The following is a 258,444-nucleotide window of genomic DNA, read 5'->3' on the forward strand; positions in this document are numbered from 1 at the left end:
CATGTTTGCATAGGTATGGCAGGTAGAAAGCATGCCCACGGGACTGCAGTGTGAGGGTCATAAAAGAGCACTGGCTTGAAGGGAACATGCCTCAGTTTCAGAGGTGGAGGGCAGGTAGCTGTAAGGATATCACATAGGATTACTATATCCAAATTTTAGAATTGTTTTAATCCTGATGAGCAAATACTATGTAGGAGATACAGAAGTGCTTGTATAGCCTTCTTTGCTAGTGAGAGTGGTGCTGGGTAATAATATTGGTCTAGTACATGGTTCATTATTTTGTAGATAAAACTAGATTCCTACTCCCCATTGACATCTGTTAGCTTCTCATGCAAAGCTTTAATTATAGTATATACAGTACATCCATGTCATCTCCTCTACTAGACAGTTTTTGCCCTCAACGAATTGATAATCATAATCTAGACTTGGTTGGTAGCAGACTGTACGTGGGAAGCCAAGTGGAGTTACAGGTTCATTTATTCAGTTACTTACTATTTTATGAATAGTATGTGTCTCCCCATTTGGATTGCATATTCCTTGACTGTAGATCCAACACTGAGCACACACAGTACCTCATCAGCATGTGCTTGGTAATTATTTGTAGAAAACTGCATTGTACGTAGCACATTAAACAGGTGCTGAAGAATTAATACAATTAAAAATGACCAGCAAGCCAATCGTTTTATGTTAATAAAACATCATAATTTGAAGAGTACACTGCATTTATTTAACCCCATAAATTATAACATCTTAATACATATAAAATTTTTGTATTTTTAAAGTGCTTTGAAAGATATTTATTTTTTTTAACAAGTGGAAAATAACGTTCTTTAAAAGCCATCAAACTTTTAGTGGAAAATGATATTACCAGAAGCATGTAAGGATCTGTTCATCCTCTTCAAGAAATGGGATTTTTATGTAAAATATATATGTAGCACTGAATGCCAAAATGCTGGGTATGTGTGGTTGGAATTAAAAATGAGATTTGCTAATAAACCCATTGGGATGGTGTCTTAAGTCAAGCACGACCTTGAGAGGGGAGAGGGAGGGGAGCTGGGTAATAATCAGTGCTTCTGGAGGTGAACTTCCCTGCCTTGTGATGGGTTTGAGTTAGTGGTCAGGACAGCCATTCAGACTGACAGTCCCCTGAACTTCTGAGGCTTCAGTGACAGGGACAGGAATGTGGTTGACTTGAATATTCTTCAGGCAGCCAAAAAAGGATTTCCACACAGGAAGCTTCAGGGTTTTCAAATTAGCTGAAAGACGAAAGGAGAGGCATTTGATGGCTCATTCATACTGTCAAGTGAACGCACTCTGTTAAGCAACGGTCTTATTAGCGCTAAAGGGACCCAGGCTCTCAGTCCACCCAGTCCTCTCCTGCTTTAAGCAGGCACCCAGCACACCCCCTGCTCTGAAAGGTCAGCCACAAGGCTACTCTGCACATCCTTCAGAGAAGGAGATTCCACAGCCCAAATCAATAGATAATGACTCTGAACTCTAGTGCTTTTCATGGGTCATGGAAGACCCATTTGGAGGCACATAAATCAATGAAGGCTGACAAGGCTCTTTCCAGGCAAAATTCCAGTCTTGAACTTGACTCCATCTCACCCTGCCTGATCCCCCATTCTGGCTCAGTCACCAAAACTAAGTGCCTGGAGGGGAGAGATCAGTTTCTCAGGCCCTTTTCTGATTCTTTATGATATCAGGCTTCTAGGTTCATGCAGCCTCTTAGGAGAGGCCTATAAATTATAGGCTTGGGACAAGAAGAAGCAGCAGCCACGTGGCCTGGGCTGCTGGGAAATGTTCTGTTGCTGGCAGTCGGGTTTCCCACAAGCTGGAGAAAGAGTCTCACTGTCTACACAGTCCAGCCAATGGCTGCCCTGCTGATAACCCAACAAATGTGATGCCCCCACCCACGGGCTAAGATGGAGATGTTAAGAGTTGACATGGGACAACATGGGTGTAGAAGTTAGCACAGGAGTTACCTGGGACACCTCCGACGTGCAGACGCTCCTGCGTGCGGGCAGCGGGGACGGGGTGCTGTCCAGCGGTGGAACTATAGTCTGCGTCCAGTTTCAGGTGCAGGATGTGCTGTTTTATGGTGACTGCAGGGAAAGAAAGCAGGTCAGTTCTATCACCTGAGAGCCCTGCCCACTGTATAATGTCTACACCGTGCATCATCATTGGCTTCTATCTCACTCACTCCTGTTGGACCTGAGGGAGCGCGGCTCGCAGGAATTCCATCAACCTGAACACAAATTCAACTAATTTCTCCCCACCGGGCGCTGTTTAGGTGCTTCCACATATATTACAGAATTTAATCCTTAAAATGAATCTGTGAGGAAGATATCATCACTCTCGTTTCTCAGATAAGAGTCTGTGACCCTCAATCATTGAGGAGCCTGGCAACATGGCTTGGTTATAAATTAAACGAGTTGGGATTCAAGTCCTGGTTTCCTGTCTCCAGAGGCCAGTGCTTATTTCACATGATCTCTGGTTCTTTCCAAGAAGACACTGACTGACTGCTGCAAATGGCCTCCAAAGATAGTGGCTTTTGACCCTCCAAATAAAACTCCTCCAGCGTCAACAATCTTAACCAACTGCAATGCAGTTAGCTTTCAAATTAGCCAAGAGGCAGCTACTTTTAACAAAAGATATCTTAGCCAATACAGGTTAATATATCTCCAAACTTGTATGCTCAAGTTATTCCTAAAATAGCAGATTCAACTTGAGAGTTTATGCCTGTTCCCCGTCAAGTGGTTTGTCTAAATCGTTGGCATTAATATTAAATGTTGTTGAAAAAAATAACCCAACAATGAACTTTACCGATAGTAAGAGCAAACATTTACTGAGCACTTAGTACATATTGGACACTGCTAAGCACTTCACACGCATTATCCCATTAATTGTCACAACCCTGGGAGGTGTACACTATTTTTACCTCCCTTGTACAGATGAGAAAACTGAAGATAAAGAGAAATTAAGTAGCTTGCCCAAGGTCTCACAGGGCTGGAACTGAGACCTGACCTCTGTTCTCTTTGACTTCAGAGCCAAAATCTCAATCACAATGTTATGCTACCTTGAAAACAAACATAGCTTATCAGTTTGCTGGGTTCCTCCCCCCACCAGAATAAAACAAAAAACCTCAGTGTGTTATGGAGAACTGGAGCCATGAATTATATAAATATGTCTGGAGTTGAGAATAGACATGTTCCCAGCACCTTAACCTGGTGGGCTGACCCTGGTCAGACGCTAATGGATGGATGAACTGAGGGAGCGTTTGGGATGTTCGAGTCCAGATGGAAAGGGAGACTGTTTCAGTCTGTGAACAATAGGCTACTGGACGTCATACCTGTCACTGAGTGCCACTGTCCGTCACACAGAGACTGCTTTGGTGTGACCGATGTCAGGATCCCACCTGCCTCACTGCCCACAGAGGCCGTGACCTGGAACACACATGCATTTTCCTATTTCCTTCAGAAAGCCAGGTGGAACCCACTTCCTGCCATCTTCCCTTCCCAGCCCTTGCACCCTGACCACCCAGGAGCACTTGAAATATGGGTACACCCTCCTGCACCAGGTGACCATAGAGGGACTAAGGCTTTGCAAGAATCCCTCTGCTGCACCCCTTTCCAGGCAAGCGAGCTGCAAACCCAGGGCCTGGCCTGAAGTTACTGCCAAAGGTAAGGAGCCTTCCCCACTGACTCCCTACCCTGGTCCCATCAGGCCCGACTCAAAGGTTACTGATTAGCATCGAAGATCTTCCTTAGTTATTAGCATGTGACAGTAGCTCTGTTTAGGAGGACGTGTACAATTTGCAAGGCCAAAACGTTGGCTGAGGCCTACACCCGGCTGCAAGGGGCAGCCAGTTATAATAATTCCACGAACGTAGGACTTAAAGAGGGTTCTCGTCCAAGGAATTCAGCAAGCTAACTGACTGAGTTTGCACTGGGCACGTGTCAGGGGTCAGGCACTCAATGTGCTGTTGTGCAGAATCCCGCATTCCCACTCTGGGCCAGGGTTCTCCAGGGGCTGAATCAAGGTCAATGAAATGAGAGGACTAAAATAAGCATGTTGATAAATAATTTACATCTAATTTGCATGTAAGCTGACAGTGCAGCCTTTTCTCAGGCAATTTTCAAGCTAAACAGTGTCATGGCTGTTAGGAAGGTTATCAGGTCTTGATTTCATTTTGGGGGGATTATTTCCTATCCAGAAGCTCTCACCAAAGATGCTCCCCAACCCCTCCCCTGAAAAGCCAGCTTTGTCTGAACCACTGTTAAGCGTAGTTCCTTGCTTCTCAGGCCCGCAAGAGGCCTGCTCAGACTTAAAGCTGTAACTTAAATAAAAAGTGTCGAAGAGTTTTGACTACTGTATTTTATTCTGAGAGTTTTCCCTCACATTCAATAAACTGGAAGGATGAAGGTAAAACAAAATGCTATATTATCAATCTTTGCTTTAAGGCCTTAACTAAGAGAGGCTTCCTGGAAGGATTTCGTTTGAAAGAGATTGTTTTGAAAAGGAAAGAGATTAAAAGTGGGTGGTGAACATAAGATATTGAGTAGGCCTGTGAGCAATGGGAAAGATGGAACAGCAAAAGCATATGGCTAAAGAAGGAAGCCATGAAAAGCTAAAGGAAGGCTGGCCAGCTTGGCTACAGGGACCAGAAGGGCTTGGTGAGCTATGTAGAGAGGATAAGGGGAATCTGAAACTGACCCAGTGGACATGGGGCATGGGCATGGGTGTGACATGGTGTAGATGGCTGGTGAGAAAATCCACCCCATGAATTCTGGTGCTGCCCTTATAAATAAAAGTAGAGGTGTGACAAGGGTGAAGGGGAGGTGAGAAAAATGAACATTTATTGAGTATATGGCAGCTTCTCTTCTCTTGACAAAAGCCCTTAAATATAAGCATCATTCTCCACATTTTAAAGGTAAAGAAATAGAGTCTAGAGAGGTTGGGTAACTTCCCAAGGGCCCTATAACTAAGTGGTGGAGCTGGAATTCAGCCCAGCTTGTTTGAATTTGCCCAATTTTAAAGATGAAGAACAGAAAACATGATGACCAAATTACTTATGGAAGGGGTAAGTTAGCCCTGAAGTCAGGCCTCTTAAATACAAGATTGGATTCCACTCTCTACCATAACTCCACCTACCATGGTCTCCAGAAGTGGAATCTGGTTCTAATATAAATTCACACACCCTTCCCATTTCATCCGACAGCTACACACCTTTCCTGCCTCCATATAAACACATAAGTGCTCCCCAGGTTGACTTCCGATGTGAATTAGAATTCCAGTGAGACTTCTCGGGCGAATGCTGAAAACAAGCTTAAATTCCGGACCCAAAAGCACGGAGTTAGCTTTCAAAACAAAAATAAACAAATAATCGTTTAAACATCATAATTCCAAAAAAAGGATAAGAGTTCTTCAGAATCAAAGCTATAAAGATATAAAGTCTTCCAAACTGCTCCTTACCTAGGATGACATGACCTCCTTCTTGAGAAAAATAGATGCCTTCTTCCAAAGAGCCATCAAAGCAGGGAGACACCCCAAAGCTTGCAGAAGCAGTGTCCAGGGGTTTCAAATCCAACTGAAAGTTCCTCAGGCATCCCACAAAGCTGTTTTGGGGGAGGGTCTGTAACCAAGCAGAAGAGAAAGCAAACTGTATTACCCACAACTCCCAGAAATCCATGCGCAGCCAAGGTTAAGGGCAGGGGCAGTTGTCCAAAAAAGGAGGAAGGAGGGGGATTCATCCATCCTGCTTCCAAGAGTCAGGTGGGCCTGACTGGCTCCATTTTGGCTCCCTCCACGGTGCCAAAAAAACCCAGATATCAGGTGCTTGGTGGATAGTCGAAGTTTGAAGGTGCCACCAAACCAAGGGCAGGGGCAGGGGCAGTGAAGATGGCTACCTAGTGTGGAAACAAGAATACAGAGGGTGACTTGACCCTGGGCCACAGTCAGAGCTGCAACAGGGGAAATTTCCACCTTGCTGTTCACAGATCTCACCGTCTCTTTGCAGGTACAAAATACTTCTTAGGGTTTCATGAGCCCATGTGATAGCTTAATGCAGGGCGGCTGGCTGAAAAAAGAGGCCAAAACATTCCTAAAATAATGAAGTGTAAAAACGCTCCCTACACTGTTGGGCCCAATGCACCATCAACAAATCACGAATGCCACAGGGTTAAGATCAGACACAGGGTGCAGGATCAGTGGAGCCCCCATGGCTGCCTAAAGCTGGCCTGAAACAAGGGCTCCTCACCTGGGGCTCAGGGATGAGCTTCTGGGGTTCTCTGATCCCTGAAATCATATACCAGCTGTCTGTGTATTTTCCTGGAGAAAGGGGCTATAACTTTCATGAAATTCTCAAAAAAGTTAATAAATCACTGAATAAAACCCCTCTACTCTCTTCTGGAGTAAATGCCTTTAGGACTCTGGAATCCTACACAACGGATGCAAGACATGATAATTTTAAGGGAATCTGGTGGTATTATAGATGCATGTGGTGTCAGCGTCAACAACAAAGTACTGATTGGGGCCCCTAAGAAATGTTAGTTTCTTCAGATTTGCCATCATGTATAACAAAGAGTCTGTATCTGACACCACGCTCAGGCTCTCCATTTCAGGCTATAACCTAACACAGGATCACCAAAGACTGGCTGCAGGTTTTGGTATTTGGAGGCAGCCACTGGTTGATTGGATGTTGCCTGCCCTTTGAAAGGATATGGAGGAGGGTATTCAGTGGTTTGCACCCTCAGGTTGAAGGAAGATTGCAAATAGGACCTTGCTTGTAAAGGTTGTTGTAAATGGGGTGCTACTGATTGTCTCAGATTTTAGGATGTTGAGTGTGATTTACCCAAGTCAAAAGAGCACCCAGATTGTGCCCCTGAATCACCACCCCATCCTGTGATTTCTCTGAGAGGGCAAAATGTACAGAGGTTGCAGAAAAGCAAACATTGAGTATCCTCTTTAGCAATTATTAATATGTTATATGTTACCTATGTATTAGATACCATAATACATATACTATATTATGTTATATATTATTTATGATACATATATAAAAGTTATTATATACAACAAAGTAAAACAGTACTTTGACTTGCTGGGGCTTTGGCCCAAACCACAGTGCAAAACTCAAGTGGGCCAGGCTGAGCCCTGTGGAGACACCAAGGTCAAGGCCAGGTTAGCCTGACTGCCTAGAATCCACGCTGGCAGAAGTGACCTGCTTTGATTACATCCATTTCTGGCCCAGATTTGAGTCTCGGCCCTTCCCCCCAGCTGCTAGCACACATCACACCAGAATGGGTACCAGCGGAGTGGGAAGGGGCAGGAGGGGCTCAGTGCCTGGCAGCGCATTTGGAGGAGGACAGTTCCTGGGCCGGAGCTGTTGACGGGCCATCTTCACTTTGTGGGCAAAAAAGGCAAATCTGGGAGAAGAGTGACAGGCGGGTTCAGCCACCCCAAGTAATCAGGGGCAGTGAGCCCTCTGGCCACGTGGAGAAGACAGGGGGAGGGTGCCCACAGAACGCCACCCTGGGGCCACGGTCCCATCGGAGCCTTTGAACCTGACAAATCCTGGTACGCACCCCTCCTTCTTGGGGACAGACAGACTTGTGACTTTCTCCTTAGCCCAGATTTTCCCCAAATTTGGTTCTTGAGATAATTTTATTTTAGTCACCAAATAACATTAAAATACAGATTCAGTTATTAAAATAATTTAAAGGATTTTGACATCCTTGAATATATGGTATAATTATAAAGTTTATAGGGTGACTTGTTCTTATCTGTGGCTCTGAAGCATAACTATTTACCTTTGGTTTCCCTGATGGAGACGATCCCAGGTAAACTGGTGCTCTGAGGCTGACAGTGGAATTTCCGGGCAAACTTCCCTCCCGGGTCCTCAGACCATCCACAACCAAGCGCCCCCTTTCTCCATCTTGCCCAAATGCCACCTTAAGGATAAAGGAAATAAGTTAATCATATTCTTACCTTTGACAACTGGCATTGTAGTTTATTAGTGGTCACAGGAAATTTTTTTTTAAAGTTTTTCTGTCCCTTCAAGTAGCTTTGAAAAATCAAAGAGTTTTCTCCATAGTATTATCATCATCATCATTTTGTGAGATTATGTCAGATATTAAACAGAGTGAGCTTAAAACATGAACTAAAAAAAGATTTCTCAAAAGTGAACAAAAATATATAAGTGCCTGGAAACTTATACAAAAGATAAATAACGAAATAACGAAAGGATCATAAATAAACATACATCCATGCAACAGAGAGGAAGGAAGAGTGTGTGCAGAGCTGAGATGGGAGAAAGTCACATGCTCCTCTGAGCAGGGGTCCTGGAGCAAGTGGCCAATGGCTACTCCTCTTCCAACAAGAGGATCAAGTGCTTTAAACTCTTTGCTAAAAGTCAAGATCCCTGGGCTCTGGTGTGGACTCTGCCACCTCATGGTTACGAGAGAATTCACTAATGACTCCCCAGTGTAGATGCCCAGCTGTGACCTCTGGCCTCTACTATCTACTGACACCTGGGCTTGAATGTCTGCTAGGCAGCTCAACCGCAGTATGTTGACAACAGAGTTCCCACTCTTGCCTAGCGACACCCACCTCCTGCCCATCTTCTCCCTCTCAGCAAAGGTCCCACTATTGACCCAATCACTGGTCCAAAATCACAGGACTTGATGTTGACTCCTCTCTTTCCATCAGCCAACCCTCTTGGCTCTGCCTTTAGAACACATCCTGGGTGGTCTACTCTCTCCCCCTCTACCTCAGCCTCTTGAACCAAAGGCAATAGCATCCATCTGGTCTACTTACTTCTATTTTTACTCCCTTTTAGACCCTTTAGCTAAAGAGGGTTTTGAAAATATCAATCTGTTTGTGTAACGCTCCTTTTTTAGTATTAGACTCTCTAAAAGCTTCAGAGAGACTCAGAATAAAATCCCAAATCCTCACCTTGGCCTTCAATGCTTAAATGACCTGGGCCTGCCTCACTCTTTTTTTTTTTTTTTTTTTAATAGATTTATTTATTTTTGGCTGCGTTGGGTCTTCATTGCTGTGCACAGGCTTTCTCTAGTTGTGGTGAGCGGGGGCTACTCTTCATTGTGGTGTGCTGGCTTCTCATTGAGGTGGCTTCTCGTTGCAGAGCATGGGCTCTAGGCATATGAGCTTCAGTAGTTGTGGCTCACGGGCTCTAGAGCACAGGCTCTGTAGTTGTGGCACATGGGCTTAGTTGCTCTGCAGCATGTGGGATCTTCCTGGAGCGGGGCTCGAACCCGTGTCCCCTGCAATGGCGGGCGGATTCTTAATCACTGCGCCACCAGGGAAGCTTCCTGCCTCACTCTTGAATCCCACTTCTTATCCTTTCTGTTCTGTTCATTCAGCTAATTCCTAACTTAGGGTCCTTGTACTTGCTGTTCCTTCTGCCTGGACAATCCTTCCTATAACTTTATATGACTGTCATCTCTTGGAGGAGACCTTCTTTTACTGCCCTATTTGAAACAGCCTCCCTACTCGGCCACTACCTTACCTTGCTTTTTAGTGTTTTCTCAAAGCAGGAGCTGACATTATACTGGGGATTTTTTTTGTTTATGTGCTCCAGGATGGCAGCTTATTACATATTTGTTGAATGACTGAGTGAATGTAACTTGTCAAGTCACTTAAGTTTTCTGAGTTCCAATTCCCTCGTCAGAAAAAAAAAAAACAAACAAACATAGGTCCCTTCTTGCCTTAAACTGTATTTCTTTAACCCTGGGATGCCTTCAGGCAAGAGCTGAGATGCTAGGGATGTGGGTGCTTACACCTGGGCTACAGAGAAGGCATTCCAGACTCACAGAGGGCCTGGAGACTGGAAAGTGTCCTGAAGGAGAGAAATGGTACAGGGAGCAAAGGGTGGGAATAGGTAAGGGGAGTGGTGTAGCCCAGGGAGGTGCATGGGGGGTTGGGGGGTGGCGGGAAAGAAGCAAGGAAGAAAGCCCGTCTTGGCATTTAGGATGACATCCACATGTGGCACGTGCAGGAGTCTCTGGAGCTGAGGTGCTGGGGCGCTCAGTGCCTCTGACCACATGAGCTCTCCCAGTGCCTGTGCCCTCTTGCCGGGAAGAACGCTGAGACTCCAGTCTTCAGCTACTCGGCAGTGAACTTGGCCAGTGGAGGTTCTAGGGCAGCCCCAGCTCTTACCGTGTGCCACTTCCCGTCACTGCACTTCTCTTTGCTTTTGAGCTTCAGTTGTTTCCCTCCTGCCCCCAGTGCAAAGACCAGACGTCCTTTCGAAAGATAAAGAGCCATAAAGGAGTTCTTAGTGCCTGTGTAAAACACGAGCCCTCTGGACGCCGTTGTCTGCAAGTCCATGGCAAACTGTGACCTGTGGGGAGAAGAAAGCAAAAGGCGAAGAAGGAAAATAAAGAGGTTTTTAGTGTTTCTACCAATCTCCAAAGCTGGGAGAGACAGGGAGGAACAAAACCCTACAACCTCATTATTTCAATGAATAAATTAAGGCACTTCTTGATTAAACGACCTGTCTTCTTTGGGGATTCTTAAAAGCCATTGTATTTCAGCTGCTAAAAGTTTTGTTGTATAATGTCCTTACCATATTGGGAAGTAAGAGGAAGTTTTATGACAAACTCAGCTGGCGGCGTTAAGTCCCAGCACATGGCAAGAAGGACGATGCCTTACTTTTTAAAAAAATCTACATTTTAGAAAATTATGGTAAAATATACCAAACATAAAGTTTACCATCTTAACCATTTTTAAGAGTACAGTTCAGTAGTGTTAAGTACCTTCACACTGTTGTGCAGCCAATCTCCGGAACTCTTTTCATCTTGCAAAACTGAAACTCTCTACACATTAAACAACAACTCTGCATTCTCTCCTCCCCACAGCACCTGGTAACCACCATTCTGCTTTCTGTCTCTATCAATTTGACTATTCTAGGTGCTTCATGGAAGTGGAATCACACCGTATTTGTCTTTTTTGCAACTGGCTTATTTCACCGAGCAGCCTTGATTGTTAAATCCAGTAAATATACTTTCTACTTTGTATACATGCAGGGAGAGGAAAGTTGTGAGGAGAAGTCAGGGGACAACTTGAATAACAAGCGTTTGACTTAAGCATCAGGTAAGCATTTTCTTCCCGTAAGACATATTTAACACAGTGACACACAAGTCCAGATCCACCTTCTCCCACCTACCCTTACGTTTCTCGGACCTTAATACCTCATCTATGGTGGAACAGGAATTAAGCAAGCATCATGCAGTAAAAGCAGAGTGAAAGTTAATATTCCTTTGCATGATGGTTACATATCATAGGTACGTGGGGCTAAGCAAGCTTTACTTTCTATGCAAACTCACATCCGTCCATCCATCCATCCATTTATTCGTTCATTCAACAAATATTTAATGAGTGGGTCGTATGTACAAGGCACCATGGTGGCTAGGGGAACACAGCGATGGATGGTTCATTCTTTGAGTGGTTTGTGGTGTGTAGGTGCCTTGAGCGGGTGCCTAAAAGTGTACTGGGAAAAGGTAATGGGAGATAGGGGTGTCAATAGGTTATCATCAGGGACTTCCCTGGTGGTCCAATGGTTACAACTCTGCGCTACCACTGCAGGGGGCATGGGCTCCATCCCTGGTTGGGGAACTAAGTTTCCGCATGCCACGTGGCACAGCCAAAAAAAGAGAAAAAAAAAAAAAAGAAGGCTGTCATCACCCATTCCTTGTGGTTTGTGTCCAAGTGCACACCAGACAGAGGGCAGGAACGGGGCCTATCCTGCTTAAAGCTGTATCCCCAGTGCATGATACTCAGGAGGCCCTCCAGAAATAATTATTGAATTGAATTAAATGGCAAATGGAAAATGCGGAGGCAGAATCAGGAAGTGGAAGAAATAATTACACTGTTACATCTCTTTGCCTTTTAATATTGTGAGGCTGAGTAAACACGGACATGCACTTTCATTCTTCAGATCTGCAAGTTTCCTTGAGGGTATAGTTCTTCAAAATGCAAAAGAAATCTATATTTGTGAAATTAAAGCAACCCGATGGTGACACGGCTCAGTATTTCTCTTGACGTAGCTGTGTATTAGTGCGGAGGTTTGGAGAACAAGGGTTAGCCAATTTAAGAAGGATAGTAGAACTGGCTACAGAATGAAAGTACTTTACATATGTGGGCTTGGTTATTAGACTTGACATTTGCTTTCCAGAATTATTTCTTAAAGCAATTTTCTTTCAGAAAAGACTAACTAACACCCCAAAATGACATCAGTAGCTTCAAATCCTGGCATATGACACTGTAGCTAGGAGTCTTTATTGCTGGAGGATTGGAAGGAAAGGCAGAGAGCAAAGTAGCATTTTTATACATTCACCAAGAGGTTAAAATCGTGGTACAGGGTTTTACAGGAGAGGCCAAAAGTTCCTAGAATAGAAACCAGAACGAGAATAATAGAATAGTCCAAACCTTGCAACATCCTGAAAATATGCTCTGATTGCTACAATACTGGGGACTAAAATAATTTTAAAATTATATTTACTGAGGATTATTTTTTTCCTGCTTTCCTTTAAGAATGTTACTTTTTCCATTTATTATATATAATTCAGGGTTGGACAGGAAGATGCTGGGGTCGAATCATCAGAAGAAGCCAGATAACTCACCACAGTGAACGTGCTGAGAGAGAAGACGTAAGAAAGGGGCCGCGGAGGGAGGGGGAGGGCAGAGGCAGGAGGGCCGGAGGGTGGGGAGGCCGGGAAGAGGACAGCGTGGGCAGCATCAGCAGGGAGACTGTTGTCATTATGGTCAGCTTGACCAACAGAGCGGTGATGCGGAGTGGAACAGCCCCGGGAGGGGCTGAGAGGGTCACTGCTTCTGCCATCTGTCTGTCTCCGACTAGCACAGTTTTGGCAAATCAGGGATCCCCAGAATTTCCATGGGTCTACTGGAGATGCCAGCAGCTGGCCAAGGGTCTCCTTTAGAACTCGGCCCCTCCCCTTTCTGGCCTTCACACCTGCCTGTGAATCACGCACTTGCTTACTGAGTGCACCTCCAAGGGCCAGCTCATGGCAAGCAATGACCTCTCCTCCCTGCAAGGGAAACATTATCAACCCCACTTAACTGATGAGAAAATTGAGGTTCGAAGAGGTGTAGCAATTTGCAAAAACATGTGAGACAGGCATAATTATGCCACGTTTATGGAGAGGAAGCTGAGGCTTAGAAGAGTTGAACAGCAGCCTGCGGTGGCCGTGGAGCTGTCACTCAGATTTCCCTTCAGGAGACCCTGCTGCGGGGGCATGGCGGCCTGGCAGCCCGCAGCTGCCACGCTCTCAGAACCGCAGTGGCACGCAGGTGACCCCCAGCCAAGCACCGAGCTCAGCGGCGGAACTAGAGCCGGGCCATCGCGCCCAACACTGGACTCTTCTACGGGGTGATCTTTGCTTGTGATGCCCACCGGCCTGCCTGACTCCCTTGCAGCTTCCCTGCTGTCTGAGGCTCGTCCCACACACGCCTGCCTTCCCCTCTCCTTTCACAGGCCTCAGGCCTGTGTCTCAGCTGAAGGCTCTCCTTGCCAGCTCCTGCTCTCCCCCTTTTATTCTGCACAGGAATAATATAACTCCCTGGCACATCTGATCCCATCTTGACCTCTGCATCCCCAGGACCTGAACTGGCCTGTGGCCTGAGGTCACGCAGCCAGCAAGTGGCTGAGTGGGTGGATTGAAAGCCAAGGTCTTACAGCCAGGTCTTTTGGACCCCTGGGCCATTCTGTCTCTGTAGAGAAGTCGTAAAGGAATTTTGGGCATCTTTTTATTTATGTCTCCTTTGAATCACAAGAAAATGACAAGCCTTGTTTTCCTACTTTTTTTGTCTGACAGAATTAATATCTCTGCTCATTCCCCTCTTCCCCAAAAGAGATGCAACTTGTTAGCACAAAAAATCCAAATGTATTCTCTAAAAATGATGGATCTGGCACCGAGTCTTCCAAAAAGAATGATTTTCCTCTAACTGTAGAATGTAGGAGAAGAAAGATGATTTATCATAGAAATAAATAGCACCTTTAAAAAAGAAATATCAGCCTTATTTTTAGAACATCATCAATTCTAAACCAGAGCTGAGCTGATTGTTTCAGCCTCTGAGCAGCACGCGTCACGTGTGCCTCCCAGTTGTGGGGAGGAAGCAGGCTCGGGCCACCAGGCTCTGTGTCTCAGGTAGGCCAGCACTTCTTTTTGCAAACGTGGTAGTGCCCCCTTCATTGGTGACAGGTGCCTGCTGTCGTGCCGGCTCGCCTGCCCTAGGGTAGAATCAGATTCTGAGTTGGCTTGGGGCAGGAAAATGAAATAATACCTGGGTTTCAGCAACTCCTGGGGAAGCATGAATAGCAAGTGGCTGGTGGGACTGTCCCCAAACCTGAGGACTCCGTGGCTGGCCTGGGCCTCTGGAAGTGGTGGGCAAGACTGGGCATCTCCCCTCACCTTCAAGCTCCTTGGGGAGGTGGCTGGCATGTCACACGATGGCTGTGTGGGAGAGAAACAAAAAATTCAGGACAGCTGATTATCAGGGGCAAGAGGTGGAAAATGCCTATCTTGCTAAGTGCCTTGCTCAGTTTTGACTTTTGATCCTAAGAGCTGAATTCAATAGAGATGAATTCATGCTTGGGGAGGATGCATGTTATTCCCATCCTACACAGGTCTGCTATACGTGGGACCAGTGGATATCCACCCAGAGCACCTCTCCTCCACGGAGTTTTGGAAGAACCACAGTATCCCTCAAGAGGGCCAGCAGATGGCCAGCAGCACTGAGGCCCACACAGCCAGCCAGTGGACCTGGAGCCGCCAGTCTGCCAGCTCCCCTCCAGGCCATTCACTTGGGCTTTAGCAGCAGGGCTGTGAAAGAACCCAGAGAACAGGAGGGGACCACAGCCTGTCCCCACTTTCCTCGGAGTTGACCCCCACACAGAAGTCTGTCCTGACCTGGATGATACTTTGAACTTTTTAACAGGAATGAGTTTTAATGTAGAAAAACAAGCATAATAAACATCAAACGAAACTAGAAAAGTTGTTGGAAGGAATTGAGACTCTCCAGCCCTTCCCCCTCTTTTCTCTGCTGCAAAGCCCAGATTTTGATGAGGGGTCTACGGTCCCTCCCATGGGGCTCAGGGCTCAGTGGGGCTCTCCATTCATGGAAGCCAGTGACGGGTATCCTCCCTGCTGGGGATTGGTTCAGGAACGAGCATGGGACACCCTCCTGGCCAATGAGCCTTAAGAGGTGGTCAGGGGGTGGGGCCTCTGAGAAATGTTTCCTTCCAGAGGAGAGAGAAAGCCACAGATCTGTGCTTCTGGTGAGGGAACGCCCTGTCCGTAGCCCCGAACTGTGCGGGATGGAGCCAGGATGGCGGTGGGGAAGCAGAGCCCAGTCCCGCGGGCCAGGCCTGCAGCACACTCATCCTCAAGCTGTGCCTTAACGTGACACTATAGATCCCCACAGAGGGTTAAGCCCTAGCAGCTGAAGTCTTCCTAACAGATTCAGATTCCTTCAGGATCAGGTTTTCCAACCTGACCAGATTCCTGGATAGGGTGCTTGGGATGCAGACTTAATACCAGTTATCTGCTGAGTGGAGCTGTTCCATCACCAGAAAGTTAAGTGAGTTGTTTAAAATCACAGCCAGACCTGGATCCTCCAGGAGCTTTCTGCCAGGGGCTCCCACCAGTGGGGCGCACTCCCTCCTTGAAAGATTCTTGTGTGTCAGCAGCAGTAACATCAAGATGAACAGTTTTCATAGACACTCTTGGTGCCCACTTTTCCTTAATTCTCTTAATGGCAGCATCATCCTTCAAGGCACCCAGGCCTCACACCTTGGTCACCATGGGCACCCTCCTACCTGGCCTCTGGCACGTGCTCTGTTTCCATGTCCTACTGTTCATCCCCGGGACATATTTTGTTTCCACTCCTTCCCTTTCACTCCCAGTCCCTCTACCCAAAAGTCAGGCTGCTGACTGTCTTGCCTGGACCATTCCAGTACTTTGCCAGTTTGACGCCACGTCCGTAGAACTTTCCTAGGCCAAACCATTCCATAGGCTGCTGCCAGTTTATGAGTCTTTAAACATGGCTTAAAGCACTCCTTTCAATGGCTTCACACTGACTACAGAAAAAAATGTCAAAATGACATCAGGCCATCTGAGGCTTGTCTGATCCGGCTGCAGCATGGGACTCTGAGTTTACCTCCCCCTGAGCACGTGACTATGCAGAGCACGTTCTTTGGGATTCTGTAGGCCTGAGTTTCAATTCTCACTCTACAGTTTACTTACTGGGTGCTCTTGGGCAAATTTTTCTTTTAACCCCTCTGAGACTCAATTTCCTGGCATGTAAAGTTGGCATTCTATTCTGCTCTCATAGGGGTGTGGTGGGAACTGAAAGCGAGAGAGTGCAGGCTTGTGAAGATCAGAGAGAATGCATGCAAAGCATCTATACCTGCGAGTTCCACCACACCCTGCCTCCCAGCTTTGGGCTTCTGCTCACGTAGCAACAACATTCACTCATCTAAACTCAACCCATGCTCCAGACCTATGTATCACCACCTCCGGAGGAACCCCACCCCGATCTCTGTAGCAGGAAAATACCTGGCGTACCCCTCCTGTAGCACGTTTTGTCCCTTTCACTTAGGTTATTAGTGTGTATAATATTGATAACAGCTAATAGTTATTGCACGCCTACCATGTGCCACGCATTTTATATTTATTACCTCATTGAACCCTCACGACACCGTGAGATATTACTGTTCTATATCCTCATTTACGCTGCAGGAAATAGACCCACAGGGAGGTTAGATAATCATTCAAGATCACACACGTAGTAAGTGATAAAGCCAGGAAGTCTGACACCAAAATCCAGTACTTAACCACAAAGCTTGGTTGCCTTGTCTCTGTTATTGGGCTTCTGGAGGCAGAATTAATGTCTTATTCCACCTAATCCGGGGGCTTGCACGGAACAGGGGGAACATTAAATACAGTGTGTTCACTGGGGCTCCCACATCAATAGCCCCAGTCCCACTCTCTCTGCTGAGGCCCCCAGAGACACCCGACAGTCTCCCACCAGCTTTCCACCTGGTTGAGGCACCTGCCACTCAATATACCACAAACTCCACTCATTCTCGTTCCCTCCAAAGGCTTGTCCTTTTCATCTCTTCATAACTGGCTTCTCCATCCATCCAGATGCCTCAGAATTATATTAACTTCCACCTCTCCCTTGCCGCCCACCTTCAATTATTATATGAGTCTGGTACATTCCATCTTCTATATAGCTTTGAATCCATTCCTTCGCTCCATCTCCACCATCACTGTGCTCATTTAATCTCCCAGTAACTCTCAGCCTTACAGGGAAGAAAATGAATCTAGGACTTCATTTCTGAGGGGGCAGGTCTAAAGGTGTTCTTTTCCTAAGAGTAAAATGACAACCCTTTGGGACTTTTGAAATATATTTCTTCTTAATAGCATAAAACATTTCTTTTTATGTACTACCTCTTCATCTCCCCAAATCACTGTGCAGCAGGAGAAATATTGGCAGACAAGCAGCACGTGATTGATGTTAAGTGAAAAGTGGGTTGAATGCAAGTGCATTGCTCTTGAGAGGGCCTGGGCTTTGGGGTCATGGCTGCCTGGGTTTGAATTCCAACTCTGCCTTCCATCTGTGGGAGCCTGGGCAAACTGCTCATCTTTCTAAGCCACAGCATACTTTTCTGTGAGATGTGGCTGGTAATAGTACTTCTCCCATATGGTTATGTGTGGATTTAGGAAGAAAATCCACTTAAAGAGCTCAGCGTAGCACCTGGCACATTGGAGGTATTCAGTGTTATCCATTAATCATATTAATTGTAACCTCAGATATGGGGAGGTCACATTGTAGACCTCAGGCACAGCAAGGAATTTTTTAAGTTCTAACCCTGTGTTCAATGTATGACAAAGCTTCCGCTCCTCCAAACAAGGAATTTCATTTCCTTTCAGCCTCTCTGAGTTCTACACACTAGAATCACCCGGGAGCTTTACAAACTCCTGCGGCATGGACCTACCCCAAGAGCATCTGACTTAATTGAGTGGAATGCAACCCAAGCATTGGGATTTTAAAAGCTCCCCAGGTGTCTCTAATGTACAGTCAAGGTCAAGCCACACTGGTCTTGGCAAGGCCTGGGGGCATGTGTATATCTTGTCATAGGATGCAGGCAGAGGAGTGTCTTTGGGCAGGAGAAGGGTCATGAGCCCTGTATCCTAGAGACAATCATTGTACTTGCTGGAGACACAGCAGAAGTGTCAAAAGAGCAAGACATCAGCTGCAGACATTGAGAAGCCACAGTCAAGGTTCTATTTGTTCTATGACTGCAAAAATTGTCAAACGTTCAAGATACAAAATAAAAGCTAAGACAAAAACCACGTTGACCTTTTGGTGTAATCCAACTGTTGATGACCCATTATTCCTGGAGGCACTGGCCACCACCTGATCAGGTGACCTACATCCCTCCCTCCCTCCCCTCCCTCCTCCTCCCCAACATCTCCGGTGAGGCAGGAGTCTCTTATGAGAATCATCTGGAAAGAAGCAAAACCCAGGGTAAGGTTTTTTGATACTCACCTGGTGGATATTGAAAGTCTTGCCTTTGTTAAACCTTGTAGACCCTTTAAGCAACATTAGAAAAGGTGATTCGTTTAAACTGCAGCCTCCCAGGGACACATCTCTCTTGGTGGATCTACTGGCCAAATCTAGGACTTCGGGACTCTCTGATAATCTGGAATGAGGGCAGAATCGAACGCTGACATATCAAGGAAGACGCACCAGCGGGGAGGATTTGTTTCAAAACTACACATTCTTACTGTCCTGATTTCTGGGTAAACTTTCATCTCCTCCCCGTACAGGATATCTAGAGGAAACACTAGGCTCATAGAGGATGAGAATGTGCCATACCCACCTCTGCCTTCCCTTAAATATCCAGCACCATGCCTCGCCAGCAGGAGGCCTTGGGAAGCTTTTATTGCCTTGAGCAGCCAGTGTTGCAGCAAAGCCAGAATATTATAGTTCTTTGGAGTGGGAGCCACATAGAAATATGAAAATGAAATATGCAGAGGGGACAAACACAGACACTGGATGACCTAGAATGACGGTGAACAAGAGGAAACCTCAGAAGTGAGTTTGTGGAAAGATTTATCTCACTGCATTTCAGTAGGAAAATCTCACGGGTAAATCTGCTTTATCTGATGATTATCGCTGAGCCCTGATGGCAGCTCACAAGCTCCTAACAGGCTGCCTAAGGTGCATGACCAGTCCTGGGCTCTCCTTCTGCCTAGGGGAGAGTTTTGCTCTTATCTAAATAGGACATAATCTGAAATTAAATTTAATTAAACCTTTTCCAAGGCTGTGTTCCAAGGCTGCTCCTACGAAGGTAGGATGAGCCCAGAAGCTTTCAGTTAGTTTGCTTTTAATGTGTGTATCGTGCCAAAGAGGGCATCTTGAAAGTCAGCAGGATGAGAGCGGCGTGCAGCCCGCCATGACAAGTCCCCTGGTCGCAGGCCATTCTCATCAGCTGGGCACGCACAGAAAAACGGCACCCACCTCTGGATGAAAACGTTGCTGATGCAGCCCTCAAAATTACTCCCGCCCAGACGCAGGGATTGCTGGGAATTTGAAAAGCCTAGCAGCCTTTGGTTATTTTTCAGAGGCTGGTCATCAATGAGGAGCCGGAGCCTAAAAAAAGAGGAGGAAAACAAAACAGGAGTGAGGACAGCTGGGGAAAACGATTCTCGCCAGGTGGGCAACTGGGTGTCTTTGATTCAGACTCAAAATCTTTTATCTGAAATAACTCACTAAACTATTTTTCAAGAGCATTTAAATTTTGTTCACGTGTTTCTTTTTGCACATAACATTTTAATTAAAGTACGCTACAGGCATACCTTGTTTTATCGCACTTCATTTTAAAAGTACGCTTCGCAGATATTGCAGTTTCTTACAAACTGAACGTCTGTGGCAACCCTGCCTCAAGCAAGTCTATTGACGCCATTTTTCCAATAGCATTTGCTCACTCCGTGTCTTGGTGTCACATTTTGGTAATTTGCACAATATTTCAAACCCTTCACCAGCAAAAAGATCACAACTCCCTGAAGGCTCAAATGATGGTTAGCACTTTTTAGCAACAAAGTATTTTTAAGTAATTTTAAAGTATTTTTATTTTTTAGCAACAAAGTATTTTTATGTACATCGGGGATTTTTTAAGACATGATGCTACTGCACACTTAATAGACTACAGTACAGTGTAAATACACTTTCATATGCACTGGGAAACCAAAAATTTTGTGTGGCTTGCTTTATTGTGACATTTGCTTTATTGTGGTGCTCTGGAACCAAACCTGCAGATATCTCCGAGGTGTGCCTGTATAGCGTACAGAAAGCGCACGTCTTAAGTGCACAGCTCAATGAATCTTTGAAATGTGAAAACACCAACATAGCCAGAAGCAGAACCAGCCAGCACCCCAGGCACCCCGCCTGGGCTCCCTTTCATCTCTAGACTTCCTCCCCCTCCAAGAGTAACCACTATCCTGAATTCTGATAGAATAGATTGATTTTGCTTGCTTCTGAATTTTGTATAAATGAAATCATGGGAGACAAACTCTTTCACGTGTGACCTGTTTCACTCAGCCTTTAGTGCAAGGTTCATCTGTGTCGTCGTGCACAATTGTAGATCTTTCATTCTCATTCTCCCATTTCATTCTCCCATTTTGAATGTACCAATTTACTTATCCATCCAACTGTTGATTTTTTAAATGAGAAAATTGATATAAAACTAGGAAGAAGGCCAAGATTTACTAGTAAAATAGTGTCAATGCTAAGAACAAATATTGCTCAGAAAAGATACTAGAAGATTCCATTAAACGAAATAAAGTAAAATTTTTAGCGCTCTGGCAGAAGAGCCATTCCACTCACCCAGAGTTGTCGCTTATTACAGACACGTAATGCAGTAAACCATCCATGTACGTCTGCGGAGATGTGAAAATTGGGCTGCTGCTGTCCCTGGGGCTCAGTTCAATGTGGCCATCTTCCAGGGTGACTTGTAGGCTGCTTGCCTGAAATCATCACAGAACATACCCATCAGTGCAATCCATCTGCATTTAATGATTATGAATGTATTAATACTGAATATATGATCAAAACTAGGGGGCTTCCCTGGTGGCGCAGTGGTTGAGAATCCGCCTGCCGATGCAGGGGATACGGGTTCATGCCCCGGTCCGGGAAGATCCCACATGCCGCGGAGCGGCTGGGCCCGTGAGCCATGGCCGCTGAGCCTGTGCGTCCGGAGCCTGCGCTCCGCAACGGGAGAGGCCACAACAGTGAGAGGCCCGCGTACCACCAAAAAAATAAATAAATAAATAAAAACTAGGTACACAGGATGTTTTGACCCCAATGTTTTGACTTGCTCTTTTGATCTAAAGATTATTTTTGAATATTTGGACTCCATGTTTATGAATATAAAAATCTTAAGCAAATTATTCCAACACTGATGAATCTGTCAAAAGCATTTTATGGACCTACATTCATAAACCACCTTAATTTCTCCATCAATTATTTTTAAATAAATTGATCCAGGCATTCCTTTTTTAGAATTTTATTTATTTAATTGATTGATTGATTGATTGACTGGCTGCGTTGGGTCTTAGTTGCGGCATGCGAGCTCTTTGTTGCGGCACGTGGGCTTCTCTCTAGTTGTGGCTTGTGGGTTTTTCTCTCTCTAGTTGTGACACACAGCCTCCAGGGCATGTGGGCTCTGCAGTTGTGGCACATGAGCTCAGTAGCTGTGGCGTGGCGGGCTTAGTTGCTCCATGGCATGTGGGATGTTAGTTCCTTGACCAGGGATCGAACCTGCATCCCCTGCATCGGAAGGCATATTCTTTACCACTGGACCACCAGTGAATTCCCTTAATTCTCCATCAATTATACAAAACAGTTAAAATATTTCTAAATTTTCCTATTTTCACTTTCATTTTGCTGAAGCTATTTTCATCAGCATCGATGTTCTTCTGAATACATTTTTACAACAAAGACTTGATTCATAAATTTTTTTTCATAGATGATTACAACGATAGCTTCTCTTCAGTCGTGAATTTTTTACTTTCGGATCCTAATTTCTAGGAGGTTCAATTTTCCAAGGTCAAACTCAACTCTGAAGATCCAAATTTTGGCAAGATGATTTGATTCTTTTTGTCAATTCTTAATTTTAAAAAATGTGTGTAGTTTAAGCAGTTGTCATTTTAATTTTGTTAATTTTTTTTCCTACCAGGTACAATTTTTGCAGTTTTCAACCAAATGTGATTCATCAGTGAGCTTTTAGCCTAAAACAATTTTTTTAGTGTGTGGTTGTAGCCATTGTCAATTTCACTTTATGTTGATTTTTTCAATTGGCAATATTCATTATAAACTGGATAAAAGAAGGCTAATTGAAATGTATTCCTTAGCTAATCGATTAAGAAGTTTAGGGCAGTGTTCCTAGGATATTTGAAGGGTTCCTGCATTGTCCAGGATTGATCTCTTCTTTTTTTTTTTTTAATCTCATCTTTTGCTAAGCCCATTCTTCCCCCTGTTTTGGACCATTTTGTATATTGGGTACTAAGTGTCCCCACTCTTGGTAGAGGAAACAAGGAGTGTGTGTCAAAAGAGCTGGGTCAAAACATCCTGCTCTGATGGAAAAGCCACTCTCACAATCTAAATGTTGGCATGTGCTTTTTCAGGGGTATTTTTGTTTGTTTTGTTTTTAAAAGAAGATCTCGAACTGCTGATGAACAAAGATAGCAAGAGAGGAGAAGCGTTCTACTACGACATAACCACAGAGGCAGCTACGTCCTTCCTTTCAACATATACTAGTTGTCCGTTGTGCTGGCAATCCTGAAGAAACAAATCCAAGAAGAACAGTGTCCTACTTCTACTTCTATTTTAAAATCCCACTCATTCCACCAGGCGATTTCTGAGTAGTAGTTGACTTTTACGCCTACATGACCATACCGGCTAAATCCCCTTAAGTTATAGAATCTCTGTGGCTTGCCGTACAGGAACAAAGAGCAAAGGACCTTACTCTCTCCCATTCTCTGATGTAAATATTGTCCAACTAGCTGCTGCTGCTAAAAATGGAATCTGAAGAGCTACCTTTTGTGGAATAACAAAGGAATGATGGGGATACATTCTGATTTTTCTCTTAGATCTAAAAATTAAAGCTACATTATTACTTATAACAGTTCTAATTCACCTTCACTCACAAAATATACCTAAAAGAATGAAAATGAGTTCATGAATACACACAAATTCAATTCTGTAAACTATAATGTATTTTCTAAGCCTGATTTCTTTTAGGACCTACCCCAGGATGGGCAACAGCTTCCATGTTTGAAATCCACAATAGCATTTACTATGTGAGGATAGATAAAATGCCTAACAAATTAACCTTCAAAATCCCTCTATTGTTTTGTTTGTTTGGTTTGGTTTGGTTTGGTTTTTTGCAGTACGAGGGCCTCTCACTGTTGTGGCCTCTCCCATTGCGGAGCACAGGCTCCAGATACGTAGGCTCAGCGGCCATGGCTCACGGGCCCAGCCACTCTGCGGCATGTGGGATCTTCCCCGACCGGGGCACAAACTCGCGTCCCCTGCATTGGCAGGCGGACTCTCAACCACTGCACCACCAGGGAAGCCCCCTCTATTGTTTTTGACATCAAACCTTGAGTCAGGTTTAAATCTTGTTCAGTATTCATGCAATATTTCATACCCCTGTCTGATGATTTAATAAGATGCCACTGGGTTGAAAGGTCTGAAACCCAAAGGAGGCCTGGAAGTGGCTGGGCAATGGGAAGTCCAAATTGGTGAAGCTCAACTGTCCTCCCCTGGAGAATGAGGCAGATCGCACGAGCTGAAATGAAAACACGGAATAAATTACTGGCACTGTAATCATGTCACAGCTGAAATACAGTATCTAAACCTATGTCACCTCACTTGAACCAATCCACGTGATCCATGGGAAGAAATAGTTTGCTTGTCTGCATGGTAATTTACCAATCATCTACGTTTTTGTGTGTACAGCTGGTATTCCTACTTTCCTACAAATTTAATATGCAAGGCTGAAGAGTTTTTGCAAGTACGTGGGGAGTGTAATAAATGAACCAGTTCACAGTAACACTGTGTGCTACCAGAAAACGTCAGAAGTTGGTGTGTTAACGAATGCCAAGCATGGATTAGCTGGAGAGCATTCCTTTGCGAGGTTTTGAACTCTTCGCTTACCTTCCAGTCTTCCGAGCACTTTTTTGTTACGCCCACAGTATCATTCAGTCTAACAACACCAGTGGTCTTCTTCAGATTTTTCACGCAGCCTCGGAAAGCAGGTGTAGAAATGTTAAACCTGATGTGGGATTCGAGAAAAGGAAGAGATGGACCACAGCAGGCTTGACGGGGAACTGGAGCTGAAACACGGCGCTCATTCCCTACTACTTCTCACCCACAAACAAGTATGTGTTTTACAGTTATCTCTTCTCATGGGATTTCTAGAATGCTACTTATTTTGTGATGCTAGGGAAATCTATTTCCTTTCTGTGTGATTTGTATTCTCGGCTTTAAAAGTGAACACAACAATGTTGACAGAAGAATGGCCAGCGTCCCCAAAAGGTATAGAGACATAGAAGATGTACAATATCTGGAATTGCTCCTCCATCCCCTCCCAGAGCCATGGTAATGCATCATGAATTAAAAGTATATTAATAACTCAATATACTATAAATATTATATAAATATATATTCAATATTAATAACCTAATAAGTAACTTATAAGAGCCAGAAATACTATAGAAAACTTCTTGCTCTTTTTTTTTCCTGCCCACGTTTAAGTCAGCCACTGTAAATGCAGAAGAAACAAACTGTTACTTTTTGGTCCTAGTCAATTATGAAAAATGCGGCTTGGTATTTAATCAGTGCCAAGCTGGAATAATGGAAAGCATTGTCTGGCCTCATATGCTGTATCCACCACCTCCTAACTGTGCAAGCTGGGCAAGAGGTCATTGTGAAGATTAAACAAGTTAACATCCGGGAAGTGCCTGGAACCCTCTGTGGCCTGTGGTCATGAACATGCACTCAGGAGGTGCTTCTAAGAGGTACTGCTCTGGAGCCACGGACTCTGGAGCCAGGCTGCGTGGGTTCAAGTCCTGTCCCTGCTGCCTTCTCTGTGCTTCTGTTTCCTCGTTTATACAATGTGCATGTGGTAATCTGCTTCCCGGGGTTGTCCTGAGTTTAAATGAGATATTACGTGTTAACACACTCAAGTGGTAGCCGGTACAGAGCAAGGACTCAGTGTGAGATGGCATAGTCTGTAACTATCCCCATATCAGTGCATCATTATAACGAAGCAATTTCTAAAGCAGCTCTTCCTACGTGGCTGCTTTGACATTTCCCCTGTGATTTGACTTTTGGATCTGTCTGGAGCTGACGTCACACAAAAACATTCACATACATGAAATGACTGAAGTCTGGGCAAATATTTGTGTTTCTTAAGCAAATGATGTACTAAGGTAAACACAAAGCTGACTTCATTATAAATCCCTAAAGCAGCTCACTTTTCCAAATAGAAAGGAGTCTGCCTTCATTTTTATTCAATTCATTGTAAAGAGTTGAGCTACATGTAATATGCATAAAATTAAATTTCATTAAAAGGAAAAGGAAGAAATTAATCCCCACTGGCATTACAGCACGAGCTTGATTATTTTATAAAGTTGGCTTCCTGCCTCAGGAAAGGAGGAAAGTTCATATCCATTGCTGGAGCTTGTCTATTTATACATATATTTAGATGCATTCTCTCTTGGGTTTCAACATGTTTCAGACTCATCAACATCTCCTGATTCCTTTTTTCCGTAAAGCATAGGTTGGAGGAAGAATAAGGTGGCAGAAAAGTAAAGGGGAAAGAAAGGCCACTGACAGACATGGAGCACCTGTTTTGGGCAAAGTACTATGATCTGATCCTCACAATAACCTTTCGAGGGAGATATTTTCTTACCTGACATTATTAAGCACTTATCATGTGCCAGGCACTGTGCTAACTCCTTTACTCTGAATCTCACAACCACTCCAAGAGTTAGACCATCACTATGACCACGTTACAGATGTACAAGGAGGCTTGGGAAGGATAAGTGACTTGGCATGAAGTCACACAGCAGGAAGCGGGCAGCACTGGGGTCTGTGTGGTCAGCGTGTCGCACAGACTTGTGTGACTTGAAGCCCTTGCTCTTTACGCTTATACAGTTGTGTACCCACAGCACTGGAATGATCCTGACTCTTTCCTTAAGGAACAGTTATCTACAGCAGAGGTGTTAAGAGGAAAGATTTATTTCCACTATTTTTTGAGGTGTTCTTTTTTTTTTTTTTTTTTTTTTTTTATGTAGTACACAGGCCTCTCACTGCTGTGGCCTCTCCCTTTGCGGAGCACAGGCTCCGGACGCGCAGGCTCAGCGGCCATGGCTCACGGGCCCAGCCGCTCCGCGGCACGTGGGATCTTCCCGGACCGGGGCACGAACCCGTGTCCCCCTGCATCGGCAGGCGGATTCTCAGCCACCGCGCCACCAGGGAAGCCCGAGGTGTTCTTGTTACTCTGGTTCATCTGAGGGCCTAGAGTTCCACGTTTTCTCCAGGATTCTGGGTCTGAACTCACTTGCTAGAGGAACATGACTGCGGAGGAGTGTAGGTTGTGGCATGAATGGGTTAGTACGCTGGGGTATGTGTACACACCGTGGGCCAATCGGTTCACAAAAGCTTAGCCAGGTCCAACCTGCCGTGGGCAGATCTCAGAGAGCGTAAGAGCAAAATCTAATCCCAAACTCCATGTTGGGTATTAGTAAATGCCCAACAGATCCCTGCCTGATGTTTACTTTTTGAATTATTTTCATTTTAATGTTACATTATTATACTCTGTGATGCAATGATGTAGGTCCGCAGGAAGTATTTCTTGTTGGTCTGAGGCCCTCTGGCATTATTAGGGAGGATTTGCTCTTCTCCTGGGAAGCAGATGGGATTAACAGATTGTGACTTCTGACTGTAATCCTAAACAAGTCATTCCAAGATCTGGGTCCCCACTCCCAGAAGGTACACTACAGGGAGAGAGGAGAAAACACCACGCCCACAAGCTCTCTTGTCAAAGCTACTGTATTTAGAGATTACACGAAGCTTGCTTCTCTCCACATTAGGTTCAACCACTGACTGTCTCCCACTAATGCCAGGGGTCAGTACGTCTCTCTCCTTTGAAAGAATTGCTGGGTTCGCGGGAGAAATCCTCTGTGACCCGCGTCAGAGGGGCTTCTCAGGACTCTGAACCATCAAGGACAGCACCAGAGGGATGAAGCGGGGCCAGAAACAGCTGAATATTGTTCAGCATGTTTCTTATGAGAGAGTAAAAGCTCAGTGAAATCTTTCAATTGGCCTCTCTTTCCTGTATGTTCCATGTCATTGTGGTTTGAATCAAAAATCAAAGTATAAACTTGCCCAGAAAAAGGAAACAATCCCTGTTTGGAAGACCTTAAAACAAATGACTAGGAAGATTCTATATGTCTATCTGTACATATATGTATAACAATATCCATGCGTATTTCTTTAAGGGACAGAGATAAAAAATCAAAGAAAGGTTGAGTGTTGACTTAACCCAAGGTCACCCCGCTATTTGGTGGTTGAGCCAAAACTAGAACCATTTCTTTGGATCCTCACCCACTACTTTTCTCTAGTAAACCTTGCTTGGTTGGCACCCACATTGCTGTCTGTGGACCTTCTGCTGACACCACACAGAGGCAAACCACCAACCAGTGGCTCTCGTATCACCGCTGAGAATCCCTCACGGCCCTGGGAGCCCACCTGCCCGCCTAACCTCAATGGCCACCTGTTCCCAAGCTTCGTTCATCCTTTCTCCAGCCTGGTCTTCTCTGCAAAGGTCCAGGCCTTCTGTCCACCCCCTTCTGGGCATCTCCACCTGCTGTCTCCTGGGCCTCAGCCTTTCTGAGACTGAACTCACTGCCCTGTTTCTCTACTGGTGCTGGCCATCTGTCCAAGCGCTAGATCAAAGCCCAGGTGTCCCTCTTGAGTGCTCCCCGAACCCAAGCAACAATTTAGCACTGCCCATCCACTGCCCTAAGCATATTGGGACTCCACTTCCTTTTCCCCATCTGCGCTGTCATTTCTGTGGTCGGGCCACCCGCCTCTCTCACCTCTGTTACACTCATCTTCCAACCTTTCTACCTGCCTCTGCCTTTTCCCTCTTAATCCAATCTTCTCCCTGCACCAGAACAAGCTACTGAAAACCCAAATCTGATCATGTCCTTTCTCTGCTGAAGCCCCCAGTGGCTCCTTACTGTGACTTTCAAGATCATCTGTGGTCTGGCCCCTGCTTCCCACACCAGCCATGTGTGGCATCCCTGGCCTGCTTTATGGTGTCCTCTTGAGAGTTCACACTTTCTCCAGTTCTTATCTCCTCACATATGTTGACTTTCATATGTCAGTGTCTTTCAGGTCTAGCCAGAGACCACTTTCCCGATATCCCAACTGGGTGGATTTCCTCCCCGGGCCCTCTATCACCCTGAGCTTCCCCTCTGATGGCACTGGCCTCATTCTGCTGTCTCCCTTCCGCTATACTTGAGGCTCTGCCCTGTTCGTCGTTGTCATCCCAACACAGACCACACTGCCTGATGTCACTAGACACCCAGTGAGTGCTTGTGTAATGAACAAATGAATGATAGCCTCAGATGTGTGCCATGGCGCTACCTGAGGTTACTCTATTTATTACACTGACTTGAGTAAAACCAAGATTACTGGCCATTCATAACTAGCTATTCATGGTTGAATTGCTATTTAACACTGATAATATTAAATATTAATATCACCTCTTTGGCTCTCAATTTCTTCATTAAAGTGCAGAGGTTACATACCATGATCTGCACGGTCCCTTCCACTTCAAGGAATCTAGGGAGTAAAGATACTCACTCCCAAACTCTATCAAAGTGCTGAACTTTCTCATCCACATTTCTGTCTTGGGGGGCAACCCCTAACAACTGTAACACAAAGATTAGCGCCTCCATCCTGAGTCTGGACAGCTGCTCAAATGTATAAGGAATTGAGAAGAAAGACCACCTTTGCACAAGACCTCATACATCACACCTAGTGCTCCTTCCAACTGACTAATAACAGCAAGAGAGTTAACTCGCCTCAGATCTTGTATAAGAGTAATCATCACCAAACGTTTTGGGAGTGTTCTTGGGTTAGTCATGAGGCTGTACCACACACATCATTGTCAGCTATCTAAAAGCCTTTTTTGTAGGATGCAAACATATTAATAAAATGTAAAAGTTATTTTTAAGTGTATCCTCAAAGTGGTGTTCGTTTTTCTCATTCAGATTAAGCTTTACTTCCATTCAAATTCATTTAATTTATTCATGTATTCATTCATCCGAGAAACAGTTAGGCCCCTAGTCCATGCTCAATAAACATAAGGGGGTGGGTGATACAGATGTACCTTCCATCCTAGGAGGTACTTCCTGAAGGAGTGGCCCCAGCTTTCAGTGTCCAGGGCTGCCTGTCAGGCCAGGGGCTACCTGCTCTCTTCTCTGTGTCTTCAAGGGCCCCAGGCCACAGACCCTGTTCTTACTGGCAGCGTTGTCAACACCAAGCCTACTCCTCGTGGATTCTCTCCTCCCAGGAATGACAATGGGGGGGTGGCACACAATTCCCCCTCCCGCCCCCCCCCCCCAACCTCTTTCAAATGGCCAGTCCCTTTATCCAGTATTCACAGCCTGTTACTCTGTTGGCTAACACTGTTAATACTGAAAAGTTAATTCTTTGTGTTTGCTTTTTGTTAGAATTTTTAAAAGGTAGACCCCACCACTTCCCTGGTGGTGCCATGGTTAAGAATCCACCTGCTAGTGCGGGGGACTTGGGTTCAAGCCAGGGAAGATCCCACATGCCACAGAGTAACTAAGCCCGTGAGCCACAACTACTGAGCCCGCAAGCCACAACTACTGAGCCCACGCACCTCAACTACTGAAGCCCGCGCACCTAGAGCCCGTGCTCTGCAGCAAGAGAAGCCACCGCAATGAGAAGCCTGCACACCGCAAGAAAGAGTAGCCCCCGCTCGCCGCAACTAGAGAAAGCCCACACGCAGCAACGAAGACCCAACACAGCCAAAAATAAATAAATAAAATCTATGTTTTAAAAAAAAGGTAGACCAATCAGTAGTAATCATAACTTTTAAGAGAGGTGATCTGCTTCTTTAAAAGAAAAAGAACATCTTACCTTTCCCTGATTGAAATTGGAATTCCTCCCAGATAATATGTGCTGAAATCAAGTATATCACCTTCAATTTTAATGCTTTGAGAGTCCACGTTAATCCGCATAAGTTTCTGGGCTTTTCCAATTTTGATCAGAATCTGAAATAAAGGAGAGATGAATCAGCAAGCAATGAGAAATATAAGAATCCTATTCACAGTGGTTCAGAGCTCTTATGTGTTTGCTTTCCTTCAGGTTCATTTATATACATGGTATATATACATGGGTTCTGAGCAGTAGCTCATTTGCATAAAATACTATTAAAACACTTAAATAGAAATGTTTGCTTTTTTTAAAAAAAATTTTGTTATTTTTGGCTGTGCCACGCGGCTTGTGGGATCTTAGTTCTTTGACCAAGGATCAAAACTGTGCCCTTGGTAGTGAAAGCGCAGAGTCCTAACCACTGGACCACCAGGGAATTCCCAAAATGTTTGCATTTGAAATTAATCACGTTTTATCTGAGCCACACAGATGTTACATATTTCATGCCCCAAATGTTCAGATTTTAAAAGGACATGTCTTGGGGGCTTCCCTGGTGGTACAGTGGTTAAGAATCCGCCTTCCAATGCAGGGGACACAGGTTCGAGCCCTGGTCCGGGAAGATTCCATATGCCGCGGAGCTACTAAGCCCTTGAGCCACAACTACTAAGCCTGCACTCTAGAGCCTGTGAGCCACATCTACTGAGCCTGCGTGCCACAGCTACTGAAGCCCGCATGCCTAGAGCCCGTGCTCTGCAACAAAAGAAGCCACAATGAAGCCTGTGCACCGCAACGAAGAGTAGCCCCACTCACCACAACTAGAGAAAGCCCGCACACAGCAATGAAGACCCAACACAGCCAAAAATAAATAAAAATAAAATAAATAAATTTTTTTGAAAAAGGACGTGTTTCTCAGTTAATAACTATAAGTTCATCTGGTAATAGAAAAGGGTTCTGAGCACTGACTAAAAGGACTAAGAACATTTAACAATTCAAGTAAACAGACTCGAGGGATATACCAAATGATCTCTCCCGTCGTTTATGATGCTTCTAATTCCTTTTTCTTTTGGTTGCTCTGAATTCAGTTTGTATCGCACCATGAGACTGCCATCTTCTATATTTAGAGATATGAAGCGATCCTAGAGCATGGAAACAATGTAGATTACCACAAGACTCGGGAAGAGCTAGAATGCTGGAACCAGGGATGCTCTCAAATTCCAGACTGCTCTCAGCTTCAGCTGCCTCCTTAGTCCAAAGGAACAATAGTGCTGTAATATCCAACTCCGAGTACGGGTATGATGGTTAAATATTGCAAATCATGTTAAACATCATATACAGTGGTTGGCACACAGAAAGGAAACAATAAATGCTAGCTATTGTCATGATTTTGTTTTATAACAATCTATAACCAGCATGCAAAAATGGAAACTGAAAAGCTACAGATCATTAATATCATTGGAAAATATGACTGCTACCTGTTGGAGAGAGGTAGGTCTTCCTCAAACCCCAAACATTTTCCACCATGTGTTTTCTGACATATTCCTATGTCTCCTCTAGCTTTCACTTAAGTGTTGCTTGGGGACCCCAAATAGGGCCTCTTCCCTCCCATTACTCTCTTTGCCTTGGCAATCACAGTCACTTCTGTGGTTTCAATTCAGGTGTGCCCATGAGCCCAAATATTTTTCTCCAGCCTAGACCTGTCTTTTCAGGGTCAGGTCTGTACATCTGATTGCCTAATTGCTATTGCTTGCATGCCTCACAGATATCTCAAATTCAGAATATCTCTAACAGAACTTATGTTCTACATGACTCCCAAGCCTGTCTCTCTGCCCTTCACCCTGTTCTCTTCTCCTTTCTCTCTCTCTCTCTCGTCACTAATCACCTTGCTGAGCCAGCCACAAACCTACTAAGGGTCATAATTGCATCCCCATCATGGTGTAAGGTACATACTTGAGCCCGCCATTTCCTTAGTGGAAGGGTAAGCTGAGAAATGTCTGGTATAGGACTTGGAAGTTGGCTCTTACACTGTTTCCTAATGAAACTCTCTTTGAAGTCTACTTCCTGAGTCCTTACCTAAAAGGAAAATCAGTCCTTCTCTGGATCCTAAACCTTGCTCTTAGAAGCCAGTGGGGGTTCATCACACTCATAAATAATAGAATAGCATCAACTCATCCTACTTAACAGCAGCACTGGAGATAATTTTCTCTTATCTGTTTACTAATGGCATTTCATAAGTTTTCTTCTACTATAAGTAGTATTTCTGGTTCTTAGTCTCCCAGAACTTCAAAATGTAATACAAAGAAGACCTTGTTCTGGAAAACAACTGCCTTGCTCTGAAGATGCTGTGTGACTGCTCAGCTCTCTGCATTCTTCAGGCAGGTCAGGACCTCCCCAAACCATCAGAACTGGTTCAGCCTTGGAATCTCCGGAGGGGTCTAGACCAACCCCAGAGAAGAGAGTTGGACCAGGTCTGTGTCCCTACCCTGCAGACAGAAGGGTCTGGTAAAATCCCAAGCTCCATATCAATCCTACATTCTCAGACTGGAGATCCCACGGGCTGATCCACATTTCTCCACAAATACTACCTATGCAGCCGCTACAGAAGCACTCGACTCTCAGGAGAGGTTAAGTCCAGCACCGTCTACCAGCAGATGGCGCTGACGATCACTCACAGACGGTCACTTTTGGCCTTTTCTAAACTAGGAGACTTAAGTATGGCCTCTAGGAACCTCAGCTGCTTGAAAACAGAGAAGCTTCCTAGACCTGGCAAGTCAAGGGTCAGACAGAGACAAAATCCTATACTGCCTGGAAACAGTCCGACCAAGAATCAAACAGCAGGAGGTCAAACAGTCTAGCTTTCAGAGACCCCAGGAGGTCTAACGTTTTTTAGATAGAAAATAAGTAGATTACTAGGCAGATAGTAGTTTTCAAAGAATAAAACTGACAACACAAAAGAATGGGAAAGGGGCAATTTCTCCCACATTTTGGTGGCATCTTCTCAAATTCCGGATTACTTGCCTTACTAAAACACACACTCGCACAGGCAAAGAAAGTAGAATTGGGCCAAGGGAAAGAATGCAGCTAACATTTGCACATTGTTTTTCAAATCCGTTGGTTGTTTGTAATAACCCAGTTACCCCCAAATTGCTCAAATGAATGGACGTATTTGATAGTATTTGGATGCTTGTTATAGATTACCTGGTTTTCTGCAAAGAACAGCAAACCTCTATCCATGGTGGTCTGAATTGTCTGTCCAAAGGTTGGGAAGGGAGCATTTGGTTGAGTTGGAACTCGAGCATAGCCTGTACCTTCAAAATAATTTTTGTCTGATTCTTCCTTTCTCCTGTGAACACCAATCACTGTAAGTTAGAACACAGCAGCAAAGGACTGCCAGGAACGTGTTCTTATTAATACGAGAGGAAAAAGGGAGCAAAGCCCATGCAATCGAGTTGTCATGATTTTGTTAAAGAAGAGAAAATATCTTTTTAAAAAAATTTTTGTCGGAGTAGAGTTGCTTTACAATGTTGTGTTAGTTTCTACTGTACAGCAAAGTGAATCAGCTATACATATACATATATTCCCTCTTTTTTGGATTTCCTTCCCATTTAGGTCACCACAGCCCACTGTTTCTCCTGGATGTGCTCTTACACTCTATGATGATCAAACCCTAGCTCAACCCTAGAGATGCTATTTAGGAGTCCCTTTTGAAAATGTCTACTTAGCAAGATGTGGCCCAGCAGCTGAAGATCTTGCAATATAAGAAATTATTAACTTGAAATATAATTTTATTCTGAGTAGTAAATAGTCAGTCTGTCTCATATTAGAATCTTCCAAATCTTTTAAACTATAGGGTAGGTCAGGAGCTCAAGGCAGCAACTTTCTTTTTTTTTTTTTGGTAGTATGCGGGCCTCTCACTGTTGTGGCCTCTCCCGTTGCGGAGCACAGGCTCCGGACGCGCAGGCCCAGCGGCCATGGCTCACGGGCCCAGCCGCTCCACGGCACGTGGGATCCTCCCGGACCGGGGCACGAACCCGTGTTCCCTGCATCGGCAGGCGGACTCCCAACCACTGCGCCACCAGGGAAGCCCAAGCAACTTTCAAATAGATTCATATGCCAAAGTCATGGCGTACTTTATGGACCACGATTTGTTTTTTGAAGTTTACAGTAAATAAATAGCCTGTGTCTACATCAGGTACCAACTAATGCTGAATATTTTGTGGTAGGAGGCACCAAAAATTGAAGAAAGATTTATTTTTTCAAAATTGAGAAAATTCTATAATCTAATATTTTATACAAAAAAGGAAAAGACTTTTTCTTATTTAATTTATATTCCTTAAATATCAATTACACATATTTTATGTAATATAACTGCAAGCTACCGAAATCACAAAGAGACACCAGCTTATAGGTTTTATTTACCTTCTACAAGGCTCCACTTTTGTTGTGTTGAGATTGAAAGTCTTTTTGAAGTTGTACAAGCTCAGAACATTTTCATTGAGGTCATCTAATTCAATACAACCTTTGTATGGAGGGAATCTCAGTCTACTAGGAAGCTAAAAAAAAAAAACAAAACCACAAAATCTTCCACTAATTGAACAAAGGACAATGAACAGGCTGACCAGGAAACAGTATAACTCTATCACTTTTAACCATCAACATAGCATAGGGTGTAAGCATGGGGACCCTAGAGCCAGATACTCTGGCTTTGCTATTTTCTAGCTGTCTGATCTCGGGCAAGTTATTCAACCTCTTTGTTTCAGTTTCCTCATCTGTGAAATAGGAATGATAGTGATGCTTGTTTAAATTAATATACTTAAGCCTAGATCACTGCACATAAAAGAACTCAATAAGTGTTAGCCATTGTCACTGGATATCCTGTAAGAATACATAGTTAAATCCATTTTGTATATAATTGATTAAAACATCATTATGCCAAATTAAATTTTAAATATTTTCATTCCATGAAAAAACATTCACACTTACTCGAAAATCAGATGGGTAACCTCCAACATAAAATACAATATTTTCAGGATCCAAATCAAGGAGCGTGTTGCTATCCCCACTATCCATGTCATGGAATTGAGGTGTTTCTGGCTTACTGGATGTGGCTTTTCGGGTGTAATTAAGCCTTGCAAACTGATAAATTCTGTTTAAAAATAAATTAGATAATAAAGTTATATAAACATTTATGAGAAGATGAAAGAAATCAAAGCCAAAATACTAAAAATGGGGTTCAGCAATGCATACAACGAAAGTTTGGCGAGTATAGGTCAGATTAACAAAGAGCAGTAATCAATCAGACTCGCACCTCTGGAATTTCACCCGGTCCATAACTGCCTCCTGAGTTTCGCTCTTGGTCAAGGTCTGGTCCACTTGGAGTTCAGCCTCGCGTTCTCCCAGGTTGTAGACGCTCGTGAGCTGGCCATCTACGACTGCCATGCCTATGTAGTCCTTGGAGGCCTGGAGACAAAAAGGCCACCTCAGAGCACTTCACATACTGAATTCTCTCAACTTCCCATCCCAAGAGAGCGCATTTCTAGTAACTAACAGCTTTCATTCAGTTCACCCTGGGCAGACAGAATGAATGAGGTGCATCCTGGTATAAGATAATACAGACAGCGCCGTTTATTAACAATGTCTGGGCTGTTTTTGCTCACGTTATCATGAGGGCACTCATTTATCCACTCCTCCATTCTCTCAATCTGCAAATATTTGCCAAGCACCTGACATAAAGATGAACCATATACGGGTTCAGGCCTCCATTCGATTTTGTTCTGGTAAGGGAGATAAACCATTTATGTTATTCCTGCCCCATACAAGGTCCCCTCAACACTCTGGGCACGCCTGTTCACCCTATGTTATCACGGTCAGCTACGTATGTACCTTCCTTCCCTGTTAGAATGTGGGCACCTTAGGTAAAAACACATTTTTGAAAACTGTGGTAAAATATATAACAACATGAAATTTACCATTTTCACCTGTTTTAAGTGTACATTAAGTACATTCAGGAAACAAATTTTTGTTTATCATAAATACAGGGTGTGGTACCTAGTAGGTATGTGGTATAAATTTGCTGAAGGAGCAGAGTCATGTGCATTTTGCCGTAATACAAAGCAAAAAGTCATGTCATAAGAAAGTTACAGATAAAGTCCCAATACCTTGAAACATGAACGGGTGACCAGTAATAGTGCTGATTTTAGGAATCCTTAAATACGAAATCCACAGTGACAGCCAACCATTTCCTAATTGTCCAGAATTTTTCAGAACCATGTTTCAGGAGTTTCTTTTCCAATCATGTAGAATAACCTAGTCGGTGATTACCTCTTCCTCTGACACTTAGGTGGAATAGATGTATTTTAAGAGGAGGGATTAAAAGCTAAAATAAACTATTTGAAATGCCTGTAACGGTGGTGGTTTAAAGAATTTAGAATTATAGAGATGGGGCAACTGTATTTCTTACTAATGAGGCAGGAGAGGCTGCATTTCACTCCAGGCCTCATTCACAGATGGTCCCCACCCCAGACACATGGAAGGGTCTGCGGCTGGGTGCCCTGAGAAGAGGACAGAGTCCAGTGCTATAAGGAAGAACTACTCTGATCTCCATGAAGCCCTGGTACTGCTTCCCTGGTTGTGAGGGGAGGGGTGCTGATCTTCAACCCCAGGTGTGGATGTGCTCACGTGTACACACATGTGTGCCCACAGGGCCAGGCCTCTAGATCCCCCAGCCAAGGACAATCGGTAATTGACGGGAGATCCCCCTGTGGAGCCATCAGAGGCGGTGGGATTTCCTCCTGCTGTGCCAATGGCAATGACACAGTTGTGTCACGCATCTCAAAAACCATATTCTGTTTTAAAAACAAGAGGAACGTCAAAGCAATACTTACATCTTTATTTCCGAGGTACATCACAAACATATTCTCGGTTCCCCCACTTTCTGTTGATTCAGGTCTTTGGAGAAACAAAGAAAGAGATGTGTATCCTTTCAAATCCTCCAGGTCATTTGGCAGCCGCACTTCCACTCCAGATTTACCGTTGAACCTCATGGGGATGGCGACCTGCGAGGGACAAGATCCAGGGTGTTAGCTGTTCCAGGTGAGGAAGGTGAGGGTGCTCAAGGTGGTGGCTTGTGACTGCGTAGCTGCTCCCAAGTTGCTATGATAGGAAGCAAAGGAGTGTGGATGTCTCCTAGGCCTGGAGTCCACACTCAGCTGCATGCGGAATAAAGCATTTGTGTTCTTCCTGCTTCAGCTGAGGGGCTTTGGGAAGCGTGTTTAGTCCTCTGTGCCAGCAACAGTAATCATCATAATAAATTATTACTATTATTATCACTATGATGGTTATAATATTAATTTGTATTAACCCTATTGTTATATTTCTATCATAATAATATATTAATATAGAGAATAATATGGGCTTTAGATAATATATTATTATAATATAGGGTATTATATTTATAGGGTTTTAATACATGTTAATAGAGTTAATATAATATTAATATAATAATCCTGTTATTAATGTTATTATATATTATAGTATAATATAAAACATTATATGCAAAATATTATTAACAATAGGGTTATGATATTAGTATTATATTAGCCTTAAATAGGTATTATAGCCCTATTAATATCTAAGATTAACATTATATAAATATAATAATAATTATTATTATTCCAAGCCTAGAAGGTTTTTGTGCAAATGAACTAACATATATGGAAGCACTTAGCATGATGCCTGGCATAGAGTAGATGTACAATACATCAAAAATATTTTTTTTAAAAAAGAACTCTTTAAGGAACCATTTGCCATTAACATATTACATGTTATGTCTGCATTTATTATAGGCATTCAGTCCTTAAAAATATGTGCATCAGGGTTCTCTAGAATATGTTTCTTAAACTCAGGGTGAAGGACTATTTTTTCTCCTCTACTCTTCCCTGGATCAATACTTTTATAAAATATATGAGAAATTAAATTACTAGAAAAATGAAATAAAGGAGGTATGCAAAATACACATCCACTGATCCCATGCTTGGATGTTGAAACAATTCAAATTATTGAAAGTTTCTAAACATTTACTCTCAATTTTGTACTTATATATAACAGAGCAGTAATAAAAGTTCTCTGACTAGCTCTGGTCTTTGGACCCCCTTGGGTAGCTCTGCATTAAAACACAGAAAATAAATATTCTCTCACAATCTAAAGAATAACTCTAGGAATGACACTTACACCAACTCTACATTTTATCTCCCAAGCATTTAAGTATTTATGGAGGACGTTGTACATGCAAGGCATCAGGCAGGGGGGCTTAGTGATGCATGAGTTGTAGTCTCTCCAAGGTGCCCATGACTGATGGAGCGCCCCTCCCCTCCACTCAGAGGCTTATTTTATACCCTTCTCTTCTACTAGCCCTCTACCCTCCATATACCCCACACATCCTGAGTCTATCCATGCCCTTATGCTTTTTGTCACCTGGAAAACTCCTACTCATTAAAAAAATTTTTAAATTAAGAAAACATTTTTGGACAAGCCTCTTAGATAGCCTCATCCACCAGAGGGCAGACAGAAGAAGCAAGAAGAACTACAATCCTGCAGCCTGTGGAGCAAAAACCACATTCACAGAAAGATAGACACGATGAAAAAGGCAGAGGGCTATGTGCCAGATGAAGGAACAAGATAAAACCCCAGAAAAACAACTAAATGAAGTGGAGATAGGCAACCTTCCAGAAAAACAATTCAGAATAATGATAGTGAAGATAATCCAGGACCTCGGAAAAACAATGGAGGCAAAGATCAAGAAGATGAAAGAAATGTTTAACAAAGACCTGGAAGAATTAAAGAATAAATACCTAGAAGAATTAAAGAACAAACTAACAGAGATGAATGATCACTGAAATGAAAAAGACACTAGAAGGAATCAATAGCAGAATAACTGAGGCAGAAGAACGGGTAAGTGACCTGGAAGACAAAATGGTGAAATTCACTGCCACGGAACAGTATAGAGAAAAACGAATCAAAAGTAATGAAGACAGCCTAAGAGACTTCTGGGACGACATTAAATGCAACAACATTTGCATTATAGGGGTCCCAGAAGAAGAGAGAGAGAAAGGACCCGAGAAAATATTTGAAGAGATTATAATTGACAACTTCCCTAACATGGGAAAGGAAATAGCCACCCAAGTCCAGGAAGTGTAGAGAGTCCCAGGCAGGATAAACCCAAAGAGAAACATGCTGAGACACATAATAATCAAATTGACAAAAATTAAAGAGAAAAAAAAATTATTGAAAGCAACAAGGGAAAAATGACAAATAACATACAAGGGAATTCCCATAAGGTTAACAGCTGATTTCTCAGCAGAAACTCTACAAGCCAGAAGGGAGTGGCATGATATATTTAAAGTGATGAAAGGGAAGAACCTACTGCCAAGATTACTCTACCTGGCAAGGATCTCATTCAGATTTGACAGAGAAATCAAAAGCTTTACAGACAAGCAAAAGCTAAGAGAATTCAGCACCACCAAACCAGCTCTACAACAAATGCTAAAGGAACTTCTCTAAGTGGGAAACACAAGAGAAGAAAAGGACCTACAAAAACAATCCCATAACAACCAAGAAAACGGTAATAGGAACATACATATCAATAATTACCTTAAACATGAATCGATTAAATGCTCCAACCAAAAGACACAGGCTCACTGAATGGATACAAAGACAAGACCCATATATATGCTGTCTACAAGAGACCCACTTCAGACCTAGGGACACATACAGACTGAAAGTGAGGGGATGGAAAAAGATATTCCATGCAAATGGAAATCAAAAGAAAGCTGGAGTAGCAATACTCATATCAGATAAAATAGACTTTAAAATAAAGAATGTTATAAGAGACAAGGAAGGACACTACATAATGATCAAGGGATCAATCCAAGAAGACATAACAATTATGAATATATATGCACCCAACATAGGAGCACCTCAATACATAAGGCAACTGCTAACAGCTCTAAAGGAGGAAATCAACAGTAACACAATAATAGTGGGGGACTTTAACCTCTCACTTACACCAATGGACAGACCATCCAAATAGAAAATTAATAAGGAAACACAAGCTTAAAATGACACAACAGACCAGATAGATTTAATTGATATTTATAGGACATTCCATCCAAAAACCGCAGATTACACTTTCTTCTCAAGTACGCATGGAACATTCTCCAGGATAGTTCACATCTTGGGTCACAAATCAAGCCTCAGTAAATTTAAGAAAACTGAAATCATATCAAGCATCTTTTCTGACCACAATGCTATGAGATTAGAAATCAATTACAGGGAAAAAAATGTGAAAAACCCAAACACATGGAGGCTAAACAATACGTTACTAAATAACCAAGAGATCACTGAGGAAATCAAAGAGGGAATCAAAAATACCTAGAGACAAATTACAATGAAAACACAATTATCCCAAGCCTATGGGATGCAGCAAAAGCAGTTCTAAGAGGGAAGTTTATAGCAATACAAGCCTACCTCAAGAAACAAGAAAGATCTCACATAAACAATCTAACCTTACACCTAAAGGGACTAGGGAAGGAGAACAAACAAAACCTAAAGTTAGTGGAAGGAAAGAAATCATAAAGACCAGAGCAGAAATAAATGAAAAAGAAACAAAGAAAACAATAGCAAAGATCAATAAAACTAAAACCTGGTTCTTTGAGAAGATAAGCAAAATTGATAAACCATGAGCCAGACTCATCAAGAAAAAGTGGGAGAGGATTCAAATCAATAAAATTAGAAATGAAAAAGGAGAAGTTACAGCAGAAATACAAAGCATCCTAAGAGACTACTACAAGCAACTCTATGTGAATAAAATGGACAACCTGGAAGAAATGGACAAATTCTTAGAAAGGTATAACCTTCCAAGACTGAACCAGGAGGAAATAGAAAAAATGAACAGACCAATCACAAGCACTGAAATTGAAACTGTCTTTAAAAATCTTCCAACAAACAAAAGTCCAGGAACAGATGGCTTCACAGGTGAATTCTATCAAACATATAGAGAAGAGATAACACCCATCCTTCTCAAACTCTTCCAAAAAATTGCAGAGGAAGGAACATTCCCAAACTCATTCTATGAGGCCACCATCACCCTGATACCAAAACCAGACAAAGACACTACAAAAAAAAGAAAATTACAGACCAATAGCACTCATGAACATAGATGCAAAAATCCTCAACAAAATACCAGCAAACAGAATCCAGCAACACATTAAAAGGATCATACACCATGATCAAGTGGGATTTATCCCAGGGATGCAAGGATTCTTCAGTATACGCAAATCAATCAATGTGATACACCATATTAACAAATAAAAACCATATGATCATCTCAATACATGCAGAAAAGCTTTTGACAAAATTCAACACCCATTTATGATAAAAACTCTCCAGAAAGTGGGCACAGAGGGAACCTACCTCAACATAATAAAGGCCAAATACAACAAACCCACAGCAAACATCATTCTCAATGGTGAAAAACTGAAAGCATTTCCTCTATGATCAGGAGGAGCAAGACAAGGATGTCCACTCTCACCACTATTATTCAACATAGTTTTGGAAGTCCTAGCCACGGCAATCAGAGATGAAAAAGAGATAAAAGGAATACAAATTGGAAAAGAAGAAGTAAAACTGTCACTGTTTGCAGATGTCATGATATTATACATAGAGAATCCTAAAGATGCTACCAGAAAACTACTAGAGCTAATCAATGAATTTGGTAAAGTTGCAGGATACAAAATTAATGCACAGAAATCTCTTGCATTTCTATACACTAATGATGAAAAATCTGAACAAGAAATTAAGGAAACACTTCCATTTACCACTGCAACAAAAAGAGTAAAATACCTAGGAATAAACCTACCTAGGGAGACAAAAGACCTGTATGCAGAAAATTATAAGACGCTGATGAAAGAAATTAAAGATGACACCAACAGATAGAGAGATATACCATGTTCTTGGATTGGAAGAATCAATATTGTGAAAATGACTATACTACCCAAAGCAATCTACAGATTCAATGCAATCCCTAACAAATTACCAATGGCATTTTTTACAGAACTAGAACAAAAAAATCTTAAAATTTGTATGGAGACACAAAAGAACCCGAATAGCCAAAGCAGTCTTGAGAAAGAAAAATGGAGCTGGAGGACTCAGACTCCCTGACTTCAGACTATACTACAAAGCTACTGTAATCAAGACAGTATGGTACTGGCACAAAAACAGAAACATAGATCAATGGAACAGGATAGAAATCCCAGAGATAAACCCACGCACCTATGGCCAACTAATCTATGACAAAGGAGGCAAGGATATACAATGGAGAAAAGACAGTTTCTTCAATAAGTGGTGCTGGGAAAACTGAACAGCTACATGTAAAAGAATTAGAACATGCCCTAACACCATACACAAAAATAAACTCAAAATGGATTAGAGACCTAAATATAAGACTGACACTATAAGACCCTTAGAGGAAAACATAGGAAGGACACTCTGACATAAATCACAGCAAGATCTTTTTTGATCTACTTCCTAGAGTAATGGAAATAAAAACAAAAATAAACAAATGGGACCTAATGAAACTTAAAAGCTTTTGCACAGCAAAAGAAATCATAAACAAGACGTAAAGACAACCCTCAGAATGGGAGAAAATATTTGCAAATGAATCAATGGACAAAGGATTAATCTCCAAAATATATAAACAGCCCATGCAACTCAATATTACAAAAACAAACAACCCAATCAAAAAATGGACAGAAGACCTAAATAGACATTTCTCCAAAGAAGCCATACAGATGGCCAAGAAGCACTTGAAAAGCTGCTCAACATCACTAATTATTAGAGAAATGCAAATCAAAACTACAATGAGGTATCACCTCACACCAGTTAGAATGGGCATCATCAGAAAATCTACAAACAACAAATGCTGGAAAGGGTGTGGAGAAATGGGAACACTCTTGTGCAGTTGGTGGGAATGTAAATTGATACAACCACTATGGAGAACAGTACGGTGGTTCCTTAAAAAACTAAAAATAGAATTACCATATGATCCAGCAATCCCACTACTGGGCATATACCCAGAGAAAACCATAATTCAAAAAGACACATGCACCCCAATGTTCACTGCAGTACTATTTACAATAGCCAGGTCATGGAAGCAACTTAAATGCCCATCAACAGACAAATGGATAAAGAAGTGGTGGTACATATATACAATGGAATATTACTCAGCCATAAAAAGGAACGAAATTAGGTTATTTGTAGAGATGTGGCTGGATCTAGAGACTGTCATACAAAGTGAAGTAAGTCAGAAAGAGAAAAACAAATATCGCATATTAAAGCATATGTGTGCAACCTAGAAAAATGGTACAGATGAACCGGTTTGCAGGGCAGAAATAGAAACACAGATATAGAGAACAAACGTATGGACACCAAGGGGGGAAAGTGGTGGTGGTGGGTGGTGGTGGTGGTGTGATGAATTGGGAGATTGGGATTGACATATATACACTAATATGTATAAAATGGATAACTAATAAGAATCTGCTGTATAAATAAATAAATAAAATTCAAAAAAAAAAGAAAACATTTTATGAACACACAAAAAGAGACTATACCTGCATATGCATGACCTTCTTAAGAAATTAAGCATTACTGCTATGACTGAATCCCATCATGTATCTCACCCTGTTCCCAGTCTGCTCTCCCTTCTCAGAGGTCACCACTACACTGGATTTGGTTTCCCATGCCCAGTTTCTCATGTGTGTTTTAATATTTTTACTAAATATCATTTATCTATAAACTGTAACTAGTCTTATTTTCATAAGTGACAGAGCAGAGCTCAAAACAAGGCAGTCTGCCTCGGTTAACCAGTTCTAAGCCACTGTGCTATTTATACACTTCAAATTATGTTCAGTAAATTAGTGAATGAACATAGAAGGGCAAAAGCTAGAAACATGCATTTTCATTTGCTTTTTATAAGATGTGTATGGGTATGAAGAGGGTACTTTCTGCCAAACTGTGCCTTAGGCTCTTTGTTTTTCTGCTAAAGATTTTGTGTTGGAAGTCATTCTCTTTCCTAAAAGAAAAGGCATATTGTTAGGTTCAAAAGATGTAATATTGAGCCTGGAAATCAACCATGGTGCCTCCAGGGCAGTGATATTCTGACTTGGCTTTCCAACTCTCTATCTCCAAATATCTCATAGGGAAGTGGCTGAAAAATACAAGATATTTCATTTACATTATTTTAGGATAAAACAAATTGTTAGGGAGAAGCATAAGGAATTCAAGTAAATAATGTCAGATTAAAATTAGAAAGGCTGATGGAATTTTCCAATGAAGGAAAATTGCTGTAATCTCCTATTTAGAACACTGCTCATGTTGTTAGGAACCATTCCTCCGTCCTCAATAAAAGTGGATTCTACAACTTCCAAGTTAAAATGAGAAGGTTGGTCTTTTTCAGTATCATATCTGCATATTCCAATCACAACCCTTACTCGAACTTGCAATAACACTTTACCAACTGGAGCCTGGAGGAGAATCCTGCTTCCTGTCTGTATGAGTCAGTGAGAAGGAAACTGCTCCAGGTCCTTGATGTACCAGATCATCTAAGGGATGAAGATGATGTGTACTTTTGAAGGATGACAGGAAGAAATGAAGTTGCACATTGGGAGCAACCAAAGAATTATGGCAAGAAAGACAACCAGGGGGCTTGGGCGCAGTGGTTGAGAATCTGCCTGCCAATGGAGGGGACACAGGTTCGATTCCTGGTCCAGGAAGATCCTACATGCTGCGGAGCAACTAAGCCCGTACACCACAACTACTGAGCATGTGCTCTAGAGCCGGTGAGCCGCAGCTACCGAGCCCACGCACCACAGCTACTGAAGCCCGCGCGCCTAAAGCCCATGCTCCACAACGAGAGGAGCCACCACAATAAGAAGCTCACGCACCGCAACAGAGTGGCCCCCGCTCGCCTCAACTAGAGAAAGCTTGCGCACAGCAACAAAGACACAATGCAGCCAAAAAATAAATAAATAAAAAGAAAGACAACCAGTTCTTGAGTACATAGATATCTTTCCTTTCTTAATGAATGGAGTAACTTATCAAAGAATGAGCCTTGGTGCCTGGCAATGTGGGAACACACCCACCTTATTCGCAGCATCTCTGGCCTGCTGAATTAGCTCCCGTATGCGGTCCATGTTGTCAGAGATGTTGCCCAGTGGCAACAGCTGTTGGTTGATACTTTCAATCTTGCTCAAAAGATCAGGCAGTTTGTTCGTTAATTTCTTTACTGTTGGTGAGATTACAAAACAGAAATTTATCATTATGAGTTGAGAAAAGGTTAAATACAGATGTTCTCATTGATAGTACTTGTCAAGTGGTATGTCTGGGTCCCAAACGTTGGACAGGATGACTCAGAATCAGGTAATACATTTTCTATAATATAGAAATATATATTATACATATTTCTATATAAATACATCATGGATCTTATTCTGCAATCTAGATATCAAATCATCTTTCTTGACCACTATAAAAAATAAATATTTGCTTTTTGATCTTTAATATTAATCATAATTCAATTCCTCATGATTCAGGGACCGATATCGCCACCCTATAAAAGGGAAAATCAATAGCAATGTTCATGGATTTTTTTCAAAAATCCTACTTGGTCCTTTTAACTAACAGAATAGCCATATTTTTGAATGGATTATGTGAAGTTGTTTTTAATATTTTAATTTCTAAGATCAGAGTTTACCAGGGAAAAATTAAAACTGAGCAAAGCACATACTGATGGAGAAAATGGATAATATGTCCTGGGCAGAGAATGCCTGCTACCTGAATTATCTGCATCAGTGAGAGCCTTGCTGAAGTCTTCACTCCCGGTGCTCCCATAGGTATCCTTAATTCTTTCCACGTCTGTCTGAATGGGGTTGAGCCCATCTAGAACATCATTTGTGATGTCGTTGGCATTTCTGACCATGCTCTTTGCACTATTGATTATACCAGCGATGTCATCTAATGCACACACAAACGGGGAGGGGTAAGTATCTAAAATGTTTGACAAAAGAAGCCAAGTCCAGTAGGTTAGGGAGCTGCTGACCTCTCTGTATCCCACGAAGATCATCGCGGATGGTCGTGAGATTGGTGTCTACCAGCCCTTTCTGAACGGCCATAATTTTCAGAGTTTGCTGCAGGTTGTTGAGAGCCGGACTGATTTCTAAAATACAATAAAGCAGCAAGAGGCAATTACCCTAAAGATCTTGATCCTCTGTGGGTATTGGTGACCCCCGAAGTAGCCAAGGTCTGCACAGCATTGAGCAGACCTGCATCTTAGCAGTCATCCCCGAGATGCCCACTGCATGCCCCTAGACCCACGGGTCCTCCAGTTACAGAGGCCAGGAGCATATAGAGCCTGTGGTACCAGGCTCCTTGGAAATGCACATGAGGAAAGGGAGAGGCGTAATAACTCAGAGGGAGGCTTAACTTCCACTCTGCTCAGGGCGAAAGTCTCTGCTTAGCAAAGAAAAGGGATGTGTCTGTCTTGTTCGCTGCTGTGTCCCAGCACATAGTGCTATGTCTGCCACTCACTGGGGCTTAATATTAGTATGTATTTATGGAACAAACGAATGAATGAACAAATGAATGACTAATGCATAAGGGATGCCCCTTCAGTCAAAAGTACAGTAAAGGAGTGTTGTTAAGAGAGCCTCACTGAAGCAAACTCACACACACAGTAGGCATTGCTTCTGCTCATTTCCAAACTAACAAATTTAAGGACATTTAGTGAAAGGAACAGAGTTCATAGACATTCCTAGCTGATAATATTGCCACTTTGGGGTCATGGAAAATGACCAGTGAATGCTTTAAGATCAAGTTGATGATATATGGCTTAAACTGTGATTCCAGGACTGGTTTAAATAACAATGTAGTTAGTATCCTAATCCTTTTTTTTAAAGTTCATATGCATGCATGCACGCATTCATGCATGCATTCATTCATTTATTCATTTATTTATTGGTTGCGTTGGGTCTTCGTTGCTGCCTGTGGGCTTTCTCTAGTTGCAGCGAGGGGGGCTACTCTTCATTGCGGTGTGCAGTCTTCTCACTGCAGTGGCTTCTCTTGTTGTGGAGCACGGGCTCTAGGCACGTGGGCTTCAGTAGTTGTGGCATGTGGGCTCAGTAGTTGTGGCTCGTGGGCTCTAGACCACAGGCTCAGTAGTTGTGGCACACGGGCTTAGCTGCTCCACAGCATGTGGGATCTTCCCAGACCAGGGCTCGAACCCGTGTCCCCTGCATTGGCAGGCAGATTCTCAACCACTGGAATGCCAGGGAAGTCCAGTATCCTAATCCTTTTAAAAACACATATCTTCACCTCTTAGCTCAAATTTTATAAAGAGACCAGACATCATACCAGGAAATTTTAATTTTTGAAATTTGCTAGGCAAATGACTACATATTGTTTTGTATTTTCTTTTTCCTGTTTTCATATTTATTTTTCATTTTAATTTTTTAAAATGAGAAAAGATAAATAAATAAATGTATTTATTTACTGGTAGAGGGCATCTAACTGCTTTGAAAGGATTAAGAAGGTAAGTGAGGGCTATGAGCTTGGATGGCTGCTCAGCTATGAATGACCACAGGAGACCAGAGAAAATCAAGACAGCATTTTCTGAACACAGGAATTTGGTGAGATCGAGACAGTTTAATTATTTTTTTAAAAAATCAAATTAAATAAGTAGAAAAACTTCAAAGACAAAAATTTAAAAATCTTCATGCTCCATAGTGGTAGTGATTTTTGGTACTTTCAGTTGCTAAGATTTTAGGGCTTAAGAAATTTTGAAGCAGTTGCTCTAATGACCTGAAACTAATTACCTGGGCCTTAAGTAAGAAAGAAGCACTGTACAAACCTCAATGCTATGTGGGTCCACACGGGATTAAACTAACAATCCCCTCCCCCAAACCCAAGGCCAGGCTGAAAACAGGCCTATCCACCTCAAGATTTACTTAGATTTATGAGGTTCTAGTTAATTTGGTATATGTTAGAATATTGGGTAGAAACATCCCAGCTATAACTTTGCAAAGTATCATTTGCATGGACACTGAGATTCAAGAAGTGCGTTTGCTTCTAGGGCTGCCTCTTCTGGTCTCATAGGTTGTTTCCAAGTCTTTGACTATCCCAGCCTCCACCCTAACCCTCAATACCTTGCTGTAGCTTCTCCTGGGTTATCTTGGCTTCATTTAACAGTTTATCGCTGTTGGAACTCAGGGTTTTAGCTTTTCTTGGAACATCTTCCTTTATCACTGTCTGAAAGCAAAGTGTTTATCAGCTTTAAATGTGATACACCTTAGGAAATATAGTGTAAGCGTTTTCATCCTACCCTGAAGCCCTTATTTTAATCTTTAAAGAATGAGGTTAGAAGGTAAGAAGGAAGTTTAAAAAGACTGTTCCTTAAAAGATACAGTCAGGGATCTAAGAAGACATCTGTGGCTTGGGGAGGCAGACCCATCTCTGCTGATATAATGACACATTGTGTGACACTTTCTCATTTTCTCACTGTCACTTGTACAATACCCTCTGCAATAATGGAGGACAGAGCTAAAATGCTTTTAGGCTTTTAATCTTCAGGAGATAAAAATCTTCAACCTTCTGAGGTCTGTCCCCTAATTCTCTCATAGTTAATAATTTCTTCTTTATTTTTAAACGTAGGAATATTATATGATACATTTAAGATCCCATAGGACTCCACAGACATGCCCAGGTGTAAGACAAATGACAGGAAATAAATGGTTATAAAATTGTGTACAAAACTTTCTCTTCTTTGGTAAATGTTAATACTCCATACTCAGTCACAGCATAAAAACATACCTGGTAAGAAGCAGGGTATAATACTTTCATGGTTCAAAATCAATAATCAGTGTGATTTCTATCTGGTTTTACAAATGATTTTTAAAAGTGGGCTACATTTATCAAACAGCCAAGTATATACAGAAATGACATATCTAGAACAAGTTCGAGTCTATTCTATATAACAAATTCTGGTCTAAAATAATGCTTTTTTCTATTCCTTGGTGCACACAGAAAGAAGATAGGAAAATGAGTCGTCTCCAGAGTGCCTGGAGAGAAGGTACCAGTGCAGGTGCTTGCTCACCTGGAGGGCAGCCTCAGACGCACTGGTGGCCTTGTCCGCTGCGTCCTCGGCTGCTTTGATGGCATTGAGGATGTTCTCATAGGCGGTGGCAGCGTCCACGGCACAGCGTACCAGCTCAGCCCCACTGGTGTTCCTCTTGATCCTAGAAAATGGTACAGGAGAGGGCTCCAGCGGTCCCCCTGCCTGCAGCTGAGCCCCCTAACCTCCCGATTCTTTTGACAGATGGAGACTTGGGGCTGCAGGCTCTGCAGCTCTGCCCCAAGGATGCAGCTGGGAATCAGGCCCCTACAGCTGGTCGGGTTCGGACCTGGGCCCTGGGTGCTGCCCTCCACCCTGGTCTGGAGACCCCACTCCCCCTGAGAGGCCTTCCCGCCAGGCTCCAGCGGCCCCTGCAGTTAGACCCGCCAGGCCGGCCACTCACTCCTCCAGCTGCCTTGCCAGCTCCTGTAAAGACTGTGCATGCTTCTCTGCCTCCTCCACCAGGGATGCTTTACTGGACGATTTGGAAAGTTCTCTCACTTTGTCACTTAGTTCGTGTCTTGCTTCATTTAAAGTGACAGCTAGTTTTTCATATTCCTATATTTTCCAAGTAAACAAGAGGCAGTGTCAACTTAAGCAAAGCATGTATATGCCATTTTCTTGACCTCTGTCGTAAATGACGTTTCCAGGAAGCAACAATGAGAAACTGTTTTCTGAGCCCACTCAGCACACCAATTACTCCTTGGTTACTTGAGATATTGACACTGATAATATTCTCCCAAGTTTTACCATTTTGAACATTTTCCATATGGTGGGTACCCACTTTGATAGATTTTATAAAAGCTCATTATTATCATTAGTGTATAGTTGTACTAAACCAAAATACTTTTTTTCTGATTTAGAAATAGCGATAGTAAAAGATATTTTCAAAATGACCAATGGGCTGCTAAGAAATGTTGCCCATCTTTTACCAGTCCTAAATGTCTTCTGTTAATAATGTATGCCTGATATTTTATTTGTTAATTGTTTTTCAGCTTTACTGAGGTATAATTGACATACAATTGTAAGATATTTAAAGTGCACATAGTGATGATTTGATATACGCCTACATTGTGAAAGGATTCCCCCATTGCGTTAACACATCAATCAGCTCATATTTTATCCTCTTAATTTTTTGGGGAGTGGGAGTGAGAACATTTAAATTCTCTTTTAGCGAATTTCAATTATACAATATAGTGTTATTAACTAGAGTCATATTGCTTTACATTAGATCCTCAGACCTTATTCATCTTATAGATGAAAATGATATTTTAAAAATAGCACCACATTTTTTTGTTATCACAAAAGTAACATTCACTCACTGCAGGCAAATTAGATAATAGAGATAGATATAAAGAAGATACATCATTCACCCCTCCCCCAAGGGACAACCACTCTTAACATTCTGGTATATTTTCTTCCACCTAAAAGACATATATTGGAGAAAAAATTGGTTAGCCGATCTCATCGTTTCCTCGAAACATAATTTAAATGCTTTTTGATTTTCTAGAGAACAAGTTTTGCCTCTACCTCATGGCTTTTACTCATCAGCTGCAAGGCAACATTAGTTTTCAGTAAGGAAGAGTCTGCAGTGGCTAGATGCTTGGTGAAGTCACTCTGGAGGGAATTCATTTCTTTAACGTGTCTCTGGAGAGAATAAAAAGAATGTCTTGTGAGCTTCATGATATAGTGTCAGAAGGCACAGGCATATTTATTGGACAACAGCATAGAAGTAATTTCAGAGTCAGAATGTCTTCTTGCACTTAAAGGTCATCTAGGAAACTCCAAAGCCATGAGACATCAGTTCAATTTGCTGTGTAGGTGTGTTGTCATAGTTTCCACAGACAACATGCCAATGAGACAATCGTTGTCACATTGGAGAAGGTTTCTACACGGGGGGTCAACTAGGCCCATGAGGTGGATGTATAATTAAGCTCTGGCTAGCGGATCAGAACGAGGGATTTTAACTAAGGAAATCAGCACCAACATCAGCACACTCTACATGCCGGTCCCAACGAAGATGTTGGGACACTTCAATAAGGAAACACACAGGACTTTAGGATGCCAGGGTGGAGGCTGCCAGAGTTCAGGGACCCATAAAATTGGATCCTGCTCCCTTCCCCTTGGCAAAATCAGTGACTTCCAACAGAGGTGTTACTACCTGACGAGGCTTTGGGAGTTTATTACCATCTGTGAAGATATTAATCATTGTCTTTTACGAAATTCTTGGGGATTTTTTTTGGGGGGGGCGTGTTCAGTCCTATGTTATTCCACTTTGATCTTACTGTCATTTCATAGCACCTCACACTTTTGTTGTTGTTTTAGCCTACAGTGTTCACCATTGAAATACACACTATAGAATTCGAGCTTTAAATCCTCATTGCAACTCCTGCATGTGGCCTGTATTTTGACTTATTTCCTATAAAGCAAGTAATGGCTTAAAATGCCTTTGCTGGTGATTCTGATAATGATGCTTACATATATGACACAAAAAGTCAGTTATTTAGAGCATACATTGTACACTTTAAATTAATTATAACAATACTAATTTCTCACCTATTTGGCAGCATTATTGGTCCAGCACTCTATCAGCCAGGGGTGTGGGTGAAGCGATTTGCTCTGCTTTCTCTGTGGTTTAAGTTCAGAAACTTTTCTGGCTGCTGAGAAGTAGCAACTACTTTGATTTTGCATTTAGTGCCTCTCTCCTATTTGATTAGGGCTTCCCGTACAGACAGCTGCCTGGCTCTGCCACTTTATTAGCGATAAAGATTCCTGTTCCCTCATCCTTGTCACTAACCAAACCATGCAGATTCTGACCGTGACCTCACCTTGATGGATTCCAAAGCTCTCTCATTTTCTCGGTTGAGGCCGGTGGCCTGCTTTGCTTGGTCACTGGCCTCCTGTAGAGCGGCACGGAGGTCACTGAGTTTGGCTTCGTAGTCATTTAAAGAATCTCGCATATTCTTAACAAGCCCATTGTTCTCCATCTGGTGGTTTTCCAGCCAGCTCCTTATTCGAATCAGCACTGCAATACATCACCTTTTTGTTTTCCACTTGAGAGATAAGTACATTGGAAGCTAACTTATAAAGACTACAGAAGGAGAATTGAGTTTCTACTCACTTCATGTTTTTCCTTGAACTTGCAAGGGAACAGGAAAGGAAACTAGCATTTATGTTATATCATACACACACTGTTTCATTTAACTTTCGTGACAACCACGTGAAAACAGTAATTATCATCCTCATGTTTCACATAGGAAAATGGATGGCCTGAGAAATTGGGTGACAAGGTTTCAGCCTTGGGACTTGAACTTGACCTGCAGAGCACAAAGCACATGCTCCTTCTACTACTAACACTGTCTCCTTGCAGCTAAAAGCCAAGGCTAATATTAAATTTAAACAATACAAATGCTAAAAGAGAACTGTTACTATCTGTAACCACTGATATATCATTTTACTAGAGAATAAAGGTCAGTATTTGGAAAAATATACACCAAATTATTATTTCTTACAGTTTTGAGCTAATGAGGCTTTTTCTCTAACCCAAACCTTGAGATATATTCAGTTAATTTCTAGTATATTCATTTTTGGAGGTAACTAGTGCTAATATCAATGTATGATTCAAAACCTCAATGGTGATAAGGTGACCATTAAAAATGATATGAGAGAGCTGAGTGGAGATGAACGAAAGAAGAATGAAAATGCAGTTAAAAAGGAACAAGACGTATCAGTGTCAAATATCTAAGAAGAAACTTTTTTTTTTTTTTGCATGATGGTAACATATTCTATTCTATGGATAAAGAAGATGTGGTACATATATACAATGGAATATTACTCAGCCTTTAAAAAGAATGAAATGATGCCATTTGCAGCATTATGGATGGACCTAGAAATTATCATACTAAGCGAAGTAAGCCAAACAAAGACAAATACCATATGATATCACTTATATGTGGAATCTAAAATATGACACAAATGAACATATCTATGAAAAAGAAACAGACTCACAGACATAGAGGAGACTTGTGATTGCCAAGGAGTGGGGAGGGAGGGAAGGATTGAGAGTCTGGGATTGGTAGATGTAAACTATTATACATAGGATAGATAAACAACAAGATTCTACTGTAGAGTACAGGTAACTACATTCAATATCTTGTGATAAACCATAATGGAAAATAACGTGAAAAAGAATGTATATATATATATATATATATATGTATAACTGAAATCACTTTGCTGTACAGCAGAAATTAACACAACATTGTAAATTAACTATACTTCAATAAATTAAAAAAAAAAAATGTTGTTCTGTCCTGTGGCTTCTCAGTAATCTGAAAGGGCTACCTATTTTCACCACATGATCCTCTACCAGTAATATACGCTGAAAAGACGAGCCCCTCCACCTGGCACCGATGACTAGATATTGCACTCTGCACATTGTATTTCAAACCATTTAGAACGGATTGTATGCAAGAATTTGGGAGGGTCCTTACGAAGCTGAGCCTCTCTTTTTTCAGCTTCTGCTTCCCTCAGGTTCTTCCCAAAGTTGCGGTTCCTCAGTTCCCTTAACATGCGCTCCGCTTCAGCCAGCTTTCTGGAAAAATCATCCAAAGGCAAGTTGTTTCCTTCTCCTTCTGTCTCAGAGATCTGCTTCACGAGAACTGGAAAACATCAAGCAGTTTATTAAACTGGGAATTCTGGACTCCAGAAGACTACTAAAAAAAAAAAAGGCCGAGATTTTTATGGAGGGTTCTTATTGGTTTTTTAGTATCACTATAGGCTCTTTTTCATAATGTTGAACTCTTTCTGTGTACAACAAAGGCCACAAAGTAATATAAAAGATGTTTAATTGGGCTGAGTAACTCTTCTTACTGTGCACATTCCGGATGACATTTTTAATCTTCGTGTCCAGCTCTTTGGCGCTTTGGGTTGTCCGATCAACATTGCTATATAGTGTTTGAGCTTTTCTGGAATTTATTTGAACCTATATTAAAAAATTGATGAGCAACAAAGTAAGTTGATGGGAGGAAAAAACTAACAATATTCTGAAAGCAAAAAAAAAAAAAAAGGTTAATGTTGTTGACCTAACACATTACCTTTTCTTGCAAAGTTTCAAATTCGCGATTCAAGTTACTCAGTTCTTTTTCCAGGCCATCCAGTTTTGATTTATGATTTGAAATGGTGGAACTGTAGCTGAGTAACTGGCTCTGAAAGTAACATACAAAGTTAATCTCTCACTTTAGAGTAGAAATTTGGAGGGAAGTCTTACCAACTTGGTAAACCTAGTGATGATATGAAAAGATTCATTTAGCAAGACCAATGCTGATCCTTAGGGAAAAAAAATACGGTTCTTTGAAATAGGCCACATGAAGAATAAATTTCTGATATAAATTGTGATATGGCTCTAAAATAAAGTAGTAAAATTTAAAAACATGAAGAGACAAGAGATACTTTACTTGAATTAACGATCTAACCTTATAGAAATGAGGGTGATGCCACTTACTTGATGTATTAAGGTTTAGATTCTATTATAAAGAATTGTTCAGTTATTTTTAACCTAAATGTTACCTGATAATACTAAAAAGAAGTGCCTATGGCTACTCCATTCAAGGACTCATTAGATTCAAAGGATTATAGAGCACGAGAGAAATTTGTAGCTCATTTAATTGAATACCCTTATTCAAGATGAAAAAAAATGAGAAAACAGAAGCCCAAAGAAGTTGGGTGACCCATACATGCCACAGAAGTACAGGCGATTACTGATTGCTTCAGGACGCAAATCTTGGTCCCCTGTCCTTTTTGGGGAACTCAACAGCCTCATTACTTTTAGAAGGTGACATTGTCTCATATAATACCTAGAGTAGTAAATATTTTCAATTTGGGGGAAAAAATATGTTAATACCTTGAGAATTTTTACAAGAAAAAACAAAATTATTATCTCTATTTGCACACGAGAACCAGTGTTGGGTAAAACAGCACAGGCTTTCCAGCTCAGGTCCACACCCTAGGTTCACCACTTAATAGATAAGCTCACTGGGCCTTATCTCTTTCATCTGTATATTGGTGATTATAATATTAAGCTGCTGGGTTGTTTTCAGTGGTAAGTGGGCTAATGCATTATAAAATGTCACATACATACGACTGTTCAAAAAATTAGTTGCTTTCTCATACATATTCCTACTGAATTTTCATAGTGTTTGTGTGATATTGCAAGAAGATAGTTCTATTTTAATTTTGTTATAGGCAAATGAGGCACATCATTCTAAAGAGTGTTAGTAGAAGTATAAGAAGTAAGAAGTATAGTGGGTAAAGCATGGTCTTTAGAATTTCATCTTGTGTATGAATAATGGTTGACAATCAATCACCCTACTTTCAAAACCCTCACCAATCCCAGACATCAGAGGTTACAGAGAACAAAATTATCTGTTGGATTTTTCTTACACTTTCTTCAAGTTCATACAAATCTATAAAAGCAGACTGACATTTTCCTGAGTAGATAGTCTTTTATTTTGTCAAAAAAAGGTTACAATTTTCTGTGACTTTCTGCAGTCACAGAGCAGGTTAACACATGTAGATTTTATTAATTCTGTTTTATTATAATCTGCACTAGGGGACAAACTGGAATTTATGCAACAATGCCCTGATTGTTTCAGATGTTTTATTTTTAATTTTTGCAGACAGGAAGACAAAAGTCATTCTTACCTTTGCTCCCCTTTCTGTAATGCATCTTTTTATTTTCAGCCTGCTTTTAAGTATGTCAACTTATTTTTGTTTTTAAAGAAACTAATTAATGGTGGGCTTTAGTGAGACTTTTATTCTGTATCCTGCTTAGAATTCACAGGACTTCTTAGAGCTGTGGGTTAATAGTTTTACCTCAAAATTGGAACATTTTCTACTGTAAAAGCACAAATATTTTTCTGTCCCTTACTCACTTCTTTTTTCTTCAGTGACAACAATTACATATAGGTTTGGTGACTTGATGTTGTCCCACAGGTCAATGAGGCTCTTTCTGGTTTTGTTTGTTTGATTTTTTAAAAGCTTTACTGAGGTATAACTGACATACAACAAAAGGCACGTGTTTAAAGTACACAATTTGATATGTTTTGACACATGACCCATGAAATTATCTCCACAATTAAGATAAGAAACATGTCTTCATGCCCCTCATAACCCCTTCCCCCGATTCTCCCTGACATTTCCTTCCCCTTCACCAGGAACAAACACTATTAGATTACTTTTCATTTTCTAGAACTGTGCACAACTTACGATTGTCACACATAAACACACATACTCATTAGGATATGAACTTTTCTTGGTTTGGCTTCTTTCAGTCAGAGTAATTATTCTGAGATTCACCCATGCATCAGTAGTTCATTACAATTGATTGCAAACTAGTATTCTACTTTGTAGATGTACAGCCATTTATTTATGCCTTCACCTGCTGACAGACTTTTGGGATGTTTCTGATTTTTGCTTATTGCAAATAAAGCTGCCAAAAAAAAAAAAAAAAAGGAATTTCATTCTTCTGGAACTACCACATACTAGGTGTGTGATTGAAGGCAAGTTACTTAGCTTTTACAGGCCTGTTAAATAAAAATAACACTAATTTCCTCATAGGATGTTGTGAGACGTAAGGAAAGCACTTAGCACAGAGCCTGGAACATAGGATGGATACCAAAATGTTGGTTTCCTTCCCTTCACTGAAAAAATGCAGGGTTATACTGATGACATCAAAGTAACCCAAGTGGCTTTTCTTTTTCTCTGAAAACATAAAGACTTTCCCCCCTCCTCTCCATATTAAGCCTGCAAACCATGCACTAAAATTACCCTAATGGGATGGAAAAGAACCAGTTTTCTAGCATTAGTTTTTGCTGTATGTACTCAACCATAGCCACTAATGGTTTACAATCAGCCCTCATTCCAAAAGCACTTATTAAACTTTCCCCAAACCCTCTTTCACTATGTCTAGCTTAGGGTTTATCTCATCTACTGATTTATTCTACTTTGAGTATATTTTTTCATTTCCACGAGTTTTACTTAGATCTTTTCATATTTACCTCTTCTTGTTTGGTTTCTGGTGTTTTAAATTTTTTTCTAATTTCTTGTTCCTTCTAGTGGATGTTATTCTTTAAAGTAATTTTCAGATTGTCCTATGATTTTCATTTTCTCTAAAGGGAACTCATCACTTGACTGTCGCTTCTGCTGCATGTCTTTCTTATTATCTGTCTGTTACAGTGTTTGCAGGCTCCTTCCAAGAGGGAGATTCCTTCTTCTCCCTGTACTCTCTGTGCCCTGTCCAGTGATCCTGTGGTCATCATTACTCCCACCCCAGACCCCCCTGTCCAGGACCAGGTGTTATCTTGACAGCTTAGGACTTGCACATTATGGTGATAGTGAGAATGTCACATTTCAGCACAGATCCTGGTTTGTGAGTCTTGTCCACATCCTGGCTGCAAGGTTGTCCTTTCTTAGGTTCTCATACAGCCATTGTCCAACAGTGGGAATTGGAGTTTTAAGGTTGCTTTTTCAGCCTTCATTTGTAGGCAGAAGAGCCCCCGTTTTCCCCCCAGGGAGCCTGACTCTGGCCTGTGGGGCACTTTCAGCCCTAGTACTTCTTAGGATACCCTCCTGACCACCTTCTTTCCAACTGTACATAGTACATGTTCCGAGCTATGAAACAGACATCAACACATTTAAGAGAAATGGAATCATAAAGTATGTTCTCTGACCCCAAAAGAGTTAAACTAGAAATAACAGAGAGTTATCTGGAAAATCCCCAATTCAGAAATTAAACAATACAGTTCTAGTCACAAGAGGAATTAGAAAATTTTTCTTTTTTCTTTGGCCACACTGCGTGGCTTGTGGGATCTCAGTTCCCAACCAGGGATTGAACCCGGGCCACAGCAGTGAAAGCCCAGAATCCTAACCACTAGGCCACTAGGGAGCTCCCTAGAAAATCTTTTGAATTGAATGAAAATGAAAACACAACATTTTAAAATGTGTGGAATACAGCTAAAGCAGTGCTTAGGGGAAAACGTATAGCACTAAATGCTTATATTAAGAAAGGTTTTGGATCAGTAAATAAGTTTTTATCTTAAGACACTAGAAAATGAATGGCAAACTAAACCCAAAGCAAGCAGAAGGAAGAAAAGATATGGATAAGAACAGAACTCAATGAAATTGAAAACTGAAAAACAGAAGAGAGAAATCAATGAAATAAAAAGATCAATAAAATTGATAAACCTCTAGCCGGAATAATCAAAAAGAGATAAGACACAAATGACCAATAACCAGAATGAATGAGAAAGCATCACTACAGATTTTGCAGATATTAAAAGGGTAAGGAAAAATTATAAACAACTGTATTGCAATACATTTGGTAATGTAGATGAAATAGAAAAATTGTTTGAAAGGCACAAATTACTAAATATCACTCAAGAAGAAATAGATAAATCCTAATTGTCCCATATCTATTTTTTAATTGATCTTATAGTTTAATTTTTTAAAAAAACCTTCAACAAAGAAAATCCCAGGCCCACATGGTTTCACTGGAAAATTCCATCAAACATTTAAAGAAGAATTAATAACAACTGTACTCAAATTCGTACGAGTCTTCCGAATGCAAAACAGTGAGCTAAAGATTATGAGAAAAATGAGCCCAGAAGTATTCAGTACGTAAGGAATTCTCCCTTAGAAGTGTTAGTTTTGTGTGTTCTCTGGTACTTTTCACCAGTAAAAATCTAATCTTCATTTAGATCAGAGGAAGGAGGACAGCCCCCCTGAGCCTTAAGTGGAGTCAAGATCCCCCCCTTTCTCACGTGAGGAGTATTCGTTCACGCAGCATCTCTCTTCACCAAGTATCTGCTCTGGGCCAGGCATCATGCTGGACCCACAGAGTACTTACCCTCAGGTCCTTGGTCTGGGTCTCCAAGTGCCTCATCTGCTCCAGGGTCCCCACACTGGCACTCAGGCCCTGCAGCTGAGACTTGACCAGGAGGAGCTCATCCCCCATGGTGGCCAGGTCGTTCAAGAGCGTCATCACACAGCTGTCACAATCTGTGGGGGCCGCAATCAAAGGCACATGTGCTGTGGGCTGGAGCCACAGGAATGCAAACAGAGTCCCAGGGCTGTGCCACCCGGTTAATACACACATAGCCCATCACAGGCAAAAATCACAATCCTGGACTTCCCTGAGAAAGATGCAGATTCTGAAAAAGGGAGATCTCTAAACAGGGAGCATTTGACAAAGAAATGGTGGAATGGGGGAAAAGGGTGAGGGTGGTCAAAAGGTACAAACTTCCAGTTATACGATAAGTAAGTTCTTGGGATGTAACGTACAGCACAGTGACTATAGTTAATGACACTGTATTATATATTTGAAAGTTGCTAGAAGAGTAGATCTTAAAAATTCTTAATGCAAGACAGAAAATTTGTAACTGTGTGAGGTGATGGATGTTAACTAAGTTAATTGTGGTGATCATTTCACAACATATACGTATATCAAATCATTATGTTATATACTTTAATACAATGTTACATGTCAATTATATCTCAATAAAACTGGGCAAAAACAGAAATGGTGAATCTATTCAACTTGTTGCTTATTTTGTATGTGAGAAAAGAGTAATAAATAGTTTTTATTTATTGAGTGCTTGCTATTTACCAAGAATCACGATAAGGGATTTATAAGCATTTTTCCAACAGCTATATGAGGTTGGTATAGTTACTACCAACCTGTTTTTACCATTTGACAAATGATGAAACCAAGGCTTGAAGAAGTAAGGTCATTTGCACGAGGTCATACAGATTTTAGTTGACAGAGGCTGGATGTGACTCTAAGTAGCCCTCCTTCCACCACCTCCCACCACTGCTTTCCCGGACTCGAAACTGCATGTCCCAGTGTAGGGCTCACAGATTTTAAGCTGAACCCCACAACTTGGAAAGGAGGCGGCCCTTTCTCTTCTCACCATCACATTCTTCTCCAGGGTCACCATCTTTGGGTTCTTGGTTTATGCAGTCTGAAATGAGGAGTAACCAGAGAAGACAGCGTTATTACACTTACTCTTCATGTGCTTTTTAACTTGGCTTTCAGGAAAGCTAGTTTTGTGTTCAGTCACCCAGCCACACAGCATTGCTGGCTCTTCCCTTTTTCCTCCTTCCTCGGTGCCACTGCTTGGGGAGCTGTCTCATCTCTCGACAATCTTGCTACAGGAACTGCTCTTGTGGCCTCTCTGATTATATATTCAGTTCCTTCTCTACAAAGGGTCATGCCATCCTTATGAAATGAAAACTCCTAATCGTTGGTGTTGTCCTCATTTGGTAGCCTCCTATACAACTGCTGATGTCTCTTCTAATATCATTCAAGAACATTCCATAAACACTGAGCACCTTTGAGCATTCCCAGTGTGCCATGGCCCTGTGCTAGGGGCAGGAATACAAAGATAGCAAGGCAAAAGTCTCTGCTGTCCTGTAGTTTAATGGTCCTATGGGGGAGACAGGCACATTTCACAAGTGTGACAAATGCTGTGAGATATGCACACAAAGTTAGTGGACCGACTCTACCACCTGCTGCTCACATAGGCTGAATATTGAGGTTCTCAGCTATAGACGGGAAAGCCTAATGGTCATCCCTGGACATTCTTTACTCCTCCCACTTCTACACCTTTCCCCATACCATGCATTCTTACGCTGAAATGCCCTCTCATTTTCCTGTGAAAAATCATCTGATTTTATTAAAGGAAAACTCTAAGCTTGAAACTTTCCTAGACATGCTACAGGGAGGCTTTTAGGTGTGTTCTCAGCAGCCACACCTTGTGTGTATACACATACGTTTTGAACCACATTTATTTATTTATTATTATTATTATTTTTTTGCGGTACGCAGGCCTCTCACTGTTGGGGCCTCTCCCGTTGAGGAGCACAGGCTCCGGACGTGCAGGCTCAGCGGCCATGGCTCACGGGCCCAGCAGCTCCGCGGCACATGGGATCTTCCCGGACCAGGGCACGAACCCGCGTCCCCTGCATCGGCAGGCGGACTCTCAACCACTGCGCCACCAGGGAAGACCTGAACCACATTTATTTTTAATTGTTAAAAAAAAAAAATGTAAGTTCACTATGGAAAATTTGGGAAAATCAGCAAAATGAGATAAAACATTATCGTTGATCCTACCACTCAAAGACGTTAAGTGTCTCCTCACAGTATATTTGTAGACATTTTATTATATGTAATCATATGTTTCTCTTACTCATCCTTTTTAAACTATCTTTTACTCACTCTTATATGGACATACAGCTGTGTCACTTTTATTTCCTCAATTAGACAGTAAATGCCTTACAGGCAGGAAACATGGTTTTATTTCCTTCACAAACTCCTGCAAACACCGTATATGGGGGACTTGGCTTATGAGGAGGATTGATTTATCAGTGCAATTTTCTCAACAAGTTTGAGTTTTGACCACCAAGGAATCTGTACGTTATTAATTGAAAGAAAGAATGAAAAAGAGGGAAAAAAGCTCACAGGAACAAACGTGTCTCACATGTGAGCACTTTCTTCCATTTCTGGAACAAAGGGTTCCCATCCTCATTTTAGGTTGGTTACTTTTGTTATTAGAAAAAAGCATTCATCTCACGGGTACGATGTGTCTGATGTCGAAACTTCTCCTGAACACCTCTAGTGACAGTAGAACTCATCTCCTTTTAAACCAGTCCTTCTCATCTTTCAACATTTGACACTTCTTCAGAATGATTTAAAATAGATCTCCCTCTAGCTTCCACTCCTGGATGTGAGTTCTCCGTACCTTAAGCCACACAGAACAAGACCCACCCTTCTCCCACACATGTGCCTTTCAGGTCCGTCCTTTCCAAGTCTCCTTTCCACTGTCCTGGTCTGTCAGTCCTTCCTCATGTCACAGGGCTCCAAGTCCCTTCACAGCCTCACCTTCTTTCTGAACAAACCTGTAGCTTGTCTATTGCCTTGTAAAGACACGGGCCCCTTGTGGGGACTTGCATGGGCAGTGGACCAGGGAACAAGGGCAGGCCACCTGGTTTTGGACACTAGAACTCAGTGGAGATAGTACAAGGCGTCTAAGGGGCCACATTACCCTCTTGATTCATATTGAACTCACCGCTGACAGAAACCTTAGCCACGTCTCATTTGTCACAAACTTATTTTTTTCCCATTCAACTATAGGACCGACTGCATGCTTTTACCCCAACATAATTTTGTCTGGTTAGAACTGGCTCCTCATTCCAGGCTGTTGAGGCCCTATTTTATTCTAAATGTGTCATAGGAGGCATTTGCTAGCTCCTCCAACTTTGTGTCACCTGATAACTGGGTGGGCAGGCCTTCTACATTTCCATTCAAGTCAACGATGTGGAACAAGATGGAGCCCAGATGAAGCGCCAAAGGTGACAACAGACACCTCGTTCTAGACTGATAAGGCTCCATTTACTCTGCATTCCTTTGGGAACAGTCACTCGACTGGATCTAATCCACACATCCAGGGTTTAGTTCTTCATCTTGTCTATAAGATGAGAGATTTTATCTAAGGATTTGGCATTGCACTGTATCGATGGCATTTTCCTGATAAACCACATTAATGTTCTCCATCAAAGAAGGACGTGGAGAGTCTTCCTGTTTTTCCAACTTCCTCTTTTTCCTAATGAACCTATACTAACTCCCAGTTAATGTTTTTTTCTTGGTATGTAAAATCCATCTCCATTATACACCCACATCCTAGAACAGTTATTGCTTTAAGAGAAAGAACACTCTGACTTCTTCAGATACATACACGAAGGAAGCTGATGAGATGATTACCTTATAATGTCAAAGGGAGATCTCAGCAAAAATCACCAAAATAGGGTCTGAAATTATTTTGGCTATAACTAGTGAAGTTTTAAAAGCAATTTACCTAAAAAAAAAAAAAAAAAAAAAAAAAAACCTACTTGAAGTAAGTTATTCACCAAACCTGTGAATACTACCTAAGCATTCCCAAATTTGTCAAAACAAGGGGACAACTTGTTAGCTGGAATTGTGTATGTGCTAGCTGAAAATGTGTGCTTGGCTTCTCTGCCAGCTATTTTATACCAGTTTGATAAAGGTAGGTTAACAGAGGTGTGAATCGATCTTACCTCCCGTCAGGGGGTCACAACTGCCCCAATGGCCGTTGCTGTTACAGCGGCATGGTTGGCAGCTGCCTCCAAATTTCTGGGGATTTCCAAAATATCCTGGTGCACACCTACACAGAATACAGAAAAAGAGAGGAAACACCCAAAGGGCTCATCATTTATTCCACCCAATTTCTCAACTTCTAGCTCCCTGTTTGGGATATTGTAACCCTATGAGAGGAAGGGCTGACATAGATTTGCAAGAGTGAATGTGTCTCAGTACAGAGCCATTTATGACTTGAATGAGAATGGTGAGGAGGGGGAGGCAGGCAGAGATTGCTCCCTTCCTCCTTGACACCCCAGATGACAAGGTCCTCAATCATCCCGAGAGCCAGATGGCGGATGAACAAAATGCATACAGGAGCCGGTGGTTTGACCAATAGGGAAACCAGGGGTGGGTGAATTTTACGCAAGAGTTGTGTTCCTGAAGATATCACACAAATACACACTGCTTAATTTATGGCTAATTTCCTCAAAGAAAAAAATTAAAGTAAAATTCATATAATTTCAATATTTTGCATAAAGGGGGATTTTATTAATATTTCCTATTGTACTATTTCAAGTCTGCATAATTCACATTTATTTGCACTAATTGCTGCAGTGATGGACATAAGGGGCTTAAACAACTGAGCAGTTACAACTGCCACCTTAGCCTGAGCCTTTACTATTCTAGATGATTTAGTGATGAGAATTCAGTTCCTTATTTATAAGGTAAAAGATCATATTTCCTTGATTGTGAATTTCTGTTTCCTTCAAAAAATAACATAAACACATGTTAACGTCTCTGGAACTGGGATGTAAATTAAAATATTTCTGTTCATTAGCAAAATTCCACTCCCACTCTACCCCCCCTAAATTGTCATTAAATTGATGAGTGTGTGGTGTTTTATCATCAATGGAATTGATAGAATCAAGGAAATATGGCATTTGACTTTCTCAAATTTAAGCTTTTCATCAAAGAACTTTGAGGCAAGTTAAATATGCTTTACCAATGGATAAACTGGTGATATAGTGCAAAGGACACAGATTTTTTTTGTTTTGTTTTGTTTGGTTTTTTTTTTAACATCTTTATTGGAGTATAATTGTTTTACAATCGTGTGTTAGTTTCTGCTGTATACCAAAGTGAATGGGAGATCTTTTTAAAAATTTTTTAATTTTGGCTGCACCGGGTCTTAGTTGCAGCACACAGGGTTGTGGATTTCTTAGTTGTGGCTGGCATGTGGGATCTAGTTCCCCAACCAGGGATCAAACCCAGGCCCCCTGCACTGGGAGTGCAGAGTTTTACCAACTGGACCACCGGGCAAGTCAGGACACGGGTTTTGAATCAGGAAGATCTGGCTAGGTCTCCGTCTCGACCACAGTCCATGTAATCTCGGGCTGTTATCTTAACCCCTCAAGCTTCCATTTCTTCATCTATTCCTCTTATGAAGATGTTAAGCTCCATGAGGATGTGCATTTTTCTGGGCAGGCTGTTTTGCTCACTGATGCATCCCTAGCACCTGGGATGATGCCTGGACCCATATTAGGTGTCAGATATAAGTATATGCTGAATGAATGAATGAAAAATTGTACTAACAATACCTGTTTTGGTGGGTGGATATAAGATAAAAGATAATATAGTAAAGAATCTAGTACAACGCCTGCACATAGTAGACATTCAGTAAAAGGTAGCTATTGTTACTTTAAGACATGATAAAATATTCGTATATATGTATGTATGTGTAATTGGTGTCATTTGGAATTCTGCATTTTGGAAAATGGATAGGAAGCAGAAAACCCATGTATTCCCTAATTATCAAGAAGGTAACTAAGCTGAGGTGGCTTATCCAAGTCTACTAAGCAGGTTGTCCTAATAATAGGGCTTTATTTGAAGTGAGCAGCCCCATATTCTGTCTAACAAACCATGCTATGCAAAAGATCTTGGTTTAAAATACTTTTTCTTTAGATGTCTCACCTATATCTAAACTTTCTATGTAAAAGATACATATTTATAAAATACCTTATTTAATGATACATAAATATTCCGGAAGTTTGATTCTGCTTCTTCCTTAATCTTGCAAAGCATTAGTTACCGATTATGAGAAATAACTGGTTCTTTTATTCTCACTTTATGGTCGTGCTAAACACAATGGACTAAACTAAAACTTCCTGATTTCATAGATGACATTGGTACAGCAAATAAAGAGCAGACAGCACGTCTGTCATCTGTGGCTCTGAGTGGCCAAGGGAGAAATGTGTCCCAGAGCACGGGCTGAGGAGGGAAGCCTTTCCTATTCCCTCCCCACCTCTGCCCAGCTAGCTCCCGCATATATGTTTACTTTTCACCTTACTCTGTGCTTGTATTTATCATTGCATAGTTAACCACTAGAGCCAGATGACGCCTGGCAGCCTGGCACAGAGTGGATGCTCAATAAGTGTTAACAAATGAAAAAAAAAAAAAAACTGACATTAAAATGGCATTAAGCTGTGGAAAAGTTTAAAAAAAAACAAAAAACAATAGCTTGCTTTCCTGAGACATCAAACTTAACAAACCTAAGCTGAGAAAACTGTTCATTAAGAATTTCCCTTTTCAGATCAGTTGCCTGTCAGATGGATGTCTCCTCCAGCCTGGTGCTGTTTTCCACTTCACTGTTTGTGCAGAACCATATGGAGGATTAAATTAGGAAGCCTCTCCCAGGTGGGAGTCGCATAGCTTTTAAATCACAGAGCCTGGAAGACCCTCCCAAGCCCATTCCCCACCCCACCTGTCCTTCCTGTCTCTGTGTAGCTGCCCCTTCCGTCCCTCACCCTTCAGGGCTGGTTGATGCCCCTCCTGCTGCAGCCTGATCTAGCCCAGTTATGTTCTCTCTCTATTTTAACAGCTTATTTGTACATCTGTCCACCACTAGACTGGAAAACCCTTGAGGGCAGAGTCTGTGTTCTGGTTGCTGATGTGTTTCTAATGCTTAGCACAGGGCCAGGCTTATACTAGGATCTCCATCCATTTTTCATTGAAGGAAAGAATGAATAAGTGTGGGCAATGTTCCTCCTGCAGAAATGAAAAATAGAAGAACTTTGAATTGCTCCTTTTTACCATAGGATAGTGTCCAGACCCTCAGCTGATGCCCATAACAAGGCACTGCCTCCTTCTACCCGTGGCAGGTACCCTCTAGGCCCTTGGACTTTCCTGCATTACTTCCCTGACCTGAGCTGCCTTCCCCCTCCACCTCCCAGCTCCACTGTCATCCTTTTGACATATCTAAGTCCCACCTTGTCCATAAAATGTTTCAGATAACCCCAGTCTAGAGTAGCCCTCCCTTACTATGAAATCCAGTTGAATTAATTTTGTTTTGTTTTGTTTTTTAAGTAAAATTCATCTAAAGTTATCCAGAAAAATAATATGCCAGAATGGTCCAGGAAAAAATTTAAATGAGGGTTACAAGGGGAGCCTTGCTTAACCAAATAGTCAAAGTCATTTTATAGTTTCAGAAATGATACAGAAGTGATAATGGCACAAGAACCAAATAAAATGTACAAAACAAATCCAAGTTCATATAGAAATTTCGTACACATTTACAGGACTTCCCTGGTGGCGCAGTGGTTAAGAATCCACCTGCCAATGCAGGGGACAGGGGTTCAAGCCCTGGTCCGGGAAGATCCCACATGCCGTGGAGCAACTAAGCCCGTGCGCCACAACTACTGAGCCTGCGCTCTGGAGCCCATGAGCCACAACTGCTGAGCCCATGTGCCACAACTACTGAGCCACCTAGAGCCCATGCTCTGCAACAAGAGAAGCCACCGCAATGAGAAGCCCGCGCACCACAGCGAAGAGTAGCCCGCGCTCACCACAACTAGAAAAAGCCTGCACGCGGCAACACAGCCAAAAAATAAATAAAAACTAAAATATAAAATAAAATCTGAAATCAAACCCCTAATTAAAAAAAAGAAATTCTGTACACATTTAGCTTTAGTGAATTCAACTAAAGGTACTTAGCCAAAGAGGGATGAGAGGATGAGAGCATGAGTGTAAGGGAAAAACAGCTGGAGTGACTGTCCCCATCACTCAGTGAGCACACATCCTGCAGTGAGCATGACATGAGAGATGTGAACCTGCTATTCCCCCAGCTGGTCTAGTTTCCCTGTGCCTCTCCTAGAGTGACTGTTTCACCCTACAGAGTGTGGTTCTGGGTGTCACCAAATGACATGTGCATTTCATGCAACATGGCCCCTGTATTACTGAGACATGGGACACTGGGATACTCAAGGTTACGCCAGCTCTGGTCAATTTTTGCCTGACCTGTAGACCCTAAATCTATCTGCCCTGTGAGATGCAATACCACAAAAAAGTTGAGGTTCCAAATTTTCACCAACATCAAGATTTGAATGTAAGAAATACAACCAGAAAAGTACTAAAACAAAATATGCATAAACATTTGCATATGCATAAACCTCTCTAAGCATGACACTAATGGCTGAAACCCTAAAGAATAAAAGAGTAGGTACAAATATAATAAAACTTAACTATTGCAGATCTAGAATTGACAAAACCAAACCAAAAAATATACAAATGAAAAACAAAACAGAGAAGTATATTTGCAATATATAGCATGAAGCATTAGTTTCCTCTAAAAGATTTGTACAAATCAACAACAACAAAAAAGAACATTCCACTAGAAAAAAATGGGTAAAAGACCTGGAAAGCAATTCAAAACAAAGATTTATAAATGGTCAATAAGCACATGAAAAAAATCCAATCTAATTATTACCAAAAAATGTAAAATAAAATGACATACAATGTTTCCCTATCAAACTGGCAATATTTTTTAAAAGTGAACAGTTTTAGTATCCACTGGAGGCAGACAGTTTTTCTTTTGCTGCTAGTAGGATGGTAAACAGATACAATCTTTCTGAAGGGCAATTTTGCAAAATGTATCAAAAGCCTGAAAAATGTCCCTATGCTTTGGCCCAAGGGACCGCTTCCATAATTACCTCTTGAGGACGTATGTACACAAATATTCAGCTAAAAGGATTCATTTTTAGTGCTGCTTTGAATGGAAAACAGTAAAACTATTTCAAAGGCCAATAGTGGGGGATTATGGAACTTCAGTGGAACTTCCTGGTCCTGACGTGACGTTATCAATGAACACTTATTGATATGGAAATATACTACTAACATACTATTAGATGAGAAAACAAAACAGAAAGCAAAATAGGAATCTACCTTTTTCTTTTAAGAAAAATCTATGCATATAGAACTGATCTGTAAGAACATACAACAAGCACTGTAGGTGGGCAGGCATGAGCATAGGGCAATTGCAGGGGTATGGTACATATTCGTTCTTTGCTCACCTGTATTATATCATTTCTGTAATAATTATGTATTGATCTTATATTAAAGTTATTTTAAATTTTAAAATGTTATCCATGTGATTCATTTGTTATACTGTTACTTTTCCAGATATATGCGTGCTCTCTTCCCCTCTAGATGACAAGTACCTTCTATAGCCTTCACAATACTTGGCAGTGCCCTAGGCGTAGTAGCTAATCATGAAATACTGTTCAGGAAAAACTAAAGCTTGGCTCTGTGGCCCTTTATGATCAGGTATGTTCTTTCCATTTTGTAACATGTATTCTTTTGTTTCACAAACACCTATTATATGAATAGTACCGCACTAGGCACTAGGGGTTCAGAGATGAGTGAGACACAGGCTGTCCTGCAAGTGTCCATAATGTCATGTGGGCATTAAGAGGGGAGTGTGTGTAGGAATATCTAGGGCTGCTGATATGTGTGCGTGTGTAGGAGTATGCAGAGTTGTACGTTTGTGTACAGGCAAGTAGGGATGTGTATATGTGGGGATAAGAGTACGTAGGGATGAGTTTATATGAGTTTATATGAGTTTATATGAGTTTATACGAGTATATAGATACATGTTGGGGGGCTATGTAGGGGTGTGCCCGGGAGTAGAGGTATGTAGCGGTATATATAGGTATGTAAAGGGGTGTTTGCTGGAGCGTATAGGACTATGACATATTGGACCTCGTTCTCAAATGGCTGAAACAGGTACAAAACAAGAAAGAGAAGGAAGTTAATGATTTACTAAGTGAGCACGCTTGTATTTTTCCCAAGAGACTTTTTTCCAGCCTCAGTGAAACCAGAAGCCCCAGCCCTAGCTCTGAGCCTCAACCCAGCAGAGCCCCACTTACAGCCAAGGTGCCTGCAGCAGCCTGCCGGAAGAGCCCACCCCTACCTGCAAGACGGGGAGGAGAGAAGGGGGTGGGGGAGGGGCGGCACCCACCTTTCGCACTGTGTTCCTGTGTATCCAGGTTTGCAGGAGCACTTCACGTTTCCCCCAGTCACAACACAGCCGGTGGCAAAACTTGAAGAAAGACAGAGAAAAGCCCCAGTAAAAACATAAGCTGCTAGACTTCACCCTCATTATTTTTTGCCCCAGAAGAACCTGACTTGCCTTAAGTGAAATTGGAAACCAAGTGTCTGGCTACCTTTTGTGTGAAGAAAATTGTGCCCATCAAGACTTGTAGAGATAATGATGACTGCCTTCAGCTGACATCAGGCAAATTTGGCTGAATGAGGACTGAAGGCATTTACTTTGTTTCATTTTTTGTCTTGGAGAAATACATTCCTTCCCTTAAGACAGAGTAAAGTAACACACTTTGGAAGAGATGATTAGACAGCATTTTTCCAGAATTAACAAGGAAGGAATAAAACAAGTCTAGGCAGAAAAAAAAAGAACAGAGAGCTCTGATTCTTTAAAGAAAAGATTTTTTCTCCTTGTTTATTCTAGTTCTTTTATATTGGGCACAATCTCCTCTGGGAAGAAACAGTGGTAGGTGGGCCAGGCCCTCAGAGCCTCAGAGGCAAGTAAAGCACAGAGCATGCTCAACGCCCAGGTATTTCTGTGGGCACAGCCATTGGTGATTTCCACACTTTTCCAATCAGGCTGTTGGAATTTCAATTCCCTTTTAGTTCTTAACTGGTGTATTTTGAGAAGCTTCTTTAAAAAACAAATTAAACGAAGAGACCATGAAAAAAGTCTTGTTCCTTATGAAACGTCTGGGACTACTGAACATTACCCTGACATAAATCTGAGGGGAAATAACTCCATTTATCTTTGGCTGGTAAAAGAATTCTTATTTGGGGAGCTTCTCTTGGCCAATTAGATACAGTTACACCTCCAAAGGGACAGTTAGAAATTTGTCAGCAGTATTAATATCGCCAGAAGGAGAATTAGAAAAAATAGGGTTTTACTGATAAATCTTAGGAACTGAATGTTACTTAAACTGCACAGAAGCTAGAAGCTGACCTTGAGGATAATATGCTTTGCAACTAAAGATGAACAGCTTTCCCCCAAAAATTTCACCCCGTGAAAATCTTGCTGCTTTTTATTCTCTCTAGCTTCTGTTCAAACAAGCCTGGACAACTGTCAAGTGATAGATCCCTTTACAAATCAAGCCACAGGACTGGGCAGGTTTAACGAGTATCAAATACACAGAGAGCAAACCAGGATGCACATTTCAAATATGCATCTCCAGAAAAGCCACATTGGGCAGGTGACCTCTGATAATTTTGACTTGCCCAATTTCTCTGCTAACTCGGCTAATATCAATCAGCCGTGTGGTCCATAACTGTTCCAGAGCCTGTGCACTACTGATACTTTATCAGCGTCATTCTGATTTTCAAACCAAATCCTGCTTCACTTAGTTACCTGTTATATTTTGTTTGGACCCACAGTGAACATGTCATGATGAGCAGGACTCTGACGAAGTGCCAAGGCCAAGCAGAACCTGGATTATCGTGAAAGGAAAATGGTGGCTTTCTACCCACAGAGTCTACTGGCCTTACTGGAGCCTGGGTGACGATGCAGATCGCATCTCTCTGCGGCTCAGAACTGTCCTGTGGATTCCATCACACTGAGGATAAAATCCATAAAATCCAAGTGCCTTACTCTAGCCTGCAAGGTACAGGATGTGAAACCTGGTTGCCCCGCCAACCTCATCTCCTGGCCGTCTCTCTCTCACTGCCATCCAGCCGCTCTTGCTTCCTTACTGTCCACAAACCCATCATCACAGGGGCTTTCTTGTCTGTTTTTTTTTTTTTTCTTCCTTGCCTTGGACCCTCATCAAAATGCCACGGCTTACTCAATCTCATTGTTCATTGGTCCCTGTCCAACAACTCCAGAAAGCCCTCCTACCACCCTCTGTAAAGAATCTACTCACTACCCATAACATAACCCTTTTATCAATGCCATAGCCTATCTCTATCTGAAATTATACTTCAGATTGATTTGTGCACGTATTTACTGAGTGTGATGATTACCCCCACCCCTCTCCCCGTATTCTCCAGGTAAAGCCTCATGAGATCGGAGTCTTTGCCAGCCTTCTTTACGGCAGTTTCCCCAGCATCTAGAGAAGGGCGGCCTCATGATGGGGCTGAATGAACAGCAAAAGAAAAGAAGAAAAGGCAAAACCCAGAAGCATGCAACTTGTATAGTCTGTCTTTGTCTTGGTTCTGGTTTGCATTTCTTGTTTATTCTTTTTTTTAATAGAACTGTTTTATTAAGATAGCATTCCCATACCATAAAATTCACTCATCTCAAATGTTCAGTTCAACGGCTCTTAGTATGTTCACACCATTGTACAATCATGACTGCAATTTTTGGGCGTTCTCATCACCCCTAAAAGAAACCTCATACCCTTCAACAGTCACTTCCCATTTCCCTCCCACCACCCCCTCCCCAGTCCTAGGCAACCACCAAACTACCTCTTGTCTCTATAGATTATTTTCAAGCTTCCACAGTACCTGTTTGAATGAGGACACGGGCAGACCCTACAGGATCCGTGGACAGCGTTCCCATAGTAACCCTCTTTGCAGCGCTCACAGTGTTCCCCGGCAGTGTTATGCTGGCAGTTCTTGGGACGGATAAAGAGTAAAATTAATAACAGCCTATTACCTTTACTGCTATTGAGATCATTGTCTTCTTAATTACTCACACAATTATAACTCACATCTGCTGACACTACAGAGTGATATTGGTTTTGCTAACCACATGCTTTTCCTATCTAGCCATTGATTGTTGGTGCCAAAAAAAAGCAAGTGCCCTTCTGTTAGCTATTTGGTGTTACCATCGGGAGGCAGGATGAAATGAAGTGAGACCAGCTGGGTTCAAATCCCACTCTAACATTTAGTAGCTGTGGGATCTTGGGCAAGTCCCTTCACCTCTCTGGGCCTCAGTGTTTTTTTTTTATAAATCAATATTACTGGTGTGTGATTTATATACAATTCTAATTTTCTTAAAATGTACAGTTAAAATAATACCCACTTTCCAAGGCTGTTGGATTTGTGGGATCCACAGAGGAGTCTCTCAGGGGCGGCAGATGAGGGTGCTGGAGGCTTCCTTGACTTTGCTCGGCTGCCCTGACTCTATCAGAAACATCTGTTCTTTTGAACTAAGTGTTTACCTTTCCACATTAGTTTCCTTTCTTTTATAACCCCAAATGACAATTTTAAAGAAGAACTTCCTGGAGAGAGCTATTTTAGTCCTGTCTCTACTTAGTTCTCAGCTGAAAACACTGGGGAAACAAGAACGTGGAGAAACAAGAATTGCAGTGAGGCCGCCTGGATCCTACGAAAAATCCCTCTGAACTCTGGTCCTTTATGGGGGCACAGGGAGAGGCGTGTAGAAGGGGGTTAGAACATGAGTCGCTTGATAAAGTCCCATAAGAATGTCTGAAATGCCCCTCAACCTCACGTGAAAGTATCTGCCCCGGAATCTGTCTTCATCAGTCCTGCAAATTTGAGGCATCTGCCTATCAGGTTTCCTTGTTTTACTGTGAATAAGTAAATGAGTGAATGAATGAATGAATCCATGTCCACTCCCACAGCATGTGCTCTCTGAACTCTGTGGGACACCAAACATCTACTGGGCACGGACTAGATGCCCAACTATGCTAGGTACCGGGGATGCAAAGAAGAATCAGTACCCTGACTCAGGGGTAGATAGAAGCCTGTGAATAGACATCTTCAATACAATGTGGGAAATACGATGCCAAACGTGTGGCAGCATGTCATAAGCGCTGGAGGGGCCTCAGGGGAGGTGATGATGCCTGCGTGGGGGACAGGAGAGGAATGAGCTGGGTGGAGAAGTGTGCAAGGGCATTCTGGGCACGTGGATTAGTGTGCACAGAACCTCGGTCCTGCAGGAGCACAGCGGCGTGTGTGGGCAAATGCGAAGCAGTTGGTATTCCCCAGGGTGAAGTGCAAGGGGGCGGGGAGGCGGCTGGAGAGGCGGCAGCGCGCAGATCAAGGGGGCCCTGAGGCCGCCCGCCCCGAGGAGTGTGGACCTCTGGCTGTGAGCCTCAGGGGAGCCCCGAGTCAGCTGTGAGTTTCAGATACCTCATCCTGGGGGCAGGCGGAGACAGGCTCCAGCAACAGGGAATAAAAAGGAGGAAAACTGAAGAGAGAGGATGAGACGAGAAAGGGGAAGGGACTGGGAATGGAGGGGAAGATGAGGGGTGACTGGGCACAGAAGGCAGGGGAAGTGGGGAGACGGCAGGCCAGGAGAAGAGGGAGAGGCAGGGCCTTGGTGGAGAGAAGGGAGCCCGTCATCAGAGCTCCCTCCAGCCCACAGCACCCACGGGATGCATCACCACCTCCAGCTCCCTCCCCACTGGACACACACTGCTTTACTGGACAGGGATTGGGCTGGTTTCTTTTCACACGTCAAAGCTTATTCTTGAAACGACAGGGAGATTTGCACATGTGTGAAGGTCCCAGATTTTTACATTGACTCTGGACCTTGAGAGGCAGAGGCCAACCTGCAGGTGGTCCCATCTGCTAGCGGAAGGTGCTTGGTTTCCTCGTTTCTGTTCTCTGAGGATGAGGGCTGCATCCTCAGCTCCCACACGATGGCCACGACGGACAGCAGTGCCAGCACTCACTGCCTGCCACTGAGCGGCACCTGTGTGCCTGTACACGTGTGTGTACGTGTGTGCAGGTGCATACATGCATGTGTGCACACAGGTACATCCCCCCACGAGACAGCAAGACTCCTGAGACTAGGGATTATGTTCGATGGTTTTAACCCCCAGCACCACTTTTTTGCTCAGTCCCTCCCACAAGAGCAAATACTCAGGAAGTGTTCCCTGAATGAATTGTTTCTAGAGGCTACATGGCCACTGGGGACAAGTGTAGACGGAGCTACAAAGAAAAGGGGGAAAGAAAATCTTGTTGTTTGATTAAAACATGAATTATGACTCTCACGAGTGATCTTTTCACCGGTGGCTGAACCACAGAGAAAACTCCCTTTTTTCTTGGGCAGTTTTTATAAAGTGGACTCGACATCTAGCAACGGTTTAATGACAAGATAGGTATCTTTCATGAAATTGTCTACCTGTGTTACACACATCATACAGTATGAAACACAAACTATTATATGAGATACCTAAGAGCTGGAAGACAACATCACCCAACACCTTTTATTCCTTTTGAACTTATAAGGTTAAAATCCTACAGAATATTCCACCAGGCTCTTTACAACAATTTCCTGTCCTGGCCTGTCCCATCTTGCAGAGGAAGCAGCTCCCCGGGACATGCCGAACGCACATAAAATAGTCTAGGAACTCAAAGAGCTGAAACACACTCTAGTTGCCTTACACAATGCAGAGGAAACCTGCGTCAGGAGAATATATTTCCAAACAGCACAACAGAAGCGGGGGCTCTGGTTTCCTGGGGGCACTAGTGAGCTCTCCTTTCCTTGGAACTGTCTGTCCTCCCTCTAATCGGGGAGGCCCTGGCTACCAGGGAGAGGATCTCTGAAGACAGGGAGGAAGCCGGCAAATAAAAACTGTTCTGCGTCAGGACGCATGAGAAAGATCGCCTGAGAATCTAATTTTCTAACATATTCCAAAAGAAGATAGTTTTCCGGTGGCTAAGTTGTAAACCACTGGGACCCCCCTCTCCTGTCTTCCCCCATAAACCCACTACCTTGGCAGCCGTGGCGGTGAGTGAGTGGGTGCCCTCAGCCCTTCTTAGCATCTCCTCCTCCTCTCATTGCTTTCTGGAGCTACCTGACAGCAATGAGGTCTCCTCTCGCGACCTCCCGTCACCCCAACAAAACTGGGGTCCAAAGTAGTAGCTCTGGTTTATTATACCCTAGCAAGAGTTAAGCCCCAGGATCTACCCACTACTATCATCTAATGAGAGAGATTTAGAATCTAAGGTATAATTTAATTGCTCAGACAGGTGTTCTCTGACGGCACACGTTAACATGGAGGGAAAAGTGAGTGGGAAATAATTCAGCTTGGTTACCTGGAGACCCCTGGGTTCACAGGGCAACCTTTATCTAGGGTTTGGTAGGAGGTGCGACATTTGATCTCAGGGCCTAGTAGAGGGGGATGGGGAGACATAGCTTGCTGGTAGCATTAGAGCATCAATTTACTCACAATGCATATTCCCGAGCCATCCTGGCAGCGATTTGAATGTCCGTTGCAATTGCAGGGAACACACCGTCCAGTATATAAGCCTTTGTTATCCCGATAGTATCCAGGGCTACAACCCTATTTTTCAAACAGAGCATTCAGTCAATACAGAGAAAGAAATTTATCATCCAAAGCAGGTGACCATTCTGACTGTCAAGGATTCACCTTTCTATCTTTGCTCCTTTAGTTGGTATGTGAATTTCTACTTCCAAATGTGAGCCAGGTCCACTTGCTATTTTGGTCAGCTTCTCTGTTGTTTTCACACCATGGTTGGTGTGTGTGTTGGTGCCCGCGTTGGAGACGTGTGGTGGGGAAGTCAGAGCAGGGGGAGAGGTGGGGGGCGGAGTATGGACGTAGGATGCCTCTCTCCTCCCACCAGTGGTTTTGAGGGCCAGTGGAGGGGTGGAGTGCCGAAAAAGCAGAGGATCAGGACCTCAGTCCTTCGGGGGGAGGACCTCTGAGCAAATCCCTTCAAGTTCAAGTTCTCTTTGGGTAGCCAGTCCCTCTCCAAGTGTGGGTTTGGGCTGGGGGGGGAGCAGTATGGGAGGAGGAGGAAAGACGGGGTTTCACTGGGATCTAGACAACAGTGGCAGAACCAGTGGGACCCTTTCACTTTCACTCACTGGTCTATGGGCTACAGGGAACCCCAGGGAAAGCAACCAGCTTGCATCCTAGTACAGAACTTGGCAAGGATGTTTGGTTCCGATTGAACACCAAGACCCAGCCTGAGGAAATCTCCTGAGTGTGGTCTCCTCTTGTTCAATACTGCTTCGATTAATTCTATCTCCACTAATTGTCTCTTTCCAGTGTAACACACGTGATTATTTTTCATGTGGATGAAAAGAATTACAGTTTTCTTTTGACTAACGGATATATTTTTTAAAGATTCTAGTGAAGAATGTCCCCAGTAGAACAAAAAGCAAGTATCATTATACCAGCCTTTAAAAATTATTTAGATCTCTGTCTTTAAAGAGAATGATAGGCATTTTCTTGATTTTGGCAGAGCCAATCAGTGCACTGATTAAAGTCAGATGTTATGCCTAGTTTCTTTCATTGATCTCCTATACAGCTTTTTTTTAAAGCATCAGGAAAAATTAATACTTCAACATAAAAGATCATCTTTTATCTAATCTCTTTAAACAGCACGTACGTCTATGAGACTCTGAGGTTAAAGTCAAGGGAAATCTGCTCTCATTCATCCATGGCCTTAAAGGTCTCTAGCTGGCCAGGTTGGGGAGAGGAAGAAGCCAATGTGCTGGGGGAGAAAGAAGCTCACATCTTCCCTAGGGTGGAATATTCCAGTTTTGGCTAGAAGCTCCTTCCAAAAATGACACGATGCCAAAACGTACACAATAACAATACTATAATTTACAATATAATTTTCCCTTCAGCTATTAAGAACCATGTTTAGGCAAAAGAATGCATTGCAAAAACTTAGATTACTTTATGTGTTCTATGAATAGGCTTGTCTAAAGGAGAATCCAAATATGAAAGGAATGTTCTTGAGCTGAAAGCACGACTGAGAGATACATTTGAATGAAATTCAGCCAGTGGTGGTGTGATGGTATCTACAATCTCTACTAACAAGGGACAAGTGCCTTATAATTATCACCATATATCACATTACATGCTTATAAAATAATCCAATTTGGTAAAGAACAAATTATCCAAATAAATAAATATATCTGGTTTGATTATGACATGTCCAGTAAAAGCCTTAATTAAATATGCTTTTGGGGGGGTAGCATGGTCTATCCTGGATAAAGGAAATCACCCATCTTAATTTGCTCTGGATTAGAAACAGAAAAGTACACTCTGCGAGAGTTACGCATCATGTGATTCTCAGAACGTTTGTCAGTTACTGAAATATAATCATTTTCTCACCTCTATAAGGCAAACAAACTCCAGATTTAACATAAAATGCCGTTCAACTAATTAGATTGTACCGACGACTCATTCTAAGTGAAAATGAATGTATCCTAATATATTATTTCAGTAAAGAAGCTTTGCAACTAATCATTTTCTTAAGTGATAATTTTTCAGGATAACTTTTCCAATAAACGTTTGTAGTACAAATGATAAAATTATGTCTCTATCAAGTTTCCAGGGCTACTTCAGCAGCCATAGGATCTATTTCTCTGTGAATATACCTGTACCATCCAGGAAGTTTAAAGACAGTGAAAGCAGAATTTATGAGTGTCTAATGTCTGGCAAATTGAAGCATGTCTGTTAGGTATTATAGAAAACTGATCTCATCACTTTCTTAAAAAGGGATTTCACTGATTCTCATGGTTAACTTTGTGGGTAATTTCTCTCCCAGGCAGAATTCGGAAGCCTATAGGCAACAGACTCTTTTGTCCTGAGGCTTGGGTTACTCTCAAAAGGACACAAAGTTTCATAGATATTAACATCCCACAGGCATCCAAACTCTAGCTGTCTCAGCACTTCCAGGTGGGCTGAGGTTTATAGGATTTGTGGTTAACAGCTCAGGAGAGAATCTGTCAGGCATCTTAATAAACACCGCCTGTCAACGGGGTGGGGAGCCATCAGTCCTTCCTCCAGCCCATCCACTCCTCACTGATCACCCTAACTTAAAACGTCACAGAGCTGGGAACCCTTCCCCATCCCAAACCAAAATGTAAAAGGGACGTTACCTGGCTGGGTTTAATCTCCACATAACTTGCTTGCCGTTGGCTTTGACCGGGAAGCTGAGGAAGCACTACCCTTTGCTGCTGTGAATTGTATCCCAGACACTGCCCCAGGGCTGCCCCAAAGATCCACAGCCATCCCGCACTCCGGGTGGACCCCCTCACTGCCGGGGGCATCCTGGTCTCTGGGTGTCCTGCTGGCTGCACGCAGACCTCTGCCTCTTCCTCTTATACCTGCCCTTCCTGCTCAGTGCCCAGGCCCGGCTGACTCAGGTAAGGCAGGCCGTCTGCGGCAGGAGGCCCCACCTGTAAACTTCACCCATGAGTCAGCTTGTGAGAGATCGCACATAACAGTCCCCCGGGGAAGCGCGTCGCTCTGTAATTCCTGCCAGGTGGGGCAGGCATCACCTTCTACCCACCTCACCCCCCAGACAGCACAGGCCGCTGTAAATCATAGGCTGAGTCATGCGCCAAGGACACGCCCTGGCAGAAGGGTGGTAATCCAGAGGTCCCTCTCTTTCCCTTGGGCTCTGAATTTCTTTTAATCGGGCTAGAAAAGAGGGAGAAGGCAGGGGGAAGAAGAATAGAAGCACCTGTGGACTAAAAGCTACATGGCAGGAGTCCTGAGAAAACCGCGGTGGGTATATTATCTTTTAACCTGCAAAATATAATTTTAACCTGCAAATATGCTGTATTTGCAGGTTAAAAAAGAAACTGACTTGCAGATCACCTTGGGGTTTTCTGCAATCCAGGGGTCAGGATGGAAAGTGAAGGATGTCACTAAATCCACATCGGAGGCATGTCTGGAATTCTCAGAATGACAATGCTTGCTATCTCCTGTTAATTGTACCAACCACTGTGGTTTTTTTTCCCACCACTCTTCAGCAAGAGAACATTATTTGCAGTTTGAGACATGAAATGGTTTCATTTTGCGGCAACTTTTAATCACTTGAGGACAGTCAGGTTGACTGGTCTCAAATGAGGATCTGCTGTGAGCTGGAAACTTGGACTGCAATTTCCTTTGAATAATCAGGATATTCAGTGGACTATAACTGTTGGGGGTGGGTGGTGGAGGGAGGCTCTGGATTAGAGAAAGGCTTGAGACCGTGGGTCAGCTGCTGGGAAAGCAGTGGCCCACATACTGGGATGCCCATGGGCGGGGTCTTTCCTGCTTCCCAGAAAGTCCAGATTTCTGCAAGCCTCAGGATCCACCGAGCTTCTGTGGCTTTCCAATGGATTTTGAGACATTTGTGATTTCTTTTTCATATTTAATACCTGCATGTGGTCCAGGTAAGATAGAAGCTGGAGCCCAGCAGAAATCTGTTCGATGGTCAGAGGGCCCCAAATCATCCAGCAGTGCTGGACAGCAGACAGGAACACCAACCACAGGAGACCCTGGGGGGATTTTATGGTTTGGGAGCATTTCCTACCTGACATGAGTCACCTGTGTAGTCAGGGGGGCAGGCACACATCTCTACACTCTGTGCTCGACGTCCACTTCCTGTTTCTGAGGCCTCCTCCAGCCCCACCCCGCTCAGGGTGAGCCGCTGTGTCTCAGTGAAGTAGAGGCCCCGGAGACGCACACCTTGCAGTCTAGACAGCACCATCATCAACTCTTCCCGAGACACGGGGGCACCGCTGCTGGCGCGTCTGAAGTTTCCCTACATGTGAAAGCAGAGAGGCAAGGGTCCCCCTGTGGTAAGGTCACTCCCAGGGCCTTCAGAGACAGCCAGCCAGAAGGAATCCAATAGCCATTTAAAATGCATCAGGGGAAAAAATAAATAAAATAAAATGCATCAGGAAAAATACTAAAATAAGATAGGTAAGTAGACACAGTGGATTTATATTCAGAAGTCACATGTCCCGGGTTATTTCCAAGAAGGGAGAAGGCCAAGAGGAAGGGGGAAAAAAATGAAGGCAGGAAATAAGGAGCAATAAAATGAAATCAGATTTCCCAGTGTTAGGCTTATTGTAAAATGCACTTTTATTTGTGCAAGCAGTGAGAGTGAGAAAGATACAGGAGAGAGACATGGAAACTGAATAAGTCACACAGCTCAGATCATTCATTAAATGTTCATAATTGTGATAGTACAATCTTTTCTTGCACACAGACATTCATATTATTTTATTTTTATGATGGTAAATAACATGTAACATATAATTTACCATCTTAACCATTTTTAACAGTAGGGTACAAGAGTGTTAATTATATTTACATCATTGTGCAACAGATCTTTAGAAGTTTATCATCTTGCAAAACTGAAACTCTGCACCTATTAAGCAATAACTCCTGTTTCCTCCTCCCGCAGCCCCTGGCAACCACCATTCTCCTGTTTCTATGGATCTGAGTACTTTTTAAAAAATATAAATTTATTTATTTTTATTTTTGGCTGTGTTAGGTCTTTGTTGCTGTGCGCTGGCTTTCTCTAGTTGCGGCGAGCAAGGGCTACTCTTTGTTCCGTTGCACAGCCCTCTCATTGGGTGGCTTCTCTTGTTGCAGAGCACGGGCTCTAGGCGCATGGGCTTCGGTAGTTGTGGCTCACAGGCTCTAGAGCGCAGGCTCAGTAGCTGTGGCGCATGGGCTTAGTTGCTCCGCGGCATGTGGGATCTTCCCAGGCCAGGGCTTTAACCCGTGTCCCCTGCATTGGCAGGCGGATTCTTAACCACTGCGCCACCAGGGAAGCCCTGAATCTGAGTACTTTAAATAACTCATACAAGTGGAATCACACAGTATTTGTCTTTTTGTGACTTGCTTATTTCACTTAGTGTACTGTCCTCAAAGGTCATTCATGTTCTAGCATGTGACAGGATTTTCTTCTTTTTGAAGGCTGGATTATATTCCAGTGTATGTACATGCCACATTTTCTTCATCCATTCACCTGTCAATAGACATTTCAGTTGCTTCTACCTTTTGGCTATTGCACATAGTGCTGCAAGGAACATGGGTGTGCAAATATCTTCAAAATCCTGTTTTCAGTTCTTTTGAACATAGAGTTGACCCTTGAATAATGCTGGTGCCAACCTTATGAGCAGTCAAAGTTCTGCGTATAACTTCACAGTTGGCTCTCCATACCTGTGGTTACAAATTTGAAAAATCAAGCAACTGCAGATCATGTAGTAGTGTGCATTTACTGGAAAAAGATTCAGCCACTTTTCTTGAATAAATGCTTTTCAGATTCCACAAGCCTTTGGTTAATTGTCAGAGTTCTAAAACAGTTGATTTTGACCATTTCTGCCACACTGCTTTTATGGACGAAAAACAGGTTCTTCACCATTTTTGCTGGCATCACCTCTCTCATATAAACAGAATGACATAATAGATGGGCTTTTGTGTCTTGCTTCTTTCCCTCAGTATAATGTTTTTGAGGTTCATCCACACTGTGGAAAGTTTCCATACTTTGTTCCATTTATTGCCAAATACTATTCCATTGTATGTGAGGACCAGTACAGAAATGTTACAATGTGTCAGGGAGTTCAAGGTACTTGAAAAAGTATCACCTTGAGGATACATGTACTAATCCTCATTGGATGTATTTAATAATATAATTGGAACTCTCTAAAGGAATAATGGTAACCATGTAGGTTTAATACAATGCTTTATAATTTGATGAGCTTTCCTTTATTTAGCTATATTATTCTTACTTCTTTTGGTGTTAGATGTTTTTGTGACTTTTCTTTTTATTCACCCCAAGCATTTGTTGGACAGTCACCAGGTCCCAGGCACTGAGTTTACAAAACAAGGATACTTAGGTGTAAAACAGGAGAGACAGTGGTAAGTGCCATTAAGATGGTGCAACAAAGCCCTGTGAGGATGGAGCCCTGTATATTTTATATAATTTATACATATATATATATATATATATTTTTTTTTTTTTTGCGGTACGCGGGCCTCTCACTGTTGTGGCCTCTCCCATCGCAGAGCACAGGCTCCGGACGCGCAGGCCCAGCAGCCACGGCCCACGGGCCCAGCTGCTCCGCGGCACGCGGGATCCTCCTGGACCGGGGCACGAACCCATGCCCCCCACATCGGCAGGCAGACTCTAAACCACTGCGCCACCAGGGATGCCCCTATAATTTATATTTTTAATTTAGATATCTAAATTACATTTATGTAAATATAGTTAATATTTTAAATTCATAAAATAAGTCAGGAAAACAACTCTTTGAAAGAACTAAATCGTGGGACAAAAAGGCTCATCAAGAAGAATTTCATGCTTGCTTTTCCATTACCTCTACCACCTGCACTCGCCCATGATGCAGCCGGTCTGGCCGGGGGCGATTCGGCCCCTCATGGATGACAGACATGTGCTGACCCTGTTTAAAGAAACACACGAATGTGTTAGTGGCTTGGTTGGGATATTTTGAGGTTTATGATTGATCTAGGAACAAACGTCTATGGATCTGCATTACGTGAGATGCCCGATTCTAAAAAAGCGGCTGCAAAATGAACTGACTGGCAAAAGCAGTAGTAACGTGTTAATGGAATAATAAGCCCTAACACGGTTCATTTTCACAAATAGGAAACCAGGAAAATTCTTTTGACTGCAAGTGCCTTAAAAAGGTGGAAACAGTTTTTTTTAAAACATGATGCTTTGTAGTCAATGCATGAGGTGCTGGTTTCCTTACTACCTACAGGACCACATGGGTAGCGAGAAAGTGCTCTGCGGGGTGGGTTAGTGGGGAGGGCGGGGAGGGTAGAAGGTTGGCGGGGCTGCCTGTGCAGGCTGCATAGATAGGGAGCAGCAGAGCGGGAACGTGGCGGAGGAATTAGCCCTGCAGCCCATACCCTGCAGGACCCAGCCCTGCTCACTTAGCCTCCACACGCCCGTCCCCATTAGGGTGGCTCTCAAGGGTCCAATGGAGGGTCATCACCCAGAAGCAGCACTCTCACCCCACACCCACACACACAAGTACAGCTTTTCTTTTGTAGCCCCAAACCCCAAAGGGTTTCATTCATTAGAGCCAGTTTTCAGGAAGAAAAGCATTATCTACGATCACTAACTGAAAACCTTAATCTAAGAAACATGCCCATAGGCTTTTAACTTCAGTGGTTTGGAACAAAGCAGCGGAGTAAATGTTTCATGAGCCTAAATTACTTTCCATGTTTGAAGATAAATTAAGAAGAAATTTTGGTCAGCACCTCTCCATGAATTCCAAGAGCCTGCATGACAATATAGGCAGTAAACTGTAGGCATGCTAATGGCCTGAATTTGAGATGCTCTGCAAAAATAATGGAGCTGAAATACAACATGTCATGACAGTATTTTTATCGTGGAACTATTTTTCCTTAGACTATAACTCTAAAATCTTGAGTGCTTCCTTTTCAAGTTGTTTTGCAAAGGTTCCTTTGAGAACCTTTTAAAACAACAGTTCAATACACTTGGGTGCCAGTAGAGACAAAACACAACACGGCCATGCCCGAACACAAAAAGCTACCAGGATGTGAGGCCCTCATCTGGGATAAGGCGTGTGGGATTTTCCAGTCCCCTCTTATACCGTGAATGACACAAGAAAACCCTTCAGGAAGTTGGAATTGCATCGCATTAATTATAACACAAGTTCAGGCTATGGCACCTCACCCCATGTGCGAGGTTCTGTACATTGCAGGGGATTCAATGCAGGATGTGATATCACCCCTTACCTCAAGGAAATTTTCCAGATTGCAGTTCTGGACTGCGTGCCTGGCACATAGCATGCGGGTGTCACTTCTCAGAAAACCAAAGGGGCTCCCCACTGTCTACCTCAGGCCAAATTCCTCATCATGGCATTAAACACCTCCCTTCCTACCCTTCCGGGCTTGTTTTCAATGGCCCGGCACATGCTGATAACACAGCCAACTTGGACTGCTCACCCCTGGAGCGCTGCTCCTCTGCCTAGGTTCAACTTACTCTCTGCCGGGGAAAGGGAAGGGTGTTTCTCCTCTCACGCTCATTCTTAAAGGCGCGGCTCAAAACTAACCTTTTCCATGAAGTCTTCTGAGGGCACCGACTACATAAGCCCCCACTTGGACTCCAGCTCCCACAGAGTCTGGTCTGAACTTTGTCTCAAAGGCTTACTGTTCAGTGGACTGTAGGTCTTTGGTCGTTTCTCTCATCTCCCCTCCTGGTTACACTTTTTTTTGAGGACAGGGATCACCTGTCCTTTATGAACCCAGCAATGTGACTTTGCAAACAGGGAGGTCTCAAAAATGTTTGTGAGACAAAATTGAAAGATAGAAACATAAAACAAGTTTATGATGAGGCAGTGATTGTGAGACTCCAAGTGAGAGATGGTTAAGTTCTTTGGAAGGGAAGAAAAGAGAAACCATCTGGGGCTGGGATGGTCAGGGACCAAGGATCCTGAGGAGGTGCTACATGCTCTAAACTTCCCTTTGAGTTTCTACAAAATATTGGAAATGACTTAATCCAAACTTTCTGTAGGCCACTTATCAAGATGTCCTAAAATTGGATTGGCACCAATTGCAACCACCACTTTCTGCTACTTGGGTCGTGTTCTGACACCTACGGTGAGCTGCACATCTGGCTTCTTTTCCAGAAGAACCATGTCACCAGGCAGTCCAAAGGACTTGATTTGGTAGGTGAGGTAGCCACCATATGAGGAAACCTGAAATTGAAACAGTAGGATTAATAGCACAAACATTAAAAGAGAACATGGCAACATTAACTCATCTACGAAGTACACTGGCACATAGATCTGGAAAGCTACACAATCAGCCTGTCAACAATGGTCATTTCTACTGAGTGGAATTGAAGATGGCATTTCAACTTGCTACTTTACACCAATTAAAATGTTTAATATGAACATGATTGAGTTCTACAAGCAAGAAGATACTTCTGTTAAAAAGAAAAATAGTCACGCAGAAACAAATAAGATCCTTTTATTCTAGATGATGACTAAACCAAAATGTCTATGTAATCCACGGCTATTCTAAGAAATCTAGGCCATTGCTTTCCTATTTAATGGAGAGACTTGGTTAATATCGATCAGTTACAAAATGAACCTCTAAAAATAAATTGTCAAAAGAAAACTTCCCCTGAGGGCAGATGGTGAATATTTCCTAAGTGATTCTGCATTGTCTTGGATGCATAAGCCACGTTCGCCTGTACCCCCAGGTATATGGGCCTCCTCTCAGGGCTGCCTCCGCAGCATGATGGTGGTGGAAACATGGAGGTGGATGATCATGGTTTTTTTTTTTTTTTTTTTTTTTTGCGGTACGCGGGCCTCTCACTGTCGTGGCCTCTCCCGTTGCGGAGCACAGGCTCCGGACGCGCAGGCTCAGCGGCCATGGCTCACGGGCCCAGCTGCTCCGCTGCATGTGGGATCCTCCCGGACCGGGGTACGAACCCGTGTCCTCTGCATCGGCAGGTGGACTCTCAATCACTGCGCCACCAGGGAAGCCCCGATCATGGGTTTTTTAGACAGCGACATCACCTCTGGTCCTGATATCTCCCACCCTTAAAGTAAAAACTGATCAAGAAGGAAGGAGTGACTGACGGATGGAAATCAGAGGCAACATCATCTCAGGGAAGGCAGACAAAATACCCTTACTGGAGACGCAAATAAACTGGAGCAGGGAGAAGGGGCAGCCCTTCAGGGCTCCCAATCCACTGAAGTTCTTCCCTAGAATCTATAGCCTACACAGCTTCACAGAGTTATGACCTTAGAACCTGGAAGTATTCCAAGGTAACATCTTGAATCATCTTATTGAGATTAAGTATTGCCTTTTTAGTGGACTGAGGAGGTTAAAAATATGTCTACATATTCTTCGATATTCTTGCTTTCAAGAGGTGGAGCTTAATTCTCCTCCCGGAGTGTGGGCTGGGCTTTGTGACTGGGTTCTAATGAACAGAATATGTTAGAAGTGAGGGTGTGTCATTCCTGAAATGAGGTTACAAAAATGTTGTTCTCCCTCCCTGTCTCTCTCTCTCTCTCCTTCTCTCTCCTCTCCCCTCCCACCCACCTCTCTCTCTCTCTCTCTCTCTCATTTGCTTTGGAGGAAGCCAGCTGCCATGTCACGAGGACCCTCAGGCAGCCTATGGTGGGCCTCACGTGAATAGGAATTGAGGCCTCTGACCACCAGCCAGCCAGGAACACTGGCCTGCTGACAACCACGCCAGTGAGCTTGGAAGTGGATCCTCCAGTCCCGGATGCCTGCAGCCCTGGCTGCCATCTTGACCACAACCGCATGAAAGACCCTGAGCCATCCCACTCCTGGATTCCTGATCCATGGAAACTGGGCAAGAAAATAATGGCCTGTTGCTTTAAGCTTCCAAATTTGTGGGTCATTTGTTAGCCAGGACTAGATGACCAGTAAGTACAGGGCTCGCCATGTGGACGTGAAGAGGCATATCACATGAGGGAGAAGTGGGGTTATAGGAGAGGAGCAACATATCCCCTACTCAGAGGTCAAAATCCATATAGTCCTTCAACCTGAAGACAGAATCAGAGAGCTCAGGCTGACAAGGGACGAACATTTAGTCATGGTAGATGTGAGACTACGGCATTGCCTGGGCTGGGCTCTGTGAAATCCACCCCTTCTCCAAAGCTCTATCTTGGGCCACCAGGTGCATATGTCACCTGAGGATGTTCCTATGGGATGCTCACACTTCTGTCCGTATAAACGAGTGTAGGCGGTCAGATCCTGGAATAATAATTTACGCAGCAAAGGAAAAGCAACTCCTTTATAAGCTCCTCAAGGAGCGACTAACCACACGTGACTCCCAGTCTCCCAGTTTATCCCTCTCCTCCCCCTTCCCCCCTTGGTAACCATAAGTTTGCTTTTTACATCTGTGACATATACACACTACTACGTATAAAATAAATAACTAATAAGGACTTACTGTATAGCACAGGGAACTCTACTCAATACTCTGCAATGACCTATATGGGAAAAGAATCTTAAAAAAGAGTGGGTATATGTATACGTATAACTGATCCACTCTGCTGTACACCTGAAACTAACACAACATTGTAAATCAACTCTACTCCAATAAAAATTTTTAAAAAAGAAATAAAATGTATTCATAACCACACGACTCTACTGATGAAAGCCGTGCTGTCACTGGATCCTGTGGTTCTTTTAATAAGCTCATGAGTCACTTCTCAGCTTTTGTTTCCCTGACAAGGGGCCCTTCTTCTGCTTTAAAACAAAGCATTCTCAGCATTGGCTGAGGAAAGCATACATGTGCCATTCGAGGCAGATATTATTTAAATGGTTATTTCCCCAGAGGAAATTTCTTTGGCATTAAGTGAAAATCAGGAAGAACCTGGTGCAGGATTTCCTTTGCTGGTGAGCAACCATGTGGGCCCCTGAGGCCCGAACATCCTCAGCCTCTCTATCTTCTGCATTTGTGATTAACTTAAGTTCTTCAGTTTTAGTAACCTGAACTTCTGGAACCTTCCTTCCAGACATCCAGTAAATGATGCCCGTGCAGCAATGGAGGAGGTCCAGCAAGAGCGCGGGAGAATAGCAGGACATGGTTACCTTGTCTCCCAGGTAGGAAGCAGGGGCGACCCACGACGCGCTGTGAACCGTCGAGGGCAGCTCCTGGAGGTCGGCCACCACGCTGCTGCTGCCTGGGTTGAAGGAGACGGGGATGTCCACTCCGTCTGCCGTCTCCAGGCGCCAGCCCATCATATCCACAAACTGAAACACAGAGGCAATGGATGGAAACGTGTGCGCATGGCGATGGTTGAATTATGCAGAGTAGAAAGAGCTGTGGGGCAGCCACCTTACTTCAAAGGCTTCCCTCCGGTATCTCCTCTCGTGTCTGACTCCAGTGAGGGAGTCCACTCCCACTCAGCCCCCACCTGACCCATCGCAACTAGGAATTCTCAAAGGGTAGTGACCAGATGTACGTGGGACTTATCCTTGTAGCCCAGCACCCATCCTGGTTCCTGACATTTAGTAGGTGTTCAAAAAATATTCAAATAATACACAAATAAGGGTGTGAATAATAACTAGGGCGGTGGGCACATTTTAATGGTGAGCGCCTTAGAAAATGTGATGTGGAATACAGTGGACTTCTGTCATTATTTTTCTCTAAATGGAGCATCAAAATTATTATTATTTCTAAATATTTATTTACTTATTGGGCTGTGTTGGGTCTTAAGTTGAGGCAGGCAGGATCTTTAGTTGCAGCATGAGAACTCTTAGTTGTGGCATGTGGGATCTAGTTCCCTGACCAAGGATCGAACCCAGGCCCCCTGCATTGGGAGCATGGAGTCTTAGCCACTGGACCACCAGGGAAGTCCCAAGGAGCATCAAAATTAAATATTCCCCAGATCACAAAGGAAGCCAGGAGTTAAATTATGAGGGGAAGAAAAAGAAGGAACTGACAAGACAGAGTCAGAATAATGCTTCCGGGTTCCCCTGAGGGTAAGAAGAGGAGACTTCAGGGTGGATTTACAAACTAATTTTTTTTTTTTTTCCAATTACAAGCCTGCATTCCTTTCAGGAGGCAGGCAGTAAAATAGAGAAAATAATCTTTCTTGAATACTTGTTGGACATTAAGACATGTCACACAAGAAAGCAAACATGAGAGTAATGGTTCATGGAATCATGAAGGCAACAAAAGTTTTAGTTTTCTGGAGTTACTTTTAAAAGTGGCTAAAGACAAGATGTGGTTAAAACAGGTGAGAAGGAAAGTAAAACAGGAAGACAAGCAGATAAGAAGAAACGAGGGGCAAGAACAACTAACTCCATTTATTCAATGAGTTTTTATTGAGCATCTACTATGTTCCAGATCCTGCTCAAGGCACTGGGATTGTATCAAGGAGCTTACATGTGAGTGGTGGAGAAAATAGATACGCAATAAACAACCTTTAGAACTGTGATACATGCTATGAAGTACACCGAGAAGGGTGAAGCCACAGAGTGAGGGATGGCATCTCTAAGCACTTGAGACACTTGAGCAGAGAGCTGATGAACTGAGGGACATGAGGACCTGGGGACACAACACTGCAGGCCGAGGACCAGCGAGCACAACGCTTAACATTCTAACCAAGCAAGATGCTACAAACCCCACAACCCTTCACGTTTCATGCCAATGCACTACTTCCTCATTCGGAAGTACTAAATAAACACAAAAGGAGTCTAATGCCCGGCCTACCTTAGCTCTTCTCTTATGGGAGCTGTGACAATGATGACTGACTCCGAAACAAAAGCAGCTGGTACAACCTTTGGGGTTCGCTGGGTCCAGGTAGAATGACCCTTCCTGACACACGTTACATTCTGTACCTTCCACATTTTCCTATTGAAGAAAAACATGAAACGAGAGATCATTCCTTCTAAAGGTTCTCTGACTGAAGAGAGCTACGTGCACAAATTAAGTATCAACATAAGAAGATAGAACATGGATGCTAACGAAGCATCCAAAGTTACATGGCTGTTAAGCTTTTTACCACATTAATTATTTAAACTCTTATACCATGTACAAATGGAAGAGAGGATTTCCTAGATTTCATAAGATGCCCTTTGGCAACCGGAAGGTAGAGAAAGAGAGCCAGAAAGATTCACAATATGGGGGGGGGGACAGGTTCATCCCACTTAGTACCACTTTAGAACATCCACTGGGACTCGGGAGCTCTCCTACGCCCTGCAGAATGCCTTGGAGCACAGATGATTAACCTGGGGTGCATGGGACAGGAATAGGCTTCAGGGGAACCCGCACACCTTGAAATTATAGACAAATGTTTGTGCCGATTTTTCTGAAGACAGTATATATCTGTCATCAGATTCTTAAGGAGGTCTGTGGCCTCTTCCAAGGACAAGAGGAGTGCGGGGGCGGGGGGGGGAGGTCTTCGCTTCTAACTATTTCTATCCAATAAGAATGACTAGAAAATGCCACAGTCATTATGGAAATCTACCTTGGGTCAATCCCATTTCCTACCGACTTTTATACAATGACTCAGCATGAAGACCCTTCACAATGGTCAGTGGTCGACGTGTCCAGCGTTGCACATTCCGTCTTACCTTGCAGAGACAAGACCCTGTCCCCAGGTCACAGGCTGCTGGCTCAGTCCCATCTCTGTTGCATTGGCAGGGGAGGCACTCAGGGAAGCGGTAGAAGCCGGAAGCACACCGGTCACACTGCCGCCCTGTGATTCTGGGCTTGCATCTGTACTTAAGCAAAGAAAGCAAACGTCCTCGTCATCTTTCTACACACACTTCTAAAGCCGACCTGCACTGCCGCAGAGCAGTTGCTGTATGAAGCCAGTTAAATAGACACAGGGCCCGTCCATGGGGTGCTAGCGTCCAAGGCAGAATGGAGAGAAGCAGATACAAGGCACTCACACAAAATAGCTCAAGGTGACCATCATCCTGATGATGAAAGGGGTCAAAAGTTTTAAAATGAGGGCTTCCCTGGTGGCGCAGTGGTTGAGAGTCCGCCTGCCGATGCAGGGGACACGGGTTCGTGCCCCAGTCCGGGAAGATCCCACATGCCGCGGAGCGGCTGGGCCCGTGAGCCATGGCCGCTGGGCCTGCGCGTCCAGAGCCTGTGCTCCGCAGCGGGAGAGGCCACAACAGTGAGAGGCCCACGTACCACCAAAAAACAAACAAAAAAAAGTTTTAAAATGAACAGGTCCTGGGATGTCATGTACAGCATGGCGACTATAGTTAATAACACCGCGTTGCATATTTGAAAGTTGGTAAGAGAGTAAATCTTAAAAATACTTATCATGAGAAAAAAAAATTGTAACATGTACGGTGACGGGTGCTAATTAGACTTACCGTGGTGATCATTTCACAATGTACGCAAATATCGAATCATTATGTATACACCTGAAACTAATATAATGTTACATGTCAGTTATACCTTAATTAAAAAAAAAAAAAAACAATGACCATCATTGATGTGATTCCAAGGGCCAGGCTTGGTACTAGGCTCTGGGGTGCACAGAAGGACACAGTCGTCGGGCCTGAGAGCTCTTAAGATAAGTGTTGAGGTGGAAATGTGAACGATATACACACAGGATCTAAACAGGGGTTAGAGGGCCAGCTCGGACCCAGCATCCCTGGGGGAGGTGATGCCTGAGCTGAGTGTAAAAGGCCAAATGTCCCGGGGTAGGAGGTGGGGCAGGCGTTCCAGACAGCAGGAACAAGGGGACACGGCTTGGCATGTGCAGGGAACACAGCGGGTGCTCCTGGAACAGGGGTATGAGCAGGAATGCTGAACCATGAGCCTGGAGAGGCGGGAGGGGGCCGGCTCATGCGGACTGGCCATTGTGACACCGTCCCGGGGCCCTGGAGCGAGGGGCTGAGCCCTGCACGCTGAAGGCGGACTGGCTGGAGTTCCACCGCAGCTCTCACATGTGTTAGAGACAGTGTCTCAGCAAGTTATCCAACTTCTCAAGGCCTTGCTTTCTTGTCTGAGGGAGATGGGAAGCAGTAGCCGCTGCCTCCCAGGACCACCGTCATCTTGAAAAGCTTTCAGAGAGGAAGGAGGGCGGCTGTCTGTGTGTGAAGCACTGAGCTGAGATCGGTTCCACAGCAGGTAGATGAGGGGGCCGAACGCGGGCAGAGGTTCTCAGTATGGATGGGGGGGATGGGTTCCAAACTATCTTAGGGTGAGGATGCTGGGGCTCGTCGTGGTCTGGGTGAGGGGACAGAAGGCAAGGAGAACCCCCAGTGGTCTGGCTGGACAGTGGACAGGGAGGGAGGGGGGCAATGGCCTGTGTGGGGCTGGGCTCCAAGGAGGCTCCAGGGAGCTCTGAGCACAAGAGTGGCTGAGAAAACACTCGAAGCTTCTCAGGGCTGAGAAGCCCAACACCCAAGAGATGAGGAGAGGAAGAGGCAGCTTGGTCACTGAGCTCCACAGCTGAAGCCTGATGGATCTACATACTGATTTTTTCTTGTGGGTCCGAAGAAAGTGTTAGGAAATCTGATTTCTATTAGACTGTTAGGAGTACAATCTGATTTGAAATATTCTATCGTTAACTTGCTGCCAAATGTAAGCTATCGCCTATCTCACTCGAGGATAACGAAGATATGGTATCTATATACAATGGAATACTACTCAGCCATAAAAAGGAATGAAATCTTGTCATCTGCAGCGACATGGATGGACTTGGAGAGCGTTCTGCTAAGTGAAATAAGTCAGACAGAGAAATGCAAATACTGTATTATCTCACTTATGCATGGAAGCTAAAAAATACAACAAACTAGTGAATATAACGAAAAAGCAGCAGACTCCCAGATATAGAGAACAAACTGGTGGCTATCAGTGGGGAGAGGGAAGTGGGGGAGTAAGTGGTACAAACTATTATGTATAAAATAAGCTGTAAGGATATATCGTACAACACCAATATTTTACAGTAACTGTAAGTGGAGTATAACCTTTAAAAATTGTGAATCACTATATTGTACACCTGTAGTTTATATAATATCGTGCATCAACTATACTTCAATTTAAAAAATAATCTCACCCCAGGGACCATCCCCCAAAAAGACAAATATAACTTTATATCCCAGTAAGTTTGCCTTTGGCAAATATCTGCTTATAATTAAGTAAAGAATTCTGTACGTGATTAAGAACACAAACTTGGGACCAGGTGGCCTAGGTTTGAATCCCAACTCTATTTACAGGAAGCTCGAGCAATTAATCTCTTTACAACTGACTTTCCTCATCTGTAAAGATAGCTCATAATACACACTTCATAGGATTACTGTGAGAATTTAATAAAATAAAAATCTAAAAACCTTAGAAGAGTGCCGTGCACATGTAAATATTTGCTGTCATTACTCCTGTTATGGTATCAGCTAAGGGGAACAGATGTGTTTCCCTTTATCCCACTCACCACACCTAAAAAGACAAAATCACTCTTACCTGCAAGGCCTGCTGACAGGTCAAATGTCATTCAGCACAGCCCCACCCCCTCATCTCCCTCCCTACCTGATACCTGCAGGGACTGTTTCCGTGAGGAAGAAAAGTATTCTCCAAATCACACCTCTAGTGCTTTAGGTGGAAGGTGGAAGCAGTGTGCTTGGCGATTGCTGCAGACTCCGGACTGCAAACTCTGGAAGAGGTCAGGGACCCTCTGGGAAGCTGGAGAAACTATGGGCCATCTTCTCAGAAAAGTACTTCCACCCATGCACAGGTTACATCACCTCTCTCTCTCTCTCTCTCTCTTTCTAGCACACACAATTTTGTTCCTAGGCCCAGGTTAATAACACCTACTCTCTTCTTGTGAGTCCCAAACTAAATGCAATCACGGGCCAGCAGAAAATTGACTGTTCCCAGATGACTCCCTATTTCTGAAGCACAAGAACTCTGGTGGGTGAGAGATGGGAAGGGAGAGTACAGAAAACCCCTCCAAATAAAATTGTCTGGAAGAAGAAACCTAGATCAGAGGAGGAACTTCGGCAATGACCCGTCTTAGCCTGGGAGTTCCCTGCTCCTCCCACCTGGCAGTGAGGAAGAGGATGCTGTCTGTGCACAGTGCTCTTGTCACAAGTGCCATCCAGGCAGCCTGTCATCCTGAAGTCCAGGACGCTTCTTTTAGCAAACACACAGGGCTGCTGGCCAACAGGTGCATTCACGGAAGGCGGGTGCCCACGAGCCTCTCACACCCTGAGTGCCTCCGGGGGAGAAGTGACCCTGAGCGTTAACCTGGACCCAGGCCTTGAAGGTGAGGACAGGCAGACGGGAGCCTCTTTCTTATATTTTCACTTCACTGGAAAAGAGAGGAAGGGGATGGGCTTCCCTGGTGGCTCAGTGGCTGAGAGTCCACCTGCCGATGCAGGGGACACGGGTTCGTGTCCCTGTCCGGGAAGATCCCACATGCCGCGGAGCGGCTGGGCCCGTGAGCCATGGCTGCTGAGCCTGCGCGTCCGGAGCCTGTGCTCCACAACGGGAGAGGCCACAGCAGTGAGAGGCCCGCGTACCGCAAAAAAAAAAAGGAAGGGGAGTATTTTGCAGGGTGGACAGCTGCGCAAGGCCCTTGTCGAGACCAGGAGACACGTCTGCCTGTTTATTTCAGGGCGTCCGTGGGATGACGTGCTGGGAGGGAGAGCTGGGCAGAGAGGGTGTAACTGCATCGGTAACATGGGATGAAGCGCTGAGCCTCACTCAGCACGTAGGTAGCAACCGAGCACAGAAGAGTGGACAGAAAAAAGCAAAAAGCTGAACAGAGTGATAGCGGCAGTGGCCTGGGAGCTGAACCCGAGGACCCCGGGTGGGACTGGTGGGCAAGTGTTCACCACAACATGGAAAATACGATGTCTGGATTCTGTGTAATGCAATGAACAATGAACACGTGAATCCTGTGCAAAAACAGGCAACCAAAGGAGTTTTGGGTGGTGCCGTGACAACAGGCAGTAAAAAGGAAACTTCCTCCTCAAAGTCTGGCTGAATGCCTTTTAAAAATGACCTACGGTCAGCCTGACCTTGCACACTCCTCCAGGGAGACGCGGTGCTACCGGAGGAGCTGCCCTTCCTGCAACGGCAAGAAAGTTCCAGTTGCTGCTGCCAGGAGGTGCAGAGTAACAGCACCGAGGATGAGGGTCAAGTGAAGTCATCTCCACGGCAATGAGCTCAGGGCCAAACATTATGCAGTGACACCTGCACGTGTGTGGGTGCTCGTGTGTCTCACAGGTCACCAGGTCAGGCATTAGGGTGAACTCTACCCTTTGCTCATTAAATACTACGGATCCCTTAATATTGCATTCCATTCAAGTCCAGTTTTAAACCAGAATCCGAAGTCTACCTTATATTCATTCATTTATTCATCCTATGATTACTGAGTGCCTTCTATTGATATATACACATCCTCGTGTTAGGGGACATGGGAGGGAGGGGAAAAAGTAGAATAAGCCAGTCTTGACCTTCGTGCATTTTCACGGAGGACATGGGACATAGAGATGCAGAAAGTTAGGTAATCACGTGAGAGATGGGACGGCTAAGCTTAGAACTAGCTTTCGGCAATGAGATGACAAGGGTACCTCTGTGGGCTTGCAGTGGCTTCATGCCTTCTTTGCATTTGTACCTTTCATACAGAATCCTTGAAGGATGTGGATAATTTGGGGGTAACAGAAGAGGGGAAAGGAGAGCTGATAACTGAAGAACTGAACTTAGGCAAATAGTGTTTAGAGAAAGTGAGAAAAACCAGAGAAGCTGAAAAAAGGCGTAAGTTAGGTAAGTGGGGGCCAGATCACCACGGAAAGCTGGTCTTTATTTTCTCAGACTTGAGGAAGGTTCTTATGCAAAGAGTAATGTGATGGACGTGGTGCCAGTCAGAGCCACTTCCACCCCCCCAGCAGCCTGCACACAATATGGCTGCATATTATGCTGCCATTATGCTGAACTGTCATTATTGATTAGTCGAGGGTCCCCTACCAGACCATGACCTCTCGTTAGCAGGTATATGTGCCTTCGGCACAAAGCACAGCACCCAGATTGGAGCAGGCGCTGGATATGGTTTGAGTCATAAAACATACTAACTGATAAAATAGAATTTAAAGCCAAAAAAAAAAAATCACAGGGACTGAAGAAAATGTTTCATCCTAGTTTTTAAAAAACCCCACACACCAAGAAGATGAAATCATAAACATATGTGCAGTTATCAACGTTCTCTGTGCACGAATTAAAAAATTATGGAGAAGATCGATTTTTAAATCCCAGTATAATTGTGTACTAGCATATTCCCCTTCAATTAAGGAGAAAAGAAGGAAGGAAGGAAAGGTGAAGGAAGGAAGGAAGGAAGCCAGGAAAAGGAAGGTCAGTTTGGAGACTGTCAAGATCATTCACGCAGGAAGTGGTAAAAAAAGGACTTCACCAGGTGGAAGTACCTGCAGGGGGCCATCGAAGGAAGGGGGATAATACACACTTTGTTAGAAGTTGACACCTGATTGACTGTAGGAAAAAGGAATTGACTCCAAGGTGATGCTGAGATTTCAGGCTTGGGGGACCGGGAGGAGGCTGTCACCAATATGTAGAATTAAAAAAAAAAAAAAATTCAAAGAGAGGAATGGCCTGAAAGGCAAGACGATGGCAAGGGTTTCAGATATGGAATCAGTGTAGAATTTAGGAGTTGAGATGGCCCTTATAGATCATCTAATCTAACACTTCATCATACATGTGAGGAGACAGGAGCTCAAAGAGGTCAGGGCACATGTCCGCCAAGCCCCCCCACTAAGGAAAGCCAATAGGGGCACCCAGGTGGAACTGATTTTCAGTGAACGTGGGATAAGACAGCTGTCGGGGATCAGAACTGGAGCTCTGGATCTGGGAATCATCACGGGTCGGGTGGTTGAAGCCAGGAGAATGGGTGGGGCCTCAGGAGGACAAAGTATAAAGGGCAGACGGCAGACAGCCAAGCGCTTGGCAAATAATAACAACAGCTAACACTGGGTGCAAGTGTGTGTCAGGTACTATTCTAAGGGTTTTCACACAGCATATTTAATCCTCTAAAGAACTTTAAAAGGTAGGTGCCTCTGGGACAGAGGAAACGTTAAGCGAGAACTCTGAGCTCTGTCCATCCGCATCCGCCCTGCTCACCACCGTGTCCCAGCACCTGCCTGCACGCCGTCTGGAATTTACCATTCCTATTATTTGATCAGAGGTGCATCAAAGGGATTTCTTCTCCAGGTTGTTAGGGCTTGCGGATTTCGAACGACCTGGAAGTACTTCTGTTCCCAGAATGCCAAGTCGACGACCCTTTCTGGTAGTTTGTTTCTCCATCTAACACATTTAGTAAATCTGTGAGACTGGCTGAGATAGAGGTCCCCCCAAAATGGCTTTCTTTTTGCTGCTGCTCTTCTGAAAAGGCACGTTTGCACATGTGGTTTCACTGGACGTCCAGGTGAACTGCCATCTCCTATAATCGATCTTAAAATGTCCTGAAAGTCATCGACGTGACGATAGTTTTTTAAAGCAGTGATTCCCAGCATCTGTGTATCTGTCGCTGATTGGTAAAATCTTCTGAGGCTATTCCAGCTCTTTCGTTTGTTCAAAGAATCTGATGGCACAATCATCCACTATTAAAAGCAGATGCAAATGTACTTTTTCATTGCTATTATATCTGATTCAATTACTGTGATGCTATAAAAAATGAAATTTTGATCAATATAAGCATCTTTAAGACCACAATCCCAACAGAGCTGTCCCAAACAATGGACTTTTTATCATTTATACAATATACTTTTGTAATATTTTCCATGATACAATCAGAGATTGAAGAAGAAATAGAATCAGAGTTTTAAATTTAGGTGGGAAGTTGGAGATGATTTTACCGAGCTTCATTTTATAGATTAGGAAGCTGAGACCAAGGAAGGCAAAGCAACTTGCCCCGTCTCCTGGCTAGTTCATGGCAGAGGTAAGCAAGAACTCAATTTCGTGGCTCCAATTGAAATTTATTTCCAATTGTGTCTAAAAGTACAACACTAGTTTCAATTAAGAACAAATTGAGTATTGTGGATTGCTGCAATTATCTCTGTAATTCATTTTAAAGGAGATGAATATTTATAACAGTTCGATTTCCCTTTAGTATGATAAACTTTAACACCTCTAAATCGTCAAATAAAATTTGCAAATTCAAATTTTTCAGGTTTGTGATTTGTGATAACTTGTACAACTGTAAGAGAGTCTGTTGTATCACTGAGAAAGGATATGTTTTTCTTTTTACTGCAAGTTCCAGGTATCTTTGATTACTTCTTTTACTTGAATGTTAGGTTCCTCTAAACACATTCTTCATTTTCATTAGGACATTTTCAGGGGCAGCGGGGAGCATTCTTTCCTCTAACATTTTCTAAAGAAATAATCCTTTAGGCAATCAAAAGCTTTTTTGGCATCAACACTGGAATTATCATGGGTAATTTGTGCAATTTACAGTCATGCAAGAAACTGATGTTTTTCTTACATTATCTGCCAAGGTCCTTTCATGACAAATCCACTTTGATCATGGAAAGATGTGTCATCCCATTAGGTGATTACAGTGTTTTTGGTAATGTCAGGATAAATAATTTCACATCTTGGTTTGGGCACCGTACAGGTCAATGAGATTCCATTCCTGTTGATGCTCCCTCGGGTGTGGGCAAAGCTACTATACAACATGTCTCAGTCCTGAGTTAGGAATTTTCTAGTCCACTAAACTGTCATTGGCTAGTGAAGGTTTGTTAAATTCTCCTTAGAATTTGTACCTAACATCCTGTGGTAAATCTCTCTCTCATAGATGGTGCCTTAACTGATTTTTACAGTTTTTAATGCATTCTCAGTTTCCTTTTTCTGTGGTGGCAGCATCAAGAAACTGTGTGTGAGGTCCTGTTTGCAGCAATTTCTTCTGCTGACCATCCACGTCCTTTTAAAACTCTCCCACTGGTTCTCAGACAGTGAATTCTCCTGCTTCTCTTCCTGCCTGAAAACTGCTTCTCCACCTCCTTGGCTCCTTCGCCTCCTATGATTAAACGTAGGGACCCCCTCCAGGACCCACACCTGTTTTCCCTCCTGTGTGTCCACACCTTCTCCTTGGGGTCCTCTCTCACTCTAACCCATGTACATGGTTCCCCAACTTCTACCCCCAGCCCCAAACTCTTCACGTGGGTGTTCTGTTTTCAAAAGAAAAACTGAAGTAGTCACTATGGAAAAACAGAACTTTGTTGGACTTGTTGGGACTTATTTTGTGGCTTAGTAAGTTTTTATTTTTAATTAAATACGGAGGCACTGTAATGTTTTCAGTATTTAGGGCTCTGAGTGTCTTCATGCAGCTGTGATTGGAGCCACTACAGAGTCCTGGGCTTCGTCCTCTGCCAGGATTCCATCTCCCAACCCAATAACTGTTTCATGTGCCCTTGTTTATCTCCTCTCCTGTTCTTCCGTCTTGTCTTTTTCTTTATTTTTCCCAAGGTTATGCATTGCTCATTCTGCTGTTCAAATGGAACCTTGTTCTTTCAGCCTTTCTTATATCTAGATTCCTAGTCCCTTGAGTCAGCAAAGGATTTTAATGCTAAGACCTCCCTCTCTGCTTATCCCGCTTATTTGTCAGACTATTCTTTCCTCTGAAGGATTCATGCAAACCCATTCCACATAAAGACGTTGGATTCTTTCCTTAGACTTGTTTTTCAAATATACGAAAAGGAATATTATTCCTAGTTCAATCTGTTTCCCTTTTTATAACACCCTGGATTTCCTTTTCTGAAGCCAGTTCTAATTCTACAGTTTCTTTAGGTCTGGTCTCTCACTTCTTCTACAAAGTTGATTGGGTCATGACTGGCACATCTAGGTCTTTTGAGCTTCTCACTTATCCATCTCCTCCAGCCACAAGACAGCAAGCAACTCCTGGGCACAGTGCATCTTGTTGTTCTGTAGCATCCCTGCAGGTCCTGGTAGAAGCCTGTGCTTCCACACTAAGTGCCCAAGAATCAGGAATTTATTGGAAATAGGTCAGACATTTTCACAGGCCTATTGGTGCATTTGGAACCCAGTGCAAAGTCTTTAGTAATGAACTAAGGGCCTGACTTCCTTCCAGAGAATAGCGTAAGCACTGGAGGGACCAGAACCAAATGTATGTGATGAAAACCCTCTGATAACACCTCAAAATTCTTTGTACCAGTCACATTCCATTTAGGCTCATAGTTGGAGAAGGATAGGCAACCGACTTGACTCACGGAGGACTCACAACCTGTGGTTTTAAACACTTGGAATCTTCCATGACTCAAATTCTCACTCAGCTTCCTTCCCAGAGGACAAAGGAACTGTTAGACGTTGGGCAACAATCAGAAGTGTGGTTAAAGGTCCTTCCTCAGGAAAAGTAAACGTTGCTGCTATAGAGAGTTGAATTTTGTCCCCAAAAGGTACGTTCAAGTTCTAATCCCCAGTACCTAGATTGTGACCTTATTTGGAAAAAGGTTTTTTGCAGACATAATCAAGTTAAGATGAGGTCATACCAGAGTAAGGCGGGCCCTAGTCCAATAGAACTGGTGTCCTTACAAAAAAAGAAAGACACAGGTATATATACAATGGAATACTACTCAGCCATAAAAAGGAATGAAAATTTGCATTTGCAATAGCATGGATGGACTTGGAATGTATTATGCTGAGTGAAATAAGTCAGACAGAGAAAGACAAATACTGTATATCACTTATGCGTGGAGTCTAAAAACTAGAACAAATTAGTGAATATGACAAAACAGAAACAGACTCACAGATATAGAGAACAAACTAGAGGCTACCAGTGGGGAGAGGGAAGCAGGGGCAAGATAGGAGTAGGGGATTAAGAGGTACAAACTGCTATACACAAAATAAATAAGGGAACCCTCCTACACTGTTGGTGGGAAAGTAAATTGGTGCAGCCACTATGGAAAACAGTATGGAGGTTTCTCAAAAAACTAAAAATAGAGTTATCATATGATCCAGCAATCCCACACCTGGACATATATCTGGAAAAGACAAAAACTCTAATTCGAAAAGATACATGCACCCCAATGTTCACAGCAGCACTATTTACAATAGCCAGGACATGGAAGCAACCTAAGTGTCCATCGACAGATGAATGGATAGAGAAGATGTGGTGTATATAATATATGCAATGGAATATTACTCAGCCATAAAAAAGAATGAAATAATGCCTTTTGCCACAACATGGATGGACCTACAGTGTATCATACTAAGTAAAGTTAAGTCAAACAGAGAAAGACAAATATTCCATGACATCACTTATATGTGGAATCTAAAAAAAATAGTACTTATTTACAAAACAGAAACAGATTCACAGACATAAAAAAAAAAAAAACTTATGGTTACCACTGGGGAAGGAGAGAGGGATAAGTTGAGAGTATGGGATTAACAGATGCACACTACCATATATAAAATAGATAAATAACAAGGTCCTACTGTATAGCGTAGGGAACTATATTCAATATCTTGTGATAAACTATAATGGAAAAAAATAGAAAAAATATAGATATATACATATATGTGTATAACCGAATCACTTCCCTGTACACCTGAAACTAACACAACATTGTAAATCAAGTATACTTCAAAAAAGAAAAATAGGAAAAAAAGATAAAATAAATAAGCTACAAGGATATATTGTACAGTGCAGTGAATATAGCCAATATTTTATAATAATTATAAACAGAGTATAACTTTTAAAAACTGTGAATCACTATGTGGTACACCTGAAACTTAGATAATATATATTGCACATCAACTATACGTCAATTTTTTAAAATTAAAGTTTAAAAAAAATTCAAAGGCAAAAAAGAAAAAGAAAAAGAAAGACACAGACACGCACAGAGAGGAGAAAGCCATGTGAAGACAGAGACACACAAGGAGAATCCATGAGACTACAGAGGCAGAACCAAGGAATTTCAACGACCTCTGGCAACACGGGAAGGTAAGAGGCAGGCAGGGAACAGTCTCTCCTAGAGCTTTTAGAAAGAGCAACACCTTGATTTCAGACGTTTAGCCTTTCGAACCGTGAAAGAATAAATTTCTGTTGTTTGAAGACACCCAGTTTGTGGCCATTTGTCAGCAGCCACGGGAAACGAACACAGCCACCCTGGAGCTGGAGGAGCAGACGCCTGCCACTCGCAGCAGCCGCGGCCCCTCCTGGCTCTCACACCGGGATCACAGGCACCGACACCTACGTCCACGTGCCTGGGGGTGGGGAGGGGGAGTGCAGGGCCGGGGCAAGCCTCACGCTTTCTCCTGCACAGGTCACACCGGCCTGGATGGCAGAAGCTCTGCTTCAGCCTTCCTGCCACATAACCCCTATCAGATTCTTTCCAGCCTTTTCTTCTAGGAGACTGGATCCTGTTCTTCACCCCCTGTGGCCACTCTCTGGTCCTGCCGAGATCAGGCTGATCACCTGGAGTCACGTGACAACACCCTCTGGTTTCCAATGCAGAGCTGACCTGTTGAGCGAACCTCCTGGCCCCCTGGCATCTGTTTGAGCCGCCGTTTGCCTCTTGTCTCGCAGCAGCTGTGTGCTGGACCTCGGTGGCCCTGGAGGCAGCCCCGCCTCTCAGGTCAGGCTCTCCAGCGGGTACTGCCCACCCTGCCACCCCACCCAAATGGAGCCCCCCTGTGGAGGCCCCTGCACCGCCTCCGGCTCCCCCATCTGAGCCAGGGCAGCAGGCTTGGGATTTTAGACTTCACCAAGCGCCGTCCTTAACAAAACTACCAGCTTACGAGAGTGAAGGTTTGGAGCCCAGACCTCAGTACAAACGGACAGACGCTCACCACCCGGTGACCAAGGAGATGGAACGGATCATGTAATCATGCACGTATCGCATGCACACGCGGAACGAGGCTGGAGTGGACGGCGAGGCTGCCTGGGCCTTGGGAGACAGCCATCTGCCCACCCAGGGTCTGCCAGGCCACCCGAGCCCGAGGGGATCAAACACGCCACACACCACGCCCATCCCAGGTAGGAGCTCCACCCTGAGGTCAACTCAAGCAGCCTCGGGGCCCACGCGAAGCGGGAAGTAATGGGGGCCGGTGTGGGGACGGCAGCGTCTTCCCTTCCCACCACAGGATGCAACAGGTTAGCCCTCCAGGCCTCACCTGCACTGTCCATGGTCCCTGTTGCACTCCGGGGTGGCAGCCCCGTCGGTGCCCATCCTGGAACAGTTGCAGCCTTCGCAGCCGGCCAGCGGGTGGAAGCTGAAGGAATGTGTCTCACACGCATCACACTGGGGCCTGACCGTGCGGGGCGGGCAAAGGCACATCCCCATCGTCTCCTCACAAAGGCGCCGGCCGCAGGCGCACGCTGGCCGGGGATGAAGAGACACGGTGAAAGGGTTAGACGCCCCTGACCTCCAGCAGGACTGCACCAGGGTTTCCAAAACCTTCCAAGGGGTCTGGGAGAAAGGTCTTGCTTTGCTTCCCTTATGGTATTATTGAGTGTGGTTTATCTGAAAGGCCGCTTTCTTGGGGCCAAGACCGACCACACCCAACGCTCATGGTGGACACAATGTGCAGAAGCTGAGTGAGGCCCAGCTAGAGCTACTGACACCAAAGTAGACACCCTAAGGCGCCCCCCGACCCCGAGCTGCAGTTACATGTCATTCTAACGTGAGGCCTGTCCTCCGTCAGGGGGGTCAGCTCTTCTCAGGTGCCCTGAAGGGCCTCCATGTCACCCCAGTGCACTGAGCCCAAGGTCAGGACAGGATGCAGCAGCGGGGCCGTTTTTAGGCAAAGGCTGGCCTCCGTGCGGGGACTCTGCCCCCTTCACATGGCCTGGGCTGACCCTCATCTGGGGCTGCAGCACATTTCCCAGATAAAGATCCATGGCCTCCTCATTCAGTGAGGAGTACACCCTGTGACCCTGGCTCTCCTCCCACCTCAGCTGAGCTTTGGTTAGGCTGCAAAAGCTGAAGCCTAACCTATTCCACTAAGAAGAGAACTGAGCTGTCCAATATTTTGATGCTTAAGGCTATTTACCTTCACCTGCTTTGCCATGCGCATGGGTCACATAGCATGGGAAACATAAATATTTATCTTCTAGAACCTTGCTACTCATAGTGTGGTCCCTAGACCAGCAGCATGGGTATACTCTGAGTGGTTACTGGAAACGCAGACTCTCGGGCCTGAGAGTCAGAATCTGCATTTTCACAAGATTCCCAGGTGAGTCTCCAGCATAGTGAAATTCAAGAAACCTGGCAGGTGAGCTTCATCCACCTGGGACCAGAGATGACCTTGGCTGGTCTGAACACGCACTTACGCTTGCAGTGCGGGAATCCGTAGTAGCCCATTTGACAGCGGGTACACTGCCGCCCGATGACATGGGGCCGGCATGGGCACTGCCCGCCCTCTGGGCTGCAGCTATGGCCAATGGCCCCGGCGGGGTGGCACTCACAAGGCAGTGCACCGTCATGGTAAAGGACCACCAGGGACCTGGCAGAATCCTTACAGAATCCAGAGGCTTTCTGGGGGCTGTGGAAACAAAAGCTCATGGTGAGATCCTGGGAGGCATGCCAAGCAGTGTTTGGGGGGAGGGGCTCTGGAGTTTGGGAGGAAGTTAGAGAAAACCCCACCCCTGGACTCACAGTGGGTGCCAGCCACCCCTCCTCCCATCCCCATCCACTCCAGGACACATCACAGGACGGTGGGTGGGAACTTTCGGTGGCTGGAATAAACGGGTGAAAATTCACCTATAGGATGAATTGTATGGTGTGTGGATTATATCTCAATAAAGTAGTCACCCAAGAAATTTACACCTACATGTGTAATGATACACCAATTAGAATAATAATGAGGAGGAGGTGAATTGCCAACGTTTATTGAACATGTGTGTTAGAATTTTTGCCTACACCTCACTTAACCTCACAACCACCCAACCAATTAGGCCCTAAGCCCCATTTCACAGATAAGGCAACTGAGGGTCCTAGAAATTAGGCAACATTCCCGAGGCCACAGAGCTACGAAGTGGTCGGGCAGGTACTCAAACCCATAGCTGTTTGACCTCAGAGCCTTTGCTCTTAATATTTTCTATGCAGGAGGCATCTGGCCCCCGGGAGCCTCAGTTCTCGGGAAACCTACAAGGGGGCAGGGTGGGTCTGCAGAAAAGAATGGCAGGAGCTGATACTCAGGGCTGTTCTAGGCTCTTAGCATTCAGGGACCCACAGAGGGAAGACGGAGAGGTCCACCCCTCTGTGATGTTCCCCACTCAATCAGAGGGCAAAGGAGAGTGGGAAACAGGGCTCACATGCCTCCCCGCGGAGGAAGCCCTGAGTGGTATCTTAGGAATCTGAGTCGGCCAAGAGGAAGCAGGGAAGAGGAAGAGAAACTCCCAAGCAGCCTGTGAATCCCAGCTTAGAGGGTGATCTGTTGAGATCAAAGTTGAGGAGGGAAATCTCACCCAGATGTGCACAAGGGCTGTAGCATGTGCTGAGGACCCGGGACTCAGTGCCACTCGCTCAGGCTCCCAGAGGAAGAAGACAGACCCAAGGGCCACTCCTCCCAGGGCCTCTTGCTCTGGTCGGGAATGTGGGAGAGCTGCATGCCTCCCACGGCCTTTCCACCAAGGATACTTACTCAATATAAAAACTGTCCCCTCCACAATTGGTGACAAACTCAAATGACTTGTCCACTGATTTTCTGTGAAGGATTTGGTAGTCGTAATTCTCCGCAGGCACCACTAGGACACGGACCTAAAGGGAAGCTGTCGGCATGTCTTTGGATTTCCCACAGCACGGCATACCTACGGCTCTCCATCACACTTTCTCTTTGCTAAGATCAACGTTCTCTATTGTTAAGCCCAAGATCAAATGAAACAGGATTTATGAAAAAAGAATCACAAAACAACCCTAAGCCAGTGTTGAAGGCTCAGGCTATGTTTCCATGCAGGAAATGATAACAAGTGGGGGGCAGACCTCCTGGAGCACCTGCTCAGAGAAGCTGCAGCCTCGGGTGCTGGGCGGGGACAGGAGACGTCAGGGGTGAGCAGGACAGCTGTTAGGACAGCCAGGGCCCTGTGTGATCCATGCCTGGGATGACCCTGGATCTCCAGAGGTTGCATTTTGTGTTTTTAAATGTGAGCAAACCGAAATGGCAAGACCAATGGGGAAACTCACAGGATGGCTTGCCCCTGAAATTCATATCCTATCAGATACTCTATTATGAATAATTGTAGCCCCGGTCTTTAAAAATACTGCTCAGTTCTCTGTACCTGTATAAACCAGACTGCGCCAGTAACAAATGCTGCAGGAAATTTCAAACATCTTAGTCAACTACTCACCAACTTACAGCTTAACACAGTCTACTGCTCTCATGTTATTCAGTTCAATAAACATTGCCAAGTACCTGTGCCAGACGGTGTTCCAGGCACAGGGGATACAAAAGGAACAAAGTCAGGCCCCTGTCCCTAGGAAGATGACATCCTCAGAGAGAGAGGAGGCATGAGCAAGAACTGGAGGGCCACAGAGCAGGCCTGGGCAGTGCTTCCTTGCTCTCCAAGCCTTTACAGGTATTGGGTGACCACGATTCCATCGACCGAGGTAATGAACAGGGTAGGGGATGCCCGGGGCTGGGCTGGTAACAGGCTATGTTGGAGGGACTTGTGAGCTCTCTGGCTGTGGGGGTGTGCAGTAGATGGTCCCAGAGCTCAGGAAAGATGAGAAATGAGTTCACAGATGTGGGTGTCATTCTCACAGAGGAGAGAACAGAATCGACAGGCGCAGACGATGTTATTCAGAGAGAAATCTTAGAACAAGGGGGCTCACCGTCGAGCCCGAGGGAACGGTGACATATGGAGATGAAGGGAAAGATAAATCACTGAAGGAGCAGTGGAGAAAGTGGGAAAAAAAAAAAAAAAAGATAAAGTAGCTATGGAAGCCAAAAAGAAAGAAATTTTCAAGAACGAATGAGTGTTCAATGTTTCGGAGAGAGACCTGTCAGATGAGGTTGAGGAAGTGCTGAAGGAGAGGGCTCCAGGCTCGTGCAGGGAGGTTTTTCTTCCTAGTCACTTCTCTATTATTCTGCTTTCCCTTGATTTTAATTGTCAAAGGAAGACTTTTTTTGGGTAAAGTTAGCTGCAAAATTTAAACAATTTTCTATAAATCTGGCTTCAATTCCTTGGAGGAATTATTGTCATGAGCCAGAACTGACACCCAGAGCAGCCAACCAAAGCAACCACGTGAAGAGCAAGCTGAGAAATAAGCAGAACGCACCCAAACTAAGGACTTTCCTTCTGGAACCTTCACAGTCACGGCCACCTCTGGCTCCGAGATGTCAAACTCAACCTGATCTCCGGCGATCACTTGGTCCTGGCAGCCAAGCACATGGGGGCAAAAAGAGGCACGGAAGATGCCTGGGGGCAGAGAGAGGCGTTCCTATCACATCCCTGCCAAGGCAGGTGAGCCCTGCAGCAGGCCCTGCTCCCCGCAGCTCACCTGGCTTCAGCCGCCCTCTGTCCACAGACACCTGTGCCAGGAACGTCGGATGCACTGGTTGATAAAAATGGACCACAATGACATATCGACCCGGACGCGGTACGAGTCCTCTCAAGGTCACTTGGTTCTGGGTGGGGAAAAAAAATATTCCTCAAGTTGCAGAGTTATGAATAATTAGAATCAAGGGCTATTTTGAGGGTAAAAACCAAAACAACCTCGGTATTTACCCAAGAGAAGTGAAAATCCGCATTCACACAAAACCTTCCCTTGAACGTTTGGAGCAGCTTTATTTGTGATCACAAACACTGCAAACAAACCAAATAACCCTCAGCTGCAGAACGGACAAACCAACTGTAGGACAGCCGTAAATGACGCTGGAGGGAGTGACATCTGGTAAAATCACTTTGGAAAACTATGTGGTGGTTTTTACCAAAGTTGAACATATAACTGAGCAATTGCATTCCTAGGTATTTACCAACAGAAAGGCACACTGTGTGTGCAAAAGGCCATGCAAGAATGTTCCCAGCATTCAAGCACGACTTGTAACAACCGTGTAACAAAAGGTCAGACTCCATTTTTTATGTTTGACAGTTTTCAAGCTCCATCACTCACCTATTGCCTTTTGTCCTACACCTGGACAAGCTGATAAGAAAGCCCAGGTGTTCATCCCTTGGCACACGTGGGAGGTTCTAACCACACAAATTCCGGCCCATGGGAGAGGGAGCCCTTTCCCAGACTGCCCCCCCACCCCCTCCTAACCACAACGAAAACCGATTCAGACCCCAATGCTTGCTCAGGTTTGAGTGTGAGCCCTGCTCTCCCCAGAAAGCCTCACTATGTAATAAGTCTTTTCAAACCGCAAAAAAAAACCCTACAAGAATAACAACAATAAAAGATTATCTTTCAGATGAGAGCTGTGGATTGGAGGGTGACTGACTAAAGGTCATACACTGATTTTATAGCAAAACCAGGAGTAGAGCTCTATTGTCATGATTTCAATTCATTTCCCCCTACTATTCTAGGCTGCCTTGCCCATACGGGATCTTATGAAATTTTCTCTCCCAAATCCTGTCAATTTCTTATCTTGATGCAATGTGAACTGACACAAGCCATCTCTAGGATTAGAAGGACACAATGGCATCAGAACAAACATTAAGTCCTGCAATTGTGTAGTTTACAGTGAAAAAAAGGTATATTCCCTTCATATACTTCACCTTTGTGCTCTAGATGATTAATCAATATGTGTTTATTGGGAATGTCCTGCCTACAAGTTGGGGCCGCAAAACATTTGTTAGAGTTCTAAAAAGCTCTCGTGCTCTGATTTGGGAAGATAAGTAAGGACTCAACAATGTTAAGTAGCAGTAGTCCATGAAAATGTGACCTATCCTGAGATGGGTCATGAAAAATTGCCAAATGACTCCGTAGACAGCGATGCAGGAGGGAAGAGGAGCGTAAGGACGGGGCGGCCACAGACAGGATTAACCGGATGCCTCATGCCTGGGATTCTCCACAGTTGAGAGCAGAGGTGCTCAAACTTTAGGGGCATCCAAATCCCCTGGAGGATTTGTTAAAGCACAGATTCCTGGGCCCCTCTCCAGAGTTTCTAATTCAAGAGTTCTGGGGTGACGCCTGCAGATTTGCATTTCTAACAAGTTCCCAGGGGATGGGGGCGCTGCTGGTTGGGGCCACACTTTGAGAACCACTGGTTTACGAGCAACACACTGAGGGGGGAGCCCTACCTGTGGGGCCTTCAAGGTGACTCCAGTAACAGCGTCCGCAGAAGGGAAAGCGTCCTGGGGCAGGAGAGGGGAAGACCCACCACTCGGAACATCCAAAATTAATGCTGTTGGAGGAGTTTCAGGGACCAAGGAGATACAGGTGGCACTGAAAAAGAGAATACTGAAAAATAACCAAAACCCGAAGAACTGTCCCCCGGTGAAGATACAGAGTCTAAGCATCCAGAGGATGCAAAAGGATCCAGAGAACCACCAGCCTGTGGAGATCCTTATACAAACATACTCAGTGCTCTGGATTGGCCAAGTGTATTCCAGCTGCCTGCTTAATACAATAAGCTAAGACAGACAAAAACAAAAATCTTAATTTTGAAGGAAAGTGAGCTAGATGGAAACTTTTTTAAACTTCCCTTTCTAGGACTAAAATGCATTGTTAAATGAGATCAATGCAATGAAACATTATTATTCACCTCTAAACATCAATGTTGACATAAAACCATACAAAAACAAAGAGAACACATGCCTATCATTTCTTTTAGGCACAGCCAGATTTCATGGTCTTGGTGGTTTCAACTATATGCATAAGATGTCATGACTGTATCCATAAATTATTTTTGAATCTACATCCAAACAACCTTCCCAAAATCCCAGTAGTCATTGATTAGCTAATTCTCATAACATAGTTGTGAGATGGGTGATTATTTTCATGCTGTTTTAAATGAGGAGTCTCAGACATAGAGATTAAAGGATTGGAACAAAGTTGAGTCTTGACGAAGGCTCAGAATAGAACTTCAGAGGAACTGCCCTCAAGGGTGAGGCTTAAACATTTCCCCAAGTTGCTACTGTGTCAGCTTCCTGATATAATGGAATTCTGGAAAGATTGCTGGGATGAATGATTTAGCTCTTTTTTTTTTTTTTTTAATGCACCAACAGCCTTTAGAACCTTGGCCTGTGATCACTTCTGAAGTCAAATATAAATCTACAGCCTTAAAAGCATTAAGTATCACTCAGCACAAACAAGGGATAAAGGAAGGAAACACATTACCTTTCATTAACGAATCTCCCATAACTGGCAATGCATTTGACGTGAGGTCTCAAATATTCCACTGAGAATTCTTCAGTGGGTATGATACAAATTTGATGCTGTCGAGCAAATACAAGAAGGGAAGTCCCAGTATCAGCAAAGTCAAGGTTACAGCCAAACACATTCTTTTAAAGAAGCTGTTAAGGGCATCCCTGGTGGTGCAGTGGTTAAGAATCCACCTGCCAACGCAGGGGACACGGGTTCAAGAGCTGGTCTGGGAGGATCCCACATGCTGTGGAGCAACTAAGCCTGTGAGCCACAATTACTTAAGCCCCTACTCCCCTCAGCTAGAGGAAAGCCCGCACACAGCAATGAAGACCCAACAACAACAAAAAGCCATTAAGAATTCATCCAGAGGAATTACAACTATTATTATAAAGCAGTAAAAATCATAGGATAGCACTCCCTCTGGCATCATTACATCCAACAAATCCTTTTTACTATTATGCAGGATCACTGACTTAATTGCTCTTGGAATAATTATATGAATAAACAAAATCATGTGAAAGTTCAAAAACAACTCTCTGTCAGCGACTTTTGACAGTTTTTTCTCTCCTGCCTTGGGCCGATGCTGGCTCTTCAGACCCGTTGGCAGGGAGAGGCAGGGATGTGGTGGGCAACCAGGGAGCCTGCTGTTCAGAAAGAGGGTTGCTCCTGCTACAAACAATCCTTCTCAATAGAGGATGACTTGTATCTCAGGCACATTTGGGCCCTGTCTCCAGAGCTAGTTTCTGAGTCACACAAGAAATTCAGTCATTAACTTAATACCTTTTATTTTAAATCAAAACTATTACCAGCTTGATCACAAAGCTATTCGGTAACAACAAAATTTTAATTGAACACCTACTATATACCAGGCATTGAGACAGTGGGATTCTGCAAGACCAAGATGGACACACTCCTGCCTTCATGGAGCTTATTTTCCAGTCAGCCTTGACTCTGAATGACATCTGACTATTTCAAAAAGGGCAAACTTATGCTTAAAAGAAGGCCGTTCAGCCATATTATAATTTCCAAAAATGAAGAGGTTAAGTTTCACTTGACTTATTATGTTTAAAAAGAGTCATCATTTTTAAAAGTCTTAAATTATTATATAGTTTATATAATAATATTTAAAAACTAAACTCCAGATAGTCCTTAAGAGAAAGCTCAACATTTTTAATACTGTCAAACACAAATATTTTAAACGTATTAGAACAGGCTGACCTGGCATTTCCCAGAGTGATACATGTTTAATATTAGCAGTATCAGGAAGTTGCTTCATGCTTAGATAATCTTATGTTCCCTGAGATTTTTTTTTTTTTTTTTTTTTTTGCAGTATGCGGGCCTCTCACTGCTGTGGCCTCTCCCATTGCGGAGCACAGGCTCCGGACGCGCAGGCTCAGCGGCCATGGCTCACGGGCCCAGCCGCTCCGCGGCATGTGGGATCTTCCCAGACCGGGGCATGAACCCGTGTCCCCTGCATCGGCAGGCGGATTCTCAACCACTGCGCCACCAGGGAAGCCCACCCTGAGATATTTATTGTAAACCTGACCACCCCTTCCTAGCCCAGATCCCACTACCTCTGTTTATCACAATTCTCAATATTTAAGTTATGCTATTAAAAGGGTATTTAATCTGCCAAAGCTGGCATTTTTAACTCTTAATAGTATATATCTAATTAATTGAAAATACTCTTCTTGAAATTGAGTAACAATGGTCTGGAAAAAAATACCAGGTGATTACAACCTTGAAAATTCTGAAGGAATCTACCAAGAAGCTAATAGACATAATAAAATAGTAAAGTGGAAAGAAAATAGACAGTAACTAATGGCATTTCTATACACCAGCAATAATAATAAACTAGGAAATATAACAACAAAAGATAGTTCATTCATAATAGTAACAACAAATACAAATTAATGAAATGGCGTTTTGTGAAATGTGTTCAAATTTGATGACTGAACTTTATTGGATGCTATAGAAAAGGCTCCAACAAATGAAGAGGCAAAACAGATTTCTAGATGGGAAAATAAACATCATAACACTGGCAATTCTCTGCAGGTTAACTTTATACATGTAACACAAACCCAGCCAAAACTTTAATAAGCTTTTAAAAATATACATGGTAAAAAAAATATATATATATATACATGGTTACCAATAAAAATACTTCTAAAATTCAGTAGTCCAAACAGAAGCGTACCAGAAGGAATCGGGCCATCCGTGCTTTGAGCCAAACGTCTGAATCTTCTAACAGCGCGTACACAGCGAGGCGACCCCTGCTGTCGGTCACAGCGCTCCGGCAGAGGACGCTACAAGAGGAAACAGTTTTCTTAACCTTACTCCCCTGGTCTCCCTCTCTTTATGCCCTGTGGGGTTGCTGATCGCACTTCAGTTTCTCCTGTTGTTAACCAGGTCGCTGACCATGAACTTCCCTGGAGGTGGAGTTTAGGAGGGATGTAGCCCATGATCAGTAGGAGAAAAAGAACCTTCCCACTGTGCTCTGAGTTGCACCTCTCAGGGCTGACGGCCTTGCGCACCTTCCCCACCCAGCTTTATAATACTTGGTTTGGTCATCCGGAGAAAGAGCCCCAGGGCCAGTGATGTCTGATGTCTAAGACACAGCCTTCTTGGAAATTTACCAATATCATTGGTACCGTTGGAGATTAAAGTTGCCTACTGACCTCACAATGGCCATCTCATGCCGCGTCAGTAATGAGGCTGAGAAGCCCCGAGTTTGCCTTTAGAAGCTGTCTGTGCCTCCTAATCCTCCTTCCTCATTCTACCAGTGGTGTTCCTTCCCTCCACGGCATCAGAGGACATACAGAGCTCAGGAACATTTAAAGTAAGATTTTGAACTAAAGAATACAGCCTCGTAGTGAAACGCATAAAGGAAGTATTACTTGAGGAATGCTTCTGACTTCATCCTCTAAAGTAGCAACTTTTCGGTCTAAAAATATAATTTGGAACTAGAGACATACTAAAAGAAAATGACCGTCTCTGCAAAACGTTTGAAATAATTAATACAATGCTTTTGAGGTGAGAATTAAAATGAGATAGTGTATAAAGAGCCATGGTTTGTGGCATATATTAGAAACTCAATAAATAGCTGTTTTCTTTTCCCTTTTGTGCATGTGTGTGGGTGTGAATACATGTGTCAATTAAAATGCATTTCTATTGGATTCAACCATAAGTCTGGGAGTTAAATATATTAAGTGATGATATTAAGTGACTCCCTTAGATTGAGTTTTATCCTCTATTCAATTCTTACTAAGAGTAGACTAACAGTGATAACAGGATTGATTGAATCATTAGTGATCACCTCTCTTATGGAGGGCAGATCAGATTTATCAGAGTTACCACAGCACTATTTTGGAAAGCGGTGTTCCTATGAGCACCACCACTTTTCTGTTGGGATATTGTTTTTTAACAACATAGTTAGACCTCACTTGAGAAATGCTGGGAAAGGTTCAAACCTCAGCAGGAGAAACTGCCATGTTGAAAGGGTCTGTCATTTGAAATAGGTTTTTATGGGTCAAATATTTTCCAATTGCATCATATTTTTGGACTCTATTACTTGCAGCCTGGTCATTTTCACTTATCCACATGACATGCAAAGTAGAGAAAAAGGAAATATTTTTGACAAGTGAAAAGATACCACGGGACTTCCCTAGGAGCGGTTAAGTACAATAATAGTAATTCCTAGTCTAATGCAGTATTGTCTTGGAAATCTAATGATTGAGAACTTTGGTGTTGTCACCACGTCCAAAGCCTAAATGATCTGCAGCCTATCATGTACTTCTCTCCTTAAAACACCATTCAGACAAAGGTCCTGAAACAATGCTTATGGCTTGCGGAACCCTGGAAGGGTGCTCTTTCTTTCTTTAGTTTTGAAATCACTCCTCTGCTTGGCATAGATAGTCTCAGCCTCTTCTGAGATAGTCAAGAGTCATGAAGGTCATTAAGAATGTTTCCTCCTATTTGCTGGGCCATCTCCACTTTGTACCCTGTGGAGCAGGGATCAAGCCCTGATCTGCAAGGTGGAAGGGGTCAGAGAGCTGAACTGGAGGGTGGGCTTGGATGGATGGGGTATGGAGAAGCCATGCGCTAGGCCCTGTGGCCAACAGTCTCCAGGACTCAGGGGGCGAGTGTACATCCCAGTGGTGGCTGATGTCACCTATAGATGAAACTAGTATTTTCAGAAAATGACAGAACATTGTAGGGAACTTTTCTGGGCCATCTGGTGTTCCTATTAAAAATGCATAGATAATTACATTCTTTGTTTCTTTTTTTAATCATCATCCCAGAGAAAAGGGAAGATTAGATTTTTTAAGGTTTTGAAAAGAAACTTTCACAGTTTATTTTGTAGGGTTGCCAAGAGTGTGATATTAATTTAATAACCATTTCATCAAGTCTCATAAAATTTTCCATTCTAAGCTACCAGAAGTAACATTTTACGTAAGTTCTTTTATTTGCAAAACAGGGAAAATGTCCAACTACCTCAAGTCATCTTGGGTTTGACAAAAAGCTCATAAACATAGAGGTTATAAAATGTTCAAGGTCTTGGCCAAGAATTGGGAGGGTTCACTGTAGATTCCAACCCCCGCCCCCCTCCCTCAGGAGCCTCTGCCTTCCAGGGCCATTTATTCTACAATTAATTTCATGGGAAACATCCCTTGCACTGATTCTTTAATTAAAGTATACTCTGAACATTTGCATACATCTTTAAACATTATGCAAAGAAAACAATATTTAATAAACCTTTGTCAGCACTCTTGGAAGAGATGAACTTTGTCAGGGTGAATCTGAGATTCCTTTGTCAAATTATTTTTCACCTGACCATCATCAAACATTAATGATCCCCAGTTCTGAAGGGCGTGTTGTGAAGGCAGGAGTAGTGGAGAACGTGCCAGGCACCCATGCACTCTACACGATGTTTGAGGGGAGAGCCCTGGGTTCACTGCCCCCCACAGGGTGACACAGAGTAAAGCAAAAAGGTTGTGCTGCTTCACGTGAATCTGAGCCAAGATGGTAAGTAGAACATACAGCTTTTCAAGAAAATGCAAGGTTTTCAAGGTACTGCCTACAGAGAAGCCTTCTGATATCACGCTGGGGCAGATGCTGGGTCGCACAACTACTCCCCTGCTGGTTTTCAAGCTCAGCCTCCAAAAGGAAACAACTTTCCAAGTTAGATAAAAACTAAAGTTCCCACAGCTGACCTCCTGCCTGTCCAGTTACAGAGGACTCGCCCAGGCAGGATGGTTACCTGTATTTGCAGCTGTAGATGTTCACCCGGCCTGCCAGGTCAGCCCCAGGGCCCTGCACGTGCACGTCGGCCTCAGACAGCTGGTCTGCTTCCGTGGCATACTCGACCACGACCATGTAGTGGCCTACCCTCGGGACCCGCAGCTGCAGGCGCAGCTCCACCTGTCGGAGAACCCAAGTGGACAGATGTGAGATGTACTGGATGCGTTTCCATAGGCAACGGTGAAACTGGGGCTGAGCAGACCCCAGGAAGAGTTTTATATGTCATCATACTAAGAAATGTGGTCCTGTAGGCAGGGATGACCAATAAAATACAGGACGCCCCATTACGTTTGAAATGCAGATAAGTAACACATAATTATAGTTGAACTGCAATTCAAATTTATTGGGGCATCTGGTATTTTTATTGTCTAAATATGGCGACTCTACTTATAAGGGACTCTGCTCATTCTACCCATATATTTGCCTTGTTTCCCAAGGCCAAAGATACTCCAAAACTTGAAGTAAAAAGGAATTTCCAATGGGAGATAAAAGGAATGAAAGTATGCCTTGAAGCTCTTTAACTGTTCTTTGATTTAAAAAGAGACTTTTATGAATGCAAATAATGACTTGTATGAATGCAAATAATGTAAAGTGATACACACACCCCTCTTCTGAGATTATGACTAATAATAGCCTGGTTTTCATACTTCCAAACCATTTTCTACATCTGAAAATGCATGATGCACACATACGTACTATTTTTTAAAAGAAAATCTGTAGGCAAATGGATGCTTTCGTACAATCACAGCAGAGCTGAGTAGTTGTGACAGGGTCCATATGGGCCGAAAAACTGAAAATACTTACTACCTGGCCCTCTACAGATAAAGCACACCCACCCCTGACATTGCCTAGTGGTTAGGAGCATGCAGACTGGAATCACTGTGCCTCCAGCTGTGTGACCTTGAGCAAGTTACTTAACATCTGTATGCCTCAGTATCCCCCTGGGTAAAAATGAGGATAACGTAGTACCCACCTCTGAAGATTAGGAGCATTAAGTGAGTTAATATGTGAAGAGCTCTTAAAACTGTATCTGCATGTTGTAAGCACTATATAAACGATGATTACAGCTCTGGTTCTTGCTTTTTGCCACGACTTTTTTTTTACTCAATAGTAGTATTTAGTGTGTCTATACCAGTACATACAGATATACTTCATTTTTCTAATGGCTGCCTACCATTCCATAGTATGAATGTAAAATCATTTATTTAACTAATTCCCTATTGATAGACACTTAGGTTGTCTCTAATTTTCCCTAAAACATATAAGGCTATATGATCATCTATCTATATATATCTATGTACATATCTGAATCTATATCTATAATTATATCCTTATGCTAGTATTTCTGTAAAATTCCTAGAAGTGGAATTAGAATTGCTGGACCAAAGTGTATGTGCATATTTAATGCCTGAGCCAATATTAGAACTACACTCCTTAGCAGTTTAACCCACTTCAGCCGGTAAGCGCAGGCCCAGCCAAGCTTCACCACACTTAATCAAAATCCTCTTGTCCCTTGCCTTCAGGAAATTCACAATTACTGTTCCTTCTGTACAGCTCTGAAGCCCACAACTGCTATTTTCCACAGTGATTTTTCTAACACTTAGATAATAGAAAGACTTCCCTCAGGGAGAAAATGTGGATTATCCACACCACTTTTCCACTCTGTGTTTTACAGTGAAATATGACGCTGCCATTGGTCCATGTGGGGAGGTTATTGACAGCATCTCTCCCCTGGGCATCTCCAAACCAGGGCTTGTCTGTCTTCACCCCACCATGAAACACACACAGGGCAATGATAAGCTTTCTCCCAGGAGTTATTATTGGCTGCCAGTTCTATCATAGCACTCTATTATAAATTTCTATTACTCTTCCTACTCTGAGTCCTATGGACTGACTTTTGGAAGACTTGTTGGAAGGGTTTTGAATGTATTTGATGGTAATAAAGGGTTTTGACAAGTCAGACAAAAGATGTAAATGATGGAAAACAGAAACCCTACTGTTTGTTATCAGTTATTATCTTTGAAAAAGGGCACTCTAACGAAACCAGTGTCACTCTGGAGGCATCTTTCCCATTTTATGGCACAAAACTGTCTTCACCTAGTTATCAGTGCTTCAGGGTAAAGACATTAAAGGTGGGTGTATCAAATCTGTTGCTTACACAAAGCTAAGAGGGATAACTAACCTGCCTGATGTCAAAGTAAGGATTCAAAATGATTTGGTCAACATATACTTACTAAACACCTACTCTGTGTCTGCCCAGCAGCAAAGTGATGGACATGCAATGGTAAACAAGACAGATCTGGTCTCTGCCCTCAGACAGACTTTAATCAAATAATTAGATAACTGGACAAATGCAATGTGAAATTACATGTACGACAAATGCTCTGAAGAAAGGCTAAGAGGGGTGCCTGAGCTAGTCAGGAAGATGAGGGGAGAGGCAGAGACTTCCCTGAAGAAGCAACAACCAAGCTGAGCGCTGGAGGACAAGGAACAGACAGCCAGACCAAGAGGGGAGGGAAAAGCGTTCAGGCACAGGGAACAGCCTATGACGTAAAGGGTAGCCTATAATGTACGTCCAAGTGACTGAAGGTAGGCCACAGTGACAAGGAACAGAGAGCAAGAGGAGTTATGATAAAATTGGGAGGCAAAAGGGGCAACCTTAGAGAACATTACAAAATTTTGTCTCTATCCTAAGAGCAATAAGATGTTATTGTAACGTTCCAACTGTGTATGTGTGAGGGTGGGGTGAGAAAGTCAGTGATGATTAGATACTTCTATCAAAATGAGCATGCTGACTACAGTATGGAGAATGAGCTCGGAGATCCAATAAGCAGAAGCTGATGTGGGTGAGCTAATGGGGAGGTTACGACAGAGATCCTTATGAAAGATGACAGGGTATTGGGCAAGAAAGATAGATGGAGAGAAGTGGAGATTATTTTTAAAAGTTTGGAGAGTACACTCAGGAATGGGTTGGCTTTGGTGGAGGAGAGAACGGAAGAAGTCATGCATGACCCCGAGAAATCTGGTTTGTGCATTTATATGGATGGTGGAGCCATTTACTTAGGCAGGGAACACTAAAATGGAATTTGAGATCCCTCTGGGATATCTAAGAGGTAATGTCAAGAAGGAATTGGCTGTGCTGCTCTACATATAAAAGGGGAGGTGTGACTGGACATACCAATTTGGGAGTTATCTGTGTAGAGTTGGTACCTAACATGATAGGCAGGGAGGAGACTGCTTAGGGAGAGACTACAGCGTAAAAAGACAAGGGCTAAGGGGACTTTCCTGGTGGTCCAGTGGTTGAGAATCCATCTTGCAATGCAGGGGATGCTGGTTCAATTCCTGGTTGGTGAACTAAGATCCCACATGCAGTGGGGCAACTAAGCGTGCCACAACTAGAGAGCCCATGTGCTACAACTACAGAGCCCCCGTGCAGCAATTACAGAGCCCATGTGCCGCAACTAAAACCCGACGCAGCCAAATAAATAAACAAATATTAAAAAAAAAAAAAAAGACAAGGGCTAAGACTGAGCCTCAACAAATTCTAATATTTAATGGCTAGACAGAGGAGGATAAGCCTGCAAATGATATTTTGAGGAGGTGGCTGGAGAGGCAGGAAGAGACCCAAACTACTCCTAAATTCTGGAAAACAAGGCAAGAGAGTGGTTTTTTTGTTTGTTTGTTTGTTTTTGGCTGCATTGGGTCTTAGTTGTGGCACACAGGCTCTCTACTTGAAGCACACGGGCTCTCTAGTTGCTTGCCCCACAGCACATGGGATCTTAGTTCCCCGATCAGGGATTGAACCAGCGTCCCCTGCATTTCAAGATGGATTCTCAACCACTGGACCACCAGGGAAGTCCCGAGAGTGTTTTTAAATGGAAGGAGTATTCAACAAGTATTGAAAGCTGCTGAGAAGTTAAATAGATGAATAGATGAAGACTGAAAAATATCCCTGGGATTTAGCAACAAGGGTATCATTAAAAAAAAAAATTAATGGAGTGGGAGGTGAAAGCCAGAGTGGTGTGATTTGAGGTGTGAGTGGAAGGTAAACAATTAGAAATCATGAGTCTAGACAATTCTTGGTTTTGTAGGGGTGAAGAGTTATGGAGCAGTGGCTGAAGGATTGTGGGAGGGGGAAGGAGGGTTTTAATCAAAATAGGATAGAATTTAGCATTTTTTAAATGTAGGGTGACTTCCAGTTCAGATGGCACAGGAATTCACATTTGCTGTACCCCATCTGCTCCAAGACACAGCAACCATGGATAAAACGTTTTAATAGAAAAACAAAAATTATGTTTGGGATTAAAAGTAGACAGATAATGGAACACAAGTAAAAGAAAAACTTCAAATAGCATGGTCCTCTTGTCCTTCAGGTCTGGAAGCAGGCTGTTTGGATCAGCAGTTCAGCATGTGCAGAGTAAGGAGAATTAAAAATGCTTCATATGAGACAGTGGCCAGATCCAGGCTCATTTTTTGAAGCCAAAGGATGAGGGTTCCTTCAAATCATGAAAAACTGGAAAAAATTGCTGAAAATCTGCCACCTGGGTTTCAGCTTTATAAAAAACTGTGGAATTTGGGAACCAAAGGTCAAAGATGAGGCCTCATGACCAAGAACTGAGTTAAGCACCCACTGGCCCAGTGTCTGAATCTGTACTACCCCCAGTATCACAATAATAGAGGTTGGCACATCATAATGCCTGGATCTGGGCTAAGGGTACAGCGGACCAGATAGACACTGCAAAACTACTAGGCCGAGATGAATGTGGACAAAGACAGAGAAGATAAAACAGAACCTCTCATTCAAAGTAAGCCAATAAGCAAACAAAATAAGCCTCCACAACATAAAGAAATCTAATGTTAAGAAAGACAGGCAACAATATCATCAACTGAAGATGAGTTCACTTCAGATGGAATGAACTTTATGAAACTTTCTGACAAAGGCTTTAAAATAAGTATACTCGTCCCTTATCTGGAACCCCCAAAATCTGAAAAGGAAATCCTGTTTTTGTAATTCATTTGATGGCAAAATCTATCCTAACCCTAACCAGACTGCACTTTCTGACCTGAACTGATATAAGTCCATGTATATAGTCTTCATGTATCTCCCTTGGTGTGCCTACTCATGCTTTTCATTGGAAAAATATTAACCTGTTTGATTACAAAATGCTGTCCCAGACCCCACTATAGATTTTATGCATGTGTGTATCATTTTATCTTTTTAATATCTTAAAAATTCTGAATTCTGAAATATACCTTGCTCCAAGGGTGTTCAGATATTCAAAAAGATCAATAGAGTAACTCCTCTTTGAAAAGCAAATGAAGCTATGAAATAAAAATTGGCAGTGGAGAAACAAGAAAAAGTAAATATGAGAAAGAGCCAATGAGAAATTTTTGAGACTAAAAGTACAAATTACATGGAATTGGTAGGCTAAATAAAATCTAGACTGGAGATAATGAAACTGAGCATTCATGTATTCTAACAGAGTCTTGAGGATGTCATCCAGAAAGCATCACAAAGAGCCAAAGAGATATAAAAATACAAAAGATCAGTCTGGAGACAGATTGAGAGGCTCCAACATTCTTCCAGTCTGACTTTCAGAAAAGAAGATGTAAGGACAAGCAGCAAAGTAATAACTGTAGAGATACTAACTGATAATTTCCCAGGATGAAAGACATGACTCTTCATATTGAAAGTGCACTTTGAGTATTAAACTAATAAACAAAAATAAATCTGCACCTAAACATATCATAATAAAACTTCAGAATATCACAAATAGAAGTCTATCTTAGAACTTATGGCTAAACATAATGGATTTAGCACACATATTTATTGATCCTCCCTCTCAGAAATCCACAAAAATAAGAGTAAATATTTTTTGAATCATAAACCCACAAAGAAAAGAGAATTGAGAAGAGGAAAAGAACAGACCAGAGATATACAAAAGTTTGGAAGCTAGAAAGCAAACGGCTGTTAACTAATTGAACAGACCAAAGAAAGTTGAAACTTAAGTGTGTGTGTGTGTGTGTGTGTACGTGTGTGTGTGTGTGTGCGTGCGTGTGTATGTGCGTGTGTGTGTAGGGTTGAGTTGGGGTTGGAAAAAAATCTAGGAAATCTCCCAAAACATAAAACTAGATAAAGAGATTGGAAAGGTGGACGAAAGATAAAGAAATAAATTATCAAAGAAATAACTCAAGAAAGTTTCCCAGAGAAGTTTCTAGGCTAAAAGGGTCTGCTGAGAGCCCAGCACACTGGCTGAAACTACCTAAATCGAGGCACATCCTTATGAAATTTCAGAATACAAAAAAATAAAAAGATGATGCCAAAAGGTTTAGGAAAGGAAAAGCAGGTTGCATCCAAAGAACTGGGAATCAGAAGGTACCACAGGTGCTGGATTAGGCTACCTCTAGAAGAAGTGAGTCCCCCGTCAATTTAAGTATTCAACAGAGGATAAATGAATAAATATCTGACAAGGGTAATGTAGAAAGAATTCTTTCACAGGAAGGGAAATCAGATGATTCCTAAGACCTCTTCTAACTCCATTTGTCTCTGAGTTTTAGCACAGCAATCTATTAATGCTGTGCAATAGAGCTTTCTGTGATGGCAAAATATTCTGTAATCTGTGCTGTCCAATAGGGTGACGACTAGACATATATAATTATTGAGGACTTGAAATGTGATTAGTGCAACCACGGAACTGAATTTTTAGCTTTACTCAAGATTAATTAATTTAAATGTATATAGCCACATGGTGCTAGTGGCTACTGCATCAGACAGCACAAGTCTGTAAGCACTCAGATAAAACAGTAAAAACGACGATTAAGTAAAACTGGACAGCCCAGGGCTTAGTTTTGTGCATCATGCAAATAGAATAGCTCAGTGCTGTGGCTCTGGGCTAAGTCAGAGGTAAGGACAGCTCTTGATGAATCATCAACATCACTTCTTGGAGATCAGCCCTTTCCAACTGTACCTCCCTGCTGTGTGGGAAACACACACACACACACACACACACACACACACACACGCATGCTCAAGCACACACACACATGCATATTTGTATATATGCGTAGGCATGTATATGCATCTGTATACACACAGAGCATGGGTAGGGAGAGACACAGTGGACTGAATATCAGAATGGAGAGGAAGTAAGATCACTTTGTTTTTCTTTATGCATATTGTTTTACTTTTTATAACAAGTATATATTTTTGTAAAATAAAAACTCAAATAAAATAAAATGAAATGAAGACTAAATTTAAGAAATATCCTTAAAATCCTATAACGTCTACGTTGAAAATGTTAAGAATGTAGTTTACAAAAAGGTACACATCTAAATGGTCAGTGAGAGTACCATATATATTTTCATTCCACAGAGTTAATCCCCCAAATAAACATTTTCCTCAAGGGTACGAAACAGAGAACATTGTAGAAAGTAAGGAATGGAAATATTGTGGAGGAAGTTTTCTTTTCAGTGTCTTCGTTTTGAGGTAACGGGTTCTAATTGTTGATACACAGTACTTCTAACTCAATCTTAAAACAGTGTAGTCTTAAATTGTTTTGAGGCTCAGAGAATTCCCGGAAGAAAAGTAATGCCAAGATCTGTACTAACCGGTCCTCTGAGCCATGAAGGAGGTCCCTCTGGGAGTAGCAGTTCCAGATTAGGAGCTCAAGGAATTCAGCTGCTACAAATCACCTAGCCTGAGGGGATGAGCAGTCAGGGAGCATTGTATCCTTTTAGGGTAAGCTGTGTAATTTCTGGAAGCCTTGTAGAGAGATCTTGCCCTGAATCAGACAGAACAGGATGCCCCCTTATAAGCCCAGAGGATCAAAAGGAAAGGATTCTGTGGTTGTCCACGTTCCCTCCCACATCTACTGCAGAATGTGCTCAGGGACTAGCCTTCTCATGGTTCAGTGTGCTGGAACACCCAGCCCCAGCCCGAATCAGAGAACTCAGCACACCTTTCATTAACACCTCTGAGGAAGTCTTCCAGGTTGCCCTGAATGTGAGAAGCAATTGCAGCCAAGGGTTTTCAGCAGACGGACTGGGAAGCAATAATAGTTTTGACGGTAAAGAAAAGGTTGCCCCACCTCTCTCCCACTGAGGTCCGCCATGACTGGGTGTTCAGGGGTGGGCTGCCTCACTGCCAAGGGTCTTGGCTCCCCATCAAGCAGGAAGTGTCTGGCCTCACAAGCCAGGGCACAGGGGAATCGGGTCACTGGCAAGTGCTGGTAAAGCAAGCAACTTCAACAACAACAATAAAATACGACAGTTACCACCGAGAACAGAACACAGAACATCACAGTGCATCCCCGGGGCTCTTATCCTTTCCGTCTTTCATTCATTCGCTCATCATTCTTCAACAAACTCCTAGTAAGTGCTTACTACAGGAATCGGAGGGTCCATTTTCATCTGCATGAGGAACGGGAGAAGCAAAGGTCCACAAACCTAGATACCAGTTTTAGCTCTTCCCCTCAGCGGATGCATGACCCTGAGGGTATCACTTGGGCATGCGAGAGGGTGAGAAACGGTGTGCAAAGTACTTTGTGAATCTTACACGAAAGACAGTCACTGCCACAGAGAAAAACCACAATTAAGGAATTAACCAGAGCACTCTGTTCAGTCGTGACCCTGCAGCCTATTGAGAATCCTTGCACCCAAGGTTCCTGAGTTAGAGGCCCCCGACAATGCACCTGCTGCCCATACTAACTTCTCTCGGGGAGAGCCGACGTCGGCGCACGGCTCCGTGACCGGCAGCTGCAGTGAGAGAGCCTCGTAGTAGTCCCTGGGGAGCAGCACCACGTAGTCCTAGGAAATAAAGACCGAAAGGACGATTACTCATTAGGAGGGCGGCCGTACGTTAGTAATAAAATAGCTGCACATACTAGCTAAACTAATAACAACCAGGTGAAGCACTCTAGTTAAACCGTCCGCATCAACTGCTTTGTTCTGCCCCGACTCACCGGAACACACAAAGCAACCTCTCGCAGGAGCTTCCAGCACTGGAGACAAACGCCTTAGGCAAACATTTTTATTTTCAAATCTCAGGGGAAGTTTTACCGGTTCTTCTGGGTTGTTAATAAATTCAGAAATAAAGACAGTAATAACCTGTCAATTGATGAGACGTTCCTTTGACATGCTGGTTGCCTTCATCCCTATAGAACCCTGAGTTGCAGGTCATGTATTCTGGCTTTTCATTCCCACACCAGAGCAACGCTCTCCTGGCTTCGTGTAAAAAAAGTGATGTTTTGCAATCCCGATAAAGCATAGCCTGAAACTGGCCCACTGCCTGGCTTAGGTCAGGAGAGGAAGAACATATTCCACTGAGGGTGCCACGTGGAGCCCACAGCGGGAATTCCGAAGCAGCTCTTCAGAAAGGGCAGAGTTTGGGCTTCTGCAAATCCTGGCATCACTGACTGTCTGCCGAGGGATGAAGGGAGGGAATGTTCGCCACAATAGTGAGAGACTTGTACATGGGCCATGAGGCTTTTGTCTCCTCACAGCCCTCAATATGTCTACAGCAGAGAGGAGGAGAATGTACAGGAGAGGAAAAGTAGGGGCTCAGCGGGCTTCTATCTGAGTGGGGTTTAATTTACAACAATTTTTCATTGAAGTATAGTTGATTTACAGTGTTGTGTTATAGTTGCTGGTGTACAGCAAAGTGATTCAGATGTGTATTGATATATTCTTTTTCATATTCTTTTCCATTACGGTTTACTGCAAGATACTGAATGTGGTTCCCTGTGCTATACAGTAGGACCTTGTTGTTTATCTATTTTATATACTGTAGCTTGTATCTGCTAATCCCAAACTCCTAATTTATCCCTCCCCCACCCCCTTTCCCCTTTGGTGACCATAAATTTTTCTATGTCTGTGAGTCTGTTTCTCTTTTGTAAATAAGTTCCTTTGTATCATATTTTAGATTCCACATATAAGTGATACCATATGGTATTTGTCTTTCTCTTTCCAACTTACTTCACTTAGTATGTTAATCTCTACATCCATCTGTGTTGCTGCAAATGGCATTATTTCATTCTTTTTGATGGCTGAGTAATATTCCATTAAAATATATATATATATATATATATACCACATCTTCTTTATCCATACATCTGTCAATGGACATTTAGGTTCCTTCCATGTCCTGGCTATTGTAAATAATGCCGTTAGGAACATTGGGGCACATGTATCTTTTCAAATTAGAGTTTTCTCTGGATATATGCCCAGGAGTGGAATTGCTGGATCATAGGTAACTCTATTTTTGGTTTTTTAAGGAACCTCCATACTGTTTTCCATAGTGGCTGCATCAATTTACATTCCAACCAACAGAGTACAAGAGTTCCCTTTTCTCCACACCCTTTTCAGCATTTGTTATTTGTAGACTTTTTATTTATTATTTTATTTTCTTAATAAATTTATTTTATTTATTTATTATTTTTGGCTGTGTTGGGTCTACGTTGCTGTGTGTGAGCTTTCTCTAGTTGCAGCGAGCAGGGGCTACTCTTCGTTGCAGTGCGCGGGCTTCTCATTGCAGTGGCTTCTCTTGTTGCAGAGCACGGGCTCTAGGCACGTGGGCTTCAGCAGTTGTGGCTCACGGGCTTCAGTAGTTGTGGCTCGCGGGCTTCAGTAGTTGTGGCACACAGGCTCAGTAGTTGTGGCTTGCGGGCTCTAGAGCGCAGGCTCAGTAGCTGTGACGCACGGGCTTAGTTGCTCCGTGGCATGTGGGATCTTCCCGGACCAGGGCTCGAACCCGTGTCCCCTGCATTGGCAGGCGGATTCTTAACCACTGCGCCACCAGGGAAGCCCTGTAGACTTTTTAATGATGGCCATTCTGACCGGTGTGAGGTGACACCTCATTATAGTTTTGATTTACATTTCTCTAATATTAATTTTTAAATGGCTATTGCTCTATTAGTAAGCTTCCTTTGGCTGAGACCATATCTCCTCATTACTTTATGGTCCCAAAGATCTTAAAACAGTAAAGGTTGATAATAAGTGCTCAATAAAATATTTTTAGAGAAAATGAGATCATAATATGGAAGCATACATATGAATTATGACATAACTGCAGTGGCTAAAGGTCATGAAGACTCTTCCATGCCTATGCAGTAACTTTTGCCATGAACTTCTTCTTCCCATTAGTCCAACTTTGTGCCCTGTCACTGGACTCAATGGAATTTTCCTCTTCCTCATGTCTAATATCTGTGAAACATTCAGAAACTTTAGTAAAGCAACAAACCTTTCTACCAAGAAGTGCAAGAAAAATAGGGACTGAATGAACAGCTTAAACCTTCACATTATAAGATCTCAGATTTGGAAAGGACCTACATGGATAAGCATGGTGTCTACTGTATGGGGCAGACTTGGAGTTAAGGGACTTGCCTGAGATCTGCTCACTTAGCCAATCAAAAGAGTTGTGCCAGAAGGAAAAGCTTTCTGTTTTCCACTCTGAGTGCATGGAACCAAGTATTGCCAAAGACTATTTTCAAAAGACCTTGCTCTAAGCGAAAGCAGACATCAAAGAGGGGTATCTGAAATAGCAGGTTTCATCTCTACAACTCCCCTGGCCTCTCTGGCTATTCTATTAATGTGCGAGGACACAGCCCTTCCCCTGATGAAGTGCTCTTCGTTCAAGGCAATCTGTTTGATGATGCTACTGCCACAGTCAAGGCAGAAGGAGGCAGGAAGCAGGTCACAGAGAGGCACTGGCTCTTCGTCTCTCCCTTCGCTTTTCACCACCAAGAACTTCACTCATGTTAGGATCTTCTCTTCCTCTAGCTCCTTCTGATTCGTTGTGCACAGTTCCAGAGAGGTTAACTTTTTTCTTACCGCCCTTCTGATTCATGATGAAAACTCCCAAAGAAACTTTGGAAAGGCTGGGCCATACGCTCATAAAGGTTGTGCATTTATTTTAATATCTTTGAGTCATTCTGAGTAAAAAATTTCTTTTTTTTTTATCCTGTGAGAAGCTGGCTGGAAGAATATAAAAGCTATTTTAAGTTGGCTCCCATGTCATTATGTCATGTGAGGGCAAATGTCACCATAGGTTCCTGTGTCTAAAAGGGAACCAGCTATGATTCTTCTATCTTCTGGTCACTGTGGCTCACTGTGGATGGACCATCTCTAAGAGGGGAAGAATCTCCCCTCAGAACCATCTCTTACCAGGAGGACTCCTTCTGCCTTAATACAAGCGATCCATGTTCCTGGTACAATTGAAAATGGATCTGCAAAACCATTTCCGGGTACGGTGACGAAGGCCGGCTCCTTACTCGGCTGGAAGATGGTCTCTTTGCTTTGAGCAGCATCTAACAGAAATAAAAAGAATTGCTTAGGGCATTTTTCTAGCAGCCAGTGTTCTGATTTTAGATACTCAGCTTTGAACATTCAGTTAACATCTTAAAAGGTTTCAGATAGTTTACTGATCATATGAACTGATCAGATTTACTGATCTTATTTTCAACAATTTCATGAATGCATATGCCTATGTATAAAATAGACTAGAAAGATATCACTGATAACATGTTAGCAGTGGCTATCTATGCTGGGATTGTAATTTTTAAATTTAGTAAGTATATTAAGACACGTAAACTGCTTAGAAAAGTTCTTTGCACATAGTAAGTATTCAGTATATTACATTAGATATTAAACTGTTTTTTTCCTTTTTTGTTTATATATAATTAAAAATTTTTTAATTTCTGTTGAAGAACAGGCATTCATTTTGAAATAAGAAAAAGTTTCGGTTTTCTTTTGTTTTCAGGATGCAATGTTTTCTTCTGCATTAAACAAACAGAGAACCTTCTGTAGAAGGTTCAGAAACAAAACTGTTGCATCAGAGTCCAATGGAGGCTTCTTCTTTAGAAGTACTCCAAATACCTGCATTCACTCTCCTGTTCTACAAACCTCTACGGGGCCCACTGTGTGTCAGGGCTGGAACTAGGTTCGGGGGACCAGGCAGTGAACACAGCCAGCATGGCCTTTGCTCCCTGACAGTGGGGACAGGGGAGGTGGGGAGTTGCAGACCAGACAAAAATACGGTACAGCGTGGATAGTGGCATCTGGGAGGAGGCATAGGTTACTAAGGAATAAATATACAACTGGGCTCCCGACTCAGACATGGGGGCTTAGAAAAGGTGTCCCAGAGAACACGAAAACAAACCACAATGTATTCCAACTGTTTGAGTTAACCGAGGGCAAATTGCTGACGGCATTGTTCCCTGGGAGGCAGTGGGTCCATTAGAAAGGGTTTGGGAGTCCATCAACAGATGAATGGATAAAGAAGATGTGGCACATATATACAATGGAATATTACTCAGCCATAAAAGGAAACGAAATTGAGTTATTTGTAGTGAGGTGGATGGACCTAGAGTCTGTCATACAGAGTGAAGTAAGTCAGAAAGAGAAAAACAAATATCTATATCTATGTGTATGCTAACACATAGATATGGAATCTAAGGAAAAAAAAGGTCATGAAGAACCTAGGGGCAAGACGGGAATAAAGACACAGACTTACTAGAGCATGGACTTGAGGACATGGGGAGGGGGAAGGGTAAGCTGGGACAAAGCGAGAGAGTGGCACGTACATATATACACTACCAAACGCAAAATAGCTAGCTAGTGGGAAGCAGCCGCATAGCACAGGGAGATCAGCTCAGTGCTTTGTGACCCCCTAGAGGGGTGGGATAGGGAGGGTGGGGGGGAGGGAGACGCAAGAGGGAAGAGATATGGGAACATATGTATATGTATAACTGATTCACTTTGTTATAAAACAGAAACTAACACACCATTGTAAAACAATTATACTCCAATAAAGATGTTAAAAGAAAAAAAGAAAAAAAAGAAAGGGTTTGGGGTCTGAGGATTGGGTCTTGTCTACAAAGACCAGCTGTGTGCTTAGAAAATTTACTACACCTCTTAGCTGTTTCCTCCTCAACCTTCTTCGGTTTCACAATGTTCTTATCATGTGAAACTTGAACTTATCAAAGTTCTTATCATGCCAAAGTACTCTGTAAATGATAAAGCAAGCTTGCCAGTTCTTCCTAGTACTTACTGTCTAATCAGCCTCCAGCCTTACAAGCTTGGCTGACACAACTGGGTACATCATTTCTTCCCCAAGTCTGACTCTGCCATGGATACTAAACGAAGGCGCTTAAATTTTGCACCTAAATTAGATTTCCATTGGCGCCATTTTGTGTCCTTGTGAAATTCCCAGTAGTCTGTTCCTGGACTAATGGAAGCCCTCACTCCTTGCAGAACAGACTTCCAGGCCTCATCCCTAACTGTGGTGAGATCTGCTCTCTGACTGTGGCTCCTCGTTTGCCCTCAGGAATCCCTCACCCCTGAATGAGGTTGGCATATCCCTCCCCGGAGCTCTCTTGGGCTTCATGCTTTACCACATTTATCTTAAAAATTCCTGTCCTCACCTATTTCTCCTTGAATTACTTGGTTTGCCTGAAACAATGGGAGAATTTAGGGCAGTAGGCCAGCGGCTCTCAAGTAACACCACAAAGGTGACACCCACTTTACCTGAATGAGTTATAAATTAGCTTTGCCCTGTGGTGATATCATAACCCATGGGGTTCAGCCAAGGTACATAGGTTGTTACACTGATTTCTTCTATGACAATTAAAAAACAAGTTTAACAGCAAAATTTTAATACTCAGAGCATTTAGAGATTGAAAAGGTACAAAGGACAGGGCATCTGTGTCCCAATCAGACTACATCCCAGGCTTCATGTTTTCTAAAGAGATCAACTTTATGGAAATTAGAGAAAATGTTTCACTAATTAATCACGTCTTTATCCAAAAGAGGCTTGAAAGTTTACCCACCTGCCTTAGCCCAGGATGGATAAATAGTTACACGGCCAGATACTGCTTCAGCTCCAGGGTTAATATATCTCAGAACAACCCAAAACAAGGAGAGACTTGACTTCCCCACATTCAACACGATCCTTACTTCATTCTGGAAAATACCAAAACCCCATAAAGTATAGAAGAGACAGCTAGTTAAAAGAAATGCTAGCCGAACAGTGATGGCATTCCAGTTTCACTACTGAGCTTGTAGTGAAACCACACACACACACACACACACACACACACACACACACACACATTCACACCCACTCAACAAACACCAAGTGACTGACTCTGCGGAAGATGAACACAGGCAAGTCAGCCAATAAATTTAAATCACTTACAATTAAAGGTTCAGTGAAAACGCACTCCCTCAGCAACCGAGATCCTCTTTTAACCTTTTAGTAATCAGGCAGACAGCGGAATGTTAGATGGATTAGTTCAGGGAAAGAAACAGTGACGGGGCAACCACCACTAGCTGGGAGAAATAGAAAGGCAGAACAGAAGGAAAAGAAAGTATGTTATTTAACACCACCAGCCCCAGAGAGAGAGCACTCCAGAGTCCACTTCACATATGTAACATCTGAAACAGTCACAGAAACCAGTGGGTGGCTAAGGAGAGGTTATAAGATCCCAAACACATTAGCGATGAAATCTAGATGTAACTAAAATCTGCCTGCTAAATCATATGGAATTTATCTCAGTCCCTGTCTGAGAAGAATGTGGGCTCTCTGCTGGGGACAGGGGGTCTTGCTGGTCCCCAGGTCCTGTTGCCAACACAATGCTCTGTAAGTGTTGCTGGGCCCATGATCTTGAAGGCGACACTAGACTATTTCAATTCTGAACCACAGACCACATGTCCAGATCCAGCTGTGGCCCAAGGAAAGTTCATGAAACATGGAAATTTCTAAACCAGTAGTTCTTTAGGTCTCTCCTCCAGCTCCTTTGGTTGAAATGAAGGGGACTGTTGTTGAACAAGACACCCATGACAATAAAGACTGGTGTTGGGTAGAATCCTCTGCTCTGGGAGCAGGAGTTGCAGCTGACCCACACTGAGGAACTCCAACTGGCCCTCTCAGTTTGACAGGATTCATCTTTAAGGGTTAGTTCCACATCGGAAAATAAAAATGCAAGAATGTATTAAGGGCAAAGAAAAGTAAGTGGTGATTCCAGGGAACACCACCCAAGTCCTCTGACTAAAAATACTTACAGAAAAATCCATCATTAGAAATTCATTTCTTTGTGTTAACCAGCTATTCTTTCAAACTGCAAACACCTGTGAGGAGGTATATACCTTGATTGGGCTCTTAGTCATTCACATCCTATTATGACTCAGTGGAATGCACTGCTTTTTTCTGAATAATGATGTAAAAGCAGAGAACTAAAGAAACTGAATTGCTGTTTTGGGGGAGAAGGAGAAAACAGTGAAGTGTCTTAAGATCCCAGGTACTGTTAGCGAAAGGCATCTTAGATGGGGCACTTTGCCAGGCAAGAAGCAACATTAGAATCAATGGGGGCTCCTAGGGAACTGTGACCCTGGCCCTGTTTCTCTAAGGGCTGCCTGATTTAGAAATAGCAAGCACTGGTCCTGGATCTGCTAAGGACACATACTGAGATACCATCGTCATCAACTTGCCTCATCTATTCTGAATTTCTCCACTGAGAAACAGCTTGAAGAGAGCAACCTCAAAGAGAAATTCTGCGGATACAACTACTCAATGACTATAAAGAAATGTTCAGTTATAAATGTTGTAAAAGTTCTAAAGGTAAACAGACAATGTGTAAATTCCTTAATTATCCCACTGCAAAACCAAGAGAGATGGATACGGTAGAGAAGACTGAAGGACAGGAGAAATATGGGAAAGAAAAATTAAACAGCACTGTCTAACACTCCTCCTTTACCTTAGTTTCTGGTCATACAGTAATTCAGAGTTACAAAAAGTAAAAAAAAAAAAAGCATTGTTCAAAATTCAGCAACACAGGCTTTATTGGAATTAAGTTAACTCATTTTTATTCTCCACAAATGGCTTTAAAGAAAAATGTCTCTCATGTTAAAATATAGCCTACTTTCGTCTGGAAAACTTCTTATAAAACGTCTCCAGAGATAAGCGCCATCTTTCTTTAATCCCTTCATTTTCTGATTTGGTGACCAAATTAAAGCAACAATAAGCTGTGAAATCGATATATATGCTTATCAGTTAAAATCCAACCTTACCCAGCACCCCATCTACCCTCTCAAGAACAAGAGTCCTGGAATCAGTTTTGGGAGAGTTCACCTTTTGGGGGTCTCGCTGAGAGGGCTGTGGGCAAGTGTATGGGCTGCTCTACCCGGAGGCTGCTTCCCCCTGGCTGCTCACCTGTACCGAGGTCATCTGAGCATACCCTCTCCAGCTGAACTCAGGAAACTCCAGGGGATCAAATCCAAACCGAAGCCCTCTTCCACTGGGTGTAGTGCCATCTTCAATCTCATACCTCATATGATGCAAATCCGGGAAATAGTAGTTGTTTTCAGGTCTTTTATAAATAAAATGTAAATGTGGATATAGAAAGTGAGGTTCATTGATAATCTGGATATCCTTTCATCCAAAGAGCTATCACTGAGAGAACTCCCACCAAATTGACAGAGCACATTAAATAAGGACAAATTGGGGGGGGGGGCTGCTTTTTCTCTAAATTATTGCTTTCGCTCATGTAAACACTCACAGAAAACACCCAACACTACTCGTTCCAAGCAGTCATATGAGAAAAGCATTTAGAACAGCCCATAGTGGAAGCACTCTTTAAAATGTTTTAAATGGTTGCCAACGATTTAGCAAAGTCAAATTGGGCTATTTACCATAAATTCATTCATTTATACTCATATTCACTGATTACACAAATATTAGTATCTTTGCCAGACACTGTTGCTAAGCACTGCAGATATAATAGTGAACATGACATAAAATACTTCGTATGCCAAGTTTACAAGTTAGATACATTTTCTCTACATATACATATATATTTTGATCATTAGAACGACTTTTCTATGTCTTGTTTTCTCTTAAACTATATGCCTATAAATGAATTCCTTTCAAGAGTCTGATAATGGTGGTCACAGAGAGGGATCAAAAATATTCTAATGCTTGTGTGACATTTTATATTCAAACTACTTGAAGTTCTTCAAAATGGCGCATTTTGACAATCCAGTCCCAAGCTAATAGCTGTTAGTGAATTTAAAGCCATAAAGACCAATTAGTCAAGGGAAATAAAAGGGCATGCTCCTATATTGCAAGTAGAATTAGGAATGCTTACAATTTATGAAGGTAATTTATGGAGGTAATTTATGAAGATCCCTAAAAATGTTCATTCCCATTGACACAGAAATTCTACTTCAGGGAATATATTCTAAAGAATGATTTTATAGGGTCAAAAATTAACATAGGGCTTCCCTGGTGGCACAGTGGTTAAGAATCCGCCTGCCAATGCAGGGGACTTGGACTTGAGCCCTGGTCCGGGAAGATCCCACATGCCGTGGAGCAACTGAGCCAGCGTGCCACAACTACTGAGCCCACGTGCCTGGAGCCCGTGTCCACTACAAGAGAAGCCACAGCAATGAGAAGCCCACGCACCGCAACGAAGACAACAGCAACTAGAGAAAAGTCCACACGCAGCAAAGAAGACCCAACACAGCCAAAAATAAATTTTAAAAAAAAATTAACAAAAAAGAATGTTTACAACAGTGAAAACTTGGAAACAAAATGTATGTACAATTATGAAATAAAGAAATTATTAAATATTATGTAACCATTAAATATTTTGAACACTACTTAATACAATGGAAAATGTTCATATGTGAAAAAATTGATATAAATTATATGATAAAATACAATACTAATTTTTATTCATAGAAAAAGCCTAGAAAATATACAAAAAATATTAAAAGAGGTTATCTCTGGGTGGTGGAATGAAGATTTTCCTTTGCCTTTTTACTTTTAGGTACTTATTAAAATTTTACAATGTAACACATATTACATTATCACAAAAACTATTTAGAAAACAAAGCGAATGTGAATGCTTTCTAAACTTGTAAGAAAAACTAAAAATACACAAATAATACCGTAAACAAACATTTGGAGGAATTTAGGACAAAAAGACGCAAGACTTATCAACCTGGAAAAAGGTGCTATGGCATCTGTGTTGTTGGTGTGCTATCCTTTTATTTCATTTATCATTTACTACTAAATCAAAGGATAATCTAAATTCCATATATGTATGTATTGACTGTAATGTCAATATTTTGTCCTCAGGGTGGGTAATTAATTCTGACGCATTATTTCAACCCCCAAATTAGCCAATCACCTACATAGTTGGCAGGAGAAAAAACTCATGCTGATTAAGTAGGGGGAAAGCTCACTTTATCAACAGGAAGGTGGGAAAAGGTAAAACATGGGTGGAAAATGTTTCTGAGCCAATTTATGAAGTTCCTCTGGTCTATGGTGAACCTCGCTCGTCTGCAGGAAAACAAAACTACAGACGTGCCTTTCTTCACATACATTTTACTATGAGGCCCCTTTTACTGTCATTTAGAAACAGTGGAAGAGAGCACAGCTGAGCTGCTCTGATCCTGAGAACTCAAATGTTGGAAGCATCGAGGAAAAGGAGAGAAGTGTCATTCTAAGTATTGGGTTGGCCAGAAATTTCGTTTGGGTTTTTCTGTAAGAGGTTACAGAAAAACATGAACGCACTTTTTGGCCAACCCAATACATATGGTTCACCTTGATTACATTAAAGATCTCTTTATTAACCTGTTGACAATGCAGAAGTAGTGAAGGTACTTGAGATTTAGAAGTTGCATTTCACAAGAGTTTCAGTGTATGATTAAAAGTCAGAGGGCTTCCCTGGTGGCTCAGTGGTTAAGAATCCGCCTGCCAATGCAGGGGACACGGGTTCGAGCCCGGGTCCGGGAAGATCCCACATGTCACGGAGCAACTAAGCCTGTGCGCCACAACTACTGAGCCTGCACTCTAGAGCCCACGAGCCACAACTACTGAATCCCGTGCGCCTAGAGCCCGTGCTCTGCAACAAGAGGAGCCACCGCAGTGAGAAGCCCGTGCACCGCAACGAAGACCCAACGCAGCCAAGAATAAATAAATAAAATAATTTTTTAATAAAAGTCAGAGTATTAAAATTTTTCTTCCTTCCGCTGATGGACAATTATGGATGGATCATGGTTTCATATAAATATAGAAACTGCTAAACAGGCAGAACAGAGGCAGCGTGCTCCATACCTGCTATAGCCCCTCTGGGACCTGAGTCTCCACTTGGCTCCCTTGCTCCTTCCGTTCATTTTGATTTGCTTCTGCATGAGATGAGGGACTTCCTCCCACTTCTAAAGTTGTCTTAACCCCCAGCCCCACAGTCACGGATCCCGCGGGAGAAGCAGGAGCTGCATCTGCTGGGCTCCTCCAAGCTGTGACTTCCACTTGGAGGTTCCGCTGTGGGAACCCCACCTCATGCATCCAGCCCGAGTCTCGCCCACCTGGCTTTTTGCACCTCTGGGAACTTTCCAGTGAGGCCACTCTGTGATCTACAAAGTGGAACCATTTTTAGGGCAACTTTACCTCCTGTTTTAATTGACCTCACTGACAAGTGTCCAGATTGCAAATGACAGTACAGCTTCACTGGCCCTCTTACCTTGGGACTGCTTCTCTCTCCCCCAGAACTGTCAGCACAGATAGGACTCTGAGAGAGCCTTCACGACGTCAGTATGGAGGGGACCTCCGTGAAGACTCACCGCTGGCAGGTCTTCCCCACGATGTGCTCTCGGCACCGGCAGACTCCAGAGGGCCCGCTGCACACAGGGGTGACGGCTCCACCAATGTCACACTGACACCCTGAGAGTCGGGAAACAGCAGTGGTCACCCATCAAAGCATCTCCACGCTGGAGGCTTCCCCTCCCTCTACGAGAAGTGGAAATCAGGGAGCCCGGGGTTGCAGGGCTGCACCTTCTTTCCCTTGTCACACCTTACATCTGGCAGGTGTTTGAAATATGTAGGAACCTCCCAAAGTAAGACAGCAAGTCCCCCCAAGAGTCCACTTGAAAGTTGGAGGTGCACTTGTAGGCCAGTTCCAACACTGTTGTCCCACCTAAGGCGACAGCAGCCCAGGAGCTAAACACGATTTCACAGCATAGTGCTACTGTAAACAGTGGGTGCTAAGGAAAGGCTGCTTGAAAGATACCAGAGTAGTCTTGTGGGGCTCCTGCAACTTCATTATTTAACACGATATTATCACACAATATTATTGTGTGAGCTTTTTTAATATTTCAAAATTTATCTTTAAAATCTCTAAGTCTTGATGTTATTTACTTCTCCCCTATGGCTCCCCCGCATCCCAATTATGATTTTTTTTTATAATTAAACCACCAGTGTGCTGGTAGAAGAAAAGTGGAAGCAGCCCTGTTTGCAATTTATTTCTAGTTTTAAGGGAATGTTTGGCCAATTTCCCTGGACAGATCTTTCCAGTCCCATCCCATCAGAAAGACTGCAAGAAGACAGTGAACTCAGAAGCAAGGTTACTCTTCCAGTCTTTCTCCATCTTTTGTCCTTTTGCCTTACTCACGACCCCCTGGAAGGATTTACCTTGACACCCAAAGTAACTGCTCTTTTCCAAAGCAAAATATCCATCTTCGCATGTGTCACAGGAATCACCACCGACGTGAGACTTACAGTGACAGTCACCATCTAACTGCAGATCAATGAGCAGATGATAAAATTTGGTGAGATTACAGAATTTGCTAATCTTCAAGATTTCAAACTGGCTCGTTGTGTCATATGAAGCAGGGTAGCCGGGATCTGAAAACTTCCATGAAGATTGCACTAACACCCTCTGCAGAAACCCCACAATTAACTGCTAGTATGTTCTACCGGCATCCCAAGAAAAATAGGCCCACGTTACCTGCCCACACTCTCCAATTCCGCTCACAGTTCCCGCCACATGGCATTGGCATTCTGGGAAGATAAAAGAGCATCCTTGGACCAAGGTTACAAAAAGGACAGTTCCGGCTCTGGGAACAGGACACACCAGCAATACTACAATTACTTTCTAGCATGCTTCAGTAGAACTCCACTTTGCACCAGTCAGGCCTAAAACTGAATTGCTTTCTGGGGTCAGCAGAACCCAGCAGCCAGATCAATACCATCTACCTACAAGGAGTACTGGTTTGTCCATGACCACTCATAAAAGACAAAAGCTGCAACATCATGGGATTTTTAAATGAATCTAATGTCAAGGTCATTATCAATATGCTTACATGAAAATATACCCTATTAAAAGATATTCATTCCACTTAGCCGTTTTAAGCTTGGTGTTTCCAAGTTCCTATACTGGCTTCAATCTAAGCATAAAATGAAAATAAAATTAAACCGGGAAGTGTGGATTATAAAAACAAGGCGAAAAAACCATTTATCAAGCAGCTGCCTTCTCAAACAACATGATACATATGGAAACAGGATATAAATCCCTTGCTGAGATTTTGAAAATGACAGAAGTTCTGCCAAAAGTGGGGGGAAAAATATCAAGACATTTATACAGAATTTCAAACAAACTGAACAGATTAAATCAATAGCTCTTTTGTGAGTTGAGTCATTGAGGTAAAGAAAATCAAGAGGAAGTTACAATATAGTAAAATATTGTTCGTAGGAAACCTCACCTGAACATCCACTGGGGTTTTCTTTGGCCAGATTCCAATATAATGGCTTGCAGATGCTACAAGTAGGACTTTCAACATGAAGCTTGCATCGGCAATGCCCCTTTAAAAGAAAATCAAACTAATGCTTGACATCTCAGAATTAAGAGGTTTCCAAACAAGTGTTCTGAACAAAGCTTGTCACAGAAATATATTTTGGTCACGAAATGTAAATTAAGTGTATCCAGGAGGAATAAAAGTACTGGGTTGATTTCAACAGTCTGCTAAGTGCTTTTGTTTTATTATTTATTTATTTGTTACACACATAAGCCATATACATGGTTAAAGCAAAATTGGAAAATTCAGAAAAAGAAAAAATTTAACAACTCATTTATAACATTGTCATTATTTGTTGATTCTGTTACAGCATGGACTATAAATCTTAATGGAAAATATCTGAATATTTAACATGCTGAGAGGTAGTAGAAAATTATGTTTATCTGCAAGTGTGTCTATTATATGCCAGAGTCACTGCCTTACTTAAACATCGTGAAGCCCCATAGTGAAAAGGCAAAATGTCTCTCCCCTTTCCCTCCAGGGCCTGGAGTTCCAGCTTCTCCAAGCTCTGAGGCCAAGAAGACAGATATTTCTAAAGTGCTTAGAAAATGAATCAGAATGCCATGGTATTGTGCTTGGAGTAAGAGCAAATAAATTGCAATTACTTTGTACACAGCTTCATTAAATGTGTACTGGCCTCTGATTTTCTTAATTTTAATTATGTATGGCAGGCTTATGTGCAGGTTTCCAGGGTGGCAACGCCCTCAGAGTAACGCTAGGACTCTACAATTCAAAGTTTAAATAAACCGTACTCTTTTGTTTGGGGCAGAAAATCACAATATCACATATGCACTTTGAAAAAGAGCAATGGTCTCTTCAAGCTATTTGGCCTCGGGTCTTATTTTAATTTACTTTCAATTTCAGGAAGCTCCCAAATGTGTCCGTCTCAAATAAGTATCAGAACAATAGTTAGAATCGCAACCCTTTTACAATCCTCTACTTACCAAACTGGAGTCCAGGGTTCCGGCTGGGTCACAGACACTGCTGGAGCCTGTATATGATTTAGAAGTGGTGTAAATGTCTGGGGTTTTAATGTGTGGTTGGCCCTTTGTTTTGATGTTTTGAGGGTTTTTTTTGTATTGTTTTTGTTTTTTAAGTTTTACTTGTTTTTAAAACGGATGCATCTACGTTTGTATTTTTTGATAGATGGGTGGCCAGGACTTTGCATGTAATTCAGAAAAAGACACCTTGAACGATCTTCATGGTCCTTAATCCTCAAATCACCCCTTTGGCCACTGAACAACTCTCTTCCCTGCCTACTACTAAAAGTTCACTTCCAATTGATAACAAAGGAGACTGGGGAAAGGAGTCTAGAATTTTGAACATCGTTAGGGTTATCCAGAAGAGGGCAGTATTGTACCAAGAGATTTTTGTTTAATTGTCCAATTAGATGTTACAGAATTTGTAAGTATATTTTTTAGTTACTCAAGACAATTCTTTAACTATCACAGCCCCGTTGTTCTCCACCTGTATTAAAATTATTTCTAAAATTAATTAATTTGCTTTCTTGCCTTAGTCAATATAGTATTACAAACCCAATGTAATAATCGCTTTTCAACAAATTAGGGTCTTGCAGTGTCTCAGCATTACTAACACATCGCATTAAAAATGAAGAGGGGGCTTCCCTGGTGGCGCAGTGGATGAGAATCCGCCTGCCGATGCAGGGGACACGGGTTCGTGCCCCGGTCCGGGAAGATCCCACATGCCGTGGAACGGCTGGGCCCGTGAGCCATGGCCGCTGAGCCTGCGCGTCCGGAGCCTGTGCTCCGCAACGGGAGAGGCCACGACAGTGAGAGGCCCGCGTACCACAAAAAAAAAAAAAAAAAAAAAAAAAATGAAGAGGGAACTCCCTGGCAGTCCAGTGGTTAGGACTCAGCACTCTCACTGCCGAGGGCCTGGGTTCAATCCCTGGTCAGGGAACTAATATCCCACAAGCTGTGAGGCCAAAAAAATAAATAAATAAAAATAAAAATGAAGAGAGTTTGGGTAAGCCTGCTCTGAGCCTTTTTCAAATAATTTAAATAAACCCATAATATGATCTTGTTTTCTTACATGTTGCTCCCTAGACTTTTTGCCTTTATTGTCTCCTCTCTTTGTTTCAACTTCCCCCTTGATGATATTCTCTCTCTGCCTCTTCCATTTTTTTCTTTTTACAAATTTATTTATTTATTTTTGGCTGAGTTAAGTCTTTGTTCCTGCACGCAGGCTTTCTCTAGTTGCGCCAAGTGGGGTCTATTCTTCGTTGCGGTGGGCGGGCTTCTTATTGCGGTGGCTTCTCTTGTTGCAGAACACGGGCTTTAGGAATGCAGGTTTCAGTAGTTGTGGCTCATGGGCTCAGTAGTTGTGGCTCACAGGCTCTAGAGCACAGGCTCAGTAGTTGTGGTGCAAGGGCTTAGTTGCTCCAGGGCATGTGGGATCTTCCCGGACCAGGGCTCGAAGCTATGTCCCCTGCATCGGCAGGCAGATTCTTAATCACTGAGCCACCAGGGAAGCCCTCTGTCTCTTCCTTTTTTGATGCTCCTGAATTCTTCTGTAACAAGCCAACACAACCTTCCAGCTCCTTGTTGCTTTCCAACGTGGCCCCGCCCAGCCCTTGGCTCCTCCCCAAGCTGCCCAGCAGCCCCATCCAGCTCCAGGGAATGTGTCCTGGCTGCCCAGACCCTCTGCCCACTGCTCAGCACTTCCTTCCACTCCCGACCCCGGGGAGGTGAGGACATCCAGCCTGGACAGCCTCCCTCTCCAGGGACCTCCAGGCCTTCTCCAAAGTGAGCAGTCCCCTCTGACCGCTGGCTACTGTTGCCACCGGCAAGAAAGCCTGGTCTCTTGAGGATTCTGGTCAGCGAGGTTCTGGGGAATCAAGTTGGAGCTGCAGCCCTGTCTTCAGATGGTTCCGCGTGCCAGGCTCCACGAGCCATCAGGAGCAGAAAGGGGTCTGAGAAAACCACAGTCTCCTGACGCAAAGTCTGGGTCAGCCTTTCACAAACACCCGCGTCTCAACAGAGAAAGGAAGGGTCTCTGAAAGCAGCAGTCAGGAGCTACTTGCCACAGGGGCCTGCACACTCCAGGGGCACAAGGAGATTCCTGGGCATCTTTGGTCTGTGCCCTGAGTCACCGAGTCCGGCACACTCTCGTGTCTCGTATCATTGCAGGCGTGAGGACCGACCCAGGACAGTGTTTCAATCCTTGGCTCACTCTTTCCAAACTAAATAGACTCTGGTCCACCCCACTCCCCGGTCCCTCACACCTGGGCTAATGTGTGATGACACCATCCCCCAGGAGGCCAGTGGCCTCTCCAAGAGAGGGGAGCAGAACCCCAGCAAAGCCCTGCTCTGCCTGCCTGCAGGGGGACCTGTTAGAACACCTGCAGGAAATTACGGAGCAGCCACATCCGTGCCGCCACCCAGGACCAGACAGAAGCCACTTTGCCTTGGGAAGGGGGACAAGAATGCTCAGCTTAGCTGAAAGGGGTCACCTCTGCCACACTGCTACACAGAGAATTTACATGCAAATCAAGAAACACAAATTTATGGGGACTTCCCTGGTGGCGCAGTGGTTAAGCCTCCACGCTCCCAGTGCAGGGGGCCCGGGTTAGATCTCTGATCAGGGAACTAGATCCCACATGCACGCCACAACTAAGAGTTTGCATGCCACAGCTAAGGAGCCTGCGAGCCACAACTAAGACCCAGTGCAACCAAATAAATATTTTTTTAAAAAAGAAAGAAAAAGAAGAAACACAAATTTATAGCACACGAAATAGTTTTTAAAATTTTAGGAATAAATCATTTTTAGATTTCTTTTAAGATGTATAACTGGTATACCCGTTTTCAATGGACTCAAATTGGGGAGGAACCAGGCAGATTAGGGTCAAAAGTGTAGCAGTGACCAGTGGTGGGTCTGCAGGGGTCTGCAGGCTTCTTTGCGATGCTGCCTGCACATACTTCAGAGAGGAACCTGCCCTCCGGCATTCTGATGTCTTCCCTACCTTGGCAGTGGGGGAAATCAGAGGCATCTGAGAGACACCTGTCACACCGTTGTCCTGTGATCCCCGGCTGACACTCACACTGTCCAGTCACTGGGCTGCACAGCATCTGGTAGGAGCCAAGGGCTGAACACTGGCAGGCTGGATGAAAAGACCTCAGTAAGACCCAGGGCAGGGGGCACAGGACCCGGATAAGAGCATGGAGGTGGGGCCAGAAAGACCCAAATGCAAGTTCCAGCTCCACCTCTTATCGGACGTGGAACTTGAAACAAGTCGCTCAGTTGCTCTAAGCCTCAGTTTCCCCTTTCTTAAATGGGAATAATATTAGCATCTACTTGATAAGATTGTTGCCAGGATTAGATAAAGGTAATACTTGAAAGAGCTGGGTCCAATGCCTGTCTCATACTGAGCAATCAATAAATGCTGGGTTTTTTCTGTTGTTAATTTCATACTGACCAAGATTGGCTGGTTGTGGATGAGGATTTGGGGGATGCTTCTTGCATTCAGTAATGGTGGTCATCAGAGGAAGACACAGGGAACTGCTGATTGGGGGTGTAAGTCAATGGAGAGGCCGCATTAATTCTACATCCCACTGGGGATCAAATGCAAACCATTCCAGTCCAGATTGGCCTACAGTGATCCCCTCCTTCTTCCTCTCTCCTCATACTGAGTTTCTCAAGGTGAGGTGTAACTGAATACTCATGAAAAAAGTGATGTAGGCAGGGTTCAGAATAGACAGGGAAAGCATCCCAGGTTCCCTTCTTCTCCCTCAAGCAGGTGACTGAACACGCGTGGATGGAGAGAAGAGATTCTGGACATTCCCCTCTCTACTCCTTCCTACTGGGTCAGGTTCCTACCGGTCCCTGCAGCTAACCTCCCTCAAGGTGGCAGTTACTCAGCCTCACTCAGCACTCACTCTGCGAGGACCTGCTTCTGGGGAGAGGAGAGCGGTGGAAATGGCCCACTATTTCCTGAGCTAGAGGGTTTCACACCTTAAGAACTGGAAGGGACTGGAGAGATTATCTCGTTGAACTCCAGGGTTACATAGTGAAGTTCAGAAGTTAGGTGACATGTCTGTCCAAGGTCACCGAATTAGCCTGTAGCAAAGGGCTTCAGTCTCCGGGGCAGACACATCCAGATTCAAGTAACAGCTCTGCCACTTAATAGCTGTGTGATCACGGGCACGTGGCTTAGCCTCTCCAAGCCTCAGTTTCCTCTTCTAGACGCGAGCTGATGACAGCACCCACCCCATGAGATCACTAGGGAATCAGCAGCCACAGACAAGAAGGGCAGTGTGCTCAGTGCTTGCTCGGTGAGCATTCACTCTTGCTAACATTACTATCGTGATCATCCAAGTCCCGCAGTGCTTGGAATGTGCTCTGTACACCATCCCATGCTGCATTCATGGGAATCAGTGGTTTAGTATTCCCGACTTCCGAATTTATATTCGGTGTATGCGGTCAAAACAAAAAACAAACCGAAAAACCACTTAACTATACACACACACACACACACACGACCTTGTTTGCAAGGTTTCAAAATTTCCACACTTGTTGAGGCCTTGGGAAAGAAAAGATGAGATAAATGTGCCGATTCCAGTGATTTCTTTGCAGGCATCCTTAGGACCTGTAAAGGCCCACATCGTTAAGCCTTGGAGCACAGAGCTCCCACAGGGACGAGACTATGCCATTTTCATTCTCTTTGACAGCACTCGGCCCAGGCCCGTAAGCGGTGAGTTACTCTGATAGTGCTTTTCTGTGATAATAACAGTGGTAGCGTTTACCCGAGTTGTCACTAGAATCACAAAATAAACTCACTGCTGGAAGGGAATTTGGCTCATTTCCTCATTTACAAGTTACCTGGGACTTCAACAGGCTATGTGACTTGTTCTGAGAGGCCCAGTTAGGAAGTGGCAGGCCTAGGAGCATTTACCACCCTTCCACCCTCCTATTTTACAAGTATCCATCCAGCAGACCTTGATTGAAGCCCTATTGTGTTCTACACCCCGTGACCAGGGGTAAGGGCGGAGGCAGATATGAGAAACACACATTCCCTGACCACATCGAGCTAGAACTCCAGGAGAGGGGCTAGAGCATCACTGACATGGTGCCGAGAAACTAAACGTAAGACAGAGGAAGAAACGGGCCGAGTGCCACTCAACCAGCTCTTGGCAGACAGCAGGACAAGGACTCAGCTCTTCTGCCGTCTAGGTCAGCATTCCTTCATGGCCCCAAGTTCCCGGCAGGCCTGTCTGCAGAGATCAAGTCCCTCCCCAGGGTCAGATTACTGAGGAAACGTTCTTGGGCTTTGTGATGGATAATGTTTTCATGTCAGCTAGGCTATAGGGCTCAGATGTTTGCGCAACAGCTGTCTAGATGCTGCTGTAAAGGCGTTTTTGTTAGACGTGACAAACATTTAAATCAGCTGACCTTGAGTGAAGCGGGTTACTCTCCACGAAGTGGGTGGGCCTCATCCCATCAGTTGCAGACCTTACGAGAAAAGCGGGAGGTCCCAGAGGAAGAAGAAATTCCGCCTCCAGAAGGCCTGTGGGCTCCAGCTGCGGCATCACCTCCTTCCTAGTCTCCAGCCTGCGGCCCTGCAGACTTGAGCCTTGTCAGCCCCCGCAATCCGGGAGCCGAGTGCTTAAAATAAATCTGTCTATCTATACCCACACCTATCTATATATACAGACACATATCCTGTGGGTTCTGTTCCTCTGAAGAACCCTAACACAGGTTCTTTCTGCTATTCTTCCTTTAAGGAAAGTGAAGGCAGAGAGGAAACACTCGTGCAGGCAGTCGGGGTACAAGCAGGAGCCTGGAGCACAGAGGTGGCAGCTCCAGCCAGCATCACATGGGGGGCACCGACCCCGACTCCCAGGGCCAAAGGGGTTGTCCAGGGAGCCTCAAGAGACGCAGTTACACTCCGGAAGTGAAAACAAAGAAGCAGCCTTAAATGCAGGTACATTATTTTAAATCCTGAATTCCTCAATCTGGCATCACACTTCGCATTTCAACCCAACTATCAGTGGAAGTTGCCAGATCCCAAACCCGAACCCCAACATTGGCAGACTTTTCTCACTCTTGGAAATACTGTAAGTCTTGGCGAATATTTTAATTCTGCTCTTTGTTTTGAGCCAGGTCCTTCAGAGTTTCTGGAGTATTTTCTTCTCGTCTGCTCCTCACTGTGCTTTTGCTTTAAGACACTTTTATTCCCGAAGAGTATTTTTTTTTTAAGATAATAAAGGTCCAGGGAATCAGGGAGCTTGTCTGCTGTGCTTCCCCCAAATCTTCCAGCATCAAGCGCAGTCCTGGTCCCTAGTGCCTGCCAAACAGATGTTTGTTAAATGAAGGGATAAGCAGCTATTGAAATGCTCTTCCAGGTCCAGCCCTGTAGTTCTGCTGATGTGCATTCTCTCCTTGACTCTTGCAGCGCTGCTGTGAGAGGTATTGCTCTGAGGGATGCCAAGCTTCTTCCCCTGCAGTGAATAAGCTCACAGAGTGAGGCTACAGTACTAGACAACACAGAAATTGCAAGGGAACCAGAGCTCCTTATTGTTTCAGGGGTGCTCTCGTCGCGTGTGATTTTAGAGCTTTTCCTTCTGTCGGAAAAGCAGTCTGGTGCCTTCTTTGGCGCTTTACACTCAGAGCCGCAAAGCCAACATTTCAGTTCCACAATACTTAGCGCCCTCCACTTCTCTGGCTAACTGGGCTGAGAGCAGATCAGATCTACAGAAGATCCCAAGGCTTCCTCCAATCACCTCAATCTTCTCCTAGATACACGCCGAATGACAAAGCAAAGGGCCAGTTCAAAGCAAAATTGCACAGAACTTGGCCCAGCCCTGTGGATTTGCTTTCCCCCTTGGAAAGGCCGGGAGGGCTCTCCCGGGAGCATCCCAGGTCAGAAACTTTCCCCTGCTGCGCCTTCTGCCATCTGCCCCGGTGCATTTGGCTTCTTCCCGGGGCCAGTTTGTCGGATTCATGAGAATACGCTGACTTGCAGAAGCAGGTTAATCTTGCACTGGCAACGTATGTTGCCAGGACTTTTCTAAGGAAAAGTCTGCAACTACAACCCAAAGGCTAGAGCAAATTCCAATGGGGACAGTTCGGGCCCTGGGCCACTGCGGTTTTGGAGCAGCTGCACTTTGAGTGCCTTCAGTGCCAAGTCATGGGAGGACCGCCGTCTCCACACTCTCACCCTCCTGGCCTCTGTTCTAAGTGCTGACTTAGCAAACTGCACCAGAAAAACGGGGGAGGGGGGGAGGAAGGAAAGAAGAGGAAGAGAAAGATGAAGAAGGACAGGAAGGCAGGAATGACGACAGACAGAGAGGAGGAAAAGGGAACAGTAAACCCCCAAAGGACCAAGTTCCCAGAGAGTCGCGGTGTGTTCTGTGGTTGCAGATAAAGAGCTGAGTCAGATGTCAACACAAACGTAAAACTGAAATACACAGAGACAATTCTCTTTGTGGACTCACATCTACGATTTGACTTTCAGCTACAAGAAAGAAAACTGCAGGGCACTTGAGTGAGTCAAAAATAAACTGAGAAAGAGATGGCCTGGTGCTTAACGTCTGGAGTAAATTAAGTTAATGCAAAACATAAATGCTGGACTGCAGTTGGCAAGCACAATTGAGAAGGGTTTTAGACTTCTTTTTAAGAAGACTTTTTAAATTTTTAAAGCAATATAGAGCAAAGCCACCCAAACATTTTTTGCCTAGAATATACCAGACCATCTGATGCAGCATTTGGGGCCACACTGGTTTGATTCTAAAATTCCATGGGCCGAGCAATCAACTTCATCTAAGAAAGATCACAAAATACTGGGTCGGACTTTGATGCTCGACCAGATTCAGATTTCAGCATGTGTGAGCTTCAGCCACTGGCTTCAACACTGCCCCCGAGGGAAAAATTTAAAAGATCACAAAAGCTGTTAGAAAAAGCAAGCACTAGAGAAGGGAGACCATCGCTGACAGAATGTAGGAGCATCCCAAATGCTTCCAGAGCCTAATGGTTCAAATCTGGAAGAACTAACTTTAGGGCACACCTCTACACCCCGCCAGGAATGAGGCTGCCCTGAACCTTCTCCTCCTGCTGTTGTCCGACAGACCTCGTTTTCACTACTCTTAACCTTGCCTGCTCCCCACGTAAGTCCCTCTAGGCTTGGCCCCTAGTGGACCCTGAAATGGAAGGCCTCCATCCCGTCTCCTTCCTGCTAGTTCTTCATCTGGTCAGTGAGAGATTCAGTGCCTCCAGCTTAAAATAGAAATGTAAGCACCCCCAACTCGTGCTCCAAAACTTCATTATTTGGGACATCTTTCAACAGAAACAATATATGTACAAGGACAAGGTGACCACACCAGACCATAGCACCAGCTCAGCACTGAATCTGCCTCTAGTATGATTCATACAACTCCAACATAAGCATCACCTGTACTGAGGTTTCCACAGGAAATGCACTGGGCATTCCAAATTCTAATACTGAACTTCTCTGGTTGAAGTCAAGGCAGAGAAACAAAAGATACCCCTTCCTTTCCTTACCCTTCCACCTGCCAGGTGACCTAAATCTCTGGGCAGGGACTGCCGAGAGCTTCTGTGGCCCGAGAGGCAAAGGCTGAGAAGTGGGGCAGAGGATAGAGGTCCAGGACATGTCAGGGGATCAGGAGGAAAAAGAAGTGCTTGGGATATGGCACACAGACATCTATGCAAACAGGGAGATCAACCAGGATTGAGGCTACAGGCTCTTAAAATGTAGAGGGAAGTATGAGGCAGAGAAAGGAGAGTTAAAGGAATAGCAGCTACCATACAGGTGAGTGCTTCCCGGGCTCTAAGAATCTTACACATCAGTACACACGTAACCCACCCAACATGTCACAGGGCGGGCACTATTACCAGGAAACTGAGGAACAGAGCGGGTAAGAACTTGCCCAAGTTGATAGCTAGTGCGAACCTTGTTCTTTGCCACTTTGTCTCCTGCTTCGGGAAGGGACCTTCCTGCTCCTGCCCCACTCTCCCAGCTCCTTAGCGTGGCCACCCTCATGGATGACATGCCTCCGTACCGATGCCACCCTCCCTCCCATGCTCAGAGGCTGGAAGCTAGAAACAGCACTTCCCAGATTCTCCTGGAGCTGGGCTCTGGATGCCAATCGGGTTTTGCAAATAACTACTTGAATAAGATTAGAAAGGCTGAGCGTTTCTGCTGCTGTGCCCTGGCTGGCTTCCTGGGGGCCCTGGATGGCCATGGAGGCAAAAGGGCTGCAGTCCCCCAGTCCCTGAGCTGCATGGCAGGAGTCTGGGCTTGACGCCTGGAGCCTCCTTGGAAGCCCAGCCTGGAGCCTAACTGAGTCAGTCAGCACCTAATAACCCACAGCAAGTCCCTGCTGGGCTTAGTTCCGGCCCCGAGCCCTGACTGATCACCTTCCCTCTTCTCTCCCCTCATTTTCCCTACGACATTAGCCACCGAGGAGAAAAATGGCAGGCAATGGGTAGGAGGCGGAGGAGAAGAACAGGGGCAAATTCATTCATTCATTTGCTGGTCACCCAACATTTACCGCACAGCCATCGTGCTCTGGGGACTGGGCCAGACGCCTCCCCTTCCCTTCCAGCGCCTTCAGCGACTCTTACTAGGATGGGGGACTAAGAGGCAAACCAAGCCTGTGGCTTTGCGTGTGCCGTTCCGTCTCCCGGAACACCCTGCTCCCTGCCCTTGTCTACTTGGCAGTTTCCTCAACACTATCCAGGTACCACTTCCTGTCCAGAGCCTGGATTTGTGCCCAGGTGCTGACTCCAGAGCCCATGGGCTTGACCACCTGGGGGGAGGAAGAGTAAGGCTGAAAAGACAAAGGAGGGGAGGTGACATGGCCTGGCCCTGAGGACAGTCGCATGTAACATACATATCTAGCCCAGGGGCTCACTTATTAAACAATAGGCCACACAGCTCTGCCAAAAGGAGCCTCTGCATTTCCTCAGGGGGAAACTTACCTCGGGGGACTGATGATCACTTCATATGTGTGGCCCACTTACCTTGGCAAATAGGGAAGGAGTAGAAACCCCAGCGGCAGGCATCGCACCGAGGGCCCCCCACCCCGGGGCGGCACAGACACCGCCCCTGGGCATCACATATTTCGGGGAGAACCCCTGCCAGGTTACAGTCACAGCCTGCGAAGGGGAAGAGATTTTTCAGAGGGGTCTCCATCCTCCATCCCTTCACCCACAGATTCTGAGTAATCTATGGTTTACATACATTCCTAACCCAGAAGACTGCATCTTAAGGGGAGTAAAACATCTCTCCTGGAAAGATCAGAGATACCATTCAGAAACATCCAGGGCAGGCACTGGTTTGCAAAGTACCTACACTCTGCTAGCATCCACACCCATGGGAACAATTTTTTTTTTCCCCAAACTGAGCCTTGTTTAGTAAAACTTCAACTTCATAGATTCCCATCGAATGACAATCTTGAATTAAACATATTCCTACCTCCATTTCTCAGAAGAAAAGAGAGGAACATACATTTAGCCCTAATAAGTGCCAGATGTGGCTTTGGGGGACCTCACTCGGCTTGTCTCAATCCTCCAGGCATGAGCCCTTCCCAGCAGGCAGGCTGCTTCCAGTCCTACCTCAGCACCTCTGCTCTGGCCAGCAGGTAACACCCCTCCCCTGGTTCCCTCTCAACCTTCAGGTCTCGGTCACGAAGGCCTTCCCCACCCAGTCTGTACCAGCAGCTCCCCCTTCCCTCTCACACTTTCTATTTAGCTGTGTTTGTCTTTCACACTTTAATTATTGAAATCACTTATCGGCCTCATGACTGACTTTGACCAGTGGAATGAGAGGAAAGTGCTGTTGTGGGATTTCAGAGCCCAGGTCACAACAGGCTTTGTGGTTTCCATTCTCACCCTCTGGGAACCCTGAGACCACCAGGGAGGTACCCTGTCTGACCTCATAGAGGATAAAAGGCCACATGGAGAGAGACACCGAGCCCCGGCAGACCCTCCAGCAAGTCTGGCAGAAAGATTGCCCAGCCAAGCCACAGGATTGCGAGAAATAACCCTTATTGTTTTAAGCCACTAAATTTGGGGGTGATTTATTACATAGCAATAGAAGAAGGGAACACCAATCAAACTGAAAACTTAGGGAGAGATCACCTCAGGACTCTCACTGCCATGTACAGTATGTCTCAATCAATAAATATTTCCCAAGAAGACAGGGCTCTTGCTTGACTTTATTATGGATGGATTAAATAATGAAGTCAAGCAAAAGCCCTGCAAGATAGGTAAGCATTTTATAGTTGAGGAAAAAGATACTCAGAAAGGGTTTTTTTTAATAGATCTTTATTGGAGTATAATTGCTTCACAATACTGTGTTAGTTTCTGTTGTACAACAAAGTGAATCAGCCATATGCATACATATATCCCCATATCCCCTTCCTCTTGCGTCTCCCTCCCACCCTCCCTATCCCACCCCTCTAGGTGGTCTCAAAGCGCCGAGCTGATCTCCCTGTGCTATGCGGCTGCTTCCCACTAGCTATTTTACATTTGGTAGCATATATATATCTATGCTACTCTCACTTTGCCCCAGCTTCCTCCTCTTCCCACCCTGTGTCCTCAAGTCCATTCTCTATGGCCACATCTTTATTCCTGCCCTGCCACTAGGTTCATCAGTACCTTTTTTTTTTAGATTCCATATATGTGCGTTAGCATATGGTATTTGTTTTTCTCTTTCTGACTTACTTCCCTCTGTATGACAGACTCTAGGTCCATCCAACTCACTACAAATAACTCAATTTCGTTTCTTTTTATGGCTGAGTAATATTCCATTGTATATCTGTGCCACATCTTCTTTCTCCATTCATGTGTCGATGGACATTTAGGTTGCTAGGAAGGTTAATTAAGTTGCCCAAGGTCACACAGCCAGAGGAGCTAAGTAGGGCTTTGAACCCAGGTCTGTCTGATTCTAAAGCCCATGCCCTTCTATGATGCCAAGAATACAAGCTGATAACTGATTTTAAAAGCTGTGTTCAAGGTCTGTTCCAGATTAGCATATGTATTCAAACCATTCTCATATTTAAAACATCTACATTTCTATCAAGAACATTAGCATCAGCAGGAAGCAGCTGCGTAGCACAGGGAGATCAGCTTGGTGCTTTGTGACCACCTAAAGGGGATACGGAGGGTGGGAGGGAGACTCAAGAGGGACGGGATATGGGGATATATGTCTACGTATAGCTGACTCACTTTGTTGTACAGCAGAAACTAACACACCATTGTAAAGCAATTATACTTAATAAAGATTTTTAAAAAACAAGAACACTAGCATCTAAACCTGCAACATGGTCCCTTGAGGAAGGTCCTGAAAGACTCAAAGATTTGACTGACTGACCCCCCCTACTTCTCAAGGAAAGGAAGTCTCATGCATTTCAGAAAGGTTTTCTACAAGGGTTAGAATAATAGATAATCTGAAAAGTTAGCTAAATCCTACTCCTTCCCTTTGCCCTTTTTCAGGTAAAAGATTAGTAACAAAGTTGTGGAATTATTTTTTTACAATAGTTAAGAAAAAAAAGATCAGCGTAAATCAGAGCAACTTTACAGTCTTTGCAAAATCTCGAACTTGTTTATACTTCAACAGTCACCTAACTTGACAAGAAGGGCACTGGATGTGTCCACGGGCATATTCATCACAAGAGAAGCCTTGGAACCCAGGCTGGCACGAGCACCGCCCTGACTGTCCATCACAGCTGCCACACAAGGTCCCAATGCCAGGGCCCCACAGGCTGAGAACACTGCAGGGAAATGCAAAGGTTTACTGTCAATTACAGGCTTGGCATTAGACCAGGCATTGGAATTCAGTAAGAAACTTGAACCTTACAATGGCATTGAAGTCCAAGGAATCTGGGTTTACAACCACTTGTAAACAGAAAGGAAGCATCTAGTGCCTATGCATTTCTAAATTTCTGTTTCTGAAATTCACTTTTTAACTTAGGCATGCTTTCCATAGTGTAGTGGTTACCTCGTTCACCTGACACTTAACTTATCTGGCAAATACTCCTACACGGTGCAGGAGCCAGAAACCTCTGAGGTCCCTCACTTCTCCCCCACCCTCACCTCCGACACCTCCTCACCAGGCCGTAGTGCTTATATCTCAGGAAAGTGCCCGCAATCCTCATCTCCTTCCAGACTTCCAGAGCCTTCCTCCAGGACCTCATCCTCGTTTGCCTGGATTATTTCAAGAGCCTCCTGATAAGGCTGTCTGCTTCCTGTCTTCTTCCAACCCACTCTCCACACTGGTGTCAGGAGTGATCTTTCTAGAATGCCAATCTTTGCATATCAATTTCCAGATTAACCCCTCAACGGTGACCCAATGCCTTCAGTACACAATCCAAAGTCCTCGACATGTGTGACACAGCAGACCCTTCAAAATCTTCAGGCTGCCAGAGCCCATGCGGCACCTCCATGCAAACTAGAAAAAGGTGTCTCTTCCTCAAGATGCTTTCCTGTCACTTGCTGTAAGATCGTCACCATATATATACAGACCTGCCACATCCTCAATGCCTCCTCCTCCTGGTCCCAGGAAGCCCTTCTAGAACCTCTGCCTTTTCCCTTCCTCCTTTCCTTCCCTCCTCCTTCCACTGTTCCTTCCATCCTTCCTTCTCTCCCTCCCACCTGCCTTGCTGCCTTCCCTCCCTCCCTTCTGTAAGGAGCTGTAAAGATGCCCCTTGTGTTTGCCATGCCCCATGGCTCCGTGTTCTTGCCCTGTCATTGCATCAACTCCTGCTGTTGTAACTGCTTGTCTGTGTGTCTCCCACAGGCCTGGGGGCTTCCAGGGAGCAGGGACCATGAGAGGCAGCTGCCTTGGCCATACCTAGTATAGAGGAGGCACTTAATAGGAGTTTAATGAATGAAGAATACGCTAAATGGTCAAGACGACAATTCTCTTGGGTAAACACCATTCCTTGAATTTTATTTTATTGGCACAGAGCTGCCAAACCGAGATATCAGAATTCACCTGTTCATCTCTAAGCTGTATCTGGCTTGTCTCCACGCCAACAATGGATGCCCCACCCTGCCAGGCAGGGGAAATGCCCAGCCTGGGGAGAGACAGCAGGAAGGTATGCCCTAGTGACGGTCGCCCAATCTCTCAGGGTTCTCATCATTAGCGCGTGCCCCGGCCCCGATCACACTGACGCAATACGTCGGCAATGGAAAGTAGCTCCTTACAAAGTGATGGGGGAATCAAAACCTTTTCATGGTATTTGTCAAGAAACCTCTGGGCAGCCATGTCTTCAGGCCAAATGGGTTGCTTTACAAAATCATCCCAAGACTGTATCAATCTCCTAAGATAAGCACCTGGAGTCTTCCTGCAGCTGTTGATTTTGCTTGTCACTGCTCTTTGTTTGAACTTGGAAGAATAAAACCGTGCCCATGCCCGGAGGCCAGTGTCCCTCTAGAGTGAATGTTCTGTGTATCCTGTCATTTTCAAAAAGAGCCCTTGAAGATGTGTCTACTAAACATTGACTTCCTAACAATAAATGTTAAGTAGTTATAAATGATCACTTGGACCCAGAAAATCCAAGTAATATCCAGTCATGAAATATAACGAAAAATCTAAAACCATTCTGATCTGCAAAATTGTTCTGTCCTTTTGCTTCACGTCCCCTTTGGTTCAAGTGTCTGGAATTGAGCCTATGGATTTTCTAAAACCAGTAGTTCTCAATTGGGGCTGCACACTGCAATCTCCTGATAAAATATCATTGCCTGGCTGTGGAATCCCAAACTCAGAGACGCTGATATAATCCCAGGATCTATAAACTATGGCCTGAGGGCCAGATCCATCCCTGTTTTAGTAAACAAAGTTGTATTGGAACACAGCCAAGCTCATTCATTTATTATACATACTGTCTATGATTCTTTTCATGTTACAACAGCAGATTTGCGTACTTGCAACTTTGCCTATAAAGATGAAAATATTTACTATCTTTATCTTTACAGGAAAGTCTGCCAACCACTAAATAGGAATTTCTATTAACTAGAGCAGTTGTTCTTAACAAGAGACATATGACAGAATCATCTGGAAAACCTGTGCAAAATACCAGCCTGAACTTCACTCCTGGAAATCTAGATTTAAGATCTGGGGGTGATATATGCCATCTACAAGAGACCCACTTCAGACCTGGGGACACATACAGACTGAAAGTGAGAGTATGGAAAAAGATATTCCATGCAAATGGAAATCAAAAGCTGGAGTAGCAATTCTCATATCAGACAAAATAGACTTTAAAATAAAGACTATTATAAGAGACAAAGAAGAACACTACATAATGATCAAGGGATCAATCCAAGAAGAAGATATAACAATTGTAAATATTTACGTACCCAACATAGGAGCACCTCAATACATAAGGCAAATGCTAACAGCCATAAAAGGGGAAATCGACTTTAATACCCCACTTTCACAAATGGACAGATCATCCAAAATGAAAATAAATAAGGAAACACAAACTTTAAATGATACATTAGACAAGATGGATTTAATTGATATTTATAGGACATTCCAGCCAAAACCGACGGAATAGGGCTTCTGTGGTGCAGTGGTTAAGAATCTGCCTGCAAATGCAGGGGACATGGGTTCGAGCCCTGTTCCAGGAAGATTCCACATGCCGCAGAGCAACTAAGCCCATGTGCCACAACTACTGAGTCTGCACTCTAGAGCCTGTGAGCCACAACTACTGAGCCTGTGTGCCACAACTACTGAAGCCTGTGTGCTCTAGGGTCCGCGTGCCGCAACCACTGAGCCCACGTGCTGCAACTACTGAAGCCCATGCACTTAGAGCCCATGCTCCTCAACAAGAGAAGCCACCACAATGAGAAGCCCATGCACCAAAAGAAAGAGTAGCCCCCACTCACTGCAACTAGAGAAAGCCCACATGCAGCAACGAAGACCCAACGCAGCCAAAAATAAATAAATAAAATAAATAAATTTATAAACAAAACAAAACAACAGAATACACTTTCTTCTCAAGTGCTCATGGAACATTCTCCAGGATAGATCATATCTTGGGTCACAAATCAAGCCTTGGTAAATTTAAGAAAATGGAAATTGCATCAAGTAGCTTTCCCGACCACAACGTTATGAGGCTAGATATCAATAACAGGAAAAAACTGTAAAAAATACAAACACATGGAGGTTAAACAATACATTACAAAATAACCAAGAGATCACTGAAGAAATCAAAGAGGAGGTCAAAAAATACCTAGAAACAAATGACAATGAAAACACGTTGGGGCTTCCCTGGTGGCGCAGTGGTTGAGAGTCCACCTGCCGATGCAGGGGACACGGGTTCGTGCCCTGGTCTGGGAAGATCCCACATGCCGCGGAGCAGCTAGCCCATGAGCCATGGCCACTGAGCCTGCACGTCCGGAGGCTGTGCTCCGCAACGGGAGAGGCCACAGCAGTGAGAGGCCCGCGTACCACAAAAAAAAAAAAAAAAAGTCTTCCAGCAAACAAAAGCCCAGGACCAGATGGCTTCACAGGCGAATTCTATCAAACATTTAGAGAAGAGCTAACACCTATCCTTCTCAAACTCTTCCAAAATATAGGGCTTCCCTGGTGGTGAAGTGGTTGAGAGTCCACCTGCCGATGCAGGGGACACAGGTTCGTGCCCCAGCCCAGGAGGATCCCACGTGCCGTGGAGTGGCTGGGATGGTGAGCGATGGCCGCTAAGCCTGCATGTCCGGAGCCTGTGCTCCGCAACAGGAGAGGCCACAACAGTGAGAGGACCAAGTAACACACACACACAAAAAAACAAAAACAAAAAAAACATAGCAGAGGAAGGAACATTCCCAAACTCATTCTACGAGGCTACCATCACCCTGACACCAAAACCAGACAAAGATGTCACAAAAAAAGAAAACTACAGGTCAATATCACTGATGAACATAGATGCAAAAATCCTCAACAAAATACTAGCAAACGGAATCCATCAGCACATTAAAAGGATCATAGATCAAAGGTTTATCACAGGAACACAAGGATTCTTCAATATATGCAAATCTATCAATGTGATACAAATTAACAAACTGAAGGATAAAAATCATAAGATCATCTCAATAGATGCAGAAAAAGCTTTCGACAAAATTCAACACCCATTTACAATAAAAACTCTCCAGAAAGTAGGCATAGAGAGAACCTACCTCAACATAATAAAGGCCATATATGACAAACACACAGCCAACATCGTTTTCAATGGTGATAAACTGAAACCATTTCCTCTAAGATCAGGAACAAGACAAGGTTGCCCACTCTCACCAATACTATTCAACATAGTTTTTGAAGTTTTAGCCATGGCAATCCGAGAAGAAAAAGAAATAAATGGAATCCATATCGGAAAAGAAGTAAAACTGTCACTGTTTGCAGATAACATGATAGTATATGTAGAGAATCCTAAAGATGCTACCAGAAAACTACTAGAGCCAATCAATGAATTTGGTAGAGTAGCAGGATACAAAATTAATGCGCAGAAATCTCTTGCATTCCTATACACTAATGATGAAAAATCTGAAACTGAAATTAAGAAAACACCCCCATTTACCATTGCAACAAAAAGAATAAAATATCTAGGAATAAACCTATCTAAGGAGACAAAAGACCTGTATGCAGAAAACTATAAGACACTGATGAAAGAAATTAAAGATGATACAAACAGATGGAGAGATATACCATGTTCTTGGATTGGAAGAATCAACATTGTGGAAATGACTATACTACCCAAAACAATCTACAGATTCAATTCAATCCCTTTCAAACTACCAATGGCATTTTTCACAGAACTAGAACAAAAAATTTCACAATTTGTATGGAAACACAAAAGACCCCAAATAGCCAAAACAATCTTGAGAAAGAAAAATGAAGCTCGAGGAATCAGGCTTCCTGACTTCAGACTATACTACAAAGCTACAGTAATCAAGACATTACGGTACTGGCACAGAAACAGAAATATAGATCAATGGAAAAGGATAGAAAGCCCAGAAATAAACCCACACACCTATGGTCACCTTATCTTTGATAAAGGAGGCAAGAATATACAATGGAGAAAAGACAGCCTCTTCAATAAGTGGTACTGAGAAAACTGGACAGCTACATGTAAAAGAATGAAATTAGAACACTTCCTAACACCATACACAAAAATAAACTCAAAATGGATTACAGACTTAAGTGTAAGGCCAGACACTATAAAACTCTCAGAGGAAAACATAGGCAGAACAATCTATGACATAAATCACAGCAAGATCCTTTTTGACCCACCTCCTAGAGAAAGGGAAATAACAAAAATAAAGAAACAGGACCTAATGAACTTAAAAGCTTGTGCACAGCAAAGGAAACCATAAACAAGACAAAAAGGCAACCCTCAGAATGGGACAAAATATTTGCAAACGAAGCAACTAACAAAGGATTAATCTCCAAATTACACAAGCAGCTCATGCAGCTTAATATTAAAAAAACAGGGCTTCCCTGGTGGCACAGTGGTTGAGAGTCCGCCTGCCAATGCAGGGGATGTGGGTTCATGCCCTGGTCCGGGAGAGTCCCACATGCCTTGGAGCGTCTGGGCCCGTGAGCCATGGCCGCTGGGCCTGTGCTCCGCAATGGGAGAGGCCACAACAGTGAGAGGTCCGCGTACTGCAAAAAAAATACAACAACCCAATCCAAAAATGGGCAGAAGACCTAAAAAGACATTTCTCCAAAGAAGATATACAGATTGCCAACAAACACATGAAAGGATGCTCAACATCACTAATCATTAGAGAAATGCAAATCAAAACCACAATGAGGTATCACCACACACAGGTCAGAATGGCCATCATCAAAAAATCTACAAACAATAAATGCTGGAGAGGGTGTGGAGAAAAGGGAACCCTCTTGCACTGTTGGTGGGAATGTAAATTGATACAGCCACTATGGAGAAAAGTATGGAGGTTCCTTAAAAAACTAAAAATAGAACTATCATATGACCAAGCAATCCCACTACTGGGCATATACCCTGAGAAAACCATAATTCAAAAAGAGTCATGTACCACAATATTCACCGCAGCACTATTTACAATAGCCTAGGACATGGAAGCAACCTAAGTGTCCATCAACAGATGAATGGATAAAGAAGATGCGGCACATGTATACAATGGAATATTACTCAGGCATAAAAATAAATGAAATTGAGTTATTTGTACTGATGTGGATGGACCTAGAGTCTGTCATATGGAGTGAAGTAAGTCAGAAAGAGAAAAATAAATACCGTATGCTAACACATATATATAGAATCTAAAAAAAAAATAAAAAGGTTCTATTGAACCTAGGGGCAGGACAAGAATAAAGATGCAGACACAGAGAATGGACTTGAGGACACAGGGAGATGGACTGGTAAGCTGGAACGAAGTGAGAGAGTTAACACTGACATATACACTACCAAATGTAAAATAGATAGGTAGTGGGAAACAGCTGCATAGCACAGGGAGCTCAGTTTGGTGCTTTGTGACCACCTAGAGGGGTGGGATAGGGAGGGTGGGAGGGAGATGCAAGAGGGAGGGGAGATGGGGATATATGTATACATATAGCTGATTCACTTTGTTGTACAGCAGAAACTAACAAAACACTGGAAAGCAATTATACTCCAATAAAGTTGTTTAAAAAAATGAAAAAAAAAGAATGAACTATGCTACATGTGCTTTGAGTATGCAAAGATTCATTCCAAAAATAGCCTCTCAAAGTTTGTGTAGCTGACCTCAGGCCCAACTAACCTATAAGAATGCCAGAACATTTATTTTAGCTAAATAATTAGATATTTGCCTAGTAAAATCTTTTAGGATAATTAGAAAATTATACATTTTTTTTAGAAAAAAGCATCACTATTATTAATATAACATGGAATTGGTATGTGCAGAAACTGAAAAAAAAAAGGGTAAAAGAAAAAAAGAACACTGGAACTTCAAAGGAACAAATACATAAGAAATTTATAAACAAACTTTAGGAAATTATATGTATATATGGAAAACTTTAAATGAAATATTTGATTGGGGAAAACAAAAGATCTGGGGGTCAAACACAGGAATTTTTACTTTGTAAAAGCATGGGGTTCTAAAACATAGCCCCGTTTAAGAACCACTATATCAGAAGACACGAAAGCATTAATGAGCCTTAATGAAATAAAACTCTCTGGGGTGGGAGGGACTTGGTATCATCCAGTGCTGTGCATCTCCTGGCAGTTGAGATGTCTGTGCTTCTAATGTTCAATGCCAGAAGTTAGGCCCCAAATTGGGTGTTTTAAAAATGCATTAGTGGAAACCAAATTGAAGTGGGTATCTGTGCCTTCAAATGCCCAAATAAATCTAATTGCACTAATTGAAACTTCTTTTCTCGAGGCTGTGTTCTGAGGCTTCCCTAATATTTTGTAATAGACGTCTGAACTTCCCTTCAAGTTCAGTTAAATTTCCTTCCCTGAAGTCACCACCAATCTAGTTGGGGAGAAAAAAGAATGGGATAACAAAGGGATTACTGGAAACAGACCAGAAATGAAAGATCTAAAACATGTTTGTGGAAGGAAACCAGAGATGTGTATCATAATCCAGGCTCAAAAGCTGAGTCCCATTCTAGTCAAATGACAAACATTTAAGCAAGCACTTGCTGATACCCGCTGTAGGCAGGATACCACGGCAGGTGCTGTGGGGATTAGAAAGCGAGTCAGGCACAGCTACTGTCCCCAAATGACCAAGTGTCTGATGAAAGCTAAAGACAATACCCCGCATAATACCCCAGAGCCGTGGTCTGCTCAGAGGAGCTGGGTGTGGGCAGGGCACAAGCAGGAAACGGCACAGGAAGGTAAAGTGGGTCACGTGAGAGCTGACCTCAAAGCCCATTGACTCCCCCGCGTTCCAGGATGCCTCTTTCATACCTTCTCTCTCCTCAACTCCAAGGCCTTCTCCCAGCCTCAATTTCTGCCCCCATCTTGATTCTTATTTTGCAAAGAAAAAGAGAAAGACCAGAAGAGAGCATCCACATGCTCCCGCCACGGGTCTGCAGGCCCTTGCCCAGCCCGTCCCCGCACTCCGCCTTCTCCTTCCTGACAGCCTTTCTCGCTCAACAAATGGCACCCCCTCCCCTCCTCTCCTTGTGTGCTCCATCGAGAAGCCGGGGAGCCACCCCCAGTCCTCTTGCTCTCACAGTCCACCTCTGTCCAGCAACCCCCAGGCATGTCCTGTGGGTTGCATCCTCAGAGTATATCCACGGTCTGTGCACTGCTTGTCACCTCCACTGACACCTCCGGGGTCCCAGCCACCACCAACTCTTCCCCACGGATCATCAGCATGATGGCTTCCCTGCTTCTTCTCTCCTCCTCCTACAGCTGGTCTTCAACACAGTTGCCACCCCCCAATGCAACGTCGTTTCCCTGTGCTGAACTCTCCTGGCTCATCAGAGTAGAGGCTACGTCCACGCAGTGGCTGACGAGGGTCTGCAATCTGGTCCCTGGGTTGCCCCCCTCCCCCCCTCCCCTTCACTCACTCTGCTTTCACACCCCTGGTCTCTTTCTGTTCAGGGAACACCCCCGGCATGTCCTGCCCAAGGGACTTTGCACTTGCTCTTTCCTGCATCTAGATGCTTCTCCCCAGACACCTGCAGATCTCAGCCCTCAGCTCCCTGACGACCCTGCTTAATCATCTCTTCAGCGAGGCCTTCCCTGACAACCCAGTTACATGTGCAAACCTCACATTCCTACCCTCTCTCTCTCTCGGCCTTATTTATTCCACAGCACTGATGGCCAATGCACCCGGAGCTAATATACTGTCGTAGAACCTGAATTCCTTGACCAAGGATGGCCCTCCAGAGACCGTGTTCTTGTCTGGCCACCAGTGCCCCTTCGCTGCCCACTCACACTCCGGACACACCGGGAAGAGGGGTCCATGCGCTCCCAGTGAGATGAGCATGTGACCATCAGGCCTCTCCCCATCCTGGGGGACGAGACCAGGTGGGTGACCCAAGCCTGACCCAGACGGTCGTGGGCCGTGTGCAGGCAATGTGCCGCGCCCTTCTGAGCGTGTGTGTCCCTGAGAGCACCGCTGTGGGTTCACATAGCGAACTGCTCACAGCTCCAGAATCGAGCCCAAAGGCCTGGAATACTCTCATATGGGTTAATTTACACCTACAATGTGAATGACTCCCATTTAAAAGTAACACCTTGTGCAGGACACAACCCTGCATATCATAATCTATCACATTAGTGATTTTACTTGTTTGTATATTAAATATGTTACTGTAGGAGTCACCCCCACCCCCGACTGAAATATAAGCTCCAGGAGAGTTGGGAAATTCGTTTCACTAAGTCCCCAGCAGCCAGAACAGTGCTATGCACATAGCAGGTGGTCAGAAAATACTTGCGGAATCAGGGATTAGGTAGGTGTAGCCCCTCTCCACCTCAAAGGCTGCTTCCTGCATACCCCTGCCACTCTCTTCCCTGGGTGTTTTTCTGGCTGCAGGAGCTCCTCTGTTCCCCTGCAGGCCGGGCCCAGAAAGTTAATACCCCAGAGGTGGCCCTCCATGAACATCAGGTGATTGAAGTTATCCGTTCCATTGGGATAGCGCTGAGCAAGTTCTCTGCTGCCTCCCAGAGCTGCTCAGAGGGCTGCAGCTCCAGGAGCTACAGCAGGACCATGCCCACTAACGCATCTTCATAAGGGTTCCCCTTCAATCTCGGACTCACTCCCTTACTGATGTTTCCTAGTGTCACCTCCCAAATTAACTACTTGCACTCAATTCCTTTCTCAGTCTCTTTATGGAGAACCAAGTAACACAGCAGGCAACCGACTGCTATTGAAGGTTTTTGAGCAATCTAGCAACATACAATCTAAAAACTCTTTCTTAGTCTACTTCATCAGGTGGTGCCATTGCAAAGGACAGACTGGAGTAGAGAATGATAGGAGGTGAGAAGCCCAAATACGACACACCTGCAAGGCACCACCATGGTCTCAGGAGGATGACTTGAACTTGGACATAGCCATGTGCACAGGAAGTAGAAAAGGAATATGGAGCGTAACATCTTCACTGAAGTTAAACCAAAAGAGAAGTTACTTGCCTTTTATATCTCCAGCTACTGGATCTTCTGGACTTGGAGTAGAAATAGGGAAAATGGGAATTCCTAGAAAAATAGTTTATCAAAAAATACAGAGAAGGATGATTAAGGAGACAGTAAAGTAAAACATTAAATTGCACTAACTAGGAAGATGCCCTCTCTGACTTAGTGAAAGCAGCATGTGGAAACTAACTGAAAGAAAGGAAATGTTGCTACACTTAAAATGCATCTAGTAATAGAACCAGGATGGTCAGACATTCTGATCTGTATATTAATGAACAGAAATGGATATTTTGTGCTCACAATAGCTAAGTCCCAGTCTAGCAGGGCTGAGCTGGACTTCTCTAGCATCTTTATTGTTTTTTAATGTAACATCCAGACTAGCTTTTTAAAAATGTTTTCTTTCAAGTCTTTTCCCCTAAAACTTTGCTTATGAAAATGCAATTTCTGCTCAGCCTCTATCCAATAATTATAGATTCTAAACTGATTGAGCCCTGATTCAGTGTCACTATGTTTGGGCTTAAAAACTGGTTCCTTTACTTTTAAGATGGTCATGTAATTCATCCTCCAAACTGGGAAACCTGACAGTGGAAGTGGGTGCTCGTTTAACAATGACCCTGGGACTGCTGGTGGGAGCCAGGACATGCGCTCGTCCTGTCCACAGAGCCCCACAACTCAACATGCTTTTCCGGGGATGGCAGAGTTGTGAGGTGGGAATGGGCAAGAACTAACGCAGCAATGGGGTAGCCTCTTCCTGAGACCGTGTTTCTCCGTCCTGACCCCAAAGTCCAGTTTCTACACTAATTGCAGAACAAATGGCTCTTGGAACAGTCTGCACAGCTGACTTCAAACGCTCTCTGCTCCACATTCTACGCTGTTTCTAACAGACACATATATTTCTCTCCAAGATACTGAGATGTTCTCTTAGATCACGGCAGTGGGATAAGGTGAGGGCTCTACTGTACAGTGGGAAAGAACAGACACATCCCCCTGGCCACTGGAACTACAACACACACTACGTGTGCGCACACGAACATCTGGAAGCCCGCGACACTTACTCTAGGTTTATGAAGAAAAACCCCACACATGGATTACTATTAGGTTGAAACTGCCACTATCTGACCCTTTGACCTGCTGAGATGGTAATGTCTACGGTACAGCCTAACACTTTGGAGATAAATAACACTATAAAACATACTTATAAAAATGTAATGTTCCCAACTTTGGGGAACATTTTCACACAAATAGAACCTTGCTGGCCCCATTTCTGTCCCTCTACCACCCCCCTGCCCCTTGCCCGACATGCACTCAGGGGTCGATGCACAAAGCCCAGGTCAGCGCCAAGAAGCCAGGCCTCTCCTTCCGCAGCTGGGACTTACTGGAGCAAACCGGGAAATGGTGGTAGCCGTCCGCACACTCCTCACAGTGGTCTCCGCGGAAGTTGGGCCTGCAGGTGCAGCGGCCCAAGCCCTGCTGACAGTCCTCTGCGTGGTCGGGGTGACAGCTGCAGGCTAAGAGAAATCCCAGAAAAGTCCGTCCTTCACTGCACCTCTTAAGGCACATATGTCCTAATCCTTCTCAGGCAATGTTTACTACTTCCTCATTGGTTTCCAGGGATTCTTGAAAGGGCACAGCCTGTTTTCCACTTCACACCTGGTTGACAGTTTGTATTGACTGAACCCCACGGACCCTCAGAGACGAGCTTTAATGAGCAGTCACACTGAGAAGTTCTGGAGGATGTGGTTTATTACATTGAGCACCGCCCAGTTCACCGTGTAGGGGGCAACCCTGCACAAGCCACCACCGGAGGGGCTGGGTGGGCGCACGCTATGGCTCCTGGCAGGGCTGTTGGGCATAGCCTCTCCCGGCTACGAGCCAACTATGAAGACTCACTTTTTTTTTTTTTTTTTTTTTTTTTTTTTGCGGTACGCGGGCCTCTCACTGCTGTGGCCTCTCCCGTTGCGGAGCACAGGCTCCGGAGGCGCAGGCCCAGCGGCCATGGCTCAGGGGTCCAGCCGCTCCGCGGCATGTGGGATCTCCCCGGACCGGGGCACGAACCCATGTCCCCTGCATCGGCAGGAGGACTCTCAACCACTGTGCCACCAGGGAAGCCCTGAGCCAACTATGAATGTCCACAGAGTGGTCATCACTACACAGCTGTGATGTGGACACAAGTGTGGGATGCCTAGACATTGATATATAATCTGTGCACAGCAGAGCAAGATCGTGCCCATAACCCAAATGTTAGAATCAAGTGATACAGCTTACTGAAGGCAGTTTTTGCAACCAGCCTTGACTACTGGGTTTGCATTCCAGAGGGACACACTTGGGTGTAAAACGCTCAGGGACCCCCTCACTTGGGAGCTTCCCTTGACCTGGCAAAAGTCCTCACCCTGGACAGCAAAAACACTGTCATGGCTCAGCTGAGTCCCTGTCCTGTGAGGAACTGGGAGGCTGGAGAAGTCGTGAGCACCAAGCAACCCCCTAGCCTGGCTTCTCCTGGTGTCTTTTGCTTAACTTTTTAGGATTTATGTGTCCAATGGATTATTTATGCTAAGCCTCTAATATCTCCATGAGACCACTTCAGTGATGGAGAAAGAAACGAAAAAAGTGATGGAAAACTGAGGCTCCTAATAAGGCATGAGTTTATTCACGATGTCCTGTTTTACTTTGCCAAAGCTTATTCTTCGTGGGCACAAGATAAATCACGGGCATACTTCATAGGATGATGTGGAAGAGCGAGGGAAAACAAGGAAACACTTTTAATAACTAAGATGCCCTACAGAGGAACAAATCAGAGTTTACACATTCTTTGGATTTCGATGCTCTCAAACATTAATGATATGATGAATGAATTTGGGGGAGAAGGTGGGCACAGAAGCCAATTTCAGGACTGGAGCTGTTTTCTAACTGCAATAGCCAGAGAACATAAAAGAACCAAATAAAATACACATGCAGAACAAAGTCTATAATCTGATCTACGACTGATAATTCCACAGAAAAAATAAAATAAAACAGTGGCATTTTTCTGTATAATGCAAGTGGTATGTTACAGCAGCGCTAGACAGATATGAACTTATACCCTGGACCTATCAGTTAGTAGTTCTCTCACCTGGGCCAAAATATTTAACTGCTCAGACCCTTTGATTTCTCTATATCTAAAAATGAGACTAATAATACATTATCTTAAGTTTGTATGATAATCAGGTAAGACATTTGTGAAATTATTTAGGCAATGCCTTGTATATAGCAAGTGCTCAATAAATCATAACTATTTTGAATATTATGACTATTATTACATCCTTGTGAAATCATTACTATGTTGCCTTGAGTCTAATTCTGATGAAATTTAAAATTACTGGAGATCATAGAAACATGTCAAAACAACAGAAAAAATTTGTTGCAGGCCTAGTATGCAACAAGCCCAATGCTCAGTATTTTCCTAGGTGGTTTTGATTGCATTTCATTTAATCTTAGAGACTAGATTATCGTTTCCACTTATATATATGAAATCTGATTCTCGGAGAGACTATGTAACTGCCCGAAGTCACACAGCTAGTAAGGAGTAGAACCAATAATATGAAGAGAGAGAGAAAATGAAGGGAATTACTAGCCAATCAGAATTTAGCCCAATGACCTCCCTGAAGTCTAAGACACAACAAGTTGGAATGAAACTTACGGATGCAGCCGTCAGGGGCATGGACCGGAACGCCGTAAGGGCGGTAATAGCCCTTAGCACACTTTTCACAGTTTACACCAGCCGTGTTATGCTAGAAAGAAACAAAAGAAACTTAGGGGGAAGAGTAGTGGACAAGCGCTATTCATCCAGAGAAATAATTGCCATACACAATTGTAATGTAAAAGTTACCAAATAAAAGCACTGATTTTGACCTTGAATCTCAAGATTTACCACAGGACACTGGCTTGAACTTGACTCTGGAATTTCTTTTCCCATTGGAAGAGGAAATGAGGGTAAGTTCCATGAACTGGACAACCCAAATTTTCCTCTCTACCACTTAACGAAGCACCTGACATTTGAGTGAGCAAAAATTCCAGAGGACCACTCTTCAAAGCTTCATTCGGTTGTGATGAATGGATCATAAATCACCCTTAGGTTTAACCCAAGGAATAAAGGGTTATGTGTGTATTTTTATCTTCTCCAATTTTGGAGAAAACTGCATGTACAGATCCCCTTCTCTCATCATTCCAAAATTTTATCTGTGCTTTAGTCTGAAACCATTTCCCAAACATTTCTGCTACGGCAATAGAAAATGTAGGCATGTGCTTCATACACAGAGCTCATTTTAAAGTACAATACAAGGCAGCCTTTCATATTTCACGGCTAATCCTCGTAATTGCCAGAAAATCAAATTACCCAACATGCATCATCGATTTCCAAGAACTATATACCATGGATCTAGCTCAATTCCACCTCTCTCTCTCTCTCTAATTTGGAAACAATTAGAAGGACAGTGTTCTTTAACTAATGAAAGGAAAGGCAATAGGAAGTTAAAAAGAACAAATATAACACACTGACTTAAAAGGAGTCTGCATAGAAACACAGAGAGGAGAACAAAGACCCTTTCTGTATCCTCAACCCTTTTAGATGATTTTATTAATTACAGACTTTTATTTATTACCACTCCTTGTCCTGCAGGCTAAAATCTGAACTCACTTTAACATTGAGGTCTAAAACTATACTGGCCACTTCTCTGACCTAAGGTTTACATGCATAAACATCTTGGACAAAAAGGAAACAGCTGTAGTCCACCCTCTCTTCCATCAAATGCCAATGAACCTCTCAACTCTGTTATTTGCCACTGTGGCTTATAATACACAGAGGACATCAGGTTAACCTTGGCTCCCAATTATTTTCCCATTGGAGTAGGAAATGAGAAAAAGTTCTCTCAAGTGGGTACCCTGGGTTCTCCCCTTTACCACAAGCTTTGTCTAATGAAGCACCTGCCACAAAGAAGTTATATTTTTAAAACACAAAGAACAGCAACAAATCACCCTAAGAATACCTGTAGTTTGCCTTAAAGTTTTGGGTGGTTCTCTAGGACCCGCACCACCTGAGGACAAGATACACCACTTATCCATGGACACCAAGGTCATGGTTGGACCAATACCAGATGGAGACTCAAGGACAGTAGTGGCTACAGATTTCAACGTTGGAGGTACCTAGGAAGCACTCTTGCCAGGAGGAGTGGGTGTCTGAATTTGCATATGTACGACACAACACGAGATGAGAAAGCCTCCGTTGCCCAAGCTAAACAGTGGGGTGGGCACCGACGGGATGTGTGCAGGAGGTAAGCCCACCCCCACCTACTCCTTTTCCCTTGGCACCATCTAGAGAGGCCTTCTAAGGAACGCCCACCTAGAAACCTCAGGCCCTGCTCTGATAATTCTCAGGTCCTAATTCCTCCAAGCAAAACTTTTCCTACATGCTTTTCAATCTTCAGTTAAACCCCATCTCTCCCTGACTCTCTCTCTTTCCCTCAATTCCTTGACCACACCTACAAAACTGTTGCTGACTTCTACTTCCGTGAACCTCAAGTACAACGAGACTACTGGCTAGTCCACTCGTTGGCCACACTCTCCTGGGAAGACCCCATCTGATATTCCATCTGAAGGTCAAAGTGATCTGGCCTCTGTGACCACTCTGACGCATCTAGCCCTGCTCACTCCCCTCCAGCCACGTGGGCTCCTTGTTCCCTCTCAAGGCCCTTTGCCCTGCCGTCCCCTCCACCTGGAAAGCTGTCCCCCAGACAGATGCCTGGTCCATTCTCTCTCTTCTTTCAGGACTTTACTCAAATGCCATATCTCAGAGAACGGACCACCCTATTTAAAATGTCACATAACCCCAAACCAACACTTAAAATAGTAAACCAGGGCTTCCCTGGTGGCGCAGTGGTTGAGAGTCCGCCTGCCGATGCAGGGGATGCGGGTTCGTGCCCCGGTCCGGGAAGATCCCACGTGGCGCGGAGTGGCTGGGCCCGTGAGCCATGGCCGCTGAGCCAGCGCGTCCAAAGCCTGCGCTCTGCAACGGGACAGGCCACAACAGTGAGAGGCCCGCGTACCGCAAAAAAAAATAAAAAATAAAAAAATAAAATAAAAAATAAAATAGTAAACCCAAGAAACAAAAGCGAAATCAATACCACGTGAGAAAACAGCCATCTCTGACAACCACGTGCCCTGCAGGATAACGATCTGGCTCTTACATGCTGGCTGCTTGGCCACCTGAAAGTCCCCAGGCCCAGCCTGCCTGTGATGTTCCCACTTCCTGTTCCCTGCCCAGACTGATGGCAGAGATTTCCTCATTCTCCCATTACCAGCACTGCACAGAAAAGGCAGGAAACAGTCAGGTTAGCTGGTGCTGTGGAATAAATGTTCGTGTACTCCCCAAGTTCATTTGTGGAAGCCTAATCCCCAATGTATTTGGAGATGGGGCCTGGGGAGGTAGTCAGATCATGAGGATGGAGCCCTCATGATGGGATTAGTGCCCTTAGAAGAAGAGACAGCGAGAGCTTCCTTCCTCTCTCTCTCTCTCCTCCTTGCGAGAATACAAGACAATGGCCATCAGCCAGTCAGGAAGAGGGCTCTCACCAGACCCTGGATGTGCTGGCACCTTGATCTTGAACTTCACAGCCTCCAGAACTGCGAGAAATAACTGTTTATTGTGTAAGCTACCCAGTCTATGGTATATTTGTTATAACAGCCTGAAGTGACTAAGGCAGCTGGGTTTCTGATAGGCAGACCTTGCTGTACAGTATGCGTGTTCTACCAGCAAACTCAAATTTCATCTTGAAGCATCACCACATAGCTCACCAAACCATTGTCCCTGCTGTAGCTGCACCCGCTCTCCTCCCTTCCTGTGCAAGACTCCCCATGTCCCTCTGTATATGGCATAAGATAGGGTTACATTTTCTTCCCAAATGAAGAGCCAATTATTCAACATCACTTATGTACTATCCATTTTTCTCTTCTATCAGAAATGCCAATTTTACCACAAACCAAATTTTAATATCTGCATGAATTTGTTTCTAAATTCTCTATTAGGTTCTATTGAACTATCTATCCCTGCATTGAGTCCACACTCAATTAATACAGATTCACGGTATATTCTGACATCTCGCAAGACAAATTTCTCCCGTCATTGTTCATCTTTTCTAAGCTACTTGTCTATTCTCATATATTCTTTTATTGATAAGAACTTTAGAATCAGTCTGTCAATCTTCATTAAAAGTCTGATTGAAATTGCACTGAATTTATAGATGGGTTTTGAAAAAATGGCATATTTATAATAGTGAGTCTGGAAACATATTATGCCTTTCCATATAGGTCTTCTTTTATAAACTTCAATAATGTTTTATAGGGGCTTCCCTGGTGGCGCAGTGGTTTGGAGTCCGCCTGCCGATGCAGGGGACACGGGTTCGTGCCCTGGTCCGGGAAGATCCCACAGGCCGCGGAGCAGCTGAGCCCGTGACCCATGGCCGCTAGGCCTGCGCGTCCGGAGCCTGTGCTCCGCAACGGGAGAGGCCACAGCAGTGAGAGGCCCGCATACCGAAAAAAAATAATAATAATAATGTTTTATAGGTTTAAATGTAGCTCCACAGTTAATTTCTTCTATCTGTTGCCTCTTGGAGTACCTCCAAATTGTTCTAATAATCGCAGCTGTGTTCTCCTGCATGTATCTGTTTCTGCTTTCTATCTTTCAGGAATCTTTTGAAACTGCTGGTCTGTTGATAACACTCTTTCTTATTTTTCATGCTATTGTGGATTCTGGAAGGAGAAAGCATTTTGCTTGTTTGGTATCTTTCCTGTCATTTTGTAGGATTTGTTGCAGAAGGGAACGTAGCCATATGTGCTCTGTCTGTTTCTTGATCCCATCTCTTAGCTTTGTGTGGTGTGTGTATGTATGTGTGAAAGACAAAGAAAAACAAACAGTTTGGAAATAGTGAGACGAACACAGTAGGGACACAAACAGTTCAAGACTTAGATTAGAAGTCGTGTCTCCATGGAAGAAGCTAAAGACTCTGTTTTAGTTAATGGAGATAAAGTATCTTCAAGCATCATCTCAAATAACATGGGTAATCTTCAACCTTAATTAAGAGCAACAATATTTTATCAACCAGAAAGGAATCAAGGAGTCAATCCAAAAATGTTGTGCTCCTTGCCTTCTTTCATTGCTCTTTCCCCCAATATTTTATGACCAAAAAATTCACATTTCACAATAAACACCTATACCCCCTCTACTAGAGTGTACCATTAACATTTTACTATACTTGTTTTTTCACATAATTATGCATCTACTCATTCTTCTATCCATCCATTAATCCATCTTATTTATGCATTTCAAAATAAATTGCAGATATCAGTTACCACCCCCTAAATACGTTAGCTATTTATATTAACTGTTTATTAACTGTTATTATAATAACTCCAGTTAATGATATGCATAGCTAAAGTTATGCATATAATTAACTGGAGTTTAATGTTTGTTCATAGTATTTTTCTTTTGGTATACAACTTACACACGAGGGCAAAACTCTGTACATTCACTGAGTTATAACAAATGCATATATCTGTGAAACCCAGATGTCTATCTAGATACAGAAGAATATTACCACCCCTGAAAGTGTCCCCATGGCTTTTCCCAGTCAATCCCCACCACCAGCTCCGAGAGTCAACCACAGTTCTGATTTTTTCCACTACTGATTAGTTTTGCCTGTTCCAAAATTTCATCTAAATGGTCTTCATACTATCGGTATTCTGTTGGGGAAGGCTTTTTTCACTTAACACGATGCTGTTAAGATTCCTGCACGTTGTTGCACCATCAATAGTTTGTTGCTTCCTACTGCCCATTGGTATTCCACTGTATAAATATGCCAGAGTGCGTTCCTCCACTCTACTACTGAAGGACACCAGGGCTATTTCCAGTTTGGGGCTATTGTGCATAAAGCTGCTATACACTTTTTGAAAACACACATTTCCATTTCTCATGGATGAATGCCTAAGCGTGGAGTTTGTGAGTCATGGTGTAGGTGTATGTTTAATTATATTTTAAAAACTGCCAGATATTTTCCCAAAGTGATTGTACCACTTTTCACTCACACCAACAATGCATGATAGGTACGGTTGCTCCACATCCTCACCAAAATTGGGGGTAAGTCATTGTAACTATAATTTACATTTCTCTGATGACTCGTGATGTTAAGCCCTTCGTTGTATGCTTATTGGCCATTCATACATCCACTTTTGTGAAGTGGCTCTTCAAATCGCTTGCAGTTGTATTGGGTTATTTGTCTTTTCATTATTGAGCTGCGGGAGTTCTTTATATTGTGTATCCTGGATACCAACCATTTGTCAGATTTATGTTTTCTGAATATTTTCTCCCCATTCATGGCTTGCCTATTCCTTTTCTTCAGTGTCTTTTGTGAGCAGAAGTTTTTAATTTTGATGAAGTCTAATTTGTCCATTTTTCATCGTTATTGCTTCCTATGAACTAAGAAAACTTTGTTTTTGAAACAAAACTTTGAACTAAGATATCTGCCTATATTTTTCTCAAAAGCTTTAACTTTACTTTAGGTCTGATCCATATCAATTTAGTTTTTATGTATGATTTGAGGTTGGGGTCAGAGTTAATTTTTTTCCCATATAAATCCAGTTACTCCAGAACCATTTGTTGAAAGGACTTTTCTCTTCTCTCCCCACCCCCTGTCACTGGATTGCTTTGGTACTTTTATCAAAAATAAAATGTCCAGGGGTTTTCCTGGTGGTGCAGTGGTTAAGAATCTGCCTGCCAATGCAGGGGACACGGGTTCAAGCCCTGGTCTGGGAGGATACCACATGTCACAGAGCAACTAATCCTGTGCACCACAACTACTGAGCCTGCGCTCTAGAGCCCACGAGCCACAACTACTGAAGCCCACGCACCTAGAGCCCGTGCTCTGCAACAAGAGAAGCCATCACAAAGAGAAGCCCGTGCACCGCATGAAGAGTAGCCCCTGCTCGCCGCAACTAGAGAACGCCCACGGGCAGCACTGAAGACCCAACTCAGCCAAAAATAAAATAAATTAATAAAATAAAATAAAATGTCCACGTGTGAGTCTGTTTCTGTGCTCCCTGTTCTGCTACATTGATCTATTCTTCTAGTCTTATGTCAATAGCACCATGTTTTCATTACTGTTGCTTTATAGTTAATCTTGAAGTAAGATAATATAAGTCCTCCAATTTTATTGTTTCTTCAAGATGGCTTTGGATATTCTAGGTCGTTTACATAACCATATACATTTTAGAATCCACCTGTCAACTTCTTTAAAAAAAAAAAAAACCTGCATTAACTCTGTAGAGAAATTTGGGGAGAACTGGTATCTTAATAATACTGAATCTTCCAATCCACAAATATATTACATCTTTGTATTTATTTAGTCTTTCTAGATTTCTCTCAGAAAAATGTTCTTAGCTTTAATATAGAGGGTCTTGCATGTCTTTTGCTAAATTTATTCCTAAGCATTTTATGTTCTTTGATACTATTTTTAATTGAATTTAAATTTCATTTTCCTATTGTTTGCTACTAGTATATATAGCTGTTTTTTCTATATTACCATTGTATCCTGCAATATTACTAAATTCAATTAGTTCTAGTAATTATTTTGTACATTCCTTAGGCTTTTTTACATAAAGAATCATGTCATCTACAAATAGAAACAGTTCTACTTCTTCCTTTCCAATCTTAATACCTTTTGTTTCTTTTTCTTGTCTTATGCAGAGGTCAGGACCTCCAGGGCACTGTTTCACAAAAGTGGTGAAAGCAAGCATCCTTCCTTGTTCCCAGTCTTTAGAAGGAAAGAGTTCAATATTACATCACTTATATGATGTTAGTTGTAGGGTTTTCATAAATACCCTTTGTCAGATTGCAGACAGTCCAGTGCTTCTGCAACTTCAATGTGCATGCAATCACCTGAAGGTCTTGTAATGCATAGCTTTAAGAAGATCCTGGGATCTTTCACTTATCCGTGAAACCCTGTGATTTGTAACACACCTATGACTTATATTTACTTGTATTTTAATTAACTATGGTGAAAGATGATATAAAATGTGTGGAGTGGGAGACAGGTGGAGAATGGTGGGTCTCTCTAAGGGTGTGTAGCCCTGGTTCCACATAAACAGGCATCTCACGTAAAGAGTGCCTCCTTACTGGCAACGTTAACAAAACATCACTCTAAAAGCACACAAGACAGAACGACCATATAGACCAAACGCATGAACATTTTACACAATTTTTAATGAATATCTCAAGGCGGATATGCATATACCCTCCTCTGCCATACACCCCCCCTTACCTAAATTCCAGTGAAACCCATTGTCCTTATAGGAGGGATGAAAAATCCATTTTTCTTATTTAGTGTCAACAGCAGACATCATTAATTGATCATGATATACTTCCTCTAGATTCAGAATCCATTTGAAAATAGGATTTAGAGTCAGCACTCAAGTTGATACCTATTTGCCCTCCTATCTTAGAGCCTTTCTAATATAAGAGGGATAGCAGTCAGGATGACAGCCAGGAATTCTCCCCTCCATTTAGGCAAAGACCCAAATGAAGAATCTAATCAATGGAGTTTGGACAAACATGCCTCAGTCCATTTTCCCTAAATTACATCCAGCTAACCAAGCTTTCTGTGTACAAAGGTGCAGAAACAGTGTCAGAAAATCCTTAGAATTGCATATCACTTTCTTGACATCTTTTTAGAGCAGGGCTTACTGAGTGTTCATTTCCTGCTGTGACACGTTCACTTTGACTTAAATAATGCCTCACCTGACAGTCAATGCAGACCCCTCCACCTGCATAGATGCCTTGGCTATTCAAGCTTGCCTGCTGCCTCTCAACTTCTGGATCATAGTAACAGTCGATGGCGTGGCCATGGCAGTTGCATGCTGAAAAAAGAGCGTTCTAAGTTAGTACTTCACCGTGACTATGAGACCCTTAGTAAATTCCCCCAGAGAGTACTGTTGCTCCCTGAGCTACAAGAAAGTCTATTCTGGAACACCAGGGATACCCCCAGCGGAAAATTTGGGGGATTTTTACACAAAGACCCGCCTATAATCATATGCAATTTAGACCTTTTTTCATCTGATATTAAGTGGGAGAGGTTTCTCTTTTTTAAAAAATAAGATATATAATAACAAATTAAGATAAACCAAAATGCCAATTAAGCTTTATGCACAAAAAGAATATTACTACTACTGCTACTGTCAAGAATAACTGAGGGACTTCCATGGTGGTCCAGTGGTAAAGAATCCACCTTATAATGCAGGGGACGCAGGTTCGATCCCTGGTCAGAGAACTCAGATCCCACATGCCGCAGAGCAACTAAAGCCCGAGTGCCACAACTACGGAGCTCGTGCACCTCGACTACTGCCTGCACTGCCACTAACTACAGAGCCCATGCGCTCTGGAACCCACGCGCCACAACTAGAGAAGACAAAAACCACACTCCACAGCTAGAGAGTAGCCCGCGCACGACAACAAAGAGCCTACGCACTGCAACGAAAAAAGATCCTGCGTGCCTCAACAAAGATCCCACGTGCCACAACTAAGATGCAAGGCAGCCTATAAATAAATAAATAAATAAGAATAACTGAGTTCTCGGTACACTGTGAAAAGCATTTTACATGCATTACCTCATTTAATCTGCACAATAACTTTCTAAGGGTGGTGTTATGATGCCTGTGGCCCAGATGGGGAGGCTGAGGCTTAAAGAGGTTAAGGGACATGCACATAGTCACAGACTTCACGAGTAAGAGAGGCAGAATCCTGACTTGTCTTTCTGTGACTCCAAAACCTATTCCCAGTCAACACTCTAAGCCTTTCATCCCAGTACTATCTATAATAGTGATCAATTGGAAATAATCCTAACATCTAATTATAGGGAAATAGCTAAGCAAACAACAGTATATTTGCTTGCCTGTCAGTTCTATGAAGTCAAGAACTGCTCCTGTTTTGTCTGTAATAGAGCTTTGTCCCCAGCACACAGTAAGTACTCAAACAATTTTTATATACACTTGAATCCAGAGAATGACAATACTGTTGAATATGTACAATCAAAAAAGATGTCAAAGAGTTTTTAATGATATGGGAAAATATTTTAAAATATCAAGTGAAAAAGCTCAGGATATAAAATTGTATAAATAATATACCCTAGAGCATTTAAAGTATGCATGAAAAAAACCACTAAAATACCTAACAAGATATTAATAGTGGTTCTCTTTGGGTAGTAAAAGTATTAATGATTTTACATTAAAAAAAATTTTTTTCCAAGTTATCTACAAGTAATGTATGACACTTCTAAAATTAGAAAATATGATTTAAACCCCATTTAGGATTTTCATCATTGCCAAGATGAAAAAAGATCTAACAAGTAAAACACTCATTCTCTCTTAGGCAGAATATATATTCACTACATTCCACCTAGATCCAATTTTCCAAGTCTTTCTAGGAATTTATGTGTTTTAATCAAGTTCTCGGATAAATCTATTAGGGTTAGATTTTCAAGTTACCCTGTTTTTAACAGGCTGAGCCCTTTCTTATTTTCATTTCCTCAGTGGTGCCATGATTTTTTTTTAAATTCTAAGCATTTACATTTACTACGTCAGTTATTTCCTAAGAAGTCTATTTATTTTGAATTGCAGTAACTCAAATGGAATTTACAAAGCATCTAACAAATATCTTAACAGGTCTGATTTCCATAGGCTGTTTATAATTTTTAACCATTTTGGCAAGTGTAAAAAGGTTAAAAACTTATGAAAGGAAATTTCTTAAAATTTGTCATATGTGTGTGGGAGTAAAGCGTTGTCATTCACTGAGCGGTTCCATTAGTCTGGAAAACTAACCACACGATGAATGTTGGAATTCATGTGATGACACGTATTCAATCAAAGTATCCTAAACCAACACCTGAAAGTATTGGAAGAAACAACCCCTGATTATTACTTTTCCCTCTTCGGGGCCCTATTATCTAGGGGTGAGGAGTCAGGAATTCACTGCAAAGGAACCTGTTAACTATGACTATAAAGTGAGAATGGCCATCCGGGTAACGACCTGGACCTAGAGATCACCTGAGCGTTCACCTTGAGCAATACCTTCCAACAGTGTTAGCATCTCTCAAAGCGTGCTCAGAATTCCCCACTGGAAATGCATTTTAAGTAATTTTGCTGGTCACAGAGATCATCAGTCTTATCTCTTAAAGTTACAAGAACTATTTGGCCAGAAAGTATAAAGTATAGATTCTTTCTCACACATCTGGTTCAACAAACCTGGATCCAAACGCCTTTTGGTCATTTCAAAAAAGCAAATCCGTCTTCAAACGCTAAGAATATCCAGAAAAAATAGGCCACAGTCTCCAAAGCCAATAACTAAAAGTTACAAAAATGTTTCCAGCAATTGGAATAAATACATGGCCTTCTAAGAAGATGGGTTTAAAAGAAAATCTTCAGTTGGATGTCATGGGCTTGTTTGTTTAAATAACAGTTTTCTTACTTTATATTGTGCCCATAATTAAAAGCAGCCTCTCCTCTTTCTTCCTTCCTTCTCTGGTCCCCTCCATCCTGCATCCCCCTGAGTCCTATTCCCTCAATACTTCCAGCTCTCTGTTTAGACATCAATCTCACCACCTTCTCTGAATCTCGGTCCTCAGAATAATTAGGATTCCAATCCAGTATCACATCCTAAGAAATGATAAGTGTTTACAATTTAATAGTGGCTGCAACACATTTTAGATTGCTAAAAAGAAAGGCCAATCGTCAAAGCCCAATCCTTGCATATAGTGAATGCTTAATATATATTAATGAGCGTCATTGTTGTTATTTTTGTTCTCATATTTGCAACTGAATTTAGAGTGGGGCACTGTTACCTCCAGTCTGTGAGTTATTTGCTGCATCAGACAGAGTCCCTAAGACTGACATGATCTCGCCCTCTTCATGAGCATGGGGAAAACACTGCATCAGTCCTTAGAGATGGGGGGATGGGGACCATGGGTGGAGCCTCGCTTCCTAGCACCCCTCCCCCAGCACTCACCTTCACACTCATTGCTCTGCTTCCCTGTGGCAGGCCTCCAGTGCCTCTGACTGTACCCTGCACAACAGCGATCACATGTCTCCCCACAGGTGTGGTGCTGGCATTCACACCGAAACCTGGGCATGTAGCAAAGCACATCTCAGTTACTGAAAAGTTCTTTGTTTGTTTGTTTGTTTGTTTAACTGAAGTATAAGATCAGTTGCTCCTGTGTGAAAAACTGAGTCATCATGGTCACCCATGGTACCATTGAGTGATTATGAGAACAAAGCACTTTGCATACGCTATTTCAAGTCCCCCGATCCCGCTTATTATCTCCATTTTACAGGTGGTGACACTAAGATCCGGAGATATTTAAACACTTGCCAAAGGTCAGGAGATGATAAACCAAGGGCCATATTTCTAACTTAAGTTTGTCTGACTCCAGAGTCCCAGCTCTTTCTTCTCTATTATGTTATATAACGATAAATCAACGCAGGAGCAAGCAAGTGCTGAGTGTACTGAGGTGTGTTGAATATCAACATCTTCACAAAAATCTAGAGTAGTCCTGTGAGATGGGTCAGGTTTCTTACTTTCAACCCGGGGTCTAATGCAGAGATTCACCAAATCCAAGAGACAGTTACTAACAAGATCTCAGAGGACCCTGCTCCTAGAGTCCATGCGAGCTCCAACAAACAGCTCCATCACAGGAGCCAAAGCTCAGATTACTCAACAAGGCGATGGGGTAAAGACAAAAATCGACATTCAAAGAACTATACACCTGCCTTAGAACGTTTCTGAGCTAAAATGAAATCGTTGTAGCCATGATGTTGGATGAGAACTCCAAGCTCTGAGCTTCCATTCGTCTGTGCTTGAAAAAGGATTCAAAACAGAGTCTAAGAAGACTCTTGGCTGTGCCCATGGGGATCCCCTCAACTCTTCTGAGGGGAGATGGGACGGTTATGCTCCTACGGGAAGGTGTAGGATCTCCCAACTCAGTTCCCCGTTAAAGCAAATGGACACAGATTTAACTGGTGGCACAGAACAGCTGGAGTCCAAATGGGCTTTTGTCAGCGATGCAATTTCAGCTCATTGCCAATGACATATTTGCAAGCTGAACTGAAAGAATATTTAGGGAAAATTGCTTGAAGAACATATAGTCCTACTAATCTTTTTTTTTTTTTTTTGGAGGAGGGGTTTATTGTGGAGTCCAGCTACTCTTATAGGGAGATTCACATTGAGCACTGAAAAAGAAAACAGAGCTGGGAACTTGTCTGAATCATATTGTCACTCCCAAATAATTGCTTTTTCTGACTCTCAGCCCAGGGTGATGGTTGATGTAGAAAATTTGTCCTTGCATCAGTTGTAAGGATGTTATTGAAAATGTTGTTGACTGGAGAATCCTCTTCACAATGGCCACTCCATCCACCTCCAGGTAGATTTCTCATCTGGCCCTAGCATCAACACTCATCTTCTCCTACACAACTGATTACTTCTTAGATTATGATCATAGTGAAATATGAAACTGAGCAGGTCTCCCTTTTCGAGTTGACTGCCAGGAAGCTCAGAATTAAATCTGTGATCCATCCATGTTTCCATACATCAAAGTCAGCATGGTACCTAAGCTTGATTAAATCCTCCTCTGCCTCATCATAGGTTCTGCTTGATTTCTGATTGTCCAGCCATGGCTCCCTCCATTGTCAATGAATCCCCTTCAATATAAGATTTTTTCCTATTCATGGAGGCCTCCACGAGTCATTTGTGCAGGTCACAACAGGCAGAAGGAGGCAAGGCAGTTGTGCTAATATAGACCAGTGGCAAACTGAGCCTTTCACTGAGGGATGGGGAGACAGCCTCTCCACTCACACACACTGGGAGCAGTAAACTGCCCAGTGCAGAATCCCCCAGGTCTGCCAAGGGCACGGGGCTTGGCAGCTCTTCCAAGTGGGAAGTTCAACCCTTCTCCGATGACTTCTCCTCCTCTCCTAGGTGGCACCGCTTTATCTCAGGCTCAGGGACCAAGAGTGACCTCTTTTCTCCCCTCTCGTTCCAACTCAGGTCTTCCCTGGCCTGGCTTCTAGTGCCTTAGGGCCTACCCTTCAGGAGTCTACATGGCAGCGATGGTTTAATCATTAATAAGCTCCTTGCTGATTAAGGGCTAGTCAGTTGATGGAGTCACACTGCTATCTCAGAGAGCACCACCTGATCCCTGACGGAGGGCTGACAGCCTTAGGGATTGTTTCTAGACAGGGAGAAGGGTACCACAAACTTACCACGTAAGTTGGTAGCTGGCACCTCTGCCTGACCCTGAAGCTAGGCCTTATGATGTGCAAACCTGAATTTGACTAACAGTAAAATGTACCCCTGGTAAATGCTGCCCATGTGGAATTGGAGACTTTAAATAAAACATTGAGAGACAATCATTACTATATCCAGCATTTGGTAATTTCCAGCCCTTCATAGTATCCTTCCTAAGGTGATAACACGAGTGTATACACAAGCGCATAACACACACATGTATACACGAGTGCATAACACAATATTTGAGATCCATGCATCTTACTGTATGTGAAATATACCTCAATTAAAAGCAAAACACCCATGTTCATAGCAGAATTATTCACAATAGGTAAAAGATGGCAATAACCTATGTGTCCATCAACAGATGAATGGGTAAGCAAAATGTGTTGTATATATAATGAAATATTATTCAGCCTTAAAAAGGAAGGAAATTCTGACACGTGCTATAGTGAGGACAGTATGCTAAGTGAAATAAACCAGTCACAAAAAGACAAATATTGTGTGATTCCACTTCTACAAGGCACTTAAAGTAGTCAAATTCATAGAGTAGAATGGTGTTGCCAGGGGTTGCTGGGAGGAGGGAATGCAGAGCTGCTGTTTAATGTTTACAGAGTTTCAGTTCTGCATGATGAAAAGAGTTCTTGGCTGCACAACAATGGGAGTGAACTGAACACTAGTGAACTTAAACCACCCCCAATTAAGGATGGTTAAGAAGGTAAACTTTATATTATGTGCACTTCCCCACAATTTTAAATATGAAAAAGGATTTGAAAACATATACCCCTGATCTCACTAGACCAGGGATGACAAACAAATATTATTTCTCTTGCCAACTCTACTCAATTATTTGTGGCTGCCTGGGGCACTGTCTGGAGCAGGGGCGGGGGAAGGGGGTTTGGGTGGCTTTGTACCTGATCATGCATAGAGTGCTGTGATTGATTAACTATGTCTGTTATGGGCTGGTTGCAGGTGAGAGGGAAGTGTAGGGGTGGAGGAGGGGAGACATACACATCACCTACTTGTTGACATTGCAACATTCTTGTTGCGGGCAGGAACTTAGGAAGTATTTAATAGGATGCAAACATCTACTGAAACAATTAGATTTATTCATAGAAAGCTGAAAAATCTGTACAATGTACTCACAGTTTTTCAGGATTGTTTGCACTGCACACTTCAGCATGGCCATTGCAAAAACACCGCCCACCAATGCTGATATCCTTTATGCTATAATAATACTATAGATCAGAAAACAGAATGTGTCAGTTTTACTAAACCCCAACGTAAACTTTCCTTTACTAACCTTTAACATACATCTGTATTGACCCTGCTTCCTTCCATCCTGTACTCCTGAGCCTCCCTCAACACAAAAGGGAGTCACGTTTGGGTGTAACTTTTCTTACAAAGCAAATACATTCCCCAATCAAATTTAATAGCACACTGCTGAATTTGTCCATTTTTAAAAATCAAATGCTTTAAATGCATGGAGGGAAATTACCTCAGAAAAGAATCACAACCTATAGCCTTTGGGAAAGGGATTAAGTGCTTCTTAGTTTCTCTTTTCTTTAATGTAAATCTGAGTTCCACAAATTGGACATATCTATTTACCAAAAAACATAATTTTTACAACAAAAATTTTGTAACTGCTGTGTTTAGGCTTCAGGAAAGGAGACAATATTCACATAGATGGATCAGATACAGCGCTGAGACTGGCAGGACCCGCTAGCAGTTGCGGAAGCCTTGCTAGGTCAGGGTTAATAAAGTCAAAGGTAGAGGTTCAAGCTCCAAAAGGCCAGACAGTTTCAGACCCAGCTGAGGCTCAGTCCCTAGACCAGGCCAACGATATGCATAGGCCATCTCGTGGACAAGGCATGTCTCCAGCATGGTGGAGGCGTCTCCACTTGTGACCATAGGTGGCATCATCCACCAGCTCCCTTACTTCTCAGACTTGGCAGCGGGCACAGGACTCAGTAAGGAATTCAGAGGGTGTAAAATCATCTTTCTCACTGAGGTCATGCCTCCAGTGAGAATATCTGTCAGTGAGGAAGTCTGTGAATTCACAGGGACAAGAGGGGTTTTGTATCTTTTTGTTGTTGCTGAGATTAGTCATCCTAAACCTCCCCAGTCACTCAGGGTTGGGGTTCTGTTCTGATCTCCTCCCTAAAAGCTGTTAAGTGTCTTAGCTTCCCGGCAACGTCTTACTTAGTCTAAAGGCATCAACAATCCCTCTTGTTAATATGGATAAAATTCAGTATTGGAGGGCTTCTGTGACAAGTCCACATTCAGAAGCTTTCATGCTGATCACCACAGAAATTTCTCTCTACACATGGGTTAGGGCAGCAGCAGCAAGAGAGAAGCCCTCCATCAGCCTTCACCCCAGCACACATGATACGTGTGACAGGACACCTGGTGTTCTGGCTCGTCCACTTAAAGAAGCGACCTAGACTGCTGCGGAGAGAGTGTCAAGATCATATATGTGATGCGCTCCACAAAAAATTACTTAATAGAGAAGACTACGTTCACCTAAGTGAAGAGAAATCTACATACATACGAGTACCAATCTTGCAACCCTAAAAAGACCAAAAAAAAGTGGTGAGGTACATTTGTGGCGAGGCTCCAAAACACCTGGAGGGGGCTTCCCTGGTGGCGCAGTGGTTGAGAGTCCGCCTGCCGATGCAGGGGACATGGGTTCGTGCCCTGGTCCGGGAGGATCCCACATGCCGCAGAGCGGCTGGGCCCGTGAGCCATGGCCACTGAGCCTGCGCATCTGGAGCCTGTGCTCCACAACGGGAGAGGCCACAACAGCAAGAGGCCCGCGTACCACAAAAAAAAAAAAAAAAAAAAAAAAAAAAAAAACCTGGAGGAATGGAAATGCAGTCTGGCTACAGTTGATCAGAAAGCCCGGCTCGCCCTTGTAAATTGCGTTCTTGGATCCAGTTGGAGTTCCCACATACAACGGCTCAGAGGGAGCTGAGGGGGCTTAAAAAGTCAGAAAACAGGCCACCCACACTCCAGATGACTGGCCTTTTTGGAAAATGCTCAAAACTGTAGCAAAACTTAACTTTTCTCTCTCCCTTCCTTTCCCAGCTCCCTGACTTACTTACCCTAAGAAGCCAAACTCTATAAGGTAAGCTGGCATCTTCCATTCACCCTCGCAGGTCCACTCTCCACCCCTCTCCACCCTGCCCTTTGCCCTGGGGCTAAACGTTATGGGATGACAAGGGCCTCTGGCTCTCTGGCCTCCTGTTAGGTTTGACCATTGGGAGGAACTGGGAGGGAATCAGAGGGTGGGAGAAGAGTGAGCTCGGGATATTTATTCTGCTGGGTCCCTCTGTGCCCAGGAGACAGGGTACCGTCCTGACACTGGGAGTAAACGAGGTTCATCTAACACTAGTGGAGAGTACTGCTGCTCACCAATGCCCACACCCCTCTGCTCTGGCTCGATTACATTACCCAGCCTCCTGCATCTCCACAGGGCTCTACGACCAGTTCCTGCCAATGGAAGTGAGCTCTGTGGTTAGGAGATGGTTCCTCCCTATGCTCTTTCCCTCTTCCCTCATCTGCTGACCAGGTGCAGGAGGTGCAGAGGAGGACCCTGAGGTCCTACAGGATGGCTGTGTCTCTACAGAGAAACAGCCTGGTTCCCTGAATAACTGTGTGGAGCTGATCCCACCTGCTGACCCACATTACACTGTGACATGAGCAAAAAATTAACCTTTATTGTGCTCGCCTCTGAGACTTGGGGATTATTTGTTATAATAGCAGACTAATACCAGAATGGCTATCCTTTTTTGCCTTTCATCTTCTCTGCATACGATTTGTTTTTAACCACCAAACTTCTAAGCTATACCTAATATTTCAGACAAGAACAACTCTTATGCCTATGACATTACTGGCTATAAAGTTTACTTGAAAGAGTCCGAGGCAATGAATTTGATAAGCAAACAAGGTACCAAAAGCTGCTGTCTTGGCACTTAAAAGCACTACTCACCCGCCGAGTGACGGTTGGATCTCTCTGTGCTTTGGAGATGAGGTGTCCAAGAAGAGTGTTGGTTCGGAGAAAACGCAGGCGGATGTTTGTTGCCTTGGTGAACTCCCTCAGGATGTGAGAGAAAGTAAAATTTTTTGCGCCTGGACGACCATTTATCAAGGACACCACAACCTAAAAGAACCACACACACACAGAGGGGGAGAAAAGTCCTTTTATCAAAATTTAGCTGCAAGTAACTAAAAATAACTCACATGCCCCCAAACACTTACTTGGTTTCTTTGAGTCACTAGATGTTTCAAAATCTGGGCTTTCAGGTTTTGTAAATCATTTCATTTACAAACCCTTTGTTCTATCACTGTCATTGTGGGGCTATAAACACTATGAAATGTTTAAAGTATAACATTAAAATCTACAATATAAAGAAACAATTTTTGTCAAGCTGCATCAAAGAAACAAAGCTAAAGTAATCTAAAATCCCGAAAGAGGGTGACAAAAGGAAGTCTTTGGATATAAAGTTGACAGTGAAGAGAACAAAAAAAAATCTATATAAAACCCAGGTTTAGGTTTTGTGGGGTTATTTTGGCCACACCGCGCAGCATGCGAGATCTTAGTTCCCCGACCAGGGATCGAACCCGCACCCCCTGCAGTGGAATCGTGAAGTCTTAACCACTGGACCATCCGGGAAGTCCCCCAGGTTTTGTTTTAAAGCTTAAGGCAATGAAGTCCAAGTCCCAACCAGTTACTGAGACATGAAACACTGACCGATCACTGGAAGATACTAGATACAGCTGCTCAAGAAAGATCTCTCTACCTTAGGAGAACGAGACTGACATCCTTTAAAGAAGTTCATTTGAAACTCACTCCATGGGATGCTTCTCTGATTTTCCCCACTCTCTTTTCTCATTTTCCCTAACAACAGCCTGGCTGACTTCACAAGGACCACATGCAACCCCAATGAGACAGCGATTGTTTTCTCCCCTACAGATGATGCCCATCCCGCCAAAAAGGATCAGGGGTTAGTTCTGCCACCAACCCCTCCTCTCCCCACTCTTACAGGAGGTAATGTGCTTGTGAAGCAGTGAGAGGGGTCTTCACCACAATCACCAGTGACCCACTTTCTAAATAGTCCACCAGAAAAAAGAGTTCAAGACCTGTGGGCCGTGAATCCAGAATCCTGAATTCCCAAGGAAAATTAGACCTCAAAAGAATTTGCAGTGTCAATTATACCTCAGTTTTTAAAAAAAAGATTTCCAACCCAACTCAATCTGGGAGTCTTTGATGTGATTCCTTTCCATCTATGTTAGATTTCCTTGAAAGTGCAAGTTTCACAATTATGAAAAATGTGGCATCTTCATGTTCATTTCTGAGTCTTACCTCTCAAGGCCTCCCAAATCTACTTACCTCACCATTCTCCAATGGCACGATCCGGGAATAATCAGTAGTACAAAGTACATCATCGTCTCGCGTGATCGCCCTATTTGCTTCCTGTCCAAACTGTTCCAAACAGTCTACTTTAGAATCTAGGAAGGAAACAAGCTAATATTGTAAAATAAAATATTATCATCTTGCTGTAAATCTCTTAAGAAATCTTATGTTTACTTAAGAATATACATGAAAAGGGAAAGAACAGAGAAGCATTTAAGATTTTTAGACAGAAGCTTAGAATGAAATTCTTAATTCACGAAAGAAAATACCAAGCCATTTCAGGCCATGTGACTTTCAACAGAAATGTCTGGAGATACGGTTCTAAATCCTCCTTCCTCATTAGGAAAGTTTACCCTCTAAGGAGCATTCCTGGAAACCCAATGCCTTTGTAAGCCAAATTCCTGTCCACCTCAATTTGTCACAGGATTCAGAGACCCAGACATTCTTCATTAGTGAAGACGATAAGGTCAAGGTAAGTAATGTGAAAGGCAGGATCCATAAAGATGGAGCTTAGTTCCTAATTCTACATAAAAGGAAATGGACTGGGACTTCTCTGGTGGCGCAGTGGTTAGACTCCACGGTCCCAATGCAGTGGGCCCGGGTTTGCTTCTTGGTCAGGGAACTAGATCCCACATGAATTGCCACAACTAAGAGCCCGCATGCCTCAACTAAGGAGCCCACCTGCTGCAACTAAGACCCAGCACAACCAAATAAATAAATAAATTAAATATTTTTAAAATAGGGACTTCCCTGGTGGTGCAGTGGTTAAGAATCCACCTGCCAATGCAGGGGACACGGGTTGGCTCCCTGGTCCAGGAAGATCCCACGTGCCACGGAGCAACTAAGCTCATACACCACAACTACTGAGCTCTTGTGCCACAACTACTGAAGCCCGTGTGCTTAGAGCCCATGCTCCACAACAGAAGCCACCACAATGAGAAGCGCACGCACTGCAACAAAGAGTAGCCCCCGCTCGCAGCAACTAGAGAAAGCCCACATGCAGCAATGAAGACCCAATGCAGCTAAAAATAAATAAATACAATAAATAAAAATTTTTAATATATATATTTTTAAAAAGGAAGTGGACTGAAGCTATGGCCCAGTTATAGGTACACTGCTTCCCCCTAAATAGTAGCAAGAACCATTATCATAAGAGGTGTTTCAACCCCAGTTATACATGTGTATCCTTGGAATTCATGCAAATGCGCTTGAGAAATAGGGATGTTCCAAGGGTAACCTAGAAAGTTAAAATTGACCAGCCCCTGACTAGCCACACTGAGAGACTAATTTTCCACTTAAACCCACAGTCTTGATCTGCTGCCAATAATTCAAACCCCTCATAACGTGGTAGGCTAGATTACTTACGAGCAAAATATTGCCAAGGTGAGTAGGTGCTTCCAAAGTCGACAGATCTTTCCAAGACCCAAAGATCAGGGCGAGGAGAATTTGCAAATTTGATTAAAATATAGGCCACCTGGAAAAGCTGATAAAGCAAAGGACATACAGTTACTCAAGTCGTTGCATCTCTCCACACCCTCCATCATCTCTATATGATGCTGGTTCCCAAGGCAACACATCTAGCCACACCTCTCCCAAGATCCAGATCCCATTTCTAACTGCCTCCTGGACATCTCAAATTGGGTGCAGCCTCTCAAGCTTATCATGCTCAAAACCAAAATAATCATTTTTTATCTTTCCACCGAATCTATACATTAATCTTTGTCACATCTTAATCATTATACCCTTGAATTTCAACCAGCCTACACAGCACCTTCAAGTCTGTATATTCAGAGAAGTCTGATGCCAGACAACAATCATCATGGGCTAAGCTCTTCAGGGAGCAAGAGCCAATAGTACAGCCCTGAGCGTCTCCCGGGAGTGACACAGCCCTGGTTCCAGATCTTGGAGAGCTCACGGCTGCAGAACTGAGACCTGAGCAGCTGCTTGGTAGAGTGTAGCACCTCCTTCTCCTGTGCCATCTCCACTCACCCCCTCTTTTCCTGATTTCTCTCCCTCTTACTGATTTTCTTGTTCATCCTCATCACTCTTTGCCCATGGCCAGGACAATGCAAAGGTATGGTATGGCTTTGGTCCAGTTTCTTCATCCTTCCACTCTTGAATCCCAGTATGCCTCCATGATGGACCCCAGGAGTCCCTGCAGTATAGTCCCACCCCCTTCCCTCAAAACTTATATCTGGCTTGACTTGTGAACGCTGAGAGTCTATATGCTTAGCAAAGAGCCTAGTATGAGTTCATTGTTCATGACAATGAACATGGGTGTTAAACAAATCTGCCAACATGTTAAGAAGTGGGGATTATCCCCCCCCCACTCCCCAACCCCAAGGAAGAGATTCCACAGTGACTTTCAGAAGAAGACTCTGCCACCTTATTAACTAGCCCAGTAGAGCCATTTGAACAAGCTCATCTAGTTAGAGAGAGAGACAGTACTCAGACCCTGTGGGATCCTTTTATTTCTTAGGGAAAAAAAAATAAGGGATTTTCATCTTTATATTTTTCACATACAATAGTATGGTAAGAGTCATATATATTTTTTAAAGTCTCAGAGCTACTAGTTGATTGTGAATGTTCCCAACTCGACACTAGAAGCCAAAATCTCTAGGGCAATTGTTCTCAAATGTTAGTCGCAAGATACCTTTACATTTTTAAAAATTATGGAGGACTTTCAAAAGCTTTTCTTTACGTGGACTATGTCTATTAAATAAGAAATACCATATTAAAAATTAGGGCTGAGAAATTTTAAAAATACATATTACTAATTCATTTAAAATAATAAACCATTACATGTTAACATAAATACCATATTTTATGAAAAAAATACTATATTTTCCAAAATATAAAAATTATAGTGAAAAGAGTGGCTTTGATTTACATTTTTAAAATCTCTTTCAATGTCTGCCTTCATAGAAAACAGCTGGATTCTCATAGCCACTTCGTCAGTTTGCTGTAATACATTGTTTTGGTTGAAGTATTTGAAGAAAATCTGGCCTCCCATAGATCTGTAATAGGAAAAAGGATCTAAGAGCTTGTGGACCTCCTAAAAGGTTTTGGGAACCCCATGGGTTCTCAACCACACTTTGAGAACCACTGATCTTGGTCACAGAGATTATGCTTTGCTCTAAGAAGACCCTTTGCTTACTTCTCTGTGGAAGGAAGAATTGTCACACCAATTACTGAAAACCCTAAGTTCAGCCAGTATTGTCTCAAACACTTGCTCTTTGATCTTGAAAAATCTGCTTCCCTGGGTTCAGATTAACACTCTCAGATTGTCTACAAATCCTTGGGAAAAAATGATCCAACCTCATGTAAAATGGCAGGATACAAAATTAATGTACAGAAATCTCTTGCATTCCTGTACACTAATGATGAAAAATTTGAAAGAGAAATTAAGGAAACACTCCCATTTACCATTGCAACAAAGAGAATAAAATACCTAGGAATAAATGTACCTAAGGAGACAAAAGACCTGTATGCAGAAAACTATAAGACACTGATGAAAGAAATTAAAGATGATACAAACAGATGGAGAGATATATCATGTTCTTGGATTGGAAGAACCAACATTGTAAAAATGACTGTACTACCCAAGACAATCTACAGAGTCAATGCATCCCTATCAAACTACCAATGGCATTTTTCACAGAACTAAAAGAAAAAACTTCACAATTTGTATGGAAACACAAAAGACCCCAAATAGCCAAAACAATCTTGAGAAAGAAAAATGGAACTGGAGGAATCAGGGTCCCTGACTTCAGACTATACTACAAAGCTACAGTAATCAAGACAGTATGGTAGTGGCACAAAAACAGAAATATAGATCAATGAAACAGGATAGAAAGCCCAGAGATAAACCCAAGCATCTATGGTCACCTTATCTTTGATAAAGGAGGCAAGAATATACAGTGGAGAAAAGACAGCCTCTCCAATAAGTGGTGCTGGGGAAAACTGGACAGCTACATGCAAAAGAATGAAATTAGAACACTTCCTGACACCATACACAAAAATAAAGTCAAAATGGATTAAAGATTTAAATGTAAGACCGGACACTATAAAACTCTTAGAGGAAAACATAGGTAGAACACTCTATGACATAAATCACAGCAAGATCCTTTTGACCCACCTCCTAGAGAAATGTAAATAAAAATAAAAATAAACAAATGGGACCTAATGAAACTTAAAAGCTTTTGCACAGCAAAGGAAACCATAAACAAGACCAAAAGACAACCCTCAGAATGGGAGAAAATATTTGCAAACGAAGCAACTGACAAAGGATTAATATCCAAAATATACAAGCAGGTCATGCAGCTCAATATCAAAAAAACAAACGACCCAATCCAAAAATGGGCAGAAGACCTAAATAGACATTTCTCCAAAGAAGATATACACACTGCCAACAAACACATGAAAGGATGCTCAACATCACTAATCATTAGAGAAATGCCAATCAAAACCATAATGTGGTATCACCTCACACCGGTCAGAATGGCCATCATCAAAAAATCTACAAATAATAAATGCTGGAGAGGGTGTGGGGAAAAGGGAACCCTCTTGCACTGTTGGTGGGGATGTAAACTTATACAGTCACTATGGAGAACAGTACGGAGGTTCTTTAAAAAACTAAAGATAGAACTACCATATGACCCAGCAATCCCACTACTGGGCATATACCCTGAGAAAACCATAATTCAAAAAGAGTCATGTACCACAATGTTCCTTGCAGCTCTATTTACAGTAGCCAGGACATGGAAGCAACCTAAGTGTTCGTCGACAGATGAATGGAGAAAGAAGATGTGGCACATACATATAATGGAATATTACTCAGCCATGAAAAGAAACGAAACTGAGTTATTTGTAGTGAGGTGGATGGACCCAGAGTCTGTCATACGGAGTGAAGTAAGTCAGAAAGAGAAAAATAAATACCGTATGCTAACACATATATAGAGAATCTAAAAAAAAATAAAAAGGTTCTATTGAACCTAGGGGCAGGACAAGAATAAAGATGCAGACATAGAGAATGGACTTGAGGACACAGGGAGATGGACTGGTAAGCTGGGACTAAGTGAGAGAGTGGCATGGACATATATACACTACCAAATGTAAAACAGATAGCTAGTGGGAAGCAGCTGCATAGCACAGGGAGGTCAGCTCAGTGCTTTGTGACCACCTAGAGGGGTGGGATAGGGAGGGTGGGAGGGAGACGTGAGAGGGAGGGGAGATGGGGATATATGTATACATATAGCTGATTCACTTTGTTATACAGGAGAAACTAACACAACATTGTAAAGCAATTATACTCCAATAAAAATGCTTAAAAAAAAAAAGCTAGTTAGGAATTGTAAGGTACTCTGAAAACCATAAAGCAATATCTAAAGGAAGGAGAAATAATTTCCAGAATACATGTACCATTATTACATAGTGAAGGAATTCATAGGAAATCCAAGAACTCCCAGTTTAGAAAATCAGAACAAATATATTTCCGTAAAGACTGCACATCTCCCTTAGACCACATCAAAATAAGACTGCTTTTAGATATGATATGTAAGAGAGAATACAAATGAAACATTTTTGGATACAGGAATCATGTAAAACATTCTTAATCTCGTCCATCAAAATCCTATAATCATAGCATGTCCCCTAAAAACCCTCTTTATTTAATAGTGTGTGACCTCATGGTTACTATGTTCTAGGTACTATGTCAAGCACGTCACAAACATTCTCACAATGAAAGTGGGATTTTATTAACCCCGCTTTGCAGATGAGGAATGTGTGACTTCGAGAGGTGAAATAATGTGTCCACATCTTGCAGGTGTAAAAGTCCACCACCTTTGTATATTCTACTCACTGATCATTAGCAATGCCACTGAACCTGATAGATACTTAATATTTAACCTGTTTCATCCTGGGGAAAATAACCGTCAATGAAGTTCCAAACATCATTATTTCCAAATATGCTAAAAGTCCATTACAGGGAGCCCAGAGGTAGGGAGCCATGTGATAATGCGTCTCGATGGTTATTTGAGTGCATTGGTTTCTAAAGCTGCACTTTCTGCTAGTACAAATCCCCATAAATGAAATAGCCTTGGTAGCTCAGAGGGAACCTCTCTTTGTTTTGTTTCATCCTGACTGAGATAACATGTGATCCCTTTAAGGCAGCACATCAGTTAAAAATCCCACATCTAGCAGCAAGGGGAGGCAGGCTGCAGTGTGTCCCCTCTGCATGTTACATAAACCTGCCACCCGGACCTAATTTAACAAGCTCTGGGATTCCACCAACTCATCTTCCAGCACCTACCAGACAGGACTTTCCACTCCAAAAGGCTTCCCTCCCATTTTCATCTTAGGAACTTGATTCTGAGATTCCTCAGCACAGGATTATGTGCCCTGACACTGGGAGGCTGCCTTTCATTCTTGCTGAGCCCATCTGCATTGACAGACTCTGTTTCTCTCTCCCTACCACTGTGGTGCAACTTGCAGTGGCTTCTTGACAAGCACTCCAGCTCTGCAGCCAATCTCCCCTCGATGTGTAGATTCAAAATGGTGCTGAGCGGCGGCCTCCGGAGTGGGTTCACAGGGGGTTCACGCATGTTAAACCAACAGGTATGGATTTATTCTCTTCTACCTGATAATTTTAAATGCTGTGCCTTCTAAATGGCTCCTTCTGTTAAACCCCTGTTATCGGTTACTTATGTTTGCTCTTTGATCACTCAACATACTTCAAAGCACGCCTGAGTGACACTTGAGACTCATGGATGTAAATGAGGGCCCTTTACGAAACAAGAAAGCACCAGGCAATGGAGTCACTAGAAGCAGAAAAGCAAAGGCCAAGTTGTGCATTTTCGGAGAAATAACGTTTGGGAGTTAAGGTAAGGAGGGAAAAGTGACCGAGAAGGACTGAGTTGCCATCCTCTCTCCACATGCTTCTGAAACAAGCTAAAGATCGCTTGAACTTTGCTGATGAGCATTTAGATGGAGGTACAAAGTAGTCTTTTAAGTAATGTTTTAATGAAGCAGATAATAATCATAAAAGCTGCAGCAAGAGGCACTCTGTCTTCCGAAGCCTTCAGGGGGAGCAGGTGAGACAGGCCAGCCCTTCCTGATCCTCACGCTTGCCATGCTGAAGCCTCTGAGATTCCAGCTCCTACAGCCCGGCATCTATTTCATTCCATGGCCTTCCCAGATGCAGGTAGTAGCTGTTCAATAAATGCCATGAATGAATGGATGAATATTAAAGGTGTGCAGTCACCACCGAGTTTGGGAAGTGGGCACCAGTTAGCACCATTGGGTGCCATGCTCGGCAGTGGAGAATCAGCTCCTGGTGGCAAATCTTTGCTCTGCCACCCACCAGCCATGTGACTCTATCACTGAAGCATTTTGCAACTTTATTTCCTTGTCCATAAAATAATAACATAAAACAATCAAAAAAGATATTTAAGTACATAGGTGAGGGACAGTAATACCCACTTCATACAAATTTTACACCCTCCATCTAAAAGAGCACTTACTATGCTCTGTGGCATATATGTGTTTTCATATGTCATTTCCACTAGACTGACATCTTTGTGTCTCAATCGCTCCTGTTTCCTCAGAGTAGATGCTTAATAAATGTCATTGAATTGCAATGAAATTTAATAAATGGGACATGTGAAACTGCAAAATATTATGCACATGTATTTAAAGTCACATCCAAAATGAGCTTCTTACTCAACTAAACAGCACTCTCTCCTCCAAAAGAGTCTAAGTTATAATGTGAAATAAATCTATTATCAAAGCTTTATAATTTGATAAACATACTGTTCCACAATGCAGTGTTTCCTGATTTGCTTTTTCCAACTTTTTATTCTGCATAATTTTCAAACCTATAGGAAAGCTCAAAGAACAGTACAATGAATATCCCTACACTTTTCGCTTAGATTCACCAAATATTAACATTTTGCCACATTCGTACTTTCTCTCTCTCTCTCTCTCTCTGTCTACACAACACACACACCTACTTTTAACCTATGAAAGCAAGTTTCAGACATCATTATGCTTCAACCCTAAATATTTTACCACGTACCTCCCAAGAACATGGACATTTCTTCTACATAAACTCAACATTTTGATGCCTAGGAATTTTTACCATTCATACAAAAATTTTATATAATACACTGTACATATTAGAATTACTCTGATTCTCTTAATAGCGCCCATTGCATTTTTCCAACCTGGGATGCGATCAAGGATTATATATAGCATTTACTTGCCAAGTTTCTTCTCTCCTTTAATCTAGAGCAGTCCTCCCACGATTTTTCTTTCCTGACATTGGCATCTTTCCATAACAGAATGTTCCCCCATCTGAACGTGTTTGATTATTTTCTCATCATCTGATTCAGGGTAAACATTTTGGCAGGATTATTGCCCATGGGACGTCCTCTTCTCATGGCATCACGCCAGGGAGCACGGGATGCCAGGTTGTCCTGTTATCAGTGATGCTATATTTGATCACTTGCTTGAGAAGATGTCCACCAGATTTCCCCTTTACAAAGTTATCTTTCTACCTTTGTCATTAATAAGTAACCCATGGAGAGACATTTTGAAACACTTATTTTTATTAAGTTACAAACGTTCCTACTATCCATGTAAAAATACAAATAAGAGTTAAGAAAAATAAGTCCCAAGATACAGAATCAAACAGTTATAGTTCCTTTAAGGCTGATGCCCATTTGAAAAACTTATCTAATGAGCTAATTTTATAAAAACTTTTAAAAATATTTATTTATTTATTTGGTTGCACTGGGTCTTAGTTGCAGGCTGGCTCCTTAGTTGTGGCATGCGAACTCTTAGTTGCAGCATGCATGTGGGATCTAGTTCCCCGACCAGGGATTGAACCCAGGCCCCCCCACATTGGGAGCACAGAGTCCTAACCACTGCACTGCCAGGGAAGTCCCTATAGAAACTTTTTAATTGAGAAGGAAATATGCAGGTCAAGTGGAATTAAACTCCATTTTAGTAAACTTGCTTGAAAACTTCTTATAAAATGAAGTACAATCCTCATTAAACGATCAAGGTCAGTGATGAAAATATGACTCAACTGGCCTGAAAAAGGATCCTTTTAATCCTGGTGCAAAGAGCACATCAGCCAATGGCTTGGCGAGGGCACTTCTTTCTTTCGGGTTTATCATCACCCTGTCCTATAAAACCCAGAACTTGGCACCATCGAAAAGAGAGTGCTTAGGAAGAAAGTCACTGTGTCCTTCAGGTCCTCTTACTGTCTTCCAAAAGCACCTGCTCACGGTTGAGGGAAGGTCGATCATTCCAGAAACTTACAGGAAGGGACTCAAGAGGTCCCAGGTCAATCTCTCACCCAGGGTAAGAACCTTCACCCTAGAATCTCCTTTTGTGAGGAAAGGAGACCCATTGCGTTGCTAAGTTCTGGCCACTACATGTTTCCTCGCTGTCCTGAAAACTTTTCCTCGTAATTCCCCCACCTACCCTTTGGGGTAGCACAGATTTCTACCATTTATCCCACATGACAGCCCGCCCAGAATTTAAATACGAACACCACATCTCCCTAGGTTCTTTTTAATGAATTAAGATTCAAGTCAGCAGGAGGCAAGGATTAGGGTAGGAACTGGAAAGGGGAAGAGAATTAAAGTATCTCGCTTCCTCATTAAAGATAACTACAATAACCTGAGTAACAAAAATCCTGAACCAAAATCGAGTCTAAAGATTTGGATCACTCCAATAACATGGAAAATGACAAGCCCGCTATTTTTAAATGGAAGATTTAAAGAAAAAAATCAAAAGACAAAGAGAAGGTGAAACATTTGCATCTGTATTTTATGACTGATGAATTCTTAACTCTGGAGGAAAAAAGTGATTGAAGACATATAGCATGGTTTTCAGTCCTTGTGGACATTATTATTCCCCAAGTAGACTCAAAGGGCAGAGCTTGAAACCAACATATGTTACTCAAGAGCATTTTATCCACAACTAACAATTTACAGATAGATTTGGTGGTGATTTTAAATAAGTTGAAGCCCATTGGAATCCAAGAACTGAGCTCAATTTCACAATGAAGTCTAATATTTTATCCAATGCTTTACAGCTACACTCAACTGTCAGGGAATTTTTTTGTCCAGGACCTGATTCTCCCTATAAAACTCACTTTCCCTCATTCACGCTTTTTTTTTTTTTTTTTTTTTTTTTTGCTAATTTATAATAAAATGGGGTATGACATTTAGTTCACTCACTGAACTGATAAACAGCCTAAGAATTTGTCTGACAAACTATACAGGACAAGGGAAATGATAATCTTGTTCTTCCAAGGCAAAGAGATTTAACTAACTCAACTTGCATAATGAGCAAACCAAGTTATCTAAGTCCTCCTTTAATCTATCTAAATTTTTTTAACTCAACAACTCTTAAAAAATGTATTGATTTCTACAGGTTACTCACACTGTGATAAAGTTCAGCAAAGTATTGCTCAATGATGATTTACCCTAAATCAGATTCTAAATGATGTTATTTATCATCATATTTCATAAATGAGTCCACATCCTTCATAATGTTCCAGTCCTCCTCTTGGCCAATATCTTTCTCCCTAAAAGGTATTCTTATTTCTAGCCTGCACTCATAATGGTCCTTTCCTAATTTTAGTCACATCTCTTCCTTTCTCCCTGTGACATCTTTCCTGAGCTTTAGCATCCATGGCTAAATCAGAGTGTTACCTAAAGCTAAAATTTTCCTTTTGGCTGTGTTTCCAATGCTCTTATTAATGGCAGGGCACTTTGGAGACCTTTTTGCCAATAGCTGTGCATATCTGTAAAGCACAATGCTGGTCACTTAAATTGACTCAGCATATTCATTTTTATTAGTCAGTTTGTTTTTTTTTTTTTTTTTTTTTTGAATGAGGTTTAGGCTGAAGTGTGGTTTCAAATCAGCTGGGCTATAGATTAACTATTCGTCTTAGAACTTGTCCTTTGGCCAAAAGCTGTCCTTACTTTCTGAACACTAAATACCCTAGCGTGGTAGTTCTCCAAATGGATGGTATCACCATCTGGGGTATTTTATTGGTTGTCACAATAACAAACCCAAATAAGGAGAGAGACCATGCACCTGAAGAGGCATCAACCTCCACCCTGAGAAAGATCACTGCCAGTTCTGGGTGAGGAGCCTGGAGAAAGGGCCCTGTTGGAGGTTTTGTCTTTTGTCTGTTGGATTTTTGAGGATCCAGATGCCCTTCCTACCTTATGAATCCTGCTGGGAACAGAATGCACCTCTACCCTTAGAAGCTGAAAATGCCAGTTTTTCCAGCTCTCCTGGCTGGTAAGGTAGCACAGGTACCTGACCCAGGCTCAGTGAATTGGATGTCTCCTTCCGAGATTTTGCATCTAGAGCAAATGATACAAAAAGGCAGGGACACTGAAGAATTGTTTCTAGAAGCAACAAATATGGCAGCCCCCTCGGGCTTCTGGGGACAGTGGTTGACCCCAGCAGGGACATACTGAGTCCAGGATTCGGCTGACTGTGTCATCACCAGCTGCAGCAACCAGCATTCAGCCACAGCTCTGTCCTTGCAGAGGGACCTGTAATTCTGACTGCGCTGCCTCCTTTGCTTCTGCCCATTTCCTGAACCTGATTCTCTACAACACTTAGATCCTCACCCAGTACCCCACATCCTCTCCTTCCACCCTCAAAGGTGACTTTTTCTCTTTCACCAGTAAAATTAGAACTGTCAAAAAGGAATCCCTTGCCTTCCCATCCCAAATCCATGAGCACTTTTGCATCTGCACATCCTCCTCCCTTCCCTCTGGACCAATGGAACAGAAGCCTCCTCCCTCTGCGCTCTGGATCTCATTCCCCTCCTGCCTTCTCTTGGATCCTTCTCATCAGCTTTTATCTTATGTATTTATTTTTTAATTAAAGTACAGTTGACTTACAATATTCTATTAGTTTCAGGTGTACAACATAATGATTCAATACTTTTATAGATTATATCCCTTATAAAGTTATTATAAAATATTGACTATATTCCCTATGTTGCACCTTACACCTTTGATTGTTATTTATTTTATACCCAGTAGTTTGTACCTCTTAATCCCCTTTTCCTATCTTGCCCCTACCCCACCCCCTTCCCAACGGTAACCACTAGTTTATTCTCTGTATATGTGAATCTGTTTCTATTTTATTACATTCACTCGTTTCAGTTTTTAGACTCCAACTATTAGTGAAAACATACAGTATTTGTCTTTCTCTGTCTGACTTAACTCACTAAGCATAATACCCTCCAGCCATCAGCTTTCAACTGACTCTTCCATCCGAAGTCAAGAAAATTCCTCTCCTTCCATCCAAAACCTCCTCTAGGTCCACCTACCTCCTTCTTCCTGATGCAGCCACACTTCAGCAAAGGGTGAAGTATCCCCCTTCCTTACCTCTCCTCTAGTTCACCCAGAGTTCAGTTCTCAGCTTTCTCTCACCTCACTCCACGCTATTTCCATCTTACACCACTGACTCCCGATGTACACCTGTAGCCCAGACTTCTCACATAAACTTCAGACCCAACAGCCTAGTTAATCTCCACTTGAGATACCTCACCACCACCTCAACTCAATGTGACCCAGCTGAAGCCTCATCCTGGCCCTCTGGAGCCTGCTGATTCCTGTGGCAACTGTAGGTCTCAATGCAGCTTTCCCCCCTTCAGTGAGATATCTGTGTTTGATGCTTCCTGGAACACTGTACTTTTCCTTTAAAACACCCATCCCAGGAGTAATTCCTGGCTCAAGTGTACATGGCCTGTAAATACAGGATGTGAGCTTGATTATCCTGCCCACTCATGAACTGCAGCAGGAATACTCTGGCTACACGTAGCTGTAGGGCCCGCACTTGGCCTGGATCAGGGTGATGCTGGTAGTCGGCCAAAACCCTAAGGATTGCACTTATTTGGCAAAAAACGGGATGCTCAAAGTCACTTTCACTGTGATAAAAAGGTGCATCCCCAGCTGAGCTCTCGGATCTGGACATGAGATGAGGGGCCTCCTGTGTCCCAAATGCTCGCACTTAATGCTCTGGCTCCCGCAAGGACCCCAAGCAGGCATCCTTCATAGCAGGGCGAATGGGGAGGCCTGGGTGTGAAGGGTCAGAGTGGGGTGGGTGAGGGCCAGCGGCTGGGCAGCGGAGAGCAGTGTGGCCCAGCTGACGGGCATCAGGAGAACTGGAGAGTCCTGTGCCCGGCTCAGAATCAGTGGGGAACCAGATGACCTTGTGTGAGTGAGCTGACATCTGAGCCTCAGTTTCCTGAAATCCAGCTCCTCCGGGCAAGACACTGTTAGGAACTGGGGCAGGGATTCAAGCCCGCCCCAGAGGGGATGAGAAGTGGAACACGAGCCAGGGAAGTGGGCAGGGCAGGGCCAGACAGATCCTCCACCGCAGGTGGGTTAAACGGAAGAACTGGGCTAATCAGCTCCAGGCACGCCTGGTGGGCAGGGGCGCAGCACACACCCGCTCTGCCCACTGGCGGAGAAGCGGACTGACGTGGGAAAAAAACCTTAAGCGCCAGCAGGAACCATCCCACTAAAAGCAATCTGGCCACCTCGCCAGGAGTGAAGTCTGGATCTGAAGATGGTAGGTGGGGGTGAGCGGCCAGGCTCCAGAAAGGAGAGTCTGGAGCTGGAGGGTGGGTGGAGCCCCAAAGTTCCATCATCCAAATGCCACACAATGGCCTGCCCACCCCCTCACTTCCTGGGGATCCACTTCTGCCCCTCCCCCACTCTCTTACTCCCTGGTCTTTCTTCCCCAATCCGGGGCCCTTTTATTCCCCATACCCCAGAAGCTACACAGAGGGGGGAGGATTATACCATAACGTTTATACCACCCGTCTTGCAAATGTGGAATACGACACTATTATAACAACACTAGGGACTAAGTGGGTTTTAAGGCATAGCTTAGAGCTCCTTATTTATAAATTTTTCTGGGAAAAAAAATGCAAAATAAGTTCTAAATATCTGATGTAACTTTTGGTGCACCGCATTTACACCCATATATGACTCCCCCAGGCAATATTCTATTAAATAAAATCAACGTGAAAGACAATCTAACTAATGACTATACAGATACCAACCATGTAGTGGTGAGAAGCAAGGAAACAGATACACAGACACCATCAATGAACCTTCGTAACATGAACATAACATGGCCAGTGTTGCGGCCAGAATGTCTCGCTCCGGGTTCTGAGCTGTGCAATCTGGGCGACTGCCTTCATCTTTTTATGCCTTGGTACCCTCATGTGCAAAAAGGAATAATAATAGTACTTAAAGTGGGAGTTCTTGAAAGGGACCAATAAAAAGCACCCCTCTTCCCTAGCTGGCTCAGAACCAATTGAGCAGTAAGACAAAGGAAGAAGGGCAACGGGGACAAAATATCGCCTTTATTTCTGGTGAAGCTTATATTGGAGGACACAGGTTGTGTCTGTTGACGGTGACCGCCAGGTGAGATGTCCCGGGCCGGTGGCCCATGTGTCTCAGGCAGGAAAAGCAGAGAAGGGCATGTGCCTGCCTCTGGACACCTGCTCTCAAGGGACAGGACAGAGCCGTGCATGACCAGCTCCTGATTCACACTCACCACCCAGAAGAGGGGCCAGATAGAGGCTGGCAGCGTGACTCCAGTGGAGGGAGGGATGTCGGTGACCACGCCTCACAGGGGGCTGGGGTGAGGGGTAAAAGAGCCGATGCCCGGAGAGCACTCAGCACAGAGCCCGGCACACGTGAGGACCCAACCCGTGGAAGCGAGCGCGTCTTCAGGGCACAGGTGTGTTTCAGATGAAGTAGCAAAGATGTTAGAACAGATGCTTGCGAAGGGCCATGGGACAGGAGTGGGAATTGAGGATGACAGGGGAAATAGAAGAATAAAGCATGAGAGGGGCACAGTTCATAACACGCCGTGCGCTCATCTCCAAGTGGGGACCATATCTCTAAAATCCTCCAACAACTGCTTCCCAAGGAGATAAGACAATACAAACCTAAATGGAACATCAGCCTTTAGTCATCACAAAATATATATTGCCTCCTGTCCTGGTCAAGTGACTTGGCAAAAATCTCAAGGAACCATAGGAAATGTCCACGAGCACCTTGCGTCCTGGTTCCAGGCTGGCAGCAGGAGTGGCCTCTTGTTTGGGAGGCGGGGAGATGCCCTGACCGGGGTGATCCTTATAAATGCAGACACCAGCGTGCACAGTCACCCTAGAAGGAATTGTTTTCTTGTGGGTTGGGCCGCCAGTAATGGAGAGGGTTTTTTTCTCCTCATTCCCACTGGCTAAGACACGTGGGTCCCTTCACTGCCAGACTTGCAAGGAAAGAAAGCTGATCCACTTGAACTGCAATTCAGCTAATGGGCCCCAGGGAATATAGCCACCCCAAATTTGGGAAAACACTCTGAGCTTGAAACTATCCATTTGGACGGCTCGATCCTGCTCCTGTCTTACGTCTCCATGACCTGTAACCTCTGGCACCTTCCTTTCTCGGTGTTCCTTTCAGGGTGGCAAGACCTTCCCATGAGCCAAGCCTGCGACTGGTCACTTCTTGAAACTGCTGGTGAAGGTGGGAGGGCACAAAGGCCTGAGGATCGGCACGTGGGGCTATCTCATCATCAGAATCGAAGTTTCTGTTCAGGGACTTCTAAAAGGAAATCCTTGCTTTTTTCTCCCCCATTCCAGGAAATCAATGAGGGAAGTTCTGTGCACCCGCCTTTTGCTTTACAGTCAAGGACTTGAAAATGGTTAGAGAGTCACAGTCATTAGAATGGAGCCCGGTCCATCGTAGTGGGCTGGTTGCGTTGCAGTGGCAACACCAAAATCTCAGTGGTTCAAAACTATACATCTGTTTGTATCTCGTCCGTGTGACATGTCTCTTGAGGGTGGACACTGCTCCATGTCCTCCTCACACAGGGACAAAAACCAACGGAGTCCGTATGTCTGCAACGCCACTGAGGCAGGAAGGGAATGTAGTATGTCATGCACCAAGGCTGGTCCTGCCCCCAAACTTTCCTTCAAAGACACAGGCAGGTGCGGCCCTGTCTTGAGCCTGGAAGAAGAACTGGGAATCCTGCTGAGCCAGGAAAGCAGAGGTGCTGAGGCTGAGAGGACCCTGGTTCAGGCCAATTTGGCCCTGCTGTTCCTGCTAAGTTGGGAATTAATGGTGGTGGATGTTGAGATTTCAAAGGGGTTGGGTTCTTTCTTTTATCACCCAGGCTATCTACACTGGCCACAGAGGATGAAAGTGACTGAGAGAAGACAAGATCAATTCTGGACATTCGGCCAAACTAGGGGCAAAATGTCACTGCTGCACTCTCAGACTTAGGTGTGCATTAGAAGCACCTGGGGGGTGTCACAGTGAAGATTCCCAGGCTACGACTCGAGACATTCCAGTTCACTAGGTCTGCAGTGAGGCCTAGAAACAAGGCCAGCTGTACAATTTGCAGAGCTCAGAGCAAAATGAAAACACAGGGGTCCTTGGTTAAAGGCAGGAAAAAAGTGCTTTTAAAGGTACTAAAATACGCTTTTTCCTTTCTTCCACAGTTCCTCTCTTGATCTATCATGGTAACTTTTATTTGCTATTTAATGTTGCACTCCCTTGGGCAAGGGTGAATGCAGACCCGCACAGGGACCCCACTTTGCCTCTGGCTGTGCACACGCCAGGATCCCCTCCCGATCGCTGCTGGCTTGACGTGACGCACCGTGCCCTGGTCAAGGTCAAGGTCAATCTCCCCTTCCCTCCTCTTCTCATGGGCCCACCGCCCAACCCACACAGACTGACGATCCCCAAGGGACTGGAACCTCCACACTGGGATGAGCTTGGTACCTGGATGCAGGACGGACAAGAGGCTCGTTCCTGTCAAGTCGCCCATTGTTCTGCTAGCCTGGGATGGAGATGGCACCGCCCTGCCCCTCCTCCTCACGGTGCGCATGCAGCCAACCTTCCCTGCACCTGCTCCCAGACCCCAGCCAAAGGGTGGCAGGGTGGGGACAGGGAGGAAGAGGATTGGAGGGATCGAGGCACCGGGACTTGGGGGGGGCAGGTGGCCTAGAACCTGTCTGGGAGGCAGGATGGCCCACGAGCCAGCGCACACTCCGCGATGGACTGGACTTCACTTACAAAACACCAACTCAAACATAAAGTTATTAAGGATTTCAAGGTGGCATAAAGCCCCAAGCTTCGGTCTCCCTTCTTAGCACAGGGATTCAAGGACCAACTTTGAGAAGCACTGACTTAAAGACAGACTGACCCAGTTGAAGCAGGTAATCAAGACAGGTCCCAGCGCCCAGGAGAGGGACAAAAGGGTTGCAACTCTGAGAGCTGGCGCCGCTCCAGGCAGGAAGTCTCCCCGTGTTCTAGAATTAGATATCAGGGTCCCAGCCACAGACTACATGCTCTCAGATAACTGATGAAAGAGAACAAGACTCTCAAGATCCAGACAGATCATCATGATGAACTGGTAGGGTAACCAGCCATTCTGGTTTGCCTGGGACTATCCTGGTTTTAGTAACAAAAATCCTGCATCCCAGAAAAGCCCTTGGTCTCCAGCAACGTGGGACGGTTGGTCACGTTATGACCAGGCCTAGCACTGACCCAACGAACTCCTTTTTGTCTTTGAAAGACCAGTGGAGAGGCTGCTGCCTTGTGAAATCTCCCCCACGCTCCCCAAGCAGAGCTCCATGGTGGTTACACTTCTCAGGGTGCATGCTGATTCTGCATTCATGCATTTGACTCCCCAAGAAGCACGTGAAATCCCAGAATTTTATGTGAATATACCGCAGGGCACCTGTCATAAATGCCGGGGAAGGAGAAGAGAGGTGGAGAGGACCCCGTTGCTAAGGGGTGACGTGGGGACCTGATGTTAGTGGGGCCCCAAGACGGCTCAAGGCCCACCAAATGCGGTCCCCGAGCTAGAAACCCGGGCTCCTCCGCTTTGCTCGCTGGCCTGCGACTCAGTCCACAACCTGAAGCTCTGTCTGCTGGGATTAGTGCCCCAAGATTGAGGAAATGCAGGGCCACAAAACAGGAAAACGGAGCAGGTGGCTGCAGTCACAGGAAGAAGAGGGAGAGGTGACACCTGAGAGAAGGATTTGTCAAGTCGAATTATTACAATAATAGTAAGGAGGAGGGAGAGAGAAACTAGCATTTGTTGAGGATTTATGATGTGCCCGGTACTAATGCCTCTGTGTTTTACTAGCCTTTACAATAACCCTAGTGTTTTGGTACTGATATTCTCTACTTCCTAGATGCAGAAACTAAAGTTTGCAGAAGACGCGGAACGTGTTTATGGTCACAGAGAGTCGGTGACAAAGCCAGGACTCAAACCCATGTCTGATTCCAAAGCCCAGGCTGTTACGCAGTTAGCTGTGCAGGCAGCCACAGGGCCAGACGGGGGCCAAAGGAGGAGTGTGGTCCTTTCTTCAAGGAGTCATTCCTCCCTGGTTGTCCTGCCAGAGCCAGAAGTTGCTGCACAGCCTGATTTTCTGGCCCTGTGTGTACCATGCCCAAGAAAGCCAGCAACAGGAGGAACGCAAAGAGTTACCTGGCTGTGAGGATGTTTGCCCCAATCTCCAGGTCTGTGTGTCCCTAGCATAGTATCTGTTATCACTGGCGATGGGAGGCTTTGCGCCCTGCCCTGGACCTCATCTTCTCCACTGCCCGCCCTGCTTCTGGCTCAGCCTACGCCCTGCTCTTCACTCCCCAGGGAGGCCGGCTGATAAGCAGAGAGTCCTTCCGGACCCTCCCTGCTCAGAGTGTGGCCCACAGGCCAGCAGCCAGGCATCACCGGGAGCATCTCAGAAATGCAGAATCTAGAGGCACGCCTGCAACTTCTGAGTCAGACCTGTCATTTGAAGAGATGATTCAGATGTACATTCAAGTCGAGAAGCACTGGCCCAGCCCACAATATATATCCTTTTTTCCATGAGGCGCACATTGCCAGCGCTGTTCTTTCTCCTGTGGAAACCCAGTCTCAAGTGAGTTTTAAGTCAATGTATTACCTCTCCCAACAGCATTAGCCTTTTAACAGCTTTATCCTCAGTGAAAGGAATTCCAGGGGTGGGTGGAGAGGCCGCTCTACACCCTAAAATCACACCATGCCCACAGATGCCAAACCATCTCCATAGAAAGTTGGCCCAGTTTTTCCAGCATTGGACTATGTCTTCTCCATGCTATGATTACAGACCAGTTTGGGGGACAAAATAAGTATTTCAGGTAGCCAAATTACAAGCTAATTGTGCAAGTCGATCTTCTCTAGGATAATATGTCGAGCAAGAAATTTCAGCAAAGAACATGCTTTATTAAATAAGCTCCAACTGTTCTCCAAAGTAAGCAATAACTCTTAGCAAAAGTAGCAATAATGGTAGGAAGAGGTACAACGTGGGTGAGAAGGGGTCTTTTGAAAGAATGCCTTGAGGAGGTGTTATGAGTCATGATATGCATGCTTAGGATAAATCCCTATATATTTAGAAATGAACCCTCTCTCAGCTGTCAACACACACATTACTATCCTACTGTCACTGGAAACATTTAGGGGCAAAAGAAAAAATATTTGGGAATGAAATAGTACAATAGCTAATGAGGCCTTATAATGAAAGGATATATTTGCTCAAGGGAAAAAGAACGTATCACATCAGTTCTGAAAGGAAATAGCTTAGTAAAAGCAGGTTCTTTGTCAGTTACATATTGTAAAAGGAAAATTATAACCTGGCATGCTCTTCAGACAGCATTTAACGCTTCGTCATTTGGCTTGACTCTGAGCTTCTCTGTGACAATCCACTTAAAAAGAAGAAGAATTGAAAACTGAACCTCAGCCAGCTTACAACGTCTGAGTGTTTTCTATAGAATCTCACTGTACTTCTAAAAATGACTCAGAAATATCATTAACACTATAAAATAAGAAATGCTTCTATATTAATATACAAATCTTTCAGGTTTAGAATAATCATGAAGTCAGGTAAAATACATCTTGACAGTTTATTCTAAGTGTTAACCAAATGTATGACTGCAATGAAAACAGTGATTATATTTTTCCTGTTTCATCAGTATACTTCTTGTCTTCATCTGCATCCCATTTTGTTAAAGAAAAAAGGGTTGGGAGGGATTTAGAACCCTAAATCCTAAAGGATGTACAGAAAACAGCAATATGAAATTACCCAAGAGCAAAAACAAACAAACAAAAGGAGTGAAAGGAAAATGATCAATAGTGATGAAATCTTGAGCCCACAGTGAAGTTTGCACACAAAATACAGGTCATGAAGTTCTATACACTTGCACAGTGTAGCCATAAATTTGCTTTTAGTAGCCAATATAAATACGGAAACAGAATCCCAGTGTCCATATGTTTTGCTTAGTTTGGGTTGTTTTTTTTTTTTTACATCTTTATTGGAGTATAATTGCTTTACAATGGTGTGTTAGTTTCTGCTTTATAACAAAGTGAATCAGTTATACATATATATATGTTCCCAGATCTTTTCCCTCTTGCGTCTCCCTCCCTCCCACCCTCCCTATTCCACCCCTCTAGGGGGTCACAAAGCACCGAGCTGATCTCCCTGTGCTATGCAGCTGCTTCCCACTAGCTATCTATTTTACGTTTGGTAGTGTATATATGTCCATGCCACTCTCTCACTTCATCACAGCTTACCCTTCCCCCTCCCCAATCCTCAAGTCCATTCTCTAGTAGACCTGTGTCTTTATTCCTGTCTTACCCCTAGGTTCTTCATGACATTTTTTTCTCTTAGATTCCATATATATGTGTTAGCATATGGTATTTGTCTTTCTCTTTCTGACTTACTTCACTCTGTAGGACAGACTCTAGGTCCATCCACCTCACTACAAATAACTCAATTTCATTTCTTTTTATGGCTGGGTAATATTCCATTGTATATATGTGCCACATCTTCTTATCCATTCATCCTATGATGGACACTTAGGTTGCTTCCATCTCCTGACTATTGTAAAGAGAGCTGCAATGAACATTTTGGTACATGACTCTTTTTGAATTATGGTTTTCTCAGGGTATATGCTCAGTAGTGGGATTGTAGGGTCATATGGTAGTTCTATTTTTAGTTTTTTAAGGAACCTCCATACTTTTCTCCATAGTGGCTGTACCAATTCACATTCCCACCAGCAGTGCAAGAGTGTTCCCTTTTCTCCACACCCTCTCCAGAATTTATTATTTGTAGATTTTTTGATGATGGCCATTCTGACTGGTGTGAGATGATATCTCATTGTAGTTTTGATTTGCATTTCTCTAATGATTAATGATGTTGAGCATTCTTTCATGTGTTTGTTGGCAATCTTTATATCTTCTTTGGAGAAGTATCTATTTAGGTCTTCTGCCTCTTTTTGGATTGGGTTGTTTGTTTTTTTGATATTGAGCTGCATGAGCTGCTTGTAAATTTTGGAGATTAATCCTTCGTCAGTTGCTTCATTTGTAAATATTTTCTCCCATTCTGAGGGTTGTCTTTTGGTCTTGTATATGGTTTCCTTTGCTGTGCAAAAGCTTTTGAGTTTCACTAGGTCCCATTTGTTTATTTTTGTTTTTATTTCTATTTCTCTAGGAGGTGGGTCAAAAAGGATCTTGCTGTGATTTATGTCATAGATTGTTCTGCCTATGTTTTCCTCTAAGAGTTTGATAGTTTCTGGCCTTACATTTAGGTCTTTAATCCATTTTGAGTTTATTTTTGTGTATAGTGTTAGGGAGTGTTCTAATCTCATACTTTTACATGTACCTGTGCAGTTTTCCCAGCACCACTTATTGAAGAGGCTGTCCTCTCCACTGTACATTCCTGCCTCCTTTATCAAAGATAAGGTGACCATATGTGCATGGGTTTATCTCTGGGCATTCTATCCTGTTCCATTGATCTATATTTCTGTTTCTGTGCCAGTACCATAATGTCTTGATTACTGTAGCTTTGTAGTATAGTTTCAAGTCAAGGGAGCCTGATTCCTCCAGCTCTGTCTTTCGTTTTCAAGATTGCTTTGGCTACTTGGGGTCTTTTGTGTTTCCATACAAATTGTGAAATTTTTTGTTCTATTTCTGTGAAAAATGCCATTGGTGGTTTGATAGGTATTGCATTGAATCTGTAGATTGCTTTGGGTAGTAGAGTCATTTTCACAATGTTGATTCTTCCAATCCAAGAACATGGTATATCTCTCCATCTATTTGTATCATCTTTAATTTCTTTCATCAGTGTCTTATAATTTTCTGCATAGAGGTCTTTTGTCTCCTTAGGTACGTTTATTCCTAGATATTTTATTCTTTTTGTTGCAATGGTAAATGGGGGTGTTTTCTTAATTTCAGTTTCAGATTTTTCATCATTAGTGTATAGGAACGCAAGAGATTTCTGCGCATTAATTTTGTATCCTGCTACTCTACCAAATTCATTGATTAGCTCTAGTAGTTTTCTGGTAGCATCTTTAGGATTCTCTATGTATGGTATCATGTCATCTGCAAACAGTGACAGCTTAAATTCTTCTTTTCCGATTTGGATTCCTTTTATTTCCTTTTTTTTCTCTGATTGCTGTGGCTAAAACTTCCAAAACTATGTTGAATAAGAGTGGTGAGAGTGGGCAACCTTTTCTTGTTCCTGATCTTAGTGGAAATGGTTTCAGTTTTTCACCATTGAGGACGATGTTGGCTGTGGGTTTGTCATATATGGCCTTTATTATGTTGAGGAAAGTTCCCTCTATGCCTACTTTTTGGAGGGTTTTAATCACAAATGGGTGTTGAATTTTGTTGAAAGCTTTCTCGGCGTCTATTGAGATGATCATATGGTTTTTCTCCTTCAATTTGTTAAAATGGTGTATCACGTTGATTGGTTTGAGCATATTGAAGAATCCTTGCATTCCTGGAATAAACCCCACTTGATCATGGTGTATGATCCTTTTAATGTGCTGTTGGATTCTGTCTGCTAATATTTTGTTGAGGATTTTTGCATCTATGTTCATCAGTGATATGGGCCTGTAGTTTTCTTTCTTTGTGACATCTTTGTCTGGTTTTGGTATCAGGGTGATGGTGGCCTCATAGAATGAGTTTGGGAGTGTTCCTCCCTCTGCTATCTTTTGGAAGAGTTTGAGAAGGATAGGTGTTAGCTCTTCTCTAAATGTTTGATAGAATTCGCCTGTGAAGCCATCTGGTCCTGGGCTTTTGTTTGTTGGAAGATTTTGAATCACAGTTTCAATTTCAGTGCTTGTGATTGGTCTGTTCATATTTTCTATTTCTTCCTGATTCAGTCTTGGCAGGTTGTGCATTTCTAAGAATTTGTCCATTTCTTCCAGGTTGTCCATTTTCTTGGCATAGAGTTGCTTGTAGTAATCTCTCATGATCTTTTGTATTTCTGCAGTGTCAGTTGTTACTTCTCCATTTTCATTTCTAATTCTATTGATTTGAGTCTTCTCCCTTTTTTTCTTGATGAGTCTGGCTAATGGTTTATCAATTTTGTTTATCTTCTCAAAGAGCCAGCTTTTAGTTTTTTTGATCTTTGCTATTGTTTCCTTCATTTCTTTTTCATTTATTTCTGATCTGATCTTTATGATTTCTTTCCTTCTGCTAACTTTGGGTTTTTTTTGTTCTTCTTTCTCTAATTGCTTTAGGTGCAAGGTTAGGTTGTTTATTCGAGATGTTTCCTGTTTCTTAAGGTAGGACTGTATTGCTATAAGCTTCCCTCTTATAACTGCTTTTGCTGCATCCCATAGGTTTTGGGTCGTCGTGTCTCCATTGTCATTTGTTTCTAGGTATTTTTTGATTTGCTCTTTGATTTCTTCAGTGATCACTTCGTTATTAAGTAGTGTATTGTTTAGCCTCCATGTGTTTGTATTTTTTACAGATCTTTTCCTGTAATTGATATCTAGTCTCATAGCGTTGTGTTCAGAAAAGATACTTGATATAATTTCAATTTTCTTAAATTTACCAAGGCTTGATTTGTGACTCAAGATATGATCAATCCTGGAGAATGTTCCATGAGCACTTGAGAAAAATGTGTATTCTGCTGTTTTTAGATGGAATGTCCTATAAATATCAATTAAGTCCATCTTGTTTAATGTATCATTTAAAGCTTGTGTTTCCTTATTTATGTTCATTTTGGATGAACTGTCCATTGGTGAAAGTGGGGTGTTAAAGTCCCCTACTATGAATGTGTTACTGTCGATTTCCCCTTTTACGGCTGTTAGTATTTGCCTTATGTATTGAGGTGCTCCTATGTTGGGTGCATAAATATTTACAATTGTTATATCTTCTTCATGGATCGATCCCTTGATCATTATGTAGTGTCCTTCTTTGTCTCTTGTAACAGTCTTTATTTTAAAGTCTATTTTGTCTGATATGAGAACTGCTACTCCAGCTTTCTTTTGATTTCCATTTGCATGGAATATCTTTTTCCATCCCTTCACTTTCAGTCTGTATGTGTCCCTAGGTCTGAAGTGAGTCTCTTGTAGACAGCATATATATGGGTCTTGTTTTTGTATCCATTCAGCCAGTCTGTATCTTTTGGTGGGAGCATTTAATCCATTTACATTTAAGGTAATTATTGATATGTATGTTCCCAGTCCCATTTTCTTAATTGTTTTGGGTTTGTTATTGTAGGTCTTTTCCTTGTCTTGTGTTTGTTGCCTAGAGAAGTTCCTTTAGCATTTGTTGTAAAGCTGGTTTGGTGGTACTGAACTTTCTCAGCTTTTCCTTGTCTGTAAAGGTTTTAATTTCTCCATCAAATCTGAATGAGATCCTTGCTGGGTAGAGTAATTTGGTTGTAGGTTTTTCTCCTTCATCACTTTAAATATGTCCTGCCACTCCCTTCTGGCTTGCAGAGTTTCTGCTGAAAGATCAGCTGTTAACCTTATGGGGATTCCCTTGTGTGTTATTTGTTGTTTTTCCCTTGCTGCTTTTAATATGTTTTCTTTGTATTTAATTTTTGATAGTTTGATTAATATGTGTCTTGGCATGTTTCTCTTTGGATTTATCCTGTATGGGACTCTGTGCTTCCTGGACTTGATTAACTATTTCCTTTCCCATATTAGGGAAGTTTTCAACTATAATCTCTTCAAATATGTTCTCAGTCCCTTTCTTTTTCTCTTCTTCTTCTGGGATCCCTATAATTTAAATGTTGGTATGCTTAATGTTGTCCCAGAGGTCTCTGAGACTGTCCTCAGTTCTTTTCATTCTTTTTTCTTTATTCTGCTCTGCAGTAGTTATTTCCACTATTTTATCTTCCAGGTCACTTATCCATTCTTCTGCTTCAGTTATTCAATTGATCCCTTCCAGAGTATTTTTAATTTCATTTATTGTGTTGTTCATCGTTGCTTGTTTCCTCTTTAGTTCTTCTAGGTCCTTGTTAAAAGTTTCTTGCATTTTCTCTATTCTATTTCCAAGATTTTGGATCATCTTTATTATCATTATTCTGAATTCTTTTTCAGGTAGACTGTGTATTTCCTCTTCATTTGTTAGGTCTGGTGGGTTTTTATCTTGCTCCTTCAACTGCTGTGTGTTTATCTGTCTTCTCATTTTGCTTATCTTACTGTGTTTGGGGTCTCCTTTTTGCAGGCTGCAGGTTCATAGTTCCCGTTGTTTTTGGTGTCTGTTCCCAGTGGCTAACAATAATTGCTCCATCCAGAAAAAGCACTCAGCATTTTAGATTCCCTCTTTCCTGACTTTTTGCTTTGTTTATACACACAAAGAAAATGAAATCATACCACGCTATATATACAGCTTACATATAGTTTGCTTTTTTTTCTTCACACTATAGCACGAACATATGTCAGATCAACAAAGACCCCCTCTGTGGCATCCTTCCAGTGGTTGCCAATTAATCTATTCAATGAATCAGTCCCCTTTTACTGGATGTGAGATGGTTTCCCACATTATATAATTATAAACAATCCTCCCAAGAATATCTTTGCTCAAACATTTTAAGCACTTATCTTATTATTTCCTTAGGATAAATTCCTAGTTCCATGACAAACGTAGATAATAATTTTTTAAGATGCAAATGTTCTGGGAAGATGTAACATCAGTACTGAGCTTCCAGAACTTTACTGTGAATATATTTATAGATCCTTCACTCACTTGGAAGAGATAAGGCAGTGTAAGCTTATTGGAAGCCTAGAAAAGGAGAGAAGGAGGGGTGTCAGTGACAATTTCTCTAAGTAATGATAGTACTAGTCTATGTTTGCCTAGTGCTTCACAAGGATCAAAGCACATTCACCAACACTGTTCACAAGCACCTCCAGCCATAGCAGGGAGTCCTCCCCACACACACGGGGGAGGGCCTGCCAGGATGCTTCAACCCCAACCTGCCCAGGTTCTATGCCTCAATCAGTCTCTTCCCCACCCTGACCATCCTGCTGGGGCCAAAGGCTGGCACGGCAGCTTAGGTCCTCCCCAAGAAACCAAGTGGCTCTTCTTCTGGTCAATTCCCAGTTCCACATAACTCAATACCAGTGCCTTGGCATGCCATCTTCCTCCTGTCTTCTAACGGCATGGCCAGCCCTCAAAGAAATAGGATTAACCTTTTCTAGAAGGTACCAAGGTCTTTGTTTCTGTTTATTTTTCTCTCGGCAGCATAAGCCATGATCCAGGGATTTTTCAAGAAATGAACCCCAGTGCATGTTTGCCGTCTAGTTCTTTGAGAGACAAATTCGAGGGGGGCTGACCCACAGCCAGGGGGCTACCCCCTCTTGTGCCTCTTCCTGGACTGCAGACCTCACCCTCTCATGGGAGGCCAAACCCTGGTTATCACCCTTCCTGACAAGAAAGACCCCTCTGGCCACTCTGCAATGGCCTTAATCCTGGCACACAGGTGAACACGAGTCACAATGATGTGGGACTCAGGGTTACCTGGTAAGAGTCCCAAGAAAGTCACAGAGACCTCTGTTTAGCACTTTATCATATTAACATATATTCATAGAGAGTTTGGGAGAAAATTCCAGCAGAAGAGTGTTGCTGCTTTCTAGTACAATTCCTATCCCTGCTTCTGATTCTTGGTTTTATGTTGTCTGACTACAGCCTACTGAATGTTTTGGAAGGAAACATATTTAACTCATTTTCTGTTATGTCTGTTATACTTGTGGTGCTGGTTATATGGGAACTAGCAAATGTAAATGTAAATAGGGATATTTAAAAAATAGAGCCCAGCTGTTCATGGTTAGAGCAAGACACATAATCAAATGGGATACTATAAAAAGAATAGTGTTGAAATGTTTCTTTCCATTTAATTCATCATGTATGGAGGATGTAGGACCTTCCAGGACTTTTAAGGCCCATAGAGAAAAAGAAGAATATGATACACTCCTTGACCTTAAAGGAGCTCACGGTGTACCAAGCCTTCGTGACAGAGCGTGGCAACTGCCTCAGAGTAAACAGAAACAGAAGGGAGGGAAGCAAGCAGTCAGGGAAGGTTTCCAGGAGGTGATACCTGAGTTACCTTGGGAAGGAGGTAGCCAGACCAGGTGGTGAGAGCATGAACAGCACCCAAACAAGGCGACAAAGCAGGAAATGTCATGGAATATTTAGGTAATTACCAATAGGTCCCTACTGATGTGACGTAGAGTCTGTGGGAGAAAGTGGCATCTAGAAAAGACGCTGGTGAAAAGGCAGGAGCTAGACTGTGAGGGGACTTACATGCCATGCCAAGAAACTTGGACTTTATTCTGTAGGTAATGGGGAGCCAACTAGAGGATGTTAATCAGGGAGAATGACACGTTTAAATCTTTATTTCGCTCTGGAAGCAGTGAGAAAGATTGACAGGTAGATGCCTGGAAAACAGCCAACCTCAGTCATTTCTACTGTTTCTCAGCTCATCTTTCTGCAGCATGAGTGACTGCAGACCTACGGGAGGGACCTGAGAGCAGAGGCTGGGAGATGGGTTAGAAGGGTGGTGGACTAATCACAGGTAAAGCTGTCAAAGGACAAACTAGGGTAGCATGATTAAGAATCAAGACATAATAATGAATTAGATGGTATCCTTACCGTCTAAGGATGGTAGAAGGGGGAAGTGCAGGAATGTGGAAGAGACTCAGTGAGTAGTATGCTTATATACTGGCTCCTGGAAAGAAGCCTCAATGTGTAACATTGGCTAATTCCTGTGGTGTAAATGCTCCCACCATGGCTGATGTCAGTGGATACAGAGCTGGGAAGAGATACACAATTTCAGCTTTCACCACAGGTAGGAGCCACCTGCAGCACACAGAAGAGATTGCCTGGCTGACTAGAAAGCTTGCTTCCCTTATAGGGCAACAGCTAGACTACATTTCCTGCCTTCTCTGTAGTTAGTTAGTCTAAGTCTTTGAACCATTGTTTGGAGGGGGGTGACCAGGCCAGGATCGGTTAAGCTTCAACTATTCATGAATGAGAAATAAACTAGCATTGTGTTTAGCCACTAGCATCAGATCTATCTGTTTCAGTTTGAAGTAACCTTAGGTAATAATCTTAAGTAATACATGGAGTAAACGTTAATTCAACTTTATGGCTTGAGGAAATGGGTAGATGGTGGAAAAATATATTGAGAAAAAAGAATACATCAATTGAGAAAAAAAAATACTTAAAACAACCAACATGGCCAGAGAATACACCGTTTTTAGGTCAGAAGCTATTTCCCAGGCATTATTTTCTATAGTAGTGTTTAAAGATCTTGGAATCTATTCACTAACATATATTACCAATGTTGTTTGGGATAGTGATTCAGAGAACTAAGCAAAGTTGACATCGCACGATTCTATTCTGTTACTATGGATCCACTTAGCTTCTTAGAGTTTTTCACACATAAAAAGAAAATGCCAGACTGCCAGATTCTTGCCATTGTGTAAGTTCCTTAAAAAGCACTTCAAAGGCAAATTGCCATTTTTAGGTTATTACAGTAGCATAAAGGATAAAATTGCATCCCTAATAGCTCAGGAGATTTTATCAGTCCCTACTTTTCTACCCACTAACAAATTATATGCTTTCAAGGGTTGAGTCTCATGATTATATGTTCATTAATAGAATATTTATTAATTATAAATTTGCTCTGAATAAGACCTGTATCTTGTGTTATTCCTCTAAAATACTTAAATGATGTTGCAAAGAGACCCAAGTATTATAAGTGGAACCAACTATCTAGTTAATTACAGGGCCAATGCTGGTCCACTCCCACCCAGAGACTTGGTCTCACAGCAATATGCTTCCACTGGTACTACATGCTCGGGAAATTCAGACCGACCCGAGTCATCCTTGGCTCATTCTACATTCACTTGACAAATATTTATTGAGCATCTACTATGTGCTGAACACTATGCAAGATGTTGGGAGCAGAATAACATGTAGTGAACACAAGAAGACATTGTCCCTGGCTTCCTGAAGCTTACAGGCTAGAGAATTCCAAAATTCTAGAAATTCTAGAAATCTAGAAGACTGAGTCAAATCCAATAGTCATCCACTTTCTGGATTGAACTGTATCCACCCAGGGACCCAAATGAGTCAGACTCTTAATGACCCAGGCAACCCGAGAACCAATTTAATCCCCCAAACCCACACACTCAGGAAGTATCAGAAAGTAGCCCAGGCCTTCCTCCCATCTGAGTCAGAACTGACAAGGACTGCAAAGAATGTTTTGGACTCATCCACCAAAGTCTCATAAAAGTTGAATTGGACCAGGAAAAAAAAAAAAAAAAAGCTCCTAGAAGGCATCTGAATACTAAATTCACTCTCAGATGCATCTGGGCCCTGAGGAGTTCACAATCTATGCTGAGTTCATGAAAAAATAGGTAGACTAATGGGAAATTTCTCTGTGACCTTTTTTTTTTCTTTAAAAGTTATAATGCTGTTTCCTTCGTTTTTCTTAATCTGAGAGCTTTAGAAACATTTTTCTGGATTTTCTACTTACTGCATTTTGAATAACTTGTTCATAGTGTTTGCTTGTGTGGACGCCTAGTGGGGTTTCTGGACCTCAGTCTCAGCCCCTTTCTTCCCTGTCTTAGTTTGGGTCCTCTCTAAAACCAATTCTGGGGCTTCCCTGGTGGCTCAGTGGTTAAGAATCCACCTGTCAATGCAGGGGACACGGGTTTGAGCCCTGGTCCGGGAAGATCCCACGTGCCACAGAGCAACTCAGCCCGTGCGCCACAACTACTGAGCCCGCGCACCTAGAGCCCGTGCTCCGCAACAAAAGAAGCCACCTTAATGAGAAGCCTGCACACGGCAACAAAGAGTAGCCCCCCGCTTGCTGCAACTAGAGAAAGCCCACGCCCAGCAACAAAAACCCAACACAGCCAAAAATAAATAAATAAATAACTTTTAAAAATAAATAAACAAAACCAATTCTGAGATAAAGACTTGGGTACAGGTAGTTGATCTGGGAGTTGATCTGAAGAAGTATAAACTGGGAGAGAGAGGGACACAGAGGAGGGAGAAAAGCCAATGACTGAGGTGTTAATAGGCAGATTCCATGGGGGCCAACTGGGGCTCCCTCCTGGTGGAGACTCGGAAGAACTGTGAAGAAAGCTCCTCGGAATTGTCCCAAGAAGAGGCAGGGAAATGAGGGAATTTTCCACCAACTCCTGTCTCTTCTGGGTTGAGGGTTGCCTTGGGGGCATTAAATCCTACACTACAGGGCTAGCTACTCTAAACACAGGTCCTGGAAAGAGCCCTCAGGCAGGAAGCAGGGAGTCAGGTGGAGGCCCTGGAGATGGCACATGTGTGAACGGGCACAGGAGCTGTGGTCCGGGCTGCCCACTCAGAGGTCCCGGAGGGCTGAGGGCAGGGCCTGGCCTCCAGCCTTTGCCTCTAACAAGGCCCAAAGGACTGTCTTATCTATGGTAAGATAAGATAAGGGGTCTGTCTTATCCAGCCAGGCCCCTTTCCCCAGCAACCCTGCAGAACAGGGCGGCAATGGCATCTTTTCACACCTCCAGCCTCTGAGGCAAAAACATTCATTCCTTTTGCAGTTTCATGGGGGAGGGGTGTTTATTTGCTTTGTCTTTGTTTATTTCTACTACTAAGAGGTTAAAAACAGTACTCTTGAGGGCATGACAAGTTGTGTAAAAGCCTTAAAATTCTCCTTGAGATGGTTTTCCTGTTGTTCCCTGGAACCCATGAGTCAGGCTTATTCTGCTGGGGATCCTGTCTTGCCCCTGTGCTGGTCCCCCTCTTCCTTCCCACCTGAGATCCAGCGCCTCCCAACCTCCCAGCCACCTTGACTTCAAGGGACCATGAGAACCCCTGCCTCACCCACATTCACGTGTTTTTCCTTATACCTCAACCCTGGAGGAGGAACAGCAGAGTGAATATAGGGGGTCCACAGAGCAAGATTCATTCTAATTCTGAAGGAAATCCAGGAGCGTAACTCAAGCCCATTGCTACACCTTCTTATCTCACAGGGGGAGATCGCCAGAGGTCACGCCCCACCAGGAAGAAACAAATGTCCCTACATTCCCAAAATTCCCCTTTTAAAAACTGGACATCCACGTTTTGCTTCAAATGTCAAAATGAACTCATTATACTTGGCCAGACAAGATGAAAGTTTTCAGTAACACATTCTGTTCTTATTCTATAGCCTGAAACTGATTAGTAATATATAATGTAATGAACTTGAATAGCCCCAGAATATGCCACTGCCCCTGGAGAATTGCAGAACCTTCCTACGTTTGCCACCTTGTAAGGAGGAAAACTGCCCTTCAAGATCAAGTCCTGAAGGCAATGTTTTCACTTGTCAAACTGTGTTGGCCAAGAACAACAATGAAAACCACCAAGCAGTCCAAAACACAACAGAGAAAAGTAACCCCCTCGCGACAAAGTAAGCTGTCAAACTGACTATAGCACATCAAAGTCAAATTCCAGTTCTCAATAGCTAGAAAAAAAGTGGTTTGGTAATAACAAGTTCATGGCCTATATTTTATTTCCCAACCATGCAACAAGATTTGTACTTCCTTAAGTCAGAAGGAGAAAGACATATACCATATGATATCGCTTACATGTGAATCTAAAATATGACAAAAATGAACCTATCTATGAAACAAAAACAGAATCATGGACATAGAGAACAGACTGGTGGTTGCCAAGTGGGAAAGGGTTGGGGGAGGGATGGCGCAGGAGGTTGGTGTTAGCAGATGTAAGCTTTTATATACAAGATGGATAAACAACAAGGTCCTACTGTATAGCACAGAGAACTATATCAATATCCTATGACAAACCATACTGGAAAAGAATATTTAAAAAAGAATGTACATATATATGTATAACTGAATCACTTTGCTGTACAGGAGTAATTAACACAACATTGTAAATCAACTATACTTCAATTAAAAAATAAATTTAAAAAACTAAGAAAAAGAAAGATTTGCACTTCCTAAATCTAAGGTCTGTAGGTCACTATTCAATTATGAAATCTAACCTCTCAGTGACACTTTCATGGTTAATTCCAGCAAAAAGGAGAAAATACAAATCCCACTACTGGGGCATAAAATATTATTCTCACAAGATAAAACATGCTCGTTAAAGCACGTGTTGTTCCAACACAAGGAAAAACAAACATCCTCAGTCTGACATAATGTATATTGTGTTCCCTGCTTCTAGACTTTTCTAGAGTATTTTCTACAGGATTATATAGAGTATTTTCTAGAGGAGCAGAAGTTAGGAGTTGGTCTGTTTTACTAATGAGTGTTTACTAAAGTTCACTTTATTTTATTAAATAAAAACTTACTTAAAAACCACCCGCCTAAAGAGGTTTAAAATCAAAGTAGTCAACTCATTCAAACCTCACAGCAATCCTATGAGGTGAGCACTAGTATCATCTCACTTTATAAATGTGGAAACTGCAAGAGAGAGCAGTGAAGTCTGTGGCTCAGGGTCACATAGAGAGTAAGCAGTGCATCAGGACATGAACCGGGGTGGGCTGACCCTAGGACCCACACTCTCAGCCACCTACAGGGGAGCATCCCAGCCAGGATGGAGGTGGGTGGGCACAGTCTTCATGAAGATGTTTACCATGGCTCATGTCTGTCAGCAACCAGCAAATTACTAAATTGTTCCTACGCTGGTATTTTTTTAATTCATCTATCTTAATTAAGGATTTTTCGATACATCAAAAGGGTACTTTTAAAAGGTAGGTTTTTTAAAAAAAAAAATAGCCTTAAGGGAAAAAGAGCAAATCCACAAGGCACTGGTATGTTCAGTAAACATCATTTAATGGGTTAAAATTCCCAGCTAACTACAGAAATCCTCAGTTTAAAAAGTGGTATGACAGGGCTTTCCTGGTGGCGCAGTGGTTGAGAGTCCGCCTGCTGATGCAGGGGACACGGGTTCGTGCCCCAGTCTGGGAAGATCCCACATGCCGCAGAGCGGCTGGGCCTGTGAGCCATGGCCGCTGAGCCTGTGCTCCGCAACGGGAGAGGCCACACAGTGAGAGGCCTGCGTACCGCAAAAAAAAAAAAAAAAAAAAAGTGGTATGACAGGTAAATTCTAGTCATTATAGGCAAAATCTCTACTGAATTAATGCTAGAAAGATAAGACTAATTCATAGTTGAAACGGGTTATGGAGTCTTTCACACCATGACGGATGTCCCTGAATTATCTCAGATGCAAACTGACAGTGAAACTATTCTCAGGAGAGGCCTGATTTAACAAAATATATGGGCAGAAGAGGTGGAAAGCCCTTCTGTCACCAAAGTGAAGATAGCACGTTCATTGGAAGGAATCTCAGTATCATTAGATTTCTAGTCTGTGGGATGCATTTTCCTTTTGTATTTCTTATGTATCCCAAACACCAAGAACAGTACCTGGCACATAGAAGGTACTCAAGAAATGTTTGTTAAAGGAATAGGGTGAAATATATGGGAGGCATTGCCTGGTCTGAAGGAGGAAAAGAGAAGATGCATTAATTTTCTACTGCTGTTTAACAAATTACCACAAACTTAGAGGCATAAAACAACACCATTTATTATCTTGTAGTTCTTTACGTCAGGAGTCTGGGCATGATGAGGCCAGGTTCTCTGCCCAGGGTCCAGTCTGCAATCAAGATAATCACCAAATGCCTGGGAAGACCCACTTCCAAGTTTGCACATGTTGTTAGCAGAATCCAGATCCTTATGGTTGCAGGACTGAGGTTCCTGCTTTTTTGCTGGCTGTTGGCTGGGGCCTCTCTCAGTTTCTAGAACCCATTGTTAGGTCCTTGCCACGTGGCCATCACCACAGGCAGCTTTCCCTTTCAAGGGCAGCAGGAAAATTTCTCATGTTTAAAATCTCTTCCTTGGGGTAGGGCTCAGTCACTTTTAAGAGTTCCCTTAATTAGGAGAGGTCCCTCAGGATAGTCTCCCTTTTCAGCAGCTGACTTGGGACCTTAAATGCATCTGCAAAATCCCTTCATCTTTGTCACATGATGCCACTTTATCACGGAAGTGACATCCATCGTATTTCTAGTGCTGTCCACAGTCAAAAGAGAGGGCCATGTACACCAGGAGGGAAGCATTGTGGGGACGATCTTAGCCTACCACAGGACAGGTCTGAGTCAGGTACCCTCATGGACCAGCTGGCCAAACAAGGACAAAAACTATGGTAGTCAGTGTCCACAGAGTCAGAATTTCCAGGAAAGAGAATGCTATAAAAACATCTCTGCCATACCCACGTTCATAGTAGCATTATTCACAATAGCATAAGGGTGGAAGCAACCCAAATGTCCATTGATGGATGAATGGATAAACAAAATGTGATACCCATACAATGGAATAGTATTCAGCCTTTAAAAGAAAGGAAATTCTGACACATGCTGCAACGTGGATGAACCCTGAAGACATTCTGCTAAGTGAAATAAGCCAGTCACAAAAGGACAAATACGGTATGACTCCACTTACAGGAGGTACCAAGGGTAGTCAAATTCATAGAAATAGAAAGTAGAATGGGGAGTTAGTGTTTAATGAGTACAGAGGGCCAGTTCTTCAAGATAAAAAAGAGTTCTGGAGATTGATTTCACAACCATGTGAATCTTTTTAACACTACTGAACTGTACACTTAAAAATGGCTAATATGTTAAATTTTATGTACATGTACTTTACCACAGCCAAAGATAATAATAAAAAATACCTTTGCCAATGATACCGCTTACAACTATTTTTTAACTCATTTAATAGACGGATATGGGTGTCTGCCTCGTGACAGGCACTGTGCTGGGTGTCAAGGGACACAAATATTAATGTAACAGGTTTCACAGTGATTAGTGAACTGAAACTGAAGTTTGTTTTTAAAATAATCATTATTTTATCAGAAATAACCACAGAGGATATATGTATATGTATGACTGATTCACTTTGCTGTACAGCAGAAACTAACACAACATTGTAAATCAACTATACTCCAATAAAAAATTAATTAAAAAAAGAAATAACCACAGAAACAATGATCCAAACTGATTTTTCCTCATTCCAGATGAAATGTCCCAACTCACCTGCCCCAGATCCAAGGTGACGTTGACTTTGTTGTATCGCGTGCCTGAGGAGAGAGGAGGGCTTTGCCACCACAGTTCCGATCCATCAATTGCGTTGGTGATGGGGTGTGATTTCCTGGGGTCCTCAGAATTGCAGTAGTCACAGAACTGGCCCTGAAATAATAAAGCTCTTGTTTTACTGTCAAGTAGTTTTTTCTTATCAATTTAGTAGAAGAGGTAATTGAAACAAAGACTGTTTCCTATAGGTTAGAGAATTCAGCTATTGAATTTCATCATAATGTTTTCTGAAGATAGTAGTAAGGCTTTCTCTTTTTCATTCAGTCTTAAACCATATCAGCTGTTTATACCTCTGTTTATCGTGTTTCTAGGATACACATTATATTTATCTTCCATCAGTTAGAGCTATTTTTTTTTTGTCTTGTATGACACTTTAAGAAGAGCCTGTTGTGCCTGGGATGCAATGATGTTCTCCTTCAGCAAATCCTTTTAACTCTTTACATCCTCCTCTGCAAGTTCTGTGTCAAGCCCTGGGATACAAAGAGGATTCCTGCTCACAGCCCCAGTGGAGGTGATAAGCATACAAGTAACCATAAAGGAAGCAGGTTTGGCAAGAGTATAGAGCGCTGGGTCTAAGGCAGGGTGGAAGAGGTGGGATTTCAGCTGCCTGTGAGGATGGAGAGGAGGCTGGTAAGTGTCAGTGAGCAGTCAACAAGGAAGGTGTTCCAGGTGGAGGAACGAGCACCAGCAAAGGCACAGAGACCAGCTGGTCCATTTGAACAAGAGCATAAGTAATGGAAAACTACACTTGAAAGGTAAGTGGGGGAAATGTGGCTGGTCTGTGGATACCGGAGTGAGAAGTCGGCAGTTAATTTAGTAGGTAAGTGGGAATCCATTTTTACCTGGAGTGGTATTTATTTGATATTATCATCTCTACTGAATTCTGATTCTACTGATATCATCTCATCTTCTTACTGAATTACTCTTTTTTAGTAGGCAGATTCTCTTGATTCTATTTTGTTTTGTTTTTGTAATGAATTTTAGCACCATTACCACTCAAAAAGCTGAACATAGGCCTTTCTTATACATTGAATATACTTTTAACTGGTTCAAAGCCTCGTGCTTACCCAGTAGTGGATGTCACATACTGAACTGCTTTGCTCCCCAATTAAATGATCTAAGGGCATAACTACCAAATAGGAGAGGGATAGAGAAGCAAACTTAGACCCGCAGCCCCTCCAGAAATGTGCTGTGACAAAAGGGTAACTCTGCCCCAGACAAGCATCTTGGAAGTTAATTTTTTAATGCTCAAGGATAAATTCGAGCCTGGTGTGGAACTAAATGTGTGGCCGAATGTTTTCATCGAGTGTGTTACAGAGGGTTCTTTCATATGTGGTGATATATTATGTACAACTTTATCTTTTGACCCTTCATGAAGATACTTCTGTAACTCAGAAGCAGCACCGTGGGGTATGCAGTCCCATCGGTTCACGAGCCCAGAGGCCACATGTGTCTTGCCTTCCCTATATCACTTCAGCCTAGAATGTCACAGAAGCCCAATAAAGGAATAAACCCCTCAAGGTTTTTCAAAAAATTGTTTGAGTCCTTTCTATAAAATTTTATTATTATAATAAGTATAATTAATAATTATTTAAGCTAGGACATATTAACATTTATGAGCATTTTGCCCTTTAATGATTTTTATTTTTCCCATTTTCTCCCTAGAAATCATTTTACCAGTTTAATTATTTGGCGAGGGAATTAAATTGTTATTTCTTGAAGTTTAGAAGATTTACATGTGATGGAAGCAAATCTCCTCCAAGGATGTGGATGCTTATAATCTACATTTATCTCCATCTCCAGAGTATAGATATAAGGAATGGAGATGTTCCTTTTTTGTTGTTATAGATGAATTAAGGACTTACCATTAGAAATAAAAGTTTAAAATCTCTCAGTGGAAAATAAAGGTGAATACCTTTAAGAACTTGGAGCAAGGAATGAGTTCTTAAACAAGGTTCAGAAAGCATTGACCACAAAGGAAGAGACAGATTTGACTACATTAAAATTAAGAACATTGGGTCCATCAACAGATGAATAGACAAAGATGTGGTATATATATATATATATATATATATATATATATATATATATATATATATATACACTCAGCCATAAAAAAGATTGAAATAATGCCATTTGCAGCAACATGGATGGACCTAGAGTTTATCATACTAAGTGAAAAAGTCAGACAGAGAAAGACAAATATGATATCACTTACACATGGAATCTAAAAAAACGATACAAATGAACTTATTTACAACACAGAAATAGACTCACAGACATAGAAAACAAACTTATGGTTAACAAAGGGGAAGGGGGGAGAGATAAATTGGAAATTTGGGGAGATACACACTACTATGTATAAAATAGATAAACAACAAGGACCTACTGTAGAACACAGGAAACTATATTCAATATCTTAGAATAACCCATAATGGATAAGAATCTGAAAATATATATATATGTGTGTGTGTGTATATATATATATATAATTGAATCACCTGTGTACACCTGAAACATTGTAAATCAACTATATTTCAATTATTTTTTTTAAAAAATTAATGTTAAACAATAAAATCATTTCTCTCCCCCCAAAAATTGATTAATTAATTTTAAAAAATTAAGAACACTGTTCATCAAAGTCACCTTCAAGAAGTAGAAAGAAAAATTAATAACTGAATGATAGTCACAATACACAAGTGGCAGATAATCCCCAATGATGGCTGCCATCAATTCCTTCTCTGTGTGTGTCTGCTGCTCCACCTATCAACAGGTGGAGGCTATTTATCCTGGAGGTTATTGTCTCCCCTTGAATCCAGATTGACTTTATTATTTGCTTTGCTGTAGCGGAAGCATCATTCTGGGATTTTCAAGTAGAGGCCTTAAGAGGACTGACAGATTCTACTTCCTTCCTCTTGGAAGACAGCCTCCAGGTAAGAAGTTCAACCACTCCCAATCACCATGCCATGAGAAAGCCCAAGCTAACCAAGTGGAGAGGACATATGGAAGAACACAGGGGCACTCGGCATGTTAGTGAAGCCCTGGACTGTCCAGTCTACCCTAGCCAGCTGCTGACTACAACTCAGTGAGTGACCCCAGCTGACAACACATGGAGGAGAAGAACCGCCCGGCTGAGCCCCGTCATCCCACACAATTATAAGAAAAACATTGTTTTCGTTTCAAACCACTAAGTTTGGGGATGGTTTGTTACACAAGAACCAATAACTGAACAAAGAGCACAATATCAACAAGGAATTCTCATCAGAAATACATATCAAACTCCTACAGATCAATAAGGAAAGTATAAACAGTTCAACAGAAAAAATGAGCAAAAGAAAGAAAACACATTTTACACAAGAGGAAACACATTTGTCAATAAACATTTGAAGAAACGTTCACCATTCCCATCACTAGTGATCAGAGCAGACCACAGTGTAATACTGTTTTTTATAACTAATCAATAGGCCCAAATTTAAAGTTTGAGGATAACAAGAATTGGAAAGGGTGTGGTAGGAGTATGAATTGGTGCAAAGACTTTGGGAACTAGTTTGACATTACCTCCTAAAGTTGAAAATTCACATTTCCTATAACCCAAGAATTCGACCCTCAAGCTCACAACCTAAAAAGAAACTTTCGCACAAACTTGATGCATCATGTTTAAGAATATACATGGCAGCACTGTTCACAAGAACAAAATCCTGGGAGTAACCTAATAACCCAGCCACAGGAGTGTGAACAAATCAACAGAGGTATATTCACACAACAAATGAATACATGAACAATGATGGGTAAATGAATATACACAACAACATGCAACAATACAGATGAATCTTAGCAATATAACATTTAACAATATACACTTTTTATACAGTTAAGAACAACCAAAATGAAAAGCACTTACTTTTCAGGAATATGCATATAGATGTAATAAAAACTATATGGAAAGTAAAGCAAAGGAAAAATTAATAAAGGATTCAGGATGATGGTTACCCCAGATTGAGAGAAAAAGAGAGAGAGGTGGGGAAACCATATGGTTAGACATAAGTTATTGCTAAGGCCCTATTTTGAGTTTTGGTAGCAAGTTCATGGGTGCTTATTATACTATTTAAATTTTTTTTTTTTTGGCTGCACTGCACGGCATGCAGAATCTCAGTTCCCCGACCAGGGATTGAACCCATGCCCCCTGCTGTGGAAAGGTGGAGTCTTAACCCCTGGACCACCAGAGAAGTCCCTTGTTATACTATTTAAAATCCATCCATCCACATACACATTAAAGCTTATCATGTAAGCACCAATGATGAAAGCATGTCTTAAACTGAGGGTCATGAACAATCCATAATCTAATCTAATTCTGTACCTGAGGTCAAATATTTTTTAAATAACCATAAATAAATAAATAAAAGCAAGACAAAAACTGGTAGAAGTCAGAGAAGAGGGGGACAGACAGAGAACAAAGAGGATTCTTACATCCTTGTGTTCAGTTATTCATCCATCCAGGCAACAAACCTGTACTGACTATGTACTCTGTATCAGAAGCTATTCCAGACAGAGATGAGAATATTGAAAGATAAACAAGACAAGGGACTCACGCTCTGAATTGTGTCAAAGCTATTATTAGCCTAGTCATGTGGGAAACAGCAAATGTAATAGAAGGGGCTAGAAGGAAAGGGGACAAAACTGTTCAAATAAACAACAAAAGAGAGTTGAGATCCAAGGCTGGAGGGCCCCAGAGGACAAGCTAGTGTTTGCCCAGAAGCCCACGGAGTGACCTATCCTCTTTTAGAAAGATGGAAAAAAAAAAAAAGAGTCTCTCCTAGTTGCTCACATTTTTGATGATTCTCCTTAACCAAAAGCCTCTCATATATAATACTGTGCAACTGAATTCACAGCATAAACACTGTCTTGTTCTAAGAAACTAGAGGTTGATTACAGCACTACTCCCTAACACTTCTTTTACTGTCTGAACAGTCATTCATTTATTCAACTTTTCCAAATCGCCACCAATGTGTGGAGCACTGTGTTGGATGCTGGGGTAAAAACAAAGGAACAAACGCTAAGAGCTGGACCCGGCCCCGGAAGAAATTCAGTGGGATAGAAGAGAAGTAACTGAAACACAACGTGCAGGTGCTGGGATCAAGCGAGCATGTAGGGAGTGGGAGCCCAGGAGAGACACGCCATGCCTTCCCTGCCGAATCTTTACCACATTCTCAGATTCGTATCAAATCAGGACCTAAAGACGCAGAAGTGAAGGCTCACAGAGGTGAAGGGCCTCACCTCAAACCACACAGCTGGGACGTGCAGCAACCAGGACCCGCGTGTGGTTCTGGCCACAGTACTTACAGCTCAGAACGCTTTCCATCCTGGCCTGGCTGCTCTGGAAGCTGCATCAAAGAGCTCCGTCTTAGATTTGGATGGAGTGTGAGGCCGCACTGCAATAGCAATTACGTGATTTTCCAAACACCTGCCCACGACCAGATGTGTGGGAAGAGATCCAGCTGAGGAGGGAACCCCGTCTGACGGAAGCTTAGCTGCACCCATGCCCTGCGGCAGGCACAGAAAACACGGCAAGATCTAACCATGCTCACCCATCGACAGCCCTGTTTCATGATCACCACATTTGCGCTACCACGAACCCTCCTCCCTCACCATCACTCACCGAGGCTCCTGAGGTTACGTGCCTTAAAGGCACTGTCTCAAGTGGCCAGACCCAAGCTGGAGCCCTGATGTGGAGAACATTCTGGAGTGCGCCCATTCCAAACTTGGGATTGCTCCTTTACCAAAACCTTGTTCAGAACGTTCTCCATTCTGAGAGGCACAAAGCACATGGGCGTGGTTACCTACAACTAAGACAAGCATCTTGTAAATGTCCTGAGCACCTAAATGTCTGCATAGAGTGGGGTGAAGGGCGATCACACAGCCCAGGAGAGCGCCCAGCTCTGCGGCCCACACACAGCTTTCACCCCACCAGAAGGGGGCGCTTTGCCCTCTAGTGTGCCGGGTTCCTGGAGGAAGGGATTTGAGAGACCAAACAAGGGGCTCCAGGTTGGTTCCAGGTACGTATATTTTAATTTATTTTTTTAAATTTCTTTATTTTTGGCTTTGATGGGTCTTCGTTGCTGTGTGCGGGCTTTCTCTAGTTGTGGCGAGCGGGGGCTGCTTTTCTTTGTGGTGCGCAAGCTTCTCATTGCAGTGGCTTCTCTTGTTGCAGAGCACGGGCTCTAGGCGTGCGGGCTTCAGTAGTTGCAGCATGTGGGCTCAGTAGTTGTGGCTCGCGGGCTCTAGTGTGCAGGCTAGGTAGTTGTGGCACATGGGCTTAGTTGCTCAACAGCATGTGGGATCTTCCCAGACCAGGGCTCAAACCCGTGTCCCCTGCATTGACAGGCAGATTCTTAACCACTGTGCCACCAGGGAAGCCCAGGTATGTATTTTTTAAGGCAGATAAGCAAATATCTGCAAAATGTATACCTATTACTCAAAAACTATGTCCACTCAGGCCAAATTTCAGAGGGTTTTTCTTTTAGTTTGTTTCAAAGAGATGCATTTTGGAGTAGAATGATGGAGGTCTAAATCCTGCCTCTACCAGTCACAGCTTCAAAATGTTAATCAAATTATTTAGTCTCCCTTGGGTTCCATTTTCTATTTGTTAAAACAGGCTAACACCACCAACCTTACAGGGTGATTTTGATGATTCAATGAGACACCGTCCATAAAGTGATCACACCGCCATCAGAACCACTGGGGTGTTTATCCATTCATCAGTTCATCAACACTTAGGTTGCTTCCATATCTTGGCAATTGTAAATAATGCTGCTCTGAACACTGAGGTGCATGTGTCTTTTCAAATTAGTTTTTGTTTTTTTCAGATATATACCTAAGAGTGGAATTGCTGGGTCATATGGTAGTTCTATTTTTAGTTTTTTGAGAAACCTCCATACTATTTTCCACAGTGACTGTACCAATTTAGAGTCCCACCAACAGTGTACAAGTAAAACCCATCTTTTTAATGGTTTCCATATAATCCTCTTCCTTCTACTTCTCCCTCTATTCTCTTGTTCCCTATGCATAGTGTTGGCATATCACTGGCAATAAGGGGTCGCTTGGTACCTGTAGTTGCAGGTAAGCGGCCTGCTCGCAAATAAACCCAGGTTTCTGAGGTGGGCCAGGCCACACTTAGCTGTGTGCTCTATGCCCCAAACCCAAAGCACTTCCTCTTTAGAGCTTCATCCCAAAGCCTAGATTTACAAAAGCAGCTCTGCCTTGATAGTTTATTCATCCAACCGTCAACTATTGACCTGCTAAGGGCCAGATATTGTCCTCGGGAGAGAGTCTGACCTTGACCTGATGCATTCCTCAAACCAAATATTTCCCTCTCAATTCCATTTCAGTTATTAATCTCCTTATGAAATAATTACACTCTTTACCACTTTATTTTCCCATTGTCCTAATGCCCTCAACTCTTTCATTCATCCTTTTAAAATTTTATCAGTCACCTAAATTCTTTTGAGAACCAGAAAGGGAATACATACATACAAAAATAAAATGAAGTATTTATAAATTCTGGAAAGAGGTCTCACTCAGAGATAACATTCAAAACATATAACAACTAGGAAAGCGTGGCTTTCTGAGTTCCTAGTAACACCAAACATGTTCCCACCTCAGGGCCCTTGCACCTGCTGGTCCTCTGCTGGGAACACATTCTCCCAGCCTTTTCTTGGGGCTGGCTTCCTCTCAACCCTCAGCTTTCTGTACCAATAACACTCCTTAGAAAAGCTTCTCCATCTACTTGACCTATAGAAGTTTCCCTCTTTAATCTCTATCACAAAATCCCATTTATTCTCTCCAAGACACAATAACAACCTATAATTATCATATTAATTTGTTCACTGGTTGCAGTCTCTCCATAGATGGTTAGCTGCTTATAAGCAGGGACCTTTTCTGCCTTGTAAGGAATTGTACTCCCAGCCCATCATATCCCTGTCCTCTGTGCCTGGCACATAGATGTCAATAAATATTTGTTAAATATAGTAGTGGATGAATATTGCACACAAGTATGTGTACATGCATGCTTCCAGGTGGCAGTTCTTTCCTTAGGTGATTAAAAAGCTACAATAGGGATCATCCACAAAAGACAGGCTACCAGCTCTGGGTGAGCTGCCAGGTGTTAGGTGGTCAAGAAGAACAAGGAGCTAATTTGAAAGTAGCACTCAGAACCATTCACTTCCTGTGCCTGACTGTGCAGGCAAAAGGCAAAGGAGAAAGGTGCCACCTCCCCAGGGTTCCATTTCCCCCATGGAAGGGCACCAGGCAAGGGCCAGATGACAGGAGAATGATCTCACTGCCCAGGAACCCCAAACAAAAGGCTCCTGCCTTCTTATGCAACCAGGGAGTTGGGAGGGGCATGCAGAGAGGAGTAGAACAGTACCGAGCTGGAGTGGGGGAAAGGGCCTCACCCATAGCACCCCGATAGCACACCAAAAAGGAGCCTCAGTGGAGGCCTCCGAACAGAGGCTCTAGGGCAGAGAATGCAGATAAGTACATGAGCATGGCTGGTCCATGGGGGGCCTGACTCCTTGACTGCAGCTCCCTCCAGAAAACTGCAATGCACTGGTGTGGGGAGGGCAGCTGCCCCTGCTAGGCCCCAATTAAAGCCTTTGGACTGCCTATGATGCAACCTAAAATCACACAGACGATTCTGACCTGGAGACAGCCTTCTCGCCCTCCTCTTTGAAAATCCTTTCAGTGGTGCAGTGCACTGAAGGCAGTCCTTCTCCACAGCTGAACTCAATCCTTCACTCTGCAAAGCTACACCACCCTTTGTATTTTGTCTTCAGTGAAGATGGAGAACCATTGGTTACAAACATTCCTATCATGATTGTGACAGCCCTTGGCCTCATCTTCCTTGTGGTTAATCAAGCAGATTTACTCTTTCAGCTATGGTCTTCCTAAGCTACAGCGACAGTTGCTATCTATTACAGTTAGGGAAAAACCGCACTCCAGCAGCAAAGCAAGCAACTGATCAAAGAAAAAGGTGGCTGCATGTAACACCAAGTATGTGAGGGGTAGGAAGAGTTACTTCAAAGGCAGCATGGTGTTCAGAGAAAGGGAATGAAAACTTTATCAGGTCCTGGTATTTCTATTAGAAAAAGTGCCTTCAAGGTATATTTTTATTAAATAAAAGTCTACTATTTGACCTAAAAGATAATGAAGTAAAACAAGAGAAAAAAATCAACTAGTTTGTGGCAATCTTACTAAAAGATTTTCCTAAAGAGGTCTCTCAGCAACTTCTGCTACTTTTTCTGGTACATTAAAAACATTTGAAATTCAATGTCACATTAAAGATACATTAAGTGATCAGCTGTCACAATGAAATAGGAACTTCACTTAGAAACAGACAAGACATATAAGAAAGTTTGAAAGTCTAAAATTTTTGTGTTCTCATCAAATCACTAGGCAGACTACCTTGCATAGAATCTTTGCCACCAATGTCTTTTGTGCACACAAATCCTCAGCCACATTCAGTCTCTGCAGAGCCAATCTCAGGAAACAAGGAGCTGGGCCTTTCATTTCACAATCCCACCCCATCCTTCCCCTGATGCAGCCCCCAGAGTCCTCACTAGTAAAGGAATCACCCAACCACTGGGCTTTGTGCAGCTCACTGTGTCCAGAGCCCCCAGACTCCCACCACCCCGCCTGTGTTATTAGGCAATCCTTATTTTATGCCCCACTGATTTGTTATTTATATTCAAGGATTACTCTTAATATGGATGATCCCTAAATATTTGTTCAACCAAGAGCTCTCCTTATTCTGTTCAGGGACTAATTTTGAATATCAGATTGCAAAATCTCAAAAGCAGAGACCCTAGGACCACCCGAGAGCTTCATGTAGTCCCCCCATCCTCCACCCTCCCATACACAGATAACTCACACGCTGGTCAATAAACACTGCTGACTGACAGAGAGGTTGGTTATCTGGCTTAAAGCTGAAGCTACTGCTAGGGACTGAATATCTGTGTCCCTCCCCCAAATTCATATGTTAAGACCTAACCCACTAGATGATGGTATTACGATGAGGGTTCCACCTGCATGAATGGAATTAGTGCCCTTATATAAGAGGCCCTGGAGAGATCCCTCACCCCTCCCACCTTGTGAGGACAGTGGAAAAAACAGCAATCAGCAAACAGGAAGTGGGTCCACAAGAGACACTGAATCTGCCCATGCCTTGACCTTGGATTTCCCAGCCTCCAGAACTGTGAGAAATAAATTTCTGTCGCTTCTAAGCTATCAATCTATTTTTTGTTACAGCAGCCCAAACGGACTAAGCTGAGCTGCCGGAACAAAGTACCACAAACTGGGTGGCTTAAAACAACAGAAAGTTATTGTCTCACAGTTCTGGAAGCTGAAAGTCTGAAATCAAGGCATTGGCAGGGCCCCTTTCCCTCTGAAACCTGTAGAGGAAGGATCCTTCCTTGCCTCTTCCAGCTTCTGGTGGCCCAGTCCTAGTCATTGGTCTCTGCCACTACATTAGGCACTACTTGGAAATCCAACACACCAGGGCCACAACTGTCTTCCAAAGGCAGGTTGTTGAAAGTCAGGTATTTTTTTTTTATCAAAAGCACTTCTATCAAGGTGTTGCTCTAGTAGGAAAATTCTGTGATCGTGTTGCCCTTTGAACATTTCTCCAAAAAGCATCTATGAAATGTCTGTGATAAGCTGCCACAGGGAAGACAAACAGCAGGAAACTGTGGCCTCACACTCAGGAAGCTCATGAATTAATAAGGATACAGACATGAAAATCAATGGCTCCAAGGCCATGAATGGAGTTAGGGAGGTGGCACAGAGTTTGGCTGGAACTCTGAGGGAAGAGTAGTTGGCTCGGCAGTGGCAGCGTAGCACAGCAGGTAAAAGCATGAACTCTGCAGCCAGAGTACCTGGCTTTGCCACATACTAGCTGTGTGACCTTGAACAAATCACTTAACCTCTCTGTGCCTCAGTTTCCTCATTTGTACATTGAGTATGCTAAGAGTACCTCCTTTATAAATTGTTGTGAGGATTAAGAAGTTTGTGAAAGGGGCTTTAGAACAGTGCCAGGTATCGGTTAAGTGTTAAATTAATCCTCCACATTAAACAGGGGAGATATTGAACCAAAACAACAACAACAACAACAACAGGGGAGCAGGTCTCCTGGTTACTAGGCTGTTCTCCCTATTCCCCATTCTGCCCACCCCCCTTAATTTGGTATCACTCCTGTACGCAGTATACAGTGCAACTTGAAAGTAATGGAGAATTACATCTATACCCCACAGTTAAGATATGCATAGACAATCTAATTAAAACCCATATTTCTCTCAAGCTAATAGTCATTTATTACTTCCACATGTATTTTCTAAACATCTAGGATGGAAAAACCAAGAGAATACAATATGCCTATGATATTGAGAAACGGGCAGGACACATGGGACTCAATGAGTTGGCTCTCCCCAGGGCAGGTTCCACCCTGTTGGCAGGAGGGATCTAATCAGGGATCTGCTAGCTCATGCAAACAGCTCTTTTTTGAAAAGCAGAAAAAGGCTCCCTGCCTCTGAGCAGATACAGCCTTGCCTGGGCTGGATTTTCAGCCCCCTTGGCCAGGAGCCCATGTATACAGCACAACACAGGCAGTTCTATTGACTAAGACCACTGAGGTACCATTTAATAAATCTTTTCCTCACTAGGCAAATGGTTCCAGAATGTTGAGCAAAAGTTAACAAAGGTTTCGTGAAAGCCTAAATCACAATGGGAAATAAATATATGATCTGGAAGAATGTATTAGTGCTACCAAAATTCACCTTAAAAAATTAATACCTCCCCCAAAATGTTAGTTTAGCTGATAAAAATGTGTGTATATAGGAATTAGTAGATATACATATAACTCCTAGCTCTAGCCCCTGAAAGGGTCTAGAAGCAATGACACACCGGTAACAATGAGCACACCTCATATCCGGACTTGGTTTCTACATACCACACTCAATTTAAAAAAACAAAAACAAAGCAGAGCTTTTTGGAAAAGTAGTTAGTTCCAACACTGGAGCAAAGAAAATTAAAAGTGACCCTGGAACATCTTGTGGTACCAGAAAGTACATAAATAAATGAAGTCCCTACATAAATAATATCTGAACTAGTTATTAACACATTACCAAAACAATTCAACATTGCTATTCTATAGAAGGCTATAAATGTCTTTATGCCTGTGGATTATTCAGCATGCCAAATGTGTTCAGTGTACACTTCATCATTAAAAGAACTTTTTACTCAAAAATTTAAAATGATTATTGTGATAAATCATTTTTGTAGCTTACCACTTTAGAAGTCTTTAAAAGAATTTTTTCTCTCCATGAAAAAACACATTTATTGAGCACTAACTTTGTGCCAAGAAAAATACTAAGTGCTTTTATCCTTCAAATAAACCTGTGAGATACACAGGCTTATTAATCCTGTTTTATATATGAGAAAACTGAGATTTTGCTATTTTCCAAGGTCAGAGAGCTAGAAGAGTTAGAATTCAAACTCAGGTCTACATGATTGTAGAGCCAGAGTTCTTCATCTCTAAGTGAGAGTAGTTTGATAATATCTACAGTGAGATGATGTTGTATTTTCCCTCACAGGAGTTTCCCTAGTCTTTTAAGAAAATTGGGCCATGAAAAGGCTACTCATCTTCAGAAAGATCCACACTGAGACACATTATAAACAAACTGTCAAAAGACAAAGAGAAAATCTTGAAAGCAACATGAGAGAAGCAATTTATCACATATAAGGATCCTCAATAAGATTAACAACCTATTTTTCACTGGAAACCATGGAAGCCAGGTGGCAGTGAGATGATAAAGTGCTGAAAGAAAAAAACTGTCAATCAAGAATTCTATACCTGGTAAAATTATTCTTCAAAAATGAAGGAGAAATTAAGACATTCCCAAAGAAAAGCTGAAGGAGTTTGTTGCTAGTAGACCTGCCCTACAAGAAATGTTAAAGGGAGTCCTTCAAACTGAAATAAAGTTAGACAGTAACTCAAAGCCATACAAAGCAATACAGAACACCAGTACAAGTAACTTCATAGGTAAATTTAAAAGCCAGCATTATTGTATTTTTAGTTTGTAACTCTTTTTTTCCTATATGATTTAAAACACAAATGCATAGAACAATAATTATGTTTTTATCTTAAGGGGCAACAATGCGTAAAGATGTAATTTGTGACAATAACATCATAAAAGGGGGGACAGACCTATATAGGAGCAGAGTTTCAGATGCTATTGAAATTAAGTTGATATCAACTCAAATTGGGTTGTTATAAATTTAGGATGTTAATTGTAATCCTCAGAGTAAGCACTAAGAAAATTACTTTTAAAAATTTACAGGGGACATCCCTGGCAGGCCAGCGGTTAAGACTCCAGTTTCCACTGCAGGAGGCACAGGTTCAATCCCTGGTCAGGGAACTAAGATCCCACATGCCACATGGCACAGCCAAAATATAAATTAAAAAAAAAAATTAACAGAACAGGAAATGAGGAGGAAATCAAAATGACACATTAGAAAAATTAATTAAACACAAAAGAAAACAGTAATAGAGGAACTGAGGAACCAAAAAATATATAATGCATATATATATATATAAGACATATATAAGACATTTGTCTTATATATAAGACAAAGAGCAAAATGTCAGAAATAAGTCCTTCATTATCAATAATCACTTTAAATGTAAATGGATTAGACTTAGTTAAAAGCAGAGACTGGCAGAATGGATTTATATATATATATATATGTTCTAAAACTAGACTCTAGTAATAGTTGCACAACTCTATAAACTTTCTAAAAATTATTGAATTCACACTTAAAATGGATGCATGTTATGGTATTTAAATTATGCCTCGGGGCTTCCCTGGTGGTGCAGTGATTAAGAATCTGCCTGCCAATGCAGGGGACATGGGTTCAAGCTCTGGTCCGGGAAGATCCCACATGCCACAGAGCAACTAAGCCTGTGTGCCACAACTACTGAGCCTGCACTCCAGAGCCCCCAAGCCACAACTACTGAGCCCTCGTGCCAAAACTACTGAAGCCCACATGCCTAGAGCCGTGCTCCACAACAAGAGAAGCCACCACAATGAGAAGCCTGTGCACCACAACCAAGAGTAGCCTCCACTTGCCACAACTGGAGAAAACCCGCGTGCAGCAACGAAGACCCAATGCAGCCAAAAATAAATAAATAAATTTATTTTAAAAAAAGAATCATTTGTCCTTCAACTGCTTACTGTAATCATTTGAAGTTTTGAAATAACTCTATTAATAATTGTTACAAATATATCAATGGACACAGTAAATGTCTTAGATTTCCCCAAAATTTTCACATCTATATCACAAAGGAAAAGGCCCTTGCTGAAGTTAACAAATGGCTCTCTTTCACAATAGTTCTACAAACAGAGCCTTAGTGAAGTTGAGTTTCCTTTATGGCTATTAGTGCAAGTTACACAAACACGCAACTGGGACTGCTTTGTGGCAGGCGTGCTCGCTTTCAGCCATAACTCAGGTGAGTGTACTTCTCTATCAATATCATTTAGGTTAAATACAAATTCTTATGCATAAATCAAAGTGCACTGAAAGAACTTATAAAAATATGTTGAACTGTTGATATACAAAATGAAGATCATATGTTTGCTGGGACTTTCCTGGCGGTCCAGTGGTAACTCTGCACTTCCACTGCAGGGGGCGCGGGTTTGATCCCTGGTCAGGGAACTAAGATCTCACAAGTGGCACAGCGTGGCCAGAAAAAAGAAAACTAAAGATCATATGTTTGGTAAATACGTGCAGGTCATTTCTTGTGAGCATAGTGTTTATGTCAAGCTAAACCAAACCCAAGGGTATATTTTCAACACAGCCTTCCACTTCCATTTTATCATCACCTCTATCAGATGTCAGTAAATTCAGTCCTCTCTTGGTATTTGCGAAGGACTGGTTCCAGGAACCCTACAGATACCAAAATCTGCAGGTGCTCGAGTCCCTTATATAAAATGGCATCATACTATTTGCATATAACGTATGTACATTCTCCCACGTATTTTAAATCATCTCCAGATTACTTATAATACCTAATATAATGTAAATACTATGTAAATAGTGGCCAGCATAGGGCAAATTTAAGTTTTGCTTTGGGGAACTTTCTGGATTTTTTTTCTCCAGAGTATTTTTGACCCACAGTTGGTTAAATCTGTGGATGCGAAACCCAAGAATACTGAGGGTCAACTGTAATAATGTCTTTACACTCCATAGGTAAGTAAACATTTAAAGTGCAAATTGTGACATATTTCGGTTATAATTACTTTTCATCAGAATAGAACTAATTTGCATATTTTTCTTGTCTACTCTTTATATTAACTTCAACTGTACCTTCACTCCACCATCCTTTCATTCAATATTTTCCAAGCACCTATTCTGTTCCAGGCTTTTGTGCTCAGCACTGGTGAGATAGCCGTGAACCAGACAGATAGGATCCCTGAATCACAGAGCTCTCAAACACCAAAAATTTAATGTCTGAGCAGTAGCAGGTATATAAAATCTTATTTAATGAATCTTAAGTCCAGAGAAACCACAGCAAACATGTTTCACCCAACAAACAAAATGCAGACTTTTTAAATGCTCTGCCTGTTGACACACACTACCGTTCAAGTATCAGCATTGTTATTATAGAATCAGGACCATAAACCCTGGGTTTTATACTAAGATGTGACTTTTATCCATTTTTTTACATTTTTTTTCAACCTTTTGGCCTGAAATTCTAAACTCTGGCTGGCTCCCAAAGATTTATTTTTAGAAAGTTCAAAGAAGTAGAACTTTTTTTGTTAACTCTTCTCCATTCCTCATCTTGAGCTGTACATGAGCAGATTCAAAATGATTATCACTCAGGTACAGCCACATGATTAATCATAATCTCTCTTCCTTTCCTCCACCCGTCTCCCAGCACACCCACTTTTCTGAAAGGCAGGTCTGCACCAGCTGCTGCCAACATTAGGCTAGAACAAGTGTCTAACAGCCCAGCTTCTGGAATTTGCCTTCTCCAACATGCTTCTCTCCTCATTACACGAGAACCTCTCATATCAGCAATCAGTGCACCTGCTCAGGCCCTCAACTGTGAAAGCAGAAAGCACTTTTGTTCACCCCCTATTTTTAGAGAAAGAATAAGGCAAAACACCAGATAGCATCCTTTTCCTGCAGGTTACACCCTGGCCTAGAAATGCAGTCTGTTGAGTGAGATCAGAAAGGCACTTCCTACTCTATCTAGGCCTGTGGACCCAAGTTTAACACCTATTCTGGAAACTCAATCGGAATAAGAAACATGACTTTTCTGGACTTCCCAAAACAGTAGTGCCAACTTATGACTCTTAATAAAAATTCCAGCAGAGGAGAATGAGAGTTGGCCCATTTCTAGGCAAATCTGGGGAGAAGAGACGGCTGAAAATTTCCTCAATAACTTCCTTCTCCTTACATTTACTCTCCCCATAATTAGAACAATTCTCTCCAAAGCTGGATGTGCCAGGCAATCTAGTGGGGTGCAAGAAGGGAATATTAAAACTGTTTATTTTACTTAAAGTAAATTGAAGAAATTCAACTTTTCTAATATTTAATATACAGATTGCCTAAAGGCCTTCATCCAGTCCACAAGTTAGCAGGTCACAAGAGTCCTGAGAGTCTGTTCAAGGGAAGAGGAGAGGTTTCACCAGGCTATCATCTCATCAGGACACACGAAACGTACATGCACCTGGCAAACTAGACATGTGGATTCTATTCTCCTAAGTAGCAGAACAGTTACAACCTTGTACCGAAATGGGGGGTGATTATGAAATACTTTTGACTGCACAGGCTCACTGGTTTTCTCATGGAAAAGTACTTAAAAGACCTCTTAAATTTAAAGATGTTATACATTTTTTTCACAAAAATTCCAAATTGGCTGACTTTTGCTGGGATGACAAGTGACTGCCAGTAATATACTACTTGATAGATATTTACAAAACAATAGAAGTACTTTGTCCCATCAAAGAAAAGGTGTTGTTTTAAAAATGTGTGAAAAAGTAAATACTGTTCAAAAGAAATGCATACTTTGGAAAGAGCATTTCGTAAAACAGATGTTTGGAGATGTGTCATCTTTGTTGCTGAAAAGATGGAACTGTGTTATTCTAAAAGTTCTTATATTTGCACATTTTAAAAACACGGAAACAGAATTTTGTAACATTTTTCCAAATGAAGAGTGAACTTTTAATCTATTGTTTATAGCATTAAAACACAACACTTTCCTGCCAGGAAGTACTGAATTTCACTTGAAAAGTGAACATATACTGGCCAAGTTTCTACTTTAAAAAAACTTTTAGAATAATTGGAGGATGGAGCAGAAGCATGAGTACCCCAATGTAGGAAACTCTCAGGGGGTCCCACTCTTAGAAAGGCCCCTCACTTAGTTTCATGCTCTGCTAACCCCGCTTCTTTTTTCGTCACGCGGGCCTCTCACTGTTGTGGCCTCTCCCGTTGCGGAGCACAGGCTCCGGATGCGGAAGCTCAGCGGCCATAGCTCACGGGCCCAGCCGCTCCGCGGCATGTGGGATCTTCCCGGACCGGGGCACGAACCCGTGTCCCCTGCATCGGCAGGCGGACTCTCAACCACTGTGCCACCAGGGAAGCCCCCATCCCCACTTCTTGAAATTCATAATTTTTGAACAAGCAGCTCCATTTCATTTCACAATAGATTCTAAATTATGCAGCTGGTTCTGGAACTCAGGAGTCAATGCAGTTCTTTCATTTGAATTTACAATATTTTTGAGGTATTTTTTCAGTGATGACAACTACTAAATTCCAGTATTAATGTAAAACCAACTATGAATGGCTATATCATATGTGCTAAACTACACTTGTCAAAAATAATTATATATATGACTAACATTTGTATACTTGTTTATAACTAGTTATACACAGTCACAAAACATTTAGAGAAAGCAAAATTATTTAGGGTTCTTAATAAAGAAAAAAGCATTTTCATCATTATTATTTTTATTTCTTTTTTTCTTTTTTTTTTTTTTTTGCGGTACGCAGGCCTCTCACTGCTGTGGCCTCTCCCGTTGCGGAGCACAGGCTCCGGACGCGCAGGCTCAGCGGCCATGGCTCTCGGGCCCAGCCGCTCCGCGGCATGTGGGATCCTCCCGGACCGGGGCACAAACCCGTGTCCCCTGCATCGGCAGGCGGACTCAACCACTGTGCCACCAGGGAAGCTCTATTTCTATTTTTGTATATTTTATAGTACACACAAATTAATAAAGTCATACAGGCATGTAATTTATAAATAAATTAGCATCTATCGCATAAGAATATACTGCATGTTCAACAACCTGTCATTAATGGGAGTGCTTAGTCAAAAGGCCTTCTAAAAGACTGACCTAGACCCGGAATGATAATCTTTTGCTTTTGGAGCCCAAACACCAAAATTACTGCCTCTTCTGGCAACAATTTCCTCAACAATATTTCCCGGGAGAGGGAGGGAGGCAACGACGTCTTAGTGTAAAGAGGATTTGGAGTCAGGACTGGGTTCAAATCCAGATGCCCTCCATGATGACGTAGGCACATTTCTTAACCTGGTCACCTGATCCAGTGCCCAGCGCTGTTGTGAGACTCGTGTGTAAGGACCTGGCACACTTCCAGATGCCGATGAAGCACCAGCGACACTAGCATTTACACAGGTGTTCGCAGGAGTCCGTTGGACTCTGAGCACCGTGTCTCTGTCCTCTCGCGTCTAATGGCTCTAAATGGTGGCACTTCAGGCCGTAGGGTGAGGTGCGTTTTTCTGGTGAGATGGGAGTGGTACTACTGATACAATCTAAAAGCTCTCTCTTTAAGTACACCACGGAATCTAACTGCTACCAACTTCTCTGCAAAAGGTCGGGGAGATGAAGGGCCTCGAAGGAGGGGCGCCGGTGAAGCCCAGGGTGGGGCTCAAGCCCTGGCCAGGCGCTACCTGGGTGACGGAGGCAGGACGGGACCACAATTCAGTACATCCCGAGAGCGCAGCTTCGGACTCTCTCCTGGGCAAGCCCAAACTTAACCTCAGCCCGCATTCACCTCGGGATGGGCAAAGCATACCCATCCCGGCCCCGAGCGGCGCATCGGCGGAGGTGGTGCTCCCCAGTACCACTCCCGGGGGGCACCGCGCACACCTCCCGGGGTCGCCGACCCGCGCAGGGGTTGGGGGAGCCCTTCCCGGTCGCCTCGGGTCCCGAGACTGCGGGGAAAGGGCCCGACCCCTTCGCCCAGGGTGGCTGGCCCGCGCGGGGAGGGAGCCCACCGGGAGGGACCTGGACCTTACCTGGATGGTATGGCCGCTGCTCGGGACGGTGGGACCCCCCACCAACTTGCAGTAGAGCTCGGGCCGGGGCCGCGCGCCGCCGGGCTCCGGCTCCCCGCAGGTAGCGGTGGCCCAAATCCTCGCCGCCTCGGCCAGGTTGAAGTAGGGCGGGTGCAGGCTGAGCCGCGCCGGGGCCGCGGGGTCCCGAGCGGTCGCGCACGCGGCGGGCGGTGGCGGCAGCAGCAGCAGCAGCAGCAGCGGCGGCAGCAGTGGCAGCACTGAGCGCAGTGCCCAGCCCCGGGCCCGCCCGGCTGCCGCCATCTCGCCGCGCGCGGTCCTCCTGCCTCGGCGGCCGGCGAAGGGACTCGGGGACACCGCGTTCCCGGCGGACGATCCTCAGGCGACCAGCGAGCGCGGCCCGAGTGTGGGCGGTGTCGGCGGAGGCGCGCCCGCGCCCCACGCGCCGGGAGCCCGCGGCGAGGGGGCGGCTCCTCGGGTTTGGAACGTGCTGCGGCCGCAGCGGGCACCCGCCGGATGAGGAATTGACAGCGCCCGGCCTCGGCCCGCAGACGTTGCGTTGTCTCCGCCAGCGCGCTGCGCGCTGCCAGCTTCGCCGGCTGGGAGGGCGAAAGGCGTGTCCCCGGCTCCCACCCCCGCGGCTGAAGCGGGGGCCTGGCCCGCCCCACCTCCCCATGGCCGGGGCAGAGATCTGAGAGTCCTCTTCTCCAGAGCCTCACGGTGGATCTCGGACTAGCGGGAAGGAGGCTCGCGGCGAATGGGGTGAGACAGCAGAGGCAACTGCCACTGCCTGCAGAACCTACACCAAAGACACTGTGGTTTCCCAGATGAGTTCCAGTTGTCAAAGGACAAGTCCCGTCAATTCTCAGACCCTGGGCGCCAACGATGCCTGTGGCACTGCACGCGCGTACTGAATGTGGGATCAAAGGAGCTCTGGGGAACTGGGAGTGACAGAACGTGCACAATTTAAAGACAGCCACTAGTGCAAGTTGTAGTGTGCCCAGAGGTAAAGGTACTTTGGAGGAAATGCTTCAGATGCCCCGTCTGCTATATTTTACAGGTGAACAGAGACGTCGAGTGTATTACTCGAGCTGTCACGTTGGCCTCTGGGGAAAAGCATGCGAACCCCCCACCTCCCAGGGCTGAGGCTTGGTCTTGCACGCAGGACACCTCACCAAAACGGAGCACGCAGAGGCCTCTAACAATTAGAGGGGGGTGTCATTGCTGCAGGCCAGGACGGACACAAGTGCCCCAGAGGAAGGACTAGAGCTTCGAAAGATGGAGAAGGAACAACGAGGGAGTGTGTGAGAGCACTGCTCGAACAAAGATTGACATGGGGATTGAAGGGGAACAGTTGAAAGAAGAGAGAACTAACCAGTCATGAACCTACGCTGCTTTGCCCTAATAAGAACATTCATATTTTAATAAAACAACTGAACAAGTGCCCAGCACTGCCTGGAATAGTCCTGCAGAGGTGGTATGGTCCTATCTAAACTGATGAAAGAAGATTGCAGAAAAGTGAGAAGGATTTTACAAAATCCTTCAAAATGGGCAAAATGGGGCTCTTATGTTTTCATGGGGAAAGATGATGCTTGAAGAAATTAAATGACTTGCCCATGTTTTAAGAAAAATAGGAATAATAAGCAGGACCCATAGCTTCTGATTCTCAGTTCATGCTCCTAGGAGGACTCCGGGGGGAAAAATCCACCTGGGTGAGGCCCATGTGAGGTGTGAAGCCTGCAGAAGTGTCCCAAGCGCAAGAGGAGCTATTGGTTTACTTAGCTCTAGAGGGGTGGGTGCGACAGACCTGCATAGCTGGGTGTAAACAAACCCAAACTAACACAGTGAATTTGGGGTTTGGCTGACCTCTCAATATTTCAGTAGTGATTCATGCATAGCTGTGTCCTTCAGATCTTGAGATAGAAATGCAACTTGCCCTGCCATTGTCGCAAAGAATTTCCCTAGAATCAAGAATGTAGACACGCAAGGGTGGTAAACTCAGTGTCTTACAAGGGCATAGTCAGACTCTATCATGTCCCATTAATACAGTGATGGGCCTAACATTATCCTCGTGAGTGATGCTTCTTTAGGTGAAAGCATAGATTTTCTCCTTCTCCTTCTTTTCTACCCCCTCCCCAATCTGGCAGCTTTTCCTCCTGCCCTCCCAAGTTGTCCTAGGAATATGAACTGGGATTATATAAATCCTGAGTCTTGCTCATTATTACTGTCTTCTTAAAATTGTATTGTTGTTTGTTTGGTTTTTTTTTTGCGGTATGCGGGCTGCTCACTATTGTGGCCTCTCCCGTTGCGGAGCACAGGCTCCGGACGCGCAGGCTCAGCGGCCATGGCTCACAGGCCTAGCCGCTCCGTGGCATGTGGGATCTTCCTGGACCGGGGCACGAACCCCTGTCCCCTGCATTGGCAGGCGGACTCTCAACCACTGCACCACCAGGGAAGCCCTTAAAATTGTATTGTTAAACTACACCTTACCGTTGGTTGGTCTCACTTTAAAAACAAGTTGCACTTTTCCTCTTGTATCATCACTTCATAGAGAAAACAATGACATCGTTCTAAACCAACAGCAGTGTGTGGGTCACCAACAGCAGTGAAAAGAATACAAACAAAACAGAAAAACAGAAGGTGTTACTGTTGCTTGTAATACCACACAAGAGCCTGGCGAGAGCTCCCCCTGAAAACCAGGGGTAACTAAACGATGAGGGAAGTTCTGCTGTCCAACTGGCCAGCTTCACTGCAAACCCAAAGATCAAGAGCATCTTTTGGAACCCAACCATTCTATCATAAAATATAGGAATATAAGGATATATATTAATATCCTTTTATTACTCTTATCCCATGACCTCCCGCTTGGAAAGCATTTCACAAACTGTATTTCTTAAATATTTTCCATGTTCTCAAAGATCTATAACTGTCAATATAGGCTTTGGCTTATCATGAAGTAATTAGCATGACCACGCTGAGCTTTAATCATTCCAGCTCAAAGTGGAGAAAGTGAGCTTCCATCCGCCTATGTTGCTAAATAAAGGCAGGGTTTCTACTGGTCATTTTGAAAACTGAGAATTGCCCCTAGACCCGTGGGCTTTGGAAAACACGAATCTAACACCACCCACTTTTATTTATAGATCAGAAGTCAAGGTTAAGGGACTTGACCAAGTCCTCATTACCACAAAATGGTGTCCAGAGCCCAATCTGTGCCTGCCTAGGATTACAGCACACCTTATCCCCACTGCCTTTTGTGGTGGGCCCCCTGCTCCAGACCCCTAATCTAATGGCTCCTTGTAAAGTAGTGATGCTCCCTTGGCACATGGCCTGTGTCTGATTCATCGTCTCAGCTCAGAAACCCCAGTGTTAACCAAAGTGGAGAGGAAGTCTCAGTATCCAATGTTTCTTCTCACTGCAGGCAGATCTCAGCTTCAGTTGGAACCTTGACACTGGTACGTTGCATTAGGGCACTCTCTGGTAGTTAGCTCCACCAAAGGCCCTATGAAGCATTCACATTCCAATTACATGAATTTCCTCTCCCCCTCTTGCTACACACACTCCAGTTTGGCCTTTATGTGAAATATGCAGTTGGGCAGAGCAGGTAATTTTATACATTTGTTATTAAGGAGGATTCCTTTTTCTACCCCAAGTGTGTTTTACTACAAACAGTAGTGCTAGGATAAAAGAAAGGCTAAACCTAGGTAACAGTACCTTTTCTTTACAATGAAATTTTTTCCTATCAGTCCAGAGCTAACCCTGAAAGGTAAGTGGGCCATTATTCTCATTATTATTATTCTCATTCTGTGGATGAGTGAAAATAAGGTAGTGAGTAATTAAATCATCTGGCTCAGGCTAAGTGGAGATTTAAGAAATGGAGCCTTCATTCTCTTGACATGAAGCTTAAGTAACTTATCTGGTGGAGATTTTGAGTGAAAATTAGAAAGCAGCCTCTAAGTTATCTTCTTGAGTCATTTTCACATTTTCTTCTTTTGGGCCACCCTAAGATTAAGGATTTGAACCCAGCTGAATGATCTCTGTGACCACAGGAGGCAACACTACTGGCAATGTTCAGCCATACTGTACTTTGTTTCCATGTCCAAAATACCTCACTTCGACAAGGATTAAATAAAAACATGATTGGAGCTAGCTCAGTCCAATGATGGTACCCAGAGAAGACCAGCAAGAGTTTTTGCCATGTGGAAAGAATCTCAGAATATTGAGTAGAGTTCCCTATGTTATACAGTAGGTCCTTATTGATTATAACCTAAATGGGAAAAAAATCTGGAAAAGAATGGATATATGTATAACTGACTCACTTTGCTGTACACCTGAAATGAACACAACATCGTAAATCAACTTGACTCCAATATAAAATAAAAATTAAATTAAGAAGAAAAAAAATACCTAACTTCAGAGACATGTATTTTGGTAAGAATTTGCCCAAAAGATCCAATAAACGGTTATTTCACCAAAAAAAGATGAAAACTCTTGTGGTCAGAGGCTGGCCCAAAGATTTTTATCCTGGTGTCCTTTGAGATCTCTATAGGAGTACCTTATACAGAGCAGCAGGTAAATACTTGTCAAAATTTACTAAGATGGAATTAATTTCACTTGAGCCCTAGAACACAGGGTTAATAGGTAATTTTGTAACCATATAATCACTGAAATCTCTCATCTCTTTAATAACCGTCTTAATGCTGAGCAGTTCCCAGAACAAATTGGGGTGCTAACTTCAATATTTTTTTAATTGAAGTATAGTTAATTTACAATATTTTGTTAGTTTCAAGTGTACAGCAGGGTGATTCAGTTATACATATATATTCTTTCACAGATTCTTTTCCATTATAAGTTATTACAAGACGTTGAGTATAATTCCCTGTGTTATACAGTAGGTCCTCGTTGTTAACCTATTTTATATATGATAGTGTATATGTGTTATTCCCAAACTCCTAAGTTATCTCTCCCCCACTACCCGCTATCCCCTTTGGTAATCATGTTTGTTTTCTATGTCTGTGAGTCTATTTGTTTTATAAATAAGTTCATTTGTATCATTTTTTTAGATTCCACATATAGGTGATATCATATGATACAATACTTACTTGTTAAGAAGTCAGTGTAGATTCAACTTGCTCATTTCTCTACTTTTTTACTCTAGATTTATAGTAGAGTACTGACTGATGTTTACGGGACTCACAAGCTATTTCCTTATCTCAGACACTGTGTTCTTCGTGGATGATTCTGAGAGTGGCTCGTTAGACAGCCAGGCCTATAAATCAACTGGAAAATATGAGTGAACTTCATGCGTGGCTCTGAGGAGGTGGGAGGAGATGAGGGAGGGACAGAGTCAATGGTATGTAAATAATTCGAAGAGGTGAGGAAAAGAAATACCAAAGAGTCATGGGGACTCTCAACATAATCTAGTCTGGTGGGATAAAATGACTAGCTGCCCACCAAGGATCGGTTCTCCCTTTCCATGGGGTAGAGTTGTTCTGAGAAGTGGCTGGTGGCCCCAGGGATACATTTCCCACCTGACTTGCATCTAGGTGTGGTCCTTGACTGATTCTGAACCAATGAAAAAGTGAGAAGTTGTCCATAAAAACCTCTTGCACAATCCTTCATGCTTTACCTCTTTTCCTGCCTGGAAGCCCAGGGCTCCAAAGCCCTAGGAGGTGGAGGACCACAGGATGGAAGGAGCCTGGGTCCCATGTGGGAGTCTGCCTCCTACACACCCGCACTGCACTCTTATAAATGAGAAACAGACTTTCATTAAATTAAGCTACCAAGATTTGGGGGTTTTTCTGAAGTTAAAGTAGTGTTACCTTAACTAATACATCTGAATTATTATTGTTGTAATATTTTTACATACACGGGAGCAGAAAGAAGACCCTGCTTATGAAATGTTCAATGGTAAATAAGAAGCTAACCAAGGCCTTATAACTAAGTTATCACATGGGTCATGACTCCATTTTTCTCATCTCACAAACTAAGTAGGCTTATTCTTTTATTTTAAAATTATGTTGGAATATTGAACTGGGTTCACTTAGGTTTAGCTGGACCAATAACATTTAACACCTGTTTGGTTTAGATGTTGCCTGTTGCTTGCACTCTATTATGCTTAGCATTCTTCATTTTCCTATTAACTCTGAAGGCCAAAGTCCTTTTAGCTATTTCCATTTATGTGGGCCAGCAAATAAAATAGTATCAGATCTATTACCTTGAAACTACCCACTATCAAAGAAATCTCTTTAAACTGTTCATAATTTTTTTAATCCTACTGTTTAGACATCCTTAATTGTCTTTTCTCACCTCCTCAACAAGCATACACAGAAAAAGATCTTCCACTTAGGATATACCTCATTTTCAAAATATATGCAGTGGGACCTACCAACACGCCCCCTTCTTGGCCGATCCATTTCCATCAGTGACAACACCAATTTGTCTGGGATACTAGTATCCCAGAGAAAAATTTTTGTGAATGTATATACCATAGCGCTAATTAATAGATGCTTAACAATCATTAATTCACTTTTCCCTTTTCTTTCCTCTATCAGACTGGAAAACATGGCTTTCTCATTGATTATTCTTTTTTCATGATCCCTTATGCTTAAATGTCATTGGTTACCATTCACCTGAATTCACTTATTTATCTTCCCTCCTACTATCTCTACCTTCATCCAGACCACCCTCAACCATGCCAAGAGCAGCTACCCTGCTGCTCTCTCGCTGCCTCCAGTCTCTCTCTCTTACAGTCTATTTTGCATAACAGTGGAAGATCAGCATTATGTGCCAGATCAAGGTGTGGCCCAACTTCCTACTGCTCCATAGACTCTAGATTTGGCCTCATCCTCCTAAGTGTACTTATTTGTCCCTACTCTTTTTTTTTTTTTTTTTTTTTTTTTGTGGTACACGGGCCTCTCACTGTCGTGGCCTCTCCCGTTGCGGAGCACAGGCTCCGGACGCGCAGGCTCAGCGGCCATGGCTCACGGGCCCAGCCGCTCCGCGGCATGTGGGATCTTCCCGGACCGGGGCACAAACCCGTGTCCCCCGCATCGGCAGGCGGACTCTCAACCACTGCGCCCCCAGGGAAGCCCTGTCCCTACTCTTGAGTACCCATCTTCTCCTCATGATCAGGGCTGCTCCCTCCTGTCAAATAAGGTACCAAATTCTGTCCATTTCATTTCCTAAATAGTTCTCAATTTGGTTGCCTCAACTGCATTTCCATGGCCCCAGCCTTAATTCAAGACCACATTTTTCCCACCTGAGTTGTTACAGTCTTCCAACTCCCTCCAGTCTTGTCCACATCCAATCCATCCTCCACACTGCTGCCAGAGGGATTTTTCTGAAGCTGACATGTCCAATATGGGAGCCAAGGGCTACATGTGGCTATCTAAATTTAAGTTTAAAAATTAAAAATTTAGTTCCTCAGTACACTGGCTGCATTTCAAGTGCTCAATAACCGCATGTGGTTAGTGGTTACCATATTAAACAGAGAAGATTATAGAACATTTTCATCACTGCAGAAATTTCCTTTGGGCAGTGCTGTTACTAGAATATAAATTTGATCATGTCTCTACCCTGCTTAACACATTTAATGTTTCTCAGTGCTTAGGATAAAGTCTAAACTCCTTAGTAGGTTGGTTTGTAAGTTGGTCCATAAGCTGGTCCTAGGCTTCCATTCTGCCCTATCTCCCTATTACTCGCCTGCATTGTTCCAGGGTCTTCAGCTTCATGGAACGATTTCCTGTTCCTCAGTGAGTCTCCATGACTTTGCACATGGCTATATCTTCTGTCAGGAATGTCCTTCTCCACCTAGGTGACAAGTATACTCCAATTTGCTCTTGAAACTTCACCTCAGGCATCACCTTACTCAGCAGACTTTCCATAGCCTTACCCAGGACTCTCCCTTTACTCTCAGAGTTGGTCGCTCTGTCACTGTGCCCACATAGCATCCTATCCACACCTCTATGGAGCATTTAGATCTGCCTACTTGTGAGACAGGGAGCTCTTTGGAGATAGGCACCAGGTTTAATTCACTTTGTATCCCCAGGGTCTAGCAGAGTGTCTGGAACAGGAGTAGGTGCCTAGAGGAGAATCAGTGTTCTTTCCTTCCTGCTCTTCAGCTGCTCCAAATGCCGTCACATTCTCCACCATTCGGCATAACCATCCAGCTGTTATCCCCTCCCAGTGCACTTGAACGTAGCCCTGTGGCCAGACTGTAGGTTACTAACAAAAAGGAGAACCAGGAAGATGCTGACAAATTGACTTGCAAGGCACCTGCCTTCTGAAAGGACAAGGACTCAGCCTTGAGAATGTATAACCACCTTTCTTTAAGTGTTTGAGTGCCCTTGTTCTCTGCATTCATGAAACCAGGGTCCTCCACCCCCGAGAGGAGTACTAGTAGAGCAAAACAGTTGTTGCAGTCAAGTGTACATGCACAGACTTGGATTAGTAATGGATTGTTCCAATTCTGAGACCATATCTCCTATGTTGAAAGGAGATGACTAAAAATCTGAAATTCTTTACTGCTTTGTAGTCTATATTGCACAATTTAACACATGGTTATATTGTCTTACACTGTTTCCAACATTAAATATTATCTGTATTCAACTCCATCATAGGTATCCGGAATGCAAAAAAAATGTGTCTTCCATACCACCTTGCATAGTGATAATAACTTAATAGGTGCTCAGTAAATATTTACTATTGATCGGTTGGCTTGGTTGGTGTAATCTGGTGAGTTTTTATAGTCCTTCATGCCATTAAGAGTGTTCCCAAATACTGATGCCATTTTACAATCTCTAGAACATCAGCTGGATTTTCCAAGTAACGTAATTCTGCCTTATTCAGAAAAACAGAATTTGTATTTATATAACTTTTAATCATAATTTAGTTACAAATTTTTTATTTTATAATTAACTGTTACATCAGTGGCCCCCAATGAACCACGCCTCGCAGAACTCCTGCCCTTGTGTTGTTCCTTCCCACATTGAGTCTGAGTTTGGTCCAGTGACTTGCTTTAGCAAATGAGATATTAGCAAGTTTGATGCAAGCAGAGATTTGACAAGTGCTTGTCATCTCAGAATTCTCCCTCTTGGAACATAGACTGCATGCTGTAAGGAAGTCCAACCATATTGCTGGAGAAAGAAGGTATGTAGAGAGAGATTCTGGAATATGTGAGACCATGCAAAGCATGTGAGCAAAGCCAGCTTGGTCTTTTTTTTTTTTTTTTTTTCTGGTACGCAGGCCTCTCACTGCTGTGGCCTCTCCCGTTGCAGAGCACAGGCTCTGGACACACAGGCCCAGCAGCCACGGCTCACGGGCCCAGCCACTCCGCTGCATGAGGGACCCTCCCAGACTGGGGCACAAACCCGTGTCCCCTGTATCGTCAGGTGGACTCCCAACCACTGCGCCACCAGGGAAGCCCAGCCAGCTTGGTCTTAAAAGATGTATTCAAGCCATCAGATCAAGCCACCTGCATGAGAGATCCTAGGTGAGACCAGCAGAACTGTCTAGCTGATTCCAGCCCAGGTTGCTGAATCATGAACAAATGAAGAGTTGTTGTTTTAAGCCACTGTCTTATGGTCTCTTACAAAACAGTAGACAACCACAATAGTCAGAAATTTGTCTCTTCTTATTCATCAATATGAGCTGATCAGTATCACCTACTACTTGCAGGTTCTATTCTTAAGTGCCTTGAGTTAGCATTAAAAGTGAAATATGAATACTCTTTCCAATTAGAGTGAGAAAGTTATTTCTAGACACTTATGGGAAACTGAGATTTTAGAATTTGACTTTTGCATTTAGAATTTTTTTCTATGTAGTTGATGTTTGTAAGACAAATTAAGTTTATCTCTTCTTATTTTTTTCCTGGCTTTTGCCCCTGGGTAAGCATCTAGGGAAAAGAAAAATTTGATCTCATGAATTTTATGCCCTGTTTTTGCTCTTGCCAAAATGCTCTGTTAACTTCATTCCAAGTAAAAAAAAAAAAAAAAGTTCTTGTGAATATGATTTCTGCCACAGCATCAAGAACTGTGCCAGAAAGGACAATTCGATAAAAATAGATTTCTTCATTCTGTATCTATGTGAATTCCACGCAGTCAGATACTCCTTTAGCAGCTATCTTGTGAGTCATAGTTTTTCTGTGAAAGCAGGCTTTCTACCATTTGTGGGACATCAACCTCCCTTTTCCCCCTCAGCTTGGGTTTATATTTTATATTTCCTTCTTTCACTCTTCATGTACCTTTCATAGGTTGGTCTCCAAAGGAACTATTTCTCTCTTATCTCTCAGTTGGTAAAAGTGTGGTTTACCTTAAATAATAGTTTCTATAATAAGTTCATCAAGCATTGGAAAGTCCACTAACATGATAAGCAAAAAGAATCCTAAAACTGGAAGAAAAAGCAAAAGCTTGTTTTTCAGTTGTTGGATGGTTTCAGAATGGTCATGCCTTGTTTAAATCATTACTGATCAAAGTGTGGTCTGTGGACCACTTCCAGTCCCTTAACTGTTATTGCAATGAGAACAAGTACGAAAACTGAGAGTTTTTATAAACGTTTTTAGCAATTTCATATTGCCATGACATGTGATTGTTTTTCCCATAACCCAGTTTTTTTGTTTGTTTGTTTGTTTGTTTTTTGCTGTACGCAAGCCTCTCACTGCTGCGGCCTCTCCCGTTGCGGAGCACAGGCTCCGGACGCACAGGCTCAGCGGCCGTGGCTCACGGGCCCAGCCGCTCCACGGCATGTGGGATCTTCCCGGACCGGGGCACGAACCCGCGTCTCCTGCATTGGCAGGCGGACTCTCAACCACTGCGCCACCAGGGAAGCCCAGTTTTATTGTGTATTACAAAATATTGGTCAACGATGGATTGGAATTTTTTTTTAAATGGTCTTTCTTCACGGATGGTTTTAAAAGCACTAGTCTAAATGATCTCTCCAAGTGACCTTCCAGCCTCAGGCCTAGAACACTGTGGGACACAGAGTGGGCAGTTAAGAAACATTTGTTGATTGATTGATGGTTACCTGATGGGTAGTTTCTAATCCTATGATGCTCTAATATTGTGTTAAATCTTTACCATTCACTAAACACTACGTACAATAAATGTACTGTTTTAGTCAGAGTTTTACTAACTTTTTTTAAAAGTTTTTACTAACTTTTTTTTTTTTTTTACTAACTTTTACTAACTTTTTTTAACAGTTCTGCTAACACTTTGATTAGGCATGAAATAACCTGCCTAATTCTCTTGGCTCGGTATGACTAATTAATGATACCCAAGTTTAGAGAACTCAAAAGAAAGGACACATATGCTAAAGTTAAAATTAGCTTTCACTTACTTCATAATAGCACTGACTGATTCAGCTGTCTTTGAGCAGGGAGATGGTGTAAGGTGTTGAGCTCAATGTAAGGACTAAATCCATGACTCATTCCTTATGAAGAATAAATGCATCATTGGGTTATATCAGGTGAAAGCCACTCCTTACACCTAGTACAGGAAGTCAGACTCCTTGAAGTATGTCTTTAAAATCACTCCCTATCCTAGGGGATCTTTACTAACTCAGATTCCGGATTAAGAAGGTCTGAATGCACAGCAGGTATTATTACATTCTTGATGTGTAGGTCTCTTCCTTCCCCACAGCACATCAGCTTCAGGGCAGCCTTGCTGCTGGTTTTGCTCTGACCTGTGCCCCAGTCCCCTTAATTGGGTTATTGCCTCCTTCCTGTGTGGTTTTAGGCAAGCCACTTAGTCTCTATGTGCTTCAGATCACTCATTGGAAAATTTTTTTTTAATGAGGACAAGGGCACCGTAAAGAGTAAATGATATAACTTGTGTGAACGCGTCTGCGGCAGCGCTGGACCGGCCCCAGCTGGAGTTCACTGTCATTCGCCCTTCACCTTGCCTCTGCTCCCCAACCAAGCTTTCACCATGCAGTGCTGTGCAGTAGTTAAGCCCACAAACTGAAGAGTTCTAGACTTGGTTTTAAGTCCCAGCTCCCCCATCTACTAGCTTCTGTGACCTCATGACTTTGGGCAAGTTATTTATTAGGCTCTTTAAGTCTCAGTTCCTTCATCTGAAAAAGTTTACCCATGGTGAGAGGTTTGTGACTATTGCATGAAGTCATCCTTCTCAAGGGTCAAAGGCAATGGCAGCACATAGCATGCCTCGAATTAAGCCAGCTATGGTTATTTTATGCCCAATTCCAGAAACGAGTTTTGACGGATTGTGTCTGCATATCTGTCCCAGCACCTGCCTAGGATCCTGATTTCTCAGGACCTGGAAGCTTTCTTTGCTCTTGCCATGAAGCATCAGTCCTTAGCGATCGCATTTCTGCTTCTACCTGCTGACCATCTCTGCTCCTGCCCTTTTTACCTCGCCAGAGCCCCAGCGTCCTAGAGGGCTGTCAGGAGTCTTATGGAAGCTCTCACAGCCTTAGGATCCTCTGGTCAGCCGGTCTGCCTTGCCGACCACCTACTGTCTGCCCCCAGATTCCCCGGGACATGGCACTGGTCCCCAGGCTTCTTCACTTTCTGTTGGGAGCTTCTGGATCCCTGCCCCCTCAGTGAACCCGACTAGCCCCGGGGTTGAGCCAGAGTGGCCTGACCCTCAGGCCACCTGCTGAGCCCCAGCTCTGACAGGACTTGTTATGCAACAAGTCAAGGCCTTGGTCCCATCCTGGGATTGGTACATCACCTCCAGGTCAGAATGCTGGCACAAGACTGAAGGCAGATATTACAAGACCCGTTTTGTCTAGAAACCATGTTTGATCATGACTCTCCTGGGAACTTCTGCTGACCTTTCTCTTTCCAATGAAATCCTTTGGATTTCCCCCCACACACCCTACCACTTTTTGTTTAGGGTTCCTTCTTCAGTCCCATCCCACTTTGTGGGGGAAGTGAGAATCCTACACCTGCATAAAAGGCATCGAAGCCAGCAGTGGCCAGTGAGGCGCTGTTACCTAAATTTGTTTGAGCTGCACCTTGCGGGGAGTGGGGGGGCGGGGGGGTGATGGGAGTGTCCCATATCAGCACAAGGTCCCTCATTCAACTCAAAATTCCAGAGCACACCCCCACTCACACACACAGAGCACACATACACATACATGGAGTATCAGTTCATTTAAACACACACAAAGATGGAGTCACAGCCCCTTACTACAAAAATAGGACATTTTTTTTGTTGCCTGCCCAATGGCCTCCCTTACAGGCTAGCAGCTACATGCCTTAGATTCCTGAGTAAGAGAAGAACCTCACAAACACAGACTCCAAATCTCATTAGAGAAAAGAGCATCAGAAGCTTTGATTCCGTATCTCAGAAGCTCGTGGATCCTCAGGTAATCTGAGAGAATTCCTTCAAAAATACTCAGTGAGCACCTACTATGTGCCAGGGCCTGGACTTGGCATTGGAGCTACAAAGAGAATGAGGCAAATATGGTTTCTGATTTAATGTGTCTCACCGTCTAATTTTCGGTCTCAATGAAGTTCCTGTAACCTTACTCTGCCTTGCAGCGTAACTCTAGACTTACCTCTAAGCTGTGAGAAGCCAACTAAGGAATCTTCACTGAAAGAATGAAGCTCCTGCTGCATTCGAAACTTGCACAATTTTAAGACACAGTTTGGTACATTACTATATAACTGCCAAACAAGGGCTCCAAAAGTCAGTTATCTCCACAAATAAAATTGAACTTGAAGTCCACTCTTGCTCCATGTAAGACTGTAAGAGAATTTCCATAACAAGGGAGTCTTCTAGTCCATCTTCCCTAAGGATTGAACTCAGCCTTTTTGGCTTCTCTTAAATGGTTTTGGTTCAATTAAAGATTAAGTGAGGGACTTCCCTGGTGGCGCAGTTGTTAAGAATCCGCCTGCCAATGCAGGGGACACAGGTTTGAGCTCTGGTCCGGGAAGATCCCACATGCCGCAGAGCAACTAAGCCCGTGCGCCACAACTACTGAGCCTGCACTCTAGAGTCTTGTAATAGGATAAAGGATAAATCAATTATAGTATACCTCAATTTTAAATGCAGTCATTAAAAGCAAGATTTTCAAAGAATTTTTATGCCAGAGGAAAATGTCCTCTTTAGCATGTTTGTAAAAAAGCAGGATACACATGATTCCAATTATGTTATTTTATGCTTTTTAAAAGATCAGGGGCACAGTTAGCAACTAATAACTCTAGGAAGTTGTATTAAAGGTCATTGTTCTATATCATTATTATATATATGTATGTATATATATATACATACATATATATATATATATATCATTGTTATGTACAGATCTGGAAAGATAGCATAGTGGAGAGAGCAGGAGTTTTACTCTCAAATTTGCCTGGGTTCAAATACCACTTTTTTACTTTTCGTCCCTGGGATTATAAACAAGTTCTCACCCACTCTGAGTCTCAGTTTCATCATCAAGAATGCTTTCCTATAAAGCTGGAATGAGAGTAAAATTTAAGGACACATTTAAAATGCCAGCACATAGTGGACATTAATCAACATGGGTTAAGTTCCTGACCCTTTGCCCCCCACCCCTTGCTTTCATTCTCACCCAGGATCAGAATACTTTCAATGGGGGCTTCCCTGGTGGAGCAGTGGTTGAGAGTCCGCCTGCCAATGCAGGGGACGCGGGTTCGAGCTCTGGTCCGGGACGATCCCACGTGCTGCAGGAGCAACTGAGCCCGTGAGCCACAACTACTGAGCCCACCGCCGCAGCTACTAAAAAAAAAAAAAAAAAAAAAAAAAAAAGAATACTTTCAATGGAAAGTAGTTTAAACAGCAAGAAGTCCTGGGACAGATCAGCTCCAGTTGGTCAACACAGACCTTAGTGACACCATCTCTTTGCTCTGCCACCCTCAGAAGATAGCTCCCCTCATGGTCACAAGGTGGTTGCAGCAATTCCAGGCATCACATCCATTCAGGACAGCATCACAAGGAAGAAAAGACTTTCTCCTCCTGGGTATCTCTCTTAGAAGCAAGGAAATCTTTCTCAGAAGCCCCCAGCACACCTCCTCTCATGTTTCAGAGACCAAAATATGCCACATGCCCACACCCAAACCAAGCACTGTCACTAGCTTAGATTAGAAAGTTTTGGACAGAAAATAGGGCTGGGGTTCCTGAAGCATATCCCAAGGTGCAGTACAGTAGATGCCTGAGCAAAATTGGTGTCTTGATCAGGAAAGAAGGGGGCAATGGGTGTAGGGCAGATTGTTCAACTCCGTGTCTGCTACACTCCCAGCTGCACGAAGCCTTGTCTGGTGTAAATTCCAAAAGGAGAGACTGAGTTAACCAGCTGGAGATGTGGGGTGGGAATGTAGACGGGGGATATAGACAGGCAAATTGTCCAGGGTAGACTCTTAATTGGGGTGAAGGGGCCTGATGACAAAAAGAGGAGCAAGAAGGCTCAGTAGACCAGCCTGACCTACTAGAGCAAGTCCTGCTAGGGCGTAAACTGAGAGTGCAAAATCGAGAACAAACACATTACAGTCTGTGCTGGTATAAACCGCGGTGATAACAAACATGGCCTCATTTGAAATGAACTCAGATGGCTGTGCTTATGTGTCATGGGTGTCTGCAAAGGAGTGGTGGGCTTTCTGACCGTGTAGATGTGGAGAACACAATTCCTGAATCTTCTATTCAATCAACAATGAATACATTTCGACCACCTACCATATCTCCAGCTGTAAACTAACCCCTGAAAAAAATAAAAGACATATTATAAGACTCAGAGCCTGGCTTTGAAGAATTTAGACTCCGCTGGAGGAGTCAAAAGTAACAGAAGCAAAGTCTAGAGAAATACCTTGGGCGAACAGATGTGGTGCAGAGCAGAATTACAGCAAGAACTCAACGAAGTTGGGAGAGAGATGGCTGAGGGGCAGGTGCAGGAAGGGACTTGAGCTGGGAGTAACTCCGCTAGGTCAAGATTGGGGTTAGGGCAGACAGAAGAGGGAAGACACGAGCGAGCCATGGGGATGGGAGGGAGGATGATAACAAGGAGACGCCTAGGACAAGTGTGGAGCCCTTCTTTTGGGGGGAGTGAGAAAGTATTTGAATATGGAGGGTGGGGCTACAGGGATTGAATTTCCTGTGTTAGGCCTGGTGGGTTCCTGCTAAGTTCCAGAGTAGAAGACTTTAGAAGGAGGCGCCTCGCTGTGGTCATGAGAGTTTTGCTCTGTTTGGGGGCTTTTTCATGAAGACAAGCTGAGCCATGTGTATGGGATGGTGTATATGCACATTCTTTTTTTTTTTTTTTTAACCATTTAAACTTTTTATTCAGGTACTTTCTTTCCTTTAACAAGAATCCCATCAGCAGCCTGGCCAGAGACAATGCCCAAAACAACTCTGAGTGGAAAGGAAACAGGCTTTGAACCCAGAAAGACTTTTTTAAAAAAATTTATTTTATTTATTTATTTTTGGCTGTGTTGGGTCTTCGTTGCTGCACGCGGGCTTTCTCTAGTTGCGGCGAGCCGGGGCCACTCTTGGCTGCGGTGCATGGGCCTCTCATTGCGGTGGCTTCAACCACAGCAGAACACGGGCTCCAGGTGCGCGGGTTTCAGCATTTGTGGCACACAGGCTCAGTAGTTGTGGCTTTCGGGCTCTGCAGTGCAGGTTCAAGAGATGTAGCACACGGACCAAGTTGCTCCGTGACATATAGGATCCTCCCAGACTAGGGCTCGAACCCGTGTTCTCTGCATTGGCAGGCAGATTCTTAACCACTGTGCCACCAGGGAAACCCTAATTAAAGGTCTAGCCTTAATTAGGTCAGAAAGACCTAATTAAAGGTCTAGCCTGACCACTCATTAGCAAATTACTTTATCTTTCAGAAACAGTTTTTTCCAGCTGTGGACTGAGCATAATACACACCTCACAGCATTCTTGCAAGGGAAGCTCCTGGTACATAGCACTCAAAATATTAATTCTTTCCCTTCCTCTTTTTGTTTATCAAAACTATTAATAAAGCAAAACTTCCGATGCTTGATTTGCTATAATAATGTCATGTAGCAACTTCAAAACTATCTCATCCATAGACACCCAAGGCAAGGGAAAAGTTTTGAGTCTTTTCGAAACCGCGCCCCCTGCAGTAGAAGGGCGGAGTCTTAACCGCTGGACCGCCAGGGAAGTCCCTGAGTCTTTCTTGATTTTAAAAATTAGAAATTCCTATCAACTTTTGGAACTTTTTTCCTTAAAATTGTTTTAAACACAAAGTAATACAATTTATCCATACAAGATAAACATCTTTATGTTCTTTATGAACTTTAATTTGTAGTTATATTTTTTTAACTTTTAAATTAAAAAATCATTACAAATTCATTGGAAAAAAGGAGGCTCAAACAGAGGGGAGGGGGAGGATGAGTGGATTCCTGTAGTGTGAGGTTGTGAGACGTTCACTTTTACTTTAGCGTTCGAATTTTCTAGAAAGGACAGTATTGTTGTTTATACTTTTAAAATAATATATTTTTTAATTAAAAAAAATATGACTCTCCCACTTTTACTCCCCTTGGACCAACCCTGGGCAATTAGCAAGCAGTACGTTCGAGGGAGTGGACAGCTCCTGTGATACTGCAGGTGTGCAGGATAAGGCCAAGAGGAGGAGGTGATCGGTGTGGTAAAAAGATAGAGGAATATGTGTCTATTTCAAACTGTGCCCTTCATCTTCAAAAAGGAAAATACTACTTATCATTCTTCAGTCAAAAGGCTTGTTTCCCAGCTCTTTCCCCAGGAGGAAAAATCCCAGATTCTTATAAAAGAAAAAGAAGAAAAAGAAAAGAAAACCTAGAAGGTCAGAAACAAAAATGAAAATAGTTATTTGAAAGAGTGGTGGGATGATGGGTGAATATTTTTTCTAATGTTTCACTTCCATCATCATCATATTTGTGCTGTAATGAAGGTTAAGAGTCATCTGACGAAGACCATGCCCTTTTGGAGGATGTGGGTGTGTATGGATTTGTGTGTGGATGTGTGTGTACTGTGTATACATGGATGTGAGTATGGAATTATGTTTGGGTGTGAACCTGTGTGTGTGGAACGTAGAGTCTGTGTAGAGACTGCAGTGTATGTGTGTGAGGAATGTGGATGTGCATGGAGTGTGTGCATGAGAGAGAAGGTGGGTGTGTGAGGGGTGTGAGTGTGTTTTCTTTTTTTCCTCCTGAACCAAAATTTTATTTTAAATTAAGTTTTTAGTGCATACGAAAATTTTTCATAACACATGACATATAAAGATGTTAGCACATTGAACTACAATAGAAAACATTTTTAACCAACTGTAGAATCATTAATATGTTTATTTCTCCTGTGAATGAATGCAGTTAGCTTAAATCAGCTTTGTCACGGAGTATCAAGTAGGTTTAAAACGTGGGGCTAGGGTTGCGTGTGTGTAAC

General features: G+C 43.1%; 1 protein-coding gene across 13 annotated transcripts; it reads right to left on the reverse strand.

The window, feature by feature from the left end:
* Positions 1 to 663: 663 nt before the first annotated feature.
* LAMA3 (laminin subunit alpha 3) lies at positions 664 to 240,511 on the reverse strand. 13 transcript variants are annotated; one of them, XM_059040920.2, is made up of 75 exons: positions 240,083 to 240,511; positions 220,657 to 220,809; positions 186,597 to 186,714; positions 185,208 to 185,326; positions 183,807 to 183,977; positions 180,962 to 181,053; positions 177,542 to 177,657; positions 174,284 to 174,402; positions 166,142 to 166,232; positions 163,842 to 163,973; positions 162,466 to 162,528; positions 149,381 to 149,515; positions 142,365 to 142,502; positions 139,327 to 139,373; positions 138,290 to 138,389; positions 137,536 to 137,588; positions 137,220 to 137,325; positions 136,373 to 136,472; positions 132,957 to 133,113; positions 130,576 to 130,708; positions 127,913 to 128,055; positions 124,461 to 124,558; positions 123,841 to 123,994; positions 115,713 to 115,873; positions 112,650 to 112,758; positions 110,426 to 110,523; positions 109,387 to 109,531; positions 107,648 to 107,774; positions 107,426 to 107,565; positions 105,792 to 105,907; positions 104,479 to 104,690; positions 103,320 to 103,524; positions 90,788 to 90,932; positions 89,925 to 90,065; positions 88,298 to 88,459; positions 85,318 to 85,416; positions 83,044 to 83,127; positions 80,244 to 80,474; positions 76,130 to 76,243; positions 72,489 to 72,598; positions 69,967 to 70,047; positions 63,656 to 63,762; positions 60,493 to 60,543; positions 59,430 to 59,581; positions 54,622 to 54,732; positions 54,398 to 54,509; positions 54,019 to 54,186; positions 52,354 to 52,550; positions 51,056 to 51,172; positions 49,929 to 50,083; positions 49,508 to 49,649; positions 48,561 to 48,663; positions 46,460 to 46,576; positions 46,195 to 46,374; positions 45,504 to 45,646; positions 37,194 to 37,364; positions 35,618 to 35,769; positions 35,293 to 35,455; positions 34,729 to 34,862; positions 33,508 to 33,652; positions 31,329 to 31,448; positions 30,298 to 30,431; positions 24,271 to 24,388; positions 23,762 to 23,902; positions 20,938 to 21,077; positions 19,573 to 19,704; positions 18,598 to 18,751; positions 14,326 to 14,495; positions 10,180 to 10,363; positions 7,812 to 7,952; positions 5,476 to 5,635; positions 5,230 to 5,360; positions 3,353 to 3,446; positions 1,986 to 2,105; positions 664 to 1,256 (listed from the first exon to the last, which is right to left on the reverse strand). In XM_059040920.2, exons 1-75 carry the CDS (start codon positions 240,380 to 240,382, stop codon positions 1,111 to 1,113), a joined length of 10,023 nt encoding a protein of 3,340 aa, XP_058896903.1. In that variant the 5' UTR covers positions 240,383 to 240,511; the 3' UTR covers positions 664 to 1,110. The 13 variants fall into 13 exon arrangements, 9 of the variants coding, with proteins under 9 accessions (XP_058896903.1, XP_066871293.1, XP_066871286.1 ...); XM_067015192.1 differs by lacking the exons at positions 138,290 to 138,389; positions 139,327 to 139,373; positions 142,365 to 142,502; ... (10 more) ...; positions 220,657 to 220,809; positions 240,083 to 240,511 and having other exon boundaries at positions 137,220 to 137,321; positions 137,536 to 137,689; XM_067015185.1 differs by lacking the exons at positions 664 to 1,256; positions 1,986 to 2,105; positions 3,353 to 3,446; ... (25 more) ...; positions 54,398 to 54,509; positions 142,365 to 142,502 and adding an exon at positions 130,944 to 130,997 and having other exon boundaries at positions 54,145 to 54,186.
* Positions 240,512 to 258,444: the final 17,933 nt, after the last annotated feature.

Source organism: Kogia breviceps, chromosome 15 (genome assembly GCF_026419965.1).
Source record: "Kogia breviceps isolate mKogBre1 chromosome 15, mKogBre1 haplotype 1, whole genome shotgun sequence".
Lineage (NCBI taxonomy): Eukaryota > Metazoa > Chordata > Mammalia > Artiodactyla > Physeteridae > Kogia > Kogia breviceps.

What these genes read in the sequence shown, in the direction of transcription:
- LAMA3 (XM_059040920.2), bottom strand. Translation starts at nt 240,382, where the DNA reads ATGGCGGCAGCCGGGCGGGCCCGGGGCTGGGCACTGCGCTCAGTGCTG. An exon ending in ATCCAACCGTCACTCGGCGG is followed by an intron (nt 181,054 to 183,806) that starts GTGAGTAGTGCT and finishes TCTGATCTATAG; the next exon opens with TATTATTATAGCATAAAGGA. An exon ending in GGGAGATTCGTTAATGAAAG is followed by an intron (nt 109,532 to 110,425) that starts GTAATGTGTTTC and finishes TCTCTTTTTCAG; the next exon opens with TGCCACCTGTATCTCCTTGG.